The following is a 287,011-nucleotide window of genomic DNA, read 5'->3' on the forward strand; positions in this document are numbered from 1 at the left end:
CCAGAGAGCTCTGCTCCCTGGCTGTCGCTTTATTTATTATGGTCACAGCTTGGGCTGCCCACACTGTGAAATGAAGGTAGCAAAAACCCCAAGCGCTGCAGCACAGCTCCTGCCCTGCCAGCCCTGCTCTGCTCTGATTCACACTGCTGTCCTGGAGCTGGGAGCAATCCTGTCCTGGAGTGAGACAGCAGGGTGCTCAGTGCTGTGCAAAGACCATCCTGTCCAAGAGTAGGGTGGCTTTTCCCAGATGTGTCCAGCCACACTGTGCCAGGAGAAATTGCTGATGGATGCCCAATGTCACATCACAGTCATTACCTGCTCTAACACCTGGATGTCCCACTATGGTTACATCTTCCCTGGCTCTTCACTTCTGCTCTGCAAAACAGTAGTGAGCATTGCCCTAGGTCTGCACTGTTGCTGCCCCAGGGATTTTCATCCATCTCACCCTGAAAGGAAGTGTGGGGAACACTGCCCAGCAGCCACTGTGATGTGCAGAGCCTGGGCTCACTCTTTGGACCCCAGTTTTTTGTTGCCTGGCCATTAGCTTCACACAGCCTATTCCATTTCTGCTGCCTTGGCAGATCCTCAGTTGCTTTAAGGGTGGACTTTGAGTTTTGGAGGCTGATAAAGACTGGGAATCCCTCCATGTAGGGCTGGAGATGGGTACCTGTGTGGGAACTTGAGCCATCCCAGCTGCTCCCACCACTGTGCACTGCAAGCACTTGTGAGGCAACATGTAAGCTGTGCATGCTGAGAGACACGGGCAAACTCACAGCTGAAGAGCAAAGCAGAGAGAGACAACTTGTACACATGGCTGTTTATAGGGACTGCCCTCCTGCCAGGACCTGACTGGCAGCAGCAAGGGCTGGGCTGGCGTTTCAGGAGTGCAGTCCAAAACCACCAGCCAACAACCTGGGGACATGAAACAAAACCTCCCAGCCCTCAGAGGGCTCCTGGTCCCCAGGGTCACATGGCTTGCTGGATTCCATTGCTATTAAAGGGAGAAAGTGCTAGCGAGCTGATAAACAGGGGAAAGTGAGCCAGCTCCTGAAACTATGGACAACTTGGCAGCCCTCCTCCCTGAACAGACAGCCGGGTGCAGCACTCAACACTTGGTCTGAAGTCATTGACACAGTGCTTTGAGTCACAAAGAGTTAAATCTATGAAGGAGAGAGAGATATCTGTCTTTTAAGGATGATTTAAAGAACTTAGTATTAGTTTTATTTATTTAGGCATCTTAAGTTTCTGTGTTTTTTACCGAAATAAAGTCCAGGCAGACTTTCACTGAAGGATCATGGCAATATTTGAGTATGACCTTCTGAGGGCATTAAACTTATAGGGTGAGATGGCAAGCAAAAACCAACCAGCCAACCAAAACCAACCTAGTGACGTGGAACATGAGAATTTATTTACAAAGGAAAAATGGGAATGTTCTGGAGGGTGGATTTCTCTCCTGACTCTGGGCAGCATCTCCCTGGTGCCAGCCCTCAACATCTGAATGCTGCCCCTGGAGCCACCTCCTGGGCACTACGAAAGGAGATGGTGCCCATGGGCAAGGCTTGGCTGCTTCCCAAAGCCATTAGTGACTGTCTGCAGGCTGTCTGCTGCTTGTTCAGACCCAGGGGTGTACCAGTCAGGTTCCTACTCCTCACTCTCACAGCAGAATAACTCTTCATCTCTCCAGCAAATCTCAGCAGAGCTGAGATGCTGCTGATCCTGCTAATGCAGCCATTCCTGGTACCTGCTGCCATCTGTGCATTTGGGCAGGATGGGTTTCTCCTTAAGCACCTGCTCCTGCAGGCTGCTCCTGATTTGTGGCTCGCATGGGATGGGAAAGGTTTTTGTGTGCATATGAAAAGTCCTGTTGCTCCTGCCCGCCACGAGCTCAGCTCCACGCTTTTGGAATGTGGGTGATGCTGTAGGAACAGAGTTAGGAAATAGAGATAAGCTGGGGAGACTGAGGGCCCGGTGGTAAAAACCCTCTGCCCTGTTGGGTCCCCGGCTCCATCGCGTGTTGGTTTTGCTGGAGGAGTAGGTTTACCTCGGGCACAGGGCTGGTGTGGCAAATCCCGGCGGGATCAGCCGCCCCCGGGCTGGACCAGGGCGGGCTCAGCCAGGGCAGGGGCAGCGGGATGCGGGCGTTCATCCCGGCCGCGCTGCTCGGGCTGCGGCTGCCCTCTCCCGGCTGCCGAACAGGACTGAGCTTCGCTTCCCGGGCAGCATCCTCCTCCTCCGGGCTCCCGGAGTGCTGCAGACCTGCGGCTCTGTCCCCTTTACCCGCTCCAGGACCCGCTCCACAGGACCGTCCGTACCCAGCAGCAACTCCGAGCCGCCAAACTGGAGCTTCCTTACTTCACACAGTAGAAGTGTGACCCCGCTTTTACTGCTGAGAAAGTCACGGCAGGAACAAGGACAGCATCAGGCTTCACACGGCCAAGTGCTGTTCCTTACGCTTGATGACAAAGAGTGCTGGATATCTAATGCCGAGGATCTCACAGAATGGTTTGGGGTGAAAGGGACTTTAAAGATGGCCTTGTTGCAGCACCTCCTTGCCCTGGGCAAGGTCACTTTTAACTAGGCAAGGGGGTCAAAGCCCATTCGAACTGGCCTTGAACAGTTCCAGGGGTGGGACATCCACAACTTCACTAGGCAACCTGTGCAAGTGCCTCACCACCCTCTTTAGCAAAAATATTTCTTTGCAACATCTAATATAGATCTCTCTTTCAGCTGAAAATCATTCTTCCTTACCCTATTACTATCTGCCTTTGTGAAAATTCCTTCTTTTTATAAGCCAAACTCCCTTTAAGCAGTGGTATCACAGTGGGTGGTTCTGCAGAGGGTGACAGGTGCATCTCTCCTCCATGCTCCAGGTCTCCTGGTTCCCTGGTGCTTAGGGGTTCAGTAGCACTCAGGGGTGCAGTGGAACCCTGAAACATTCAGATCTCTGGGGACATCTATTAGGAGATTTTTATTCTGAGCAAAAAAACCCAAAAAAACCCTCTGAAAAGCCAAAGTTTTGAAAAGTCAGAAAAAACTATGGTGGTGTCCTGGGTTGGTGTTTTGTCTGCTCCTCTCCCGCTCCCACACCTCGCTGTCTGCATGGAGCTGCCGCCGGTGCCCTTTCTTCCCCCTGGGGGGGGTGGTGCCCCGGGCTGGGCTTGCTTGGCTTGCCCGGCTGCTGCTGCTGCTGCTTGCTGCTGCTGCTTGCTGCTGCTTGCTGCTACCCCAGCCCAGCTGCTTTTGCCCTATTGCTTCTGCCCCGCTGCTGCTGCTGCTGCCCCGGCTCTGCCCTGGCTGCTGCTGCCTTCCCCTTCCCCCTTCTCTCCTTCAGCTCCAAGATCTGTACCGGCTCCGGACGGGACCTGGACACCAGAGACTGCCTCCGGAGCCTGCCCAAGAAGCTTCTCGCCCTTCCCAGCAGCGACCGTCTCTCACTTCGGTGAAAACAGTTCTTTTGTCATCTGGGATTGTACTTTCCTGTTGCTGGGAAGTGTTTTTTTCTTGTGTTTGTTAATAAACAAGTTTTTTCCACTTTTCCCCCCGAGTAAAATTCTCTCCGAGCCCAGTGGGGGGGGGAGGAATTGTGAGGGGGGTTTAGTCTGGGGGGCTCCTTTGGAGGCTTTTCCCCAGTTTTGTCCTAAACTTGGACAGGTGGAAAAGGCAATGGTGCTGTGTGTCAGGTGTAATTTTTGTCCCAGACAGAAAAGAAACATACTGGGGTTCAGGGACAGGCAGGCAGCACAGAGGATGTCTGTGAGACAGATTTCCTGATGGGAGCCAAGCCATATCCCATCCTCATTCAAAACTTCACCAGGGCTTAGAATTTTGCTGGTATATCCACCAAGAAGTTCCTGCAGGTAACAGCTTTCCCATCTTTAGAAAGGGAAAAGCATCCAGTTTGACCATTTTGTTTCAGGCTGCTGCTGCTGCTCCGTGTGGCTCCAAGCAGAGTGGGACAACTGGGAGACAAGGAGCATAGCAACAACAGATAACACCATAACATCTGCCTCTGTGGCACAGGGTCGTGAGAAGATGAGGCCCTTGAGGTTAGAGGCACCAGGAAAAAAGAAGACTTTAATATTTGACAGCAAGCATTCCTTGAGCAAGGACAGGTCTAAATGGAGAACAGACCACCCCTACAAAAAAGGGAGTAACAGCCCCCACTGCACCAGGGGGAGATGCTGTGGGCTGGAGATTCATGTGAGACACCAGGAAAATCTGATGTTCCCCTGTGTGTCACTGGGTTCATACCTGTTCCCCATGAGAAATGGCACCTGTGGAGCAGAGGGTGCCACTTGCAGTGGCAGGAGCAGCATGGCAGGGCTGTACATGGGGAGGAGGGGAGCAGTAGGGCAGATGAAGATGTCTGTGACTAGAAAAGAGGGATTTATGCAATATGTCAAAACCCAATGTCTTGAGTAAGTCTCTGGAAACTTTGCTGGAAACTTGTCTGGGCCTCTTTCTTGGGGTCAGGATGAGAGGGTGACGTGGGAGAGGGGGAAGGCATCTCTCCTTTGGGGATGTGTCTGTCCCCCACTGAGGGGCTCCGTGAGCCGCCCCGGGGCACAGCCCCTGCTGCACTGCCAGGAGTGTCACCGAGGTGGGGTCCCTGCACACACCTGACAGCGGGGTGGCATTGTCAGTGAATCTGTTCGGGGTGTTCTGCAGGCTCGGCAGTAGCCTCAGCGCAGCCTGGGCGCGTTTGTGGATTTGGAGCATCCTTGCAGCGCTCCCAGAACAGCCGTGCGAGGGCAGCACAGACCGCCGAGAGCAGGAGCAGCAGCAGGAACAGGAGAACCAACATCAGCAGCAGCAGACCGCAGCCTGCACACCTGCTTGCCAACAATTCTCTGCACAGGTCCTCTACGACCTTGCCCTGTGCTCCCTCCCCCCAGCAGGTCGGGGCTTCCTCGGACTGAGTGGAGCTGCTGCAATTCCTGCTGCTGGCTCAGGAAACATTTCATCTCCTTTCTCCGTGGTGCATGAGATGCAGTGACCATCCTGGCTGGGTGCACATTACTCCAGGTGTATGTCATCTGCCTCAGGCTATGGAACTCCTACTCATCAGGTTGAAAATGGGAAAAGACGGGAGAAAACAAAGTCAGCTTTTTGGGATCTGCATGGGGAGCCCATGGTTGCTCAGAATTTGCACCAAGAGGCCATGTCTCTGCATAACACTGGGGACAGGGACTGGTAGTTTTTGCCAGTTTCATCCTGATAGAAACCTTGTGGGTTCTGGGAAGGGGGATCTGCTCCACTCAGTGCCCCCTCAGAGCCCTGTGGAGGGAGGGAAGGATGCCCAGGATGACAGAAGGCTCTCCATTGTGCCAGGAGAACAGCTTTACTCCTACAAGGGATGGGGAAAGAGGCTGGGGAGGGTGACAGGGCAGAACACATGTGGGCTATGAGCTGCAGAGGGAGCAGCAGGCTTTTGGGACCAGCAGCAGTTAGGAGGATGAGAAGCTAAAAGTTTGGGCAGGATCCTGCTGATAATCTGGCAGATATTCCTCGTTGCAGACACTTCTTTAGAGACAGGAAAGCACATGGGATTTTCCAATGTTTCCAAGCTCCAAATGGTGTCTGGATGATTTTCTCCCAGTAAAAGATCCCTGATAGACACTGGAGTTGGAATTGGTCTAACTTATTCCTGGAAGGAGAGCCAGGACTGTGTGAGGATACCTGTCAGGGCCATTCCCTTGCTCAGCCCAGACTGAGCAGGTTCCAACAGGTTGTGATGGGACTGACTCTGCTCTCCACATTTGCCAAAGAACACCAAACAGAGGCACTAAATTTGGCCATTGGATGGCTTTATCCCTGACTCAGTTACTGGGAAACTTGAGAAATACCCATTCTTCCCACTATAATAGCAGGCAATACCAAAGGGTTGTCCTATTCAAGAGCCCAGATAAATTCTGGATGCTCCATCCCTGAAAGTGTAACCTGCTCTACTTGAAGATGTCACTGCCCGTGGTAGTGGGATTGAAACAAGGTGATCTTTAATGTCCCTTCCAATCTGAACCATTCTATGATTCCATGATCCTTATGCCAAGTACAGAGAAGGCTGATCCATTTTTGGAGGAGCCAGCACACTAGGAGATCATCTACCCATCAGCTGCAGCTAACCTTGGTACCTGCCTGAGTTATAAAGTTGTGTAGAATTGCAGCAGCTCCTCTCTGGATTTGACCTTCTTTCCTTTTTGGTTTCTGGAAATACTCCCTCTCTTCAGAAAAAGTGCTCGAGGGAATATGAAGTATTTGAGGATATGGGTCTGCATGAATCTAGGAGCATCTGCAAAACAAATACCAGCCCTTCACAGCACAGTGTGCAGATGGTGAATCACCGTCCTCCCTGCTGTGATGTGTCATGGTCATTACACAGCAGCTCCTGCCCCAGCTGTTGGGCTCAGAGACTGGGCACTTCTGAGAGCTGCCAGCCCCAGGAAACATTTGGACTTCTGGAAAACCAGGTCTGATGCTACACATAGCCTTTGGATGAGTGAGCTGGGAGCACAACTATGGGCCCATGTTTCCACTGTTTCCCATGTTTCCCAGGCAGCTGCTCTGGGCCCCAGGTCTCTATCCCTTTCCCCTTCTCTGCCCTTGACTTTTCCATCCCCCTACTCCACTGAAGCATAAAGTGCTGCTCCATGCTGCAGACCCCTTCCCTGAGAGAGTGAAAGGCAGTGGAGAAATAGACATTCTCTACTGCCCCTGTTCTTAAGCCACAGCCTTGTCTGTGCTAGAAGCTCCAAGGTGATATACATGCAATGAGCTGATCACACCAATTACCCCATTAAAGCCAAAGCCACCACTCTTGTCTCAGCATCTCCCTGCCTTGCATAGCCATTGCTAATCCATAGGGTTTGGCAGGCACTATTCAGAGAACCTTAATGAGGGGTAAACAGCTCCTGCTGGGCTGGTACTCTCAAAATTCTGGCTGAGTGTCTGGGACTGGGGAATCCATGGCTTCCCTGACTTCCCTTTGCAGGTGATTTGCAGATCATGATGACACCCAGGATTGTTTATTCTCAGCCATCTGATGTTTTCTCCCTTGAACATGCTCCCTTGCTGAGGGAGTGCTCAGCAAAACACACTTTTGGAGGAGAGTCCCCCGAGACTGCAAGAGTCCATGGGATTTATCTCTGCAACTTATAAAAGTTTTACTACAAATCTTCTGGCCCAAGCGAGCCAAGAGCTTGTTCCATAAATTACTACCAAGCTAGGGATTAGGAGCACTAAAACAGACGTACTTTGCAGCTAAAAATAAGGCACGGCACAAGCTTGAAGATTTGTTCTGCCTGGAAGTTTTATTGCACCCAAACTGTATGAGATAATGTGCAAGAAAGAGCCGCTTAGCGGATCCATCTGCTTTTGGACACACTCGCCTGCTCAATAGCTCTGGAACGAGGCAATGAATCCGTGAAAGAAAGTGGAGTTAGATGGTGTTACCCAGTGCAGTAAAACTTTCCCCAGACAAAGAGAAAGGCTGCCCGTTCCCTCCCAACCCTTCTCTGGGGATGCTCTGAAGGCCCTGACCTTAGGTGGTATTTGGGGTTGCTTACAAAGGAGTGAACACCACCAGTTCTGGTGCCAAGTGTTGCCCTTGCTGGGCTTGTTTAGCCCATGGATGTAAACAGGCTTTGAAAAAGTATTCTCCCTTCTGCTAAGACTTGGCTGTATCTCCAGAAGTGCTCAACTTCTCCTGGCTGGGTAGCCGAGTGTAGCCCTGTCAGCCTGCAACCTGCAGGCACACGAAAACATACACTGCAAAAGTTGTAATGCATGTAAAATTCACAATGTAATGCAGAAATTGTAGTGTCTGCAAAGTTATTCACAGAATCCCAGAGCGCAGACGTTTGCAGGGACCACCTCCAGAGCTAAACTTTAAGTAGTGTCTGCTAGAGCTGATTGGCAAGGACCACATCCAGGAGGCCTTTGAATATGTCCAAAGATGGTAATCTGCAGTCTCCTTGGTCAATCTGATCCTGTAGCTGGTCACTTGGACAATAAAAGAGTGTTTTCTGTGATCTGGCTTGTGCCCATTGCCTCTTGTCCTGACACTGGACAAGTCTCTCCCATCTTTTCATCATAGGAGAGATGATCCAATCCCCTCATCATCCTGTGGCCCTTTGTTGGACTCTCCAGTATGTCTGTATCTCCCTTCTGCTGGGATTCCAGAACAGGATACAGGGCTCCAGCTGTGTCCTCTCCACTGCTGTGCAGAGCACAGGGATCTTCTCCCTTGACCTGCTGCCTGCACTTTCTGCAATCCAAACCAGGATAAGTCTTTTTCAGCAAGAGCACACTGCTGGCCAATATTCAGCTTGGTATCCCCCAGGATCTCCAACTCTTTCCATCTGAGTTGCCCCAGTGTCCACCAGTGCATGGGGTAGTTGCTGCCCAGGTGCAGGACTTTGCACTTCTTCTTGCTGAATGTCATAAAATTCCTGTTGGCCCTTTCCTCCAGCCTGTCAATGCCTTTTAGGATGGCAGCATGATCCTCTGGCATTCCTGCCACTCCTGCATCAGGACCAGAGGAGGGTGAATTCCTCCAGCACATTCCCAACCTGGACCAGGGACACCTGTGAGGAGCAGGATGGAGTATTGTGGTGCAGCCACCACGAGGGGTGAGACTGGTTGTGTGTAGGGTGTGGGTTTGCATGAACAGTGGATCCCCCAGAGATGGAGCCATGCTGACTGGTGTCATACTGAAAATCTGTACTTTTGTCAGAGAACCTCTGTGGCATTGACAGTCTAGGAGCAAAGCCCCCACTTTTACACAGCCTCACTGGGGTTCCTGTGACAGAGGCAGGCTCCACAGTGTATGCCTTGGGTCAGAAGACCCTGTTCTCACAAGGAGAAGCAGGGAACAAAGTGACTTAGGGACTGCCTGTCTGTGTGTCCCCGGCTCCTCTTCCCCCTGTGTCTTACTTTGCATCCCTTTAATGTCATTGGGGCTGAGCTTTTCCAGCAACAAATCATAGGGGACAGAAGACATGTGGCTGAGATGCCAGTCCTATAGTGAGGGTCAATATCTGTTATATATGAGGCCATGACTGCAGCAGCTTTTGAGGAGCCCTGGACATGCCCTGTCTCAGGATGAGTTTGGAATGTGAACCTGGCACAGGGGAAGGCACTGAAGCAGCCAGGGGATATGTGATGTTAACTGAGCTGGGAATCACAGCTGCTCTGTTAACCTGTCCCTTGCCTGGGACAGAGACAGCCCTGTCCTGTTCACCCTGCTGAATGTGACAAGTGTGCTGGCAGCTTTGCTGGAACCACAACTCAGGAAATGCAGCAGTGTTGGACTTCAGCTGGGCTGGTGCTGCCCTCAGTGTGAAGGAGCCCAAACACTGATCTGTGGTGGTTCCTTTGGTCACATCAAACATGCACCTGATGTGTGCCCCGTGTGCATTCTCATCATACATCTGTGTGCCCCTTGCCACAGGGCAGAGGAATTGGATGGGTCACCCTCTTCAAATTGTCTGTGTACATGTGCAGGGGCGGAGAGAGGCAGAAAAGGCTTTTCTGGGAGGAATGTAGCAGTAAATGAAACCACAAGCCACATCCCCTAAAGAAAGCTGCCAAGCATCCAGTCAGCTCCTGCAGGCTGTGAACTCCTCCTTGTGAAAACCCAGTGAGCAGCAGAAGGATGACAGGTCTCCTGCTCTCCTACTGCTGACCCACAGACTGCCACTGTAGCCCCAGTCCCATAGCAGCTCTCAGCCAGCTGCACAGACCCCTCTGTTGGCTACAGCATTTGCTGATGCTCCGGGGATCTGCAGCCTCAGGTGTGCCCAGGTGTTCTTCAGGGCCAGCCCTGGGAACACACCCCGCACTGAGACCAAGCTGTGGTGCACAGTGAAGCCATCTGTTTCCATCCTGCAGCTGCTGTCCTTCCCATTGCAATTTACTCAGCCTCCTATAATTTATTCATCCCAGGATGCAGCCTGTACATCTGCAGTATCATTACTAGAGACGCCATTAGCTTTAAAATTTTATAAACCTCTGTGCAGGTGATAAGTTGAAGAGTTAAAGAGGGTAATTGTGGTAGGAAAACAGGGGTATTTGCTCAGTGTTCATCTCACACCAGAGATCCAGACTCTGAGGGGGGGTTTGGAGGGAGATCAGCAGACTGGTGTGAGTGAGTGAACTGCTGCCAGCTCCCAGTCAACTCACCCAGATGTGAGCCCATCCCTGCTGGATCCATGCACTGGGCAAGGGACCTACAGGCATTTCCACGTTTCTCCCTCCTGCCTCCTTGGCTGCACAATTTCCTTGGGTAAGTGATGAGAGGGGCTGCACAACCAGATGTTTGCATCTGGATGTGTTGCTCATGCTTCTGTGATGGACTTGACAAGGGACAGGCAAGGGTTAGGGCAATCCTGGATCATCTACCTGCTGTCTGGATGCTTCAGGACTCTCCACGGAGCTGGGAGAGTCTCCACCATGTAGATACTCACCACTTGGAGCATGTCTGGGTGTTCCAAGCTGCATGTCCTGCCTGCAGTCCCCTCCTGCCTCTCTGCTTCCTGACCAGGTTCCTGTGCCCTCATTCAGGAGCATAGCAATTAAGTCATGCTGGGCAGTTTTCCTAGAAAGTTTTCATGGCTGGGGTGCAAGCATGCACCAAGGGTTTGGCAGGGAAGCAGGCATGGGAGCCCTGCACCCTTTGCAATGAATTAGGAGCATGCTGATCACTTCTGGCAGCTGGAGGTCTCTGACAGCTGAGCTAGGGGGATAAATTCCCTCTCCCCAAGGCCAAGGGAGTTCTGTGTACAAGGATGATTTGCAGGCTGCTCACAGGGAGTGATGAGCTGGAAGGCTGCAGGGAGCATGGTCAGTGCCAAGCAGGTTGGGGTGTGGAGGAGTTTGAGGGGTGGTGGAGAAGTGAGGAGTATCTGAGACCAGGGAGGGAGTGGAGGAGACAAGGTCCCAAAGGTGTTCTGCAGTCTGCAGACAGATTTCTCTCTCCATGCTACAGGTGAGAACATCCCAAATCCCCCTCCATCCCTGGTGTACCTGCAGCCCTGCTCAGCCTCCTGCAGCCTGAGGATTTGGACACTGTTTTCTGTCCCCAGGGTATGGTCAAGGCAGAGGCAGCTGTGGGTGCTGGGAACCCCCTGCTCGTGGGTCTTGCTGGCATGAGTCTGTCCCATCTTGTACATGTTTTCATTCTGGCTAATGAAAACAGCCTGTAGCTGGGTAATTTGACTTCCACCTTTCTCTGAACCTCATCAGTCCCTCATACACAGCATCACTCTGTCCTGCAGGGTGAGTTAATCACACCCTGTGCAACTGCATTATCCAAGCCCTGAGCCCCCACCTGAGCTTTGCCAGCAGTTGGTGACAGTCCTGGTTCAAGCTTCAGGAGGCATTTCCCCCTCCATCCTGCAAACATCTTGTGCTTCCTTCTGCATGGAAGCACCTAGTGTGAAAGGATAAAGGATCAGAATGCTCAGCCAAAGGGAATTCACAAACTCTTGAGAAACAGAAGGGTAATGAAGAATGGGGAAGACTGGAAGACACATCAACCCAGCTGAGACTGACCAGTTCCCAGCTTGTCCTGCTCTCCTGACATAGACAGATTGGCCTTTTCTTCCCCAAATAATACCCCCACACACATTAATTTTGCTGGTGCCATCCCTCTTCACTGTGATTTTCTGTGTCTAGTTTACTAGGAGAAATAAGCTTGAGATGGGACTGAGAAGCCTAAAATGGCTTTAAGTAGGAGGACAGGCTCATTCTGCTGCCTGCCTTAGATAGCCATGATCTGCTGGGGTGATTTTGCCCCAAGGCAGAATTCCCATTTGCATTTGGGGCAACATGCCATGGGCTGTAAGCATCATCATTCCTGCATTCACAGACCTTACGCTGTTGATACCAAAACAGATCAGCCTTTCTAGCAGGTCTTACTCTGCTGCACAGTTCACAGCAAAGACCTTTTCCTGATTTTCCCCACAAGGGCCTGGCTCCATGGGAACAGAGACTGAACTCCTAGCAAGGCCTGGTCATCTTCTGCAGAGTGTATTTCACTTAATGACTTTACAACCCTCATCAGCCTGGATGACCTTGGACTCGACTTCATGCTTCCTAGGAAGTGTGACAGAAACACAACCCTGCACAAACAATTCCTTCTGGAATGTGAAGACCAAGCAGGACTGCACTCCATAGCCAGTTTTGGCCACCAAACCTGGCTCCTTGCTCTTCTGCTGCATTGGCTTCCTTCCCCCCCCTGCTGCTCAACTTCCATCCACTTGCACACCAGGATGAAGTCTTCTCTAACTGTTCCTGACTTCAGCATGCTGCCAGGTAAACAGTGTGGAAATTAGTGGAGACAAGTAAATAATTTGTAAACAATCATTTATTCATTACTTTCCCCTCCTTTCCCTGTGCAAGCAGATTGCGAGGTGCTTCAGAAGCACTCGCAGTTTGGAGTGAGTTCTCTTGTAAGGCATTTCCCACTCCCCATGAATAACTTATGAACAGATCAGAGTGAATATTAAGGGCCTGAAAATCCAGAGACTTGGGCTGCTGAGCTGAGTGAGTACTGCTTGAGCTCCTCCAATAGACAAGATATCTAACGAAACAGCACTAAGTGGATTCACTGTGCTGTAATTAAAGGGTGTGCACATCTGTTAGTCAATGGGCTGCCTGTCAGGTAGGGTAAGGTAGCCATGCAGCAGGGGAAGGCATGCCTGAGAGATGTTGTCTGTGACTGGGTACCAAGTCTTAGCATATACTCTTGGGGTTGATTCATATTGTACAGTGCTTCTACTGAGCTGTTGATGAGAGGCAAACGTGACCCTACCAGCTGGACTGGGTTGATTCAAGAGGTTCACAGAGAAGTTTTCTGAATAGCCACACATGTCTATAAATTACCCAAGCATTGGTAGAAGGCACACATGGAGGGCTTAAGCCCCAAATTGACATAGAGCATGAGGACGTGCTGACTTCAAAGAGTCCAAAGTTAAGCTTGCACTTGGCTTCAGTCAAGTGCTCTGTGATGGGCATTTATCCACCTTTGAGCTCAGTCACCTGCTTTGTGTTATTTTTTTTTTTTTTCTTTTCAAAAGATGATTATAATTTACTCAGAGAAAAGTTCCCAACCCCCTGCCTGGCTCCTAAGGCAAGGATTCAGATCAGTGCTACATGGAATGGGGGAGGTGGGCTATAAGCTGAAATCTCTTTTGCTCTTGCAGAGCTCACTGTCAGCCCTGCACATGATGTTCCCTGTGTCCCAGGCCTGTCAGGACCCACTGCCCAGGGTGGTGTTTGTTTAACTGAGATACCTTTAATCCCTGAGTTGATCCCAGGTACCTTTTCCAGTGTAGGCCTCTAGCATCTCCCAGTACTGCAGAGAGGTCAGGAGCCCCCATGGCTGGGAACATCACCAGTATCCACTCTTGAGGCCTTTGGCACAGCATCTTTCATGCCACCATGGCTGAGACATCAGGCCTAATAGGGACCTAATAGGTGATCACCTAATAGGTGATAGCCTAATATGGATCTAATAGGTGATCACCTAATAGGTAATCTCCTGTTGCCTTACAGTAGCTAAGGAAGTTCTGGATAGGATTTAAACCAGGGGTGAATGTGTGGCACAAAGCTGTGGATCCACGTTCCAAACACTTGAGGTATGCAGGGGATGCTGTGGGTACCCCCATAACGCCACGAGTCTCCTCTGGACATCCTGTAGCACATCTACTGGCATGGTGCACGTCTTCCTGCAGCCTGAGCTTTGCCATGTCAGGCTGTGTTGGGAAGGATGAATCAGGAAAACCTTATAAATACGATTGCCTAGCAAAAGATTTTGAGAATATGGAAACCATAAAGGAGATTGGAATGAAAGCCATCTTTGAGATACCAAACTTAGTTACTACATAACTAGAAGACAATAGGATGGCTGGCAGAAAGTAATCCCCTCTTGATAGAACAATGTCTTATGCTGGAGAGCAGGTCCAAAGGTCAGAGAAGACCCTGTTAGCTTGGCAGAAGGGGTCCAAAGAGTAGTTTTTAGAGTTTAAAGTATAACACATTATGGTAACATAAAGATTCTTATAGGCTGTATGTAAATGCTGTAGGATTTGTATCTTGCATTAGGTTGGTTAGTGGAAATTAGAATATTCAACATAGAAGAGGATTTATTGTATTGTAAACAGGAAAAGTGAGCTCTTACCTCTCTTTCCTACCTCTCTTACCTCTCTTACCACTCTTGCTTCTTAGAACTCTTACCACAGCACACTCTCTTTCTGCCCCGCTCCAAGCTGTGGCTGGCAGCTCCCGGCAGGCCCTTTTTACCCACGCCCTATGCAATAAATCACAGGTTTCAAGACCAGAATATAGAGAGCGCCTGAGTTTGTCCTGACCACCGTCCACCACCAGCTCCTACCAGGCTGTGAGCAGGCAGCCCCACCAGGAGCAGAGCGATGCAGCGGGCTCCGGAGCAGGCAAGGGGACCATTCCCAGAGCTGGGATGGACCCGAAGCAGCACAGCTTGAGGCCAGCCCCAGCTCCCCCTTGCCGGATCCCCCATGCATCTGTAGTCCTTTTCCCTCCCCAGCAGCCTCATGCACCTGCACTCCGAGGCGGAGTGGGATTTCTCCTGCCCCAGGCGCTCGGTGCACGGGGTCAGCCCTCATAAACCTCTCCGGCACGGCCGCCCGGCCCAGCTGCCTGGCTCGCGCCCACAGGGAGAGCCTCTGCACCCTGGGAGGGTGTTTCTCTCAGTTGTTCCCCAGGCCAGCACCCACCCTGTTGGGTCCAGGGCCTGGTGGCAGCATGGTGAGGATGGGGCTGTTTGCTCCTGGCCCCCAGCTCCCCTCCCTGCACCAAGCACTTTGGGTAACCCCCGGTACGTGGGAGGCGGCATGAAGTCATTCTGGTCCTCCAGCAAACCCCTCCAGCTGTCTGGAGCCAGTGCAGATTGTGGGACGTGTCTGGTGACTGACGAGGCCTCAAATCCACGTTTGTGAGAGATGATATCGAGAGTTTTAATTTTTTTATGAGCGAGGGGTGGGGGGGAGGCAGGGACTCCCAGGGCGGCTCCCAGGGAAGGCGGCAGTGTGTGCATGTGCGTGTGTGAAACACGTTTCATCCCGCAGACCCCCAGCTGCAGGAGTGCTGCACAGATAAAACCAGCATCTCATCACCTCCGAGCAGCAGGGACCAGCTGGGGAGGGGGTTGGACAATGGCAGCTAACAGGAACGTGTCAGCAGGGCTCAGTGTCGGCTCTTGGATCAAACCCTCTGCTCAGTACATCCTGTACATCACCAAAGTCCTTTCTGGGCCTTGCTCATGGGGTTACTCCAGCCTTGGCCCTTCTGCAGTAGATGAGCTCCTGGAAAGCTTTGTGGAGCTGGTCTCCTCCTTCCCCCAATGGAGTGCCTCCACCATCCAGAGTGACTGTTCCACCACCCAGAGCCTGGTGAGATGCTGTGGCCACTTTCAAACCCTACTGATGCTCCTGGAGAAGGAAGCTGCTCTCCTGCCCTGCAGTCTCATGGGCAGCATTTGGTGCAGGCTGGTGGTTTCCACAGGAGAAGCCTGTCTGCAAACTGCTCTGCCCTGCTTTAATCCCAGCTAACCTGCATTAAACCTCACCATACTATTGAGGAGAAGGTCAGAGTCACCAATGCTTTCCAGCTGGCCAGAAAATTGCCTGGTCTTTCGTCAGGCAAGAGCAAAGCCAAAACTGAGCCCAGGTGAAGCCATGATGCCTGCCCCAAGTGCACTATCTTGGATGGGATCCTGCTGGGAAAGGACCTGGAGCAACCTCTTGGCCAGGAAATCTTAGAAGAAGGTGTTTGCCTGCCACAACCCAGGGTCAGTGTGTGAACCTGTTCCCACAGCTCAGGTGACTTCCAAAGGTAGGGATCTGACAGCCATATGCCATCAGTGTCCCATGGCCAAGGCTGCAAGGTCACACACTGCTGTCCATGACTGCAGGGTGGTGCCTGGCTCTTTCAGTGGGAAGTTCCTGTCCCTGCTTCCCAGAGACAGTGGGGATGGAGGAACCTCTCCTCGAACTGGCCAGAGTGCCTGCATGCAGTGACTCTCACCCGGAAAGGAGGAGGGGAGCTGAGGCCTCTTTGTAACCCAATCTCGTCTGCATGGGCCCCTTTGTTGTTATTACATTTATTTATTGATCCCCCTTGGGAAAACCTTAGCGGTGCTGGACTTGCTGGGGCTTTATTAATGGGGATAGGGAGCGAGGGGAGGGAAGGGGGGCCGAACAGAGCACTCGGACCATCTGTTCCCACCAAAGGGATGGAGCAACAATAGCCATGTTTATAAAACTTCTCTGCAACTCATTGTGTTTGCGAAGGGAGAGCTTCCACATCAAAGGCCATTTCCGCTCCCACTGCTCAGGGGCCCCTCCATCATCCAGCATTCTGCAAGGATCGCCTGTCCTGGTCCCTTTTCCTCACAGCCCTGGACACATGGTGAGGTGATAGTGGCATCACCCACAGAGGGACCACCATGACTGGGGACACCCCTGCCAAAGGAACTGTCCATCACCTGCCCATATCTGCTGGTCCAGGGGGATTTTCCAAGGAGGGGTTTCTCCTGGAAGCAATAAAACTATCATAAGGCATTGGATAGTGTTTGCCAAGCACTGGTGTTGGGAGCAACAGTATGTCCAATACTGGAGACCTGTCTCCTGGATGGTTTCTTTCAGGCCACTGAAACAGCAGTGTTCATGAAGTTGCTTTGGTTTTCCTCAAGTTTCAGATGTGGGAAAAAAAATAAAGAAAGAAAAACAAAAAAAGGAAAGGAGTGGGGTTTGGCCACGTCAAAGCTGGCTGATGGGGTCCTTCATAATGAAACAACTGTGTTTGGCTTTGCTTGAGGCTCGTATTAGATTATCTGTTACAATCAGACATGAAATAAAGACCCATTAAACAGCGATGAAATATTTTGACTGAACCAGTATGTTGTTTTTTTCTTCCCAAACTGATCTTTGTGGACAAGATGAGGGTTTAGTTCTGGCTCAGATCAAAGCCAAATGCCTTCCTGGGGACTTGGAGTTGTCAGCCATATCCTGACCACGACTTGATCCTGCAGCTGGGGACAGGCTGCTCTGGGGTGGATTTGCAGGCTGGAGGTTTGGGACATATCCAGGCTGTCACACATCCACAGCATGACCCTGAATGATGGCATGTCACCTCTTGGGACTGCATCTCTTTCCCCATTTCGTTGGTGCTTTGTGGCAGCAATTTTCTCTCTGGGGTAATTCACATGTGAGCTGGTGACTCTTCTGGGGTTTGTGACCACTGGGTGTGAGAAACAGAGAAACCCCCTAGGGATGTAGAATTATCTCAGTCCAGCTTTGGACAGAACTGAGACCTCTGGAAGATGCTGCCAGCCTGCAGGAGGGCGCTTTGGGGAAGGCTCTCTGTGCACCATGTGTTTGTGCAGGGGCCTGATTTCCAGCTGGCAGGAAAAGGCATCCTGACAGCAGGCTGGTGGCTGGGCAGGGTTCAGGCTGTCTCACACCTTTCAACCATCCCTTCCATCCTGGAAGGGGGAAACCTTCCCAGAGACTGTATGACGCCTTCTCAGGAAGCAGTCCAAGTCCCAGTTGGCTGTGTCCCCTTGGCCAGGCTGCTGGAGGAGACCTGAGTATGGTCCCTGATTGCTTTTGGCAGGGCTAGGGAGCATGCTGCTCTCTCCCAGCACTTAGCAGCTTCCCTGGGAACCATGCAGGAAAGGAGGAGAGGAGCCCAGACTTGTGGGAGACACTTTTCATTTCATGCCTAAGCCACTACTCGCTGCTCAGCCACATGGCTCCATTAAGTCCCTTTCTGGCTGTCTTCTTTCCATCAATCACTCCGTCTCTGCGAGCAGCCCAGACACCGGATCTGGGTTATAAATAAGACAATCAATCAGCAATGCTATTAGATAAACAGAGTGGCAGAAGCCAAATTAATGCTTGGCTTTTTCTTGAAAGGGAGGAAAAAAAGAGTCAATTGCTTATTAGAGGACCCTGGTGTGGTCTGGTCTCCACGCTGCAGCTGAGCCGGGTGGGCTGTGCTTGGCTGCTGTGTCTGTGTGTAGAGAGGTTTGGGATGCTGTGAGCGCATAATCCATGTGGATCACCCTGGCCATATCAAGGAGGGGGCAGGGGCAGGCTGGAGGTGAGCAGAGAGGTTGTAGCACTGGACAGTGATGGGAGATGGGAAAACAGTGGTGGGAGCTGCCTATCTGAGCAGTGAGGAGGTTTCAGGGCTGGTCTAGTGGAGAGGGAGGACACGAGTCTACTGGCAGAAGTGTCTGGGGACTAGGGACACAATGCCAGGACAGACACTGAGCCAGTCAGGATGGACACAAGGAAGAAGAGCATCACTTCTTGGAGGCTGTATTTTCTGGAGCCAGCCACGAATAAGATAGTCCAAGACTGTCATTTGTGGGCTGCTCTGACCATCTGTCACCTCTTGTTGCTACAGACCTCTGCCCTACAGCATTGTGAGGGTGCCCAAGGCTGTTTTCACCTCCAGGGTCTGCACCTGCAGCTCCATCTGCTTCTCTGTGTGGTGGTGGCTGATTAACGCAAAGCTCCTGGGCTCATTCCTGCACCAAAGATGTCAGAGAAGAGACTTTCCTCGTGGTGGGACCTTGTTGTTACCCCTTCTGCCACTCAGGAAGAAAGCCCTGGGAGGAAGGCTGTAATTTGCCAAAGGCATGCAGTGTACAGGAGACTTAAGCTTTTTCTGAATCAATACCTCATGCTTTGGGCTGGGCTCTTATATTTGCTGGGCTGGACACTACTGCAGGTTGAGGACTTGGAGAGTCTGATCTGGGTCAAGCTGACTCTGTTAAAAATCCCATCCCTCACAGATGCTGCTCTTCATGCTTTCATCCCAGGCACCTCCTTTCCACCAGCTCCTGCTGCTTTCCCCTCCACCTGACATTTCTCCCATTTGTTGTGATGGAAGAGGGTATCTGCCTCTGGAGGACCAGGTCTTATTTGCCCTGTGCAAATAAGCAGCAGCTCTCCTCTGCCAACAGGCTGGAAAGATCCCACCTGGCATTTCCACCCAGCCCAGCAAGCTCTCAGCTCGGGTCTGGCAGTGCAGCTATGGTGTGCTTTCTCAACAGCTGAGCCTGCTTTCATTCCCCATTCTCACCTGTGGCCGTGCCAGCCTGGGGCTCTGCCAGAGCTGAAACACACAACACGGTACCCACTGCTCCTCCTCCATCCACCAAAACATGTCACCCCATCACAGGTATACAGTGCATACCTGTCAGCCTAATTTGTGATAAATAAGCGGGTGTTATCCCCTGGGAGAGAGGCTGGTGTGGGAGCAGGCAGATTTTCTGACTATTGAGTCAGGGAGAATGAGGTCTCTGCTAGCACCTGCCTAAGGAGAGGATGCTGGAGGTGCAGTCATTCAGTCCCATTCCACGGATCAGCCCCTTGCTCAAGCATGAGGGGTTTCTGCTTCCTCCGAGGCTTCAAGTCCAGGAAATAGCTCCTGCTTTCCAGCCACACTTCTGATCCCTCTTGCAGAGCTTGGGGAGCTCCTTGCAAGGCTGCTCTCACATCAGCAACAGCCCAAAACAACACCTAAGGTGGGATTTACTGCCACATATGTGCTGGGAAGATGCAGGGACCCACTGCACCCGGGTGATGTATTGGATTTCAGGTTATGTGATGCACAGGTCTCTCTGAGCACCATAATTCCCTCTTTCTTCCTGTATGGATTTATACTGCTAAGTGGATGGATTTTCTGCTTGGCAGGGATGCTCCCCTGGGACCTTCCCCAGTTTGAAACATCTCTGCACATCTGTACATAATATTCCTGGGGCACTTAATGAGTGGGCTTTTACGACACCCCTTGCTTTATAGACTGCTGCTTAACGTGGCCAGGCACCACAGAGGGGCTGACAAACAGCATCCTGGAGTCGGTGGAAAGCTGAGTACCAACTCCAGGTGCTGGGTGATGCCTGGGGCTCTGTGTGAAAGCCACTGCTCTCAGATGGCTTCTCACACAGCTGAACCTGAGCAGTGGAAGCACCACTCCCTTGGTCCCCCAAACAGCTTGAGAGGGACAGGTTTCTTCTGCTTAATAACCTGAGATAGCATGCCTCTGGACCAGCTATGGAAATCCTGAGAGGAGATGAAGGCAATCTGTCTGGGATGATTCCCCCTGGCAAGGGCTGGGCCTGACATTTTCATCTCTGCTAAGAGCTGTCCCTTCCCCCTGCCCCAAAGAGCCATCTGCTACGGTAGATTACCCCAGCTTTTAGCACTGTGAATCCATAATTAGTGCATAATTAATTACCAGATGTTTTGAACACTAATGAAACATTAATAAATGGCGGAGGCATGTTGTCTGGTAATGGAACATTACCCAGTGAACCAAGTCAGCACTGCCGCCGGCACGGCCGAGCCAGAGACAGGTCTGCATCTGACTGAGCTCTTCCCTAAATAAAGCCCCAACATTGTTCAAATCACAGCAAGTGCCTGGTGGGAGAAAGTGACCAGTTTGGTGCTGCCTTCAGCTTTGCAGAGCCAAGGCTGTGGCTCCTTCACCTTCATCCTTCCTTCCTTCCATCCACTCACCCATCCAACCACCCCATGCATGTGTGCATCCATCCATTCAGCCAGCCAGCCAGCCACACACACGTGTCCCTGCTGTAGAGACTTAGCTGAGGCATCAGAGAGGTAATTTTCTAAAAAATACAGCTTTTCCTCTTGGGCATTGCTTGATGGCATCCCTGCTCGAGGTGGTACTCACAAGCAAGGCACATGGGGAAAGGACAGACTCCAACAATGTGCTGCATCCATTGCCCCCACACTGGAGCCCTGTGAGTCCTGCCCCGACAGAAGTTTAATTCAGAGCATCTGGGCCAGTGGCATTTTCCTAACGTGAAATTATTAATCAGACATGGGAAGTGCATTAGTTGTGACTGCATGCCACCTCCAGCCTCCAGGCTGCAGTGGGGCACAGGCAGGTCCCTCTCCACCCTCCTGCCTGCCTTAGAGATGCCAGGGCGCAGCCAGAGCTTGGGGACACAAGGGACCCTCCAGAGCCTGTGAACGGGGAGATGTGGCACTTCCCTGTCACAGCACAGGTGTCATATGGGGTGGTGACACCCATCTCCTTTCCCTCACCAGGAGTCTCCGGGCTGGGCATGCCCCTTGCACCTTCTCAGGATGTCCCAAAGGCCAGCTTTTGGGTCTCCCACCCCACTGGGAAGATGGTACTATGGTTTCAAACCCAGAGCAGGCTCCAGGGAGTGTGTGTGTGTCCCCTCAATGCTGTTCCCATGTCTTCTCCAACTCAGCCAGCATGCACGGAAGCAGGCAGCCAAAACCACCCTCTCCAGATGGAAGGGAAATAACACCCAGAGCCGCCAGTCATCATGAAATGAACATTTAATGAAGACAGTCTCTCCTGGTGCATGTGTGTGTGTGTGTGCGTGTGTGCGTTGTCTCTGTGAGCTTAGTTTTATCCCCTCTATTACTTTTTTTTTGATTTTTTTTTTTATATATATACATCTATAAAAAATTCAAATACAGCATGTCAACAGTGGGAATACAAGGACGTACGGTATTAAATACTGCGCTTGGGTCCAGGCAGGGCCAAGAGGAGGTGTCTTTACAAAACAGGACTTCGGGCAGGATGGGGAGGAGAGCAGAGCAGGCACGGGGACAGCTGGGGACAGCCGGGGACAGCGGGGCACAGCGGGCACAGGTCTGCAGGGCTCCAGCTCTAAAGGCAACAGCAGAGCTATTCTGCTTTTGTTGGAGGATGAGACAAAGACATCAGTGGGGTGATTCCCTGTATCCAACACGGTTAAAAGTTTGGGGGTGATGTTGGGGTGGGGTTGGCGGTGGTGAAGGCTCCTGCAGGGTGCTGAGGAGGGGGAGGTGGAGGGACAGCTCTCCCAGGTGCTCAGCAAGGGGCAGGAGCGTTTTATCGGTGTCACACTTACTTTTTTTTTTTTTTTTTTTTCTTTTTTTTTTCTTTTTTTCCCATTAAAACCCTGCCAGCTCCCCGCTCCCCACCGCACTTGTGAAGCCACCAGTTCCCCCCTTCCACCACCCTCTCGGAGGAGACCAAGACCCCCCGCCCCGATCTTCCAGGCTCACAGCACCCCTCCAGCTTCGCCACACGGCCGAGAGCTCAGGGGAGCGAGTCCAGTCCTTGGGGGACCCCCTTTTGCCGAAGGGGGCACACAGCTCGGAGCATCGTTCCCCTCAGCACCCCCCCCGTTTTCATATCCCCTTTTCTCGGTGCAGCCGCTCGGGCGGCGGGCACGTCTTTGGCGTGGGGGGGTTTAGCTGTATGAGTGGGACCCTCCGCTGCGGAAAGGGGCCCGGGCTCGCTTCTCTCGGCGGCGAAAGGGGCACGGAGATGCGGCTCCTCGCTCCGGGCTGCCAGAGGATCTTGCGGCTCCCCAGGGGACGGCAGCGGCTCTGTCCTCCTCCGAAGCGGCGGCGAGAAGCGTGGTACGTCCTCAATGTGTGCAAAATCGAAGAGCTAAGAGACTCAACCCGGGAGCGGGGCGGCGGGGCGGGGGCGGGCGGTGGGGAGGCGGCTGCGCTGGGCTGCGGTGGATGGAGGATGGAGATCTGCGGGCAGGGAGCAGAAGGGTCACGGGCTGGCTCCGAACTCGGCTGTGCCCAGCACACCGAGCAGAATTTGGCCTGTTTCCCCCGCGGAAATTCACCCACGTAGCCAAACACACCATTTCCACCTGCTCCTCCCCTGGCTGCATGCCGCCACCTCTCCTGGTGCCACCACTAGTGTCACACCTGAGATGACACTGCCAGAGGGGAGCAAAGAACCCCCTGCCCACAAGGGGCTTCACTTTGGGCACCAAAGCATGGGTGGCATTTCCTTTATCTCCCAAAATGTGGCTGCTTCCAGAATCCATCCCTGTCCTCGGGCGGTATGAGGACAGTGAAAGGGCATTTGGGTGTGATACCCATGAGACACGGCAGCCCTGGTCTGTAGAGGAGAGGGGCATTTTGTGGCTCCCCAGGCTGCCAGCTCTATTCTAAGCCAAATTAAGGACATTTTTGAGATGCAATCTGAATTTTCTTTGTCTTGGACAATTTTTCTTTCATCACTAAGCAAAGGCCTTAGATTTCCACGTGGTTTCTTTGCCTCTTAAAAATGTCAGCAGAGAGGATGGGAAAGGGCTGCTGAGAGCAAGATATCAAAGACTGACCACTTTGCCAGCTTTGTTTGAAAAGCCATTTTTGAGATCTCCAGCCTGGATATCCATCTGGAAAAGCAGTCAGGCTTAGTGCATTTACAAAACTGCAAGAAAAACCCAAATGACTTGTTCTCAATGCTCTTCACCCACAGTCTGTCTGGAGCATCCATCCACTTCCCAACCACATCAGAGCCCTCAGGGTCCCCATAACCCTGCCCCATCCCAGCACCCACCTCCTGCCTCTTATGCCTCTGGTTTGGGAGATACTCACTAAATAAAGAGGACACTATAGGCAGCCACGACCAGTCCAGCTGTCCAACACACTGCCACGGCCCCGCTGCCCACCATGGCCCCCTTGTCACAGATCTTGGTGGTGGGTGGTGCCATGAAAGAGGAGGTGCTAGCACTCGTTGTCTCTGCAAGGAAGGAGGGTGGATGGTGAGGGGAGCTGGGATGCCCTGGGATTCAACCCATAGGAGCAGCCCTGCTCTCCTGCTGGTGTGGATAGAACCTGGTCCCAAACTGCCCTTTTCAGTGCTGTACCACACCAGGGCTGAGGTGGAGGGCTGGGATGATCCAAGGCATGATATGATCCATGAGACTTTCCTGGCTGAATCTACTGCTTGGAGATGTTTCTGCCATCAGGCAAAGCTGGGCATCCTTCTCATCCCCTTCCTGACCAGCTGAGCCACTCTATGCAGCAGCTCTGTGGGAATTTTAGCTAAGAAGTCACAATGGGCCACTACTGCTCAGCTGAGAGCATTTCTTGCCCACAGAACATGCCAGACACAGGAGGCTGCATCTGCCAGGCTGTCTCACAGGGTTTGTCCTGCTTTGTACTGAACCAGGAGGATTGTCTATGCCTGCAGAGGGCTGCAGGGAGTGCTTGGGTCAGCTTTGGCCACGTCCAGATGGCCCTAGCATGTCCCTGACCAGACGATCTGGGTTGAGTGCTGGGGACCACAGAGTCTGCCTCAGCATCTTTCAGACTCCATTGAGGCATCACAGTGGGGCTCAGCGTTGGAGCTGGGGCGTCCCACATCAGCCCTGGCTGGCTGCACGTACAGAGATGTATGTGTGAGGGACACAGGTGTGAGGGACACAGGTGTGCCTGCACATGGAGCGGGCAGGTGACTTTGGAAGGGCATTTTCATTTAGCACAGTGCAGGTGGGAATAGAAGCAGAACCAAAACACTGACAGCAGTGCTGCTGCAAGGTGTTTCCTGCACTCCTTGTGGGGAAGGGTGGAGGAGGGGCTGCAAAGCCCTGCTGCTGCCTGGATATCCAGGTGCTCTGCCAGGTGCTGTTTTGAAAAGAGGGGTTTTGCTGCATAGGAGTCAAGGAAACCAGTGCAGTGTCTGCTCCATTCTTTCTGGGAAATGGAGGGCTGATAACACCCATTTGGACACAGTCCCAGTTCTTTCCTAGAAACAGAGACTTGTTAACTTGGTGGCTTTTATTTTGAATTGGCTTCCCTTTGAGCCATTGTACGGGGTCACAGGTGTGGAGGGGGTAGGACTGGAGAGGGGAGGAAGAGCTGGAGGGAGACAGCACTCCAGGGAACAAAAACCACAACCACAACAACAATAATACAATGGCCAGCCTCATTGTCCTGCCCCAAGTATCCTGGTGAGAAGGATGCTGGACCCGGGTGAGCTGAGTCAGCATTTTTCAGGCCATGGTTGCACCTTCTGACAGGGCCCCAGGTGGGGGCAAAGTGCAGGGAGAAGGCTGCAGCTCCATGGGTGTTTGGGGGCTGTCCTTGGCTGTGGACAAAACTTGCACGGAGCCAGAGAGGAGATCCCTCAGCCTGGAGTCCTTGGCTCCCCCTGAACGAAGCCTGTTTGTACGAGGAGGAGGCTCTCACCTGTGATCTGGGCCTCCGTGGTGAGATGCTTGGGCTCCTCTGTCCAGGGAGTGGCGTGAACAGCCACACTCCAGTCACTCCACGTCCCGATGTCGTTGTCTTTGGCTGCCACCTGGATGATGTATTCCTTGCCAGCGTAAGCGTCCGTGATGGTGTGAGATGTCCCATCCGACAGCTCGACCTGAGGACAGCCGTGGGGAGAGGAGGCTGGTCAGAGGGGTCCCCAGGAGGCGTGAGGCAATCAGTATATTTAGCTCGATTAAAAGAGGATAACAAGACTTTTGCAGCACTTTTGGAAATGCTGAGGCGTTGTGGGCAGAGGCACCAGCCCGGAACAGGGATGGGAGGGGAGGGAGATGCTCCAGATGCAGCTACACGGAAGATCTGGAGATCAGGTTCCACTCCCACACTCAGAGTGGAGCAGCTTCCTCTAGAGGTCACCACAAACTAGCAGATGTGCGTGCGGGCTGCCTCGGGCGCGTTAGGGCGGCTGGGAGCTGGATGTTGCAGGCAGCGGGTGGGGTGAGCACCACGCTCTCAGGGCACCGCTGCCAGTGCTGGGAGGAGGCTTCCCCACCTCTGAGCAAGCAACACCTCGGGCCAGCCTGCTCCCGTGCCTGCTGGCATCCCGTTGTTTCGGCTTGCATCCCTCCAGCTGGGCCTTGGACAAGGATCAAGTTGTGCCCAGACAGCCTTCCTAGAAACCATTCCCTCTATCCCATTGTCACTGCTGTCCGAGCCGTAGGAGACCCTTTGTGCTGCAAAGTGCAATGGCTTAACCCCATTTAACCCTCCAAGGGATCTGTGATCCATTTGGAGCTTGGCTCCAGGACAGAGGGGTGCAGGTGCTCCAGAAATGCACCCCAATGAGCACTGACCCCGCTGAGCAAACACATGTGGCTGACAGAGGGGGAGGGCTCCAGCGTCCAAGTGACCAGGGCAGGAGAATTTGGAAGCGGCTAAGTGGGATCCTGCCCTCCACCCCATCTCTGAGACTGAGGGCCAACATGCTGCCCACTTGAGTAGCCCCCTGTGCTGCTGTGCATGGCATAGGGGGCACACAGGGCACCCCTTGTCTGCCCTGCACCCTGCCCAGACACATGTCTAATAAAGATGCTGCAGGATGAGGGATGGTGTGGGATTGACACAACCCATCTGTGAGCACCAGTGCCCAGCCAGGGGCTCGAGCAGAGCAGGCATCACATCGTGGGTGGGGGCAGCTTCATGGTGCCACACATGTGGGATCCTCCACGTCTCTCCAGCCACCCAGGAGAAGGTCAGGCACAGAATGTCCTGGGGAGCACCAGCAGCTCCATGGGAGGAGGAAGATCCAAACTTTTGCCTGGTGAGGAAGGGAGGAAGGGAAGGCTGCACCATTGGGATGCCCAGGAGGTACCTGGGCCAATGCACCTGCGCGATGAGGCTGCTCTGGCAGTGTGGCTGTACACACAAGGGATGGTGTACACACCAGATGGTCAGTGCCATCACCCCACGGCTTGCAGGAGTATCTTAAAAGCAGGAACCCACTCTGAGAAAGAACAAGCCCTTCTCCAGTCCCTTCCTTGCAGCACATGCAACAGCCCAGCACAGATGGAATCCCTTTGGCATGAAAGCTGCAGCTCCCTCCAGGCTTTTACTGCCACTCTGGGGGATTCCTAACAACAGGACAGGCATTTTTGCTTTCTTGCTCCAAGTGAAAGCCTTTCCTTCCCTATTCCCACTTCCAGGGCTGCATCCAGCCTTCTGCCCAGAACATCAGAGCCCTTGGGATCTGCGCTCCCAGCTGCTCCTGCCACCCGACCTGAGCCCCACATCTGGAGCACATCTGGATGCAGGCCTGACTGGTCTGCCCCACAGCCACTGGGAGCCCAAGCACCACTGGTCTGCTAGGCAGGGCCTCTCCCTGCAGTGTAGTGGCACAGTGAGGCTCTCTCTGCCACCCAGATCTTGGGAGCTCTTTGGTGGCATCCACCAGTGTGGATGGCAATGCCAAGGGAATCAAGTTAAATTAATTTCTAATGATAATTAAATGAAGTGAAACCTCACGGGGTGAGCTGCCAACTCCTTGCTGACTTGACTTGCTCTGTGCTGGCTGGGATATGGAATTGGAGAATGAGGACAGGGCTCTGAAAGATGCTGGGCTTATCCAGCTGGTGTATGACTGTCCAAGACTTGCAGCATGTTCTGAACCCCCTGGCTCCTCCCTGGGACCAGCACCAAGCAGGCTGCAGGCAGGCCAGCCCTACTAAGGTCCTGGCGACCTGGCCAGGCTGCTTTTCCCTCAGGAGCATTTTCTCCATCCCAAGTTCCCTCCCAGCTTTCCCTTGGGAGCATTTCCTGCTTTTTCCCACTCACAATCAACTAGCAGCTGAGTGTTTGTAGGTGGGGTGTCACAGGCACAATGGAGTTAAATCTGTGCCTTGCCTGGGCAAGGGGAGTGTCCCTCCAGGATAGGAGAACCCTCCTCTTAGGACTTGGGAGGATGTTGGCCTAAGCTCTGCTTTACACAGCAGTTAAAAAGAGAAAGCATAGAAGTCATCCCTAACTCCCCATACATATAACCTCTGGATGCAGAACTTCTGAGCTGAGCAGCCAGGGACACATCCAGCATTTCTCATGGTTGGGAGAAAGCCACTGGGTGGGTGCCTGTGACCCAACACAGAAGTGCCACAACAAATGGGAAAACACACAGAGATTGGGTCCAAATGGACACAGACAGGGAGAGACAGAACTGGGGGAAGACACACTGAGGAGGCTGTGGGGGGACGGGTGGACACACAGCATCAAAGGCAGAGGGAGAAATTCCTTAATCCACGTCCTCGCCACACAGAGACAAAAGCTGGAGGAAGGCTGTGCATGGTAATTTTTTTGGCCAGGGTGGGGGGTTTGTGTGTTGCTGCCTGCCTTTGTGCACCTGCCAAAAGTCACTCTGACTGACTGTGAAGTGCTGCCCAGATTAATGAGGGATCAGTAGCCAGTGCAATGCAGAGCTATTAGCATTGCAAAAAAAAAAAAAAAAAAAAAAAAAAGGAAAAAAAGAAAGAAAAAGAAAAGAGAGAAAGAGTGGGGAGAGAAATGAGAAAAAAAAGCCCTTGAACCCAGTAATTCAGATGACAGCTTGCTGAGGACAGCACAGGCTGGGATCTCATTCCCTGCCATGGTCACCCCCACATTCCTGCTTGGAAAGATTATGGAGCTGCTGAGTGCCCACCCACAGTCCCAAGCACCAGGATGAGCACATGGGGCAGTGCCACATCGATGGGATGGAGACAGACACTTAGGGCAGGCTGAGGAGAGCACTGCCCACCCCTTGGCTTTTCCCCTGTCCATGCTGGTCCCCCTGCACGTGTGCTGGAGGCCTGGGGGCATCCACAGTAGCCACACACCCCCCAACACCCATGCATGCCCTCCTGCCAGTCCCTGCCTGCAGACTGGGATCCCTGCCTTGCAGTGCTTGGCACAGCAGGAGTTAAGGAAGACATTATCCCTTCTGAGCTCCCCTCATCCAGCTCTCATGGCCCCCAGCCCACCCTGCCAGGGTGCCCTGGTAGTAAAAAATGTCACTGTGCTTTGTTCCTACCCAGGCTCTGCTCCTGGTCCAGGGTGACCAGGTAGCAATTACTTGTGAACAGGGTGATGCACAGGCAGGTCTGAAGCCCAGATGGCCTTTGGAAGGGGATGGGGCAGGGGAGCAGGGAAGAAAACCCCATCCTTCTCTGCCAGACAGCTGGGCTGGGGGCTGGTGTGTGTTGGAAGGAGGTGCAGGGGGAGAAGGGGGGATCAGCTGCCTCCTTTTCTGCATCCCACACGAAAACATGTTTGCTGGCTTCCCTTGGTGGCAGTGGCTCTGTTTTCCATTCCTTGACACCTCCTGCTTTCCAGTGCAGCTCCTAGAGTGGGAAGGGGTGCCCCAGTGGCAGTATGGGGATAAGGACTCTGTCCCAAGGCAGGGATGCACCATCTCTGTGTGTGACAGGGCAGTGACCATGCACCTGTCCCAGGTGATGTATCAAGCCTAGATGAGTCTGCCTTCCCCAGAATAAAAGGAGCACCCTCCCTGGCTATTGGAAGGTGAAGCTGATGTGCTCAAACTGCCTTTGCTACCCACAGCACACGTGGAAAGAAACCTTTTCCAAGAGCCCAACCTGGCTTTGCCAAACATCTGGCATCCTTGCAACTTCCTCTTCTGGATGCTACTTGAGTTATACTGGATAATGGGGGAAATTGAACTGGGATACGGAGAGGATGCCCCAGTGGGCTGTATTTCACAGCCACTTTTCCTCACAGCAAGGGCCAGATCCTGCCACTGGGCTGCAATGAGCTTTGCAGAGACCCAGCTACACAAACAGCTGCTGTCTCAGGTGCCTTCAGCCCCTGCAAGTGCTTCCACTTGTTCTGGGGAACAGGATAAACCAAAAGTGGAAGTAATCCCCAAGCAAACTGCCCTGCCACTGGGAAGTTCAGGAGGGTCACTGCAAACTGCCAGTGCAGCTTGAGAAAAGATGTCACCATGTGGAAAAGAAACATTTTGCTTTTTCCCTTTGAAAGGCATGCCTGAAGAGCAAATTTATCTGACAGTGATTACTAACAAAGGTACCCCCAAATACCTCCTCCTTCAGCAGAGCTGCAAGAATCAGTTGGTATAACCCCAGACAAAACTTTCTACCTGGACTCTGGAAAGATTGGGAAAAATGAACAACTCCCTCATTCTCTGCCAGCCAGGTAGTGGAAGAGACACTCCAGCAGGGTCTGAGCTGTGCTCTCTGCTGTCACCCCCTCCTAAAAAGGCTGCTGTGGTGCTGCACAGAGCCCAGCCCTGCTGTTGGTTTGGTGGTATGATATCCTGCAGCCTGGGCTGTGCCACACCAGGTGCAGCTGAATGGATTCCTTCTGGCTCAAAATAATCTTTGAAAGCGGGGGCTGTTACAGGAAAACAAATTAACAAGAAACTTTCTCCAGACGTGCTGGCTCCCTTCTGCCAAGCAACAGCTGTCAGAGGTCACTTTTGCTTGTGGCTATGGGGAAGATGGGATCAGGGATGCTGAGGGCACTCAGCAACAACTCTAACCCAGCCTGCACTGGCATATGCTGGCTGCAGATGCCTTCACCATGCTGATGCAGTGGGCTGGGGGTGAAAGCAGCTTGTGCATGGGCATGGCAGAGCACAGACACCTGTCTGGCGTGGTCTGCATGATGACAGGGAAAGTTAGGCTTGCCAGCACCTTCCCACCTGCTTGCAGCTGTGTGAGCATGCAGGTGAGTACATGCACACTGAGTGCTCTGCTGCTCTGTGGTGCCTTTCAGCTGCCAGGTGCTCAGTGCTTTTAGGGCACCAGCAGTTTTCAAGAGGGCTGAGAGCACCCAGGCAATGCCAGCCAAGGGTCCTGAACCTGCTCTTTCCCAGAAAAGGTGATTTCTGGCCATTTCCCACCCTCCTCTGAAAAGCTCTCTGCTCCAGTCCTGCCTGCCCCACACTGAGCTGTGAGTGACACTATTACAGCCTCAATATCTTGCTCCCACCTATTAATTCTTTGGATTTCCCCCCCTTCTTTTTTAATCACTGACTTTGCAGCCAGGAGGGGAAGGGAGAGAAATGCTGCAATAAAAGCTACCAGGCGTGAAGTTGTAACCCAGCTTGCTCAGGGTGACCTCCCTGCCAAGATTGCCTTGCAAAGAGGGGGAATGCAGGCAAAGCAGCAGAGGCACAGGCGGATGCAAATGGGCATAAAGAGGCATTCCCACTGCAAAGTGACATTGCCACCCTGCCGGTGGGGACGCTGCTGTGGCAGGCAGTGGCACTAACTGCCTTCCTACCCAGCTTGCTCCATCCCTCTCCTTGCCCATCACAGACAGGATATATGCATTAGCTCACACTTTCAGGCTATTTCAGGCTGCTCCAAGGCAGGAACATCCAGAAGATTCACCTCTCTGACCAAAAAATGTTGCTTTGCCAGGAGACAAGCCTGAACCCATCCTGGCAGCCACTTCCCATATGGATGAGGGAGGACAGTCCAGAGGACAATTACATCCTTACACCAATTAACCCAACACTAAGTATTTCGCCATACCCACAAACTTTACATTCCTGTCCCCAAACCCAATCATATACCCTGATCAGAGCAGGCACAGATGTCTGCATAGGGCTGTGTTTTTATTTTTGCCCCAACTCCTAAAGTCCTGTGATGGTGGGAGCACTTCTGCTTGCACTTCCAGAGAAGGATGCTTCCAGCCTTTGCAAATGCTCACGAACATGGCCCTAATGCTTCCAACGCAGAAGAGGAAGGAGAGAACCCAACCACATTATTAGCTTTAAATATCTCATGACCTTTTACTGCAAATCTCAAGATCTGAGGCGCAGCCCGCCTCACGGTTCGTTAACATTTCATGTTGTCAGCGGGGCCAATGGGTTCAATTAGACTTCACGACGGCATCTGCAAAGTGCTGGCAACCCACAGTAGGAAATCCTCCCTCGGTCTGGCCACCAGCTCTGACGCTGCATAAGAAATACCTTCTTGAGCCTTGCCACATTCCTGGGATGTGCATCGAGCTGGCAAGCGCTCAGCGCACGTGATCTCCCTCCAAAAACTGCGAAAAGGGGGGATCCTGCTCCAGAAAATGCCCTGGGAGGGGAGCAAACCGGGTGCAAGAGGTGCCCGTGGCTCCCCGGAGGGGCTCGGGGTGGTGCCTGGCCACCTGCCCGGGCGAGCGTGCGGATGTGCGCGCAGGGAGATCGCATGTGCGAGCGCGGCAGCCGCCGCTGCTGCGAGTTAACTGAAGGAGCCTGTAAAACCAGAAACAGGCTATTAGCAATCCATTAGGAAAGGGTATCCAGTTCCAGCCTAGGTAAGCCATTAGAGGAACATCTGAGAGCATTAGGAGAGCTCGCTTGGGGCCAGGATGGGGCTATAAAACAGAAGAGGAAACCACGCTAATCTGGCTTGAATTACAAACTTAAAAGCAGGAGAAAAATAAAGGATACCCTAAACATTTAATGTTTTATATTTAGGAGACAGAAGGGGAGATTTTGCCAAAACGAGAGAATAAAAAACCTGTTTAGGATACAAATATCCATCTCTCTTTTGGCAGCAGAGAAACCACCAGCCCCTCTTCCAGAAAGGGAGGAGTGTGATTTTAAAGTTGCTTGAGTTTCAGAGAGAGCTCAGTGCTGATGGGGTGGAGGGGAGTCTTTGGTCACATGATGTGACAGAGCTACATCCCCAACAGCTACCAAATGCTTGTGCCCAGGTTGAAGGGAGCTGCTGTGAGGTGGCACGATCTGGCACATGCTTCTCTGCATGCCCATGTGGAAACTCATCATCATCCCTCCATGACAATAATTCCCAGAGCTCATCACCGTAATTCCCAGAGCAAACTGCAACATGAGAGCTGCTATATGGTCTGGGTGGAAAGGGGCTGCTGAGGAGGGGAAAGGGATTGCAAATGGCATGCTGGTTCTCAAACCCAGTTTGCAAAGCACTGGGAAGGGGATGAGGTTGTTCTCCCTCTGCATCAGCCCCAGAGATTGCTTCATGGTGTGGGATGTTCGGGCCAGGCAGCACTGGACTTTCTCTGGCAGAGGGGAAACTGCATTTATGGCCAGCTCACACAGTGGCAGTCTTGATAAGATCCACTGCTCCCGCCACGGATGGCTTCATCTTCTGGTGCCAAGCCCTGGCATTATTAAAATCCTGAAAGGAAGAGCCTGGAAGAAAGCAGACGCTGATTGAATCAGGCCCTATGGTATTCGACAGCTCGACATCCATCTGATCCTATTAGTGCTCCTGCCTGCCGAGGTGCTGTGCATAAATCAGACCCTGCAAAGATAACGGGAGGTGGAGAGGTGAAAGAGGAGCGGCTGCTTCTGCCAAGAAACACCACATGTGGGCAGGGCCGGCATGGATATTCTGTCTCTGGGCAGCCTCTGATGCTCCTTTGTGGGTTTTCTCCTGCAGGGATGCTGGGCTTCCCACAGGGCTGCCAAGCACATGCTTAAAACCCACGGCTGGTGCAGAGGTGGGTTGCCATGAGGAGGCAGGGATGGGGCTCAGCCTGTGGGCAGGCATGGATGTGCCAGAACGTGAGGTTACCCAACTCCTCCTGACTGCTGGCAGGGACTTGTCCTCTCCCTACCGAGCTCCAAGCTGCCCCATTGTCAGCATGCAGGTTGTGTGGCCATAAAAAGCAAGGGCTTTTCTGTGCCAGCATCCAGCAGGGACAGCAAAAGCCAAGATGGGGGAAGCTTGTGGCAAAAGACATGAACCTCCATGAGAATTAAGACACTCCATGCAAGTGTGGCACGTGGCTCATCTTATCTCAGGTCATTTGACCCTCTGAGCTGAGACCCAACACCAACCACTGCAGGACAAGAGGGATAGATGAGCTACACTTGGACCTACCAAACCACGTTCTTCTCTTCTCTGTCTTCATTTGGGGGAACAGGGACACCCTCCAAAATGACAACAAGTGTTAAGTCAAACAAAGAGTGCAGGGAGGCTTGGGCATGCTGTCATTGGTGGGGTTAATTTCAGGTACAAACACCTGCATTTGCAGGGTGCTCAGCTGGGCTAGGCAGGTTGAATGTGCCAATGGGGTCTGGGGTCAGAGTAGCTCCAGCTGCAGCAGCGCTGCCTTTCTCTGGTGTTCGGGAAATGATTGAATTAGGCTTCGCAAATAATTCATCTGATGAATAGTGGCAGTTTTCCTCAAATCATCCACAAATCAGATTTTTCATTACCCAGCTAGCAAGGCAGGGAGTCAGAAAAAAGGCTGGCACCTCACTCACTGCATGCTTGCACTTGCTCGCTGAGCAAATTATTCCCCAAACACTCTTCTCCATCAGTCAGTGATGAGGAACATGTCTCTTGCAAGGGGATATTGATTAAAAGCAGTAACCCTGACTGCTGTGCCTTCCTGAAATGCTGGGAGATGAAACCTTCCCAGCCATCCTTGTACCCACCAGGAGAGCGTCTACCCCTCTGCACCTCAGGGTATTTTTATATAGAAGAAGTAAAGTTTTACTGCCCAAGAATTGCCTTTTCCAACTGGGGTGGCCCTGCCACCAGTGTCACCCACACGTCCATGTATTTCCCACCATCACTGCCTGGCTGAGGGCACTGATGGAGAGGCCACACCATCCCCTCAGGGCTCTGCCAGAGGGGACTGGCATGGCCTGACTCTGCACTTATGTTATCCCACACCCAGTGATGGAGGGACCAGCCACTCTGGGGGTGTTGAGGTAGGAGCCAGCTCAGTAGCTACCCCACCATTTCTGGGTGCAAACCAGGGTATTTGGCTGGATCAGGCTGTGGCAGGGTAAAAACATCAGCTTTTTCCACAAATTTTTTTCCCCACTTGGGAAAAAAAACATGTTGTGTTTGGCAGTTTCCACTAAATCTTCCCCTTTTTTCACAGGTTCTACAGTTTGAGCATTTCTTCCCCAGATGAAAAAACCCACAAACCTACAGAAAACGAATACCCAAACTCCACCTATGCTTTCTAACCCTTCTGGATGCTCCACAGACACTCTCCCACTACTAGGAAGGAAGCAAAGGGCAAAGAGGCAAGCAGGAAAACCCTCTGATTTTTAGAGCCATCAGTAAATGCTGCAATCTGAAACACAACCTGTGGTGCTGCCTCATCAAAAAACCCAAGAAAATGCAAGAAGTCACCAAGACACCTTGCACAGCCTTGAGCAAAGCCTCCCATCCACTCTCCCACACGTTTCTCTCCCCAGGAAGTGCTGGCTGGAAGAAAATCCCGCTTGGCTCTTTGATGCAGATGCCCAGGGATCCAGTGCTGCCTCTTATTTGACTTCTGGCTTTTTAGCAAAATCCTTTATCAAGCAAAGCACCAAACTGGATTTCAACTGGCGCAGCTTGGGCACAGAAGGGATGCTGGGTGAGCTATGCCAGAGTAGAAGCATCTCCTCTCCAGCCACAGAATGCTTCCCTGCACAACTTAAGCATACAAGCAGCATACAGAGGCTAAAAAAAAAAAAAAAAAAAAGAAGCCTGTTTGTTATCTTCCTGCAGTAACAAATGAAATCTGTCCTCCAGACTGCCAAGGATTTCACTGGCTGTTTTTTTTTAAAGAAACAAGAAATAAAAGTAAGAAATACGATAACATCGCAGCAATTGCTCGGTGACTGTGCTCTGAGTTATGGTGAGCGGTATTTTATCTCCAGTTCAAAATCTAAATGTGGCAGAGGCGCATTTAAATGTGGTGACATTTATACTTTAAATGCGTTTTACATCTCGTTGGCAAGTTTTATATAGAACATATGTATGGAAAGTAGATAGGGGCCATGGATGAAAATGTGGAGAGGCTGCAGAGCCATTTGTAGGCAGAGTGTGAGCTACAAAAAAGATGGAGAGGAAGAGAAAAGCGACGAGAAAGAGGAGAGGAAGAGGAACAGGGTCCAGGTTGCCTGGGCAGCAAATATACATCTTTTTTGTCCCTGAACACTATTTTATAATGCAGCTTATTCCCAGTACCAGCTTGCCCCGTGCCTTGCACCCCAGGCAGTGCAGCATCACTCACGTGCTGCCACGTGTCCAGGATGAGAGGCCGATACCGCAGGAAGAACTTGAGTGGGAAAGACTCAGGGTCAGGCCACGAGGAGGGGTTTTGCCACGACACCTCCAGTCTTCGAGGGTTGTTGGGCACAGGTTTGGCCACGACACTCTCCGGAGGGTCTGGCTTTACTGGAAGAGAAGAAGAGAGGGTGATTGGCAAAGCTTTGATTGTGGCTTACGTCCTTCATACACCTTGGCAAAGCTGGCTGGGCTTTGCCCCATGTGCTTTCCAAGAGGAGCAGCCAACATGCATCCTTTCTCCAAAGTAATTAGATGCAAATCACCTTTTATTGTCCAGGTCAGTGGTAAGGCTGTCCTGGCTCAAAATACCACCATTAAGGAGGTGACAGCACTGGAGACACATGGAAGCAACTGGGCAGAGAGCATCCCTCTACACAGGGTTAACTGGATCAGGATGGGGAGTCCACCAAGCCAAAATCGTGCACTTCCCTTGCAACTGCTGATTTCTGTGAGTCTGACACACATTCAGGCCCACACTTACCTCACAATAATGTGGCAGAGTGTGGCCCTTGGGTTTAGGGCTGGGGTTTTGAGGACTCAAAGCATTGCCACATCGTATTTACTAAGGGGGAAGGACTGCTCTGGTCACCTTCCACCCCAGCTCTCTCTCTCACTGCCCTGCTATGCTTTTGGGATATGGGGATATATTCTTGCTACCTGGCATGTATTTCAGGTGAATATTAATTGGCTGTGAGCTATGCAACGTGCTTTGATGTTGCAGCTATTTCCAGAGTGCCGGAAGCTCATCACAGACAGGCTGTGATGAATGTTGCTGCCTGTTGCAGAGCAGTCCTTGCTCCTTGCCAAGGGTTTGATCAAATCCTGACAGCTCAAACTCCCAATTGCAATAGCAAAGCTAAAAAATATTTTGCATTCCCATGCTTATCCTTTAATCGTGGTCAGGAAGGAGCTGGACACACAGAGCTAGGCACACAGCTGTGCCAGGGGTAGATGAGAGCTCTCTGTGCACTCCAAGAATAGCAGTGCACATTAGTCTTCATGTCCTGGGAAGGCACATAACCCTCTTCCAAGTCCACACTTAGGCGAGCAGATCCCTCCTGATCTAAAAATTTCTGGATTGAACAATGGTCCCCAGGCTCTGACCACCTTGAGCAGAAGCCTGTCAAACTCCCCTCCTAGAGGCGAAGAAGGATGGTGGGGCTGTGGGGAGCCCCTTCTGCCTGGCAGAGCTCCTGCCCTGCAGTCAGAGACTTCTCCATGCTGACTCCAGGCTTCACCTGCTGTGGGTGGGAAGTGATGCCCTCACAGGGGCTTTGCTTATCCTGAGAGGGGAAGGAGGTGGTGCTGAGTGAGCTGCTCCCTCACCACATGAGCCTGCCTGCAGCCCTGCCCTGTGTGTGAAGAGCGTCTTTCCCTCACTCAGATGGGATCAGGTGCTGATGTGTGGCCAGGCTGCTGCAAGTGGAGTCACATGTGAGCTGCTTGATGCCACCCCTGCTCCAGAATGATGGTGGCATTGCAGCAACTCTCCCTGCACTGCCACCGCTTGCTTCTCTCAGGAGAAACCAGCGTGTGATGCTTTGAGAACACACTTTCTTGTCTGCAGGTGAGGCACAGAGGGTGCTGAAATGAAGCCACAGCCCAACTACCTTGTTTCCCCTGAGACATTGTCCGCCACTGCCTCTCTGTCCCCAGACTCCTCTTGGTCAGCCCCCTGGCACACACGCTGCTGCCGTCCTTTATCACCATCATCTTCACCACCCTGGCTTTCACCTCCTTCCCTCTGACACAGCGGGTGCAAGGAGGGCTGGGCAGCTTTCTGCTTCCCAAAGTCACTTCACACTCAGAGGATGCTCCCAGAGGCTCTGGCAATAGCTGGTCAGCTGGTCAGCCTGGCCACAGCTGCCTGGTGCCACCTCCCAACTCCCACAGACTCCTCTCTGTGGCAGGATGGGGCACAATTTTCTGTTTGCAGCTTTATCCTCTGCAGCAGGAACGCTTTGCTGGGGCTGTGCTGTGCTGAGCTACTCCAGATGGCTCTGCAATTCCTCCACTCACTTTGAATCCCAGGGCTGGGGCTGGACATCAGCTTCCATCGACAGGGACTTGGAGTCCAAACGCATACGGAAAAGTATAAATCCAGTGTTGGCTCGGCAGGATGGGTTTGCAAAACAAAAATCTGTTTGGCTGAACGAATGCAGATGACTGAACTGCAGCTCTGCAGCGAGGAAGTGGGAAGGAAAGTGCTGGGATTGGGATGGATGCAATGGATATTCCCTGGGGTAATGCAGGGGGGCTGGCCCTGGTTTTTCGTATGCCAGCCTGAAGGTATGATTTAATTCAGTTGGGCATGGCAAATGTACTTGGGCAGCAATGAGAAATACAACTGTGAACATTAAAGGAAGTCAGAAAAAAAAAGTGCCCTGATGCTGAGGTGGGAGTCACCTGCCCATTTTGCAGGGATGTGACCCCTAGCCCCTCTCCTGTGAGTTGGACACGGTTGCTGGTGCACAGAGGAAGGCTGCTGGTTTCAAATGTGTGTTCCTGGCTGCTATGAGCCTTCAACCACCACTGCACGTTAACAGGAAGATCAAGAGTTCCTGGTGCCTTCTCATGTGTCCGTCCATCCATAGCATTCCTGCCCAGGTTAGAGAGCACTGCAGGGGCAACTCATCCAAAACCACAAAGCCAACACTGTTCCTTCCATGCCATGAACTTCCAAGCAGAGACACAACAGCCAGGAGAGGGGACCATACCTCTGGCAGCCAGTCCAGATAGGACAAACCTATATCCCTTAGGAAAGACCTCATTCTGCTGTGCTCATCACGGGAAACACCTGGACTGGTCCCACTGGGGCCAGCTGAGGAGTGAGGAGAGACAAGTTGTGTCCAGCTTCCCGATTTCTATGTGACCTTGAAGGAGTCCTTTATACCCTGCAGACAGGGATGAGTGCTCCTCCTTCCCCAGCCTTTGTCTGCCTCCATTCAGCCTGCACATGGTGAGGCAGGGGCTGTCTGGCTGTACATCAGCAAGCATAATAGAGCCCTGTCCTCATTGAGGGCCTGCAGGCAGTAACGTAATAAAAGCAGTAATAGTAATAATAATAATGGATGATGGGCATTAGGCTGAGTACTGGTTAAGCGGCTATAAAACCAGATGTAATATTATCCTGCAGAGCTGAGGGAGCATCATCAGACATTCCTGGGAAGGGGACTTGGCCAGGAGGCTACTCACAGCTCTTCCTGCTTGGTTTTTGGCTGCTGTGTCTAAGCAAGGGCTTGAAGTGCAAGAAGAGCACCAGGGAGCAGCTTCTCCTTGAGGCGCTGCACGCTCACGCTTAACTGCGAGTCTTTAGCTATCCATCGCCCCTGGCTGCTGTCAGACGTGTCTCAAAATGAATCTGGAGGTTCAGAAAGGCAGCTGAGACCCTGTGGCACGGAGCAGCCCGTCACCCATCCCGCCTCTCCAACAAGCACTAAAGTGGATCCCTTGCGGCCATTAAATATCCCCTGGCATTTTCCATGAGCAGAGGGATATTAAACTCCATGTCTTAGCCAAATGTCAGTCTAGGTAATTTAATTCTGCCTCCCTAAGTAGTATGAATTGAACTGACCTTCTGCTTAGGCAACTGTATACCTGTGTTCAAAGACTCCAGATTTCATACAGACATGGGCATCATGCAGCCTCACTGAGGTGCTCTGCATCTTCATCACCCCAGAGCTGGAGTTGGAAGCATCAGATGACCTTCCCAAGGTCACACAAGGGATGGGCAGCACTTTTGAGGAAGGTATTCACACCTGCAAGGCCTTCCTCCTTTTAATGTTGTGCATTTTCTCATATTTTTCCCCAGGATCATATCAGGAGAAAGGTCTGAGGCAGGATGTTGGTGTTGCTGTGTGTTGCTACTGTCCTGGCTTTCCTGGAGATGCAAAAAACAGCTCTTGGGTTGAAACACAAGTCAGGAAGTTGTGGTTGTATCCTAGAGGGCCAAAAATGTCCCCATGCTGTTCCAGCCATCATGAAAGAGGTGGCAGCTCCTTAAACACCACCTCACTCCTCCCTGGCATCTTCCTCTGCCTCCAGGTCCTCTTCCCAACAGTCCCTTTTCCACATCCTCCTCCCTGGGGCTGGAGCCCTGTAGGGCTCTGCAGGACCTCCTCTCACTCACCTTTATTAATATCAATGCTTTTGCAGAAGATGTAATTATCAAAACAATTTTCAAGAGCAAGATGAGGAGGAAGGCAGTCAGGATCTCCTACCAATAGGAGATGGGGCCAGAGGGCCGGAAAAGCTTTTCCAGCCATCATTGAAAATGACAATGCAGAGTGACCCTTGGCAGTGGCTGCTAATAACCAGCACGGCACGAGCACCAGCGAGGCGCGGGCTCAGGACAGCACAAGAAAGTACCAGTCATTTTCCACTCAATTAGAGACCATCTTCAGAGCAGCTGGGGAGGGGATTTCCTGCTGCAATCTCCAGGGATGGAGAAAGGAGCGAAGAAGCAAACCCGAAGGAGGTGGCTCCTTCCCAGGGGGCTTTTTGTGCTCGCCCAGGCTGGGTGGGTGGTGTGACCCAGCAGAGGGTCTTCTCCCAGCTCAGGTGGTGCTGGGAGGGAGAGCTGCCTGCCCTGTGCTGCTCTCTGCTTGCCTCTGGGTTGCTCTGTCCACAGCAGGGCATGAGATCAGGGCTACGTGTCTGCACTTTAACCTCCCTGGAGAAGGAATGATGTTTTTCTCTAGGCTAAGGGGAAAACATAAGGCAGGCTCTGACAACCACAGCCCAGGGATTTCAGGAGAAGCATCACACAGGTCCTGGCTGACACTGTCTCTTCATTTTAGCAGGATGTGTGCAGATGTGGCAATGTTCCCACTCAGCATTTTCTCAGCAAGCCGAAGCAGCAGCTTTACCCTGAGTCATAGGTTTTTCACCCTTCATCTAGCAAAGGGAAACCCAGAAAAATCTCCCAGATGAGACCCCCAGAGAACCTACTGGATGCTAGATCCACACCTCCAGCACTGCCCACGCTGGGACACAGTCCTGGATTGCAGCTGCAGAGAAGAGAGCTCTAAGAGACACTGAACTTCAGTGAGGACCACAGGCAGCCTGGGGCAAAACTGCCTAGCAAAACACAATAGTGCAGTGCACTTGTGTTAACACCAGGATGGCATGAGAAGAAGTTCCACCCGGGGTAGGTGGCTGTTGCTCAGCAGCAGCAGATGCTGTAAGGATCTGCTAAGCCAAAAACAGTGCCTGCTTCAGCACTCTGTCACCACCCTGTCTGTGCTGCTGATGCACGGCACCCATACCGAATCCTGAGGAGGAAAATTCCACAATCATACAGAATATGGAGATTTTAAGGCCACTGGATACTGAAGTGGTTATGGGAGAGGCAGGTGCAGGACATGGCCTCTCCTGTCGGCACCAGCCCATCACCCCTTCCCCAAGTGCCATCCTGGAACCAGGTGATGCTGGGTGGTCTGACCTCTCAGTGCACTGCTGAGACGTGTCCAGGCACCCTGCACCCTTCCAGGCACTCGTGCAAGAGGCAGCAATAGTACACCCATGCTGGCCTGGGGCAGTGCTGGCCTCTGCTCACCCCTCCTCAGACCTGGGCCGAGTTCAAACTGCTGGGCTGGATCCAGCTTTGTGCTGGTGTTGGGATGCCCGAGGCTTGCAGCTGGGTGTGCTTCCCCAGGAGAACTGCCCTTGTGTGCTGGATGGAGGACCAGATGTTTGGGAAGCTAGGCAGGGCATGGGTGGGATGCAGATGTTACAAGAGGGTGCTCTGAACTCCTGCAGGAGAGAATGCAAGGAACTTGGAAAATGTTGTTTAATTGCTATCCTGGGCCATGCAGGCTGGAGGTTACCTTCATTTTTAAGGAGTGTATGAAGACACCCAAATGCAAGAATTTCTATTTAAAGGCACCCAAGTGACTGAAATTCCACCACTTCCCTGCTAAGCTCCCTGCCTTGTTAGCAGCATTCCCGATGCACTGCTGAACACAAGCTGCAGGTCTGGACCATGGCTGCAGACACATAGCAGGACAGTCCCCACTCCAAAGGTATTGCCCTGCTCTGTTCAGAGCTAGTGCCTTGTTTGATATTTTCCAGGATTTGGGGTATAAAGAGAAAATCTGGTGTAGCAGTGGAGCTCCTCTTGCACTCCAGCACTTCCATCTTCTCCATGCTGTGATGCATAGCTCATCAAGGGCAAAGACCAACCACTGGCTGCACTTTAATGATTCACTTATTTGTTTTTCAGGTTCAGTAATTGCCACAAGCAACCAGAAAATTGTTTTTCAGCATATTCCTGAACTCCATTCTCTCCTAATTTTCCTGTTCTTTGAGGGTGTCATAGTGCCAGCTGTAATCCGGCTTTGGATGGTGGCAAAAGCTCCCTGCTTTGCTGTGTTTGGCACTGGATTGCTCAGTTCATGCCCGCCCTTCACAGTCAGGGGAGTATCTCTGCTGTGGACATGGTTGGGAAGCATCTGTGTGGCACAGCCTGACACATGTTGACCCCAGTCCACAGGGCCTGCTGCTCCCTGTCCCACACTGCACAGCACCTGCTGTCCTGATGGGGCAGTGAACAGGTGCTAAAGAAAGAACAGGGGGTTTTGGAGAATATTAGGTATGGGGGAACTTGACTATTGGAGAGAGAAGAGAAAGGGACATTTTAATTTCTCTTCCAATCCTAATTCCCGTAACTCTGCTTCCAGCACAAACACCAAACCTCTCCTTTAGGAGAGGGGTAAGAATGGCAACATCATTTGGACCTCACAATTTTCACAGCTCTCTGCCCTAATACATGGCAGCTTTTTCCCCAGCATCCCAAACAGGGAAGAACTTGGCAACCATGGGTGATCTGGACCATGGGGTGGGACCACACATGACACCAGGCCACTGATGTGACCAGCATGGAGGCTGCCTGTGCCAGCAGGACCCTGAGAATGGGAGGGGCACAGGGAGGATGCCAGAGTGGCTCAGACCCCATCTCCACTTGGACAGCCAGTCCCTTCCCTGCCCCATTTTCCAGTGGGTGACACTGCAGAGTAAACCAACCCCAACACCGCCCTGGAGCTGCTGTGGAAGTTACCTATGGCGAACTCGTCAAAGGTGAGAGTGGTGAAGTTTTTGCCCAGAGCGTTCGTGACTGTCAGAGTCACCTTGTACTTCACTGTGGAGAAGAGCTGGAGGTATCTGATGTGACACCTGTTTTTGGGGACGGCATCCTTCTCACAGACCATGTCTTTGGTGCCGTGTCTGGAAAGCAGAAGTGAGAAGAGCTGTTACCTGTGGATGCACCCAAGCTGCTAGAGGAAGGAGGCAGATTTTTCAGTTCTGCATCCCCACTAAGACAATAGTCACCCTGCACCAGCCCTTGTTGCAGCCAAAGGGCTGCTTTCCTCCTGCAAGGGAATTGTGTGGGCTCCTGTGTATGAGGTTTTCTCCCATGCCTACACAGAGGCTCCAGTGAATGTCCTCATGCTGGCCTCAAGGAAAGAATGGGACCCTGCTGGGGGTTGGGTTTGGGTCTGGCCCTCCCACAAGAGGAATAAGGTCTCCTTTCTGATGGTGACACAAACCTCAGAAGATAATACGTGGCATCAGCCTGTATAAGGGCTGTGCCAGAACTCGGGCTCAGGGTAGGGAATTATGCCATGCTATGGCCAGTTCTAGGTGAGAGACATTGCTGCTGCCCATCAGCAACCAGCTTACACCAGAAAAGGGCATGGATGTGTCAAATGTGACAAAAAACAGTGGGCACAACATGCACTAGAGACAACTGGTGCAGAGAGGATGGTCTTGGGAAGCATGGAAAGGGGACCTGGGAGATGGAACTTTCCTGGTCCCTTCTAGGGAAATTGAAACTTCCTTGGCATGAAGTCCTGGTCCCAAACATCCAGTTTGTACATACCCAGAAAATCCTTCCCCGTGCCCATTTTTGGGACACTGATACCATATGCTCAGCACAGGTCAGATCCACTGCCCCAAGTGTTCATGGCACTACCTGAGACCTGCTCCAGGCTGTGGAGACTGAAACTGACCCTTGCACCCTTTGTTCCCAGACACTTACATGACAGAGATGTTGAAGGTGTTGGGGATGTAGGTAGGAGTGGGCAGGTGCCAGCTGCAGTAGAAACCCTTCGGGTAGTTGTTGGACCGGCACATCAGCACTGGCTCCTTCGGGGGGGCTGCAGGGAAAGAGAAAGGGTAATTACCTGCTGAGGTGTGGTCACCGCCCAGTTCTGGGCAAAGGGATAACCCTCCACTCCCAGCTGCTGCCAGATTGGGAGGGGAGAGTTTGCAAGGGGGGCCTGGCCTGGCCTGGAAGCAGGAGTCAAAGACATAAGTCTTTGTCTCATGTCTTCTGCTGAGATCCTCTATGACACCTTGCTTTGGGCTGGGCTGTGCTAAGCTCACCTTCTCCTTGGGCAGCCTGCTGCTTTTAATGAAGGATGGAGCGAGAGAGACAGTTTGCAGGTACCAGGGGAAATTGTCTTCAAGGCTGTGACAGAGATGTTGCTGATGGGGAGGAGGTGCTGCTCCCTTGACCCCATTAATCTACACTGCTCACAGCTTTCTCTGCCACATCCCTGGGGAGTGATAAACTTGTTGAGGGATGATCCTCCAACTGATCAGAGGTCACCAAAGGGAGGAAGAAGGACCACAGGCAAGATGAGGAGGAACAATGTAAAACAAGCAGAGAAAAGCCAGCTCTGTGGGAGGATCAACAGTGTTAAACACTTTTGGCATGGGGAAGAGATCCCTGACTCTGCTCCACTGCCTCCAAAGAGACACAGAGGCAACAGGAGGAAGGATGAGAGCACCCAATGGGAGAGCCTTCCTCTGGCCTCGTCAGCTGATCCTAGAGGTTAGAGGGAGAGGAGGATTTTAAACCCAGGGAAGTGTTCACACTATACCTGGCTTCCTGGACACTCTGCTTTTTGCAGGAGTACAGCAAGAGCTGCAGAAAAACTCCACAAAATGCTGAGAGACAGTGCATGCAAAGAATGAGATGTGATACCTTTTGCCTGATAAATTTTGCCCTTACTGGTAAAAATCTCACCTGATCTGACACTGAAGTCAACTCTTCCTGGTACCCAGGCACTTGCATTGATTGTTAAGAGCAGCACCCTGCCATAGTGCCTTGCCATAAAATACACTCCCTGGGCTGGATGTTCATCAGGATTCCCTTTGGAATGGCTGTCTGATCCTGTGATGCTCCCTCTTTCCCTTCCTTTGTTTGCCCTCATCCCCATCCTTCCACTGGGAATATCCCAGGACATGCTCTTGTCTCCAAGTGAGTGGTTCGAAACAAAGCAAGCAGACCTGGCAGCCTCAGTGCCTCTTCAGCCCCACAGCCCATGTGTCACTGGCACATTTGGGGCACAGCTTTCTCGGGGGATGGAAGGAGTTCCAGCTGCCACTGGGAGCTACAGACCCTGCAGAGCCTGCTACGGTCTGCAGAGGGGAAACTGAGGCACAGGGTTTGCGCACCCCTGGCTCCCCGGGGCAGCAGCTGGTAAAGGAGCCGAGTGCAGCAGAGTCAGGGAGAGGGAGAGGGAGAGGGAGAGGGAGAGGGAGAGGGAGAGGGAGAGGGAGAGGGAGAGGGGCCGGCGGGAGGGAGGCTGTGCCGCTCCGCTCCGAGTGTTCCTCCTAATGGCAATTTCAGCCTTCAGCCGACAGACGAAGGCCAGAGCCTGCTTAATGACCCTCCCGGTTAAATTATTCAAGCAGACCCTCCACGTCAAAACAGAATGGCTAATCGCAAAGCCAGAGACAAGGGCCTGATCCCTGCTACAGCCCCATCCTCTTCCTCCTCCCCGCAGGCTCCTTAACCCCTTCCCTGCCGCCCCGGGCGTTGCAAAGGCAGCGTTGCCCTTTGCAGGGTGCGATGGGGGGGTCGGGAGGTGTCCCGGAGGGGCTGAAGGGGTGCAGGGGGGTTGGGGACAGCCTCTGGGTGCCGGGTGACCGCGTGGTGGCACTGTGGGCTAACAGCACCTGCCCGGCGCCAGCCAAACCGGGACAGGGCTGCGAGTGATGCTTAGGGATGCTGGGACACCGGGGATGCCACCGAAGGCGACTCGCCCACTTGCTGCTTGCACTCAGCTGTCCCGCTCCTAACCGGGAGCAGGGCAGAAGCAGGAGGGGCTTTTTCCAGCATTCCTGGAGTCCTGCAGGGTCCAGCGCGACCAGCACGGCCCGAGATGCTGCACTGTTGTGCGCCACAACTAGTCCATCTGAGGGTAATTTATCTCCATTGTCTCCAGTACCACGCCGGATCTGGCTCTCTGTGATCTGTGCTAATTCCTCCGCTGGGGAGGCTGGGGCGGGCTCGCTCCTCCAGGCTCGTTTTGCTGGCAGGAGGAGGGAGGGCTGCCCGCTCTGTATCCCGCTTCCATCCCCACCCCGCAGCAGCCTTTGAAGACGCCCCATTTCCACAGCACTGTGTGCCGTGAAAATCCTGCCCTCTGCTTCAAGGCTGGTCCCCAGCAGCAGCCCCAGCCTTTTGTTCCAGCATACTCCACCTCTTACCCTCTGGTGGCTTTTGGCAAGCCAGAAGTGCAAGGAGAGACTGGGGAAGGGAGACAGAATGATCCTCGCATCTCTGCCCTCCTGATGCAGAGTTCAAGGGCAGATGCAGCCGAGGGGAAGCTGCTGTATGAAGCCTGTCTCAGCCTGGCCTTTGCCCTCTCTTTCTGGGCAGACACAAGCTGTCTCACACTCCTGCAACCCCCGTCTCTCCAGAGAGCCATCAGTCCCAGAGCCAGTGTCCTGGGAGGGAGTTGTCAGGCAGCTACCCCACCTCACCTTGTCAGGCAGAAATTCATGGCAGAGTGTGAGGCCAGTGCAATGACCATCACACCACACGGGTCACCAGGGCCACCACTGCCAGGCACCACAAAGGACAGGGCTGCAAGCCCCTTCTCAGCTGCCTCGCTGCATCTGGAGGGCTCCTTTTGCCCACCCAAAGGTGTCTTCTCCAAGCTAGTGGCAGGTTCCTCATCTCTCAACCTTGTTCCTCTCCCCTCCTCTCCCAGGAAAGGCGCTCCCTGGCACAGCTCATGCTGCCCATCAAAGGCTCTTAAAGACAGCAAATAAAATTGCAGGCTCCAATCGATCCAGCGCTCTGTAATGCTGTCTTTGGAGGTGGGCCAGCCCATCAGGCCGACAGGGAGAGCAAGAAAGGCAGTGGAGGAAAACAAAGCCATCAAGGGAGCAGCATTAAAGCCTTTTTCTGCCCTGAGGTTTTGGGCTGTGCTTCTGGGTGTGGGGTGTCCTGCTCCAACCTTCTCCATCCTCCCTCAGATGATGTCCAGCTCTCAGCACCTGCCCCACACCAGAAACAGCCTGCACAACATGTTGAGCTACTTGGACACTCCTCCCTAGGCTCCTGCACACAGCCTCCCTAATTCTGGCAAATATTTACATCCCTGTTGGTTCATGGAGCTGCTGAACTCTGTAAAAGCAGAGCCCTTCTCCTTTCACCACAAACAGTGCCTGCCCTCTCTAATCTGTCTATTAACCTCTTGCATGGCAGGGAGCCACTTCTCCCATGTGCTCTGCTGATGTCCTCTCTGAAAGCCCAGCATGTTTAATGCCTGGCTGTGGCAGCTTCCCAGAGACTTGGGTTGCAACCAGCCTCACTGCAAAAGCTCTGGGTGAGGTGAAGAAAGGCTCAGAGCTGAGCACATCCCATCTGGGCACATGGCTCACAAACTGTGAGTCACCAAAATCTGGGTCTGCCACAGCAGTGAAAGCTGGTGCCAGGGTCATCATCTCTGCAGATCCCTGAAAAGAGCAGTGGCAGGGGCAGAGTTGGCTTTCTCACCACACAGTGCCCCATGCTTTGCATCCATTTAACTCTGTCTCTCCAGCTTTTTGGACACAGCTGCCACTTGACCAGCTTCAGCACTTCTGCTCAGCTGGGGACACCACCATGAGTGGTGCATCCTTGAGGATGAAACAGCTCTGGATACACCAACACAGAAACAGATTCTTGTCTCCCTCCTCATCTCTAAAGCCCAGTTGTCCTTGTACCCTCAGTCCCACTGTACAGGGGAAAAGTGTGACCAATCCATTTTAGAAACCACTAAAAATGATCTACAAGAGCTTTTCCTAGCTCTGCTAGGTCATGAGATAATGGACATTAAAATCATGACACTTTTATATATAGAAAAGTTATTTTAGGTCACTTTTAGAGGTTTCTGAAATGGATCAGTTATAATTTTCCTCTCCTGCTGAGGGCTGAATGTACTAAAGATGCCTTGCTCCACAGGTGGAGGGATACAAAAAATAGCGCCAATAAAAGTTTTAAGAGGCCTCTCAAACACTTCTGTAGGAGGTATTTTTTCTGGTGCACTGGGGGCACATTCAGGCGCTAGGCTGATGGGGGATAATGAGCCCACAGTGTGCTTTTGGGGTCACCTGCATAACTCATCATCTCAGTCCTGGGCCAGCAGAGACTCCAGGGTCCATGACAGCAGCATGTGCTTGAGCTAGAGGTACAGCTGTGACACAGCCTGCCTGCACATGGGCAGGAGCCCCACATGGGGGGACAACCCCACAGCCAATGTTGTTCTGCTGCCAAACTCCTGCTGCTTGCACCCCAAGTGCCCGTGGCAGGACCAGATCATCACCCAACAACTTTTTTTTCACACCACTGGTGGTGGGTATGTACCAACATAGAAAAAAAAGCCACCCAACTGACCAAAAGCAAAGCTGCAGAGGCTTGGACAGCACACAACAGGAATCCACCTGGGCATGAGATGCCAGCACTGAGCACGTGGGCACAAGAGCAGCAGACCTTGCTAGTCCACACACGCATCCACACAGATGCTTTTGTTACGCACATGCTGGCTGCCAGCACAATGTATTATTTATCTAAAGCCGCTTTTCTAAAAGCCTGTTTGTGTACAGGAGGCTGGTAGGAAACAACAAAGGAAACAATGATGAATAAATCATATTTCTAGTGCCAGGTGGATCAGGGGAGCATCTGTCTGCCATGAGCCAGCCGAGCTGGAATGCAGCATGGCTGTGGCTGGGGACAGTCCCTGCCATGGACCCAAATGTCTGGGTTGTGTTTTGTTGCTGGAGAAAGGGAGGGAGGTGAAGCTTTGAATTTTTTCTGTTTCCCCTTGACCATCTGTTCTTGGATAAATGTGAAAATGAGAAAGGGTGCAGAGGACAGCAGGTGATGCTCCCTGTGTTCTGGAACATCATATTCACAACCACCACTTCTTCAAGAAGAATAAAGCAGGTGTTTTTGATTTTTTGGTTTTGTGTGTTTTTTTTTTTTTTTTGCTTTGTTTTGTTTTTGTTTTTGTTTTTTTTTTTCCAGTTGATGGAGCAATATTCATTTGAGAGAGAACCCAGAGGTGCAGGGGCACAGGATGAGATGGGTTTTTTTCTCACTGACCTCCTGAGTTACCTGGGCAGGTGATGGAGACAGGGTTTATGCCTCTCCCTTTCAGTCTAAGTCACCTCAAGATTAGCAAGTAGACATTTTCAGGGGGACATTCCTTTCCCTTGAAATTAGATACTGAAGACATATCCCTCTGGAGTGCGAGACAGCCTAGCTGATCATCCAGAGTTGCCCACATTCAGCCAGCTTCTAGCCCAGCCCTCAGACCCAACACTGCAGCACTTCCCTGGTAGCTCCCAAAGTGGGCCTGGGACACCTGCAGCTGTAGCCAAAGACCCCTGACCCTGCTGCCACCTAAGAGCCATCTCCCAGGCCTCAAAGAGCAAGAATTTATTCCCCAAGAAGGTACTGGAGAAAAAGGTGGACTCAGCAACAGATAAATTTCTAACAGGCCCTGTTTTACACTGATTGAGGCTCATAAACCAAGCTATGGATTTTCTCATTTCCCTTGCAGAAAATTCAGTGAGCATGACAAGAGGCAATGCTGTAAATTTTTGGGCAAGTCATGAGGAGAGGAGAGGAGAGGAGAGGAGAGGAGAGGAGAGGAGAGGAGAGGAGAGGAGAGGAGAGGAGAGGAGAGGAGAGGAGAGGAGAGGAGAGGAGAGGAGAGGAGAGGAGAGGAGAGGAGAGGAGAGGAGAGGAGAGGCGAGGAGAGGAGAGGAGAGGAGAGGCGAGGAGAGGCGAGGAGAGGAGAGCCTAGTATCCCACTTTGAGCCAAAGTGTCAGGGCAAGCTCCCAGTGTGATCACAGGCTCACTGTAGTTTGCTCCATCCTGCACTGCATGAGGCTGTGCTGTTTCCAGAAGAGCAGAGCTGCTCCTCTCTGACCTGACCACTCTCCAGCCTCCAGAAAATTATCAAGCAAACCTCACAGCCTTGATGTGTGAAAGGAAAGAGCAAGAACAGAGCAGCTCAAATGATCCTGACATGGGGTGGACTGGCTGTTTGGAATGGCAGCCTTTGCTGGAGGTGCTCCCCAAGGTGCAGGGTGCCATGGAAGGTGATTTAGGCAGGAGAAGCCATCTGGCATCCCAAACCCATGACAGACCCTCTTGTGCCCCCTCCCTCTGGCAACGCTGGTGCTTGGCAGCATTGCTGACCCAGGGAAATGCCCACCCTGCTGAGCACACCAGCACCCCAAACCCAGCTGTGATCCAGGAGGTGACTTTATTCCCATGGGGCATCATTCTAGGCCGGGTGCCTTAGGGAGTGAGGCACACAGGGATGCGGGACACCTCCACCCTTCACCTGGGACCACACCACAGCAGAAAGTCCCTTCTGACCCTCCAGTCCTCCACCAGCAACCAAAGAGCAGCTTTGCTCTGAAACAACATTAAATATTGAACAAACGAAAGCAAACCTGTTATCTGGGATAATTGTGAGTAAATAAAGCATTTAACCAAACCAAATGCAGCTGTTTCCACTTGGAGCCGGCACAACAGCAGGGAAGCCAGCTCAGCTACTCTGCATCCTCGTTACGGCAGCTGATTATTGTTTTGTGTATAACAGTAGCCCCGCCAGCGCTGGAGCGGGTCGGGGCCGCGGTGCTCGGTGTGGTACCCGGGACGGGCACGCCGGCCAGCGGGGATGCGCCGCGCTCGGCAAGTTCTCCGCAGCGCTGGGGTTTCTCTTCAGCCCGGGGAGTTCACGGCGAGGCCGGCTTTCCTCCCCCAACACCTCTGCGAGGGGATTTGCATGTAACATAAACCATTTCAGAGCCAGGTCACCGGTTCGCTCATAGCCCCGGGCAGTAATGACCAAACCTCGTTACCGGCTGCTCCGGGATTGACTGTGCCGGGCCCCCGTCCAGCTCCCGGAGACCCGGGGAGCGCTCTGGGGTGAGGGAGTGTGCAGCAAACCAGGGAAAAGTGCCGGCAAACGGAAGGCTCCGGGGATGGAGAGCATATCCCGGGCATTCCAGGATGCCAGTCTGCCGTGCCCAGACAGCACGGAAGGGAGAGCAGGGGGTGATGTGCTCTCGGCTTTTGCACATTCACAGGGCTTTCCACAGCTGGGATTTGGAGATGAGAGCTTCATGCCCCTGCAGCTCCCACCCAAATGCCGGGCCTGTCTCTTTTAAAACGGCTGGGAAAGACGAAGGGCATGAATTATATGGGATTTGCCAGTCCCTGCCAAAACAATTTCTCCTTCCAGGGGGCTGTTCTCCTTGACATGGGGCTGGATGCACTGTGCCAAGGCAATGCAGGAAAGTGATGCTTGTAACACACAGGTTCCCCAGCAACTGCTCCACGCCCCAAGGAGGTTGTGGTTGGTGCACATGGGAGCACATCACAGCCCTGGTCTGCAGGGAGAAGTAGCTGCTTTCCTCGGTTCTCTTGGATAAAATGCCTGACCAGAGCAGCCTGCAGACCCCTCACAATCTCCTTCAGGAGCTCAGCTGGAAAATCTATAGAGAGGAAACATCCTTGTGTGCTGAGAGGGAGGGCTGTGCCTTTCTTGTCTTGGTTGTGCAGGGGGAATGCAGGGTGATCCCAAGGGTTCTTCAGGTATTGAGGACCCCAAGGGTCCCCTGCCTCCCTCTGTATGCAGCAGAGAACTCAGAAACTTCCACTCCCTCTTTTCCCAGCTCCAGGCAGAAATTCCCTGCACAACCTACACCATGCAATGCCCCTGCCCCCTCCATCACCTTATTTAACAGCAGCAAGAAAGCAATCCATCCTCTCTCCAGATGGAGAAGACAGGGAAAATACCAGGTGTGATCAGACACAACTGGGACCATCAACAGCCATGTATCCTCAGCAAAGCTGTCCCACCAGAACTCCTGGAAGTTGTATATTTATCCAGGAGGAGCCTCTGGAGGGAAGCTATAAGCACTTTGTCATGCACTGAGCAACAAGCTAGCCACGAATATTACCAGCTATCTCCCAGTGGGGGAGTGTGGGCTGCCTTTAACAGGCAGCAGCTCTCCAAAAATGCCTCCTCTCTCTTCATCTCTCTTGACATGCAGTCTGGATATGTACCCTTCTCTGCTCTCCTCTTCCCCAGTGAGGGAGGGGTGTACCTGCTGGCAGAGAGGCCTTTCACCCCATGGGGAAAGGAGAGGAATAAGTAAGAGGTTTCTGATTCTCTCTGCAGCAGAGACTATTTTTGGGCTTCTCCTGCCTGGGCACGAGGAGCTGATGGGAGTGGTTGGTAAGCAGATGTACCCCCTACCCACCTTCCACTCACACTAACACTGGCTTGTGCATGAAAAGTTCCTTTCATTCAGCATTTTTTGAAAACCAGCCTCTCCTTTCACCCACATGTTCTGCTAGGGAATATGTTGCAGTCTGTTCTTCCATCCCCTGACAAGGCAGACCCCATGGTACATGACCCTGTACTGACTGCTCTACTGTGGATTCAGTCAGGACAGGGGGCTTAAAAATGGGCATCTGTACCACACAGTTCACAAATGTGTGCACAGGCACAGGAGCCATTTGCTCATCCTCTGTTTGGCCATCCTGATTGCATTTGGGTTTGGTCATGCAGACTCAGCATCCCCTGGTCAGCAGCTCACATCCTTGGGGCTGCCCTTCTGCTCCACACGATCTCCTGCTGAGATGCCACTCTGCTCCTGGGGCTGATCTGCAGCCTGTGCCTTTCCCTCAGCTGCCAGGACCCTGCTGTGAGTGTGGGAGAGCCCTGTCCCCTGTAATGCTGGTGGCTTTGCTCAGCTGCTTGTCATTGTTGCAGTCCTGCTGGGAAACCACCTGTGGCACCTCACAAAAACAGCTGGGCTGGGGCCAAAGGAGATGCTGGAGGTGGGTGCAGAGAACTGACACAGGACCAGGAGGAGCTTCTCCCCATGCTGTTCCCACCCTGGGTATGTGAGAGTCCTCCCAGCAGCAGCCAGCCTCCTCTGGTACATCCAGAGAAGCACCTGCCTCACCCCACCTGTTCATGCCACCTATTCTGGCTGCTCAGGGGTGAGGATAGCCCATTAGTGACATGAACTGGGGAAGGTGCCTAATTTATCATAGGAAATGAGGTCTCCACACCAGTGCTCAGCTGCTCAGTCTCTGGCTTTGAGAAAATACCAGTCAGACATGTCACTAACAGCATTCCCAGCTCAAGCCAAAATCTTCCCCTCTGCTGTTGGTACCTTGGGGTGCAGGCAGGAAGAGCGTCAGTCTCTGTAGCTTACCCAAAATGTGTCCTCTAAGCAGATGAAAAACTGGAGTGTGACATTTCTGGAGGTGTTGGGCTGCACTGCTCAATACCACTGCTCTCTTTACTAATATCTGTTTTTTTATCCTCAGGCCTGAATCAGACCCTGGTCTCATTCTTTTCTTAAGGCAATGTGGTCCTTGGGATGATGTAAGTCACACAGCTCCAGACTTCACTGCATTTGGAAGTAATAGCTGTGTCCTTAACTCAGCTGGCTTCAAGGGAGGTCCCATTATTCAGCCCATCTGTAAAGAAATTGAGCTAAAAAAAGGTCCTTTGCTTTATGAACATGACGCTCATCTTCCTCGAGTCCTGGCTCGCTGCTTAAATGCCCGCAAGCAGCAGTGGGCAAACCCCAGGGGATGTTTGTGGCATGTGCGGCCGGGCAGCTCCAACTGCTCTGGGGATTGGAGCCCCTTCCCACCCTGTGAGAGAGCCTAGCATTTGCAAAACAAAACGTGAGGCACAAACCAATTCAGTGACTCACAGAGACTGTTTCCACCTGCTCTAATCACCGCCTTTGCAAGGTTGTTTTTATTTTGTTGCCTCCCTACTCTCCCCAGCAAGCACCTCACTAAATTCCCCTAATCTCCCCTTTAGGTCATACAATATCTTTTAATTCTTTAATCAATTTTCTTCCGGACTCCCTGTAATTTATCGATGGTCTTTTAACAATGAAACCCCAGAAGCAAACACCCCTTCCCTGGGAGCATCAGCACCGGATCAGTGGCAAGAGCAGCATCGTTGCCAAGTCTGCCCCGACAGCAGGAGCCTGGATGCTCAGCACAGCCACTCCTGCCTCACGGAGGACAGCAGCCTGCCACACATCCTCTGATTTGCTTACAACAAAGAAGGAATAAAATGCACTTCAATCACTTATTGTCATATAAAAATATTGTAATCGGTGTTTTAATTATTTCATGAGGAATGGTGGGAGCCCCCAGCACAGAGCTCCCCTAGGGTGGGCAACCTTCCTGCACAGTCCAAGCACCACAGCAGGGAAGGAGCTGTGACCCAGAGGTTCACAAACCTTTTTTGGGCAGGGTGAGGGGGGCAGGATGCTGGGATGGGCACCATGCACAGGTGGCTGGGGCACTGCTGCTTTTTTGGGGGACACACCACACTGCTCATGCAGCAGCACTGCCCAGCACAGCAGGAGATGCTTGAGAGACCTGGGGCAGAAGAGAGAGGAAGGCACTGTGCCCAAATACCCCACTGATGCTTTGGGACTGATTTCTGGCTGTGTTGTGGTCTCTGCAAGGGGCTCAGCAATGGATCAAGTAGTTTGGAAGGGAAACTGAGGGCTGCTCTTTCTTCCCCTCCCTTTCTCACTCCCTCCAAGGTCAAACAGTCCTGGACTCAATAAACTGTCACAGGGGCTCTAGGGGATTTTAGGAGGCATTTGCTAGGATTTCAGCAGACCTGAAGCATGACTTCACAGGGATGGGGGGGAAATACCCTAGAGCTTTGGAGAGAAATGTTATTAGAGTTACTGAAGGATTTTGCTGTGCTCTCTGAAGCGTTGCACAGAAAATTACAGGTGAAGAGCAAGCCCTGTGCTCTGGACCTTGCCAGCAGCACAAGGATGCTATGGTGTCTGGGCTCACATGAGCCCCACTTCCCTCTCATGAACCAGGAGAATGCTACAAGTGCCCTCTGCAACAAACACTCTTCTCTTGATGCACACAGATGGCTCACAATCCTTCTGAGACGAGGTGAACAGCTGGGACAGGTCTGAAAGCCAGGGCTTGGCTACAGATGAGAGCTGCAAGGATATGCTGGCAAAAACCAGACAGGGCAGAGCAGTCTGGGTTTACCCAATATTTTGCCAATATTGAGTTTACCCAATAATTTGTCATTCTTCTCTACTGAAACAGAAAAAACAGCTCTGACTGGGTTAATGCCAACGCAGCTAGGTCTGTCCCATGATCACCGGCAGCATGAGAAGGAAGGCAACAGGCCTGGAATAAGTGGGGAAATGCTGTGATGCTGTCAAAGTTTTGGTCCTTTCCAGTGGTGACATGAGGTTGAACCTGGCCAGGATCCAGTATGGGAAGATTTGGGGTTTGTCTGCCACAGGGAGATGCTGGAGGCACAGCATCAGTACCTGTCCCATGCCCAGAAAGCTGTTCACAGGCATTTCTGGAGAGCAGGTCCCACAGCAGTGCCCACAGTTTCATGGCAGAGCAGCTCAACCATGGCCCAGCATAGTGAAACTCTAACGACTCTGAGTTTCACTATGAGGTCGTAGCTCACACATCCATCTTGGAGGCTTCCTATCCTGCTTTCTGCACTAATGTGGGATGGAAAGGCAAGAACTGAGCCTGGACCCACTGGGCAGATGCACTGTCTTTGTTTCACCCCCATGCTGATGCTTTACTTGGAGCCTTGAGGAAGTTTGTAGCTCAAAAGCAGCTGTCTCTATGAGCCAAATGGGTTGCAAATGTATTGGCACGAGTTGTGTCATCTGCAGTGGTTAACAGGATCCATTTTCCAGGGAAAAGGAAAAGGAAGAAGAGGACGGGAATGCTTAAATCAGCAAAAGAAACATTCACCGCCCCTTCCGAAGCACTACACCCAAGGCAATAGATTATTTATGGAAGTTTGGTCTGGAGCAATAACCTGCAAGGGCTTCTCACAACAATGCAGCTGGATTCAGATGTCAAATCAAAATCCTTAGCACTTAATACCTTCAAAGTCTGTACACAGAATGGATGCGTTGCTGGCCCCAGAGGAGTTACTGTGGGATATGTCTCTCATTTCACCACCAGCCCCGTTAACATACTAACTCCTGCTGCCCTGGAACTGGGCAGGGGACCTCCCTTCTCGGTGGCACCTACTCCATGCCTCAGCTCTGAAATGATGCAGGAGTTGCCTGCCCATGTGGTAATTGCTGTAAGGCTTGGGAAAACTGCTAGATGGGAGAAAAGCATCCTGTGCCACCTTACAGTCAGTCAGTCACCTCACAGGAAGTGGAGGCACAGAGCAGTCAGGGGAGGGCTCCTGAGGATGGAGAGGCTGACTGAGGATGCCTGTTAAATCCTGCAGCCCTGCGTGCAGCTCCCAGGTGAAGCCCAGGTCACCTCTGCAGGCATTTGAGCACTGCTGGGCTCAGCACCCAAGCCCCTGTCTCTTGCCTGGCCCCAGGCAAGGCTGGGAGATCCCTCTTTGCCTGCCTGGCTTCCCTGCAGCCCAAGCAGATGTTCTGGGTCCTGTGTCCCGGGACAGATCCCGGCTTGATTTATTACTGGACGTGACTTCTGGAGTTTGTCAAAGGCACCCGCTCCCCCTCCCCTGACTTTTCCCACACCCTTCCCATTTTGTTTTACGTTCACTTTGTGGTCTCCCCACCATAGCTTGCAATAAACAGAAACTCATTTCCAGTATAAACAACTGCACACTCTGCCCCAGCGAGCCATTCGACCCTGCCTTTCCCGCTCCCCATTCCTGTCTGCCTTTGGGTTCTGGGAAAACAGCCTCTTTTTCTGCTTTTTCTTTCACCCCCACCACCCCTCCCGCCAAGCCTCCTGGCCCTTTGCATTTTTTTTTTCTTTCTGAGATTTATAACGTGCCAGCCAGAGCTGGAGTGGTCTATCCCACTCCACATCACGTACATGCTATTAAAAGTAAAGCTACCAATAGATCTCGGTAAGGAAAACCACCTGAGCTCTGCCTGAGCTGAGGGTTTACAAGATGGGGATGTTGGCTCTGACATGGCCAAAAGCCTTTCAAGATGTGGGATGTCTCTCAAGGCAGGATTTAGAAGACTTGAGTCATACAGTGAAGATGTGCAGGGCAGACCTTGCCCTCCCCAAGTCCTGAGTCAGGAGACATGCCAGCCTGATGGGAGCCAAGCCTGGTGAGAAAATTTGCAGGAATGCCATGGAAAGTTGGATAGTCACCTCTCTGAAGGGCTGGGCTGATGCCCTCTGTTGCCTTTACGTGTCTTTAACCACCTGGAAAGGAATTGGTTGGGCCAAGCAATCTGTCTCCACTCTCTGTGCCTGATGGGGACAGGCAGGCACTTGGGGAAGGCAAATAGAATCTTTTCTTTATATGGGGTACACACCTGTCTGCAGAGTTCACAGAATCATGGAATATGCTGCTTTGGAAGGGACCCACAAGGATCATCAAATCCTGCTCTTAGCTCTGCACAGGATAGCCCCAAGAACCCCACCATGTGCCTGAGAGCATTGCCCAAATGCTTCTTGGACTCTGTCAGGCTTGGTGTTGTGACCACTTCCCTGGGGAGCCTGTTCCCAAACCACCTTCTGAGTAAAGAACCTTTTCCTATTATGCAACCTAAATCTCTCCTGACACAACTTCAGGCCATTCCCTCAGGTCCTGTCATTGGGCACAACAGAGAAGAGATCAGTGCCTGATAAAAATGCATAAAAATGGTAAACGTTTTTGGCACCTGGAAGAGTGTACCAAAGGTCCAAAAGGATTCCCCGCCATTGGACGTCTTCATATCAGGGCTGAAAGCTTTCCTCACAGTTTTGCTGCCCTTCAAAGAGAGATCTATTCAGGGCAGTATCCTGCAGGGCAGGCAGCAGCCTCAGGTCCCCACATCCTCCTCACATCCCACATCACAGGGATGCTGCAGGGGGTGGCACACATCTGTCTTTTTCCATGGCACAAGGATATTGGGGTCAATAATCTTGTAAACCTTGAGGACAAGCCTGCATGCTTGCCCAAAGCTCTTTGGTTGCAATTTTACTCTCTATTGCCCCTCTTTTACTCTCTACTGCCATCTTCCTAAGATGAGCCAGCCCAGGACCACCAGTGGCCATAAGTTAGTCATTTAACTCCAGGCAAGGAGCTAGTCAAAGCAGCCAGTTGTTTATTTTTTGCTGGGAGATTAAGAAAAATGAGGAAATGAGGTGGGTTAGTGAAAATCTGAACCCAAGTGGTTTAGCTGGAGAGAATCCCAGCATTGTAAACTGGCCTCTAAGAGTGCTGGAAATGTCCTTACCCCTGTTGCAGATGCTGACTGACACTGTGTTCATACTACCACTGGCTTGGACTCACTGACAGTAAGGCTTGTGCAGCCCCAGACAGCTGGATTTTGACTCTGCTGCTTCTCCTTCAGTTTTGCCCCTTGTGGGGTTTTCCATGTAGAAATAAGCTCCTTGAGGGGCTGTGCAGAACACAGGGGTGCTGCTGGAGGGCTGCAGCACTGCACTGGGAACTTCACATCTATAAGAAGGTCGTGTTGATTTGGAAAAAAGCCCCACACATGTCATTTACAGGGATATTAAACCCGAGTGACTGTTTTGGAGCAGAGTCTGAGCACAAGCAGAGACTGTGGTACCACACAAAGAAATTGGGAGCTCCCAGCCACAGCTCCTGGCACCTGCCCACTCCCAGCAGCCTTTCCAGTGCAGGTGGGTTTGCTCATTTTGCCTTGTCCTCAGAGAGAAGTGGATATTGCTCAGGTGTGTAATGCTCCCAGGACAGCCCAGTGGGCAGATCAGGGCTGGATCCAGGCTGCATCCAGGCTGGGTGGGTGTCTCCATGCACTCACTGTAATGCATGAATGCTCTGGACTGACCCTTACACACGCTGCTCAGTGCCAGAGCCGGGCTGAGAGCTGGCCTGAGGGAAGCTGTGTCCTCTCAGAGGGCTGCTCCAGGTGGCTTCAATTCCCTTGAGCAGAAGTGACAAGGGGTCTGGTAATGCAGATCCACCTTGGTGCAGCAGGTCCAGCAGATGGTCTGCCCATATTCGATGGGAATGCCAAAGGGCATGAGAGGTTTCCTCTGCAAAACACCCAGTTCTCGTGGAAGCACGCTGATCAGGAGGAAACACGATAAAAACTCCACACACAATAAATCCCTGGAGTGGAGAAACCCTTCTCCTACGTGCTGAGACCTTCTCTATCTTGACAGCTTGGCTGTTACCTCACATCACATCTCGTTTGCTGACAGCACATCATGACACGGCTCCACATCGTGACAGGGGCAGCTGGAGCTGCCGGTGGCTGTGCCCATGGCAGGAGAGTCACATCCAGCCACAAGGAACGGCACGGGCCGAGGGATCCCCTAACAGCAAATCCATACCGATGGATTAGCTGTCTATGGAGACGGTTGGTAGCATTTTATCACCCCTTCGCACCCCATTGATAAAAGCACTGCTGGTATGAAGGGTGGCCGAGAAACTGCTCTGCTCCTCTCCTCTCCCACGGATGAGCAGCTGAAGCTGTCCCCGGCCGACCCGAGACCCTGAGCCTCCTGCAGTCCTCCCAGACCGAGCATCCCCAGCGCAGTTAATCACTGCAAGCGGCGGGGCAGGAGACAGCCGGGGCCGCTGAAGCCCAGCACAGCTCGCTGACCCCGGGGAGGAATGCAGCTGACTCACACCATGGGAATCTGACCTCCACGGGCGCTGTGCAACTGGCTGAGATCATGGACATCCGTGTCCTGGCACTGCGGCTCCCAGCAGAGCTGCAAACAGCACGCTGCGGGTCACGCTGGGTCCAGCCTCTCACCTCACCACAGTGATGCTCTTCAGGCATCCCAGCGTGTGCTGCACACCCCGGCACAGTGCCTGCTTCCCTGTCCCTGCCCCGTCCCTGCTCAGGAGCACAGGCAGCAGTCCTGCTCCCTCCAGCATGATATTTACAGCTAGGAAATGCTCTGAGGGTGCCAGCACTGGAGCTCTGCTGCCTCTGATTCTCCTCCAAGTGACCCACAGGGTACTGTTAGAGCTGCTGTTGTGATGATTCTTATTTAAATCAATATCTTCCGTGTTATCCCTGAAGCGCTCACTGCTAATAACCTCTCATCCTCTCAGCATGCCTTCGGTGGCCAGCTTTGCTTTGCTCTGCACACAGCTATGAGCCCTCAACACTTCTCTGCAACTCCACCTGTGCCCATGCCTCCTGGGAGTGAGGCTGCTCCCACCCGGGACACAATTCAACAGTCACAAATGCCTACGGGATGCCCAGCTGGTATTTAAGTTTCCAGTTATTATGACGGGAGGAGAAAGCCCTGAAAAAAATCTCACTTCCAAAGACATTTTTTTAAGTGCCAGCCCCATGTAGAATCTGATAAAGCAAAACTCAAGTTGTTTGAATAGCAGGTTTCAGGTCCAGCATGTGGCTTTTGAATGGCAACACTTATCATTACTATTCCTGGAGAGAGCAGGGGTTTCTCTGCCTGGAGTTTCTCATGCAGAGCATGGAAGAAGTCGGGGTCACTTGGTCACCTATGCTAGCAGAAAGAGGAGGAGAATGCCCCCAGGGAACAACACAATCCTGCCAACCACACAGGGCATAAAGAAACACCCTGGTTTACCAGCATTTCCAAATTACAATAATACATCTATACCTTTTTCATCTGAGTGCATACAGGTCCTCTTCCACCAGAGCTGAAAGTTGGTGAATCTTCCCCAGGCACAAGTGTGGCTCAGCCTAAGAACCACAGTGTGACAGTCCTGGGGCTGGGGACCTGCCAGGGTGAGGCACAATTCTGAGGACAGCAGACATCTCACCCCTTCTGTCTTCACTGGCCACCCCTCCCCACATCCCTCCCCAACAGCTTCCCCCAGCTGCAAAACCAACGGGGGGAAAAAGTGAGGCATAAACCCATCCTTGGGCTGGCAGATTGGCATACTATGGATTTCCCATGTCAAAATAATGGACCAAAATTCGTGCTGCCACCCTGGCTCCAGAAGGGCAGTGCTGCTCCTGCCCATGGTTTATGTTCGATGAAACTGTGTTAGTAGCATTTTTATCTGTCAATTAGGAACCATGAAACAGTTATTAAATAGAGTCAGACCCCTCCTTTCTGCTCTCCTGGGCAGTGCAGGAGACACATAACAGCCTGTAATGAAGCATTAAGCAGCAGCAGTTTTGTTTCTGATAGGATTGGAAATGATAAGCCAGTGAGGCATGGCCGGATTGGGGGAGCAGGTCCCTGGCTCAGAGGACACATAGCAGCAGCTGCTATGGGGAGGTTCAAGGCTGAAATTTCTGCCCCCTGCCCCAAATAAAGTCTCTGTAGGACTGCCATCATGCTGCATCTGCTCATGGGGGAAAAGCAAGGGCCTGAATTTAACTATCTGCTTTTCCTGGTGCAGCCCTGGATGATTTCCACGGGGGCAGGAGGGCCTTCGGCTGTGAGCAGCAATGTTACCCCAGCCCCAAGGAGAAAAAGGGCTGGTTTAAACAAGTTTTAAGAGACAGGGACTGGGCTGTTCATGGAAGGGAGATAACAAAGGCACAGTCCACTTCTGGAGCTCATCAGAGCCCAGGGAATGCTGTCACTTGCATCCCTCTGCAGATGAGGATGCCCTAATCAGGCAAGGTTAGGATGTCTGCTTGAACTTGAGGACTCTATGCCCAAGATTTAACACAGGGCAAGGCCAAATTCTGGTCAGAGTGACGGCAGTCCTGCACAGAGAGAGGCACCCCAGGGATGGGAACCATGGAAGGGGGCAGAAGTTCACAGTCCCAGTGTCAATGGACATGTTTACCTGTGTCCTTCCCACCCTCAGGGTTTGGTAAGCCCTTGCTCTGCACCCACACCAGCCCAGGCAGCTCAGAACAGATTTGCTCACCCACCCAGGGCCATGGACCCCCCCCCTCCCCAGCAGGGCCAGTTTGCACCAAGGAGCCACCAAAATGGGTACAAGACACACTGTCTAGCCAGCACCTTGCCCAGGGGACCACCACAAACCTGGCTATGCCAAAGGCTTTCAGACTGTGGCTGCTTTGCAGCCTGCTGTTCACAACAGAAACAGGACAACAACAGCAGGGGATTTTTTGCTTCTGGTGATTTTAAATGAAAGGTTGTGTTTTCAGGCCTTTTTCTTTTGGAGCTCGCTCTGATTTAATCAAAAACCTCATCAAACCAAAATAAAATGAGCAAAATCTTGAACACCAGTGTTTAACTCTCTAACAATATACAAAAATTTTCTTCTGGCTCTGACTCCCAGGGCATTTTTCCAAAGTTGCCAGTGAATCACAAATCCCATTCATTTCTTCTGTCTGGGCACACTGCTTAGGAATCTGAAGATTAGCATCTTCCAGTGCAATGAGGGCTCCTGCTAGCTCCTTCTCCAGTTGCCACCCTTCAGAGAGCAGGAGGGAGGTATGCTGTGGTGTTAGGCTGGTTCACTGCAAGCCCAAACCATCCACCCCTCTCCTCCTGGGCACTTTTTAGAGTTTCAGTGTTTGCAAGACACTAAGGGGCTACTGGACAGGATGCACCATCACACCACTCTGTCCTGAGTCCTGCCATCACAGTATCCCCATGGCATAGTCTTCAGTGTCTGGCCTCCATGCTAAGCCCTGTCCTTCCCTTCCAGCTGTGAAGAATGAGAGGAAGATCTCACCCCAGCAGAGATCTGAGCTCTCCCTGCATAGAAGAATGTACCTATAGTAACAAACTGCTCAGAGCTGCAAGGCAGTGATGGACAGGTTTCAGCAAGGCAGATGGGAAGTTTGCTGGTGGATGGGATGGTGTGAGAGGATTGTGGAGGGCACAGTGATGGGCACACTTCCCCAGGGAAAGAGCCTCCTCACACATCCCCTGTCCTCCTGCATGCCTGTGCCATGGGCATGTTGTACCAGCATGAGGCTCTCCAAACTTCACAAATAGAGACAGACCTGCTGGGTATTTACTGCTGCCAAGCCATCTCCAACACCTTCACCTCGCCAGGATGAAGGAGATGCCCACAATATGGCTGAAGCATTCGTGTTGCCTCTCCAGCCTGTCTGCAGAATAAAAGCAGGGGAAAACTTGGAACAGCAGGAGAAGCAACAGCTGCTGTAAGAGTGAAGGAACCCAGGAGACAGGAAAGGCACAGACCTGTGTCTGCACACACACCAGGCCCTCTGAACTGCAAGCTGCTTCCTTGAGACAATGCTACCTTGGCCCCTTACCATCTGTTGGGATGGATTGGTGCCCAGGGCACGATTTCCATCTCTTCACCTTGGTGGGATCTCATGGCTGCAGGCAGCAGGGAAGTCACACATCACCCAGGCTGAATTCCATCCCAGTTCCTGCTGGGAGCAGTGTGCAAGCCCCTGGAGTGGTTCAGTACCCTGGAGCTGTGACACACAGCTGGGCTGGGCTGCAGAAAGGAAAATGCAGCAGGGACAAGAGGAATGGGAATCCCTGATACTAGATGGAGGGAGGTTTTCAGCTCACTTTCCACCTTGACTGTGCCTGCAGGTGGCCAGGATGGAAGGTCACTGTGGGCTGCTGAAGAGAGGTACAGTATCCAGTACACCAATGTCAGCACAGGGGGTAAGGAATAACCCAAGTGGCTCTCCCTACACTGTCCGAAAGAGGATGCAAAATTAGGGTCAAAGCAGCCCAGGGTCCTTACAAAACACCTTTCACCCTCACCTGGCAGATAACTTTGAACTTCTCAGCTCTGCAGCAGTAGGGTGTTTCCCTCATAATGTATCTCTTCATAACAGAAATAGAGGCCCACGTGCTCCTCAGGGATCAATATTTGCTTTTGGAAAGCAGCCAGGTGGCTAAACCAGGCTGGAGCCTACTGCTGGTGCCACACAGCTGGTCAGCCAAGGGACAGACGTGGAGCAGTGATAGGGGCAGGAAGACCTGTGGGGGCTCTTTGCAGCAGTGGTGAAAGGGCTCAGAAATGCCTCTATCCCAGTGTGAGCATCCTCCAGCTGGAGAGGGGCTGCAGCCTGTCCTCCTGTCCCCATCTGCTTTGCACCCAGAAGGGACTCTGGGACTGAAGAGAGGGAAGGTGGGCAACCCCTCCTCCTGCACCTCCTTGGCTTCCCTGAAATTCGCCCTACAACAAACTCTCAGGGATTAGCACCAGCCACATCCTGGTGAGAACAATATGAAGGGATTATGAGATTAGAAATACCATTTATGCCTAGAGGAATAACTCTAATTCTTATCTGATTGTCTACAGATGTCAGCAATCAAAGTGCCTCTTTCATGCAAAGCAGAGAGCACTGAGGGGTGGTAGGTGAGTAGGACGTGGCCCCTCCTAGCAGGAGCCCTGGATTGTGCAGCAGCTGCTGGCATGTTAGTTCCTTGGTGGGGAAAAGCTGCTCAGCAGGAGCAGTGCTGTGCTGGGCTGCATCCCTCTCCTCTTGTGTCTCTGCTGGGCTCCCACCCAGGATAAGCTCAGCTGTGCCTGCTGCTTGCAGGGTGCTGGTGGGAGCCTGGGGCAGTGGGTGCTGCTTTGCTCACAAGAAACACTACCCTGAAACTCCATTTGCAAGTGCACCACAGCCCTTTTGCTACCCTGGGACACCAGTTCCTCCTGCCTTGGGTGGTGAGCAATGCCAGCACTGTGACTGATGCAAGGCTTTTCCTGCTGCCAGGGGGCTCAGACAAATTGAAAAACAGACAAACTGACCAGATCTGACCCCAAACTTGTGTGCTGCCCCACTGTACTCTCAGTTGGAGGGGCTGGGATTGTTTGGGCTGGAGCATCACTGGCTTTGTGGCACTTGTGCTCCTGGGCTGGCCGAGCACTTTGTGCCAGCTTGCCTGGGGAGGCAGCTGGTAATAGGGTGGCCTGGGAGGCTCTGCCTGGCCATTAAGGAAGGTAAGTGCTTCTGGGCATGCTGTGCCAAGCTCCTGTCTGCACGCTGGAGGCAGAGTTCGTGCTGTTTGATGGCACATTATCTCCATTCTGCTCCTCGTCAAAAGCTCTCTGTCAATCCCTCCCTCGAAGGAGGGCTGTGAGAGCTTTCTGTCCTTCATGCTAATGCTTATGTGAGTATCTCCATGCTATCTCTCTTCCTCCCCTTTCTCAGACCTGACCCATCTTGTCCCATTTTAGTCCCATTTTCTGTTCCTGCCCTGCCCTGTGCCCTGCAGACACCCCAGCACAGAGGCAACATTTGGCTCCTCCCAGCCAGCAGCAGGGCACACAAAAAGCCAAGGCATCATGGAGCTGGGATGGAGCAGGGTGAGGAGCATCCAAAGTGGGGACATGCAGCATCCTCCAAACACCCCACAGCCTCCTGTTCTGCAGGTTTTTCCTCGCGGCCCTGATCTGCATCACCAAACACCTGAGCCACATTGTCTGATGAAAGGAACAGCAACCACGGAGCTAAATCTGCAAGACAGGGATATGCACCTTCCTTAAGTCACTGACTTGAAGGCCATGGGAGAAAATTAGTTCATCTCACCTGACCTCCTGGGTTGCACAGGCCATTACATCCCTCCATTACCCCTCTATTGAGCCCAATAACTTGTGTTTGACAGAACCATCCTTCAGCAAGGCAGCCAGCCTTGCTCTGCAGATAACAAGCGACAGAGGAGCCGACACGGCTTTTGGCAGTTTGTTCCGATGCTTAATCATTTTTTCTATTAAAAATATGAGCCTCATTTCTAATTCAAATGTGGTTGTGGCTCAGCTTGCAGTTATTGGCTCTAGTTATGCCTTTGCTTGCTGAGTTAGTACCCAGTATCTTCTCTGCTTGGAGGTAATTACCAAAAGGAGTCAAGGCATCTTTCCAGCTTCCCTTGAAGTCACTGAACAGATTATTTTAAGTCTTTCTCCTTTTGGCAGTTCCCCCTGCTCCCTTCACATCCTTCTTTACTCCTGTTTTCCCAGGGTCCTTCTCAAATCACTTCTTTGATAACATCATAGGAACGAAGCAGGGATCTAATATTGTCTTTGTTTGTACATGTGCAGCAGTTGGCAGAGCTGGCTCAGTCTCGGATCTAAGAGTCTCCTTTTTGGCCAGCCTGTCCCAACACAAACTCACAGTTTGGGATACCTCCATCCTGGCAGACCCTCCTGCAGGAGCTGTATTCTGTGCTCTCTTTTTTTTTTTTTTTTTTTTTTTTTTTTTCTTGTTATAATTAAGCCCTAGAGGTGTGTGGCAGCACACAGACCTCATACTGCCACTGCTCCTGGGCAACTGCTCTGCTCACTCCAAGTGGGAATCATCCCTGAGTTTTGCCAAGAGATAGGGAAGCAGGAGAAGGGAATGCTACAAAATGATGCCTGCAATGACTGTCTCACAGCAGCTTTGTGAGCTTTTTACTCCCATGAAAAAGCCCACTGCTCTTTTCCATCTCTGGACAAAACCCTCCATGGGCCAACACAGCAATCCTCACATCACCATGGAAAAAATCACATTCATGAACTCTGATTTGGCAGCTAAAACAGCGAGTGGTGCTTCCCCTCCTGAGCCTTTGGAGGTGATGGGAGCATTGTTGGTGTGGTTAAGCTGCTCCAGCAAAGCAAGTGGGGTTTGCAAAGGCCATGTATTTCCACTGACACAGCAAGGAACAGCCCAGTGCTTTTGCACACAGCAACCCAGCAGCATAATCACACCTGCTTTGCATTGATGTGAACAGCAGTGCCGCCCACAGTCCCAGCTCCTCCCACCGTGCCCTTTGCTCCAGGAACGCAGGGGTTTCTGATTTTGGACCTTATCTGGCCACCTGAATCCAATGCTTCAGGTCAGCTGGAGGTAGGGAAATTCCCCTCTCCCTGGAATTCACGACTGTGAGCAGAAGCAGAAGCAAACCCACATGCTGCCCAGGAGAGGGAGGAGGAATGGGAGGAAGGGCTGGATGATGAAGGCTGTGGCAGAAAGGGAGGTTGCCCACAGGTGACACACCCAGGGCAGGCTGGCTGCCTGGGAGCTGTCCCACTCCATGGTGTGATGCAGAAACATGCAGACCTGTGTAGTCAGAGGTCTCTGGGGTGGGCTGCAGTGGGTGGGAGTCCTGGCATTAGGGGTGTCCAAATCAACACACCCCACTTGGGAAGCCTTGTAGGGTGAGGATGGCACAGAATCATCACGCAGGTTTTTAAGCCAAATTTTGTGGCTTCGGAAAATTCCTCCCCAGTCTGTGTCTTAATGTCCCCTTCTGCCTTTTCATTTAGACTCTGACATCCCTGTTTACCACCGAGCTGGGGGAGGAATGAGAGGTGGCACAGGCTGTCCTGTGTCCCCAGAGCAGCAGTGGAGTCCATGTCCCTGGGTTTCAGGGAGGGTAAGACAGAAAGAGGAGGAAGAAGCTGGTGAGGCCAGAGCCTTTCCAGAGGGCAGCTGCACCTGGCTGGCAGCTCAGGGAAGTCAGGCACAGAGGGAAGAGGAAACAGCTTGAGTCCACATGGAGAGAGCAGGGATGAACTTTGCATTGGACAGCTGAGCAATTATTTCCCAAAAAAAGCGAATGGCACCACATCAACTGCAAAGATGTCAAAAGATGGCAAGTTCTAGCTCATCCACCATACAAACATTTCACAGATCCCTGGCTCCAGCTTGCTGGGAGCAGAACTGGCTCAGAGCAACACAGCCAAAAGGCAGAGAGCTGCTTGCAGCCCTCTGCTTTCTTCCCTGACCAAGAGGACACGATGCATTCATGACATGTGAACAAGCCATGTCATGCAAGGCTGCTCCTCTGGGAACATGCAGGGGTGTGCTCAGTACAAAGCTACTCACACTGTCCAGCTGTGGAGAGGAAAAACTTCCAGGGTTGGGAATGCTCAAGGCAAGACAGCCCAACATGAGCAAAAGTGCAGCACCAAGGCCTGAACTACAGCTCCAAATTTCCTTACGATTTCCTGGCATGGGCCCATTGAGTGATCTGTCCTCCAGAGGTGAATCTCCAGAGGACCCACCTCCTCGTCCTACACATCCAAACTCAGCCACACAGGACACTGAGCTCCCCTATGAGCCTGACTCTGGTCCAGTCATGGTTTCATCTGTCTTCCCCATCTGCTGCTTGGGGCAAACTGCAGTGCTGGGAGCCACTGCTGTTCTCTGCTGACACAAGGTTCTGTGCACACACAGAACCTTGGCGCTGGGCTCTGCTCTTCATGTCCCCAGAGCGAGACCAGATTTCCCCACACTGCTAGGCACATCAGCTAGGCACTGCTCACTTGCTCTTGGCAAACACCCCTCTCCCTCCCCAGCATCATCAGCAGCCAGGCCTGCCCAGGCTGGTACCCTGTGAGCTGGTGGAGACAGGGCACACAGCCTGATGTTAGCTGTGCTCTGCAGGCTCTGCATGGCTCCTGTCAGTGCAGAGAGGACCATCCTGAAGAAAAAATAAGCAGCTGTCACCCTGGGGATGGTATCATAAACCATTTTAATAAGGCATTTTGCTCCCCCTCCCCACCATCCTAACTCATGCAAACGCTGCCTTGTTCAGTTGGCAGCAAACGATAAAGACCCCCAGGGAGCACAGAAGGGGGAGAAAAGGGACATCTGTTTAGAGCATTTCTACTGCATGGCTCTCCCAGGCTATTTCTATCTCTTCTTGTCAAAATTTATCAACTGCGTAATTGTTTAAACAGCATTAAAGTGCTTGGAGCAAGAGCAACTGGAAATTGTCCTGCAGTTGCCTCTGGTACTGATGCTGACAGCTCAGGAAGGGACTGGGGAGGAAAGGGATCCATCGGGCATGGGAACCCTCTGACTCCTTTTCCGGGAGGGAGACACCACCCTGCCCTGCTAACTAGAGGAAAATAATCTCACTTCATCCTGGTGCCCTTCCCTGCTTTCCAGGCCTGAAGCTGTGCTCCTTCTTCTCTGCTCCCTGTCCTGACCTGCTGTTAGCACACATTTAGTCTGCTAAATTATTTACAGCAGACACAGCAGCTTGGGAAACCACAGCTAATGACAGCGCCTTTCACGCTGAAGAACCCTGGACTTTGCCCTGACCCTGCTGAGCCCTGGCTGGCACCTCACTGTGTACCTGGGCCCCACAGCTGTCCCTGGCCACTACCAGAAGTTTCAGAGAGAGATGGAAAGGCTTTGGATACTAGGAAAAGACAAGAATTTGCTGCTGCCTGCCGTCTCCTCTCCTTCAGACAGGAGGGATGTAGCCACAGAGGATCTCCACTGTGGGGTCTTCCCACTCCTGGTGACACTACCTGGCCTGGGTACATGTAAACATGGGTACATGTGGGCAGTGATAGGCAAGGGTTATACCCTGTGCTGGTGACATTGGTGGGGTTTCTTCTTTCAGCACCTTCTGGGAAGTGAAGAGTGATCTTATTTAAGTACCACAGCCCTTTGGAGCTGTGGCAGAGAAAGGAAAGCAGCATCCACATGTGGAGCATCCACTCCTTTGCTCCTTGCCCCATAGCTGCAGTGACAGGAGGTGGCTGTATCCCAACCTGTTCCTCCCCTCCCAGGACCCTGGAAGCTGGGGACACATTGCTGGTGGGCGGCAGGAAGCTTGCACCAAATATTTTGACAAGGGGCACTTAGGAGCAGCTCAGATAAAATCCTTACTGGAGCAGAGGCCAGTGCAAACAGAGAACCAGTGTGTGTCCCCTCCAGCCCCCAGAGCAGTCATGGTCCTCACTCATGGCCACCATGCCCCAGCCAAGGAGGAGGGTTTGTTTTTTTAGTCCTAGGCATCCCCAATTCCTGGCACTGCAGAGCAAGGGTTGTGGGAAACTGTTTAGACTGGACTTGGGATTCTTTAACTACAGAGCTGTTTTTGTCATGTTAGGCAGGATAAATAATTCTCAGGAGAGCAGAAGGAGGCTGTGCTGCCATCTACCCAGGACAGGGGATGTTGGTACTGCATGCAGCATTTGGTATTTGTGCTAGGCAAGGATGGGGAGGGTTTTTCCAGGAAGCTGCCAAGCCCCAAAGCTCTTTTTCCTTCCCTCCTCCAGCCCAGCAGCTGGAGCCAGGCTCCCTCTTGGTCCTATCCCATGATCTTATTCCCAGCCTAGCTGCAGAAGAGGATGCACAGGGAGCCTCTGGGCTCATTTCACACAGAGATCCAAAGCTCAGGATCCCACATTTACTGAGAGGGTTCTTGCATGTCAAGCAGCCTGTCTCTGATCAACATCCATCCCTGCCTCTGGCTCCTCCTGACAACCCTGGAATTCTGCCACTGAAGGAAAGTGGCAAGGGAGTGACCCCCTTCTCCCCTTCCCAGTGCCTTTGTGCCACACAATGCTCCTGCATGACTGGCGGAGCCACGAGCACCCAACACAGCATGAGCTCACGGTCACCGGCGTCAAGTGTGGGGCCACATCCCTTCAGGAACAGTGGGGACGGGACGAGGGAATGGGATACCACGTGTCATCATTGGTGGCACTGGCCGCCTCCTGGGCACGCTGCTCCCTCAGACCCATTGGCAAGGCCAGGGCAGAGCAGCTGATGCTTTGTCCCGAGCCGTGGCTACCCCGCTGGCCCCGCTGTCCCAGCACCGCGCGCTCCTCGCTGTCCCCAACTCCCCCGCGGCAAGGGGGGAGCCGTAAGGATGGGAGAGGGGATATTTTTATTGTTTCTGACACCGGCTGCCCCAGATTATCATGTTTTACACGGCGAGCCAAGGAAGCATCACTCTGCTATGCTGCAGCTGGGCTGGCTGCCCAGCGCAGCGAGGGAAGGAGGCGAGGCGCAGCGGGCGCGGGAGGAGCGCTCCGGAGGGGACACGCGTGGGCCACGGGGCGCGGCTCCATCACCCCTCCTGCCGCGGCAGGCAGCCTGCAGCCCGCTGAGCGGGGCGGGAAGGTCGCCTGCTGCCTGCAAACGTGTTTGTTTTTCTAGTCCGGCTCCTAATTCGATTAGGGCTAATTGCATCTGGGAGCGTGGTGGGGTTTTTGGGTGGGTTTTTTTTGGCTTTCTCCTTAAAGAGCCGCGATAGTAATTTGCATGCTGTTACCCAGTACGCCTTTCCAGCTCTTAGCTGGGCCAAGACCCGAAATCTGGTCGCAGGCAGCACAGTACATCCACTGAATTTTCCCAGCCATGCATGAACAGCACAACGTGGGGAGGCAGTGACTGGAGAGCCTGCATGCCTCGTGAAATAAAGCCGAATTTCAATGTACAAAGCATACCTGTGAGCTTGCTGACATCCCCTTTCTGTGGCTCTCAGGAATCGGGGGGTGATGCTTTGCCATGAATCACCCCAGAACCACTGCACCCACCCAGCCCCCAGTGCTGCAGGTACATGGGGGAAAAAGCCCTCCATAGTAATGAGCCCAACAGCTCTGGGGTGCATCTTCTGATTCTGGAATACCAACAATCATTCAAATTTATTAGCTCCACCCTTGCCATAGGTTTGGTCCATGTTAATGTAGTGCTGCCCTCAAGCACTGCTTTTTGTAATAATAATAATCCTTTTGTAGGATTATCCCCAAGGGCTAGGAGCACATTGGGAGGGTGAGAGGGATGAATCAAAGGGGTGGGTGCTGTTCCTTGCCAGCAGGCCTTGGTGCCAGGGAATGGTTGAAGTCATGTTTAAGTTGTTGCTCCTGAAATAGCCTAAGTTTACATCAGCAGGGGAAAGGATTGGAAGAGTTCAGAGGGGAAAAATCCATCAAAAGGGCTTTTTTTAAATTAAAAAAAGAAAAAACAACAACAACAAGAAAGCCCAAAAACCAAACAAAATAACCCCTCTGCATCACAGATCACTGGAGACAAGCAAGGAACTATCTGCACATGCTGACCCCTGTGCTTCTCCATCAGCATCCAGTCTGACCAGAGGCACCCTGATCCAAATGCCACATCTTCACCACTGGCTGCCAGAACTAGCCAAACTTCTGTCCTCCCAAGGTAGCATGTCATTGGTGCCCTTCTGCAGTTTTTTCCCACCCAACCAAGCCATGGAAGCAGGTGGGCAGACACCAGTCCCTGGCACTCCCTTCCTCCACTGTTTAGCCTGTGCCTATCATGGGATGCTCATGCTTGTCCTGGTGGAGCCAGAGTTCCATGTCTTAAGCAGAGAGGTCATCACTACCTTCCTGTTTCGCTCCTTTATTTTGGATAGGTGACACATGAAAAATTTTTTAAAAATAAAAACAAAAAATGGATGCAAACTTGCAGTACAACCCTCTGGTTGCAGCTGGAGCCCAGCTGGGAGGAAAAAGACTTCTAAGGCAGAGAAAAGAGAGGCTCTGATTATTTATTAGTGGCCGATGTTTGATTGCTTGCTAATCAGTCCAGAGAACACTCCGGCTCTCCTGGCCTCCCTGCTCACATGTGGTTCCTGTTGCTTTGCCCCTTTCCCCCTCCCTCTCTCTGGTTTTGCTTTGTTTGTTTTTCTGTTAATTTGGTTGTTTTTTCCATGTCATTTTCCGTCAAACCGCATGTTTTTTCCTCTTTCTCTCGCCAGCCACTCAGTGACAGACATGGAGGAAGCAGGCCAGCCTGGGACTGCTTGTACTCTGCCAGCCCCGTTCCCACATCCATGGCTGGGAGGCAGCAGAGCCCATGGGGCAGCGCTGGGGCTGGCACCAGCCCACAGGACCCCAGGCCACCAGTGCCACATGGAGACACCTCCACTGCCTGCGTCCCAATCTGTGCCCTGCTGCTGGAGGGGATTCTGCTGTATTGCCTCTCCCATGCAAACCCCATCCCTGCCTGCACTCCATCCCATCAGCCAGCCGCCTTTTTCGGGCAGCAGGCTGAATGATGAGGGTCACATGCCTGTCCACCAGGCACCCGCAAAGCAGGACAGAAGGGAAAAGGGGAAGAGGTGAAGGGCTGGGATGGAGATAAGCAGGTTAGAAAGGGACAGAGGGATGAGAGTGGAAGCAGGGTGCCTGCCCTGGCTGCCTCCCTCCCGCCCTCCCTTCTTTGCACACAAGGCCTCCCCGCTCTCATGTACGCTCTCCGGCTTCTGGCAGCCTTTCCGACGCGCGTTTCCACTCCTCTCTGGCCCATTAGCAGTATTTTTATAACATTCTGTAACGCACAGAGCCGTGTGCCAAACCTCAAGAGTGCATTATTTCCCAACGTCTTTGTTGTATCCACCCCCGGGCCGTCCGGCTGCGCGTTTCCAAATGCAGAGCTGCGGCTTGTGGGGGCAGCCAGGAGCCCGCACCACGCTCCTGTTAGCCAGAGCCTTGCCTTCCCTCCTGCCCTGCTCCTGCTGCTCAGCCCTGGGCTCAGACAGGGATGCCTGGTGTGTGAAGAGACCCAGACCCATCTCCTGCTTCTGGCCACACGTGGGCATCTGCTGCTGTCAGGCTGCAGGGCAGGTGATGTCTGAAGATAAACACCTGGCTGCTCTCCTGTGCTTCACCTCATGCTCAGCTGCCTGAAGAAAGGGGCACACCAACAAGTCACTGCTCAAAGTGTCTTGGAAGAGGCTTCCCTTGGAGAAGTGCCAGCTTCCCCCAGGCCAATTTGTGCTGAGGAGGATTCATGCCTTGTAGGTGGCTGATCTGGGACTTTTTGCAGTACACAAGCCTGGGAGCCCTTCCTTCTAGCCATCCCTGAAAGCACACTATCCTATTACATGTGCACCAGTGTCCCCATTTCTGCAGTGAGTGAGACAGCCCAGCTGCCCCCAGCCTCTGCAGGATGCTGCTGGGCCCCCAGCCACATCACCCATGATGTGCACTTGGGTCTCAAACCCATCTCAGGGACCAGATGAGCTACCTGTGCCTTCCCTCCTGCCTGCTGAAGTACATTGATGAGACACCTTCACACACTTGTGCCTGCACCCTTATGTAGTATGCTGGTCTCTTCAGCATGAAATCCCCACCCCAGATATCCTCTTGTTCCTCCTTAGCCACTGGCATACCCAGCCAAAGACACCTGGTCCTGGTGGGCCAGAGCCATTATAGAAAACACCACACAGAGTGGCCCAATGCAGTCCAAACATGGTGCCAAAGCTTCCCCATCCCTTCCAGGAGCTCCCCCTTTCAGCACAATCTGATCCCCTGTAGCTATTTCCTAAGCTGTGTTCCAATTCTCATACTAATCCACATTTTCTCTGGTTTAACTCATAATTTCCCATGTGGCATCATAGCAAATACTTCACTGAAGTCAAGACAGATTACACTGACCACATTTCTGGGCTTAGGAAACCGGTTCCCTTATCAAAGAGAGCTATCAGGTTAATCTGCTGTGATATATCCCTGGCAAGCCCCCTAGTATGTTTTTCCCATTTTCCATTTGCCTCCACGTCTTTAATTGCTCCCTCTTCCAAGAGCACCATGCGGCCCCGCTGTGCAATGGGGTCAGGCTGTCTGATGAGGACCTTTCCTTCGCTCAGGCACAGGAGACACGTTGCACTGGGTACCACCACTGACCTCTCAGCTGCTAATGAGCCTTGCTAATGAACAGATGTCCTCACATGGGGATGAGGTGCTCCCCAAGCCTTCAGTGCACTGTGGTCCTTGGAGGTGCCTCCACAACAGAAGATCACCTCCAGGTTTTGTGCTCCCTCTCCTTTAGCCTGTGCTGCCCTTGCTCTCAGCATTGCTGCTCAGACTTGGTGGGGCTCATTTGGTATCGGGCTCTGCCGAGTTTACTTTTAATCTCCCCTGAAACCTGTCTGCAGAACCAACTCTGCTCTTCTCTCCTCGTTTGCTCTGTGTTTGTATGGCTAACCCCCCTTTTAATTTCCTCTGCAAGGTCTCGCTCAGCTTGACTCCTGGCAGGTCTCCCTTTATCCCTGTGCTCGCTGACCCCCACAACAGAGCTTGCTTTTAGCTTTGCTAATTGACACCCTTTCCTGGTCCTTGACTCTTCTCTGCTCCCTCTACATATCCTTCCTGTGGTGTTGTACACTCAGGAGCACCCCTGCTTTGCCTGGGGAGCACATTCCAGGTACCATAATTTATTTAATGAGTTCCCCAGCACTTCTCCACGTGCAGCCCCAGCCCCTCACTCTCGCTGCAGTAATTTTTCTTGTTGCCCCAGTAAAAGAGAAAAATGCAGGCACAGGCCTGTTTTCATTTAATTTCCCATGCAACTGAAACAAAATGAGTCCAGGATCCCTCAAATCCCAGGTCTGGGCTCCCAAAGCACTCTGCTGCAGCAGCGATGCTACCACAGGGCCATGCTGCAAACCTCCCACAAGTCACCCATCTCCATCTACATGCCCAAGCCCATCTCCATTCCCTGCTGGGATGCTCCCAAATCCACTTCTTTGCATGAGTCCTCATATCTCCAAGGAATCAATCATTCCCAGCAGACCCAGGACACTTAGGGTGGGGTGGGGGAGGCAGGGGCTTAGGGAGCAGTGCTGGGAAAAGAAACCTCACAGAGAACATTAAATTAAAATCCAGCCAGTTATATTAATTACCTCTAAAAGCGTCTCACCTGATTAGTTCCTTGCACAGTTAATTGTGTTAACAATGCCAGACACTTGTTTATTTATTTGCCACCCTCTCTCTGGAGGCTGGTGGCCCCAGCAGTGTCCAGCTGGGGATTCTCAGCTGCCCAGTGCTCAGAGGCCTGTGAGTCTCCAGCAAATGGAGCAAATGGAACACACAGCAATAGGGAACAGCAGGATTTGGGCTCTAATGCTGAGCAATTCCCATGGGTCCCTGAGCGGATTGACAGGGATTACTATTAGCAAGGTGCTTAGCAGATGGAAGAGCCATTGCAAAAATCACAGCAATGCCCCAGCTGCAGAGGAGGTGGTTGGAGGCTGTGGACCTCTCCCCACTCCCCTTGTTTCCTGCAGGCTTGGGCTGCAGTTCTCTGTGCACTGGCACAGCCTGGGACCTCTCCCTAGATGGGTGGGATCTGGTGAGCACATGGCCAAGCAGAGGAGCTGCACAACCTTGTGCTGCTGCCTGCACTGGACCCAGCTCCTGCCTTTTCTTAGCTGAACTAGCTGTTAACACCTCCTGACCACAATGCAGCTAAAAAGCCCCTGATCATTTGTTAGGGGAGTGGCCTTTTTGTCTGCCGTGCTTCCAGCCCCACACCTGCTCAGTGGTGTAACCCTGCCCTGGGCTGACTGCTTCCCCTTACCTGCTCCTCACATCGCACCCCTTCTCCTTGGCACAGACACCAGAATCCATCCCATACAACCTTAAATGAGTTGGACGCTACAGAGCACCTCAAAAATTCGAATCTCTAGGTGCAGTGAACCCCTCGTGCCTTATTTCAGGGCTTACACAGACCCTCTGTCCCTGGAGCATGGCCTAGGATGGAAACACCACCCTGGCTCTGATGCCAGGTGCAGAAGGTGAGATAAGGAGTAGGGGAAGGCTGTGCTGTGTCTTCCAAAGCTGGGAACATACAGGCACCTACATGGCACATCCCTGGATGGCAGTTCCCATCAGTTACCATCCCACAGCTGGCTATGCCGGCTGGTGCTCCCACACAGCCACAACTGTGCCAGTTGTGTGCGCCGTGCTGCAAAACACACAGTTGCTATCAGCTGTACAAACACAGCAGCCCTCAAAACACACAGCTGCTATCAGCTCTTAGCATCATGTGAAATACAGCATAACTCTTATCTCCCCCGCTGAGGCCCGGGAATCAGCGCATCCCATGCCAAAGATACACAAAATGCTGGGGAATGAGCAGCTATCCTCCAGCACTCCTGTGTGCCCAGGATCCTGCAAACCCAGGGATCACCAACACCTTTTGGCTGCACCTCTGAAACAACCACACTGCAGTAATCCCAGCCAGGGCTTCTCTTTGCTGGCTGCAATCCTCTCTGACAGCTCTTTCCAACTACAGAGATGGTTGTTGTGGCACAGGGCTAGAGGGAGAAGCCACATCCCTTCTCAAATTATTCCTGAGGCATCATTTAATCTACTGGCTTGGGGCAGAGTGGCTGATTCCAGCTGGGATTAGTGTGCCATGAGGACCCCATATGGTGGTGTGCAGCAGACAATCCTTTGTAGGGAAAGCAAAGGGGTGGGCCTGGCAGGAGGGGGGGAGTCAATATGGGAGCAGAGAGTGTCCCCCTCAATGTGACATGCTGGGGTACTCACTTCCCACCCTCAGGTAGGTCTGGTATTTGAGGTGCCAGGAGGAGCCCTCGTAGCAGGAGTACTGGCCGCTCTGCGACAGGTTGACGTTCTTCAGGATCAGGTAGGAGCCGTTCAGGTGGGACTCGTCGATGTCGGTGCCGTTGACTGTCCAGGTCACGGCTGCATCCCAGTCCATGGAGCCACACTTCATGGTCACGTCTGCACCTACCCGCTCGTACTGGGGGTGGCTGTCTGTGGGAAGGAAGAGGGGAAAAGCAGGTGAGCTCAGAGCCCCTCAGCACAGTTGCCTTGGAAATAAGATCTCACCTTCTCATCTGGGAAGTAAAAAGAAGGACTGGGGTGCAGGCTGACACTGTGTTGGTGCCCAGGAAAGCCCAAGTTCTGTTGCTATCCCCAGCCGTGATTTATTTTAGACTAGAGTGGACCAGCTGACAAATAGCAGAGGATCATGGGCCACCTCCACCCACAGGATGGCTTCCTCTCACCCTTGCTGTGGTGACACATCAGGGCTGCACATACGGCTCACCAGCCAAACACCCCACAGCATAGCCAGACGTGTGTCTAGGTGACATGTTGCAGGACACAAACCAAACACATGTATCAGAAATTCCCAGCAGAGAGGTGACACAGCCCCAGGACTTTTCACCAGCAAACTCCACATATTTACCAGCACAGATGGGAAGCAGGTAATTCTCCTTGCAATTCCCCATCCAGGAAACCAGGCAGGAGGTTTGCAACCTAACCGTGCTCTGCTGTGGAAAGGCACAGCTGCTTGGTGCATGCAGGGCTGTTTGTCTCCCTGTCTGGGTTTTCTTTTCTTTCCACAATAACATGATGCCTTGCTGAGCTGTTTGATGTAGCAGCTCACGAGTGGGGCAACACAGCTCATTGGGCACCAGCTGCCTAATTGAATTTCCTCAGGTTTCTGGACAGGAGCTGGAGCTGACATTCATTAATGATCCTTAGCAACTGAATATTTCCCGTGTTGCTGCACTTGGCTGTGCTGAGCTGCATGTGGCAAGGATAAAACCACGTGAGTGCATGTGCGTGACACAGGGTGAAACAGGATGGGAGGATGAATGGGGATGAGGTTCCTTCAAGGCTTCATCAAGCCTTTGTGCACAGACAAGGATGGTTCAGTTCCCAAAATTCTCCTGGGCTTCAAAACCACGTTTGACAAGGCGCCTTCCAGGGAAACTTAGCAGCCCTGACATATGGGGAAAGTCCTTGCAAGTATTTATAGCAGTTAAAGTCACGAGACTAAAGGTGAAAGCAAGCTGTCAAATGTAGCAGTAGAAGATGTCACTGTTCTAGTCTGATGGAGATCCGAGCTGGATCAGATCTGCCCAGCACCCTCATAACTCGCAGGTAAAAGGGGTCAGGGGAGAGGGAAGACAGAGTGCTGCTGGGACTGTCAGGGCAGCCAAATCACAGCTGGGCTCCAAAGTGCTGCAGAAGGACATCATGGAACAGACCACCAGGCAGCAGCCCTGTGTTGATTAGTGCACAGTGGAATGCATGCAGCCTTGCTTTCCCTACACACTCCTGGTTTCAAATGTGCCCCAGGATCCACAGAAACCCACCTTGGAGTCATCACACTCCCTTCCCTTAAAACATCAGCTCAGTGGTGACCAAGAACTCAAACCCAAAATGGAAGGCACTGCAACTCAAAAGCCATGAACAAACCTGTCCCCATGCTGTTATAAACAGAGCAGCACTGGAAGCAGGGCAGAGGAAAGAAACAGGAACAGCTAAGGCTGGAAACAGATCCCACGTAAGGTTCAGTGGACTCTAACCCTTCATCCATAAAAGGAGAAAACCAAGCAAAGACGTGACAGATACCTTACCAATGATGAGTGACATGAAGAGGACAAATAGAGAAGGACTGCTTGCTCTTTCTCCTAATAAAATAAGGGAGAGCAAAACAAGCCATAGAAAATGATCTTCTTTTTTGCACAAATTGTGATTAAATTACAGAAACCTATATCCATCAGATGCTGTTGATGTCAACACTGGACAGGGGGACAATAAGTAAATGAATTCATAGCAGAAGATAACCTAAAACACTGAGCTGCCCAGTGAGCCTTGGGAGATTGCAAGCAGCTGATGACAGAGATGGTCTCAGCCCTCCTGCAGATGGTCTGTCAGGACACCTGCTTCTGACAAGAGTAGAGAAACTTTGGGGATGTTATCCCTGCTGGGAAAGGGGGCGCTAAGGACAAGGAAAAACAGGTTTGTAGTGAGTAAATTGTTAGTGGGATGCCTCAGGACCATTTCTGACATTAGCCAAGGATAGAGACCTTTGGGAAACTGTTCTGACCAGAAAAGTGTATTTCAAGGGTCTTAAAAAAGCTGGGAGAATGTACTGACAGCAGAAAGAGGAAAGAACATCTAAAATGAAGCATCTGTGTGAGGAGGCGTAGCTGGAACAGGACCAGATAAACAGACAGATAGGCAGAAGCAGAAAAAGACAGTGGATGGGTGGATGGGTGGAAGGATGGATGGATGAATGTGTGTAACCACAGACAGATGGACAGCAGGCTGGATGGGCAGATGGAATGGAGGAAAGGAAGTATGGAAGGACAGTGAATGCAAGTGGTGTTGGGTGGATGGTCAGCTCCTTGAATGGCTCTGGATGTGGATGGATGGTTGGATGATGAACAGATGGACAGACAGATGACTATGCACATGTGGATGGAAAAACACAGATATCAGAGTTCCAGTAAGAATTCAAGCATCTTACTCAATTTCTCTAATTTCTTCTATTGCATCAGGTTTTGTCCTCCTGTTTTCTGTTGGCTCACATGACCATTGACCATCCTGTCCTTATACTTGGAATTCTGCTTATCAGTGACACTGGAGCTCAGATGCCCACCACTGCACCACCCACCAGACTTGCACAGAGAAATGCTCAGTGCAGTGATGGACCCACAGACCTGCCCCATGCTTATTCCCAGAGAAGGACTGAGATGGGGGAAAGCTCTGGGATGCTCAGCTCTGCCTCTCAGGACTGTGGCTGAGAGCTTGTCCATAGCTAGTGGCTGAAGGACTAAGTTGGGAAGGAAAAAAGTCACCTTGAATTATTTCCTTAAACACAGTGCAAACACACTGGCATTCATCCAGAAGGGCTGAGGAAGCCATTCCTGGAAGACAGGTCTTTGAAAGCAATGCTCCTTTCCAAAGCAATGATTTAAGGCTCCTGGTGAAGGAGAAACCCAAAGCACAGCTTCAGAGGAGGCATTTGTCCCAGCAGGGTTTGCTGAGAATCTTACAAGTTCTCATGTCCTCCCTTGTCCTATGCCAGGTGTGGGAGTCCCACTCAACCACAGGGACATGCAGATGTGGCTACTCCTTTGGGAAGGGGCACCATGAGGACAGCACCCCTGGAATGCTGGGGAAGCCTGTCTTCCACTAAGAACAGCAGCTCTGCTGTAGGATGGGGATGAGTGGGGGTGACCAGAGCTCTGCTGGGACCCTCCACTTCCTGCAGGCTGGGAATGCACCCAGAGCTCCACTTGAGCAGGCAGGGAAGGGAGGTTTGTCCACACTCCTGGTCATGGTGTCACTGGTAACCCACGGGATTGGTGACCACAGTGGTGCCTGTCCTGCAGGGCCAGCCCTTTTGGATGGAGATCAACTGGTGACATGAGTGTCCTGGTAGGAAGATTCAAGCTGGACATGGAGGATAATTTATTCTCCTGGAGGGTAACACAGCACTGGGACAGGTACCCACAGAAAGGGGGGATCCTCATCCATGGATCTTGTCAGGGCTTTGTTGAAAAAGCCATGGCTGATTTTCCGAGTGGGACACTAGACTAGACACTTCCAAAGATTCCTTCCCAGCAACATGGATGTGACCACTGGCTAGAACTGACACCTCAAGATGCTGCCCTGCCCTGCTTCTCCAAAGCATACTGCCTTTTGGGTCAAGTGGGTCAAGCATCATAGAGGGGCTGTGATGCTGCACCCCAACCTGCAGCCTGCCTCTCAGCATCCAAGCCCACTAAGGGCCACATCCTCTGCCAAGCACAGCACACCTGCCAGGCACAGCATGGCTTATGACATGAAGTGTCAGATCTAGAAAGGAGCCATGATGATCCATAGTGGGAGAAATTACAGCTTTACCCACACCTCTGCAAAATTTCAGTAGAGGGAAGATAGGAATAAACATACAGAGCTTCTAGTAATGAACCTGGGCAGCTTGGTGAAATGAGCTGTGAGCTGCTTTGTTGCACTAGCAATGATGAGTGGCAGCTTGATAGGTCCTGCAACTGCAACAGGGACCAACAGGACAGCAGACAGAGAGACGTGGAGGGATGAGACAAAACAGCTGAGATATGGGGCCCTTGGAAATATATTTGATACTTCCCAAACTAATCCAGCTGGAAATACAACAGAAACCTCATCTTCATTTTCCTCCTTAATGGAATCTTGACCTACATCAAAACTGGAAGGGCAATAGCACAAGAAAATCCTGCAAAAAGGTGAGGACTGCCCTGGTGTGCACTGTGCTAGGAAGGAGCAGAACTCCTCTTGGCACATTCCCCATCTTCACTCCTCTGCCTTTGCTCCAGGTGAGGCTCCCACCCAGCCAGCATGGGCAGCTGCCAGGCATGGCAGGAATGCTGCTGGGCACTGGCACTCGTGGGGACACAGATGTGGCACTGGGGGTCTGTGCCCAGACGCCTGAGGGTCACTGGAACAGGGAGCAGAGGAAGTGGAGAGGATGGTTTGCATTCCTGGCACCAGTGCTCACCACAGCCCTTTAATGGGCACCTTTCAGCCAGGGCCTGTGGCAAGACAACATCCAGCAGGGCCAAAACCACTCTCACTGCCACAGCGATTTGCAGGCAGACTGGGACAAATGCTCCCTCTGAGCACTCTGTGAAATGCACTGCAGGGCTGGGGCCTGTGTAAGCAGTGAGCGAGCAAAAGAAAGATACTGCAGCATTTTGGGGAGAGGGATGAGCACTCTGCAGGCTCCACAGCCTCTGGCTCTTCCCTTCTTTTGCAGATGGTGAAACCAGCACAGTGAGAAAGGCAGGTCCCCCCTTTCTCTGACAGGACATGGAGCACTTGTGCAGTGGGACACATACGTGTCTTTGAACAGAGGCCTTCACATCGCCCCACTGACCTTCATTTGTCCCTCCCACAGCTGAGAAACCAGCCAAATAATTGTCACAGCAGCTAATTAGCTCTCTGTGTACAGAATAAATTACAGAATCACAGAATGACTAGGTTGGAAGAGACCTTCAAGATCGTGAAGTCCAACCCATGCCCTAACACCTCAACTAAACCAGGGTACCGAGTGCCACATCCAGTCTTTTTTAACACACATCTAGGGATGGTGACTCCACTACCTCCCTGGGCAGACAATCTCAGTACTTTATTATTTTTTCATGAAAAGCTTTTTTCTAATATCCAACCTATATTTCCCTTGGCGCAGCTTGAGACTGTGTCCTCTGGTTCTGTTGGTTGCTGTGTGGAGAAAGAGACCAACCTCACCTAACTACAGCCACCTTTCAGGGTGCTGCAGAGTGATAAGGTCACCCCTGAGTCTCCTTTTCTCCAGACTAAACAACCCCAGCTCCCTCAGCCATTCCTCACAGGGTTTGTGTTCCAAGCCCCTCGCCAGCCTTGCTGCCTCCTCTGGACGTGCTCAAACATCAACGTCCTTCCTAAACTGAGGGGCCAGAACTGGACACAGCACTCGAGGTGTGACCTCACCAATGCTGAGTACAGGGGAAGAATGATCTCCCTGGTCCTGCTGGCCACACCATTCCTGATCCAGGCCAGGGGCCATTGGCCTTCTTGGCCACCAGGGCACACTGCTGGCTCATGTTCAACCAGCTGCTGACCAGGGGTTGACCCCCAGGTCTCTTTCTGCCTGGGCACTGTCCAGCCACACCATCCCCAGCCTATAACATTGCAGGGGGTTATTGTGGCCAATTATATATTTAATATTTACACAGTGCCAGGGCTATGCCAAGAGCTTCCCAAGCATATAAACCAGAAGGGTCTTTCATTCCACAACTTCTCATGACAAATGAGATGAATCAGCCCACAGAAGATGAGCAGGGAGCCCCAGAGGACAGAGAGGGCAAGAGGACAGAGAGGTGGCCTGACTAGCCTCTGTGGGAGGATGTTCCTGGTCTTCCCCAGCCATGGGACAGGGTAGTGGCACAAGCCTGGCACAATCTCCCTTGCTTCAGGACCCATGCCCACTGGCCTGAGCAGTGTCCAGCCGTGTCCAAGGAATGCCAGTGGCTCCACTCCCCTGACAGCCCATGAGGTCTGCCCTTCTTGAGATGAAGCAGCCTCTGGCCATGGAGAAGGTTTCCTGACATCAGCTTCCCAAAGCACACCCCACTCTTGATCTCCTCACATCTATTCCCTGTGATGCCACTTGGTCTTTGCACAGCTTTTCTTGCCAGCAGAAACCTTCCTTCAAGGAGAAGGAATTTCATGCTTAAGGAGGCACTTCTCCCACAAGTGATTTAAAACTGGATATGTCTTTGTAAGGAAACAAGCATAATTAAGTGCCATTGATGTAGCCAAAGATATGGACTGTTCCAAGTTAATTTTGTCCATTAATGAAGAGTTGCGGAAAGCAGAGACCGCATTTGTTTGCTCTACTTTGGTAAATCCCTGGAGTCAGCAGCTTTGCTCTTGACAAGAAAAAATAATTAGGAAGAAACTTTAATTAAGAGATAACAGATGGGTGCTAAAGGACTTGTACTCAATCACAACACGATAGCCTGGAAGCAGACCTTGGTTTACTTCAGGAGTGTTGTGAAGGAAGGACTTGACCCCTGCTCAATGCAGTATCCAGGGCAGGAAAACCTCTTGCCTCAGCCTGGATGTGACCCCAGAACATCCTCCTGTGGGCATTGGCAAAGCTCTGATGCTCCTGCAGAAGTTCTGCTCCAGCTCTGCAACGCCCCCACTTTTCGCACCCCTTTGAAGCTGCACCCAAACCCAGCTGGGGATGTCCACTGTGGGGTGACAAGAGCCTTCAGGGCCCTTCTACCTGTTCAGCTGCACAAGGCTGGTGCCTCTCCCATGAACCTTAATGCAACACCTTCTGGACCTTTCTGAGGATGAAGTGACACTTTTTCCATCAAATGTTCCATTGTCACAAATGATAATCCAATGCATGGGCTCCCTCCTGGGATAGATGGTCCAGCAGTGGGGAGGTGTGGTGCCTGACCTGCTATGAACTTGACATGCCATTGCCCAGGCTGAGCTCCAGATGACAGGAGCAGACAGGATGGTGTCACTTGCATCACTCGTGCTCAGGGGCCAGCAAGTCTGTGCAGTGGCAGAGAATCAGCACCCTCCTGGGGAGAAAACACAGTGCTAAAGCCAGCAGGAAACCACAGAACAGAGACCCACTGCTGGAAGCAGGAGATGTACAGTCTCACAGCAGAAGTGAGGGCCAAGTCCTGGCTGCAGCACTGGCTCAGCCCATGGGATGCAGCAGCTCCCCATGTCTTTTGGGCTGTGGGCCACTGGGGAGCCCTGGTTGGCAGACACAGTAGGAGGATGAGGAATGCTGCCTTAGCAGACAAGTAACTCAAGTGTGATTTTTCTGCTCGTACCATATCATCAGACTGGCTGAATGAACAGCTTTGGTCGGGTCAGAGTGGGATCTCACCAGGGATGAAGTGTCCTCCCTGTGCCCTGTTACTGTGTCTTGTCCTGGTCCTGCTGCCTTTTCACCAGCCTCACACTGGAACAGAGCTTCTCTTGCAGCTCTCTAGACCTGCCAAATCACATCAGCCCAGAGCTCCACACTGGCAGTGCTCCTGGCTGCAAGCCAGCAGGGCTCTGTGTCAGAGGCAGCCTTGTTTTCCTGCATGCCATCAAGCCCAGCTCTCGCTGGGAGTAGTAGGAGCTGCACAGAGATGTGGTGCCCCAAGCATAACTTGACCCTGGTCACAGGGGACAAGCAAAACTGAAAACAGCAACCAGATCCATCCTGCCTCTGTAACAGTCTCCTCAGCCATGCATGGGCAGGAGACCACAAAGAAGCTGTTCTTTCCCATGGCTTCAGGGTAGGAGTGAGCTCTCTCTGCCCAAAGATGCTAATGCTGGTGTGCACCCATCTGCAGTAGTCATGTACCTCTATCATGGGTCATGTTGTGTTGACACAGCCAGAACCAGGAGAAGATGCTGCTACTTCTGCTTTTCTGTCTCAGCAGCTCTACAGCTCAGAGGTCTGGATTCTTGTGGGCTGATGATCTTGGCTTTTTAGGTTTGTCCACAGGAGGCTTTGTTCTTGCATCCCAGGAGGGGACCTGAGTTCATGTGTTGATCTGTTTCCCAGAAGGTCTTGGTAAGACCATCACTTGGATGTCTGTCCCAGTTCTTTTGTTCCCTGGGACTCTCCTTGCTGCAACTGGCTGAGCTGTGACACCGTTTTCATCCTAATGAAAGGCTGGATGGGGCCTTGCCCACTTGGCTTCCTTGTGGATTCAGCTTGAGATGACTCATTTGAGGAAGTGCAGTTGCTTGGCAAAGCAACAGCTCCTCCAGTTCCCTGCAATTGCCCCAGCATGTGGGGGAACATGGAGGGAAATGCAGAGGAACAGCAGAGGGAATGGCACTAAGGGGAACCAGCACACAGCCAGAAAACTCCTGCTGCTAAGACCAATATCCTCCAAGCTGGGCTCACTTCAGCCTTCAACCCTCGCTGCCAAATGACCAGTGCTAACACCATGGGTGAATTAGAGGCTTGTTTTTTGGTCCTGCTTTTTCATGCAGACAGGACAAATAACTCTAAGCCACAAAAGAGTGCTTAGATCAGGCTTTTCAATGCCGTTTAGGGGGAAATCAATACTATTCAGAATTAGGTGCCCAAATCACAGCCGTAAACACAAGAAAAGCTCATTGTGGTCCAGCAACAGCGTGAAGATGCCTGTATTTACCGAGGTTTGGGGAGGGGGAGGAGGGGGCAGAGCTGGATGGAGACATCGGGGCGCCTCGCTCCCCACTGACATCGACCTGCCTTTCCAGCCCAGTGCACAGCACACACCTCCCCATCCCTTTTGCCAATGCCACAGGCCCACCCTCACACAGCAGCCTTGCTCCACTCAGATGCACCAGGGGCGACAGATATTTGTTCACAAAACAGCCCAGCTCCCGCTTCACCCCACTCAGGGCTGTGGATTAGCATCAGGCATTGTGCAATGGTTTTTTATTAGCACGGAATTATGGAAGTCAGAGGCGTAAAAGACCTGTTGGGTCCCACTCAGTCCATCCTCCTTCTGCCAAGACAGTATTGGTCCCTGCAGCATATTTACTATTTCTCCAGTCTAATTTTACATACTGTACAATCTGTGCAGTGCCAAGTTACGATCCCTGTGTGAGAAGCAGAGCTCTCAATTTCCAGGCTCTTGGGTGTGTAAAATCACAACCGCGATGCTAAATTAACTTTTTTTCCCCTTGCATTTAATCATTTAATAGCTCTGAAATTCAGCCCCTCAGGCTCTTTCTGCCTGTCTGTTGGCTTGTGTTCTGCCTGCTGTAGGCCAGTGGCTTGTCACTTACAGATGTAATGCTGACGCCCCTGGGTGGATCAGCAGCAGCTGGGCTTGAAGCTGGGGTAACTACAGCTTAACACATGAACTTCTGTGCCTGAGGATGGAAAAACTCTTCTGCCTTTTTAAACACGAGTACAGGGGGTTCATCTTCCTCCTTACTGCTCAGCCCCACAAGGAGGAGGCACAGAGTGCACTGCACATAGGGACAGGACTCAAAGCATCAAAAGCTGGACTGAGAAATCAAAACAGGGTGCAGCCTGTAGCACCAAGGCTTGGGGGACAGGGCACTCCCTGGGGCTCCCAACAGAAGCACCACTACTTTTCTCTCCACCTGTACATCCACTGAAGGTTACACCCCAGGGCTTGTTTCTCTCCAAAAGAGGGATTTCTTCCCTCTGCAGCAATACCAATATTTTCTTTGTGGGTGTGGGTACAGAATAGAAGTGGAACTTAGCTGCTGCCAGGGCAGCACAGTGAAGACAGTGGGAAGAGCAGACACTGATAAAATGGGAACCATTTTCCCAAGTTTGAGGGTTTTTTTTGACCCAGTCGCCATCACTCCTCCAAGCAACACCTGCATATCTGGAATCCAGTGGTGATTTCAAAACAATATTACAAATAAGGCACTCATCTTCTGTCCTCTGCAGGGGCTCTATTAATGACTTAGACAAGACATTGGGATTTGCATTGGTAATAATGTGATTCTACATTTGCATTTGATGCCTTTCAGTCTGAAGGATCCTCAAGCAAAGCCAAGCCTGGAAAGGATCACCAGCACATGCTGAGTTGTGTCACAGCCAGCAGAACTGCAGCCCACCCATCACACAGAGCATCTGCTGGGGGCAAAGATGTGCACATGTCAGATCCATGGCATGCTGGAAAGAGTGTTACTTACACCAGAGACATAAAATAAATTGCTGAGTATAGCTAATGGAGCATTACAGACTGCACAACAGGACCCCAGGACAGAGCTCCTGGTTCTTGAGCAGAGCTTGGGACAGGGTCCAGCTCAGGTCTGAATGAGGCTGAGACTCTGATCAAGGAATGAAAAGTGTATCTGAACAATGGATGCCATGACTACAGGACTGTGGTCCTCAAATTTCTGAGCTCCTCTAGGGAGTCAGCATTATTCAGGAGCCCCATAAATCCACAGGCTGTGTGAGTATTTACAAGTTACTTTGCAGTCAGAGAGCTATCAAAGGTGGCAGTGCCTTTTGTATTTGTCTCTGAGCAGGTAGGAGAGACAGGATTTTCTGCACACTACATGGAAGATCCCAGAAGCAAGAAGTAGATCCATGAGAGAGAGCAAGGGACTGAAAGTGCTCAGTGTTTTGGGGCAGACAGAGTCTTTGCATGCCTTCCTGTGCAGGTCATAGAATCATGGAATGGTCTGGGTTGGAAGTGACCTCTGAAAATCATTAGTCAAACACATGTGCACATATCACAGAATCACAGATTGGATACATCCTGCTCATCTATCTGCAAAGCACAATGCAGAAGCTCAGAGGAGATCACACCACCTCAGAAGAGAGAATCTTAAGACCAGGCCGGTGAGCCAGGAGCTTTCCTGGGTTTCTCCCATTCTCAGCAGCATTCCAGTGTTTTCAGAGGAGGGAGCATGCAACTCCTTGAGGGGTGAACTGTCACAATCCCTGCCTGGGCACCAATGTTCAGCACCCTTTCCAAAACCTGTGAGGAAGATGCTCTTCATTATGCTGAGCATTTCCAAAGCAGCGCCCACTGTCTGGCTGGTGGTCTTATCACGAAGAACCTTCCACAGCTTCATCATGCAGAGCCCAAAAAAACATGCTGCTACTTCTATTTGATATTTGTAGCCCCTTTGCTTTCTGTAGAAATACATTCTGCTTCTCCTCCTCCCTCTCCTCCTCTTTGACACAGCCTTTTCCTGCCTGTCTACCCACTGCCATTCCCTCTCCATACCACTTTTGTTGCTGTCCCTCTCACTAAACTCTCAAAAGCAGAGAGCAGCGCTGCTTTTGGGAGCACAGTCTGCTTTTGAGAGCATCTGCTACCCTCCAGTTGCGGATCCTGTCATGTCAGAGCATCCTCAGCTTGGTGCAGGTTTTTTATTGCCTCTGTTGGGGACAATGAGCAAATGTTAGTTCAAGAGCAGACATTCATTCCTGACCCAATTGTGCCTTATTTCCTAAATTTCAGTGTTTAAAAGCTATGAGTGTCTTACTGCAAAACAACAGCTAAAAGGCCAGTTATGTTTCATTGACTGAAATATAAGTAAGTGTGCCCTGCTCTCTGGAGTGCTCTTGGGTTTGAAGCAGAAGATTTTAGGGAAGCGTATTTTCTGAAAGAAAGGCTATTCAGAAGCTCGCCATGTCCAGAGCTCCAGTCATCTGAAGGCAGTAGTGAATTACAACTATTATTAGCACAAGAGATACTTGAAATCTGGAATTTCTGTAAAACGTTTTGAATTCAGGTTCTGAAGCATTTAAAGGACTTGAGAAAATATCTTTGGCTCCAAGTCAGCAAAGCACTTAGGCAAGGACTTAACTTTGAGCATGTGTTTAAGTACCTTGCTGACTTGGGGCTTTTAACCCCGGTGAAAAGAAATCAAAGAGGAAAGAAAAGCCAAGGAAAAAAATTCTGGTGTGCATAGAAATCTCCAGACAAGCCAAAATAATAGAGGAGTCTCCTCTGGAAAGTAAGAAAACAGAAAAAAAAAAAATAAAAATAATGGTGGCTTGCTTTAAAATGAAACACTAGAGGAAGCTTTCTGGAGGAGGGCGGAGAAAAACTCCCAGAACAAATGGAGTATTTCAATGTAGCCTAACGCCAGCTTCACTCTACTGCCTCTTCAGCATTCAGAAATTATTTATTGCTGAAAAAAAATCCCAAACTAAACCCAAAACCTGCTTCCTCCTCCCATTTCCAGACGAAGTGCAATGGGAGAGAGAAAAATCTTGGCTTCAACAGTGAAAAAACATCTCTGAAATGAGTCGGCTGTGAGAGACTGTCTCCATCAGGAGGGAGGAAGAGGATAACATATGAGGGAGTGAAGGGTAGTAATGAGGAGGAGGAAATTGCCCAGAGGCAGAAGCCTGCAAACAACTGCATGTGAGAGGGGGAATACGAGAAAGTCCTTAAGGAGAGAAAATCAGTGCAAATCTATGCACCACGCATGGAAAGCAGCTACAAGCAGCAAGCCGTGCTTCCCCTACCTCCAGCTTGAGGTCATGAACAGAAAAACTGGAGCACAGCAGTGAGAGCATCCTCTGCAGCCCACCCAGGGAGAGAGGCTGCAGCCAGCAGCGGGAGCATGGCCACGGGAGCAGGAATGGGCGAGAGGAGATGCCCTGGCTGCTCCAGGATCTGGAGCTTGCAGCTCTGGAGTGGCCAGGGCAGGCTCAGGATGCCATGAAGTTAGAAATGCTGCTCTGCCTCCACTGGGGCAAAAGTCCAAACTTACAAATATTCTCTGTTAAAACACCAAACCAGCCTAGTTCCTTCCTTCCGAGGGAAACCAAAGGTTTTCAATGTGTTTTAAGATTTTTTTTTCTTTCAAAACTTCTACACTGAGTTGCATGAAAGGATTTGCAAAACATTTGGTTTTTTAAGGGGAGGGGGATGTAAATTCAAAGCAAACCATTTCCGAAAAATACCAAAAAGACAAACTGCAGTCTTTATTTCCCTTATGCACCACCTTATTTTATCTCCCTTGACAGAGAAACATGATTTTGTAAATTTGGATTTACAAAACAATTGGATGTTGATGGGACTTAATTTCCAACAGATGATGGCTACCCTGAGGATGCTCCCCACCAGCTTTGCCCAGGACAGACTGGCAGCCAGCGTTTTGCTCCCAGCTGGAGATGCCCCTTGTGGGAAGCACAGGGTTCCAGCCCAGGGATGGAGGCAGCTCTTCCTCAGCACTCAGGCTGTCAGTGCCTGCAGCCCCCCAGGGATGGCCACCCTATCATCCACTGCTTGTGCTGGCATCCAGCAAGATGCAGATCCCCACAAAAAGATCTGACAACACAAACGGGTGAGACAAACGTGGAGAGCATCTTACACATCGAGATGAAGCCCCCAAAACAGATTAAATGCCTGGCCCAGGAGAGTTTGTTTTCATCAGAGCTAGGCTCTGGTTTTCCTCCTTCCTTGTGATCCTATGACACCTGTTACACTGACCCCAGGGCTTGGTCAGGCTCTCCTGACCCTGCTGAAATACAAAACCACAAATCACTGAATTAACTTTGGCTGGTGCCTTTCTATCCACCTGGGACCCCGTATGGCCCTCGGGATGCAGCACTCAGGCAGTGCAGGGATGGCTTGTGGGGCTATGGCACAGCTGCTGCTGTGCACACCAGTGACTCCCTCTGAGGCACCAAAGCAAAAAGCTTTCCATAAATACTGGTTACACTCAAAAACTCCTCAGGGCTAAGCGAGGTAAGAAAAATGGCACAAACTCACTGGAGGAAGGAAAACACAATTAAATCACCCAACAGCCCGTATCCACTAATCCCTTGTGCTACCAGGCTTGACTTGAAGGTCTCTTCCTGCTGACACGCACTTCCCACCCCTCATCCAGCCCTGGATTTTCCAGAATCCTGGCACAGTGTCTGTGCACACATGTTAAGGAAAGGAAGGTGCCCACAGTCCCAGCTCCCAGCACACAGCCCAGCACACTGTGGGGCTATGGGCTGTGCAGGGACAAGCCTGGGAGCTGCTGCCCCCTGACACAGCACAGATTAAAGGCACCGAGTGTTTTCAGGAGGGTTCAGTATTCACCAGACTGGGGGACACACCTGCAACATCAGGAAACAGCATTAAAGGAGCTGTGAGTGCTTGTGGCAGCTCCCACTGTGAGGCTCTTCATTCTGAAGCTGTGATTTAGGGCAGGATGAAGAATGTGATGGGATTAAACCTGTCTACCTAAATCCTGAAATTTTCCTTCTGGGTTTACATCCCAAAGTCCTTCTCATAGATCAGCAGAAGGATGCTCGGGCCCGCCTCTCTGGAGCTGCCAAGAATAAAATTGCAAAAATATGCAGAAAGAAATGCATCATGGCTACAAAAGCCCATGAGCTCAGAGAACTCAGTGGAATAGATTACAGAGTGAGGGGGTTCACTAACACAGAGGTAGGGCTGTCCACTGGGTATCTTGGTCAGATGGAGCAGACACTTTCAATTTAAAGTGACTGATCAAGCCCTGTAATCTGATCCAAATTTCTTGTGAGGTAAGGCACATCCCACTTCTTAAACAGGACTTCTCATTAGCCCAGGGGTGAACTTGCCCTGCTGCCATGCAAAAGACATGAACTGCACAGTTTGATAAAACTGAGTCAAGCTAAGGCAATGCCAATATCCAGAAAATAAATAAATAAACAATAAAAAAATTGAAAAGGAAAAAACAAAAAAAATTTAGTTTATGCATAGACACGTAGACAGATGTTTCCTCTAAAATGACAGCTTCCAGAGTCCCATGTTGCTACTATTCCCCCTGGGATTTTCCTTTCTGTCTACCATGCTGCCAATGCAGCAGCTAGGTAAGTTTTGAAGAGCACCAACCAGCAGCTTGGAAATAGCTGCAGTGATTATATTGCAACACTTCACTGCTTCCCTGAGCTGCAGCTCCCTCCTCCACTGTTGGAAGCACAATCAATGCTAATTAATTAAGGGCCAGAGCCTGCCAACCATGGTCACACCAACTCCAGTGCTGTTTCCTGAATATTCAGGGCTCACGCTCCACAAAAGAAGGATCCGCCTGCAGCAACTTGGGTTGAGAACAACAGAAACTCTCTTTGCAAACCAGGAGGGACAGACAGGCATGTCTGTGTCAGAGCTGAGGGCTGGAGGAGTTGTCTGAGCTGGGGCAGACCCAGTGAGCTGCAGCTGTAAATCAGCAGTGAGGCATCCTGCCAGCATCCCTAAAGGCTCTCCACCACCAGCAGCCACAGAGCTGGCACAGCTTTTACACCCAGCCATGGCTCAGGGGAGGGTGCTTGTGTGGGGCCAGAGACAGAGCATGAGCACCCTCCAAAACCTCCAAAAGGGAGGATCAAAGCCCTTTCTCTTAGTGCCCAAAGTGATGTGCTCTGTGGTGCTGGGAGAGAAGAAGGCAGGGGTGTTAATGGACAAAGATGGGGAGGCTCCTTGAGAGCAAAGGAGACAGGGAATAGTCCCAGGAGAGTGAATGGGATTAACCAGAGGGAACAGTACTGGAGCTCACTAGAAGGTGAACTATGGCTCCTAACTCTGCCAAAGGGATTCTGTGATGCTCCAAGAGTGAGGAGGCACAAGTGGGGAATTCAAGCTCCTGATCTGCCCCTCCACTATGCCACACTGAGGGACCCTCACACAAAGGAAAAACGCAAGAACCTGTGCTTTCCACCACAAAGGTAAAACTGCTTTTCAAGTCTGCTGAGCACAGGAACTTGTGCCATGAATACGACCACCAGGCTCATGCCCTGTAATCCTACGTAATGCTACACACCCTCCCAACAGCAGGAGCTCCTGAAAGGCTCAACAGCCTCCTCCCACTCCTCAGCAGCATCACTGGATTTTCAGCCCTTTGCACCCAGCCTCTCCAGTTGTCCCAGCACTGGCACAAGTTGTGGCAGGTCTCCAGGCTCACAGTTATAGCCAGGCATGGAGGCTTCCCATGGGAAATCACAGGAGAGGACTAGACAGACAGACATGAGCTTCTGGATTTAATGCACTCCCACTCCCACGTGCCTCAGTTTCTCCCTTACACAGCATCCAGTCAGCTGGAACTTCCACAGCACAGGCAAGTCACAAACTCAGTAGAGTCCAACCTGCCAGGGCTTTGGTTTGGCTGGAGTCAGAGCCTCCCTGTGACTCATCCCACGGAGTCTCAAGTTCATGGCTATGGATGGAGAATCCACTGAGAGCACTCCAGGCTCAATTCACCCTCCCCTGGGAGTGGATTTGTGCATAAACAATGCAGACGATGAGCAGAGCTCAACCACCTGGTTGGAGAAGTTCCTCACTTGGATGGATGAAAGGATGTGGGGCTTATGAGGACAAGCTCCCAGCAGTGGACCCCTGTGTGTACACTCTGCACCACCCCAGCTTTCAGCTGGTGATGCTGTTGTCAGCTTGCCTTCATGCCACTCACAACAGGACGAGACCCTGATCTCCCTCTGGAGCTCTGTCACCTCTGTGAGGGATGCTCATCAACTTCCTTGGTTTTATTTCAGTTTGGATCCTGGAGGCAGCAAGTGTAGCCCTCTACAGCAGAGACCAGCTGAGCAAGGAGTGGACTTTTCTCCAGAGAACAGAAGTGCCCTTTGGAGGAGCAGAGCATCCATTCCCCACCATCCCTCTGTGAGCAGAGCTGTTATTCAGCAGCACCCCCAAGGCCTGGACATCAGAAATGCATGCACAGGTGGGCACACCTCATTACACCTCAGCAAACCCAGCAGGAATCAAGCCAGACAGGCCTCATGCTGCAGCCCTGCTTTAGCTTGTGCATCTCAGTTAATTCCTCTGTGTGATGGTCCCAGCCCTCCTCTGCCTACAAATCACAAGGTCTTGGCTGGCAGAACTCCTGTGGGCTCCCAGCCCTGCAGGTCAATGTTTTTTAGCATCAGCTCTGTAGATCTCTGGCTGTTTTGTAAAGCTCCAGAATGGATAACTAAGAAGAGCCTGGCTACTGGGAGGTGACTTAAATCTGCTAACACAGATTTAAGCTCTGGGGGAAATGCTGCAGGCTTTGCAAACTAAAAAAGCTGGGAAGGTCAAGAGTGTTGAACCTGGGATGAAAGGCACTACCTTTCTGTCAACTGTGTGCACCCTGAGGTGAGGTTTTGCCCCATCCATAGGGAATTTTGAACTGAGAGGTGGATGTGTCTTGCCAGGGACTGTTCCTCCACACAGGTGCATGCAGCTGTGCAAGGAGAATATTTTATCCCCTTCCTCTTGTCTCTTAAGTAGAGACTAAGGCTGTTTTATCCCCATGCTGTGAATCACACTCACAAAGCCCTTTCCCAGCACCAGCCTCCCCAGTATGGCTCTAACCAAGGGAAGGCAATGAGGCTCCAGACTGCTCAGCTTCAATTAGCACCTGCTAACAGCTGAGCCTCGATAGCAGTGTTTTCCAGCAAATTGTACACCAAGAGATCAATGGCTCACACAGGGCTGTAACCCCTCCTGCCTCCATCACTGTCAATTGCCTTGTGGTTTCACTCCACTTCTCCACCTGATGGGCCTTCCTGGAGCAGTCATTACAAGGTGACACACATCTCTTTTCCCCTCTGTAACGAGCCTGCCACAGCCCCTCCTCAATCCTTCTTCTCCTTCTCCTTTTAATATGCCACAATTATATTGCCTTCTCTGCATGGATCCACCCCATTTAGTGCTGCCCAAGACTGTTTATGCTGAAAGATGCTCTTTTCAACCACAGCACAGACTGCACATCTTGCAAGTTGTTCTGTGTATTTTTCACACTCCAATATCTCCTGGCCTGATTAGGAATCTGGCATTTCCCTTTCCACAGGAGCACAATGTCTGCTCAGAGAAATTAACCCCACCAAGGATTTCAATAACAGAGGTTTGTGGACGTTGTGTTCCAGCATCTGCACTCCTGAACACGCTTCATGGTATCTTTGCTCTATTCCCACCTCAGAAAATCCTCTCAGAGGAAGCAGAGATGATGATGATGTTTGTACTCAATGTCTTGCTGTGCCTGTGTTCCCAGTATCCAGGGCTTTGCTTGCTTCCAGATTTTTGGGCTGAAGATAACAGCAAGTGATTCCATGCCCAGCACTACAGATGTGCAGATGTGCAGGATCTTTCCTGACTTTTTGGTCCGGGGTTCTGCCACACACAGCTACTGTGGCATGTCCTGGATATGATTTGTAGCACCCACTCCTGAGGCTGTGGGCTCCCACAAGTGCTGCCCAGAGCTGCCCCAGGGCTGCCACATTTGCTTTTTGAGCCTGACTGGAGATTGGCTTTGCTGTCCCAGGGCATCCAGGATTTCAGACACTGGAAGCTTGCTCTTCAAATGGGATAAATAATGAGTGGTACATTCAGTCCAAGTTCTGTTGGACACGTGGGCTGGTGGGAGCAGGATGCTCTGGAAATGTGAGATATCTGGTTCACTGGGATGGCCACATGTGACTTCCAAGGTGAGACCTTTCCAAGATTTTGGAGGCTAATTGAAACCAAATCCCTGAAGCACTAAAGATTTCCACTCCACCTGTCACAGTTTTATGTGATCTTCCATTTCTGGAAGCCTTTGAGAATGTAAAGGATGGATGAGGATTGCTTCCTCCCTCAACAAAAGGAGCACAGTGCTAGGACTGGACACAGCCCTTCTTCAGCAGGCAGTGCTCACATACAGAACAAGGCCCATAGCTATTCCTTCTATGCTGGGATAAACCTCAGCTTCCTAAGCTCTGGAAACCTGTGCAAATGAGATTTTGGCTTCTATCAGCCTTTGGGGGCTCCTAGTTTCTGTTTACCACCACGTGTCAGCAGAGGAAGCCATGCTCGTGCTCCATGGATCAGGGCAACGCCACATCAAGAAGAAAATCCAAACCTTTCCTCCCAGCCTCTCCCCAACAAGCAGGCCTTGTTCAGTACTGGGTTTCAACAAGGATTTATTGGCAAGAACTCCCTGGCTTAAGCAGATGACTCACAGATTCAGTGCTGCCCTCCCTGCACAGCCACAGCCTGGCAGGTCCTGCCCCCACCCCATGGGCTGTGGCAGCATTGCCCTGTGCTAGCAGTAATCCTCCACTTGAAGCTTCTCTAGATGTCTGGGTGGACTACAAATCCCATTCCTCCTCCTCTGTTGCCTGTTGCTGTGTAATGAAGCCTAAGAGACTACTGAGACATGTTTTTCCTTAGCACTGGCAGAACTAATGAGTCCTGGCAGACTGTGATCTTCCTGGCAGTTTCTTTTCTCACCACAGACATGAACTATTTTCACCAGTTTTGTGGAATCACAGGCTTGTACAAAGCCTGATAGATCCACACTCTAAAGCTGTTTTCTTTTTTCTTTTCTGTCTTTGATTCTTTTGCAGATTTGTGATCTGCTTCAATACACAGGACCTATTTTTGGGAAGGGTTCCCTATTTTGTTATCATCACAAATGTTCCCAGCTGGGTTTCCTTCCAAGCTCTTGGATGGCTCACATGGGACAGATCTCCACTTTACTCCAGAATTTCATAAACTCCATTTCAAACAACTATTTCTATTTCCAGAAAGTGGCAAATTCAGTTCCAGTGACTCCAGACAGAATTGTACATGGAAAGCAAGCAGCCTCTTTGCAATGCCCACAAACTTTAGTAGCTTGAAAAAAGCAAGACTTCAAAGCCCTGAACCATCAAGCTGTGTTTCCTCTCACCTAAGTGCCAGTCCCTCTATATTTCTTCCTGTCCTTCCCTTCTCTTCCCCACTTGCACTTCAAGAACATCTCACCTCCTGCCTCTGACAGCACTTAGCACAACAGGACATCAATCTTTTTGCTGACCTGTGGCTATTTTTCAAACACAGACTCTAGGTAAGAGCTGTGAGCTCTCCAATCCCTGTCTGACAGGCATGAGCTGTGCTCCTGCAGTGTGTCCCAGCAGGACACACCACACTGCACCGACTTTCTGAGTGCAAAATTAACAGACAATATGTGGAAATTAACCCTCTTGATTTCCCAGCTCCCAGGAGAGAGAAGCAAGCATGGGATGTGCTCCCAAAAGGGCTATCCTGCATTGCTGGCTGGACCCCTTGGGATGCTCAGCTCTGGAACCTGTGGAGTGATGAGGCAGTGGGCAAGAAAGCACAGGCACTAAAAATAGGCTGTTTGCGGTAGGGGCTGACCACATTTATTAGCAAGCCTGTGCTCTGGCTGACCACAAGGTCAGCTGCCTAGAGCTTGGCCATAATTCACTCTGTGTCTGGGCAGGAAATCTAGTTGAGCTCAGGGGGATGTCCAGTAATAGAAAAAGTTGTTCCAGGACCTTGGGCTATTTTTGCTGTTTTCTTTTATTTTGCAGACAGAGAACCTTTCGGGAGATGCATCTTGTGCTGGGAAAAAAAAAAAAAGAAAAATAAAGCCAGGTGCTTATGGACAGAGAGAGGGGCAGAAATGGAAAGGGGAGTATGCAGATGTTTGTGCCTGTTTGTGCACTGGGTCTGGGGTTCTTCAGGCTCACCTTCACCAGGAAAGATCAGAGCAACAAAGGGGACTCCAGAACTTGTTGGGCTCTTAACCACCCTAGCAGAGTGCAGAGTCTAACAGGTCACAGCAGGGGTGTCCCTGCAGGTGGAGTTGCTGTCTCTTCTGCTTCCCTGCAGCTGTGGGTTGGCAGGGAAGATGGGGAGGCAGTGGGAAAAGCATCACAGTAATGAATACTCAGGGGTGGAGCTGATGGACCTTCCTTGGAAAGGCATCAGAGGGCAGCTTGAATTACAGCCAGGTTGCACCTCTGGCCAGCAAGGGATGGGCCAGCAGATTGTCCCCTGCAGATGCAGTAATCCCACGGGGACAATGCTGGTTCCCAGTGGATGGCCACGAGCCTGGGCTAGCTTTGCTGTGAGCAGCAGAGGAGGCAGAGAGCAGACAGATGCCTGCCCTTCAGAAGGATTTAAGCAGGCTCTGCTGAATGGGGCTGCAGTTTGGAGTGAAGCTGGTATTTTCAGCCAGCTGTATAATGAGAGCATCCAGAGTTATAACAGGAAGGATTAAAAAATGTAATTGCTAATGGGGAATTAATTGTTAATGGGGAATCATCATTGCAGGAGGGTGTTCCCAGTGTGGCCCCGCAGGGATCTGTTCTTGGCCAATTGCTAATCACTCGTCTTATCAATTATCCTGAAGGCAACATAAAACTGTTGCTGGCAAAGTTTGCCAGTGACACAGGGGCTGATGTATATAATGGAAAGGATGAGTCCATCACACACAGAGTCCAGAGCAGTTAATATATGAGCCTTCCCTAGGCAGGAGCATGTGTTTTATGCAGCCAAACACAAGTCCATTCATCTCAGTGGAGGAATTTAGGTCAGACTTGCAGAATGCAGGATGGTGTCCTGGGGAGGACAGCACCAATAAGGCCTTGTCAGGAGTCACTTGGAGATAAAGTGCCAGTGCTGAGAGCAAAACTTGGCCAGAGGCAAAAGGAGGTGTCACGGGAGGGAGGAAGGTGCTATGCAATGGGAAGACAGCTTTGTCCTGAGCTAGCCCCAACCTGAGTCTGGAAGAAAGCTTCATCTCCAGCCTCCCAGCCAGCCACTCTGCACACACAGTCAGCCCCTCTGACCTCGCCTTCCCCAGCCCTGCCTGTGCCCTGGCAATTACAAAAATTCCAGATCACTCTGTTGCACATACAATTCACCCTGGGGAATACATGCAGAAACAAACAACAAATGACAGATGTTTGTCATGTCCCTTAATGCATGACTGAAGGACACTGGGAGAGGAGAGGAGAGGAGAGGAGAGGAGAGGAGAGGAGAGGAGAGGAGAGGAGAGGAGAGGAGAGGAGAGGAGAGGAGAGGAGAGGAGAGGAGAGGAGAGGAGAGGAGAGGAGAGGAGAGGAGAGGAGAGGAGAGGAGAGGAGAGGAGAGGAGAGGAGAGGAGAGGAGAGGAGAGGAGAGGAGAGGAGAGGAGAGGAGAGGAGAGGAGAGGAGAGGAGAGGAGAGGAGAGGAGAGGAGAGGAGATACTTCAAATATACTTCTGAATGTATATTTGTAGATAGCACTCCTGCAGAGCCATCTCAGGTTGGATGCACAAGGCCACCCAATTATACCTCTTGAATCCAGGCACCTCCACTCAACTGTGTTTGCACAACAGCCAAAACCTACACAGATGTCTACAAACAAAACACACAGCCTGGTGAAAATGGACAAACCATCTCCTACACAGAAAATCCAGAGAACATCTCCAAAATCAAAGTGTCTAGTTTAAGCATGCCAGGCAGGTGGTACTCCCTGGCATGGGCTGACTTATGTGGAGGATGCAGAGTCCAGAAAGAGCTGGTCACATTCCTGTCAGCCAAAAATTGCAACACAGACGAGGTTGGGCAATTCTGGAAGGGGAGAGAGGTTTTCCTATCTACAGCTGGCTTCTCTTTGAAAAGCCAATTTGCATGGCTCTGCTGTGCATTTTGAAGGCTGTTTACTGGTCCAGGCTTTGTCTTTGCAGCAGCATTTCTAACGAGGCACGTGCAAACTGGAGCCCCCGGGAGGCTCTGCTGCAGAACCGACTGCAAAAGATTAGTCAGGGCTTAAGAGAACAAGAAAAAAGGGAGAGTCATGAAACAAAATCTCTCTTTTCCTCAGCTGAGGAATGATGGGGGCTAATTGCTTGTTGCTGGTGAGGAAGAGGAGAGATGGGAGCTTCTGCGCCTATCAATAAATTAACCCCAGCATGTGGCATCTGAAGTGCATTCATTTCCAGAGCCTTTTATCTCCTTTGTCTCCTCTCCTGGGTGAAAACATAATTATTGTTTAAACATGAGTTAATTCAGCAAGGTAAGGATCAATAAAACAGAATTACTCCTCTTTTAAAAGTGAAGAAATCTCAATCTGGGACAGATGTGGACATAACTCTGGCAGAGCTGATGGATGGAGAAGACACCTTGGTCACAGCAAGAGACTGGAGAAGCAGAACTCCTTCTTTTCAGGACTGCTGTAGGCATTTGGTTTAATAAGAACAGAAAAGTCCAGCAACAGGCAGTCATAGCCTTCAGTACAAAAAGCTGAAATCACCCATGCATGTACACTTGGCAACCTGAATGTGGTTGGGCATCTCCACCACGTACACACCTCCCAAATAAGAGCTTGGGTTACACCCCAAAGCTTGTGCTGTGACCTCTCCCAGACCTTTGAAGGCGCCCAGGCCCTGCTAGGGAGGAGGTCTCTGCACTGCAGGGACCCCCACCAGCTCTGCTCTCACACAGTGGAGAACTTGGACAGCCAAAGGTGTGAGTGTCACAGCAGTCAGCATCGCATCGGTGCTCTGCTCAGCTTTCCCCATCACTTTCCTCCATTCTGAAACAAATTGGCAGCAACCACTGCCTGGAGAACAAAACACAGAGCTAATGGGAAGATGATTAGAGGGCTAGAACACCTCTAGTATGAGGAAAGACTGAGGTACTTGGTATTCTTCAGCCTGGAGAAGAGAAGGCTCTGGGATGACACCACCCAACACATAAAGGGGCTACAAGAGAACTGAGGAGGGATTTCTCACAAGGACAAGGGGTAATGGCTTTAAACTGAAAGAGAGCAAGTTTAGATTAGATATCAGGAATAAATCCTTCACTGTGAAGATGGTAAGGCACTGGTGAAGCCGTGGATGTCCCACCCCTGGAAGTGTTCCTGGCATTGCTGTCCGTGGCAGGGGGATTGGAGCTTGATGATATTTAAAGTCCCTTCCAGCCTGAACCATTCTGTGATTTTTTTGTGGAGGGCACAAGGCTCTCCCCTTCTCTCCCAGGTTTCAAGCCTGTTCTGCCTGCTGTGTGCTCTCCCATTCTTCTTGCAGCTCCTGTCCATCCCTCCATACCAGCTGGATCTGTGCAGATGGGGACAGCCCTGTGGCTGTCCAGGGCAATACCCATCTCTGCAGGCAGGTCTGCCCAATCTGACAGCCCCATCCGAAGCTGGTTATTCATGCACTGAGGATGACAGTCCTGGACACCCTCTTCCATTGCCCCTCTGTGCTTCCCTGCAGCAGGACAGCCCAAACCCACTGCCAGAACATTACTGCCAGCCTCTCAGCATCCGGCCCTGCTGGATGTCTCTGGTCTCCCACCCCCGTGGGAAGCTGCAGTCTTCAGCTGTGTGATGCATTTGAAACATGAGCAACATGCCAGGGATGCAAAGCAAGGGAGCTCTGTCACCCCAAAGGCCACAGGAACCCCAAATCCATTGACCTCTGAGCCTCTCCACTCCCTTCCCCCAACACTGGGGATCATCCCAGGCTTCTGCATCCCAGACAGATGCACCCTGTGCTCTGCCAGCTCCAAGGTGAAGGACTACAGGTGAGCAGGAGATGGGTTAGTAAGGAACAGCCTCACCTTCACCAAGCCTCACACTGCTTTTATTAATTCATGTGGCACTTTGCAGGACGCTCCAGTAATCACCGGGGTGCATATGAGAGCCGGGAGAGGGTGGCCAGGCTCCCTCGCCGTGCTCATGCTCACTTAGCAGCTTGTCACATCCTCCTCACTCAAGTATTCAGTGCTAATGCATCTCTTAAAGTGCTTCATGAGCTATTAAAGTCGAACGTGCCTCAAGTGCATGATAAATGGACTCTATGCCAGCATCTTCCCCCACTCCATTGGGTCCCTGCCACCAGTGGGATTAATCCATCCTCCCACCCCATTCCTGCTGTGCTTTTCCAGCCGGAGTGCCCGGCTGGTGGGGGATGAGCTCTGGGGCTGGCTGGTGAGGAGAGGCTGCAGCAGGGCAGGGGGTGAGCTCTGGCTGGGGCACAAACCCAGGGCACAGCTCTGGGTCTCCAGAGTGGACCTGGCTGTGTCTGAGCCGGGCACAGTGAGCTGGGTGGGAGACCTGCTGCTCCAAATCTCCTGCCCAGAGCATCACCTTGCAGTTTCAGAGAGGTGCCCAGCAGGGACATGCAGTGCCTCTGGGGAACAGATTGAGTGTGGACACTGCTGAAGGCTCCTGGAAAAATCCAGTCTGGATTTTTCCCAGGCTTTTGTTTTTTCTCAGCTCCAGCTTGGATTTTTCCCAGGCTGGGGATCTTTCTCAGAGACAAAACAAGGCAAGGAAGAAAGAACAGCACAGATAAACACCTGGTGTTGGCCACCGAGCCGTGTGAGTGTCTCGTGATGTTTTGCAGAAAGTATGTTTTCAAAGAGGTGTTGTCTTCTTGGACCAATGAGTCTTTTCCACTTTGTTTTTCATGATCTCCCTTATATAAATGCCATGGCTTTGCCATAAATCACTTCTTCTTGCTACCTGGAAGGAGTCATGTTGCTGTGTTCTTTCGTGCTTCCTGGCCTTACAGCGACAATTGAGGACAGTCCTGAAGGTGCCCTAACATCTTGTAACTAATTGTTTGACCCTGTATCCCTTTTTTGTCCCCCACTGAAGCTGCTACAGATGGGAAGAGCCCTGCCTTACTTCTCACACCCCATTCAGGTATTTGTTGATGCACACAGGCCTCAGCAGCTTCAGTTTTGAGCTGCTGCCCCAGACACCTCCCTCCCAGTCACAGGCAGGCAAGGGAAACAGGAGGGACACGAGGACAAGGGAGACTACACTGCCAAATCCCTGAATGCTGCTGCATCACAGAGCAGAAGGTGACAGTCGCTGCAGCTCTGCACCAGCTGTCAGTGGCAAAATGCGTGGTCCTGCTCACTGGTGAGAAGCAGCATTTGTCTTGACAACACAATTCAAGTGTGTGCAGCCCTGAAGTACCTGGCACTTCTGTGTGTTGTGCATCTCCCTGTGCTGCAGGTCTGGGCCACTGTTCTACAGCACAGAGGAAGCTGCACCCAAAGGGTGCTCTGGCAGCCCTATGGCCAGATCCTTTAAAGCTTCCCAGGTAGTGATCCTGCAAGCACAGCAGGAGTGAGCAGCTTTGCTTCTCTGCAGGAAGCACCCCACCACCACAAGCAGCATCCAGCTCAGCACTCAAGTGCTTTGAGCAAGCACCCTGGGAAGGGGCTGGGGACCTTCCTGCAGCCAGCCAGCAAATTCCTTCCATGTCCAGAGAGTGGTTGTCCCCCTGCAATGTGGATGTGCTGCCAAACCTTGGCTGCTTTGTGTCCAACCTGGAAGCTTGTGGCAATGTAAACCCACCCAAACAGATTTAGGAGCACTTTGGCTGGTTCCTCAATTTCACAGAGTCCAAGGATGCAAAGATGTCTTTACTGGAGTTAATCAGCAAAATTCCCCTCTAAGATCCACTAGAAGCAACTACAGACAGGCTCCCAGGAAAAGCAGTGGATTCTGGAAGTTCCCCATTTTGTCCTATTTTTGCAGAGCTGGACTCTACAGCAGGACCCAACCATAATCTTCCTCCTCCTGCCTAGACCCAGGATCATGGGGGGCTCCTCCAACTCCCACAGCCACCAGTGACTCTAAAGTGCAATCTCTCTAAAGCCACCACTAAAACAAGCCATGAATCCCCTGCCAACCTGGAGAGATGTGAGCTAGTAGTAGGCACAGATGTGTGGTGGCAATGGGGATTAAGTCAGCCCAAGGAAGGGAGAGCAGGATGAAGCATCACCCATCATTGTCATGGGGCAGGGTGCCAGGGAGCTGTCAGGAGTGATCAGAGTTCAGAGCTGTCAGGCTGATGCTTCCTCCCAACTCTTCATCCCCTCATGGGTGGGCTGCATGGGGCAGCATCCACAAAAGAGTGGGCAAAGTGGTTCAAAGCAGTAGGGACAGAGAGAGCTGTGGGCAGGGCAAGGGACATCAGCAGAGGGAGACGAAGGATGCCCAAACCCCACAGTGATGGGCTGGAGGAGACACCTGTCACAGAGAGAAGGGGTAACATGCACAGAAACAATACCAGGCACCCAGATTCCCCCAGCAGAGAGGCTGGAGGAGCAGCATTCCCACTGTTGAGGACCCCAGGGCCTGGGGGGGTGTGAAGGACTCACCCTGGCTGTGCCTCTGGGCGTACACCACCACCACTGCGGCGAGCACCACGCAGCAGGCTGACCGGACCGGGCTAGCCATCTGTGGAAGCAAACACAGGCAGGAGCAGTCAGGGTTTGTCCCCAGTGCTGAGAGCCTCCAGCGGTGGGACTGCAAGGAGATGACTGTGAAACCAGCTCCATCGCAGCCAAGGGGAAATTCAGTGGGAAATGAGGCATTTTGCTGGCGCACGCTTCATCACCCGATAGCCTGTGGCACTTTCTGTGGGAGGTGTCTGGAGGTGATGACACGCCTTGCACAAATGCTCTGTTTCCACCATCTCATTTTCAAGATTTTCCTTAGGAAAGCCAACCCCTGGTGCTGGGCTCTCCTTGCCAGATGCAGCATCATCCTGGGAGCCAACACTTGAAATGGGTTGCTGAGGCGTTTTGAGGAGATGGGAGCACACCCAGGTAGTTCACAGCGGCAGTTGGTGCTTACGGTGTGCAAGATGTTGATCTCAGCACAAACCTCAGCCTCAGCCACCTGCCATTAACATCTCGATGGACCAGCTGTCCCCCACTTCTCTGGGCTGGGAGAGGGGCTGAGGCTGCTCTGTCCTGGTGAGCTGTGCCTTGTCCCACAGGATGCTGTGGTGCAGGGAGGTGTGGAGGGGTGACAGCTAAGAAAGCAAGAATGTCTATGTCTATGAAGACATCCTGCCTGCACGAAAAAGCACCTCTAGGAGTGCACAAATGGCAGCAACAACTACAAGGACACCCTGCACAGCCCTGCCAGGCTGGAGATGCCCAAACTCTCATTTTCTTGCAGCCAAGGCTGGTAGAGGAGACTAGAGCCAGGAAGGAGCTGCTGGGGACAGCAACAGGGATTCTGGCCCACCCACCAGGAGGTAAATAGCACCATGCATGAAAAGCAAATTGCACCTTCAAAACCATTTAAGCCTCTCTAATCTCCAGTGCCGTATCGGTAATGTGCACAGGATTGCCTTTTAATCTAGAACATGAGTATGGGCTCATTAGCCAGATGGCATCCATTTAAACCTAAATAAAGGGGGAGCTCTATTGGAGAGAGAAAAAAAGTCCAGCAAAACATATCCCATTACCCAACGACTGTTGCAGGAGCCCAGATGGCCTCGGGCTCACAGCAAACCTTTGCAGGGCTGGAGGGGAAGGCAAGAGCAGCTGGGTGGGATTTCATGAGCAGATTCTGGGGGGCAGCTGGACCAGCCTGATCTCAAATGTCTCTCAGGGGCAGGGATGCTGGGGGAGGTAGTGGGTCTGAGGAGGAGAGCCTGGAGATGACGGAGAAGGGCCCCATGTCCTTTACTACTGATCCTTCAGCGCTGGGTTTGGGCTCGAAGGGCTGGCAGCAGGAGCATTCCCAGTGTGCTGGTGCTGCAGAGCACAGACGTGCAAACCCCAGACCCTGCTGTCAGCCCTCATGGGTCACCTTGAGCAAATCACTATCTCCCCGTGCCTCAGTTTCCTCATCTGTAAAACAGAGATAATGAAGGTGACCTTCCTCTGAAAGCTCTGGGTGAGGAGCGCTAAGTGCTAATTACAGCCTCCTTATCACTCACGCTTCTTCCCTCCTGGTTCTGTCCTGCCTGCTCTCCACTGCCCTTTCCATGTGCCCCCTCTGTGCCCAGCGTGGCTCCCTGACTGCCAGTCCAGCTGTGCTCCAGCTGCCAGCACAAGAGGCAGCTCAGGGAGCGGGTGATGGCTGGAACCTGAGGCAGGTGGCAATGCCACATCCTGGGGCACTGCTGGCATGTGGGGCCCTGAGCAGCTTGAAAACCACCTGCAACCCAGGAGCCAGCTCTCCCTATTTACACCCGAATTTATCCACTGAATATTCCCTTCCATTGGTGCGAGTTGATGGGTGGCACCAGGAACTGAACCACACAAAGAATCAGGGGCCAGAGCCTCCCTTCACCACAGCCCAGACACCTCCAGCTGCAGCCATCCCATTTCTAGGGACAGTGGCAATGACAGGAGGCAGGACAGGACCCCTCAGCAGCCAGCCTGCTCTTTAAAAATGTGAGGTCTCCTTGATGTAGCCTTCAGCTTGGCTCAGTGGAAATATCATCACCAGCATCATGCTCTACCTCCCAGCCCTGCCAGGGAACCAAGCCACCTGCTGCCCACCCCCTGCTGCTCCTCCCTCATCTCATTCAGCTCTTAAAATAATTGCTGCTGCTCCTGCCCAGGTGCCCAGGCCAGCATCAAAACAGACACAGTCACACAGTGAGGGCTGTTCCCAAAGTTCCTGTCCCAAAGCACTGATAGACTCAAGGGTTACAGGTGGACTAAGAGACAGCAGAGGGACCCAGCTAAAATCCCTGAGGACTCTGTGGCATGGCCAGGACACAGGCAGAGGCTTCCAGTGACATCACAGAGAACCGACCACTCGGCTGCTCTCACCTTGGAAGACCTAATTTCTTCTTAGAGATGAGCCCTGTGACCAGGCAGGAGTGGAGCTATTTTAGGACAAAAATCTAGCCAGAAACTCAACTTTTTCTCACTTGAATTGCAATTTTCCATGCTGTATTTGCTTTGTTTGACTGTTTTGCCCAAAGCTATGTTGATTTTTTTTCCCCAAGCACATAACAAAGCCTTTGCAATTTCTGCAGATGTTTCCAATGCAAATTTCTGTTGTTGTATTTATTTGCTTATCTGTTTGTCTAGCCAAAGCCAGCACCCCAGCATTTGGGTGCACAGGCCAGTGAGCAGCAGCTCACCAGACATGCAGATTCCTGAGCTGTGTCCCCATGACAGCAGGGAGCAGTTTGCAGGTGATGGAGGGGAACCACATTTATTACACAGCAAAGCCCGCAGTGTGAAACTCAATCTTCTGTGCAAAAGGTAGATTTTCCCCTTGTAATGAATAACTTCTTGGAGGTAGAGAGGAAAGAGGAGCCTGGGGAGGAGGAAAGGGGGAGAGGGAACATAGGAAGTGGTGGACCAGCAGTGCTGGAGCCATTCTCCCATTCCCCAGCTTCCTGTTTGGGGAGAGAGCAAAGCGTTGATCCTTCCCTGCCTTTCCCCACCAAGGATAGTGTGGGCATCAGCCATGGTCACTCTTAGCAGAAGGCAACTCAACTCCTCCAGCAGCTCTCAGTCTAAACCAAACATGTTTCCAGGCACGTGTTCTGTGAGCTGGATCAGGAGGGAAGGTGCACAGCGATGTGACGTTCGCTGTTGTGGTGTGATGGGCTGAGGACAGTCACAGGGGGCACAGCAGCAGTGACAGGGGTTGTGGGACCAGGCAAAACGTAGGATGCCAATTTCTGCTTAACAGTCCCAGTGTCCTCTTTTGAGTAGGCAAAGGGATGGATCCCTTCCAGCCCTCCTGTAGTATAATCTCTAAAGCTTTAGCAATGGGTTGCCAGCTGGCACCTGGAAGCAGCAGCTCCAGGGCAGGGCTGTCACTGGCTAGTGAGGGATGTGGGCTGCACCCCAGCCTCCCACCACAACTCTCACCTGCTACAGGCTGCCTTCAGCAATGATAAATAAATAAATCCCTCATTCTATAAGTGTGTGCCTGCCTCAAAAGAAAATTTGTAGTTTCATAACCTAGTGTTTCCATGACAAAGTCTTCTCTCAGACAATTCCCCACCAGGTGCTGTTATGGGGTCTGGCTCTGAAGTGGTGAACTGAGGGAAAACAAATTCTGTTCAATCATTTCTTTCCCCTCCAGTTTTGCCCTGAGCCTTCCAAAGGAGCTTAGCAGTGCCTGTCCTGCAGATGCCCACGGCAGGCAAAACAGTGTGACTGCACTGCCCACAGTGACAGACAATGCTGTGGTACAACCTCTGCTGCAGATACAGCTGTGGATGCACACCTGTGCTGCAGAACGGGCTGTGGGTGCACACCTGTGCTGCAGACATGGCTGTGGGTGCACACCTGTGCTGCAGAACGGGCTGTGGGTGCACACCTGTGCTGCACACAGGAGCTGTGGATGCACACCTGTGCTGCAGAATGAGCTGTGGGTGCACACCTGTGCTGCACACAGGAGCTGTGGATGCACACCTGTGCTGCAGAATGAGCTGTGGGTGCACACCTGTGCTGCACACAGGAGCTGTGGGTGCACACCTGTGCTGCAGAACGGGCTGTGGGCGCACACCTGTGCTGCAGACATGGCTGTGGGTGCACACCTGTGCTGCAGAACGGGCTGTGGATGCACACCTGTGCTGCAGAATGAGCTGTGGGTGCACACCTGTGCTGCAGACACAGCTGTGGGTGCACACCTGTGCTGCAGAATGAGCTGTGGGTGCACACCTGTGCTGCACACAGGAGCTGTGGATGCACACCTGTGCTGCAGAACGGGCTGTGGGCGCACACCTGTGCTGCAGAATGAGCTGTGGGTGCGCACCTGTGCTGCAGAATGAGCTGTGGGTGCACACCTGTGCTGCACACAGGAGCTGTGGATGCACACCTGTGCTGCAGAACGGGCTGTGGGTGCACACCTGTGCTGCACACAGGAGCTGTGGGTGCACACCTGTGCTGCAGACATGGCTGTGGGTGCACACCTGTGCTGCAGAACGGGCTGTGGATGCACACCTGTGCTGCACACAGGAGCTGTGGGTGCACACCTGTACTGCAGAACGGGCTGTGGGTGCACACCTGTACTGCAGAATGGGCTGTGGGTGCACACCTGTGCTGCAGAACGGGCTGTGGGTGCACACCTGTGCTGCAGATGCCAACTGCAGACATCACAATGCCCCTGTACTTAGAGCAGGCAGCTCCTGGGCTCCAGCGTTTCTGAAGGAGAAACAACCAAAAAGCCACTCTCGATTCCTCATGCTAGGCCTTTTCCAGAGATGCTCACGCAGCTCCCCCCAGCCCTAGCGTCCAGGGTGCCTCCTGGGGGATGCCATCCCTCCCCAAGGGCAGGGTGTGATGCTGGTATGAGCACCCGTAAGTGGGCAGGACACCCTCCAGCCCAGGTTCCCAGGGACTGCACCACAGGTGGGCAGCAGTACTTGGGCACTGAGCGCTGTCTGCTCCTTTCAGATCATCCCTGGCAGCAAGGCGAGGGAAAGGAGAGAAAAAAACAGTTGTCACTTAATGTCAGTCCCTTGCTAACAGCCCTAAAGCCTTCTGGCCTTACAGTGCCCTGTCAGCACTAAACTCGTCTTTGCTGCCTAAGAGGAAGAGAGAAAAGAGGGACTTTATCACCTCCTTCATATGTGCTATCAGAAAGCCTTATCTGCAGAGACAGAATCCCCACTGCTTGAAAAGCTTTCTTAAATATAATTTAAACACCCACGGCCAACAGAGCAATTAGCACTGCCCACCCCCGACCATGAGTGCCACAGGGATGACTGAGGCCAGCTGAAATAAATTCACTCTTGGCTCTCAGGGACTGTGACTTCCCTCCCTCCACCTCCTCCCTTTGTGGTAAAGAAGTGAAGACTGCAAGGAGGAGGAGGAAGGAGCAGCCCAGAGCAGAGCTCCTTCATCCCCCTGCCTCTGCCACCCCAGAGAGCACTGCTGGAGCCCCGGATGGCAGCACAGACCCTCCTGCCCTTGTGGTCTAGGAGATGGGCACATGGTGGAAGGATGGTCCTCACCAGCCTTCCCAGCTGCTTTGGCTGAAGGTGTGCCCCTGAAGGCAGCTGTGGAATTACAGAGCTCTTGGTTCCAACATACCTGTGAAGGTTGCTCCATCTTCCCTGGATGCTACTGGCAAGGTGTCTCAGTGTGAACAGCAATGACCAAAGCTGCTCCCCATATCCATGGGGCTGAGGGAAGCAGCTCTTTGGGAGGGAGCATCAGCCCAGATTAAATCAGAGCTAATTTTTGGCGGTGTAATGCAGACTTTAGGAGCTCCAGGGGTAGCTAGGATAGTCCAGGGAAGAACAACCCATGAAAATTCTCTGGCTGTTTGAGAATCTCCAGACTGGCAAGACTCCCAGGACAGATAATATCTTGCTTCATGTGGATCATTCCCCCACTGGGGGAGGGAGCTGCAGAAAGACCACCAGGCCCCTGAGAGTCCCAGGAGGAAGTTGTCACCCTGGAGCTCCAGGGGCTGGTGGATTCCTGCTCCAGGAGCAAGGTGGGGTTCTCTCCTCCAAAAGCATCAGGACAGTGCAGCCCACCCCTGGGACACACTGGGGTGCTGTGATCTCTCCGTGGCCTGAGGATGCAGGAGCATGATGCCAGGAGAGCATGGGACAGGTGGAACCTCTCCAGTGACCCTGCCCAGCAGCAGCCCCTGGTCCCACACCCACTGTGAGGCAATGCCCCTGCACAGCCCTGCTGGTGCCCATTCCCTGCTCCCACTTGGAGCCTTGAAGGGGGATGTTTCCCACAGCCCATACCTGTCCTCACAACTCCCACCATGTCACCCAGTTTTCCTTCGAGTGGAAGGCAGCAGTCCAAGACCAGCCGTCTGCTCCAGCAGTGATAAAAGCCAGCACAAGGAACAGCATACTAATAAGCATCACACATCTTCAACACCGGCACTGTGAGGAAGCACAGCAGGGCAGCAGGGGCTCGAATCTCCATGGCAGAGGAGCAACATTGTCCCAGGATATTCCCCAGAGACACCAGTGCCACCTGGGCAGGAAGCTCAGGCGAGCTGCCATACCCAAGCCCTGCTCCCCCACAGCCCACATCCCCACCCATGCAGCCTCTGAGATGCAGGAAAGCTGGGACCAACAGTGGAAAATGAAATTTTCCCTCTCTTTTTACTCAACTTTTCTTTGCACTGAGCATTCCCCGGCTCCCTGCAGAGAGAGATTGCAGGAATCAATTGGATCTTTGCTTCTATTAATGAACTGCCAGAACCAGTGCTTTTTATCTGGAGCCTCTGTTCAAATGAGGTCTTGGGCAGTGTTTTTCCATCAATGGTGCCATGTCAGGGACAGACAGAAGAGCTCAGACAGAGAAGGGAGAGAGACTGTAGATGGGAAATGCATGTGGTTCAGGTGCTTTCCAGTGCTCCCCTCTGGAAGCTGGAGAAATCACCTAAGATGGGCATATTTGGGAGCAATTCCTGCTCATTCTGACTCTCCAGGATGTGGTTACTGTGGGATGGAGCTCGTGGTGTCGTGCTGATTTTTGGCACTTTGGTTCCCAGCCTCCACCCGCACAAGCAGAAAATTAATGATGCAGAACGAAACCAAAACAACCCCACAAAATCAAAACCAAGCTCCCAAACACTGAGCACACAACCCCAAATACTTTAGGAAGGTCCTGCTGTCTCATGCCAGGCTGGTTTGTGCTTTCCAGGCAAATGCTGGCAGTCTTTCTTATTTTTGTCTGTGGGGCTGCATTGCCCTTCAGCCCCTCAAGTAATTTGCTCACAACCCAGTCTTGTGGGGACTCTCTAGTGAGGCTGCTTTATGAAATATCCAATATCCCTTCAGATCCAAAGCTCCAGGGCAGAAAAAAGCAGCCTAATATTAAAATCTGGACTGTGGCATAGTCATGTGCTATCCTGAGCAAAGCAAAGATGAAAGGGAGGACAGACAGGGCTTGTCCAGACAGACTTCCACCAGCTGGATGCCCATGACACAGCAGACATGGCATGAGGAGCTTGGTGTTTCCCGTGGTCACTGCTAGGAGAGATTTTGAGGCATGTCTGGCCACAGCAGCTTTAGCATCCCCCTCAATAGCACCTGCAGACACAAGTTCCACAGAAACCTTATTTTGCTTGAAACAAGAAGACTGCATCTCTTATTAGCCCAGTCTTGCTCCTCTGGAGGGCTGTTCTCTGCAAGGGGCTGGACACAGTGTGGGCACTGTGTCTGAGCTCACTGGCACTGGGGTTATGTGAGGTGAAGAGCCCAGCACTGCTGTGGAAGCACAGGGGCAAGCAGGGCAAAGCTGCCAGCTGTGACCCCAGGCAGCTGCTGGCACCCTGCAGGACCCCTTTCCCCCAGTGCAGGCAGGACCATGCTGGCTTGGCCCCAGTAACCTCCTGGTGGGGATGTCCCCAAGCCAGGAGAGCTACAGCTCACTCCTGAATCAAGGACAGAGGGCACAGCACTGCTGCTCAAAGAGCAGGGCAGGTTTGCTTCTTGCCAGCATGATGAGAGAGAGCTAGAGCAGGGTGAGAGCCTGAATCTGTGTTGCAGGGGCTCAGGGACATGAGCAGGATTGGCCTGAGGAGTGCTGGAAGAGATCTTGGCAGATGTCTTGTCCACAGAGGGAAGGAGATTCTGGCTTAGCAGTACTAGGAGAGTAACTGGTGGAACACCCAGTCGTACAGAGCTTCTCGGGCATTTTAATTTTAGCTTGGCTTTTTGCTTGGGCTTTCTTTTTTCTTTTTTAAGCTGTTGGCACAGAGGAAGCCACTCCAGTGACTCTGATGCTGCCTCCCCAGAGGTGCCTCAGGATCATGGAATCATGAAATCAATAATTTAGGCTGGACAAAAGCCTCATCAAGTCCAAGTATAAACTTAACACTGCCAAGTCCACCACTAAACCCTGTTCCTAAGTGCCATATTTACATGTCTTTTAAATACCTCCAGGGATGGTGACTATGGCTTGTGCTGCTTTGCTTTGTCTCTCCTCTGTGCCTGCAGTACAAGCTGGCAGGAGGATGGGGTAGGCAGGAGCCAGGCAGCTTCCAGGGCTCATGGAGAGCAGCAGACACTGTTGGAGGCTCAGGATTCTGGGGACTGTGTCCCCACTGTGTTCCCCACTGCCTCTTATGTCTTCAGACCACCAACTATGCTGGGGTCACTGGCCCACAAGCTGCTGTGGGGACACAGGCCACTGCAGGCAGACAGGACAGTGACAGTGAGGACATTCGTCCTCCACCTGCACATGGGCTGCCCTGTGCCCCCCTCCTCACTGCAAGAACACTGCTCAAAACCTGGGCAGGGAAAAGAAGACTGGAGAGGAACTCTGCCCATTCTGCAGGCAGATGGGGTTTGTTGATCATTGCTTCACTCAGCTCCATCCAGTTCCATCACCACACTCACCCCATATGGCTCCTCAGGTGCCCAGCATGTCCTGTGCAGGTTTCTGGGGTCTGTGTCCATACATCACAGCAGCACCCAGTTTTTGAAGTGGGCAGTTGAAGGCGAAATGAGGCATGTGGATTGTCCATAATGCCCTGATACAAGTGACAAGGGTGGTGTTGAAGGGAGGAGCTAGCCCCACCCTTTGGTGGAGCAGCCCATGAGGCTCCAGCGATGCTGGACTTTGCCTCTTTGGTACACACAGGCGTCTGCCCCAGAACTGAGCCTAAGGCTGGCAGGGGGAGTGGGATGATGTGCCTGCCCTCTTCTACTTGCAAATGTCCTCCTGGGATGGCCCGGGTAGGAACTGACCTCATTTTGCTCTGATCCCCCAGTGGCCCTGCTCACAGCCACGCCTCACCATGTGGCAGGAGCTGTCTTGGCACCTCTGCTGCCTCAGGACCACTGCAGGACCTCGCTGCCCCCTGCTCCCTCTCAACTCAGCACTGCCTGGATGCAGCTGGTGGAAGGGGAAAAGCAGGCATGAGAGGCAGAAGCAGCATTGCTGAAGAGGGCTGGGGCACCCCAAAGCCCCAGGCTGGCTCTCCTCTCCTCTTTGAGGGGCTCTGACTGCCAGAGCCTGGAGCCAGCAGAGAATGTGGGGTGAGACCAAGGGGCTGCTGAGGACACCTCTGAAAACCCCTGGGACCCTCGACCTCCCTGGCATCCTGCCCCACACCCCACAGACAGTGCTTGATGAGGGCAAGCAGAGGATGAGGAGGGAGAAATGGAGCTGGCTGAAGGCAGCTGTGCTGAAATAAAAGTCAAGAAAGTATCTCGCCCCAAACTACAGGAAAGTTTAATTATCAAGGACAAAACACCATCTGTTTGTGCCGACTGTGACCTCCCGCCGCCCCGGGCTTTAACAGATCTTAAATTAACATGTTTGTTAGGGCAATTCCCTGTCTGACATCAGGGAAGCAGCTCCCGCGGGGCAGAGAGGAGCACTGGAGTGATTGTGCACCGAGACCCGTGCTGGGGTGGGGTGGAGTGCCTGGCGGTGATGGGGGAATCAAAACCCCTTTAGAAATGAGGATTCCCTCCAAGCATGGCCCTGGCAAGCCCAGCATCACTGTGTGTTGCCAGTGGCAGGTGAGGCATGGCATGAGACTTTATGTGGGTCTCAGCCTCTTTCCAAAAAAGCAAAGCCAAGAAGATGTACGCTAGGAGGAAGATTTTGCCGTGCAAAGTCAGCAGAATTAAATGAATACTCAATGAAGAAGAGGCTGGATTAAAATCCTGTTTGTTTTCAGCCCTGCAAGGGAGGGAAGATTCATACATTGGTACCAAGCCTCAGAATTGATTTAGTGATGTCAAACTGCTCAGTTCCCTTCTTTATTTTTTTCTTTTCTATTTTTTATGGGATACAGCACCCAAGATGGACATACCATCACCGTTCTACCTACCTACACTGGAAGTGGTCTGAAGCCAACCTGGCCATATAGGAGAAAAGAAACCCAGCTGGAAGAAGCCCCACTTTGCAAGATCCCAGAAGACTTTTTCTCCATCCCCTGAGCTTTGCTCGGTGGGCTCCCACTCTCAAGCCATGTGGCTGTCACAAAGGGGGCTGAAGGAGAGGGCAGCTGCTGCCCATATTCCCTCAGCCAGACACATTTTCCACAGTAAGCCCTCAAAGCCAAACATGAAACACAAATGCAGTGGCCTCAGTGATCTGCCATGAAGACTCACATCCAAGGATCACGACCCAGATCTTAATTCATCCTAGGGAATTCTAGGGGCTGTGAGTCTGGAGCTGGTCATGCTACCAGATTCCAGGAGTAAGCAGAGAGAGTTGATACTTCTCCTGCTTGTCCCCACACTCCCTGCACAATCACCTGCCCCACCAGCCAGGCTCTCTGGGCTCTCCTGTCCTTCCAGTCCACAAAACCACAAAACTGGTGCTGATCTCCCTTTTATGCTCCTGATAGGTCCACCCCTCCCCAAATCTGCGCCACACTCACAAGCCTGAAAGCTATCAGGACTTTTTGATCCTGTGTTCAAGACAGATGCCAGCATCAAAGTCTCATCGTCTGCATCTGCCCCAGGCTCCCTCTCCCTCCAGCAGCCACCCCTAAAATCTCCTAAACCCCTAAAATTACACCATGGCTTTGCTCCTTCTCACCTTTTCAGGCAAAGCAGCCAGCATATGAAGGACAGTCCTTGCAATGCCAAATTTGACTTGGAAATCCCTTTGCCTCGCTGCACCCCAGTGATCTCCACCCCAGGAGGTTGGTGTGCTTCAAAAAGCAGGGTGCCACCCCTGCCTGGCAGGGTGCCTTCCACCAGGCATGGCAGGGCAGATGTGAACCACGTGTGCCTTTTGTCTCAGGACCCTTCCTGCAATCTCCAGCACTGAAGGAAGAGAAAACCATCAGCCAAGAGCAGCCATGGAGTCCCCAGTGGCCTCCAGCCCCCTCCCAACCTCTGGCTCCTCTCCATCCACTGGGGCAAGACTCAGTGTAGGGGAGGGCTTGTTTTTTAATTAGAAAATATTCATCAGCATTTAAAAATAAAATAATAAAAAAAGTGTCAACCAGCTGGGGCCATGAAAGCCAGGGCGTTTTTGGCTCCTGACCAAGCACTTTGATAGAAAGGCTTTTTGGAAAATGCCGTAGAAAACATTTAATTTCTCCCAAGGCCTGCATATGGGGCTCATCACTTGCACATATTGCACAGGAATATTCATGTGTGCTGGCCTCCTGCTACAGGATGACAAGGGTTCGCCGGTGCAGCATGCAAAAGGGGATCCTTCCCTTCCCTTCCCTTCTGGTTTTCAGGGTTTTTTTTGTTTTTTCTTTTCCTTTGGAAGAGAAAAACATAGTATTTCACTTCAATCCCTGACTATTTGTCAATGGGAGAACAAAGGAAAAACTGAGCCAGAGTCAGGTCTGCTCGTACTCATCAGCTCGCTGAGCTCACCACAGGGTAGAGCCACAGATGAGCAGCAAATGCAGAGAAACAGATTTCTGCCCCTGGTTTTGCTGCTTTCCGGTTGCTTGAGCCCATTCTGATGCTGCCTGGATGGAGAGCTGAGCCTGACTTCTACTTCCCTGGCACAGCAAGAGGTTTCAGTTCACATCCCAGCTCTCCATTCCACAGGGACGTGGAGCTGGCTCATCCTGGACTTGCCACTGGGTATATCCATTAGCTAATGCCCTTCTGCAAAGCTCTGGAAGTCTGGAAATACTCACTGTGGTCACAGAGCAGAGCCTGACCCAGCAAGGGGATGACTGCCATGGCTTGTTTGGTGCCTCATCTCCCCCCAGTGCTGCTAGCTCCCTCCTTTTCACCCTCAGCTTCTGTCTCAGCAGCATTGGCTTTTCTGCAACATGCCCATGAGCTCTTCTGGAAGGAGCCAAGCTCACACCAAGCATCTTTTCACTCTCCCACTGGGATGCTCACCTCCAGCAAATGCTCTCTTCCTCTGCTTGAGTCCCCCTTCCTTCTGTAAGCCCCTACCTCTGCCTCCTGCTCTGAAGCATGCCTGGACCCCAGCCTTCTTCAGCCTTTCCTAAAGCATTTGTGCTCCCATTCTGCAGCTCTGGCTGCACCCCTCATTCCTATCAATCTCCTCTCTACAGCTCCAGCACCTCCCAGCACAGAGTGTACCAGCTTTGCTGGAGCAATTCTGACTGGCCCCAAAAAAACCTTCTTCCTGGCAGAAAAAACTCAGAGCATTAATTAGGAGAAACCTGGGCAAGGAGAGGGGATAGGAAAAGACACCATCTGATACCACTACTTCTGTGCAAGCAAAGTCAAAGACAGCTCAGAAAAAGGGCACAGCTCCTGCTGGGATTGCAGAGGAGCCTCTGAGCAGAGCAGCACTTTTGTGCAGGGCTCAAACTGTAGCTCTTGGAGACATTTGTGAAAAGTATTAATAAAAAAAAAAAATCTACTGAATCTTCAGAACAGGAATCATGCCTAAATAAGTGTGCACACTAGCGTGCACACACACACACAGACTTTATTAATCTTCATACTTTTTGGCAAGCTTTCCCAGTGGGAAAGGGGAAATTTGATGCCAAGTGTATGCCTAGGCAGGGTCTATAAGATTCACTTTGGAAAAAAAATTAAATGGGAAAAAAAACAACCTCCTTAAACCACATCTGGAGCACTGTGCTCAGTTGTGGGGCTCTGGTACAAGATTGGCAATGCTCACCTCCAGCAAGTCCACAAAGGGTGGTGATGAGGCTGAGGCACATGGGGATGAAGACAGGTTGAGAAAACAGCCTGTAAAAGTGATGGTTTTGGAAGGATTTAACAGCAACCTGACAGCAACTACATAGAGATTACTGAGATGATGGAGACAGGCTGTTTCCTCCACGGTGGGAAGATGAGAGACAACAGGCGTGAGCTGCAAGAGCTGCAACAGGAGAGGTTTGGGCTTGCTGTAAGATAGGCATAGTCTCATGACAGTCACCTGCTGGAAGATGAACCCAGACAGGTTGTAGGACCTAAGCCTGGAGGTTTTCAAAACTCAAATAGGCAAAGTAAGATGGTCCACACTCAGTATTCACCCTGGGGCAAGATTCTGGATTAGAGCTTTCCCCAGCCATTTCTTACCTGGTTGGATAGATGAGAAAGACATTGCCAAGAAAAATGAAATAAGATGAAGTCCCCCACAAATTCTGAAGGGGATGGACCTGCTCAGTGCTTGTTTCAAACACTGGAAAGCAAAACCTGGGTGAGCACATTTGACGAGCTCTGTGCCGGGAGAGCACGGAGACGCACAGAGACCACGGGACTGCAGCGTGTGAGGGCCAGATCCTGCGCTCAGCTCAACCCCACTGATGAAGTGGAGACCAAGGAGATGTCTGTCTGTCCCTTTTCCAACCCTCCTTCTGCGGGGACCGCCTCGCATGACACCAGTGTGTGATTAACGAGCGGCCAGGCCGTCAGCACGCAGCCTGCGTGCATGGGCGCTTTGCATGTGTGCGCAGCGCTCCCCGGGACTTGGCGGGGAGGGCAGCTGGGGAGAAGAGCGCTGACAAGCAGATGATTAATTGAAATGCAAGCGGGAGGAAAAGCAATGTCCGCTAAAACTATCAGGCGTCGCGAGCATGGGAAAGGAACTCGGAGACGCCGTCTCCATCTCTGCTCCGCACGCATGGCGCCTCCCAGATCCAAGCTGCTTGCCAGTCCTTTTCCTGGCTTCTATTTTTGCAGGTGCAATTTCATACTTGAAAATAACCATGCTGCACACGCACATAGATATATATATATATATATATATATATTTTTTTTTTTTTTTTTTTCCCTCGCCGTTCCCCCCCGGCTCATTGCACATGGAAACAGCCGCGATGGGAGAGCAAACCTCCCAGTCTGCAGCGCACGGCAGCAATTAGGCATCCAAGTGCTCATTACCCCATGCCTTGGGGTGAAGACACCCAAAGCCTGGGCTCTCTGCACCGTCTGCACCTTCCAAGAGGCGCAAGCTCAAAAACACACACATAAAGTTACCAGTTTATGCTAAAATAATAACTAAAAAAAAATAAAGAATGAAATAAAAGAGTCTGAAAGCTCATGTCTGGCTCAGCTCCGACCTGTTGCAGAGTACATAAATTATATCCCAGTGCTGGAGCTGGAGTGATTGCACTATCGGCAAAAATGGTGAAAAAGCTTCTGTTCCTCATCTGACACAAGCAGGCTCAGCTTGGGTCACCAAATAAATAGAGTGGAGATGTCATGTTCTATGTACAGTTCCCCTGAACTACGGCTGGGAAAAGCACAGAGAGGGAAAGCAACAGGAAAGGGATGTCCTAGGGGGAAGTTTGAAGGGGCAGTGAAGGGATTTTGTTATGGCAAAAATCAAGGAGAGCACTCTGGAAATATCCTGCCTCCAGCTCCTTTTTTGAGGAAGAGGACCAAAGAGAAGACCAAAGGGTCTTTCTGTAGAAAGGAGAAGATCCTGAGTGTCAAAGTCTTGGGTTGGGAAATCAGGGATGTGAACTTGCTGATGTCTTCTTGATATAACCATAGTGCAGACAACTAACACCAGATCCCGGTCTGAGTGAGCACGGAGCAAGTGAGACTCTACCTAAAACATGACCCAAATATGGGCTGGAGCAAGGTTATTACCACATTTTGCTTGGCAAGCTGATCCCTAGCCAAGACAACTGGCTCGAGAAATTAACTTGGTGAGTTGTTCAGCACTTTGCTGCCCAGGTAATGAGCGGACCTGTAGGCGACTGCATTGTAGGACTCCACAAACTGCTTGTACCATTGACATGGTTTAACAGACTGCTGTTTATGAGACAGAGCAGTATTTAAAAGACACATTTCTCTCAGAGCTGCACATAAAATTTGATAGCTAAATAGCTGTAAATGCTACTGAAGTCTGACAACTCAAAGAGGAATCAAGGGTCTGTCATGCGGAGTATCTGCCAATACACCCGGCCCCGCAGAGCCAGTGAGACTTCCAGTCTCATAAAACCTTTTTTATATTGGAAGTGAGAATTTGTGCAGCGCATATGAACTCTCTTTTATTGGGCTGGTGTGATGCTGAGAAAATGCAGTTAAAGTTGTACAAGTTCTCCTTGGAGCGCTATCAGGGTGCCTATAAATCAAAAGCTTTATCCTGGAATGGGTTTACTAAATAAACCTTCTTTAATTTGGGCTCGTGCTGAGCAGCAGGACCACAGCAGTAGTGGGTACCTCCCCTTGTCAGTGCCCATTTGCACTGGTGGAGCAGGGAAAGCCCTAAGTAAGAGGTGTCTGGCTCATCTCCCCACTTTTGGAGCCAACAAGAGCATCCCAACCGCAGAGCATCCTCCAGAGCCTGGCACTATTCTCTTCACTCCTCTCATGGGAGACTGACCCTCCCAAAACACCTGTGACCCCCCACAATGCTCCCTGCTCACAGTCCCAGCCCAGCTGCTGCCCTGAACCCAGTCCAGATCTCTATGCCTATGCAGCTGACTCAGAGAGCTCCCGGGAGCCTCCTGGGCTGGAAGGACCACAGACCCACCTTCAGCACCCAGTGGAAATGGAGAATTTCTGAACCTTCACAAAGGCCCGGAGTGCTTTGGTTGGGGAGGAAGATTTGGGCCAGCTCCCTAATTCCCCAAAGACTCCTCCAGCTGCATTAATTATTTCATCTTAGTCTGGCTTCCTCATTAAGCTAACCTAGACAGCCCGTGGCTGAGTGACAGCGAGCCAGCCTGCAAGAGCCCAAGCCAGCAGTGCTGGAAACTTTGGGCTTGATGTGATTTACGTGGACTAATATTACACATATCTCAAACATGCAATCTTTAGAGGACCTGGGGCTGCTGTCTGGGTGGAGGAAAGCCCACGCACAGCCAGCAGCGCAGCATCTGGATCAAGCCTGGGTATCAGCCTCTCACCCCACACTCAGCCAGCAGGATAAAGCCTGATGCTGGGAGCAATTCCCTCACGGATGCCCTGAAGGCACAGGGAGTGGAAAGCCCTGACACTGCTGCCAGTGGACCCAAGTGTGACACAAAACATCTGTGTCGAAGCAAGGGCAGGAAGCACAGCTCCTTCGGCACCAGCCACTGGACAGCCACTTCACCCCACTGATGCAGCTGAGAATTCACCTAATTTTGGCATTGGGCTCCCCTTGGGATTTCTGGCTTTTGTGGGCTGTAGGAATGATGCTTTGGGGCATTATGCAGATCCCCTTTTCCCAATACTGCCAAATCTGAGGCTTTTGTGTGAATCCACTGTATTTTGCCATCTCTGCAAACAAGTGTATAGAAATACAAGACTTCAGCCCCTTAGAACCCTCCAGGGAAAATTCAAAGCAATGAAGAAATATGAGTTGTTTTTCCATGAATCTATTGAAAAAAAAGAAAAAAAAAACACTCTGAAAAAACCCACATTACTTTTCAGCCCAGTTTTGCCAGCAGTACAGGTCTTTTTCCCACAGTCCAAGGAATCAACACATTTTCAAATCACTCCTTCTTACGGTATTGAATATCAGAAAAAGATTGCCTTTCATTCAACAGCTGTTTTGGGACACCGAGAGAAAAGGCAAGCAGTCTAAACTTAGCAAAACATGAAGAAAGACTTTGGTGCATTTAAAAACCAGTCACAGGCACTGGAACAGAAAAGGAGGGGGCTGCAAGGGGTGCATGAGGAGTGTTTCAGGGCTGCAGCATTCTTTCACAGCCCAAATCTCTCATGGTATCATCTCAGCACCACTCCACTCCTACATCTCCTTGGAAAAACATAGGGACATGTCCTCATTTCCTTAGGAAAATCAGCAGTTACCTCCTGGTTTCTAGACCTTCAGCCCTCTCTGACACATAAATGCTCTGGAATGTCTTTTCTGCCAGTGGGGAGTGGGCAGCTCTAAAAATAAACCATGCAGCTCGGTGTATTGAGAGGAAACCCAAGAGAGGGAATAGCAATAGGGGATGGAGAATTTGCTGAAATAAGTTTGCCCTGAAGCACTGGAAGGAGACAAGCCTTGGTTTCCTACAGGCTTGTGCTATTTAATCCCCCTATGCCCCCAGCAATAGCTCCAACCTCCTCCTGTGAATTCAGTGTTCCCCCTCTCTTCCATACAGAAGTGACCCAAACCTTCAGTTTTCCTGAAATAAAGGCAGGGTCTGGGCACTGCCTCCAGAGGCTTTCTCTGTCTATCAAACCTGGCAGGACAGCAAGCCTGCACTGAGAAGGCTGAAAGCCCAGCAGCCACAAGGAGGGGACCTAAGGGAATAGAGATGAGGAAGCCAAACTTGGCAGATACCAGCACTCAGGTTGGGTCATGCAGCACATCAGCCCTGGCTGGACATGCCCAAAAGCCCTCGGGCAAGGGATCAGAGCCAGGCCCCCTGTCCCCATCCTAGCTGACCCCTGGTTCCCACCTGGCCCCCACAGAGCCACAGGAAAGCCTTTGTGCCACCAGGTAAGCAAAGAGCCATGACCGCCAGGCTTCTAACAAAGACAAACTGCCTCTCTCCTTCCTCCCAGATTGCAAGCAGATGTGTGCTTAAATTACCTGCTGCTGACTGCGACGCTTAGCAAAGCGCCGTGGTCTAGGAGCAGAACGAAGAAAAAATGTGTGAATCGAGGCAAGGGAGGATTAGCAAGAATTCAGCTGGCTCTGGAAGGGCAGTGTTGTCATTGCAGGAAACAAATGTCACTTGCATTGCAAAACAAGCATTTGTGGCACAAGGGGAAACCCTCATGTTGCTGGAGTCAGTGACAAAATTAAGAAAGTTTGGGGAAAGACTTCAAGGCTGCATTGGACTTCCCAAAGGGAATTGCTCCCAATCCACAGAATGCTACAGGAACAGCCCTGACTGTGTTATATGGCTGTGGTTTCCTCTTCCAAAGAAACTCTTGGGGTTTGTACTCCCAGCTGCCCAGATACACTCTGGCTCCAGACTGCTTGATATGGATCCTGCTGGTGTTGGCTCCTGTGTTGGGCTGCAGGTCCTGATCCTGTTTCATGAGTCTGCCCAGTGATGCCATGGGAGTGGCCATGAAGTTCCTGTGCCCTGGAGGGCAAAGACATCCAGGGCCATCTCAAAGGGGCTAAGGACAATGCTAATAGAGAATGCTAATAGAGAAAAGGCCTGGAGATGTATCCCCATCATGCTGTGATACATAAGGAAAATGAGATCTGAACCAGCTCTGCCCCTACTTAGAGCCTCTTTGCTCTCACATCAGAGACAACTATTCCCTCATGGGATGCTGCCCAAAGCCTGCAATCCCAGGGCACATCTTTGCACCAAAAGCAAGACTCCAAGCAATGCATGCTCAGAGAACTGGGATGTGGGTGCAGGCCAGCAGAGCCCTGACACTGTGCTTCTTCTGTGAGGGCAGCACTTACTGCACGGATCCACAGCCTTCAGAGGAGCATCCAAGGAGATGCTCCATCTCCCAGGAGCGTCCTGCACGGCAAGAGAGCATTCTGCAGGCTGAGCCATGGAAATCAAGCCCAACCTGCTCCCCTTCCCCCTCGCTGCTCCTGGCTTGCTCTCTGCCGAGCCCTTGCGGGTCACACGTGGCGTCCCACTTCCCGGCACAGCTCCACCGGCTGGAGCAAAGAGCAGAGTCAGACCCAAATTGCAGATTAGTGCGCTGGGTTCACGCACGGGAAACAAAAGATCGGAAATCTCTGAAGTGCACAGCTGGAATCCACACCTCGACCATGTTTTTGTGAGATATCACGTACATTTTTAAAAGCTATCTAGAGAGGTTCTGCTTTAAAACAGCCTGGCGGCTGCTGCGCTGACACCACCTCCTGTCACACTGACCAGGACCTTCCGCTGCTCCCTGTCCCCCACAGGCCATGCTCATCTGCAGCCTTTAGCCTTAGGTTATGAAATTATTCAAAGAAAGGATTAAATGTCCTCCCCTGCATTTGTTCAACACCAGCTGTGGAGGGAGGGTGGGAAAGGAAGGACATGTGACCCAGAAAAATCACTGTGGGATACTACCTGCCAACACCCTGAAACAGCGGTCCCCAGAAATCCTGGGGTTTCTCTCTCCATCCTGTGTATGGCCTTATCATACATATGACAAGGTCCTTGCAAGGGGAATGCCCACGAGCCACAGGATACTCACAGGGCACCATGAGGAACGTGGACTGAGGGAACTCTGATCTCTCTCTCACACCACAAATGTGGTTTCTTCTCCTTTCAAAGCTCCTTCAACAGCAGCCATATGATGGGATGCTAAACTATGACATCTTTGCCTTTTTCCACATACCAGGCTTCCAGGCTAAAAGTGATTCATGGTAAGATCAAATATCCTTATAGGACCCTTAGGTTCTCCATTCCTCTGTACCACTGATCTCCAAGAAGTCCTCCAACGTGCTGCAGGAGTTTGAGCAAGGATTTAATTCCCCCCTTAGGGCTCTGTTTCTTCCTTGTCGCCTCTTCTTCCCATCTCTCACATTGTCTGAGCTTAGCTCTTCAGGATGTTTGCTTCACTTCAGAACCTGTCATCTGTGAGCACTTTCTGCCTGCACCATCAGCCAGAAATGGCAGCCCTACCTCTGCCTGCTCCTTTCCAGGCCTCCTCTGCCCCAAAGCATCCTCCATGATAATTCAAGCATTCCCTCCAGGATAACGTGTTTTGCTCCATTCAAACTGACTGACCTCAGCAAAGCAGCAGCTCCTCAATCCTCCCTGCCCCTTTGCTTGGTCAAGGAGGATTGGTGTGAGACATAGCATTTCCAATTAAAATAATTATTTAAAAATTTTAGTTTCGGCGTGAAATTAAATTCCAACATGGTGACATGCCACAACCAGCCTCCCTAGGAAGGAAATGCCTTGGGACCCTCTCCAGTGATTATTCCTTGGGGACTGTGGAGCAGATGCAACGTGGTGATGCCAGGATTCAGCCCTGACAGTGCTCTGTGCACTCACTGTGATGGAGCATGGAGCAGGACACCACACTCCACTTGGAAAAACACCTTTCCATTCATACAATAAATAACAGAGCAGCAGTGCCCAGCAGTGCAGCCACAGGCTCACCCCAGCACGAGGAAGAGCCAAGCTGGGATAGAAAAATTTTGAGTGAAGCCCCCTTCTAGCAAACATGGGGCTAAGGATGAGATGCTGAAAGAATGTGAGTCATGGAAGGAAGGCGCCTGCTTTTTCCAGCACACGTGTGGAGCTACTCTCACCTGAAATCAGTTTTTGGACAGCTAGTGAGCACATGCTGTTTCAAGCTGAATATGCCTCGGTCGCTGTCCCAGGCAGGGAGTTATCTCAGGGTTTATTAATGGGGAAATCCACTGCTCTGACATGCTTGAAGCATTGGGGTGAGAGCAGTAAGGAAGGAGAATCAGCAACACCTGCTCTGCTTCTCCCTAGGGAAATGATCAAAAGGAGGGAAAGACCAGTGCCCACAGGCAGGGATGCCCAGCACTCTCCGGACGGCTCCGAGCACAGGCTGCTCTCCCTCCCACACCTAGATGGGAAACCCATTAAACACTGCAAGCAATGAAGCCTCCCCTGCTCCTCCCTGGAGGCGTTTTCACGGTCAACTTGAGGAAATTGTTCCTGATATCCAGCCTAAATTTCCCTTTGTTGATTTTCAGCTGAGCAGCGGAAAGGTGGGAGCTTTAATGAGACAAGCGGGGCCGCTGGAGGGGAAGGAGCCGTCAGTTTGAGCAAGGCAATGCACAGAGCTGTGGTTTAACTGAAACAGCTATTGCAAAAAGCCCAGAATCCTACAAGCCTGGGATGGAAAATGTCTATTAACTTTCCCAATGGACTAACATGAGATTGTTCCCTCCATTTTCTAATGCATCTCCCAGTCCAGCTATTTGATTGGGAGCAGAGCTCTGCAAAAAACATGAAGGGCTCATTCATTTTAATTTTTTTTTAAAAGGTATTGCTGTATACGGAATAAAACATTTATTTTTATGGCCAGGTTTTCTTGTTTCATCTAAGGGCAAAGCTTGTGCTGTTTTGCCTCCTCACACAATTCCTTCTGCCCTGCCAACTACCACCCCTCTCCACCCCAAACTCTGCTGGTGTATGAGTCAGAGGACCTAATGTGTGCAGCAGAAAGTCCCTCTTAAATTGTGTTTGAAGAGAAGAACTTTTTGGGGTGAGAAACGCAACTCAAAACTGCAGACAACTGGTTTCTGGGACATGGCTGCTGCTCAGCAAGGCACCCCATGCATTTCCTCACAGGAACCCAGGATGATGATGCACAGCAAATCAGCACTGGGAGAAGTTCACTGGATGTGAACCCAATGCCAGCCCTCACTATTTTTTCCACCTCTAATTGAGGAAAAGGCTTTTCATCAGCCTGCAAGACACTGGAGCATGCCTGGGATGTGCATGTGTGAGCATGGGTATGCAAATGAACAATTGTGCAGCCAAGTGGGTTTGGCATGACATCTGTTGCTTACAGCAAAAGGAACATCAGGACCCAAAAACCTAGCTTGAGAGATGTGATTCAGCAAGCAAAGGAGCAATGGCTGGGTCCAGGAGCACCAGGCCCCTCTGCCTTCCACATCTAGAAAGCATCAGGACTGTACAACCATGAATCCCAAAAACTGGCTGGCTGCTCTCTGGGGGAAATAAAGCTCCCAGGCTGTGATGCACCACTGCAGCCAGACCCCTTTCAGTGGGCAGGGCTTTACCCAATATAGCCACAGACCCCACAGGATCATGGAAACAGAGGCATCTGGATCATGCAGCACATGAACAAGAACAAGATCATGCAGGGCTGAGCTAACACACCCCAGAAGATTTTTCCTCAATTGCACATTTTTTTCCTTAAATGTCAGATGGCTGCATGGCAATAGAAAGACTCTTTCCCATCCCAGTGTTAAGGCTTGTAAAGGCAAAGTGGCTGAAATCTCCCTGAAAACATCAGGCTCTCTTTTCCTGAGGACCTGCCACCTGTAAGGTTTCACCAGCAGAAAGCAAAGCAGAGATCTCAGTGGTGCAAAGTGAGGGGGTTTAGATGGACAGGAGTCCTCCCACCCCTCGCACCCACACTGGGTCAGAGCAGAGCACTGTCTTTCTAAAATCAGCCCCTAACTTGCCCTGCAGAAAAGGGCAGAGGGATGGCACTGTCATGTGCTCTGCCCCACGTTAACACCAGATTTTGGAAGCTCATCAGGGAACACATTAAACCTGAGCAGGCAGCCCCAAGGTTCCCCTGCTATAGCCCCCCCCAGTGCCCTTTAGTGTCACAGTGATGCCCTTGCAGGATAAGGGCTCAGCACACTGGCTGCAAAGACTTCCATTAGAGAGATCCACCCAAAATATTAGAGAAATTCTACCTCACCCTCTCTGTTTTTAGCAGCAGGACAAACCTGAGTGCAGGGCAATGAAATATAGGTTTTTTCCCCCATGTATTTCTTAAGCATCAGGCAAGAGAGCATATTGCATGGAACATTGCAAGTCTGGGATGTGGCAAGACACCAACTACATTTTATGTGTTGCAAAGCCACCTCCTCTGTGGTAGCTGAGATTTCAAAGCAAACGCTCTGACCTTGGTAATACATTTTACATACTGAGTCACTGCTGACATGGGACATAAAAGGGGAAAAGGGCTGGGACTTCAAAGATTTTAATGCATGGTTGGATTTGCTGAGAACTGGGACAGCCCCATCTGCCTGCCTGGCCCTCCAGCCACTCTTTATCACAGGCACAAGGAATGAGACTGAAATGATCTGAAGGGATGTAAGACACTGGTACACCATCCTAGGCAAGAGGAGGATGAGGATTCAAAGGAAGATAAGACACACACCCTGCTCTGTGGGTAGCCCTAAGGGTGCTGAGTGGGTGATTCCCCATTTTTTATCAGCCACTTCCAATGGAGGATGGCTTGAACAGGACAGCTCCCTTTCTCCTCTTGTGGGAAGAATCAGGACAGGTTCATGTTCTTTGCCTGTGAAGGCAAACATCCCAAAATTGAAGGGAGAGGAGAGAGAAGACTCAGAAGAGAGTTTTTCACTGGAGAGAGCAAAGACTGATGGGCAGATGGATAGGGAAAGAGAGGAATCCTCCTCTGAAGACATCCTACCCCATCTGGTCCCTTCAGGCTGACCCTCATCCTGAAGGTTAACCCCACTGAGACACTTTACCAGATACATAATTTGATTCCTCAAATCTCTCCATTCTCCCAGCAAGGGAATAGCAGTTTCCTACACTCCTGGCTTGCTAAATAAAACACTCCTTGATGGCTCCTCAAATAACGTTTGCACAGAAAATTGACATTCTTCCTCCTCCCATCAGCCCTGACACTGTTTGTTTGTGAGTTAATAACTTGAACACTCAGCTGGGCTATTGATCCCTTCTCAGAACGATCGTTCTTTAGTTCAAAATACACAAAAAAATAAAGGAATGAGATTGCAATGACAAAATGAACTCGGTGCTTGCATGTGGCCCCATGGCACTGGCACTGCAGGATGACTCAGGTCCTTCCCAGATGCTCATGTATTTTCTGCAGACAGAACCATACAAGGCTGGATTTATTTATCTCTACTCTCAAGTAAGAGATGTTGCAGTTTGCAGGTAGAAAGCGAGTTTTCATGACACACAATTATCATGTAGCTTTAAATATCCATCACTCAAAAGGGGCTTCATAGAAGGAGAGCTGGTGCAGGGAGGTGTCCATGCTAGAGATGTCCAGCAGCAGCTGTTTGTGGGTGCCATCAGCTCCTGTTACAGGAAAGGCAGTAAAAACAAGCCCTTCAGAGCCCCAGTTCCCCAGCTGAAGGAGAGAGGGTAGCAGCAGATCAGTCCCTCCATCCAGGGCACGGTGCTCTTTGGGCTTTTGATGTGTTAGATAGGCCCCGGCATTCCAAAGGCAGAGCAAAGCCCCAGGATTCATCCATTCCCTCCTGACAGCACTCCTTTGGAGCTGATCCCCCTCCACCACCCACTCTAACAAAACCTGATTAAAGGAGATATTAATGTCACTGCAATGCCCTCAACCACTCCCATACCAGCAGGGCACTGCACCACCTCTCCCAGGGGAATCCTCCCCAGTCACGTTTTCCTTTGCAATCTGTTTGCATACCTCTGGCTAATTGTTCTTCAGACTGCTCTTTTCAGGGTAGATTTTCATGGCAAACGATCAATTTTTCCCCAGTTGCATTTTTTTTTTTCCTTCAAAGCCTTTGATGTCTGGGAAAATAACAGGCAACCTCAACACACGGCTGAGCATCAGGCGAGGGCTGGGAAGCACTAAGCGGAAATGCATTTAGTTGTCTGGGTCAAAAACCATTTCCTTTGTTAAATGATTATTATTGTTCCAAGAGGATTTCAGTGGGAATTGAGGGTGCTTAGATAGATGGATTCACAGGTTTGCTGAGCTTCTATAAGGGTCTCTATATCCTCCACCATAATTCTACATCATAACTTCCAACACCAATAACTCTTCTATGACTCCCAACAGATATTCCTGTGCCTTCCAAAGCAATAACTTCTCAATGAACTCCAGACCTGCCAAATCGACTGTTTTCCCCCTGTGGACGCCTGCTTTTTGGCCCTTCTCACCGCCCCCCTGGGAATCTTGACCCATTTACCTCTCCTTCTGGTTCCAAGCCCAGCGCAAGGGGAGATGAGATCAGAAAGTGATCTGCCTCAGACGTCAACAAATAGCTCTGGCACTAAAAGCTTTCAGTCATCTCCCATTTTCCTGACTGCTCTCAGCAGCCCAGGATCCAGATCTGGACCTGCCTGCACTTCTGAGCAAACCTTTCCTCATCACACGAAACCTTGCCCTTTCTCACAATACTCATTTCTTCCCACTCGTACCTGAAAATTGCTGTGAGTGTTGCAGGTTTCCCCTGGAAAATTACTTAGGTTACACCGGGGGCTAAAGAATAAACACTCAAATAAGAAGTAAATTGTGATGCATTTCTTGGGTCGCCACACCTCCCAGCTCAGCCATAAGAGCATCGTGACACTGAGCTGTTACCTCTCCACGCACTTGATCTTAACGATGTGTTAATTAAGCTGAGGTTAGAGCTGCTTGTTACCTTATTATTTTTGGTCCTATCACAGTAATGCTCAGTGGTCTCCATCAGGAGCACTCTTTTTTCACCCTCTCTCCTTTTAAGTAACAAATTTTTTCATGATCCAGTAAAAATAAATGCACACAAGCAGACTCTGCTCTTTTCCAGGGGATTTTGCTCTGTGAGAGAAGAAAGGTTTCAACAGCGTGCTTGAATCAAAAATGAACATATGCAAGAAGGAAGGAATGACATGCATCAAAAGTTGCCCTTTTTTTTTGTTGAAACAGAGTTTTTTTAAACAAAGAAAAATCCCAAAAGACTAATCTTACAGCACTAGGTGCTGTGAACAGTCAGTTCATGCTGCATTGTGAATATAGAGCAAGCTACAAAGCTGTCTAGAGGAGGACAGAGGAAGGATAAATGATTTGGCTCCACTTTTGGGCTCTCCAGTTGTTATTCCACTCACCAACCTGCAAATTGCTCCAGCTACTGGGGCCAAACATGGCCAGCCTCGTCTCGGGTCATCCCCACCCCATGAGCACACAGAAAGCCAGCAGTGCTTCTGTACAAATAAGGAAGATTTAAAAGACAGCACTAAATTTGCTGAAGAGCATGTGAAAAGAGTGTGCCCTGGTGTAGGTCTTCCCTCAGCCAGGCTGCCTTTGTGTGGGTGCAATGAGCTGCCAGCTCTCATCAGACCCATGATGAGCTGCCATAGGCACTTTACCTGGGGAGCAGGTATCAGAGGAGCAGGAGCTCTGCAAAATATTCTAATCTGAGATCAAATGGAGTCCAGGAGGGAGAGGCAGCTGGGGAATGCCACAGAGGAAATTTGGGCAGGTCTTCTTGACACCAGAAGGGGTGCAAGTTCTCATCCTCAGGGGGTGATGCTGCTGCCCTGGGAAACTGGAATAGCATTGCCCATTTCCACTCCCTCCCAGTCAGGGGAGAATGAGCCACATGAAGGAACCTCTAAAAGCCTCTAAGGTTGGAAAAGACCTTTCACCTCTTGGGAAACCATTAGGGCCTCTCACATAGGAGGAGCCAACACTTCCAACACTGTGGGCACCACTGACTCCCCTGGCTGCCAGGTTCTTATAGGTATCCTCAGATACTGGTGCAGGAGTCCCACTGTGAGGACAGGCTTGTGTCACACCCCCCACCTGCACTACACCCACACAAACTGACCACTAGGAAACAATTAAGCTGATGACGGACCTCAGGACCACCACGGAAAAATGTAAAAAGCAGCCACCTGTTCCTAGAAAACCCAGTTTCTGCTGGGGATTTGTAAACCAATTTCATGTCATTTGTCAAACAGGAGTCAGGGCTCCTCTTCCCTGGTTTTCAACCAAAATGAGCCTATGCCTTTTTCTGGCTGCTTCTGAAAACAACTCAAAAATGGAAATTAAGAAATGAAACCTCTAGAAACTGTTAGTGTTTTCCCTGCCCTGTGCTGAAATCGTCACTTCCCTTCACATTCAGTGCTGCTGTCCTCAGTGGGAAGGAGCTGGTTCTGTACCAAAATTTATCCCTTGACATTAGAAGACTTCCAAAAGGGGTAAATAAGCACCTCTTTGGGGGATAACCCCTAGGAAAAAGACTTTGGAGAGTCTTGGTGATGCTTTAATGTACAACAGAGGGGAAATGGCTGTGGGAACTGGGGTGAGAGAAGGCTTTTCTGGGGATCATGGGCTCTCCTAAAGCAGCAAGTCCTGTTGGTGCTGGTACTCCAAAGAGGTCTTGCAGCACAAAGCAATGCAGGCAAACAAACAGCAACTTACTTGGAGGCTCTGGCATCCAGGCTTAGAGCAGGAAGGCGCTGCACAACTGCACTAATTATCTGCTGAACATCTGTCTCTCCCCTACTATCACGGGGCCGGAGGAGTCCTCCTGCATAGCTGAGGATTAGCGCTGGAAAAGATTTTGTTGACTGTGTGGTTTTGCATAGGAGGGGGAGAGAGAAATTCCTCCTATTCCTTGGAAGGGGTGGGTGTTTCAGGGAGAATCTCTTGGATGAAGGAAGGGAGTTCGTGGTTGAAATCAGAGACCTTGCTGGACCAAGAAGAAGGGGCTTGCCCTGATGTGGACTTAGGGATTTAGTCCCTTGCTCCAAACTGGGGGCAGCAGGAGCTTTGCCCCTGTGGTCCCAATGCTGCAAGTACCACCAGGGCATCTATTACAGTCCAGAGGGTTCTCTTGTCGTGGCACCCAGCCTGCTCTGCTGGCAGCAGAGGTTAATCACCAAAGGCCAATCTGTTGGTGGCATTCCAGGGACTGCTTTTCTTCCCTGGGGCAAAGGGGGATTCCCAAGTTTGCCACTGGTTCCAGAATTTAACAGTAAAAGTAGTAAGACTTCCAGTTTTGGTGTAGTACCTAGGGAAGGCTGTGCATCCTGCTGGCTGTCATGGCTGGGATGCAGTTCTCCCAAAATCCCTCTACTCTGTCTCCAGGGAGAGAGGCAGCAGCACAAAGGACCTTGGACTGATTCCTGGCATAAATCACCCCCCAATAAACTGAGGAGCCTCCTTCCTGTAGAGGCAAGGGAGGGTATCTGGAACAGCAGGAAATGGGACTGGGTGGTCGGAATACTTCCCTAATCTTCAGTCTGTAACCCACCAACTTCGAGAGGAAAAACCTTCCCAACTTTGTATGCCATCTACCATCCATGTTAATGAGGTTTGTAGAAATCTGTGTGCAAAAAGCCTGACAGAAGCCTAAAAACCAAACCTGTGGTGAAGTGAAGCAAATTCCCTGCTGTTTAATTAGTACAAATGTCTTACGAGCTGGGAATGAGCTTTTTTTTTTTTTTTTTTTTTTCTTTCAAGACCATCAGGGGCCAGAAACTTGCACAATAACACAAACAAAACATCCCTTAAAATCAAATGGTGCTTTTGGCCAAGCAGAAACAGTTGGGATTTCCAAATAAGGCCCATGGGAACAACAGCCCAGGCATTCTCGGGAAGCATCTCGGAGCCTAAACTGTCTCCCAAGAATAAAACCCTTCAGTCCAGCCTGAAAAAAAGAGCCATTGCATGACAGTCGCTATCGCAGAGGGGAGAGAATTCAGCAATCAATCAAGCAAGCAATGCCTGGGAAAAGAGCAGCGCAGGAGGCACGTCCCACCAGCAGCAGAGCAGGGCTGGTCTGTGGCTGCCTCCCATCACACGTGGGCTATTGCATCCCTTCTCTACCAACATCACAGCAAGAGGGGGTTTCCCCTACATTCTGGCTTTCTAATCCAAATTTGGGGAGCAGGACCCTTTCTTGGAGAGACTACAGGTGTCCAGCATTTGTTTTGGACATGGTCTCTATATAAATCAATGGTTATTCTGCAGGGACATGACAGAGCAAAAAATCAGACGTAAAATTTGCCAGACTGCAAGAAAGGAGCTAGAAATTGTTGCTGTCTCTCCTGGGCTGGGGAGGGAATCCTGTCTCAAAGGCTTGGGATTGCGTGTGTGCCGCCAACTTCACATAATGACATTCCCTGGGGCAAAAAGGGAAAGAAGACTATTTAAATCACCCATGACTTATTGTCTTCCACCTCTTTAAACTGATTCAAAGGACACGGCCACTGCCCACGCATGGATTCATACACCAGAATGTGATTTTTGGACCCCAGGTGTGCCACCCTGAGAGAAGGGCTGAGCACCCAGAGGCCCTGATATATTTGCAAACAGACTGGGCAAATGGCTGCATGTTTGTAAGTGTATTTTAAAAATCAGATCCTGTTGGCAGGCAACTCTCAGACAGCAAGCGGGGCCAAATCCCATGAATAAATTGCTTGGAGCGAGTAGTTTGACGCGCCATTATTCATAACTAATGCAGTCCTAGTAAACAGAAAATGGAGGCCAAATCTGCCTGTATAGACACCAATGACCTCATCTATTTTCATCCTACTCACTGAGTAAAATAGGAGTAGAAGAAAGTTACCACCATCCTCTAAAAGGGAAAACTGACGTTTTGGAGGAACAATATTCCCAACAGCTCTGGAGTCCAGTGGGAGTCTGGAGAGCAGGGATCCAAGCTGAATTCCCAGTCAGAGCAGAAATTTGGTCCCACCAATGCAAAGACACAAATTAAGCCAACCAAGTCCTTCTCCCATCTCTGACCAGCTCTTGCTCAGGGTGGTGAAGAGCACAAGCTTTCCTGAGACAAGAGGAAAGCCAGAGCCAGCACTGGGGGCACAGCACCCACAGGGCACCCCCCAAAAGTGGGAGCTCTTCTTCCACTTCCCAACCAGCATTTTAAAGCAGTTTATGTAGAGTTTTCTGGAAGCAGGCAAGCTGCAATTCAGTTCCCAGCCTCTCCATAGTGAAGTTCTAAGCTAAACAAACAAACAGGAAAAATGCAAAGGGAGCAACAGGCTGCTCCTCCACCCAGCACAGCAAATGCAGGCTGCTCAGTACAACCATCAGCTGGTTACAGCGAGCACAAGACACAACTCTCTCGGTATTTGCATTCAGAAAGAAACATCAGAAGTCACTGCCAGGGCACACTGTACGAAAACCACCCATCCTGATTGCAGATGGGAAGGGACCCTCTCGAAGCACAGGTCTGCTAATGCTGACGCCGCCGCCAGAGCAGCAGCTGCTTCCAAGAGGCCGTGAGGCTACAAACCAGAGCACAGACGTGCTATTTCTGCCATATTTCCTATGTACTTCAGGAATTACATTTATTTCAATTTGGGCGATGCATAGGAAAATTGTGAGCACGGCTGTGATCACTCTTCCCTTGCTTCCTTTCCTAAATAATGCAAATTTTAAAGGATTTTGCTTGCAAGTTGCTTTCACCCTGAAGAGGCCAGCTCAGCACCTCGTGAATTTACCTTAGGGAAAACTGGAGCCATTGACCTGAAGACTGCCACATTCATCTTGAGCACAAAGGGAAATACTTCTGTAAATGACAAAGAAAATTTATTATGCTGCTTATAAGTTATAGCCCATTTAAAAAATTGCCCTGATTTGAATCATTGACTTTTCAAAATAAATACTATTCTTTCATCAATAAGCTCAAAATACAAACTAACCACAAACCCTTTGGAAAAAAAAAGAAACATAAAAATTATATTTTTACACATTAATAACGTTTATTGATCTAACTGCAAGCATATGTCCACATCCATAATTTTACCATATCACACATCAATAATATTCTACACTTTTTTCATATTAAACTCTGCTACTCCCAAAACCAAAGTCTGAAGTATTCCCCTAAAAAGACCCTTGCTATTTAAATGCACAATGGATACATTTCAAAGTATTAAGACTAGTAGCATATTTGGTTATGCAGATTGGTATTAGCCATTCATAAAATGAATGGGGCAGAGATGTAGGCATGTCAGAACACAGAAACACTTTTACTTGTAACAAAACCATGGGAGTTTTCTCTGTCTCCTTATGCTATCACCTTCTTCATGCCTCACACCCTGAGTTTATTAAGCAGCCAAAGTAGCTTGGACTGAGCTTGGCACTGCCAGGTCTCTGCCTTGTGGTTTTGGACGAGGCTTAGCGTGCTATAATCTGTTTATTAATGCTTTGAAGAGGGGTTGAGCAACGAGGAAGAAAAACTGGCAGATGATAATAGTATTTAGGCTAATCAAGAATGGGATGGATAGGGAGACCATCATAGTGAGCGGCAGTGCCAGGCATTGAGGAAGTGTGGTGTGATGATAAATGCAATGCACCACATGCTGAAAGGGAGATTTTGAACTAATCACATACATTGCTGAGGCCTAAATTAGCTGAAAACAGGCAGCAAAGTGATGTCAGCCTTTGCTCTGTGGCCCCAGATAAAATGGCAAACAAAATGTTGGGTGATAAATAAAGACTCGGATCAGACGTGATGCTGTAAATCAACGATACACCCTGACCTGGGAAATTCTGATTAATCCTGGATATCCTGCATTAAAAAAAAGTCAAGGCTGAAAGTATCTGTTCGGAGACAGGCAATAAAAGCAATGAGATGCAGAGAAAGAGTGGAGCTGGAGACTTTAATTTACAAAGGAGGAGGATAAACAGGAGGAGAAAGGAGGTGCAGAGAGCAAAAAAAAGGGGGCCATCAAATGTTCCTTGAATATGGAAAGGGTGGGAGGGTCCACAAACTAAAAGGGAGACTTCAAGCTGCTTTACTTTTACACAAGTAGCACCTGGTGCACAGCCAGGTCTTGGTCTGTGCAGCTACTGAGGATCCCACAGACCCACAACCAGGAGGAGTTTATAACAAAAATTAAGTGCTTTGATTTCTAAAAATACTTCTAGATGTGTGGTGGCACTGGGAGTGGGTGAAGGAAGAGTCATGCTGTGGAAAAGAACACCAGGATCTAGAGAAACCCCACCAGAGTCAGCACGAGGTGTTAGGGTTGGGACCTGTATCCAAACAGGAAAATGGGACCTGTTCCCCACAGCAAATTGCTCCTGGCTGGACAGAACCAAGGGTCAACCCATGGCCTGCAGCAGGCATGCTCTCCTGGGCACTTCTTTGGCATATTCAGATATTTAATGAGTTGGGTCCTCTCTCTTCTCGTGTCTCCCTCAGCCCTAGATGAGGAGCACCACTCTGAGCACATCACTACAAATGCCATGAGCACATCCATACAAATGCCATGAGCACATCCATACAAATGCCATGAGCACACAGCTTTCCAGGGCAGCTGCTGCCCACAGAGGGGAAACTGAGGTAGAATCCCCAACCTTCCCAACACCACTGGGATGCTCCTCAACACTGCACTCCTCACATTCACCAGCTGCATCCTAAAACCACAGTTGCCCAGGGGCAGGTGGGCAGACACAAATCCTTGTGCGTCTCTCCCTCTCTCCCCTCCCTGTTTTCTGAGGTCTGGTGATTTCCCAGCTGATGAACACATTACCACCTCATTCGGCAACGCCTCAGAGGTGCTCACGTTTCAGGCCCCGGCGAGAAAAAGATGAAGTATGAAAATCCCTTTCCTTTCCAATCCAGTCCTCCCTGCACCGGCCAAGGAGCAAACACAAAACGCCTCGGAAAACACACAAAAAACACCGGATGTGAGAGGCTGTGCCGAAGTCGCACCATATGCAGGTGTCAGGGAAAAAGGTCTCCTGTCTCCCACGCCAGGCTGCTATCTCCATCCCACACAGCCTTCCCATGAGGGGTTAATAGCCAAGGATGATCCTTTCCCTCCACTGGCTTGTCAGTGAACTGGACTAGATGGAGACAGAGGAGGATTTGCCACACCCATCGACACCAGTGAGTATCAGGAGATGATACCTGCTCTGGAAGCCTTCAAATACATCCATGCTGACAGAGAGCTGCATATATGAGTCCCAAATACCATCTCACCATTCTGCTGCAAGTGTCATTGGAGAAAGCACATTCTCCTCTCCCTACCCTCAGAGCTGCAGCCAAGGGACAAAAGGTAGGGCAGGAGTTAAACACTAACCCCCGAGGCATCTCCTGGTGACATCCCTGTCAGCAAACAGCTGTATTTTTATTTTTATTTTTTTTCACATGGCCTGCAACATGTTAAAACCCATAAGACATAAGCAGGAGCCTGTCCCACTTCTGCAGCCAGTGGCTCCAGATCCCATATTTTGGCGTATTATTTAGGAGAAGTGAGACAAGCATCCATATGGGTGAGGGAGAGAATGCTGGTCATGTTCCAGTATAAGACAGCATGTTAGAAAACCTTCATCTTCATCTAAGATTACTGGGAAAAGGCACCATCTCAGCATCTCAGGCCAAGACAGACTGATGCTTCTCAGGAAAGGTCACAGCCTCTTCCCTGAAAGGCTTTTTGGACAGGGAAGGGGGTTATAGTAATTGTGGCACTGTTCCTCCCTTCAACACTCTCACAAGCTCAAGCAGAGCAAAAATCTCCTCAGCTCTGTTCCACACTGGTTTTTCACCCCATAAATAGAAACAAGCTGATCACACCAAATTCGTGCAGGATTTTGTGGAAAGCGCAAAAGAAAATGGGACAGAGGTTTGTTTAGTGGTGACAGCCCAGTCCTGCCTCTTTGACATTTGCTCCAAACCAGTGAACTGCACAACATTTGAACTTTTGTTTAGACAGATAGGCCTGTGTATTTAGAAATCCTTGAAACTCATCCATCTGCAAAGACAGCAACTCTCCATAATGCAAAAGCTCTAGCCGGGATGCTGAGCTCAGCAGATCTCTCTACAAATGATTCCTATTAAAGTAAAAAATCACAATGCAAGCGTCTATTTGACAATCCAAGCCCGACCAAAAAAGAAAAAAAGGAATTAAAAAAATATAATATGGTTGTTCCAGTCATCTTTACAGACCACTGAGGGGCTTAGTTAACACCCACTCTCCATCGCCTGCCTGGTGCCCAAACATTCAGGGGAATGCACCCTCCCCTCCATCCAGGACCATCCTGGTGCAGTCATCCTGGTCAGGATCTGATCAGCTCTTCAGTGCCTCTGGAGATGGAAAACCCAACTTAATTGCTTGGCAGCCAGTTTGGATATCTACCCATCTTTTCCATGAGGATCATTTCTTCTGGCACCCAGCCTGAACCTCCCACACTGTGTTTTACCCCCATAGTTTATTGCCCCAGGGACTCAAGGACTGGTTTCTCCATGAGGTTTTGCATCTCTGAAAGCTTGCAGCTATTTTAGGCTTTCTCTTCTCTTTGGAAGTATTTGAATGCTTCCAAACCATGGCTTGGAGCTGTGGGACATGCATAGGTCCCATAGGTGCTTTGTACACCACCAGCATCAGCAAAACACTAAGAAACTCATTAAGGAACAGGTGATGGGTGCAGCCATACACCAGCACCTCACCAGCAAAGACAATGAGGTACAGCTACCAAGGGAAAAACAAAAAACCATCCTAACTAAGAGCCTGAAGACCACCTGAAGCAGAAGGAGCTGAAGAAGAGCCCTCGCTGTGGTTTCCCCAGGTGGGCCAAGAGTGGGGATGTGCTGGGGAGATCCCACTGCTGCCGTGTCCCTTCTCCCTCCCTGCACACCATGGCAGCAGCAGAGTGCTCAGCTCCCAGCTCCCTGCCCCCTACAAAACCTAAACCAGCAGATTATCACGTTAACGCTTCAAATGTTTAATTTCCTGCTCCAATTACACTGGTTTTGCAGCGGGAGAGGCAGGAGGGGGGAACAAGTGAAAACAAGCTGTGTGTTTTCAACTCAACCCTGAGCGACCCCAAGACCACCAGTATGGTGTGCACTCCACGGATGGGGGGTCAGCGCTCGGGTGGGAGAGGTGGGTGGATGTAGGCGTGGGAGCCACCTGAGCATCGACCTCTCAGGCCAGCCGTGCGTCCCTCCCCATCCCGCAGCCAAAATGAAAAGATCCTTTTGTTCGGCGACCTCCACAACACTGCGGAAACATTCGCTGCGCCACAAGGAAAACAAGGCAGCTGGTGTTGGCAGAGCAAAACGGTACCCAGCTGCAGAGAGGGGCTGAGGGAGCATCAAGGAGAGGAAGGGAATAGAGTAGAAGGAGGGCTGAAAACAGTGGGAGTAGGGAGGGGAGCGTGTCCGAGCGCAGGGTAGCTATGGAGTGAAATGAGGAGCAATGAACAGCACAGAGGAAAAACAAGGGAGGGGGAAGGTGAGAGCATGGAAACATGAAAAGGGGGACAGATAGTGGGGAGAAATTGGGAAAGAATGCAGAGAAGGCGAGAGTGTGGAGAAGGAAAGAGGGAGAGCGAGGAGGAGAACAGCACTGAGGAAACGGCAGGCTGCAGCAGCATGCAGGCTCCAGCGGAGCTGCCCCTGCCTGGACACTCCCCTTGCCACATCCACCGGCTTGCTCAGTACTCCCCAGAGGAAAAGACATCGGGAAGAAAAAAGATATCTCAACCCAGGTGTCTTGCAGGACAGCAAATCGAGCTTGAGTGGCTTTGAGGAAATAACTAAAAAATTAACTCATCCATAAGCACTCACAGCCTGAAAGTCTGAATAGCTGCATACAGGGAAGAGTGGAGCTCTGGGACTCAAAACCCCAGGGAAAACACCCAGTTACCCCTGGTGGGAAGACAGAGCCCATCGCCCTCAGCTGGGCTGGGGCAGGGGATCTTGGTTGCTTGCAGAGCTGGGGATGCTTTCCGCTCGGAGCCCTTCCAAGGGGTCATCCATGGCTGCTGTTATTTATAGCTGGCTGAGTGTGCACACCCTGCACTGAGCTCACCCGAGCGCACAGGGAAGGAGGTGAGAAAAAAGGACTGACCTTGGGGTCAAGGCCAGGAATAGCTGCCAGCGGCCAGAAATAGCTAGTGCCATATTCGGCCCTGGTTCTTCGAGAGCTGCTGGATCGGAACATGGTGTTTCCAAGATTTCAGCTCCATTCCTGATAGGATTGATTTCTCCCTCGGACTCAATGTTCCCCCAACAAGACCCCCTCCATAGCTGCTCTCCAGCTCAAAAAATCTGCTGGGTGGATGGAGCAGGTGGGAAGGGGCAGGAAAGCAATCCAGCGGTGGGGAGGGGATGACTGACCTCTGGAAAATGTGCTGGAAAAGCAAGGGAGGCAGGTCGCGAGGAGGGACGGGTTTCAGCACCTGCTGCGGCAAAGCCTGACGCTGACCTGGGAAGGGGCGACGCAGGGGAGAGGATTCCAGAGGATTTTGGCAGCGTGCAGCGATCAGCACGCAGCTCGATGACTCCTTTGGGTGCCTGCGGGAATCTCAGCACATGGGATGGACGTGGACGGTGTGCAGGCACCAAGACATCCCGTGCGCGCCTCCGTCCCCCCGGCGCCCCGCGAGCACAGGAACCACCTCCGCACCCCGGGCCAGCGGGACCTGGGCACCCTCCCCATCCCTCCCAGCACGTGCACACATGTCCAGGATGAGCACACATGTCCTTTCCAACAAGCAAGCACAAAGCCTGGTGCAGACCGACACATCCAGCCCACAGGGAAAGGACTTTCCTGGCTGCCCTGGCGGGACCTGCCTGCAGATGCCCTGGATCCCAGCACACCCACGTTGTGCTTGGCTGTGCTGGAGCATCCTACCCTTTCAGGTCAGGGAACAAGGGAGGAAGCCTTCCTGCTAGGATCTCTGCTGGTTATGAGAGACCATGGGAGTGGGAAGGTCAAATCCTGCTCCCTCCAGCACCAGCACCCAAAGCTCAGCCTCTGCCGAAGGCAGAACTCAGTTATTAACCCTCCCATACCAAACCCAGGGGCCAATACTCTGATGGGTAAGTGGAAGATGAAAACAGACAGGGGAGCATGGTGGGGCCTGTACTGAAGGCTGAAAGGCCTGGGTGAGTAGTGCTACTTTGCTGGCCACATGGCCTATAAAGAAAATTGCCTCAAGTTCTCTGCAGAGACAAGATCCTCACTCCCTACTGACCAACGAGGAGGTTTAGTAACCCTTCTCCCAACTATTCTGGGTACTGCCATCCCTGGAGAGCCCTCCCAGCCATCTCCAGGCTATCAAGGGAGGGATACTGGTGTGACTGCATGATACTCCCCCTTGCCCTGACCGGGAGAAACATGACCTGTCGTGTCAGTAAGGTGTCCCTGCCTCTTGACACAAGGCCCTCACCCTGTTCTGTGCTGAAGGGCTGACATCCAGAAAGAACTGTGTCCTTGCTGCTTTTCTGCATGGTTTTGAACCACATTTTGGATGTGGAGGGAAAACCAGGGCCCACCTGGTCCTGCTCCTCAGCTGGACTGCTGCAGCACAGCACAGCACAGCACTAAACCAGTTCTGTGTGCTCCTTCTTCCCAAGAGCTCTGGAGGATACTTCAAGCACCACCGACCAGATCACTGCACAACAGATATCCCCAGTGTCAGACAGGGAGAATATACACCCCCTTGCTCCATTAAGAGCCTGTTCTGCTTAATTTTCTGATCTGGATGTTGTTCTTCCCTGTCCCTTGCTGCTTGTGTGTACCAGCTGTGTGAACTGTGAGAAGCTGGGCAGGGCAAAGCAGCCCAGGTAGGGAGGCAGCCAGGGGGACGTGTAGCATCAGACAGCTCTCACCAGGTGGCAGTAGGTTGTGCTCACACGGCTGGGGAGTGAAACAAGAGCCGGAAAAGGCAGAGGGAAAAATCAGAAAAATAAAGCATGCTCTAAGCAAAACATTGAGTAGTAAACACCTAGTGCTTGTACAGGCGTTCCTGTCTCCTGTGAAAATACACAAAAACACAGTTTTTTTTGAGGGGTAGCTTGCATGAGGCTGGAAGACAGTTCCTGCAGGTGTTACCCATCACCTCCAGCTATCCCATACTCTTGTGGTATCTTCACACACAGGTGTGCAGTGTCCCACCAGATCCACATCTTACCAAGTGGCTCAAAGAGAGAAGGAGCCAGGAGCTGGCAGGAGCACAGAGGAGGCCTGCAGCATGCACCAGCTGGGGGAATTCATCTGTCCAACCATGGCACCAAATCCATACGACCCAGTGGGTGTCACTCCTGCTCATGGCAGGGGGGATGGAGCTAGATGATCTCTGAGGTTCCTTCAAACACACAGCATTCTGTGATTCTGTGAGACCCCCCTCCTCAAACCCTTCGAGAAGCAGCAGGATCCCCCTGAAGCTCCTCCTGCTTGCAACAACATGCTTCTAAGCCTGGACCACATCAGCCCAACGTCCCAGAGAGAAAAGTCTAAGCTCCAGGAGAGCTGTGTCCTAGTGGGACCAGGACAGAAGCAGGGGGGTTTGTGCATGAACATCTGGAGCAGAGCCAGTCCTGGGGAGCCCGTGGAGACCTCCCTGCTGCTCCAGCATGCAAAACTCAGCATCTTTTTTTTTTTTTTTTTTTTTTTTTTTTTTTTTTTTTTTTTTTTTTTTTTGTTTAACAAACTACTCTCCAGCCTTGTAAGGCGAATCCCTACCGTGCCCAAATAAGCTGAGTATTTTTGGCTGCTCTCCCTGCAGCCTTGGGCTGGCCTTTGGGAAATGCATACCCTCCGGCCCTTCATGCCCTGGAAATTGAAGAGGCTGCCTCTTCTCCGCGCCAGAAAAGGGATTACAGGACACGCTTAAGGGCTTGAATTCACAACCTTCAGCGTCCCCCGGAGCTGGGGACCCGGCTGCCTGAACCGCGGCAGCGGCACCACTAGCCGGCAGCACTGCCAGCACGTCCATCCCAGCATCCAGAGGGACACTGCTTGGGTTTCAAGCTGGGACAGAGCATGCCGACCCTCTGGGCTGCTCGCAATTAGCAGCTTCTGAGGCTGCACGGAGACAAATTACTATAATTTAACAAATAGACGTTATCTTAAAACGAGTGCCTTACCCAACACCTATTGATTCCTGCTCCCCTTCCGAGGAACTCACCGCAATTAAGTTGTCACATCTCTAATGCCCACGTAAAAATGAGTCAGCCCCAGTGTCTCCCAGAAAACCTTGTCTGTGCAGGATTACAAAACCCAGCTACCAGGTTTCCTTTTTACTCCTGAATTAGCCAGAGATGAAATTTATCTCGGTGGTAGACAGCAGAGCTTTTATCTGCATCCCTCTGGCTGCCATGCAGCTCACAGACAGCTTATGTTTTACCTTTCCCCTTTCAGATTGCCAGGGGCTCTGTCCTCCATAGGCAGGGCATTAAGGAAAGCAGAAACTCCATTTCTGTGGGCTTGCAAGCCCTGCACAGCTGATCTTTGGCTGCTGGAACATGCTGCAGAGATGGGGGCAGTTGGTAGGACCCCATCACTCCACAGGGCTGGCACAGGGATGCTGTGGGTTCTGCTGTCCCAGGCCAGTCCCTGTCCTGCTGGGAGTCCTGTAGGCCTGGGACACAGGCTGAGCAGCCCCAAATGCATTCCATTAGCATGCTGTGCCTCAGTTTCCCCACCATCACAAAGCAGACTAAGAGCTGGTAACATCTTTACCAAGCAGAGCAGCAGCAGCACAGGTCCCAAAAATATCAGTTCCAGTTTGAAACTCAGGGGGGATTTCCTCTCTGAGAGCAGGTGAGGGGAGTGTGAGAATTGCTTTATCCTCCCTCCAATGGCAAATTAAACTGCTGTTTTAATACTTAGACTATGATCACCACCATGAGACAACCACCTTTCTCTTGCTCCTCAGTGGAACAGCTCACAGGTTTACATACTCAGCCAAGGCTGCTCCACCTGAACCTTCCCAGGGACCCCATGGAGCAGCCAAGGTGCTTCAGAGAGATGGAGGTGAGGTGAAAAAGCTCTGGCCATTCAGTAGGATTGATTCAGTTCCAGGACAGCTAGCAGTGCCTTCAGATCCTGAGTGTTTGCAATTCCAGTGCCCCAGACCGGGTCAAAAGGAGGATTCCTACCCCACTGCTGCTCGCCAGGAGAGAGAGGAGGGCAGCCAAGGGGAACAAACAGCACAGACAAACAGCAGCAGGGGTAAAAAGCCAGAATGAGACCGTGATGCCAGAGATTAGGAAGGGATCTTTACAGAGACTGGTGAGCTAGACCTTAATTACACAACACGCACTCGGGCAGCGAGCCACCAGCTGCCGCTCATTTCACTGATGCAGCGGATAGATTTGATAATCACTGTCATGTAGTGGGGATAATCTTCCCCTCTTCATCTCTGGACACTTATTTCACTGCAGGGAGAGCTGCAGCCAGCTCTGCAGACAGCCCCACACCTGTGTGCAGAGCCAGGAAGGTTTAGGGGTGCGGCTACAAGCACCCAGATGAGCAGGGGTGCATGGCCTCGTCTGTGGGTCCCCAGTCGGAGCATCCCACCCCAACACCTCCCTCCAAAAGGGGCCTCTGTCCCCTTTTCCTGTTGAAGCCAGTGTCATTTATTGATAGCATCCCTGTGAAGCAGGCAGGGGACTGAACGAATGCGTGAGAAAGGCTCTGCAAAGCATCATAAAGGCAAGAGGAAAAGACACACTCATAAAACACCAAATGCCAGGAGTTAATAGGGGGCACTAGGGGTGCCATGGCTTTCTCCTCTGCCCTGGAAAGACCTCGAAGGAGCTCAGCATTGCAACTGTTTTTAGCCATGGCTTGAAACCTGACTATTTATTTCTCGTTCCTGAGTACAAAGTGGCCCCCAGCAGCAGAGCTGGGTTCCTGCTGGGGCAGGCATGGACCAGAAAGCCCCCCCAGCCCCAGCCCCCATCCCCTCTGGAACGTCAATCAGGCACCTGCCAGCGCAGCCAATTCACTTCCATTTGGAAAATTAAAGAAATAAAATGAATCGTTTGCTTAATTTGAAAGGGTGGCAGGAAGCAAAGATGCCTTGGGCTCGTGCCAGCGTGCAGAGCTCTGCTCTTCCACAGGGCTTTGCTGGGGCAAACATCAGCCCCTTCCCTTCCTCTGTCTGCTGGGCCAAATAGCCCCAGCCCAGGGGGCCACAGGGGCACTGCTCCCCCAGTGCCTGTGCTCCAAAACTGGGCAGCAGTTGGCAAGCAAAGGGGTGCTCACAGCAGTGATGCCCCCAAAAACTACATCCAAGGGCCTCGGGGACAGTTGGACTGGGAAATTGTCCCACCACTGGCTGGGAGGGTGAAATCACTTCCTCAGGGGCAAATGGGGTTTGATTTTTTTTTTTTTTTAATGTGCCTTTGACCTCTTTGACCTCTGCTGGTTCCCTGCACAGCATAAGGCAGGAAAGAAGGAGCAAAGGTGGAAGTGAAAACAATAGGAAGGTACATGGCAAAAAAATCTCCCAAAATGTCGTCTGACTGCATCCCTACAGGCTCTCCTCTGGAAATGCACAGCCCTCCTGCTGCCCCAAACTTTAAAGATTTTGGGGACATGACAGGAAATTCACCCTGGCTCAGCTGCACTTGTCTCTGGGGCAAACCTCACCAGAGCTGGCCCTATCCTAATTCTGCAGCCCCACATCCTGCAGGATTCACTCCTGCTCTCTCCCAGGAAAAGCAGAAAGAGCCACCAGGAGAAGACCCCATTGTCCAGCTGACTCTCTGAGACAGGACTGAGCCCTGGGCTGTGTCCTTCCGCCTCCCCAGTGTGTCCTGCTCACTTGAAAGACACAGCCATCATCTCATTGCTTTTTCCCTTCCCACCCCCCTGCTCTTCCCCCTCCTGCAACAAAGGCGAATCCCCAAATCCCAGCTCCTTCCTGCCAAAGACACGTGCACCTGCAGAGCAGCTGATGCCAACATCAGAGCAGAGCCAAGCACAACAAATGGGCTAAAGAGCCCTCACTGCACAGAGACCAGCTTACAAAAACAACTGTATTTCACCCAAACTCTATTAAACTGTCCTGGGTTATTGCTTCGTTTCCTTTCCCACCACTGAGGATCAAATGAGATTTCTGTGGCTACACAAGAGATGCTCTCACATCTCCACCTTCAGCTGCCCCTTCTGTGCTATGTGCAGGGTGAAACTCGCTGTGGGGTGGCACAGCTTTGCATGCAATTAATTTCCCTTCTGAGATGACTTTTTCACACTGGAAGAAACACAGCCAGCAGCACATTCCCATGCACAGTACCTCAACGGGGCAGCCAGACCCACCACAAGAGCCAGAGAGTCCCGAGTGCTGGGGTCTCCTTGCAAAGCCCAAAAAATGGGGCTGCACAGGCTTCAGAGCCAAAAAGGACTGCTGTGATGGTGATACCCACTGGCACAACCCTGACACTCACCACCACAAGCTCCAACCCTGCTATTTGTGCAGCAATTAACAAGCTATTAATCACAGAACAGGGCATTGCTCCCTTCCCCTTCCCTGTAAGCATCCCTCTAGTTTACCTTCAGCCTTCTGAGTTTTCCTCTGGCAGACTTTGAAAGCCAGCTGCACACTAGGCTCCTTGTTTACAAGTCAGAGGATTTAAGAGTCATGCAGGAGATTCAGGCCATGGTTCCCATTAATTTCACCAAGTTTTATACATCTAAGCCTTAGCCATCAGTTCCTAACAAAAAAAGAGGCTTGCTTCCAGGCAAAAAATAGCCAAGGAAAATGAACTTTACTTCCAGAGGCTTTCTGAAATAGAAATATCTAAAATGTAAAAGTTCTTGCAGGCATTCATCAGGCTTTGCAAATAGATAAGGGTGTCTGGAAACCAAAATCTCAAAAATTTCCACTGCCTGCCCTGTCCCATAGTATCTGCACACACACACCCACACCAGCTCAGCCATCATCGGTGTCTGGAGAGGAAATGCAGAGAAAAAGTCCAAGAAGTTTAATGAGCTGTCACAGCTTAACAAACTAATCCCTGCTTATGCTCACCTCATCCCAAATGAGAAGCTGGGGGGAAAAGAAGTGTACAACATGAGGCAGCTATCTCTTATCTGCTCTGCTGCTCTGCAGGGGCAGAGGACTGAGCAGGGGCTCCTGGGTCATGGTGAGCACTGTCTGCTCCCCTCAATGCACACCCACAACTGAGCAAATACCTCACAATAATTTCCCATTAACAGTTTGTGTCTGCTTCCCAGAAAAACTTCAGCCAAAGGTAAGACATGTGCCTGGGAGCAGCATGGTTTATGAAGCCCTCATGGGAAGATGGCTTTGAGCTCAACATGAGCATGCACTGGGTGCAGAAAGCCCTCGGTGCAGTTTGTTCATGGCACTGGGCTTGCCCTCTGCAGAGAGCAGGATGGCAGCTCAGCAAGCAAAGGTGGAGGCAGAAACAAAGGACAAAACCAGGAGGAGGCATTTTCCTCCTGCCCCCACTGAGCCCTGGAAAGATCTCCCAAAGGTTCTGGGGAGAGCGCTGAGTCTCCAGAAGAAGCTAAAGCAGGAACTACTGGCACATCAGCCGTTCTCCAGTTAGCCCAGTCCCTGATCCCAGTGTCTCAAACCCACAGGGCAGGGTGCCCCACCAGCAGCCAGAAACAGGGATGTGAGGCAAGTTCCTGCTGGGCAAGCTGCTCCTGAGAGATGTAAACACTTGCTGGCAGGAGGCACTGAGTAAATATTTCACAGCAGTGCAAACAACAGCAAGTAGCATTTTCCTGGTAAAGCAGCACCCAGGCTTTCAGTCAAAGCTCAGGGCTGTTTTCGGCCCTCTACTGAGCCAAAGTAAAATGATCTATCAAAAGATTTACCTCTCTCATCTCCCTCATAAACATGAACACACACACACAACTAGCTTCTTGTCCCCAAAATCCTTCCCCTCTACATGAACGGCTTCATGGCCATTCCCACAGCAAGAAAGAGAAGCTCATCATGTGAAATATCATCTACCCCAACCAGAAGCTCTGATCTTCATAAAAAACCAGTGCCAGCACACAGCATCACGTTGTCATCATGTGGGCACTGTTTCAGAGATGCCTGTAGCTGGTACCAAACTGGAAATGACTGCAGTGACAACCTGGTGTAGGTTTAGCCATGCAGCAAAGCCTGGGTGCAGATGCTAAATCAGCTGGTAATTCTACATCCTGCTGAGAAGGTGGAATTTGTTTGGTTTGGGGTTGTTTGTTATTTTTTCCTTCTAGGTAATACTTTTCTAACATGGCAAAGAAAACTGTGGTTCCATCTGATGATGGCTTGTTTTAAAGTTGTAGAAGTACCAGCTCTATTGTCATTCTGTCTCACAGGGGTGACATTTTGTCTCCCCTTTCCGCACAAGTTTATAGGAATAGCTCAAAAACTTTCCAGAAAAAAATAAAGTGTGCAGAACAGCACAAAAAGGAAGGAGCTGGGGAAGCCGCTGGTGGTCCACTGGGGAGTGTCAAGGAGGCAGGCGGTTAGGTCACACAGCACAGATTTGCTTTTCACATCTTCTTCGAGAAGACTTCAGTGGCTTCGGCTCAGCCCCCCATCGCTGCTAACACAACACCCTGAAGAAATTATTCTCTGCAGGAAAGCAAACAGGGTGAATGGGATCTGCTGCCAAACCCTTGCATCTCACAGTGGGAGACAGGGGAGACCGGGAGGAAATGAAAAGCAAATCCCGGAGCGGGGGATGTGCGAGGGGCGGCTCCGCGCGGTGCTGTCCCTGCCGAAGGCTCCGGGGGTCACCGCGGGAGGGGGATTAAGCACTCGCTCCAGAGGTGCCTCTGCACGGGAAAGGGGCAGACTCTCTGAAAACCAACAGTGGAGCAGGGCAGGTCTCACTGGGGTGGTTATTTCCCCGTGGGTTCCACGGCTGCCGAAGCAGCTGGAGTTCAGGTGTGTGGGGTACACACAGGGGACAGCCCGTGCCAAGGGATGGTGCCCGCCTGCTGTGCTGCAGCCAGCCCAGAAGGAGTGAAAGGGATGCACACAGAGGAAGAAAGGGACGGGGAAGAGGTGAGGTGGCAGCATTAAAATATAAATGAGATGATACAGCTCTGTAGATACTTTTAAAACTTCCCAGATGGAAAGCCACAGGTCCCCACGCACCATTAGCACATCACTTATTAACCACCCATTAATGAAAGGGCTACCAATAGCACAGCTCCCTCTTCTACCACTACAATGCTTTTCAGCCAATTCTCCTTCCAATTTAATTGCAAGACACTCCCCCAAAAGCTAACACCCGAGAGCTGCACCTTCATTTTTCGTTTCCTTTCTTTCAGCCAAAGCTTTAAAAGCAACAAATATAAGCAGAAGCAGCTCTTCAGCAAGTTTCCAACTCGTCCTTTTTCCATGCAGGACTTGCTGTGTCCCATTGAAACCTCAGAGCCCCTTTGGAAACTTGCATGCAGCTCTCCAGCTCTGCTCACAAACTCAACGAAAATCTTTGTTTTTTTTTTTATTCTAGGAAAATTATTTGCAAACTGAGCCCTAGCCCCCCAAGAACAGTTACACTTATTGCTGTTTTCTGAAGAGATTCAATGGGCCAGCAAGCTGTGTGCAGAAATATTTGGTTTTCCCCCCATAATCTTTGTGGCAGACGGCTTCTTTCACTGTAAATAATGCTCCTAGAGAATAACTCTTCATCAGTGTTGCAGAATACTACTGCTAATATGTATATCTTCCAAGACACGAGTATTTGTACTGCCCTTGCGTGGTTTCAGAGAAGCAACTTCCTTTCTGGATCCAGTAATAATTTCAGCAAAACCACAGGCACAAGAGATTCAGTTTTGGACTAAGAAAGCATCTCATCACTCCGCTATTTATAAAACTTTTAAAATATATGTACAAACATAAAAACATCACCCCCTGCTTGCACACATACCACCTTATTAGATCAGACCTCATAAAAGACCAGATGCTATCTTGGAAAGTAACTTCCTCGGGAAAGCAAACTGCCTGTAGTAAATCCCAGGGCCAGCCCGGGCAGCTGCCCCAGCGTGCTGTCTGCGCCGGGCTCGCCACTTTGTGGATCTCGGACAAATGGGGCAGGATCTGAGCTCTCTGCAAAGCAGGAAAAGAACAGAGAGAAGCCATGGAAATCCCACAGCGCCTGCCAGCCTGAAGATGAGCTTCATGCTGGGGTTTCGGGGTGATGGAGGCAGCCGAGCAAAGGAAAAAAACCCACAACCCACGGATGTCAGCTGGCTGAGAGCGCCCCGGAGGCACCGCCAAAAAAATCCGCACGCAGGGAAGGGCTTGGCTGGGCAGCGGGAGCGCTGGTGAGGAACAAAACAACGCGCCGGGTGACAGCGGAGGCTGGCGCAGGGAGGCGGCCAGCGCCCTGGGGTCGCAGAGAACCTCCGGCTCCCACAGCCCGGCTGTGGCACACACTGCAGCTGCGGGTGCGCTCCAGGGCCGCATTCCCTCGGGCAGCCTTCCCCCGGCGCTCCTGAGCAGCCTGGAGCTGGCTGCGCCGAGGTGCCATGGGCCAGGCAAGGAGCACCGGCGGGAGAGAGACGGGCAGCCCCAGCGCTGGGATGCTCGGGTGAGCACCAGCGGGATGACAGAGGGGCAGCCCCAGCGCTGGGTGAGCACCAGCGGGATGATGGAGGGGCAGCCCCAGCGCTGGGTGAGCACCAGCAGGGTGATGGAGGGGCAGCCCTAGCGCTGGGATGCTCGGGTGAGCACCAGCGGGATGACAGAGGGGCAGCCCCACCGCTGGGATGCTCGGGTGAGCTCCTGCAGGGTGATGGAGGGGCAGCCCCAGCGCTGGGATGCTCGGGTGAGAACCAGCAGGGTGATGGAGGGGCAGCCCCAGCGCTGGGATGCTCGGGTGAGCTCCTGCAGGGTGATGGAGGGGCAGCCCCAGCGCTGGGTGAGCTCCAGCGGGATGATGGAGGGGCAGCCCTAGCGCTGGGATGCTCGGGTGAGCACCAGCGGGATGATGGAGGGGCAGCCCCAGCGCTGGGTGAGCTCCAGCGGGATGATGGAGGGGCAGCCCCAGCGCTAGGATGCTCGGGTGAGCACCAGCGGGATGATGGAGGGGCAGCCCCAGCGCTGGGTGAGCTCCAGCGGGATGATGGAGGGGCAGCCCTAGCGCTGGATGAGCACCAGCGGGATGACAGAGGGGCAGCCCCAGCGCTGGGATGCTCGGGTGAGCTCCTGCAGGGTGATGGAGGGGCAGCCCCAGCGCTGGGATGCTCGGGTGAGCACCAGCGGGATGATGGAGGGGCAGCCCCAGCGCTGGATGAGCACCAGCGGGATGATGGAGGGGCAGCCCCAGCGCTGGGATGCTCGGGTGAGCACCAGCAGGGTGATGGAGGGGCAGCCCCAGCGCTGGATGAGCACCAGCAGGGTGATGGAGGGGCAGCCCCAGCGCTGGATGAGCACCAGCAGGGTGATGGAGGGGCAGCCCTAGCGCTGGGATGCTCGGGTGAGCACCTGCAGGGTGATGGAGGGGCAGCCCCAGCGCTGGGATGCTCGGGTGAGGCTCCCCAGGCTCGCCGAAAGGAAATGAAAGTGCGCGCAGCGCGGAGGGATGCCTGTCCCGGATATTCGGCGCAGGGAGGAAAGAATGTGGGGTTCTTGGAGCGGGCACGGCCACCCGCAGCTGTGCAAACAACCCGCAGAGAAGGAGACTTACCTTGTCCCCGCCCGAGATCGCACGCCGCCCGCCTGCAGGAAGCCTCTTCCCTCGCCCAAAGACAGGACAAGCAAAGCCGAGGCTGTTTCCCAGCGGGAAGCTGCTGTCTCACAGGTCAGAGAGTTAAATGAACCGGCTGGGGATAGGAGTGAGCACCGGTATCTGCCGACCCAGCCTAGTGCACAGCAGTTGCTCCTTGATTTTAATTTACCCCCACAACCGAGGTGAGCTCCTTTGCCAGCAGAAAATCATCAGCAGTGGCTGCAGGCGAGAGGTTTTGCTGCACTGCTCGGGTCTCATGCCCTGCTGCAGCATCTCCCCAGCACTGCAAGCCCTGAAGGGATCCCACATCCAGTTGGACAGGCAGGAGGAATGCAAGGCCCCGATCCAGGAAAGCACATACTGATCTGCCAGCACCCGACTATTCCTGACCCCTGTCTTCCAGAGGAAACTAACTTCAGATGGTGAGAGAGGGAGGAAGGGAGAGTGATCAGCATCAGCTCTGGGGAGAATTGGATACCCCAGCAGCACAGGCTGGCCAGCCACATTGGAAAATGCCATTTTGGAGCCTGAATGCAATCCGGAGTGTCAGGAGGTCCTAGCACAGTCTCTAAAAAAACCATCACTGGTGCTGCAGGCAGTAGAGAAAAAAAAAGAGAAAAAGAGAAAGGGAAAGGGAGAGCCAGTGATTGGAGAGGTATGGCTCATGCTTCTGGCTGCACCACAGGTTCCCAGGCCTACCCTTCCCACATTCAAACAGGGAAAATGCTACTTTTCTGCTGTTTTGCCTCACCAGACTACCTACTGTGGGTAACAGATGGAGTCTGTAGGCCCTACAGTAAACACAAAGGTGGAAGGATTTTAAATTCCACATTTCCATAGATTTTCAGAGATGGGGGTGAGAAGGGAGAAGGGGCAGCACAATCTCTAAATCTTTATTTCCTCAGGCTCATTCAGCCTGTTTCCTCCCCAGCTTTTGTACTAATTCAACCAATTTTTATTTTTGGAAAAATAAACCAGAACAAATGGCGATAAATACAGGCAGGCTTAGAGGGAAATGGCTGGAATTGCTCCCGATCCTGGCAGAGCTCTTCTGAACAACGCTGAAACCCCAGGGCCCATTTCTGCCCAGTGGCAGATGTGGCCCAGGGGGGGAAACTACAGTGGCAGCTCCACCAGATGACCCTCCTGCCCTGGCCAGGAGAAGCTTGCCCAGCCCCAGCCAGGGAGGGGCTCTGCCCAAGCTCCTGGGCTCAGTGTGACTTTTCACCACGTGCAGCTGTTGGATCCAGGTGGGCAGAGGAGATGAAAAGCCACCAGGCTGACAAGGAGCAGCCACAGCAAGGAGGTCATGGGGTATTGTGGCTTGACTCTGGGGATGGAGCCTGGTCTGGTGGCAGCAGAAATCACCAGGTGCAGCGGGCTGTGTGGGTGGGGGCTTCCCTTCCCAATATCCCTGGGAGAAAGAGGAATGCTCTGCAGCCCTCATGTGAGGCTGATTTCAGGCTTTTCAGGGTTAGAACCACAAAACATTAGCTTATCCAGAGCACGTCAGCCCCCACAGGCAGAGAAAGTCCTACTGCTCTGAGGGTTCTCATTATCACATGAATCTACATCTATGATGTTTTCCGATGTCTTAGATTTGAGAGCTCTCAAACCCTTGAAAAACAGTAGCTAGCAATGGATAAGAATCTCAGGCAACTAATGTCTATTGATAAAATGCAATAAATATTCAAGCTAATCAGAAGGATAAAAATGAGAGAGGGAGGAGGACCCTGCAACACACTAGTTGCTGCCTGCTTGAGAACACCATCTTAAAATGATCCAACAACCAAGACATCACAAACCCCAGCTACAATCACACCAGTTTTTCATCTCAAAGCTCTTTTGCAAGCTTTGAAGACCCTCCAGTAAACAGCACACTGGAGTGTGTGCTAAAGACAAAGGAAATAAAAAAACCCACAGCCCAAGAACAAGCCCTTTCTCAACTGCAGACTTGGACACAGGGAGACAGCTGACCTGTGAACCCAGTACCAAACAGGACATGAGCTGATGGCTTCTCCTTGCTGACCACCATAGCCTCAGCATTCTTTACTTCACCTCACATCTGTGACAGTCTCTCCATTCGTCTTCTCACCCTGGACTGTATAAAAGAAGTTGACAGGAAAAGAGAAATAAGTCACAGCCACTACCCTGAGCCCACACTACTGGCCACAGCTCAAATGACACCACATTTCCTGAGCAGGGCAAGATAAGTGAAAACAGCACAAAAGAGTAAGCCAGACCACACAGAAGAGAAATGGGCAGGAAAAAAGATCAACCAAAAAAGCCATATTTTTAGGATGGATTTCAGGAGACAACTCTGACAATCTGTACTTTATTCCTGGAATAGGTTGCCCATAGAAGTTTTGGATGTTCCATCTCTGCAAGTGTTCAAGGCCAGGCTGGATGCAGCTCTGAGCAACGTGGTCCAGTGGAACGTGTCCCTGCCCATGGCAGGATTGAAATGAGATGATCTTTCAGATCCTTTCCAACCAAAACCACTCTGTGACCCTATGATTCCAAAATCAGGGACTGACTCTTACCAGATTGGCTATTGTTGGCCCTACCCTGGGGCCATACATCCTTCATCACACAAGGAGGTGACACACCCCCTCGATGCTGGCAGACTCACCTGAATTTATTTCCAACAACAAAGACCAACACTATCACCAGCTCCTGCAAAAAAATCCCACAAAAAGCCCCTATTGTAGCAGAAAGAGGGTTAAAGTCGCAATTACAGAATTGGTAACACAGTTACCCAAGAGAAAAATAAACTAATTACAAAGAAAAAAAAAAAAAGCCAAAAACACAATTCCAGATTATATTTAACACTCAAATTCCTCCTTAATTGCTCCAGTGTCTCAGCCAGTTTGCAGGGGAGTAGTGGGGACTGGCAAATTAGCTCCCCCCAGAGCTGCTTCCCCCTGGGGAGCTTTCCCAATTTACATTCCCATTGTGTTCTTTAATTAGTACATTCCTACAGCTTTTCTGAGAGTCCCAACACTTCCAGGGCTGTGACAGTACTTTATAAATAATAAATCGGAAGGAGTATTCACTGTACCCTGCTTCACTCCTCCCAGTGTCCCGGGCGCTGTCTGGCAGCTTTTGCAGGGACCACACACAGCCTAGAGCAGCCCACCACTGCCAGCCCCAGAGGCAGCCTTTGGTGGGAACATTAATAACCTCTTTTAATCTTTCCACCTTGCACAACTTATTTGGAGTCCTGTTTCCAGCCCAGGATTCTCCCAGATGAAGCATTTATAATTGGTGATGTCCCCATAATGTGGTTCCAATGCAGGTGAGAAGGGCTGGGAGGAAAGCTTGAGAGAGGTCCCTGCAGCCCTTTGTCTGACCAGAATGATGACCAGAGGCAGCACTGCACCAGCCAGACTTCATGATTCAGGCTCTACCTGGAGGCATCCCAAACTCAGCATGAGCAGTGGTGGAGCACGCTGCTCCTCCACATGAGGACACAAGCAATATCCTCCAGCCCGAGATTTCTGCCACCCTAGGGACACGTGAACTTGTCCTTAGGGAAAATAAAAGGGGGAAATGTGTTTATTCTGCAGCACATCAGCCAGGAGCAGAGCGCAGGACTCCTCGGCACACAGGAAAGCCTCCGGCGCCTTCAGCCGCACGAAGGTTTCACACAGATCCTCCTGGAAACCATCGGCAGAAAATGCCCAAAGTAACGGGAGGACAACGCAGCCAAGCCATGCATCAGAGCTTTTCCCAGGTCTCATTAGGGATGATTTATGAAGGCTGACACCATCGTTAACCTCTGACCATGTCCCCACTGCCTGCAGGGCATTTCACAGTCTGCCTGTGACTGTCCAGCACCAGTGTGGGGGACGACTGAGATTTCATCTCCCCTGTTAATGCAATTAGTTGGTTTGAAGGAGACCCATCGGATCATCTCACCTGCAGCAACCCAGCCAATCCATTCGCTCCGGGACGAGCCCTGCCCGGGCTGCGTGCTCGCACACACGTGCAGCGCCGCTTGGCACAGGCATCGGGCACTAATAACCTGCCATTTGCAACCCCATCTGCTTCTGACATGTCCATTATTCAAAGGCATTTGGCAAAGACCTTGGGCAACTCATTTGCGGAGTCCGGGTCAGTTCACAAGCTCATGAATTCCCAAACTATTTGCTGGCCGTGCTGGTAGCCAAGCTGTGAATAGATTTTTGGCAGATTTTAAAGGAGCCAGTGTTTTCTGAAGACACCTGCCCTCAGAGGCTGCAAAAGCTCAAAGATTTCCATTCCTGTTTAAGATGCATATCCAGCCCTCTGTAAAGCTGTAGTAAGAAGAAAACCTGACTTGTCCGCCACTATAGAGAATTCCCTATTTTTAACAATCTCATGGGAAATCGAGTGACATCAGAGTCCCTGAGCCAGGGGTGCGAGTGTCACCTCACCTCACCTCACCTCACCCTTCCGTGCCCCCCACGGGCTGGAAACCCAGCAGAGCAGAAGTATCTCCGGTCTGGGACCATCCCCAGATCCTTAGCCCGGCCCCTCTCATCCCCCAAATGATGCAATTGGCTGACTCTCCTCCAAGCCAAGCCCAAAACTCAGTGATGCCCTGGCAGCAGTGGCCTTAGGTGCTTCTGGTCCTACAGCTACTGCATCAGGACAATACACCAGCTGGAGCAGGAGGGTAGACCTGGAAAAAGTACACTTGGCACCTTTACATCCAGCCAATTCACGTCGTGCTTTGCTCCCCACCAGAGCTGCAGAGCATTGGGGTTGGCTGCCTGTCATGCAAGGATGCAGCAAGCTTTTCCCCCCGCTCTGAGGCTGAGGCTCCGCTCTCCTCCCAGTCCTCTCTGCAGTCTGCTCAACCAGTGGCAACCCTTCCCTGCTGCAAGCAGCAGCCTCGAGGCTCCCGGAGATCAGGCGGCATCGCACACCCGCTCGGAGAAGCAGGAGGCACAAGCAGGGGAATACGAGACGTGATTTGCTCGGAGACAGCTCTGTGCTTTTGGCAGGACTCGAGGGCATTTGTTTTGAAGCTGTGTTTACATGCCTTTGATCAGACGTGTTTAACTTTTCTGGTGCGTGACAGCAGCAAAACAAGTTTGAGACAAGGATAATGAAACACATTGTGCGCCCGTACATGTAAACGGCTGCGGCAGGGCTGCGCTCATCAGCGGCTCAGACTGGAGGTGGGGGCCACGGGGGTGGCTGCCAGGACGGGGAGATGCATCACCATGATGCCAAACCAACAAGTTGAAAATAAAATAAAATTTTAAAAAAGAAAAAAAAAAAAGTGCAGCACTAACCCGGCAACAGCGGCTCAGCCTCAGCTCTTGGAATTGTCCAAGTGAAGCCTGCACTGAGTCCCGGTGCAGAAGTAAAACTCCACCCGGCATCACAGGGAGCTCTTCCTGAGCTGATAAACTGCTCCCATCGTGGCTCAGGGCTTGCTCCTCAAGGCCCCTCAGGTAGGGAGCAGCCCATGCTTTTTCCAGTCCCTGAGGTTCCTCAGCAACTCTCAAAGTCAAGCACCATCTTTTAAGAAATGCCAGCACACGACCAGAGGGCAAAATGAAAAGGCAGCTTCCAGAGATGCTCCTAAAATAGCTGCTCTCTGAAACGCTACGGGGACACCTGGCACAATTAGCAAGGATGTATCTACATATGTATAGACCAATAATTGGATCATTGAGCACCCTGTCATCATTTCAAGCCTCGAAAGGCAATAAAAACTCTCTCCCAGCACCCTAAGCAAAGGCAGAGAGTTCTGCCAGCATCCTTTCAGCACAGGAGAGTGCATGGTCATAAACTGGGAGATGTTTCCAGGCATGGCAATGTAAACAGCCCCACGCTGAACTGCTAATGAAGAACCCTGGCATGGGGCAAAGCCTCAGCACAGACAGAGAGCTGCTCCTACAGAGCAGTTTGGATGTAATAATCCTATTTTTGAGGTTAAAAGAGACACGGAGGAGCGTGGATGGTCCACCCCTCTGCTAAAGAGCAGATCCAAGCATCTTATCCCTAGTATGTTTAATTTAATAGTGCAAAATGCCAGCAGAGAGACTTTATAATACAGTCCCATGCTGACCATGCTCTGAGATGAGAGATGCCACCATCTCTTTGTGCTTAGTGCAGCAAATGAGCAGAGCACGTTGGCACAAGAGGTTTCCTAATGCCACCTCACTACACAACCTGTCAAGCCAACACAGGCTTAAGCAGTGGATCTTAGTTGGCAATAGTGGGGGAAGTGAATACTCAGCTGTGATAAATATTTAACGTGCTTTTAGTCCTGAAGAAGTGTAGCACTGAGGCCATCATCCTGTAAGTGAAAACCAAGGCTGATTAATGGGGGAAGGTACTCCCATTTATGGGAGGTTAGGATCAATCCCAATTCTCAGCTATTTGTTGAATCTTTAATGCTCTTTTTCGATAGCAGAGTTCCTTGGTGAAGGGCAGCATCCTAATAAGGCTGCTTTAACAGCAGGGATGTTAAGGGGGTATAAATAAAAGACCCCTGTAAAAAATAAACAATGAGGTAAAAAAAGAAGGTTTCATGTGGTCATTGCTGTTTAGTGGCTTGGAAAAAGCAGTTTTCAGGTCCTCACTCTTCTTTGGAGGCTGGATTTATTTCTTTTGGAGTTTTCTCTCAGAACTGAGCTCAAGATTAACCCTCAGGCCAAGACAAGCTGTTGCTCTGGGAAGGAGGGAACGTCAGTGGCAGCCCAACAGTCAGTGTCTGACCTTTGCACATCCTTCATTCCATGCTAGAAAGGTCTCCACCTTCTTCCACACCTCAGCTGTCTTCTCAGAGCCACAGTTTCCCCACCTCATGCTCTAATTCTTCCCCCTCTGAGCAAGGTACCCCCATACCACCTTGCATCTTTCCAGCCAAGATTAACCCCTTGCCTCTGTAGTTATAGCAGCATCAACCACTGCCCTCCTATGCTCTCAAACACTCCACTTCTCCTTTCTCCAGAGTACCCAGGGTGAGCAGGCAGCTCAAGGAGAGCATCCCTCTCTGTCCCCTTTGAGTCACATCACCTCATGCACCCCCCTACTCCTCCCATGCTTGCTTCCCTCAGTAAATCCCCTTCTGATTTTCTCACAATCCAGTAGGACCAGCCTTGCCTCCTTCAAGCAAAGCTCTCCCTGCACATCTCTGCTTGCTCTCACTGGCAAGCAGCACGGAAGCAAGACCACAGCCATCAGCCTTGTAATGAAGATGGAGAGCCACACAGCCTGGCTGGCCCTCTCCATCTGCCCTCACCTTTCCGGTTGCATTACGCCTTATGCTGTTTCTTGTTTGAAACTAAACATCAGCTCCTTCCTGGCTGTGCAGTATCTCTCACCCCAGCCTTGTGCCAGGGATGTTACAGCATGAAAGGGAGGGGATGAGAAGTGAGCCAGGAAAGGGGACAGCAAGAGGCAGTGGGGAGAGAGTGTATTTACAGCGGGGGTGGCCAAAGATGCCAGAGCCAAGTGCAGGTTCCCAAGCATGAAGGGTGTTGGTGCATCCCTGATGAGCCACTCTGGCTCCATCAAAGCATCAGCTGGAACAGATCTGGTTGTCTGAGCTGAGAAAGGGTGCTGGCTTCTGCCCAGAGTGACAACTGGGATGAGAAGACAATGTCACCCCCAGGCAGAAGCTAAGAACCTCTTTGGCCCCTACAGCCCTCACTCCTCCTCCACACTGCAAGGGGACCAGCTTTAAAACCCCTTCTCTCTCTACAGCCTTGCATTTGCTGTGGTGGAACAAAAATGTGGTCCCTTCATAAATGAGCCTGGCCCAAAAGCAGGAAGCATGGCCAGACAATTTCCCTCCAGGGCTTCAAGCACTGGAAGAGTGAGGGAGAGGGCTCTACATACACATGCTACACACAAGGGATGTGCACACCCCCTTCTACTGCCACCACGGACCACTCCTAGCTAGCCATCCTCCAGGATCATTCCATATCTCTCCCCCCAGTTGCGTTCCCCACTGTAATTGTCTTTCCTCATCCACCATTGTAAACAGGGATTATGAAAAAAGATAGGAGATTAGGCCTCTGCTGCAGATTAACCTGCCATTGTCCTCAGTGACAAGAGGTGCCAGACACCTGGCCATGCCCTGTGAGGGTTCTCAAACACGCTTCCCTTATATTGCCACAAGACTCTCAGGGAAATAGTATGAGACATCCTCCTCCACCCAACCTTTGCAAACTTTACCAGGCTTTCCTTGTGCTCGCAGCAAAAAACTCAAGGAAGTGGAAGTATTGTAGTGTGTGTCCCTGCAAGGTGCTAGGGACAGAAGCTGGGATGCAACCTGCTGGCATTACAGGAAAAATTAGCACCAGAGAAGCAGCCAGGCCCTCAGGTGGACAGCATTATGCCCCCGTGGGACTCTGCACAGCCACCCACTGCCAGGCAGCACAGATTCACTGCGGGGCAATGCCAAGCGCAGGAAGGATGCTCTCATCCCAGGCAGGCACAACCAAGCCAAGTCTGCAGCCAAACTGCCCAGGTGCTCTGGCTTCTCGCCCTAAACCAGGACACCCTTTGGCTGAGCCACATGCTTGGGAAGACCCTGTGCAAATGTTAGAGACAGGGCTGCTTTTGTTTACAGGCTGCTGGCAATGGCGCTGCGCACCCCACATCCTCCCCCGGCCAGGAGCAAGCTCCAAGAAAGGAAATTACACAAGCCAGAAGGTTTGATGGAATGAACCCATTGGGCGGCTTGAAGATAGCTATTAATGGAGAGCTTTCTCTAATTGCTTTTGTATAATCTGGGGCTGCTAGGCGGAACTGGGTAATAAATGAAATCCAATTACATTTTCTCTCAGTATTTATTTTATTAAGTAGAATTCATCAGCTGATGAAGGGCCCCTCGAGGTAATGGCTCATGACCTAGTGGAAGGCACTTTTTTTATTATTATTATTTTCCCCACTTGGGGAAGCAGATAATTCTGTTTCCCAGTAAATGCAGACTGCCCCCCTGCACCGTGGGAAGCAAAACAGGTCCCAGGGCAGCACAGATCCCACACTGTCCTCCTGAGCAGGATCTCTGCTCTGGCTGCTGGAGTCCCAGTGAGCACAATGGGTGACTAAACCCCAACTTCAGCGTGCCAGCCAGAATGGAGATGGATTTACAACAGCAGAGGGTTGCAGCAGGGACCAGTCCCACTGGGAATGCAGCAAAAAGCAATGCCAGTCCATGTCTGCTCCCTGGGAGGCTGGACTCTGGTGCCAGCTCTGCTTCCCTGGGACGAGTCTGCTATGCAGAGCTCACTGTGTGGGCTCAGTTTGGGCTCAGAACCACAACTGACCAGCCTGAGAACGGTGTGAGCTCCAGCAGCCCAGATCCATCACATCCAGCCCCACACTCCAGCATATCCATGCAGCCCTGTAAGCTCTGCAGCACCTCAACCACCACCTGCTGGTGGTTTAAACCCAGTTACTGGTGATGTAGACACAGTTGCTGCCATGAAGGCTGCCCATCAAGGTCACCAAAAGCACTGGTCCCACAAGAAATGCCTAGCCAAGCCTTGTGCCATGGCTAGCATGCTGCCATCAGCAGGTAGAGCATGTCAGGGATTTCTGGTGCTGGCAGCATTGCAGGGCACTCCAGATACCACGCAGGATTTGCTGGAAGCTGTAGCACTGCAGGAGAACAGATCCCAGGTCCTGGCACAGTGCCTTTTCTGTGGTATGAGAGGCAGCAAAACCCAGTGTGGGTCAGGAGAGGTTGCTCCAAATGTATCCTTACAAGCTCTAGCCAGCATCCATCCCTGTGGATTAGGGACAGCATGAGACCCTTCCTCCTCCTCCCTCCACACCAGAAGCATCCATGGGGCTGGGGTGTGCCAGTTAATCACTGCTCCCTTTTGCTGGAGCCCGCAGCACGAGCAAGCAGGATTCCTCAGGGATCTCCAGTCAGCTGCTGGGCTTTTCACCATCCCTCTCCCCATGCAGTTACTGACTGACGTTCACCCCTGGCTGCCCAGCCAGCGCCGACAGCCGCAGCTCGCCCGGCTCTCGCTGCCATCTTGTCATACAAACAATTTATCACCAGCCAGCGAGTGCTGCTGCAGACGACAGACTCCAGTGTCCATTAATTAACAGGAAATACTGAGAGAGGCACATACACATGCACAAATCTGTCTGAGAGGTTTCCTACAGCATCCACCGTGGATGCACCCATGTGCTGCCACAGTAAGCACAGACTCTGGGAGCCACAGCAGATGCAGCCAGCAGAGCCAGGCTCAAAACAAAGAAAAATCAATGTTATGAGGAAGAAAACCAGCTATGGAGGTGATAGAGTAGCATGGTTTTACTCCTAAATAGTAAGAAACTACTCAGCTTAATGAATCAAAACGAGGGTGGTGATTTGCAAACAGGGGAGCAAGAAAGCCACATCCCAGCTGCTGAGAGTTTGGGGTGAAGGTGACACCACTGACACCTCCTAAGGGCTTGCACAGTCTTTTGCAGCAGGAACAGCTAATGCTTTGCCTAGCCTTGCGTTTGGGTGAGGTGTTCTTGGCTGCTGTACCCTGCTTCCAAACCTTCCAAGGCTCCATCAAGGCAGGATAAGCCCTGTCCCCCATCAGGGCAACAAATCCAGCAGCCTTACACATCCCAGACCACAGCTCAGCAGCACTGAACAAATGCCTGCCAGAGCCTGAGCCCTCATGCTGCTGGGCCAACTAAAAATAAATGAGGTGTGGGTTCACAGAGAGTCAGAGTCAGGTTTTAGAAGTGCTGTGTGTCACTGGTTTTTCTGCAGAAGCCAGGAACAGAGGATAAGGAAAAAGGGTTTCAGAGGGCAAGGAAAAAGTGTTTCACAGGAATCTTCTGAAACTCATCTGGCTTTTTGATTTGGGAAGAAAACCTAAAACCAGTTGGAAAGGAGATCTAAACATCATGTCAGAATCCAGCTCTTCATCTTTTTCGCAAGTGGGCTTTCACTTTCTTCTGTGAGGCTATTTGCCAAGCACAACACAGGAACACAAGCTATTTGCGTTGATCCAAAACTATTTTTCACCAAATAAGCCATTCATCTAAAATCTTTCTGCCTAGCTGTGCTGCAGGAGAAGCTATCTGCTCATGGCAGACCATGATTTATGCTTAAATGAGCATTTGTGACTAACAGACAGGCTAGATTCATAGTAAAATGCATCATCAATAAATCAGTCAATCACTTCTGCCCTCAGCTCAGGGCTGAAGTCTGGAGTAACTACTCAGCACTTTGTCAACCTTTACTCCAGCAAAGTCTGGGTAAGAGACCTCAGGATTTAGCCTATTGATTGCTTGCTATTGTTTGTGATGCCCTGCATGCTTCAGACATGCTCCCTTCAAGCAAGATTAAATACCTGGCTTACGGCATTGGGATTCACGGGAAATTATCTTTTACAAGCAGGGGAACAGACAAGTCAAATTGCCCTGTGCAATGGTCCATTGTGGTGCAAAGGTGCCCCTGAATCCCCTCTGTGCTGCCAGCAAGGGAGGCACATGTCAGTGCTGACTCTCCCTGGGCTGAGCCCCACTCCTGCAGCACATTTCTGCAAGTTAAATGCAGTTTTGGCTGCGGCTCCAGAGCCTTTGAGGCTCGCAGCTCCTCCGGTTGTGTTTTGTTGCAAGAATAATAGAGTGACAGCTCCCCAACAGCTTTGAGCAGCATCCCCAGCTCAAAGGCACCCTTAATACCTCTGCCAAACTCCAGCCTCTCAGTTTTTACATTCGTTTGAAGTTAAGCTGATCTAACTTGGGTGAGTGGGCGCAGACAGGGTCGCTCAACCAAAGCCAGGGAATGTCTCAGGCACTCCTCTGCCCAAGGGCTGGTGCTTGTGCCCCACACCATCAAGGATATTGAATATATTAATACAGATGGAGATAAGTGACCATCCTGCCCCCACAAAAAGGGCAAGACTGGAATATTTGCACCCTACACAACCATAAAGTAAAAAAACACAGCAACCATTTGCACAGCAAAACACCTCTTGATAAGCCTCTGAATGCTACCACCTCCCAGAAACCCCTACTTCTCCCTGCTTACACCACCCTGAATACAGGAAAACAACTAAAAACCTGCCATTTCTATAGGAAAAAAAACAACCAGCCAAACAAAAAAAAAAAAAAAACCCAAAAAAAACAAAACAACCTAACAAAAAACCCACAGCCTGCAGAAAGGAAGGATCTGGCAATTCAGGGAGAGGGGGGAGAAAAAGGAAGTTAAAACCAAGGGATTTAGAGAATCCCAACCCAGACCACCAGCTGTTTTCCCATCCCCATGTCATGCCCATGCACCAGAGATAGCATACTAATTCCCAGGGTTCACCCATCTATCCCACTGTAAGGCAAACTGATTTCTGATGCTTGTCCCGCCTTCTTTTATTTCTGCCAGACCTCCCCCTCTCCTCTGGGTACTTTTCCTGCTGCCATTTGTTCCTGTCCTTTACAGCTCTGCCTGCTGTCACTCGCATAACCTTGCCTGTTTGGTAATTTGTGGCAATAAAGTGTCACTGTGGGGAAAAAATACAGCATCACAGCAGCATATAAATCTCTGATCCATAAATTGTGCTGCTCCCCACCTGCATGCCCCTCCTTTTAGTTGTAAAGTACAACAATTTGGGGCAAGAGGAAGAAAAAAGAGCCAGTTATATGTGATCTTACAGAAGGGCAGTGCTCAGGTGTCCTCAGTTGGGGGCTATAATGAGTGCTGAGGGACTGGTGCGTGCTGTAAATTGCCTTGGAGACATGGGCCTCAGTTCAGGCTTCCTGGAGCTATCCAGAGCTTAAAAAGAGTAATCTTGAAGGGGAAAGAATACATTAAGCTTTGCTAAAGAGTGCAATCAGTGCTTCTGTCTATCCTCCTCTCTGAGCAGCCTCACTGGTGCTGAGCACACAGCACTGGGAATGCCTTGGCCATGGAAGGGATCCAGGTGTGAGCAGCTGAGCCCTCGCTCCTCTTGCCACCTCAGTGTGGGACCCTGCCCGTCTCCATCGCAGCTGAACAGCTCCTCCAGCAGATCCCCAGCTCCAGCCACACTCCCTGGGCATTAAGGGGGACTGCAAGGAGGCAGGTCTGCACTTTTCCCTTCCATCTGGTGCAGCAGGTGCCCACTTTACACATGTATGCCCTCCACCAGGCTAACAGTAGCTGCTCATATCTCAGAGCCAGGATTCAGTGGGGCAGCTCCCACCCCGGGAAAATGCATCTCATGTTTGTGGCCCCATGGTTTCCAGCTTTACTGTGCAGAGTACCAGGCATCCACCACCCAGGTCCTCCAGGAACCATGAGACCACAGCATCTTTGACACCCTCTGAAACGGCTTTAGAGGAGTTCAGCCCTTCTTGCTGCTGATTTCTTGGAATTGGAACGCAGATCTTGCCTCCATCAGACCCCTCATCTACTGAATTATCAGCTGTGGATCAGCATCCTGGGCCAGCTCTAAAATGTCACCTCCAGCACTGCTGCAGCCACTCTCCCAACCACAGCTCCTGTACCAGACCCAGCAGAGTGTCCCACTCCTTCTCCCCTGGTTCTTGGCACACTGGGGTGTCATCCACCATCCATCACACAGAACAGCAGGAAGACTTGCATCAAAGCCTTCTCTTGAAACTGACATCTTTCTTGACATCTATGGCTCACCTGAGCAGCTAAGCAACACTCCTGTGAATATAAACAAGCAGGAGGGGAAGAACATTCACTAGACAGATAGCTTGGGGAAGTGTCATCACCCACTGAAAGCCCATATGTGGTTTTGTAGCACAGGTATTTGCTTCCTGTCTTGCCCACTCATCAGAGGAATGTATGAGCAGAGCTGAGTGGCACCCTGGAGACAGAATAAAACCAAACTGTGCAGGAGCCATGCAGACAAACACATTACAGACACCCTGGGGAGGAGAAATCTCCTTTCTCCCAGCCTTGGGAATGGCACACAGCCCGGATCCATCGTGCACCTATCCTGCACCTGATCAAGACAATGTGTTAAATAAATTAAAGAAGTCAGGTCTTGGTCCCCAAACCTGCCCCTATACAGCAACTTTCCTCCTGGAGCCACAATTCACTGAGGCCTAAGGAAGAGCACTTATTGTGGAATTCTCCAGCTCATTGCTGTTGTTTGGTGCTGGGCTTGGGTATATCTTGTGCCAGGATGGTCCTGCCAGCTGCCTGCCCAGGATCAAACAGCAGACTGGCTGTGGGAGCAGAGGCACAGCCAGCACATTACACAGCACTTGAACCACATCAAGACATTGCCTGTAGTTTTGAAGAGAAGTCCCAGTGCAAGTTAACTAAAGGAAACTCAGCCAGGGCCACTGAAATATCCAGGGAAGCTGTTGAGGACACCAAGCCAGGGGCTTCATGGTAACCCATAGTAAGAAAGTAAGTGACAGTGGCATATCTGAAACAAAAAGCTCCCACTGGATGCTAAGAGAAGCTTTTCCCTCTTTTATTTAGGGTCAGAAACAAGACAAAACCAGCACAGCACCTTTAACAACAACACTCAAGGCTAAGCAGAACAAAGCCTTTGCCCTTCTCCCATTCCCAAATTCATGACTATTGTTGCAGACCAATGTATGGAAGGAAATTAAGGGAAACTGTCAAATGAGCACCAGCACTCCTTCACACCAGGGGCAGAATCTGGATAAACTAACCCATTTCACCTCACCCTTTCCACCCTCCCCTCAAAAATCAAACACCCATGTAACATGTATGTGCACATACACTGCAAGACCTGAGACAACTTGGGGAACCACTCCAAATATGCAGCTTGCATGACTGGTCCTGATTCAAATATCCTTGTCTGCTTTTGATAAAGAAGGGAAATTCACGAGATACAACATGTCAGTGGCTACACTTGGTATTTGGGAGGTTTAGGGTGAACAGCAGGAAAAATCTGTTTGTTGGGAGGGTGGCACAGCTGAGAGCCAGGTATCCCAGGAGATAGAGGATGCCCATGAACCCTCAGCTCAACAGCCACACTGTTCTGATGTAACATCCATGGCAGCTCTGCTCTGGAGCCCCAAGGGCTCTGTGCAGATGCACGAACAAGATGAGGGATTGATGACCTCATCTTGGTCACCAGCTCCAAGAAAAGACCTCTCAGCCACCTCATTCTCACTATCTAAACATCAGGTCCCTTCTTGGAAGAAGGACAAAGACCACCTAGGAGCTGTACTGCTTGGGGCTGTGCCTGGAGGGGACATACCTCAGCCACCTTCAGATCCAAACACCCCTAAGCACTCAAAAACTGCACAATCAAGTGACAGCAGCAGAGCTTTGGCAAGACATCTGTCCATCTATAAATAGAGCTTAACTGTGTGTCCTTATCACAGGGCTTTGATGTGTTTGGGGAGAATATTTTCTCCCCCTTCACCACCAAGTCCCAGGCAGCACAGATAATGGGCTTGAATCGATCCAGCTCAAGTATTGCTAAACTTCCTACCACTGTGGCAGCATGCCAGCCTCAAATAGGACAAGAGAACATGTGTCTGTTCAGAGCCAACCACAAGGAGCAGGCAGAAAATTGCTTTAGGCTTAAAAAAAAAAAATAAATAAAAAGGGTGCTTTTTGCAGATTTGTAGATCAATCTACAATGTATTTTAGAGGTTTAAGAAAGTCAATATAAACAAGATATATCATAGCTGCACAAGAAGCTGAGAAGTTGTATTTCTATTTAGGCTGCTGCTGGCACTCCCACTGCTGGCTCAGTGTCCTGCTGTGGTCCCACATCACAGCAGGAAAGTTGAGGGAAGGGGCTCTCTCCACGGCTGCAGTTCATCACCCCACTGCTTTTGCCAGGACAGCTCAGTGCTGGGCTGGCTGGGGTGCCACTCCTGCACCTCGTGCCTGTGTGCAGCAGGAGGGTGGCAGGAGCACGCAGGGCCAGGGGCAGTGGCCAGGCTGGTGGCACAGGGTGCAGCTTGTCTGCCCTGGCCTCTGTCCCCACGGGCTCAGCTCTCTGGTCACCCTCCAGGCAGTTTCTCACGCTGGTGCAGCTGCAGAGCTGCAGTGGCCTGACCTCTTCAAACTCATCCCCAGGGATGTGACAGGTTGGTTCCCTCCCACAGACACTCTGCCATGTGCCCACCATTCCTCTTGCACCTTGGCACGACTTGGGAGAGGCCTCTCACAGATCACTTTGCCACCCCTCTGCCCCCCTCAGCTCCACTGCAGGGCACTACAGAGCATATTCAGAACTTTTCTCTCCCTTTTTTATTACAGTGAGTCACATAACATGCCTTATAAACCAGACCTAAATCATATCTGCCTCTCCCCAGATCCCACGTAGTACGTCAGCCATTAAACATGCAATTATCCTGCATTTACAAATCCATGAGAGGCTCTCATCCTCTCATGGGCAGCAGTGCTCACATCCCTGCAGTAGAGCCTGTCCTAATGAGCCACCAGGAAGTGGATCCCACTGGAACTGACCATATCATTTCCCAACCTCCTGAGGCACAAAACCCCATTTCCTGGCTTCCACCCTGTGCCTCAGAGGGTGAAGAATAAAGTTTGCATCTGGATAGGAAAGAGTTGTCTGTACACCCTTGGTCAGCAGGAAGAAGTCCCTGGGCTGTGGGATGCCCAGCTCCATACACCCTTCTGCCCCAAAGCCCACCCAGGCATGGGAAAACAGGTCTGCCTGCAACACAGGAAGCAGAAGCCACCTTTCTACCTTTTCTACACAGCTAAAACTTGTGCAAATGCCTGCCACACAGCCCATCAAATCCTTTGGGAGCAAACCCAGGATGCAGGGCAGGGCTGGGCAGCTGATGCACCAATGCTGGCAGCAGTGGCAGCCTGCTGGTGCTTCTCCAACCCCCTCCCCACCCCTGTGCCAGGCTCAGGCTCCTCCAGCAGCACATCATCTGGGCTGGGCTCTTACTCCTCTGCTGCCACGCACAAGCAGGCGTCAGGGGACGTATCATTCCACAAATCCGAGGAAGAAACAAGCAGCATTAACTGGTAGCACATGTGTACGGAGACCCCTCAAACTCTCTTTTCCCTTGCTCCCATCTGCTCTGCTCTGGGCCACTAAATCCAATTCAGCAGTGCTCAGAGCTTGTACCAAAGCTGCGACACATTTGTCAGATCCCTGACTAGACCCATGGCTAATTTTTACAACGCTAATTTATCTCACCATATTATATCGCTTTCATTTCATCCCCCCAGGATCCCATTACTGCCAGTGTACCTTGTAGCCAGCATGTAACAGTAATTGGTATTATTAGCGAGGAGCCCTGCTCGAGCTGCTCTATTTGCAGAGCTGCAAGGAGTCCCGTGGGTTGGCTGATCTACCTCAAGGATGGGGAGGGAAGGAGTCCTTGTTCCATGCTGCTCCACGGATGCCACCAAGGAGCAGCACCAGGGGCAGGGTTTTGCTGATGTAGAGCATCTCTGCACGTCCAGACCCCAGCCCACCGTGGCTCCATCAGGTGCTGTCCACCTGGGTTCCCTAACCTTGACCTTTTAACTCGAGGGCAAACAATCGAGCGTGCATGCAGGGACCATTTCTGTCCTTGCTTGTGACTCAAAGGATAAAGGACTCTGCTTATCCAGGGTTAAAGGAGCTGCAAAACAGCTCTGGGAAGCATGATGGGGGCAGAGGGGGCAGAGGGCAGAGAAGCTGCACTGGGAAAATTCATCATTGATGCTATTTTGGTAAACAGTTTCTCCTCTTTGGTGTAGGCTACTGCTTTCTAGGACCAACATAATTAAAGCCATGCAGTTCTAGCTAAGTGAGAGGCTGCACTAGTCAAACGGTGACAATTCCCACTTAAGACGTCCTTGTCTGGCATTTAGAGACTTGTTAAATTTTAATTCATCATTTTCCTTTCTTAGGCACAGCACCAGCAAGCACTGGGCTTTCCCAGCACAGCTCTGCAGGATCTGCATCCCCAAGTGTGGCAGCTCCATCTCCAGGCTCCTTCCCTTCTCCACCATGCCTCAAAGAACATGACCCCAACCCCTCCTCAAACAGCACAGTGCTACCTCAGCCCCAGACTGAGCACACATGCCTCAGAGATGGGGCAGCCCCTTGCCCATGGCTGCTGCTGGTGGTGCTCTCCTAAGGGGATGCATTACTTTTCAAGCCAAGCCCATGCACCTCATCCCTGATGCTGCAGCCCACCAGGGCAGGAAAGCAAAAAAACCCACCCAGCAGACCTGAGAGCTCCAAGCTGTGCTTGTCTGCAGGAGGTGGCACCTCACCTTCCACCACAAAGCTTGGCTGGGTGACACTTACCTGCTCCAGAGTGGTTCAGCCACAGCACGGGATCTCTGCGGGTGTGGTTGGACTGTGAACTCTGAGCTGCCCAAAGGGCCTTCAAGAGGGAGAGCTGTCCATGGGCAGACCATAACATGGGTATTTTCCAGGCTGTTCATCCATACTTGCCCCTCCACATCCTAAATAACCACTCTCAGCATCTGCCTCATTTGCACAGCAGCTAAAAGGCTGCCCACGAGCCAGGAGCAGCCTTTTGTCACACTTTTGTCACACCATCCTCACCAGAAGACACCTGTCCTGCCCTCCCACAAAGCTCACCAACTCAGGACAAGTCAGGTGAGAAAGGTTTCTAACCCACCTCTTACCTCTCCACCAGTCCAGAGTCCTTGGGTCGTCCCCAATTTCTCATAAACGTCTGGGCAATTCTTCTGGCTGCTTGTCCAACCCTTGCTGCTCAGATCTGCGATTTTCTTCAACAAAAGAGAAGAGACAACCTGTCAGGTTACCAGGTGAAGCTCTGCCATTGCTTCAGGTACAGCAAACAACCAGGGCAGGGGGGCATCTGTTTCCCAGTGCTGACAGCTGGGGGTAACCAGTGCAAACACGAAGCTAGTTGGAGTAAGAGCCCTCCCACAAGAGCGTCACAGTCCAGCCCCAAAGCACGCATTTGCTTAATTATTTTGATTCAGAAACATGAAATGGGAGAGGGGGGAAAAAGACCCCAGCAGCTTGGGGCATCTCTGATCTTCTTTGAAGGCAGCAATGCTCCCCAGACAGAGCAGCACAGCAGCACCACACTGTCAGCCCAGCACCAGGGCAGACCGTGAGGTGTTGGCTGCCTGAGCCCCAACCCTGAAAAGCCTCACACGTGTGAAACGGTGCAGGGAGAGGCCAGTCCGACTGAAGCCGGGGGTGTGAAGAGGAAAGAGTGCCTGTGGAGCTTTGCAGCACAGGCACGAAGGACTGGAAACAGGAGGAGAACTCTCTGTGCTGCGTTTGACACGCTGCCTGTGAGACGGAGTCAGAGGCATTAATGTACCCAGTGGTGCCCTCCCTTGCAGCAGGAAACACGCTTTTTGTGTTAGACAAACAAATTATCAGTCGAGATCTGTGCTCATTATCCAGCTCTTGTGGCGGAGGTTGTGTTGCTCCCCCACTTTGTTTTGAAGAGATAAAAAAAAAGTCTTATGGCTCTGCATTATTAAAAATGAAAAATAGGAGCCAAAACCCCCTGGCAAGAGGTAAGTCTGGGACTCACTCCTGCAGAGATTCTTTCCCAAGGGTGACAGTGACTCCAAGCCTGGAACACCACAGGCTTTAATTAGCACCCAACCCTCAGCTGATGAGCTTTGCCAGAGTTCCTCCCAGGACCTCATGCAAAGCCTGGAAAAGCCAATGGGAGGATGCTGCAGAAACCCAAACTACAACCCCCCATCTCTGTCCCGCCTGCCTGGAAAGCCTAAATAAATAAATGACCCCTCCCTGAAACTACACTGGACGCCTGATGGAGAAACCCTCATTTGCAAAGTGCTTGGAAATAATTACAAAATTTTCCCTGAGTTACAAGGAGGGAAGCGGACTGTTTGTCATGCCGGCAGCCACGATGTGCCGCAATTTATCACACTTGTCAGGTGTCAGCCACCAAGAAATTTAACTCCAGCTGCCCCAACCCAGCACCCACAATGCCCCATCACCCAAAAGCTGCTCTGCCAGGCACCCCAGAGCTCAGGACTGACTGGCAAGGAGGGGAGAGGGCTGCTCCCCACCTCTCACTCTGCAGTGCCAATGTAACTCTTTGGTTATTTTTTGGAAACATTTTCGGTTGTGGGTGTTGTTCTTTTCCCCTACCCACAGATGAAGAGGAACAGGAAAGGAGACCAGGTTACAGCAAGAGATGAGTCTCATTTATCATTACCTGCCAGAGACCCTCTGGGCTCTATTTCCAGCTTGGCAAGGACCTGAGAAGAGAGATTGGGCTTAGCACTGAGCACCCTTTGGAAGGGAGTGCATTATTATGAGTACAAAGTGCAAAATCCCAGTGCCTTTTCTGAGAGACATCTCTGAAACCGGTGGGAAGGACTGACGTTCCCTGCCACCTCTGTGCCCTGTGCTGAGCCAGATCAGCCAGCCCTTCCACAGGTCCAGCAGCCCAGTTTTCCACATGGAAGTCAAAGCACGACTTGCTTTTTTGGGGTTTCAAACTGAGGTCAAACTGGATTTTGGAGGAACTCAGCATGTGCAAAACAAGTCACCAGCTGAAGGACCTGATTCAGGGCATGAGTTACTGCTGAACCAGAGGGGAAATCTGTGAGCTGTGCTTCCCCATTGTAATCAAGAGTGTGCCATATCACAGCTCAGGTGGGCTCACATAAGGAGCAGGGACAAGTCCTGGGTCAGCTCCCTGCAGCTTGAGTCACTACTGAGCTCACCCAGCATCACCAGCACTTGGGGTCTCAGCAATGCCACAGTCAGGGCACTTCATCAGCATCACACCTATTTTAAAGGGCCTGTCTGTGCTGCCCCACAGAAATATTCCTGTTTGCTCATTTCTGTAGCATCAAGGTAGCTTAAGAGAAACCTGCCTGCAAAAGCACTAACTCTTTAATCAGGTCCTTGCCAAACACTGGAGGAAACCCAGCACTCATGGCACGCTGTATGATGCATCTGCAAGGGCTAATGGATAACTGAACCACTTGCTTAATAAAAAAAAAAAGAAAAAAGAAAGAAAGAAAAAAATCCAAACACATAGCATTTGCCAAAAATCTTTCTCTCCAGCACAAGCTGGGCTAAGCTGATCAGGGATCCATGAATTTTACTTGCACCAACAGAAGGGGCCCAAGGTTTCTCAGCAGTGAGGCATCCCAGGCACAGGATTTGCAGTGCTGAGTGCTCGAGGCAGAGCAGCTCCTGCTGTGGGAAGCTCCCTGCACATACTGTGGGTAACACACCCACACAGCCTCGTGGATTGGCCCGGGGAAGGTGGATTCTTGTGGCCTCAGCAACAAGCAGAACCCTGATGCCTGGCTCAGAACCTTCCTCCAAAACTATCCAGCCCACAGGACAAAGATACTGGAATTTCTTCAGTACAACGGCAAGAATTTTTCAGCCTTTTTCTTTTTTTAAATTTTATTTTTAACTGTGGATAAACTAATGCCTTTCTCCACCCCCCCCCACCCCCACCCCATCCTGAGAGCAGCTTAAAACTCTCTTTGCTAAAATTTTCCAAAAAAATTCAGCCGGAGGCAGAGACATGTGAAGTTTCAGTCCAAATGGTTAAAGGCTGGCGTAGTTTCAAGCAACTGAAGACAGGGGCTTATAATCAGAAGTGTCAGGCAGCCTTAATTATATTATTTCCTGAAGGAAATAGTTTTCCCTGCCGAAGTCCAGGAGTTATTAAAAAAAGTTGACCTCACTGGAACCAATCAAGATGGAGACAAGAAGCCTGTGATGGATTCTTAAGGCAGGCGTGTTAGTGCATCTGTATTTTCAAGGGCCCAGGATTTTAGGACAGGTGTTCCCAGACAAGCCTGGCTTTGCAACAGCTGAGAGCCAGGACCCAGGATGTGGAGTCCTCTCCCATCCATCCTCGTGGACTGCCCTGGGCAGGGGCACTTGGGGAGGAGCTTGCCTGTGCCCAGATCGATTGCCTCGCCAAGGCGAGCAGGGAAAAACAGCCGGATGCTTTGTAGCTGTCAGGAGCACACAGGCTTTTTGTCCGTGTCTTCCTCTGTGCCCATAAATAAAAGTGACAGCAACTTTATTTAGGACTTCTTCCAGTTAAGAGGGGATGGAAAAAAAGGGAAAAATTAAATCGTAGCTCAGCAGAGGCGGAGGGGGAAGGTCCTGGAGGCACAGCTGAGGCTCTGCCACTGCTTCAGCAGCCTGAGATGGTGGCAGCCCTCACTCTGCAAAATCAGCACATCCTCATCCCCATCAGTGCACCCCTCTCCCCTGCCCTTCTGGGCACAGAAACCCCAATCCCAGTCCCAATCCCAATCCCAATCCCACATTACAGCCCCTGCCTGCTGTTGCCCATCCACCCACCAGGGCAAGATGAGAGGTTCAAGCACCTGGAGTGACTCAAGGTGGAATAACCATGTCTCCTAATGTCCTACAAGAGACTGAAACAAGCCCCAAATAATCCAGAGGAGAAAGTCACCTCTTCCCTGCACATAGGCAAAGGTTGTACTTGTAGAACCAACAGCTGCCCTAAAAGGCAGCTCAGTCCTATGTAGCTCAGCATGGCTGAGCAGGAAGTGCAGCATCTCCACCAGCCTCCACTACCACAGAAAGTCCTGTCTGTTTGGCTATAACCTCCAAGGAGTATTTTGCAACTGACGAAAGACCCTCTTTCTATAAAAAGCATGAGAAGAGACTCAAAGAGCAGGAGAGGAGGAAAGGCTGCTCTGCAAGAGGGCTGAGCATCCTGGAGACCCAGCCCCAGCAATGCCCCAGCATAGGGAGCACAGCCAGGGTTTGAGCTCCTCAGTCTGGTCTCCCCCAGCTCCCTGCAGCATCTCCCAGCAGCAGAGCACCTCGTGTCTCTCAATGGTATTGCAACACACTGATAACAGAAGCGCTGTGTCAGCCTTCATCCTGCTTGCACGAGTGCTGAGCCAGAGTTATGCCACAAGCCAAAATCCAGTTCCCACAGGGGCTGAATGATTGTGTCAGTTTCCAGGTGCTTAAAGGCTGAACTGCAGCTCGTCAGGAGTTGTGCCATGCACTTGCACACAAACACTAAACTCAGGGCAGGTGTGTAGGAAAACAACCCCCTCCCAACACAGTGGATGATCCCACCCTATGGAGAAAGGTTTAGGGTGGAAGTTGTGTGCAGGTCCCGAGGGGGAGAGGCTGCCAGTGACCTCATGGGTTTCTTCCACTGCTGCCCTCTCCGCTGCCATGAGTCAGAGATTAATGACAGGCCATTTGTCAGCACCGGTGGCATCATTGCCAATCTCATTTCTGAGCAGACATCTGACCTTGCGTGCCTCCCCGAGACCCGTGTTACCGCATGGCTCCAGCAGCCTCCTGACAACTCCCAGGGGAAGCAACACAAGGCAGGGACTGGGCTGTGACAGCTTGATCCTGAGTCAGAATGCACAGACAAACAGCTCAGGATGAGCAGTGAGTGTTTGTCAGCTTGTCCCACTGCCCTACCCTCCTCCCAGCTGGCACACAAGAAAGGGTCTCTCTCACAAGCACTGGGCTAGGTAATGGAGAAGGGAGACTTGTGCCCAAAGAGGAGGGCACAGGCAAAGCCAGCCTTGCCCAAAACTCTGTGAGAAAGGAGAAAGAGGGTGTGGGGGGACACATGGCCCTTTTTCCAAGCCTGAAGCACCTGTGTGTCTGCCCACACTACCCAGCCAGCTGAAGGGATCAGTGTGCAGTGCCAGCTGTGGCACCCAGAGCTTCTCCAGTCTCCATGGCTCAGGCTGAATCAACCCAGATCTCACTCAGTGAGGAGACCAGCCTCCAGACACAGGTCCACACTGCATTCCTGAACAGGGCTTGTACCCGTGTCCTGAGGTGTAGATGACCCATGCTACAGGGTCCAGCACTCCTCTGCCCCAAACCAGACTGTGTTGTACATGTCCACCATGTGACTGTCACTTGGTCACCACACACAGTTCTGGTCCTCACAGAAAGGGAGTAGTGAGACAAGAGGCACAGGGGAAGGGGAACAAAGCATCTTCTGCATCAGGGCACTCCAAGCACACCAAGGTTTTTCAGCCTGGCAAGAAGGAGGAGGCAAGGGCTTACTTAGCTACAGGACCTTGGGTTAGACACGCTGTGTTGGCCAAACCACAATATCCACACTGCTCCCTACTGAGCAACAGAAAACACATTACTTCCAGAGGAGCAGAGAAGATTCGAGAACAGGTCTCCTGACAAGTGCTGGTCCTGATGCAAGGTTTGCCTCCACACAACCCTCAGCCTTAGACAGCCAGATGCATCCCCACCAGGAGGGATGAGACAACCAACACAGCTCTTCTTCTGTGCCAAGTCAAGCCAGTCCCAGCTCTCATACTTCTCAGAAGAAGAACAAATTAAAATTATGTGGGACTGGGAAAAGACCCACTTGGTTGAGATGAAGAAATCAGTGCCATTAAACGTCATTAGAATAATATGCCCAGAAAGCTTCATAAAAGGAGATACCATATGATTGAATGCTCTCCAGACCCTCATTTTACACAGACCCAAAACATCAGCCCAGAGCCTTTTTTAACAGCCAACTCTCACAGCAATCAGGTTTTAGGTTTTGTTTTGTGATGTGTTGTTTTGTTTTTTTTTTCCTAAGGAGCTTTTGGTTCTGCAATTGAAACTACAATTCCTTTAGTTCCTGGGGTAGGAGGGAGGGGGGGGGGAGAAAAGAAAAATCATTTTTCATTAAGCTGAAGCAAATGGCATTTTTGCTTGTCAAAAATATTTGACACAACTCTGACAGACTTGACCAGACACATAAATAAAAGATTTAAATCCTTCTGCTTCAGAGCTTAAGAAAAACCTGCTGTCAGTCCAGTGCTGGTACAAGCTCTGTCCTACATGTCACGCTGCCTGGGGGTTGCCAGCACCATCCTGGCACTGATGCTGGGACAGAGGGCAGGTGCCAACCACAGGTACCTTTTCTTGCAAGTAAAACCCACCAGCCCGTGCTGTCCCTCTGCAGGCTGCTCTCTCTGAGACGGGATCCGCCTCCCCCGCTCCAGCAGCAGGGAGCTGAGCAGCATCGATCCCTCCCCTGTCCTGCCACCATCCATATCTGGTAGCAGCATCGACCAGCAGCACTGGCTGCTGCTTTCCTCGGCCACCTGGGCTGTGCCTCCTTCGCCCTGCGCCGTGCCAGCGAGGCGGCCGCAGGCGCGGTGACACGGCACACAGCAGTGTCAGAGCCTGCTTCGAAATCCTTCTATCCTATTCAAGCCAGGGAGGCTTATGTGTATGGATTTACACTGTTTGCCCCAATATTTAGTGACTGAGCTGACTAATCTGTGTGCAAGAAAAGCCGTGGTGGCTCAGAGGCTGAGCAATCTACATCATTCATCATTCAGATTAGCTATTGTCTTAATCCTCTTTAAACTACTGTATAATACATAAGGGAATGGATGCCCTATATGTTCAGGATATGCAGAAAAAAACCCAGGCTGAAGCTCAGAAACTTCAAGTGAGAAGTGAGAATGACAAATCCTACCAAGCCACAGAAGGAAAAGGAAACTTGTTGCAACCCCTGACAGATGGTTTAACTTCTTCTTGTTCTCCCCACTCCAGCAGCCTTTAATTATTTCCTAGCCCGCTTCCCAATTACTTCCCAGGCAGCTTCCTGAAGCTCTTCTGCTCTCTCCCTTCATTACAACCCCATGATGAGCTGTGCCCCAACCTGCAGCAGCCCATGTCATGCTGCTGCCCAAGGATGTGCAGCCCTGTGCCCAGGAGCTGGGACATCCCACTCCAGCATCAGCTGTGCCTGTGCTGCTCTAGGAAAGGCAGTGGCTCTGGGCCATGCCTGGCAAACAGGCAGGCTCAGGTCAAGGATTAAAGCCTTCTTGGCTGTCCAGGATCATGCCACGAATTGCTGGAGCGCCCGGCCGGAGGATGAACAAAACCAGATTTCCTTATGGTAACAGGCAAGAGCTCAGGGGCAGAGGGAGGGACTGCAGCAAGGCAACGGCAAACAAGGCTTTAGTTCCCTGCCTGCTGGAGCTGAGGGAACTAATAAACAGACAGATGAGCTAAATTGTCTTCTGAACCTCTGTATCAGTATTCACATTACAGAGCCTGCTTCCAGCAATTCCAGCGTATTAATAATAAATGCTACATAATTACAGCAGACTTGCTTTGTCCTCTCTTTCTGTTTACTGTCAATGCCTCTTTAACCCTTTGCAGCCCACGGCTGGCTCTCCACTGTCACCAGACCCCCCACAGATGGCACATCCCTGGCATCACTGATGGGTGTCCCTCCCAGCTCCCTCCTGGGCTGGTCAGGGTGCAAGGGGAGGTGAAGGAAAGCTCAAGTGCTGCTACTACTCAGTAGGGATCACTTTCTACCTGTCAAAGCCCTGACAGTGTTGCTGCAGGGCATGAAAAGGTGTATTTGAGGCCTCAGGAGCACCCCCAGGCTGGGATGAGCTGCAGAATGTGCAAACAGCATCTCCAATGCACTGAGTTGTTACAAGTCACTGAGAGCCTCTAACAGCAGAGGGTTTATAGCCCCTCCTGGTTTTGATCCCCTCCAGACCTGCAGCTGGATCTGCCTTCCCCACACGAGTTTTTGAGGTATCTCTACCCCAGCTCATTGGGACCTTCCTGCTGCACCCATGGTCCTGGGGCTGTCAACACCTGGGATGCAAACACGCACTGCTGGGAGCTGGAAGTGGGCTCTGGAGCAATCCCTGAAGGATGTATTCCTGGAGAGACATAGGAGGTGACCCACACAGGTCCCAGGTCTGGCAGGGAAGAACAAAGTTTTTGGATAATCAAGTTTCAGACCAAGCCAAACTCCTGTGTTTGAACAGTGGCCACATCCCCCATTCCCAGCAGCACCACAGCCCCACACAGCTGCTCTTCCCAAGTCTCCCTCCTCACAGGCAAGCTCTGTCAAAATGCCTGCCCTGTCTGATAATTTCATGAGCTGATCCAAATGAGAGTTAAAGACCCTCTGGCACTTTTCCCCTGAATTTTCGAAGTGTTTCATCCAACATATCTGCAAACTGAACTCTGGAGCCCGCATTGCTTCCCACAGGACTCTTGGTAAGTATTTCTTCCTCAGTTCCAAGCAAAAAGCCTCAAAACTCTGAAGAAATGTCCACATTAAAAGTGCAACAGCAGTTTTTATATGAGCACAGGTTTAATTTACACCTTTCAGGCTAGCTGTCTCTTTTCCACCCTTGCAGGGAGGCTGCCATGGCTCCTAACATGGCTTCAATAAGAGAACAAATACCTCAAATGGGATTTCTGCAAGAAATCAGAATGCAAAACGAAGTATGCTTGCCTTCCAGTGCAAATTAACTCAGCTTCTGACCCGACTGCAGACCTTTCCAGACAGGAGACCCACTGGACAGCGAATGAATGCCAAACAACTCTGATGCAAATCTCTCCCAGCACAGAGAGCCTCAGATGCTAAGGGAACACTTGGCTCAAACAGCTGGGCACTGAAAAGCCTTGAAATGGAAAAACAAAAACAACTTAAACCCGGTTACATCACTCACATCACTACAGGGCAAGAGAGGCTGGAGTCACATAAGAACATCTATCCCTCAGACGCCCTGTCTCCCACTCCACTGGCACATGCAGAGCATCCCCCAGTGCTGACATCCTGCCATCCTTTCCCAGTGCTTCCCACAGCTGCACACATCCACTTTGCATTTTCTGTGCCATCTCTCCTCTGCCAGGTGAAGCACAGAAGATTTTTTTTTTTTATCCTTATACACAGACACTTTTTTTTTTCTCAGAGAATGAAACAGCAATTGGTCATTCAGGAATGTTACTAAAGAAAAAGGAAGATAGCATTTCTGTCCTAAAATGGGGCTCCAAGAAAAGTGAGAAGGACAGATGGTGCAAGGTCTGGGAGTAAAAGGCAGGAGTGCTCTGGACCACCTACATGAAGAATGCGTGCCAGAGAAGGATGGAACAGAATGGGGATTGGGAAGAAATGGGATCTTCATCATTACATCCAGCTCTTCCTTGTAGGACAGTAGCAGGAAGACTACTTGGAGAGCAACACAGGACACAGTTAAAGCTAGCAGATCTCCCCAGGATACAAGGAAGGGCAAGTTCACCCTGCTGGGTGGCCCTGGGTTGGTTTTATCTCTGCTGTCTCTTCACTCACTGCCACTTTTGGCAAGGCAGCTCCAATTTCTGCAAGGCAGGGACCTGTGCAAAGGGCATTTGGCAGGCTGGAGTCCCCCCACACCATCACAGGCTGGTACAGCCAGCAAAGCAACAATCCATATGGACAGGAAGGGAAACCCACAAAGACCTGCAAGGAAATGACTCATGTCAGCCCAGAAAGGAAGATCCCGAGCTGGACTGGGCCACATGCAACCTGTGCTGCTGGAGGAGCTCCCACTGGCAGAGGGAAGGCTGCCCTGGCAGCCCCCACAGCACCTGCCAGACACACGGGCAGCCCCCAGCACTGCTGGGGTGCCCATCACAGAAGGATTGCAAGGGTGGAGGTGCCTGACTCATCCCTGCTCAGGGATCAACATTTGCTCCAGGATTACCAGCACAGATGCAAATACTGAAAAGCACTAGTGTTCTGAGGTCCCAGACCCATCTCCAGGACAGCCTGCATCCCAAAGCCCTGCTAGGGCTGTTTCCCTGCTTTCTAAGGAGATCCATGTCCAAACCCACCCCCAAATCTGGGGATGCTCCTCGGCAGTTGATGACAGCACGTGTCAGGCTGTGTGAGCCCCCTCCGCAGGCCACTTAGAAAAGAGACAGCAACTCATTAATTACAAATTAAGCTGCTAATTGATACTAAGCTCTGTTAGCTCTAGGGGAAACAGAGGCAGAGCTGTGCCCCTCACATCACGGTTCACTGACTGCAATATGGGGGGCCTGAGCTGCCCAGGAGAGCTGCTGAGGGCACAGTCACACCACTTCCAGCGTGAGCTGCATGCCTCAGCCCAGAGATCTCTTAACACTTCACTTCCTCCATCCCTGACCTGCCTCCAAGCCCTGTGACAACCAATAGATCGAACAGCCTCTCCCAGCTGACAGTCAGACCCCAGTGCAAACCCAGCACCCACAGGTGCCAGTGATTGCCTCCATCAGACTTTTTCCATAATGCAGCAATTAGGAGTGACAGCCCCAGGCCTCGCCCCAGATAAAGATTTCCTCTCTCAGAGGGAACGAGCAGTTTTGCTGGCACCACAGCCCAATGGCAATTCAAGGTCTGTACAAAAAGCTCTAGGTTTGTCTGGTCCTGCGTGGACTCCTGTGTCTTGCAGAGAATAAAGAGATGAAGCAATGCAAGAACCAGCTCATACCGGACAGGAAGGATTGTGCCATCTGAAATCCTAGAGCTTAAGAAATCCCTCCTGCCACAAGTTCCTCAGCTCTGCCTTCTAAAAAAATAAGAACACAGTGCAAAATTACCTCCTCTCTTTATAGAGAACAGATAATAAGTAATAAAATAATAATGTTAATAAATAATGAATAAGGGGCAGTAAAATTCTAGAGTATTTCACCCCTTTGCCCCAACTTTGAAGCACATGGGAAGTTCTCTTGCAAGAGAAGCTCAGCACTTGCCCACTTTGGACAGAACTGCCGTGTCCAGGGGCTCTGCTGGAGCAGGATCAGTTCTGCTGGGTTTGGCAATCCATCAGCTGATGCCAAGGTTTCCATCCATCCACTCTCACACTGCCCTTCTCCTCTGGCAGCTCAATTAAGCCTAACGAATTACATCCAGCACAAGTCATGAGCAAACACAGGAAGACTTGGCGGCCACAGTGCTGTGCAAGCAGAAGGTGAATAAATAAAATTGACTCAAGTTGATAGAAGATGCCAATTTGGTGGTAGAGAATCTGTAGTGAAGCATCTGTTTGGGTGACTTTGGCTCAAAAGGGGAGAAAACAAAAATGACACAAAAACATGTTCTACCTTTAAATGGGAAAATCTCCAGAGAAGTTTTATACTATTTCAACATTTAAGTTTTAGACATAACAAAAAAAAAAAAAAAAAAAAAAAGGCATGTATTTGTAATTTAGGATCAGAGCTCTAGAACATTGTAGCCTGACCCAGATCTCAACTTAATGCCATGCAAGAGGCAGAGAGCAGCCATCTCAGGTACAGACACTCTGCAGGGCTGAGCATCTCAAAGGTGAGACTTTTTCCCATCTCCTATTCCTGTTGCAGTGTTTGACATGGGACAAGAAAATTCTCAGTGCCTGACTGGCTGACCCCACACAGGGCTGTGGTCTGCTGCCCTGTCCCTTGGTGCTTACAGAAACCACTCCATCTCCTGCTTCAAGGAGAATGAGATTGCCATGATGTCCCTCAACATCCTGCTTCACCTTCCTTTCCCTGGGCTGCACAGACCCACTGCTCCCAGCAACTCCAACATCATTTTTCTCCACGAACCCTCCAAGTTCCCCTACCCAAAACCACCCCAAGGAGTTTTGACATCTCCTTCCCCCAGCAGATGACGGTGGGGAAATCTACCAACCAAGACAAATTGCACAGCTTCCTAACAGACAAGAAGCCCTTCCCAAGCCTAGTTGTATCCAGTTGTCAACAACTGCTGCAGTTTTCCCTTCAAAAAACAAAGAGCCCTGCTCCATGGTGGCACAAACAGTTGCCATTTCAAGACAGTTTCCCTCCTCCCCTCCCCTCCCCTTCCCTTCTCCGTTCAATTTGAAGTCAATTACAGGAAGGTTAATGGGGCAGAGAGGATGCCAGTTGGCTGGGTAATGATGTCAAAGCACCTGGCATTGCCTGGGCAACAGCTAGGCAGCGGGGATGCAAATGAAGGCACAGGATTGCTCTTGGTCCCTCGAAGCGAGCTGATGCAATTGAGCGTATCAGCATTAATGAACATGGAAATAATGAGAGAGCACCCAGAGAAACAAGACACTGATGGGGGGTGGGGGCTGTGCCCACAGCAGGGAGATATGGTGATAGGCACCATGTTCTGCCTGTCACTGGGAGCAGCTTCCACGGAGCTGGCATTCTCCCAAGGCTTCCCCCAGATGTGCTTTCCGTGGGTTAACGCTCCAGCTTTGCACGCCCCAGACCAAATCGTGTTGATCTGCTGAAAGCTCCCCTCGAACGGCTCCTGGCTCCTCTCCAGACAGTCTGTGACAGGAAGAGCAAGAGGGGAGATCGTGTGCGTCAAGAGGCCACATCTCAGAGTGACCTGATAAACATGGGGCCAAGGCAGCAAAGACCCAGGGGTAAGAGGTGCACAGGAACAGAGGGGCTTGAGGGCACTTCGGTGCAAAGAGCAGCGACCTGCTCAGTGGGAAGGCTGTTCCAGCAGTGCAGACCAGATCCTCCAAAGCTTGCAGTCCCCACATCATCTGCAACTGATATTTTGAAGTTTTGAGGCAGAGGAACAGGAGTGTCTATATGGGATGTTGTCTGCCAGTACAGCACTTGGCACAGTGTGCTTCCATGGACCAGGACTACAGAGCAGCACATCAGAGTACTGCAAAGCCCCAGACACCAGCAGAAAGCCCTTCCCAGCTTTGTTCCACCATCCAGCTGATGTATCTTCTCCTCAGTCCACAAGCTCCATCAGATCCCCTCACCACATTTACTGCTTGAAAAATGTTCTCTCCAATGCTACTCAGTGCTTTTCTATCCCTGGCCTTTAAGACCACTGCATGCCACTGCTCTCCCTCTTTCCTGACACCACCCAAACCCCAGCACAGCGAAACAGCTGCCTTTGGTGCTCACGCAGAGCTCATCCATCCCTCCCAATCCCAGTGGTGTAGGTGCTGGTGCCCCTCTTGTGCTCACCCACTTCAACTCCACAGTCCACCCCCAAAATGCAGTCCAGGGCAGCAACAGCTCCCCCAGTAGCCAGAGCGAGGTCTCTGCTGCCCCAGGAAAAGCGGCGTTGGAGGGACAGGGGAAGGCTGACAGCGTTTCTCACACCAGTGACTAGCAGAGTTGAGACGCAGCTGTGCAAATGAGACCCCAGCAACCTCCCCCAGCCCCAGCGATTCCCCACAGGCGTGAAGAGCAGTATCAGGGACACAAAGAAGCCGACGCCACAGGGAAGCACTTGGGTCACGCATCCATTTACAAGGTCATCGCCCCGTGCCACTTTAAAGCACTTCACTTTCTCGGGAGGCGAGTCAAGGTGACTCGGGCGGACCGCGCTGCCGCTGCTTCCAGCGCTGCTCCCTGATCCCGGGGAGCACAGCGCATCCCTCCTCTCTGCCCTCTGGAAACGGCCCAGCAAAGCAGCAGCCCCGGCCATAAATAACACTGGCAGTGGGTAAAAGCGGAGCATCCCTGGCCAACCCAGCAAACAGCTCCCGAGCATCCTCCCTGCCCACCACGGCAGGACCGGGCACGTCTGGGCTCTCAGCAGCGCCATCCCAACGCCAGGTCTCTCCTTGAGTCTCCACGTGTTGTTTTTAAATGTCAGCAGTAAAACCAGCTACGGAGAGGGAATTAAATGGAGTAGGGGGAAGGAAGGGAAAAAAAAAAAAAATTAAAATAAAAAAAAGACGAAAGGGAGAAGAGACAGCTCTGCTAATGAGTCAGCCAGAAGTCTCAGAATCTACTTGAAACACGTAGGGCTTAATTTAACTTAATGGTTTTGTCAAACATTGGCACTCTGTTAAAAGCACAGGAGAGCTGGTAATCCAAATGCCAGTGGCTCTGCCTTTGCTAGTCACAAGAAAGCTGCTGCTCCAGTCCCCAGATAGATCCATCTGGTTTCATGCAGGCAGCAAGTATGGCCCTGGCTAATGCAGTCACTCATGAGGGTAGTTCTGTATTTACTTAGCACCGGCAGCAGCTCTGACTTTGCCCAGAACACAAAAAATAAACACAGCCACTGCATTTCTGAGCTTGTACATGTCTTAAGGCAGCTCCAGGCTTCTCCTGAAAACACGGCTCTGTCAGGGGAAGAGAGATTTGCAACTTACCCTTGGGAAGACAAAATGAAATCTCTGACCTATGTGGACTTTGGAAAGAAGTTGGAAGAAAAAAAGAATAGCAAACCATTTGCTCACAAGCAGGCTGAGAAAGACACGAGCTGAGCTGAAAAAGCTGGTTGGTTCCCCACCCAGCCCTGCTCTCCCTCCTCTTTGCAGCAGCCCTGGGTCAAGGGTTCCCAGCAAATCCTGCTGGATGGAATGGGGTTCAACCCCAGGGCAGCACTAGCTCTACTGCTGTCAAGCCCCTTTTTAGAGAAAAAAGCAGAAATTTCGACCTGCCATTTAAGATGATCTTCCTTCTGCAGACTGGGTCCATCTTTACACACAGTAGGGATAAGCAGAGAGAGTATAACACTCCTTGCCTGCCCTGATGCCCTATTCTGGCAGTAGATTGGGAATTTGGGACATCTCATTTTGGTTTTATCCCCTCTCTATGGGCACCAGCAGATGAATTTTAACACCAAGAGCTGTGTGATTCAAGTCACTGAGCCACGGGCACGCCAGGGACAGTGACTAGGGCACTCTCCTCTTTGCAATGACAACAGTCCAGAAAGGTCAAGCTTACCTGCAGGGGGAGGAGGCTAAAACATCACTTTTGACCTCACAACCATCTGCAGAACATCTGCCACTGATCTGTCCTCTGCACCCACATCCTCCCATGCAGCAGCAGCTGCCACAAACTGGTGGGACCAGAGATGCTGCTGAGCTCTGCCCACCTCCCCAGCCCCATATGCTCCCAAGAGCAGATCCCAGAAACCTTCCCTTCCCTAGGGAAGTCTCCCAGCACATTCCTCATCCCTCACTCCGAGGACCTCTGCCATGCACCCCAGGGCAGAGGGTGGTTCATAGGACCAGCACTAAGGGAAGCAGTGCTGCCAACCCCCAGAGCAGAGGACTACAGAGAGAAACAAAGCCCTAAACTCCAGGGCCGTGGGCACATTCCCTGCTTCACCCAGTGCAGGTGGGGAAAGGGCTCCAGGAAAACTCAGGAGGGGCAGTGGAGGCTTTTGAGCCTCTGCATCCCCTTAAACCTCCCCCTCCATCCCAGGACCTAGATTCCTGTTTGATTTAAGACACAAATGGGATCGAGTTTAAAGGTCTCAGCCTGGCCCTTGACTCCTTGGTGGGAGTCTTTCCACATCACAAAACCACCAGACAATTCAGGCTGATTGACAGCCTTTCAGGCAGAGGGGCCCGGAGTTGAGGGAGGGGAGGGGGCCGTGGGTCAGGGCTAAGGGGGCAGCCAGAGCAGTGCATGGGGCTGGGAGAGCAGGGGATGGCTGTGCAGTGGGGACAGTGTTCAAGGCTTGTGCTTCCACAGGAAGAAGGTTTTTGGGAAAGGTTGAGAGGCTAGAGTATCCTTGAAGAGCTATTAAGTTCCACTTAATACAGGCAAAATCCAAATTGCAGATAGCACACGCAAGGGGAAAATAGAGATTCGGTACAATGCACTCTTTCCTGAGGTAAGGGGATGGCAGCATACACCAGAGAGAGCAGGAAGCTGAGGGCAAGGCAGAACAGGGACCCCAGGCTCACAGAGAGGAGAGAAGAGCAAGAGCCAGGAGACATCAGGGATGGAAAAGCAAGTGAGCAAAACCAGAATTCAGTGACCCTGAGCTCAGCCATTGGGGCTGCAGCAAAAGCTGAGATGGCAGCACAGAAACACACATACACACACACGTGGACATGTGCCATATTCTGCCTTGGGCCCTGTCCCTGCTCTCCAGCTCTAGCAAAGCCCAGCCCAGTAAAGAGCCTAAACCAATTTATCCCTGCAGCAACAGGCAGGACCCCAGAACCAGTAACAAAGATTAAATGTTTCCTCACCTCCTCCACCCTTCTGCTCCTCACACCCAGCTTAGGAGAGCTGGGCACAATGGTCAGCTCCCTCCAACATTGCTCTTCCCCCCATCCCAGGGCTGATGCCAGCAATCTGCCAGCCCAGTCCTCTACTGTATGTGGTCAGACCTTCTGAGCCCATTCACCCTGCTAATTCGGGGAGAAAGTTCCCTTGAAAGCATTCTCACCTTGCAGTCTGGGTCAAGCCCATCTTTGCCAGTTGCCCTTCTCAAGAGAACACTTCTGCAATAGGATGAAAGTCATCACTTGGAGAGACCAGGCAAGGGATGGTGAGAGGACCACAGATACTTGTCACACTATCTTATTTATACCCCCTTTTACACACAGGAAACCCTTTCTCCTACCTTTTTTTTTTCTTCCCCTCCTCTAAATAAAAGAGAAAAATTTTAAGCTGGTGCTCTAAAGCACAGCAACCGCCAGCCCATCTCCATGGCTTGCCAAGAGAGCAATTCATCCTCTGCCTCTATTCTGCAGTAGGTAAAGCCCCCCCTCTCGCTTTTGTTCATCTCCCCGCTCTTTTGTCTGGCCCTGAAAGCGTTGATCACTCCTGCATGAGGAATGTGAAACTGATGTGATGTGATAGGAACAATGCTCCAGCCCCGTCCTTGCAGCCACATCAAAGTCCCCATTTGCATGGCTTCCCCTCGCCTGCCTGTCCCCCTCTGCCCCCGGCCGTGCTCTGGCTGCTTCAGCGCCTTCATTGTCCTCCCAGCTCCCAGAAGCAACCTTGGCCTCCTGCTGAAGGAGGCTGGATGGGCTCCCCATGCCGCCCGTGGGCAGCGTGTGGCACTGCTGACGAGGATGCACCAACACCCCTGCTCATCCTGCTGTGTCTGCTACCCATTCCTCAAGGGATGCTTCTCCCCAGAGCACTGCCAGGCTGGGCTGGGGGCCTAGAGGATGGAGAGGTAAGGGAGACAAGTCCAGAGGTGTGGGGCAGTGGGGCCCAGCCCTGCCACAGGAGAAAGGGGAAGTGCATTAGCATAAAGATTAGGACATTTCTGAGCCAGTGAAAGGCACAGAGGTAGTTCACACTGAAGATGCTCTGTGCTTCCAGTATCTGGGAGGAGTTAGGACCATGCCTGTACTTCTGGTGTAGTGGGAGAGATGAGGATGCAGATAGTCAGTGAGGACACAACCTGACAGCTGGACAGCACCACACCTGTAAGCAGCTCCAGCCCATGCAACACTCCCCAGCAATGGCAGTGGCACAGGGCTCTGTGGGTGCTGCAAAAACCACTGGAGCAGCTGCAGAAACACAGCCCTGGGTCCAGGCAGCCTCCTGCCAGGTGCTGAAGGTTAGTCTGGCTAGTCTGTGCCACTCATCAACACACAGAGATGGCCAGCATCTGTCTGCTGAACAAGAGGCTCCCAGATCCAGCCATTTCCAGAATAGAATGCAAGATCCAAGTGAATCTGTGAATCTGCAGTCAAGGTCAAGCACATCTCCACCTTGCACCTCGAGGGATTCCAGGTGTTTTGGCTTCAAATGCACAGAAAACATAAACCAACAGTCCAAGAGCCATGCCTGAATCACCAGCCCCAAGATCCAAATGCACTCATGGCTTACATGCAGGATGTAGTGCTCTAATATTAAACAGGCACTCCTTAAGCATTTCCCAGGCCACCTCTACTCAAATAGCCTCCCTTATCTTGAGATGCCCTACCTTTCTTCAGTTTTTACCTGGTTTTGCTTATTTTTTTATAGGCTTATAAATGGCAAGCTTTGTAATTTGCTTATTATTTGCCCCCTATTCGAGTGCCTCAGCTCCTCATCTCTGGCTGGAGCTCATAAGCCTGCCAAGGGACACAGCACTGGCAACTATTCCTGATTTATACTGATGGAGAATATAACTTCCCTTTACTAAAATAAATAGAGTCACTACCAAGAGGCAGAGCACAATATTTTTTTATTAATGAGCATATTTCTGCCTCAGTGCTCACCGGGGAGGCGAGACAGTCAACATGGAAGAAGTAAAACCCTCTTCCTAACACTCTGGGTCACATTTGCTACACAAGGAGTCTGCTGTTGTGCATTATACCTGGCCAATGTCACTCCTGTTTAGGAAAGGAGTCTCTGCCAGAGGAGGATCTTGGGCTGTGATTAAGGAGGATATTTCATTCTGGCACTCAGACTTTTCCCTGCCAAGGTGGTTTACCTTAGGATGACACCAGAAAGGCTGTTTTGCTGTAGCTGTCCTCACACACTAAACAGAGCCCCCAGCAGCTTTGAGGCTCCTTCATCAGGCTGGGGGAAGCACACCCACCATGCTGCCCTCTCCTGTGCTGGACTCCCACCTGGTTATCCCCAGGGAATAAAGCTCAGAGTCCCCTGTGATGGGCTGACCCTGGCTCGATGCCCCCACAGATAATCTATCACTGCCTTCCTCAGCTGAACAGGGAAGGGAGAAAATACAGCAAAAGCTCCTCAGCCAAGATTAGGGCAGGGAGAAATCACTCACCAGTTAGAGCCACTGGCAAAACAGACTCAGTTTGGGGAAATTAATGTATTTTATTACCAATCAAACTGGAGTAGGGAAATGAGAAATTAAACCAAATCTTAAAACAAGTTCCCCCTTCTTTCTTCCTGGGCTCAACTTCATCCCCAGTTTTCTCTACCTCCTCTGTCACAGATGCTTAGAGGAATGGGGATTAGAGGATGCAGTCAGTTCATCACACGTTGTCTCTGCAGGCTCCAGAGTGGGTTCCCTACCACAGGAGTCAGTCCTACACAAACTTCCCCAGAGTGAGTCCATCTCACCTGCTGTAGTTCATTAATTTCTCTAGCACAGGTCCCCTCCACAGGGACAGGAACAGCCTGTTCCAACGTGGATCCCACACAGGGTCTAAGCCTAGCCAGGAGCCTGCTCCAGCATGGGGTCACAGCCTCCTTTGGGCATCCACCTCCTGTGGTGTGAGGTGTCACTCAAGGCTGGGTATCACTCCTGCCCTGGAGGTCAGGGACCTTTCCCTTTACCCCAGAGGCTCTCATAAACTCCTGGCCACCTCCAGCAAGTGATGCTGACCCCAGGGGAATCCCCCTCGATTTACCTTTCACCAGCACAGCAGCGTGCTGGAGCTCAACACTGCTGACCCTTCCAGCCATGGAGAGCCAAAATGCAGTGAGACAGTTCAACAGAGCCACCTGGCTCCCTGCATCCAACTGCCATTGGAGTCACACCACAGGTGAGGAGATCTTAAATACAGCTGGACAGATGTTGTTTCAGGGCTTCCTAGTTCTCTGTCCCTAATTCATTCCTGGCTTCTGTAAGACACAGTTAATTCTTGACCAGCCACCACACGTGCACGTTTCTTTGCTTTCAATTCGCCCAGCAAAATCCATTTACCCTGCCTGTCTCATCCGGTTTCCATCAAGCCTGCTGAATTCTCCTCCAGTGAAATAAGCAAGCTTACTGTAACACCCTCTTTTGTGAGAGCATGGTGAAAATGACAGTCTTTCTGGTACCTGACTATTTCCCTTCACAGGAGCTAAGCATTGCTTGTTTTCAATTGTGAGCTGTTCTGACTTCTTAAAATGCATGAAAGTACCAAGAGAGTCAATTCAACCAGGAAAGAAGTTTCTAAAAGAGAATATTTACTTACCTTGCAGTTTCCTGTGGAGAAGTTTAGGCTGGTAATTTACTAGCCAAGGCTGTGGGGGTCTGCAGATGAATATGAGGGGGAAGCAATGCAATTCAACATCTGCCTCGTCCAGAGGCAGCCATGAGGAGACAGAGATCAAATTTTGGTTTAATGTGCCTGGTTCCAAAGCCTCACTCAGTGGGTCTCTGGGAGACAGAGCAAAAGCTCCCCCAGCTTGCACAGCCTGGGGGTTTTCTTGACTTTTGGTGCCAGAGCCATAAGCCACCTTTAGATCTAGCAAAACACAATTTTCAGTCCTCTCCAATATGGAGATGCACCTTGAGGCATCTCCTTAGGGTTTCTCAGACTGAATTTGTGGCAAGAAAGAGAGAACAGAAATCCCAGGCCTGTTCCTCCCATGCTCCCTGCTCCTTCCTTATTGCTTTTCTGGTGGCACACACCCATGAAGAAGGATGGGTGAGAGACAAGACACCAAAGCTATTGGCCCTGTGATAAATGCTGCCAAAGAAGCAGCATGTGAGTCAGAGTGACCCTTTGACCCAAAACCAGCCAGAGAACCAGGTCAAGCTGCTATCTGCAAGCACCCACAGTGTTAACTTCTGCTGAGACACCAGAATCCTCAGAGCAGGGGAGAGTCTCTAGGGAAGCACAGCAAGAAAGGAGACCACCAGAGAGCTCTCCTCCCATCCCCACTGCTGCCTGAGCAGGGCAGTTGTACATCTGGAGCCAGGCAGCTGACGGGAGCCCAGCATGATGCACACCAAACCGTGCAGGAGGAAACCTGGCCCCTGGACTCCATTTGCAAATGCTTGAAGTCTGATGCTTTCAGCACAGGAAACATCCAAACTCCTTACACTTTAGGATTTAATTTCCCTCCTGCAGTAGCCTGGAGTTTTCATTTCTCATCCTCTCTTGTTTTGGTTTCCTTACAGTCTTTTCACATCCTTGCCTTTTTTTTTTCTCTTTTTGGCGGCTCCTCAAGTTTCATTCTCTTTTCCAAGTTACACAAGATGAATTTAAGACTTCTGCCACTCCTCCCTGCTCATTAGCAGACATAAATTAAAAGCAGAATTAAAGAGATTACTTGCAATGCCACTTGAGACACCTTCAAGCCTCTTATTGCTTTACCATGTACTGTGAATTCTGACCCACCAAGGGACTTTACATTCAGACCTTGCCAAGTGTTTATCTACATCCTGTTAGATAGGTTCAGGGGAAGAGCTCTCATCCTTCTCAGAAATAATGTAAGATTAAGACTTTGCTGGAAGTTTTCCATTCCAGCATCAAGTTTTGTTGCAAAAAAGCTACCACCTGCTAAGATGTTTGACACTAAGGGGCATATACGACCCACTTGCAGGGAAAAAAAATCACCAAACATGCAACAAATATTGGGGTTTTTTGTTTGTTTCATGGAGTTTGGGAAGGAACTGCAGGGTCCTGGTCAGCCACAGCCTCCCACAGAGACCACAGTGATCCAAGGAAAATCAGTGCACACCAGCCCACTGCCAGGACCAAGAGCATGCTGTTGATTTCTACACTTCCAGGTGAGAAACAGCTGAGGATCTGAAGACTTTTGCTGCTATGCTCAGCTGCACCTATCACCTCCCCTCTGTGATCCTGTGTGTCAGGGAAGAGGCTGAGAGAGATGCCAGCTGCTCCGTGCTCATGGGTGTGCTGACATTTGCACCCAGCAGCTCAGGGACACAGCCTGAGTGCAATCACAGCTATTTTCTGAAGCCTTATATGATGCTCACAATACAGCCTCTGTTGTTAGAAGCTCAGTTGGCACAAACCAGAGGCCACAGGGCTTACAGAGTCCTGCCTGTCCCACAGCACCATCCACACCCCGAGTCACACACAGATCCAGGCAAGATGCAAAACTGAGCCCAAGTGCCCCAGGGATGGAGGGCAGGGCGCTCAACCACCTGTGGGAAAAGAGCAGCAAGAAGGACTGAGCATGTGTCAGGAGATATTCTAGCCCAGCTGGTCACCGGAAAGGGGCTGGGAGTGACGAGGACGGAGCACAAAGCCAGCAGCTCAACAAGTGCCAGCTCAGGGCGCCAAGGCACGGCGAGCGCACACGGCCATCGCTGCCACGTCAGACACCTCGTGCCTTAACCTCTCCCTGGGGAGAGAACCTCGTCCAGCCCAGACTGTTTGTGTACTCAGCTAATTCTGTTGCCTGACTTTCCACCTACTTGCTCAGCGGAAAACCGATCCTCCCAAGCAATCATCACTATTTCATCCCTACCCTCGGAGCCGAGGCCGTGGCCTAAGCAGAGCCTGCCACGCTGCATCAGCTGCACACCCGTGTCACAAGGGCAGCTGGCTCTCCTTGCCGTGTACCCTGTGCTGCAGCTCCTCTGCCAGGCTGAGCACCATCTTTGCCAGCACAATCAAATGCTGCAGTCCACTTGTTAACTCAAACAAGCCTCCTATATCCTAAAATGCCATTCCAAATCTCCTCTGTGGCTCCTACACACAAGTCGGGCTGTTCAAGCGCAGTAATATAATTAAAGGGAAAAAAATGCCCTGCATCCACCAGGGAGTATCCTTAACAGCATGAGCTTAGTATTAGCTCTTACTAGAGCACAGTGAGACTATTCCTGGCTGCTGCCTCCAGTGTCCACACTTGTGAAAAAAAGAGAAGTTGTGGAAGTGGAACAGCTTCCAAAAAGAATTAGGAGAATGAATTGGGAACTGGAAAGCCTGCTGTGCAGACACAGGCTTGAGCGCTCGATTGGTTCAACTAAGCCAAGAGATGATCAGGAGAGAACTTAATCACCCCCTCCAAAAGTGCAGGGAGGAGATTTCTGCTGGCAGTGGGACTCGCATCCAGAGCTGCCCAGATTCCACACAGCAAAGGCAAAGGAGACAGCTCAGCTTGTGGGTCACTTTAAGAGGGCAAACTTCACTGCAGAGGCAAGTGTTACCCCCAGATCTCAGCTGCATCTGCAAGACACAGGACTTGTTAGGACCTGAGCTGTAACAGAGGAGGGCAGATGAGTACTGTAGATGCCCTGGTCCCCTTCCCTGGACCAGCCAAAAAGGTGAACCAGTAGCCAACTTGAATCACAACACCAAGGGCATCCATCTGCTGACAGCCCACCCTGAGATGTCCCTCTGCACCTTCCCTTCTCTCTTCATTTCACATGTAAGAGACTTGCCAGAGGAGAAGCCCATGTTCTCAGAGTCAGGCCAATGGAAAAAGAGAAGGCAGATTATATTGCTTTTAAAATGCAAGTCAGCTATCCTCTCTGGATCAAGGGGAGGATCACTTTGGACAGACCAGCAACCTCAAGAGGTCAGAACAGGCATTCCCTGTGTTTCACCATCACTTTGAAGTCTCACTGTTCCTCCATTCCCACATCCATAGTGAAACCAATTTTGTTAGGGGAGGTCTGCAACTCTAAAACTCATCTGCAACACCAAAGCCTGGTCTTCACTCCTCCCTCCAGCTGCAGCCCACTTCACCTTTCAGGCAAGGCTGCCTGGAATGCCTCTTTGAGCTGAGTAATAAATGGCACAGATCTTTCATGCTGGGGCTGTAATCCCATTTCCCCTGGAGCTGAACTTGCATGTGAGAGTGCAGAGACGTTACACCACTTCATATGGGGACAGGAACAACTCAATGGGAGCCCTTCTTACCCCTCAGACTGGGGCATCCTTTGCACTGTCAACACCCCTGGCACCAGACTACCTTCTTTTTTTAAAGCAAAGGGACACAGTTATTTACATTCCATCATTAATTCCCCTAATGCCCTGAAGAGTATTTACTGAGGTTAGCCAAGCATTTGAGATGCTTGCAAAGTACCCTCAAGCTTTCCTTAATAGCTATTTCTGTATAGTCATGTTTTGTTCCCTATCTCTCACACGTCTCTTTGGGCTTTTTTAGCCTTGCTAAATTCAGGTATAAAGAGAGACAAAGATCTCAATCATTTGGGAGAGGAAGAGAAATCGGTGAGAAAACAATTCTATTTAATGGATCTATTGTCTCTCTTCTATTTTGTTCTACCTGGCAGAACTGTGAAAAAGCCTTTCTCTGTCCTTCCACCACCAGCTAGAAAGCCTGAGCTCATACACTGCAGACACTTCTGCACTGTAACTCAGAGATTCATCCTGTTGTGAACTCAAGAGCATCCACACTCCTCTCTGGCATCCAGCAGCATCCTTGCAGATGAGTTTTTAATGGTTTGACTTTTCTTCCCAGGCCCAGAGAAATCCACATATGAGCACACTTCTTCATTTTACATTCCCCACTGCTGCATGCCTTCTCACAATTTTTTCCTTTCCTTATTCTCTTCCTGATGCATTTCTCCAGGGCCACTGCACACCTCTGAGAGCCGCCCATTTTAAAGTCCACTTCTACTTCAGTTTCCTCGTGTACAGAACTATTAACCCAAAAATGCAAGGTATTCTGGGGATATAAAACTTGCTACAACCTCACAGGGAAAATCCTGCCCCAGGCATTCTTTCCCCCACAGTCCTTCACTGTTTCATCACATCTTTCCCATCACCTTCTCCTGAAGGCATCTAGAACCAATACAAGTTCTTTGGTCACCAGACTTCTGTGTGCTTGCAGTGCTGCCACTCAGCATCAGTGGGTCAGAGTGCTGAGCAGTCTTGTCCCCACTGTCCATTTGTGTCCAGTTGTGTCTCTGCAGCATTCCCAGAGCCTTCAGCTGGACAGCAGCTCCAACACCACTCACACAGCAAGAGGCTCTGCCTGGAAAGGCTTAGAGCCTGTGCAGGAGTGGGGAAGAAAAAAACAAAAGCCAACAAAACAAAACCAGGTCTGGAGAGAGGAAGGAAACTCATTGCAGGGCAAGCAGAGCAGGCTGTGTGCTCCCTCTCCAGTGCCTGAGGTGCTCATCTGCAACCATTCCTGCCTGCCTGGTGGAGGCTGGAGCACAAGGGTGGCTGCCAGGCACCAGGGCAAAGAAACCTCCATGAGGAAGGAGGGCAGACTGGAAGAACCAGCCAAAAAAGGCTGTTTTGGTTTTGCATGAACTCTACCCACCCTTCACCTTCAGGGACACTTCCTGCCCTTGCCACAAGTAACAAGCACATATAATTGAAGGAAAACATCATTTCCCACAGCACTTCTGATCTGTATTATCCATGCTCATTACAAGCTGCAAGGCACATTCTGGTCTCCATCAGCTCCATGCAAACAGTAAGGTGCAGCACAGGGAAAAGGGGCAGAACTGCTGCTGGGAATGCACAAAAACCCAACCAAAACCACTTAGTAGCTCTTGAGGGACCTGCAAAGACACATGGGCTTGTGCTCAGGCCAGGATATCAAAGCCCTAGGGCATTTGCACAGCCCAGGTTGCTTCCTTGATCTTATCCAAGAGAGTGAATTTAACTGGGCACTCCTGGGGCATCAGAGGCAGAGTTCAATTCTCATCTATTGATTTTTTTGGGTATTGTCCTGCCCTCCTTTAGGTTGCATCCTAACCTTGACAATAGTACCTCACTGGTCAGTCTAACAAAATGATTACTTGGAAAAAGGGACAAGTTTGTTTTGTTTTGTTTTTTTTGGGGGGGGGGGGGTGTCTTTTTTTTGGGGGGGGGGCCAGGGGGGAGGTTTAATTGTTTTTGTGGTTTTTTTTTTGTTTTTCATTTGTTTTTGTTGGGTTTTTTTGTTTGTTTGTTTGTTTTGCCATTACACATGGAGTTAGGTGCTGCTAAGCTTTTTCTGCTTCTACTCTGCTGCCATGGCTGGTTGGAGCCTCCCAGGAGGCGACTGGACAGACACATGGGACACAGACCACTCACTGTTCCACCTCAGCTCACAGCTCTTCCCCACTTGGAGAATTTTCAAAAAGGTGTTCAGGGATCACGTTTCACCATCTCACTGCAGAAAGGCTCAGCAAGCATTTGTAGAAAAGCAGCAAATAAGTAGATAAGCAAGAAGACTTAGGAGGAAAAAAATTGCTTTGGCAGCACATCCAAGGTCTCTTTCTCCAGAAGAGCCAGGAAGATCTAGAAGGGGTGCTGCACACAGTCCACATACTAAAATCAGACTGCAATTTTTTTTTTTTTTTAATAGCATTAGTCTCAATCAAGGAAGCAGAAGAGGCCTGGCCAACCTGGACAGAGGGTAACTGCATGTGGAACTGTGCCCAGCAGTGCTGTTTTCCTCTGGGGGATGGTGGGAGGCACAGATCTGGAAACATCACCCACCTCCGAGTCATCTGCAGCTGCTGTGACAAATGTGGGGACAGATGGGGGAAGAGTGATGGGAAGCAGCAGTGACAGGCTGCAGCAGCACACCACCTTCCTTCAAACCTCTCTGTGGGGAAAATCGTGCTCTTGCTTGCTTCACATTCACCCCTACCCAAAAGCAATCTCCTACTCACTCAAACCTCACCCTCCTCCTCTCTTCAGCCCTTCTTGCTCCTTTTCTTCCTTCGCTGCTCCCATCAGGGCCAGGAAACTCCCTTGTTGAGCACCTTCAATTTATGAATTATATGATTTACACCATCTCCAGCCTGGTAAACTATAAGATATTGGAGAGGATCCAGGACTGCAGGAAGCATGTCTGCCTTGGCAAAGACAAGAAACAGAGGAAGAAACTGGATGGGAACTAGATGGGCTCTTCCTTCACCTGGTGCCCCAAGCTCTCTTTTCCAAGTCGTGTGATTTATCTCTCTCCGGACCATCTCTGCAGGAACCAGGTCCATTAAGGAAATTAAAATGTGCTGCTGCCAGCAGCTGGCAAGATCAAACCCTCAGCACGCCCGTCCCCTCCCAGCAGGGATGGCAGACACCACGGAGCTGCCAGCCAAGTGCATCAGAGCAGGTGCCAGGAGAAGCTCCTGCGCTGCACCGCGATGGGCCACCAGCTCTGGAGTCTGCTGGCCACTGGTATGACTCAGAGGGCCAGCCAGGTGCCAGTCTGAAGCTGGATTCTGGCACAGCCAGGCTTCCAGGAGCAGTGGGAGAGTAAACACAGGCCTGCCACACCACTGCTTGCAGCCCACAGCACAAGCACATCCAAGGTATTAGAGAGACATCAGGATGCTTCAACACTGAGACTGAGTTTGGGGTGCAGGGAGAAGAAAACCCTTCCCTTCTCCCCACAGCTTCCCTTCCTAGGGAAATATCCCCAGTAAGAATATGCCTGAATCAAGGAAAAGCTTATCTCCCAAGACAAATAAGTCACAGGAGGCTGGTGGCTGCAGATATTGCTAGAATGTGTGACCAACCAAGAGCTCCTTCCCTGAAAGAAAGGCTTCAGCTTCACTCACACAAGAGGAACCCTAGAAGAGGCAGTTTGATGTCTCATTGACTGCAAACACATCAAGGTCATTATCATTCCCTACAAAAATCTTTTTTGCTCATGTATTTCCAAATGATAACACAAGAGCATTCAATCTTGAAGACGTTTGTGCTCCAAGCTGGTGACAGCTCTGAGAAAGCACAGGAATAAATGCCTGGGGAAGCGTATTAGAAGGGCTCAGAGCTGGCAAGGCAGGCACAACCTTCTCCTGAGCAAGATGAGCTTACTCAGGCATTACTGACTGAAACATGAAGAGAGAAATGCAGCCCATGCTGGGAGGAGATGAATTCCAGGTGCCCCTTCCCAGCCCCATGCAGCAGCATGTCGGTCCCTAGGACCAGCACTCCTCAACCCAGGACACTGAAGGCTTCACTGGGCAGCCCAAAAACTGCTGGAAAAGGCAAAACCTCACAGCCACACAGCAGCACTTGCACACACACAGGCAGCTGTAGGAGAGGGAGAGCAGCATTGTGAGCAGAGAAATGTTGGAATATAGCCTAAAACAGCCCATGGATTTTTGTCATAGAGACAAGGTGGCCCTTAAAAGTCATGGAATGTGGTCCTGAAGGCTCAGATCTTCATGGCCTCAGCAATACCAGGAAAGAAAGAAGCCTTACAACCAAGGGGCCTTAAAACTCCCACTGTTTCCTTGATGCAGACAATGCAGACGGGGTGCACAGACCCTGGCCTTAAAAGTAGGATAAGGCATCCTTGTGCACTCAACCACTAAAACAGGAGCTTGTTCCACCTGAGGTTCTGCTGCCTTAAAGTCTTGTACAGCCAAAGGACAGATGAGAAACCACCAGCTTTGGCAGGGGTATCAGATAACTTAGTTTTTTAATTAATTTCCTGCAAACAGATTTCTTGCTGGTACTTTCCATTGCTTAATAATGGAAGTTGTCATCTGGACAGTCAGAGTACTGCCATGCCAACAATCAGTTTAATCCCCCTGATTAGAAGAGGATTTTGGGGGGGTGGGGAGGGAAACAGGAGGGGAGGTTTCCTGACTTCCTTCCACAGTATTTCAAACCAACCCACTTCTGCTGTGCCACAGGGTAACCTTTTACCAGGCTGTCCTCAGCCCAGCCCAGACATGACAAGGCACTGAGAGCTCTATCTAGACCAGATATCTAATTCTTAAGTGCCCCTGTCCTGTTAAAGGGATCACAGCAATCTGCCCACACCGCAGCAATATCCTCCTGCACATCGCCTGGGAGAGCCTGGGGTGAACTACCCTGGGCTGGATCTGAGCCCTGACCTCTCAGTGCCCTTTCAAACTTCTGCACTCTGCTCCCTGCCTTGCCATGATACTCTCACTCCCGTCACAAGGAACCTGCCAGGATTGCTGATCAGCTGCCTGATCTGCTTAAGAGGGGAAGATCAAAGCACACCAACCAGCTTCTCTGCAGCTTGTGCCATTTCTGTCCTCAGGGAAGCACAGGGGTCAGGCAGTGCAGGCAGCACTGGGTGGGTTTACTCCTGCCTGTCCCCCAGGAGCTGGAAGATGCTGGAGAAACGTGGCAGCTTTGCAATCAAATACAAATCCAAATGTGGGAAGGAGCAGAAAGGGAAAGCAAAAGTACCCTTTGGCAGGTCCCTCTCTCCCAGGGAAGGTCACTTGGGCCAGCAGATGCAGGGAGGCATCAGAGTGGGGCTCTCCATCAGCTGTTGACAGCACAGACACTTCATCTTCCGCCAGCAGGAACGTCTGGGCAGCCCTGCATAAGCTCCTCGGGTACTCTGGACCATCACCAAGTGACAGTTCATCCTCATTCTCCCATCCCTGCCAGCCTTCTGACCATCCACTCCCTAAATAGCTCAGATCCTTTCAAAGGGATGGTACAAGGAACAAGAGGTTAAAAAAAAAAAAAATCTTCTCCCTCCCTCACCTGCCTGTGCAGCATCTCAGTCTGAGGCTCTGGGTCAAACAGTCTCCTTCAGTTCAAGGCAGATGGAATCCTGTGATTTTTAAGTGACCATCTGTGACCCAGAGCTGCAGCGTGGAGAGAGTGCATACAGACCTGCATCTTAAGTAGATTGGATTTTGTATTACACTTCCATGGCACAGACAGCAGAGAGATTCCCCCAAAGGCTTCACAGCAGACGTAAGAGCAATGTGCAGGGCTCAATGCCATGCAGGGAACGTGCTCTCCACTGGCTCAGGCCCTGCCCCACCGTGGGGAGCACGAGCCAGCAGGCCCTTCACTTTTGTGTAAGGAAAGAGCTACAGCCACTCAGCTCTTGGTTACCCAAAATAATGTAGGCACACTGCTGCCAAGGCTACGAGGCTACCACATCTGCAGGCTAGGCCTGGTGAGGGTTATCCTAACCTGAAAGCACCAAACCAGCCTGCCATGATCTGCCTGGACAAGGAGCAAGAAACCACCCTCAGCTGGGGAGCAGCACCAAAACACTCCCATCTGCCTGAGCATCACTCCCAGCGAAGCACAAAGGGCACATGGCAGAGCTGGGAGCACTCGGCACCTTTCCTGCTAGTGTTTCCCCTCTGGATAAAACGCAGTTCATCCCTGCTCTGCAAACATCCCTGCACATCACTGCCCCGGCCAAGAGCCGTGCTCTGCAGCTCAAGGGCAGGCAGATGGTAGAGAGCCACACTTGCAGCAGGAGCAGAGCAGGAAGCCTTCGAACCTACAAAAGCAATGCAGCCACAGTGCTCCAACTGGCAAGCCCTTTGCCGTGCATAGGAAGAGTCATTGCCTCCCAGCACCTGAACTTGCCTCCAATCTACACATGACGACAGTAATTAACACCTCACCTCCAACGGACTAAGGCTGGATGATCAGTCTAGTGAACACAACCTTACTCCATCCCCAGCACAACTTTCTGCCATGCCTAAGTCACTCATGACCCTTTTCTTCCTGATCACAAGGGGACTACCAAAGGCTCACCAGAACTGGTGCTGCCGGTTCATGGGTTCTCTTTCTGAATTTAAAGCTGCCTAGAGAAATCTGTTAGGTATTTTTCAGGCCGAGATGTTGGCATTTTATTTGCCCAGTATGAGCACCCTCAGTTGCTTTACTGCAGAGATGTAATTGAACAAAGCACCAAGAACAGAAAGGGACAGGGAAAACCTCTGTGGGGTGCAGCTGGGAGGTGCTTGATCTTACAGCTGTCACACACCAGTGCTGAAGATGTACAACCAGATTACTGTCACACAGCATAAAACCTGTACCTGGAGATGCTTGACAAGGCATGTCTGGGCAGAGGAGGGATGCAGCATGAAGCTGGGGTGCACAGCATCACCAAGGCTCCTCACTGCACAAAGCCTTGCTGGAGGGCAACACTTTTGTACCTTGCAGCTGCAGGTACAAAAACACAGGCTTTGCAGTGGTGGAGTGTGAGGGACAAGTTTACCACTGAAGTCTGACAGCAGCTGAGCCCCCACAGAAGGAGGGAGAAAAAGCCAGCTCAGCCAGATCCTCAGCTCTTCCCAAGAGTGGGTGGGTGGTGTGGTGATGCTGTGGGTGATCAGGACTTGCTTTCTCAGAATACATACACTTAGACAAATTCACAGCAGAGGGGGGGAAAAATCTGTTTACTTTTGAGACTGTCAAAGGCTGGAGTCACAGTGCATGCTCACCCTGTTGTTATGCATGTTCACTACTGTCCACTGCTAGGGACAGAACCCCGAGACATTTGGCTGCACTGCCCAAGCCATTCTCAAGGAATAATCCAGCCTAAAGCATGCAGCAGGAAAGCACTGGGGCAGATATTTTAATTCACATTTGCAAGGGCTTTTGACAGGAGCAAAGAAAGAACATTTTAAGCATTCCTTTCAGCCAGCATACATCCCAGCCCATGAGACCTCTCCTAGGGCAAGGCACAAGAACAATCTCTTTGAAATCAAGGGCTCCTTTGTCACCCTGCTGCAAACCATTTGACCTTCAGAGTCAGAAGGAAGCTCGTATCACAAGTGGTCTGATGGGCCAGGGCTGGGAGCGAGCCCAGGCACTGGAGAAGGACCACAGCCCGGCTGCCAGCCCAGCATCTCAGCACGGAGATAAACAGACCCCGAGCCTGAGCACTCGGCTCTGGAAACACTTGCTACGACTCAGCACATTTCCTCTGACAGCCAGACGCAGAAGGTCACCCAGACCAGCTTTCCACGTACAAGACACAGCCTTGCCAAGAAAGAAGAGTCCCAGGCCAGGCTGTGCCACAGGTGTCCAGAGAAGGTTTAAGCCTTTGAAATAGACTTCACTTCACCAACAGTATCTTCTCATTTCTTTTAAATGCATCAATCCCCCCTCCCCTCCCTGCTTTGAGGAGGGAGATTGCACACCCCTCTTCATTCATTCTTGGCTCTCTCTTGTAATTGCCCCACCTTGAATATTTGTAGCTCTCTTCCCTGCATCTAACTGCAGAAGTATTTATTAGGGAGCACCGGACTTCTGAATGATACATGGAGACAGCTGAACCCACAAAGGGCAAGAGCCAGCAGAATTTCTGCCCTAAAACCCACCAAGTACCCTAGTGCAGCCTTTGAGAACTGCTAGCTATAGACAAGCTCTCCCTCACACCAGAAACCTAAATAAAGTTAGAGCTAATGTGACTTGCTACTGCTGTGACACATCTGCAGATGCTGCCAGGGACTGCTCCCCATGGACTGTGCCTCCTGCTCTGCATCAAGCCACTGCAGAGCCAGCCAGCATCCCACATGCTGTGTCTTCTCCCAGCTTTCAGCTCCTGGGCCCTATCAGAGGGTCTCAAGCCAGCTGAAACTCTAAATGTGTGCCTCAGGCACCAGTGCATTTACACACAGGAGTTACTGGTTGGTGCATAACCAACAGAAGGGACACTGAGCCCAAAACAGGGCTCACTCCCCAGCTAACCCCATTTCACACCCCACTGCTGCCTTTTGCCTTGTGCAAGATAAAAAGCAAATCTGGGCTAGCACCACTCCAGCCAACACTCTCCTTCCAGCCTGCCCTGCAATGACTCAAACCATCACAGTAACAACAGCTTTTACAAGGAGACGGGAACGATCTGAGCATCAGGCACCAGCCAGAAGGAAGTCACGGCTGCGTGGGCACTGCAGAGAGCTGATCTTGGACCGTGCCTGGGTCAGCGTGAGCAAGGCACACGCTGGCTGGCATGCCAGCTTCTCCAGAAAAGGGAAATGTGTGACAGATGCACCGTGTTTGTGCAGCAGAGCCGCGGCTGCTCCCACCGAGCCCTGCCAGTCTGTTTGCACACAGGCACACCTCAGGCCTTGTGTGTGTCCTTCCAGCCTGCCCAGGCAGAGAGGTGTTACTATACACGCTTAACTAATTCAATTATTAGGAAAAAATAATAATAAAGAATTAGGGCACACAGCCTGTGATTAAGAATTTCTTTCTCAACATGCTGGCAACACGCCTGCAATTACCGAGCCCTTGATTCTCTAAATTCCCCGGAGATCAACAGCACCTGATACCAGCATGTCCTCAGGTCTTTCATAACCCAGAGCGCCCGCCGCTCCCCCGCCCCGCTCTTTCGACACTGGTGAGATTTTTCACACCTTGCAGCCCAGAAACACTTAAACCTCGGACACGCAGCCCGGCAGGTCACACCAGATTCACGGAGTAATTGGCAGCACAGGTGGGCTGCAGCTGACACCGGCCAGGGCGACAGTCCTCTCGTTAAAAGCAGCAAAGCAAGACCACGCTCAGGGTGACGGCAGGGAAATTGCTTCCACACCGCCCAGCCCAGCCAGCCACCAGGAACTCTGCAAACAGGATCCCCCAAAAACGCCAGTGATGGCCAAAGTCCCTGCGTGAAGGCAGGGCAGGAGGCTGGGGAGAGCCAGATGGCTTTTCCCAGCCAATAACCCCAGGTGCCACAGGGTTAAATCCATGCGTGAAGCTATTAAAGGGGGTGGAAGTGGTTTGACATGGTTGAGTGAAATTCCTCACACTTTTAAGTCGACAAGGACCCCGTTGGGGTTTAATGGGCTAGCACAACCCGTCCCATTACAGGTCGTTAACACGCACGGGAGCCTCGGGAAGAGGGGCAATTAGGGCTCCCCACGAACTCTGCAAGAGGGACACTCCCTCCCCAGCTTTGAACCCCGCCGATTGCAAAGAGAGCTCCGGGGAGAGGTCATCCCTCCTCTGGCCTCGGCACTTTCTCCACCTGCACACATGGGAAGCTGGCAGCAGCAGCAGGTTGAGCTCTCAGCAGGCTGAAGGGCAGAAAATTGACCCCCACAGCAAAGCACAGTGCCGGAATCTCCCAACCCTACCTCCTCTGCTGGAGGACATTGCTCTGCCCCACTTTCCTCCCTCCAGACTCAGGGCTGCCCATCACACACCTAGCAGCAAGAACAAGGAGATTCCAGCAAAGCAGCTGTGCTGTAGAAGCAGTGGGCTGCTCCCCAGAAATGACAGTGCAGTGCTGGGATTACTGCAGCCCAGTTTCTGCCCTATGGAGGATGGTATTTCCAGCCTGGAAATAAAGTTAAGACCTCTCAGGAACTTAATAGGTATACTCTGGTTATTCTCCACTGGCAAGAAAACAGTAATTAAAGCTGAAGTAAAAGGAAAAGTAAAAAAGACTGCATTACTACCTAAACTACCAGGTTACAGCATTTTGCCCTGCTCTTCTCTGGACAACCCTGGGGAGGGCAAGCAGATCTGTTGGCATGGTGGGGTGGGAGCCCCAGGGCTGCAGACCTGGAACTAAATGTGGGACAGAAGTGGCCCCCAAATGTGGCTGCCAGCTTCTCCCTCTGGGGAGGGTCTGAAATACTGATCTGCTGAATAGACTTAACAAATTCAGAAACCAGAACAATCCAGAGCATCAATGCCTTGTTCAAACCAGGGCAGAGAACAAGCTGGGAAAGGCTCTGGGTGGCTGCAAGAAGCATTGTGGATGGGACAGAGAGACCACCCATGAGGGAGAGTGCCTGGAATAGTCCCCAAAAAAGTGAAAAAAAATCCTACAATACAGAGTGAAGACAGCCTTGGACACGATTATTTGGCAAATAAGGACTTTACTGTGATGGAACTGATACATATTTTTTTGTTCCCTCCTGTAAGAGGGTTGAAAGCTCCCATAGAGACTATAACAAGAAACAAGCTCAGAGGGTCTGCTTTCCTCAAATACCTATTCCTTTGGGCTTCCAGCCCTGTCCCCAGCCTAAACATCCCCAACACATGCAGCCCATCAGGGCTTTGGTCTCCCACAGGTGGGTTTCCCTTCCTTGCCTGTCCCAAGAGTGGGCAAGATCTTAGCAGTACCGCAATTCACCACGGGCATGGGGTGACTCTGGACTTGCATCAATCCAGCCAGGACCCAGCTCCAGCTCTTTCCCTTCTCCTATGTACTCAAACACCTACCAAATATTGAGAAGATCCCTCTAACAGCCCTTTGGTGGCTGTGTGAAGTAGTTGCAGCAGTGTAAGTCTGACTTCTCCTCATGGGGACCTAGCTGTCTCTTCCAGTTCAGCCCAGGACAATTTACCAGTTCTTTCTCCAGAAGTCTCCACAGCAACTGTATTCTCACCCTGACCATCTGCTCACTGTGGTGCTCCCCTGGCTCAAGGACACCACCTGTAAGACCACTCCACCCCTCTGACTGCACCCAGCCCCTCCAGGCTCCCACTTTTGCACATGGCTTTCATTGCAGCCCCCTTCCTCGGGCAAACAAGCCCTGCTCAGACCTCACCAGCCTCCAGCTGCAAATAGTCCCCTCTTTGCATCCTCCTCCGAGTCTCTTCCCAGCCTCCCCCATCCCCCAAAATGCTGCTTACCAACAGTGGCATGACTCCTGAAGATGCCCATGGCATTGCCCAATATTTAGTAACAAATCACTTTGTACTTGCTCCCATCCTAGTAGGAGCCCCAGAAACACCTACAGAAGTATCACCCCAGCTTCAGGTTTGCTTTGATGCCTGAGAAAGGACCAAGAGACAGCTGTGAAGCCACTTGCAATGGCCTCTGTCCCCCTGCATCAGGGCTTGTTTGTACTAAAACCAGAGGCAGAAGAACAGCCCAGCAGAGTTTCCAGCCAGGAACAGTTTGCAAGATGATGTCTTATCCCTGCCTCTGGCTGGGGAAGGGCAGAAACACCTGCAAACCCCACAGCAGAAACAAACAAACAATTCCAAGCAATTGATTTTTTTGCTGTCCCCATCTTTCATGGGCACAGACCCAACTGGAAATGACCTCTATGACACTCCTAGTCTATGCCTTGTATCCCTGGAAGCCACCCCAACAGCAGGGCTGGAACAAGCAGCACACCCAAGCTCCTTCCAGAAATCCAGGAGAGGAACTGGAGCCCCTTGGAGAGAGGAGTGCTTGACCAGGGAGGAGCTGCATCCTGCAGCAAACAATTTGATGTTGAGCTACTGGCACAGGTTGCTCAGAGAAGCTGTGACTGCCCCATCCCTGGAAGTACTCAAGGCCAGGCTGGATGGGGCTCTGGTCTAGTGGAAGGAGATCCTGCCCATGGCATGGAGGTGGAACGAGATCATCTTTAATGACCCTCTTAACCCAAACCATTCTATGATTCTGTGATTTTGCTCTGCAAAGACTAGGGTGAGCCCAGCCTGCAAAGACTCCAGTGGGTCTCATAATGCTGTTTCCTGCCAGAGTTGGAGCTTGAAGATATCATAAGGGCATGGGCTTCCTCCTATCACCCCACCCACCCCCAGGAGATATTACCTGGCCTCTTATAATTGCAGATGTTCATCAGAGAGGGACACCACAACAGGGCAGTTGAAGGGACCAGGGGCACTGCTCTAACCCTGCTTTTGCCTTGCTCACAGAGGAAGCACTGCTGAGCAAGGTCATGGCCAGGTGTGTTCCCCCTGGTGCCGCCACGCCGCAGCGCTGCCTGAGGAGCGCAGACCCGCCCGATCCACCATGCAGCATTTGTTTTGTGCTTCAGGCACTGGCAGGTCTCATTTGTAAGATGATGAAGCGGCCTGAAACCTTCCACATAGATGCCAATTAGATGCTGCAAAGCCCAGGCTCAGCAGAAGGTCAAGTGCGTGGTGCGTGCTCCGCGCGTCAGCCGGGTTCCTCCGTGGGATGTTTGGGGAGTGCTTGGAACACCATCCTCTGCTTATTCCATGGCTCACAAGGAACTGGCTTAAAACGGGCAGGGGCGCCAGAAATAAAAGTTTAGGGTGATTTTTTTGTCTTAAACAGGGAGGCCAGACGTTTAATAGTCTCACAACTTCAAGCTGTTTTGATCCAGCCAGCCCCCTCTCTGCTGAGTTCTGTCAGGAGACAGGCACAAAGCACCAATTAAAGACAAGTTATGCTTTTTCTGTCAAGCAAAAAAGAAAGCGTGGGGGGGGGAGAAAGATGATGGGAAGAGGGGAGAAGAAATCCAGCCCTGGAGTAATTTTGCTTTCAAAGCAAGCTGTCAAGGCAGCCCCCTCTCCTCCCAGCTCCTGTGGAGGAAGAGCGAGGGAGCAGCCGCGCGCCTGCTGCGGACGAGTGGCATCAGTCATCAGACCACACCATCAGTCACTTGGCACATCAGGCCGAGCCATGCCCCCACTTCCCCCCAGGCATCCGTCAAAGCCTGTGACAGGGAGCCAGAGCAGCAGATCCTTGGTGAAGATGGGCTGAGCACAAGCCCCACCAGCTCTGATGACAAGAATCCCCACTTACGAGCAGTTAGACTGGGAACAAAACAAAACAAAACAAAACAAAACAAAACAAAACAAAACAAAACAAAACACCAAGGACTTGGAGGCACGGCCACAACATCTGCTCCCTTTTTTTGTGGTAGAGACATGCACAGCCAGCACAAGCATGCAAACCCTGCCTCTTCTCCCATACAGGTTACCATGTTTGAAGGGTCCCTGGAGCTCTCCTGGCTTGCAGCTGAGCTCGGGACAGAGAGATGAGAGCTTCCCACAGCACTGCTTGGTTCAAACTAAGGCCACCTGCCTTGGCAGCATACTGCCAAGGAACCACAGCACCAGCATGGACACAGCAAGTATCACCACCTCTGAATTTACCTTGAAAACTTGCAAGCCATTCCCAGATCTCGTCCAGCAAGCACCAGTCCTGCAGCTGAACAGATTAAGAAGATTACAAAGGTCCCTCTGAGGCTTCATTGTTGTATGAGGAAGATAAATAGCAAGCACAACCCCTTCTGGAGTGAAAAAGGGCAGGCATTTTGGCACTGCACAAGCACCAGCCCCAGCTTTAATAACCTATCTGTTTCTGTAGCAAAGTACCCTTTGCAGAGCCCATTGGTAGTGATTATGGCATCAGATTCACTCCCACCTCTTCCTTCCTGGGCTTTCTGAAAGCCTCAGCTAATTACAGCAGCAAAGTCACCCCCGGGAGATAATGTACATCCTCATTTCAACAGGGTGGCACTCGTGCTGGGCTGACTGCTCCCAGGCAGGGGAAAACCTCTGCCTCCTTAGCAGGGCCCAGTTTTCTGGTCTGGCTCCATCCCACAGGCAGCCCAGAGGACGAGGGAAGAGCATCTCTGCTCTGGTTTAGGTCTGCCTGGGCTGGCTGCACACACTCCCAGCTGGCTGGTGAGTGTCCTCTCATTAGCATGGGGTCACTCAGCTGCAGCAGGGCACAAGTGCCACTTGGCTATTGCAACACCACTCACGTCCACTGCTGTGGAAGTGTTGAATTTCTTTTAAGAGCCCTGAAGATCTCAGTTTGAATTTAAGGCAGGAAAAAAAAAATTCTCACAAAGAATTGCAGGATCTCTGTAAACATACCAGAGGAAAAAAGAAAGAGAATCTTTGAGCCTCTTGACCTTGACAATGTCCTTATAATTACAAGACTATTTATTTTCAGTTAAACCCCAACTATTGAACAGACAGTGTCGAGTTGGTTTTTTCCTGAGCAGGTGATTATCCTGCCTGACTAATCTAATGAAAATTATCAGGAGGCTACTGACCTCCTGCTACACACACTAAATAATGCACAAAGCTTCAGGATCAGACAGGCAAATCATAACCCTGCCTTATCTTAATCACTTTCTATACAGCTCCAGGCCTGTTCCACTCCTGGTTGGCTGTGTTAGCCAAATGCTATCTCAGTGGAAACCAAAGCAGAGCCAGCCCTGAGAACTGCACAGCAAAAAGTTACCTCCTTAAGATTTATTTTTGTAAAAGCCAAGAGCTGCAGAGGCAGATATATTTAGTCTTTAAGCTGCTGTCTGACTCCTGAGCTTATAGCATGAGGTGGTGGTCCTCTGGCACCTGGCTTTGGGAAAAGCAGCATTTTCCTGCTACTTTGATGCAGGGTGCAAGGAAGGTAAGGTCTAAAAAAAAAGTGCACAAAGGGGCTCATTGTTCCAGATAAGTAAAGCCACCTTTCCACCCCATCCTCTTGGAACCTTATGTCGGTCTCCCCCTGCAAACAGGACTGCTCTCAGCTTCTAAAAATGTCACACCACAGCATGAGGACTAGGGCAAAGCAAGAGGATGTGAATATGGGGGTGCTCTGTCCCCAGCTCGGGGCCTGAGGATCTGCAGCAATCCTGTCCCACTCTCTGCAGCACCACTCTCCTTCAGGAGAGACAAGTGCAGCAGCTGAAAGAGATAAAAGACTACAAATATCAATTAAGGAGCGCTGAACTAAAAGAAGGAGACATTAAAAAGAAGTTATCACACACTCCCCAGCCTCAGCATGAACAGCACCCACGGCTAGACAAAGAAAATGCATTGGGGTAACTTCAAGCCTAAAATAAGTTTCCACCTGAGAATCTACAGTGAATGGTGGAAAAACACTGCTAAAGGACAATCTGACTGATTTTTAAACACCCTGCTTCCCAACATGAAACCCGACCTACACACTAGAGAGAAGACACCCCTCTTACCCATCCATCCTGACCTTGCTGCTTCATCCTCAGCACCCCTCACATGTGGTTCTTCTGGCACAGGAGCTCCCAGATCCCCTCCCATCTCTGCTGCAGCCAGGAGCTTCACCTGCAAACTGCTGACAGCCTCAGCAGCCTGCTCCTGCCCTGCAAGGCTCTCCCCATCCACAAAACACCTGATTCACCCTCCCACCCCAGGAGCCTTGAGACACTCTTCTCCTGCTGGGGAGGTGCTAAGCACTATGTGGGTGGAGAGCATTCCTTACATTTAAAATGTCCATTTCTTCCCCTCTCATGACCTCTCAGAAGAAGAGGGGCAACCTCTTCTAAAGTGAGCAGAAAAAAAGCCCAAGGTGGTTTTAGAGGGAGCAAGAGAAAGCATAGAAAGACAGGCAGAAAATAGCATGAGCTTCGTATTTGGGAAAGCACCAGCTAACACATGCAAGGAAAATAATCCATAGCAGAGATATTCAAAGGGAAGCAAAAATCTGGGAAAAATTAATGTCCACAGCAGCAATTGCTGGGGGAACAGTGATCAAGCAGGGTTTTCAAACTGAGCAGTGTGAGGCAGAGGCTCTACCCAGGGCAGATCCCAAATTTGCAGATGGAAGGGTTCTGTACTACTGCTCTGTGGAGAAAGGTGTCTCCAGTGAGATGATCCTGAGCCCCATGGAGCCTGGTCCCACCATCTGGACATGGGATGGCTGAAAGGGTTAACTGTCCAGGACACAGCAAAAGGAAGGATTCTTTGCTTTTAGAGAGCAGCCTGAAGGATCTGAGCTACTTCTGGAAAGGAGTTAGAAAAATAAATAAATTCCTCCATCTCTTAGTCTGGGTGACAAGAGCAACCTCTGGCTTTTCTGGTCACTGAAGCCAGCACTGTAAGTGTCACACAGCCTTGTTCCATCCACACACCCTGACTCTGTCCTGAAAAGCCAAGGAGCAGGCCAGTTTGTGTCTCTGCTGTCCAGGCAGGCCCAGCTGGGGTTGCAACAGGGCCACTGGCTGGGCTAAACTGGCAGCACCCCACGGAGTTATGGGCAACCCTCTTGAACTGCCATCCTGGCTGGAAGATGCTGCTCAGGGACAGCTGAACAGCTCCCAACAGGCACTGTGCAGGGTCTGGTGAATGTGAAGTGGAAGGTGAGAGCCTGGCAAAGTCGAGAGGACTTCAGCTGTCTCAGGATTGACTTTGTCACTGTGCCTGTTCAGGGAGGAGGCTTGCACAAGAGGAAGGGATGGAGTTAAAACCACATAGCACAAAGCTCTCAAAAATGCTCCAAGGACTGAAGCTGGAGCTGGCTGATGGTGCTGGACCAAGGGATGGCTCTGGCTCCAGCTCCAGCTCCTGCAGCCACCCCTGGCTCCCTGCTCCAGAGCAGGGTAAGCACCATTCTCTTCTCGTGCCAGGGTACAGGCACTCACAGTGCTCAGACAGTGGCAGGAGCTGTGACTGCCTGGGAGGAACTGCAACACACCAGAGCTTGCAAATGCGTGTTCTGGGGAGGCTTCTCCACCCCCCAAGCTGGAGACACGTGTCTGTGCTTGTCCCCAAGGCTGGCAGCAGCAACAGAGGCACCCTGTGGTGCTGCTCCCCAGCAGCAGAGCATGGCAGAGGGCTGGAGTGACAGCCTCCAGGGACAGGAGAGCCATTTCCTCGCTGCACACACAGGACAGTGCTCGCCTTCCTTGCGGGAACCCGGAGGGTGAGACCCTGGTTAGTGCCACCCATCCTGGCTGTCTCAGGGCAGGCACCCAGCCTGCTGGGACTCTGCTGCAGACACATGCCTGCCTCTCAGACCTAGGTCAGATGCAGGCTTAGGGAGGAGGAAGGGTTTGCCTGCAAGTCTCCATCACTGCCCTCTCCACTCCAACACATCTTTTTCAGTGCAAACCTGGTTCTGTCTGCTGCTTTTGAACAGTTACTGCTGGCTGAGCCTAGAATGGCCTGACCAACAGGGAAAGGGAAGCTAAAATCTGTTTCTTTTCTGTTGCTCCAGCCCCCAAGTGCTAAAGCCAGTGATGGGAGGCAGGAGGAGCCCAGCTGGACTCCTCCAAGGCAGGGATGGAGCAGAGTGAACTGTTGCTGGGCCAGCACTTAGGAGAAAAGAATCTTCAGCTTGACAACTCAGCAAATTAGATCTGAAACTGGCTAGCAAGAAAAAAAGTAAAGCCTTTAAATGTCATTTTAGGTTTGACTGCCAGAAACACTACAGACAGACAGAAAGACAGACAGACAGATAGACAGATAAGCACAACGCTGCACAAAGAGCCGGATGCCCTACTTTGATCTGCTCAAGTGTTTACTAATGTGTCCCACAGCTGGCAGGAGCTGTTAGCAACTCAAGAAATCTGGTTTTCTGCCACCAGCTCTGCTCTGGGACCTCAAGGAAATCCCAAAGCCACTCCAGGTTTCAGTTTCCCCTCTTTGAAGGCAATGATGCTTCCCTCCAACCCCTAGTGGTGGCAAGGTTAAAGGCTGATCGTGGTGATCCACCACAGCAAACAGCCTTGGGGAACCTAAATGCAGATGTGCAGTGAGTGAAACTCTAGTTTGGGTCCTACACCCAAAGACAGGCCAGATCAATTCCTTGGTAGAGGCAAAATCAAAATCATCCACACAAATCCTTTGCTGTTGGCTCTTTTGACCTGGGCAAGTCATGCCATTATCCCCTTCCTTCCTTCCTCTGGAAGGAACTGGGGAGATCCAAGTCCATTTGTGCAGAAATGGCTCTCCCCTGTGCATAGGGCAGCCCTGCTTGGAGAAAACACCACCACTTCTGGCCTGACCACGGGTACAGATGTACCAAAACTGGGAAGCACAGATGCTGCATTTCCCTGAAGTCAAGGACCCACCATGGCTGTTGGGGAAGTTCCTCTTCATCCTCGCTTTGCAGGTGGGTGGAGCTGGAATGACTGATCCAGAACAAAGAGGGCTGGGGGAAAGCAGATGTGTCTGTACAGCAAAAAGCACTTTGCAGAGTAGGGGTGGTGGATGATCCCCCTTCCAGTCCTCCTCCCATCTAAAGAAGCCCCAAGAACATGGTGTGCCTCAGTGCTGCTGGCAGATGGCAACACGCACAAAACGGGAGCCCAGCAGGCAGGGTGTGCCAATGGGAATGGCTGAAGGCAGCTTGATGGACTTCTGGAGGATGGACACCTTCACTGAGTCACCAGGTGCATGCCTGGGATGTCCTCAGCACTCAGCTTTCACTGAGCTCAAACTGCACCTCCTGTCAAAACAACTCCAATGCAGGTACAAGGCAGGAGCCTCCAAAATGCTCAGGAAGTCGGGACATTACAGAAATGCCCCATCAAAAGGGAAAGGGGTTTCTGCCAGGTGGCACAGCACATCTGAGGCATGGTCAAAAATACTGTCCAGCCAAAACACTCCCTCCTGCACAGATGTCAGCCTGAGCTGGTGCTCTGCGCCCTGCCATAGCACTTGCTTTCCTGCACAAAACAAAATCTAGACTTGCCAACATACCCAATGGGCCTGTCAAACTAATCACGTTAGGAGAACTGGAAACACACCAGCAGCAAGAGCTGGCCCCTGCTCCAGAGCCCTTGCAGAAATCACACACCCAGGAGATGGAAAAGCCTCTGTCGTTCCCGTAACCAGGTCAATAAAACTCCATCCAGAGAGAGACTTTTTTTACGAATCACAAGAAAGAGCAGCTCCAGCTCCCCCAGCTGCAGATAGGTGGGCAGGCACAAAGAGGCAGCAGGGAAATGTGTCTGTGCAGCACGTGTGGGCAATCCACACATGGCTGGGATATGGGGCAGGAGGAAACCGCCCTGAACCGAGCAGGAGAAGCAGCAGCAGCACCTCGGTGTGACTTCTCCCACCCCCGCCAGCTGGGCTCCCAAACCAGCAGCCTCCCACCCATGTGTGTGCAAGGGTTTCAAAGCTGAGAGGTTCCCAGGCAGCTTTGAATGGCCTTGGATTCATGGAGTGACAAACACCCCGCCTTTGGGGAGTAAAAATACCCCAAATGAACTTCAGTCTGGTTCCTCAAGAACAAAGCAGTCCCGTCCCCAAACCCACATTATCTGTGGGTGCACTTTACTGTAACACTGTTATTTCCAGAGCTCTTCGTTAAGTGAGAAGCCCAGAGGACTGGACAGAGCTTTTTTTGATCAAATTTCAGAGCAGCAGCAGCCTTTTGTTCTCTCCTTCCTTTTAACATATTTATTTTTCAAGCCCTTAGTTCAGTGGCACAGAGGAGAGTAAATCACACATTGGTGGTGAAGTCTAGCACAGGCTGCTCCCGCTTTGCATCTGTGAACCACACTCTAACCGCCAGAAAGGATGTGTCCTCGTTATCACCAGCATTTTTAGGCCCTAGACAAAAGGACCGTGGTGCAGAGTGTTCCTGGAGCAAAAGCAGACACAAGGTTGTTTTATTATACATGATATTGTTTGATTTCATAACCAAATCTCACTCCTGGTGCTGAGGTACCCAGGCCAAAGGGCAGCAGTGCAGATCTCTTACCCTGTGCTGATCAGCTTGTGACACCACAGCACGGGGAGCAGCTCCCCATCCACCACCCATAGCACAGCACCCCAAAACCCTGCGTGCCCCAGGAGCACCAGGGCAATAGCACAGGGACAGCCCTGCCTGGCACCGGCCAGGTCTCCAAGTTATCTGCACGTGTACTCCAGAGTCTGGGAATGCCACCAGAGACCAGGAGCAGGAGGAAAATACCAAGCTGCAACTTTGTGAACAAAATGAATTCACTGGCTTAACACCCACATAATTAGAAGCAGGCGCATCCCTCAGTAGCTGTTAGCAGGGGAGTATGCCTGGTAGTGTGTTTGCATTCGGGGGGGCTGTGATACCACCTACAAAAGCAAGAAGAGTCCTTTAGCAGAGCCGTGCTCCTCATAGCACTGATAAAACACAGAGGGAAGGTCCTTGCCGCAGGATTTATTTTATTTTCCATTGAAACACGAGTAAGAGTAGCTCCCCCTGCCAAGGAGGTCTGAGCCCACTGCTCTCTCCTGGCAATTCAGGGGGCTCTGACAGCCATGGGGACCTCAGTCCCGAGAGAGGAGGGAATTCCTTTGCTCACTGTGTCTGAGAATGGCCATGGGACCTGCTCTCCACACTCATCCACCAGCCAACTCCCTGGCTTTAGGTGGCTCCTACTGGCTCTTGGCACCACTGCTGGGAATGGGCAGATCCCACTCTCCTGTCCTCACAGGGCTGACTGAAGAGTGGTTTAGATATTTGAACCACAGGCAGTGAGAGCAGCCCCAGCCCCTGCTCTCAAAAGGGAAACAGCCACCCACCACCCAGGTGTGGTCCAGCAGAGGTCCAGGCTGCAAGCTCCTCCCAGTGCCAGCGAAAAGCCTTCCCAGGAGTCCTTCCCTCTTACCCAGCACATCTTGTACTGATTCCTGCACCAGTTCCCCCTCACAGGGTGTGTTGCATAGTATTTAAATACAACCAGGTCTGGGCAAGCCAGACTTCTGTTGATCCCGTGTCCCCTCTGTCAGGCAATGCTAAGAAAGGTCACAATTCCTCCACCAGCTGTTAGTACAGCATCTCTTAATGCAAACCCTCACAGCCTTCCTCCTCCAGCCTGCCCCAGGCAGAGAGCACCAGAAAGTGATCCCCTCCAGGGAAAAGAGAGGAGATTTCCCACATAGTGGGCACCAGTATTAATTCTTCCTACTGCTGCAGCTTTCCTTTCATTCTGTGAATTTATGAACATCACTCGATGTTGGCAGCAGCCCCGGAGGGTATCACAAGTCACCAGAAAGGAAAGGAGCCTCTTCAAGCACTGGCATCTGGGCTGCCTTGAGCCACAGGGCAGCAGCTCTGGCTGTGCACGGCCACGCTGACCAGACAGCTCACAGCCACTGGATCAGCCATGCCTCAAGAGGGCTTTGATGACATATTTAGGGTGTCATGGCTAATTAGAGCCCCGACTATACCCTCTAATTAGGTAACACTTTCAGACAAATCACCCTGTCCTCTTCAAACCACTTCACACCTCCAGATACATCCCTAATTGACTTGAAAGTTGACTCGGCACTTCTTCCCGGACCTCCTTCCATTCCACGAGGCATTTCAAAATAAATAAACCCCTGCTCCTCAGTCCTGCCTCAGAGCCCAGCTGGGGAATTACCCTCACATCCGCACCTGCACGACCTGACACAGAACCTCCCTCACGGGCACAAAGCAAACGCTCCAACGCAGCGGCAGCATCGTCCCCCTCTGATCTCCTGTTTCCAGCCATCCTAGTGCCACTTTCTACAACAGTCAGCAAAGCTTTTTCTCAGAGAACAGGAGTGTTTGTGATGCATCAGTGTCCTTCTAAAAATATTGCCCGGGGGCTCGTGAGGGAAGCAGGGCTCCAGCAAAAGAGCCTGGTATCTGGCAACAGAAGGCATTAGGAAAAAACCCTAACCGTTGAGAAATTAATATGCCAGAATGGTATCAAGGGCCAACATTTCAATCCAGAAGCCTGACTTCTGTTTTCATTAGGTAATGAATAAGCTGAAATGATCCCACTGTTTTCAGTTTCCCAGTAGCACAAAAATTTGAAGTAGATAGGCAACCCCCCCACACCACCATAACTTCAAACATGCTGAACAAAAACTATCAAAATTCGTAGAAGATAAATATTGAGCCCTTAAAAGCCTGCTATGAGAACAATGTCTCTTTATTTGCTTTCTGTGAGGTTTGTTATAACAAGAGAGAAAGACTCCAGTATACAGTGTTTTAATATATATACACGCATTCACAGCTGGAATAATAGATTTTAGGGACTCAGGACAATATTACGGCTGGATGTATGCAGAAATGCATAAACATACCTTCAAAAACATATTCTTTGCACCCTACCCAGATATGTAGATGGACATAAATATAATGCATACACACACACACCATGTTTCAGATCGATCAGAACCATTCATTAAATCAGACTCTCTAAAGTTTCTGATGCTTTGGGAAAACATGACCCTGAGGAGACATCATGTATGAACTTAACAACCAGCAGAAAATGAAACCATAACACGCTGCATCTTGAAAGCCAGCCCTGAATCTAACTTAATCCCTGCTCTGGACAATGCCTCTAGAGAGGCATTAAAACCACGCTAAGGTGTTTTCCTGGATTTCCCAGATTCCCCGGAGATTCCCTGGCACTCCGGTGCATCCACCTCCTTGCTTCGGAGATGTTTCCGGCTGACCCCTTCCATCCTTACTCCTGCTGCTTCCACAGCCCGTGATGGACAGAGGCAGTGCAGAGCAGCCCCGGGAGAGCTGCGTCCTGCCCTGGCAGCAGGACGAGTTACGGGGACAGCTCGTGGGGTTTAACACTCGCGATCCTACAAAACGTGCGGGGGAACGAGGTACGCGCAGGGGGATGATGTACGGGGCTCGAAGGGTCAAGAGCAGCTCTGCATCCTCCTTTCCCATCCCCAACAAAGGAATTCCAGCAGATCTCGTGCCCCCTAGTGTCATCCTGGCGAACGGACCAAGCGCCGGGTGCTACCTGGCCCCGGCAGTGCCCCTGCTTACCCCGCAGTGAAGAAGCCACAGTGTCCAGCTGGCACCTAGAGCATGGTGAAACGCCACTCCCAACAGCTCATGTAAGGGACAGCGTGAGCTTGCTGTCCCTCTTCAGCGCCCCAGGGCAGCCACAGCCCCGCAGGGTCCCCGAGCCCAGCACGGTGCCACCTCCGTTCCGCTCTGGAGGAGCCGCGGCGAGACCTGCCCTTCCAGCAGATAGCCCAAAGGGTGTCCCTGGAGGAGGGCCAAGAGGAGGAGGCAGAGAGCATCTGCAGTGGACACTGTCCAGAATACAACTCCTCCTAAAAATAGACAGATCCTGGAAGGGCACGGCCCTTCCAGGGAATGGGAATGCTCAGTCCTAGGAACTCGGGGTTTGGCATGATAAAACTTCAAAGTGCAGGAATGCAAGGCACTTTGTTGCCCTGTTTCTTCCCCATGAGAGCACCTGTGGCATCAGGCTCTGGCTACGAGCACGAGAAGAAATGAAAAAATCAGCCCAGAACCCAGCATCCCCACGTGCCAGCCTGCTCTGAGCAAAGAGCCAGCATCTCCTCGGAAAATGCCCATGCTGGCTGCAACACTGGTGAGTGCAGCCACACCCCACACATGGAGCACCTAAACAAGAACCATGTGCTGGAAGGGTGCACAGGAAATGTGTGTGCATGTGCCTCAGTTTCCCCATCTGCCCAGCTTGCCCTTTCTTATTTTCCTCATCCCTTCTCTTCAGTTGTTGGTTCTTGTAGGAAGGGGCACCCCAGGAATACACCTGGACCACCGGCCCTTCCAGCGTTTGCTAGCAGCATGCAACCAAACCTCAGTAACCCATCACCAAAATTTGGAGGAATTCTCCCCAGGGCACTGACCTGAGTATGCTGCTTTCTTCTGCAACACCGAGCAGGGACTATAGCTTAGAATAATGGGGAAGTAACTCAGTTCAGTGCTGACAAAGCATCACAAGCCCCAGCGGGGTGGGAGGGGAGGAGGTGTCCTTCCCTCACGCTGCCATGCCTGGTATACATCATGTTTAAGGCCAGGCATACGTCACCGACACAAAATGGACAAATTGGAGGGATTTCAGAAAAACGAGCGACAAAAATGATCAGGAGGCAGAAGGGATTGATTTACAAGGGGAGATTGAAACAGCTACAATCAGCCTAGCTGGGCTGAGCAAGTACTGACTGCAAGCAGCGTTGGACGCTAATCTGCAAATGGGATGAAAACAATATGGGAAGGAGTAATTTAGCATCTTCATCAGTGCTGGGATGAAATGAGGGGGAACTCAGGGCTGAGTAGCCAGGGGAAAAAACCCAAACCAACCCGAAAACTCCTTTCCTAGTTATGCATGACTGTCTCCATCAAAACACTCAAAGTCCCCAAAACTCGCTCTGCCCCGGACAAGGACCCTCGGGAGCAACTGAGCCTGTGCACACACACACAAACACACACACACACACACACACACACACACACACACACACACAGCCCTTTCCCAGCCCTGACTCACACTCAGGAAAGCAGCAGGGCCGCCACGATAGCCGGGAGGATGGAGGCTTCACGCTCGCAGGGAAGCAGCGGAGAGCGAAGGCTGAGCTGCCGGCAGCGGTGGGAAGGTCTCTGCAGAAGGATGCTTGTGCACTCCCAGGTCTTCACAGGGGAAAGGTGCTGAGATGGCTTCCTGCAAAGTGGCAGGAGTGAGCTCAGCTGCGAGCACTCAGATATTTACACACAAACAGCACATTACTCAGCAACTCCCATTTGTCAGGCATAATGGCAGCGGCAGCAATAATAAACGACAGAGCTGAGAGACAGGCTCCCCAGGCGCACATCCAGCCCCAGCCTGAGCTGGAGCAGGATGCATGCCTCCAGCTTGCAGGGAATTAACTGAGAGTGGCCAGGAGCTGGGGCTTGCACCCACAAAACTCCTGCTGCCAGCTTCAGAGAGTCAGTCACGTCTCCAAAAGCTAAGCCTTGGCTGCTCAGTTATTTGAATGTCTGTGTGCATCACAAGCCTTGTGGCTCTGAGAGGTACCAGGGCTTTTCCCAAGTCCAGGAGGTGCTGAGCATTTATCAGAGGGAAGAGGATGCAGAGTCCTGGCAGAATGGGGTCCTCTTGGGGTAAATCAGACCAAAGATCATGTACGATCATTAGATTATGGCTTGGCTTGCTCTGACAAAAAGCTCTGATAAACTTATCTCGAGGAGCTGTCGCAAGGAAGTCTGCCAGGCACGAGGCTCTCATTTCTAAAGCTCAGCCTGTCTTGGGAAAGTCCTCTCGCTGCAGTGAGCCCCAGAGGGCTCTGGTCCCAGGACCTGGTCCCAGCGTGCTGCCTGGCCAGACACAAGCATCCCTTGCACATCTCCAGACATCACAGCAAACTTTGACTCCTCATGGAGGGGCAAAGCAGGGATCCAGGAGCAAGAACAGCTGCTCCCCCATATTTGCACATTTTGCAGGAAGCAGCCAGTGTCAGTGCCTCACTGCCTGAACACACAGCCCGTGGGACCGGCAGCTGCATGTGCAGGTCCTGTCCCTCACACAAGTACACAACGTGGTGTGCTGAGAGTGGGCACCGTCACTGAAATTCACTAAATCCGAGCAGATGTCAGCAAGTTCCCAAGCAAAAAGCAATCTGAGGAAAGGACCTCCTCAACCATCCCACAAATAAAAACACAAAGAGATGGAAAAAAGGAATTAAACAGCTTTGCAGGCAATCCCCTTTCTGTAACCTGCGCTCTGAACAGACCCTGCACATGTGTCCCTAAGCGTGGGGTGGGGAACATAAGAGAGCGAAGAAGTGCCGATCGTTATACCAAAAAAAAGTTTAGTGGTTAAAGAAACAACTGCCAGAGGAGCCAGGGAAGCTGGAACATGCAGACCTGGTTCTGTCCCCAGTGAAGGCAGCACAAATTGGCTCATGAGCTGACTGGAGTCACAACTCGTTTTCAAGATTGCAGTGGGGGAAGTCACCAAGATGTGGAAATGTCAGGGAATTTTGTGCAGCATAGGGATCGGTGTGTATTGTGCAATTCTGGAAAGCAGCCCTTGTGCTCACGCTCGGGATGAGCTGCCTGCCTAGCCCAGGGAGAGCAGTTCCCCAGAAGTGCCATGCGGACACTTTTCTTAAAAAAAAAACACACTTTAGAAAAAAAAAAAAATAAAATAAAATAAAAAAAGAGAGAGAGAGAAGAAATAAAAACCAAAATCTGCACTGCCACAGCAGAGAAGAAGGCAGGTTGCGCCTTTGGAGAGACGGAGAAGAAAGCTGCTCTCCCGCCCAGGAAATCCACGGGCTCCGGTTTACAAAGAGCCGCCCCGCAGTCCCAGCCGCTCCAGCCCCGCGCATTGCCGCAGGGACGACTCATCCCTCCCAGCCCTCACCCTGGTGCCGGCCGCGATGCCCTCCCGGCCGGGCACGGGACGGGGGGTCCCGAGGGCAGGGGACGGGGGTCCCACCGCCGCGCCCCGGTGCGGACCCGCTGTCCCGGAGGGCGCGGGGACGCTCCGGCCCCTTGCCCCTCATCTCTTCCCGCCGGGAACAGGCGCACGGCGGGGCAGGAAAGTAAGTTGCCCAAATTGTTTCCTCACGGAGGGGGGTGGACGAGCGGCCCCCGTCGGGGCGCGGACACGCGCGGGCGCTGGAAAGGTGCGCGGCTGCGGGGCGAGCGGAGCCGGGGCGAGTGCGGGGGAAGAAAGCGCTCCCCCCGGGCTTCCTCTCCGCCTCCCTCGGCGGCGGGCCCCGCGGCTCGCCTGCGCTGACCCCCGTGCCCGCTCGCCGCCTCCCCCGTCCCGTGGGTGGGGGTACACCCCGTGCCGCCCTCCGGCCCCGGTACTCACGGCGTCTTCCTTGCCGCCGCTCCCGGCGCTACCCCATGCAACCACCGGCTGCTTCTGCACCGGCTCGGGGGCTATAAGCTCTTTTAAACTCCAGCACATAACCCATGTGACCGCAGAAGCCACTGGTAAGGAGCGCCGGGGAGCCAGCGATGAGCTCAGCCCGCACCCCCCGGCACAGCGCCGGGGACGCGCTCCCGGCCCCGCCGCGCGCACCCGCCGCGCACGCACACGCACACGCGGCGCGCACACCGCGGGCTCACCAGCCCGCACACGGGCACGCACACCGCACACGCACCCCCACAGCCGCACACGCGGGTCCCCGCCCCTGCGGACACGCCGCCGCCTGCCTCCCCGCGGATGCTGAGCCGGAGGGAAGCAGCGCGCACACGGCCCCCGTGCAATGCACACTCGTGGGAGCGCCGTCACACACACACATCACGAGCAGCAGTCCCTGCGAGTCCCCCCACGTCCCCAGAGATGCAGCCCCGGGTGGCAGCAGCAGGCTCGTGGTGACCCTCACGCGTGCCCTGTGCGCACACACACGGCACAACCACCCTCCACATGCACGGTCCCTTCCCTCCATCACGAGATGCAGACACAGGAGAAGGTGCCGTGCCACCATTTCCGTGTGCATCCTTGCCCACGCCCCGCTCGTGGGTGCCGCGCTCCCTGACACCAACACCGTGCCCAACAGTGCCCTCAGGAAGATGCACAGTGTCATGAAAGCGTCTCCCTCACCCCTCTCACACACACTGCACGGCCAAACACCCAATACACGCGTGGGCTGCGCTCCGTCTCGCACAGCCATTGCAGCCACACCTGCACCCACCGGCCCCATTTCGATAAAACCTGCTGCTGGGTGCTGAACAAGCCCACGCTGCCCATCCATCACATCCCAGGCTGCGGGGTCCCCTGGAGCATGTGGGAACACTGCATTTCCCATCACAGGCAAGGACAGAGAGCTGTCACACGTATGGGTGGGGTCTGCAGGACAAAAAGGACAGATGTCCCCCTATGCTGTCCTTAGTTACTCCTGATGAGATGGAAGCCCCAGGGGTGGCCGTACAGCTGGGCCAGGATGCCCACTGCAGCCACGACACAACAGAACTGGGAGTGCCAGGCTGAAATGTGCCAAGTGGGGACGAGAGCCGGGTGTGAGGCTTTGGTGTGCAAAAGGCTGGGACAGGCAGGCCTGGCCGGGCAGGTGCAGGCGTGTGCTGCCGGGGCACGCCAGCAACACGTGTGAGAAGGCAGAGCTGGCAGGCAGAGGGCTCCGCTGAGAGCTGAGTTATGGAAAATGACTCTTTCCAAGGAATTGCTAAAATTAAAGCAGCAGTGAGGCCAAGCAAGCAGGAGCCAGTGGGGAGGGTGAGCAAGGACAGCCAAGCGGCCTCAGGGCAAGGAAGGGCAGGGTGGGCAGGAGGCCGAGGGAAAGGCACCCTCGCAGGGCATCCTCCCCGCCCCAGCTCCTGCCAACTGCCCGGGCAACACAAACACCTTGCGGGTAGGGTTTGGGGAAAGGCTGACTGGCACCCTGGTGGCACTGGCTGGGGGATGCCGTGGAGCAGGGAGCCTGGGGGGAAATAGCCTTTCCCAGTCACATCCCCCACTTGGCTGCCAGCGTGCAGAAAAATACCTCTGTTTTCCCAGCCTGGAAAAGACAAATGCCCATGAAGAAACAGCGTTCTCCCTGCCAAGGGCTAGTTGCCAGCAAGGGGCAGGGAGCAGTGCTCACAGGGGATTTGGGGACCCCTGCAGAGCTCTGTAACTCGTTATGCGCCTCCTCTGTCCTTATCTCCAGCCTAGTGACTGCGGCAGGGCTGGGGTGCTGCTCCCTGGACATCAGCATTCAGGTCGGCAGAAAGGGCTGCTCCAGCTTCCAGATATCTGAGTGTTCCCAGCTCAAATCCCCGTGACTCAGGAAACAACACATGCGAGAGAACTCTGCACAGAGACTTGGGAGAAATACTCCCATTGGCAGGTTCCCACTTTCCCTGGCATCCCAGGACTGCTCCTGGTCTGAAGAAAACAACAGTAGTAACAAAACAACAGAACTTTCTTCTTGATCTTTCTGTTAAAGAAAAACTTAAAACCCTAATCTTTGGACAAGCCTACAAAACTAATTCTCTTTTGTTTTAACTAGATAAAAGTTGATCAAATCAAGGCTACCACCTCTCTTTGCAGATGTGGAGACAATGTCACACAGGCAGAAGAAGGGGGCTGGGTGGAAGCCAGATTTTGTCTAGTTTTTCGTTGATGCTGCTAAAAGATACTATTAATTGGATGGAAATAATAATGCTTTGTCTCAGATGAAAGTGCACAATAAATTATTATTGTTAGTAGTTTTATCCATGAAGAATAACCAGCATGCTGAGACTCTGGAGGAATTTGTGATAGCAGGTCCTAGGGGAAAAAAATAAAAAGACAGAAAAAAACCCAGGAGAGAAAACTGAAAGTCAAAAGGAGATGTCTCCAAGGCTTTTCAACAGGATGCAGCAGAGCTGGGGGGTGACCCTGCTGCCCAGAAAGTCAGGACTAGATTGAAGTAGTCATAAAATGGAAGAAAAAGAAAAAAATCCCAACTCCTCATTCTCCCTCTCTCCATCCCTCCCTGCTGTCAGCCAGGATCAGAGCTGCAAAAGCAGGAGTAAAAGCTATGCAAGAAGCAGCAGCTCTCTGATGCCATTGGGAAGTGTGTCAGGAGAGCAAGTGGTTTTGTGGGGACAGGAATGGAAAGATATTGGAGCGTTAATAGGTCCAGGAAGAGAGCTGAACCTGGGGAAATGATTCTCCATTAGCTTATGAGCCAGCATCAGTCCATCACCCTGGGCTGCCTTCCCCATCCACAGCACCCCAGGGGGGAGCCACTCGGAGAAAGCAAGGGGCTCATCACAAGCCTGTGCACTGATGTCCAGCCAGGACTCTTATCATCAAAAATGCCACTGTCCCTCATTACAAACCACCCCCAGCCACCAGCAGCAGTAGCACCCCAAGCAGGAGAAAAGATGCTTCACAGCTGCATGGAAAAAATATAGTACAGCTGAGCCATGGTCTGATCCTGAACTGGCCAGTTTGAGGCTGGTCCTGGCCAGTTGTAAAGCAGCAGAGATCTCTTGGACACCTGAGGCCAAAGCTCAGGGGACAGCACTGGCCTGGCTTTCCCCAAAGCTGCACATAAACGAGGTGAGAGTCTGAGCCAGTGTCTTTCCAAACCATTTATTTGATTCTCTGTGGCAAACATCTGACTAAATTACTCACAGATTATTCAAACATCGGGAGAGCTGATTAAATGATTACTGGTGAATCATTTGTTCAAAGCAAAATGCCCAAATTCCTGCACTGAACTACTGGCAGACAACAGCAGATGAGTTTCAGCCCTCCAAAATCCCTGAGCTCACATCAGCCCTTGAGTCTGCACTCCTTGCTCACAGCTTCCCCAAAATATCCGCCCCCTGCCCGACCCCTTGCCACTGGCAGGAGCAAGGTGAATAGGAGACGTGGGGAACCATTCCTTGAATTCCTGCTGGACTTCAGGCGAACAACAACACAGCAGGCTGAGCTAGGAGCCTTGTCTCTCGCCTTTGCACAAAAGAGATTCTCTGGAGGGGGAAAAACCCCACAACAATGGTGAGGAAACGTACAAGAAAACTGCAAAGAAAGCAGCTGACCTTGCATGCCGCAGGCCAGAAAAAAGTACAAATGTTCTTGCAAAGAAGCAGGAAAAGATGGAAGCTATGGAGCCGACGAGCTTTTTACCAGCCCAATTTAATCATCTTCTCAGCAAATGCTCCCCACGAGGAACAAGAGGGGAAAGCAAGATCATGAAAAGATTGCAGGCAAAGGAATTCTGCTGGTACTCCTGGACTGATTAAAATTCCTCAGGACTCATAGCAGGAGAGAATATTTTGTGTAAAACTTCACCTTGTCTTTATTACATTTGCCAAACTTCTTCCTGTGTAGATAGTGGGAGGTGCATGCAAAAGACAAAGATGGAGATCATAAGCACAGGACCTGGCTGTGGCTTTCCTATTACCCATTTGCCTGGGAAGAGTCCTGGTGATGGTGGTGAGCATCTGCATATGTACAACAAGGTGTGGGCAAGGAGAGGCTGTGGAACCTCCAGAGCCTGGACAGAGGGTGATGCAGCCACGTGTGTGCACAAAGATTTGTGCAGGAGAAAATCTTGTCCTTGGATGTAGCCCTGATCATGGGCATCAAGCGGCTTGGAGATGAGTGCTTAGCATGATTTGGGATGCAGAGTGGTACAGAGAGAACCAGGTCTGCCAGTGAGCTGAAATAAGTGAGTGAAATTTCCATGTGCAGCAAGGACATCAGGTTCGGCCAAACTCCTGGAAAACAGAGATTGGAACATGGAGAGACCCCTCACTGCTGCTGCTGGTGCCGCTGCTGGGCAAGATATCGATGACAAAGTATCGCCTGACACCTGTTATAAATAACGTCTGTGTCCTGTCACCCACTCGCCACATGACCCACGGCTGCAGCTCCTCACTCGGAAGGGGCTCAGCGTGGAATGAAAGCCATATTTAAAATACACTTCTGCATATGTCTTTCTGAGCGAGGAACAAGAGCATAGGGGTCTGGAAAAGGTTTCCTCCAGCACTTTCTTTCCTGTGGTGCCAGAAGAACAACCCCATGAAATCTCAGACAAGAACCGAGACCTTAAAGCGATCATGTTTTGCACCACTTTGCACCGAATTACAGGATTAGTGTTGCAATGCTCCTGGAATGGGGAAATCAGCACCATAATCCTGTGTGTTTGCCAGGTCGGGTGTTTTTTCCTCACGGATCAGGACATCTTACAGAGGCTCACAGGGTCAGGGGCCATGGAGGTGTCCAGAGGGAATGTGGATGGCACGGGGCACCCAGGTGAGCGCTGCTCTCTGGAGCTTTCTGCCTCCAGCCCCTTTCGAGCAGAGCTGCACCCAAACTGCCCCAGGGTCTGCATGGCAGGAGTGCTCCCGCTGCCCTGGAGAAAGCAAGGATGTCCTGCTGGCTGTGGCTTTTGCCTGGCCACAAACCCCAGCCCTCGCCTTGCCAAGCAGGGCTGGTTCGCCCCGCGATCCGCCGTGGATTAACACCTCCAGGCAAGCCAGCATCTGCTGCAGCGTGGCTCCTTGCTCTGGCTGTGGGACTGGCTTCTATCACAAATCATCTTCTTCACATAAGAAAGCAGAAGCCAGGGATTAGAGCGGTTTGAAGTTTTTAGCATGAAAAGGTTGGGTTTGAAAGAAAAAAGTGAAAGAGCTGCTTTTTGAATGTCTTTTGGTGAGGAATTTGAAAACCCCTGCCCCCGTGACTTTCAAAAGGGTTGGCGGTTTTTGGTGGGGCTTTTTTTTATTGGCTTTTTTTTGTTTGTTTTTTAGGGGGTTTTTGATGGAGAAAGATTATTTTTTTTTCTCTTTCTCTCTTTATTGCCTTTAGCTGAAAAGCACGATTTCCCCAGAAACTCACATTTGGGAAAAATACAATATTGCAGCTAGAAAAATTCTGGGAAATGTCAGGAGAAATCAAAGGTGACTCAGTTTCAAACCCTGCAAGTCAGAAACACCTGGCAAACATCAGTGCCGGGTGTGAGGAGCAGGGGATGAAGAGAAGAGAGAGCTCCATCTCTACAGGAGATCCCATGAGCTGCCTTCAGAGGAGAGAACTACAGTGGGAAATCATCATCCCAAATAGGATGCCACCACCACCACCACCACCATTCCTGCGCCCCCCACTTTTTAGCTGTCAGTCAGTATGAACCTTTCAAAGATGCATTTTTAAAATAATGATTTACTGGATTCTCCTCCTTAACCTTGAGGATAAATTACTGTAAGTCCAGAAGCTCATTCAAGCAAGTGAAGCCCTCTTGGGCTAAGCCACATCCTAACCCCACAGCTCCTTGGTGCCTCTGTGTGGGGTAGATCTATACCATGAGATGGATGGCTCCTGTGGCCACTGAAAAAGTCAGAACACACACTGCTGTGCACCATGAATCCTTCTATAAATATGGAGAAATACCTCCTCTTCTTTCTGCTCCTGCCCCCTCTGCCATCTTCCTCTATATCTCTTCATCATTAGCTGCATTCCAGGCATCCCTTCCTCCACCTTCCCCACTGCCAAGCCCAAAAGGGGGCAAACATTTACTTTTCTCTCACACACCTGGCACAATCACAGGGTGTCTAGCCCACCTGCCTGTTTACCCCATGTTGAAATGTTCCACTTGTGACCCTTCAACACTTCGACCCTTCAGCACTTTTGATCTTATTTGAGATTTGGCTCCTTCTTAAAACTGAGCAAACCATTTCCCTGTAAAAATGCCAAAATAGGGCATTAAGTCAAAATGCATAATGGCTTTTTGTCATCTTCTCAGAGGAGGTAGGGCACCAACATGTTTCTGTTCTCAAAAAATCAAATTTGAGAATTTCCAACTAAAAAATATCTCCCCTCACCCCTTCCTCTCCCCCAAACCTCCAAAAAAGCAACAAACAAAACCAATAAATAAATAAATAAACGCACCCAACTGTCAGGAAAAAAAAACCAAAACCAAAAACAAAAAACAAAAAACCAAAAAAACCTCAGACAGCATCAGCTTGGAACCTTTTATCTGAGCTCAAACAGATGTGTTTTCACAAGAGCATTGATGGGTGTCTTCTCACAGAGTTTTTGCATTATATCCCTTTTTTTGGGAGCCCCTTGCTGCCTGGGACAATGCACCACTGCAGAGCACAAACATCCTGGGAGTATCCCACAATTATTTGACAAGAAGACCTAACGGTCCAAATATTCTCCCTGAAATGCAAAACTATCCTGACCAAAACTGCTCAGCTGTGACTTCCTGAAAGGTGTTGAAAAATCTGGCAGGGTGAGGAAAAGCCCATGAAATTTCCTTAGGAAATTGGGCCAGCATTGCAAGAGGCTGCCGAAATTTCTCAGTCTCGTCCAGGTGGAGATTCAAGCTCTCATGAGAAACAAGAAAATCTGCATCTCCCCTGATACCACAATGTGAATCAGCGAGTTAGCAAAACTTCAGGTGCTGTAAATTTTGATTTCCTGACAGCCACTTTAGCAAAGCTTCCCACCTAGAGACGGGAAAATTAATTATGCTTGCACAGCTTCTTTGTTTGAACTGAGAAAAACTCCCAGGGAAGTTTTGGGTGATTATGGATCCAGAGGAGGCTGCAGCTGAAATATTCATGCTCTGGAGGGTTGCAGGCAGAATCTGAGACTGCAAACCCGGTGTTTGGAAAGGGGTGCCTTCATCGCTTGAGCAGAGGGAACAGACTTTTTCTGCCTCCACCCCTCTTTGCCCAGATGCTGACAGGGATGTGCCAGCTCCTCCCAACCATCCCTTGTGCACCCGCCGCCTCCTCCCTTAGCAGCGAGTTTTGCGCGGCGTGAAAGAAAGCAGCGATCGCAGGGGACAAGAAGAATATTTTTTTCCGGCGGGGTCTCGGGGGAAGGACGGGAAAGACAAATAAAAGGAGCGCCTGGGCTGGGGCGGCGCTGGCCGGTTCTCCGTGCCTGCAGTGCCATCTCCCGGCGGGGCCCGCCCGGGAGCGGCGGGAGGGATGCTCGGCGCTCCCGCAGTGCCCAGGCTCGGCTCCGGCAGGGCAGGGCTCAGCCTGGGATGATCCCCCAGCCTGCCCCGAGGGGCTGAGCTTGTGGGGAAAGGCACCGCGGTGCTCTCACATGTTGCCCTGCTTTAATGAAAGTGATGCCTCGTGTGGGAGTGTCTGAATGAGGTAGGTGTTCTCTGAGAAACAGGATGACAGGGACCCTTGCTAAACCTATGTCTGGAGAGAAGGGGAAGGGTGGTGCTGGACATTACAGCGTGATATAAATGAAAATATCCCCAACAAGCTCTCACAGCGCCCATATGCTGTCCCTACATTCTTCCTCCAGCTTTTGCCTGTTCCTACAGTGTGAGGAAGCAAGAGTTTATCCTCCCTTGTCTTCAAATTATCAAGCAGTGAGTCCTGTGCTCCTCAGGCACCCCTGGCAAACGAGCAGTGATATGAAGGAGAAGTGTTGAGAAGGACCAGTTTCCATGCCTTCAAGTGCCTCTTGCTCTGTGAGATGTTCTGAGCAGCAGTTTTGCTTCTGGGGGGCTGTACTTGGGTTTAGGACTGTGGGGTTTCACATCAGAGGTCTGCACTGGCTGGTGAAGCAGGGGTGTATTCAGGGCAGGACAGAACTGGGGGATAGCATAAATCCCAGCCAGCTGGTGAATGCTCCCCCAGGCATTGTGCAGCCCATCAGATAAGGCTGCAGAGGCTAGAGGACAGATCAGTGGGCAGAGAAACAACCAAGTTACCCACGGGGCTGGGACAGCCCAGATCTCAGTGTGCTGGATCCCAGCTTGTTCCCATTAGCAGTCCCACTCCATTCTGGCTGTGCCCAGGTCAGCAGTGTCCCGTATTTGCCTCTCATGGGCTGGATTCTTCCCACAGGCTCCTCTGAGCTGGCCAGGGAGCAAACCCCAGTTTGGGAGTTCACCCTTTTCTGCCTCTCAGCACCTCCCAAGCATCGGGACTGTCAGGGCCGGAGGAAAATGTCCTCCTCCAGCAGCCATTTCAAGCCCGTGCTAGGGAAGTGCTGTAATGCTGGTACATGGGGTGTAGCAGCTCCTACCACATCAGTCACTGCTGTAACCAGTGATAAATAACTGCAGTGACCCTGCTGTAGATCACAACTGTACTTAGAGACCTCTCTGTGGAGGTCAGGGTTCTGGATGAGGCGTGCTGGGTACTAATGGCTGTCCCCACTGTGCTAATTGAAGTAGGGATGGAAACAAAAGCACACCATCTCTTATTTTCAGACAATGGGCTCAGAGGAAGGTGGTGACATTTTGTCAAGCAGTGCTGATGCTTTTAGATTCCTTTTCTGTCTCTTCTGGCTCAGTGTTTTGGCGTTTCCTCCTGGTATATCTTACATGCTCTGTGAAACCTGTGCCCAGAAGTAGCACAGAAGCAGGTCCTCAGTATCTCTGGGGTAAACGTGAGGCATCCTTTTATTCACAGAATTGATAAATCAGCTTAATCTGCATTTATGGACTACTGAAGTCCGGATGAGAGAGATGCTTGCCATTCTCTTATCCTTCTATCAAAACAGATTGCTATTCTAAAAGAGGTACTGTATATTAAATAAGTCCTGTGCTTGATGCAGGAGTGCTCAGGCTGGCAGTAGGGATCAGGCTCATACCAAGGAAGAAGCCAGACCAGACGATCAAAATGGTCCTCACTGTCCTTAAAGTTCATGAATGCAGTTTGAAGTCTTGGGAGCTCTACTTCAGTCAGTCGGTTTAAGCATTAAAAAAAAACAAACCCAACAAAACCTTTTGAATTTTGATTGCTTTCCCATTCAGCTAAATTCCAATTCAATTTCTTCTGGACAAGTTTATAATCTTCCTTCTGCCAGCCAGGCGTTTTAATCTCTACCATTGTCTCCTGTTGCCAGGAGCAGGCAGGAGTTGTGGGGTGAGGGGTTGCTTGGCACCATGCTCACAACCATGGTCAATACCTTGTATCTCGAGCATCCTTAAAACTAAAAGCAGGGAAGGAACTGCCAGGGATAGATTAGTGTTGGCTGCTGACAAAGAATCAGCCAGGCAAGAAAAAGAACTGGGAAAAGAAGCAAGATGAGATGTGAATGCACTCAGCTGCAGGGGAACAATATTTCTTGTACCAGCAATGAATATAGTAACAGGGAAAGACTTGTAAGCATCTTGATTTTTTAAAGTATGCTCCTGCTGCCTCTGTAACTGCATGTACTCACAGATAAAGGGTGTTTGGGAGTGTGAGAAGCAGGAGCACAGCTCCCCAGGTAGTTTTGTCTCTTCCTTAGAGAGCTGCACCAAGATCTTGTGAGGGATATAATGTGCACCAAAATCCTGACCTTCACTTAGGGAGCATTGTGAATGAATGAATGAATGAATGAATGAATGAATGAATGAATGAATGAATGAATGAATGAATGAAGAGCCTCTAATGGTTTCCTCATGCACGAGAGCTTTCTCCTCTTGCACAGGCTGCTGAGGGCACCTGCCAGCCTTGGGCTTGCAGAGGAGAGGTGAGGCAGGGAATGTGGATGGAAACAGACAGCAAAATTATCAGATGGGATCTGGAGACAGCCGCACCTGTGTTGAGCTGTTAGAAATTAGAGCTAATTAGAGGAGAACGAGTTGGCACTTTCAGGAAAACTTTAGTGCCTGGAGTCTTGGACATGTTGATGCTCTATGGAGTGATCCTGGGGGACCTTTCAGCAGCACAGGTCTTGTGCTCTGTGCCTTGTCTCTGTCACAGATACTCAGAGCTATTCTGTGTCTACACCTAGGGGAGGTTCTGATTTCACAGAGCCCCCCACAAGCCCTTCTGCAGCATTACCAAGGTGCCTTGGATGCATGACAGGGACCACATTTCCCTTGACATGGACGAGGCATGCCAGTCAGGCAGAGGATGTGGGAAGTGGTACATTAAATCCCTACTTATTGTCTACCCAGCACCCAGACAACATGGGTGGGGAGAGCACAGATGCCACAAGCATTAAAGGTTTCTCTGCTGGGAAATCCTTTCTCTGCTCCAGCTCCTCTCAGCAAGAAGCAACTCTTGATAAAACTCTTTCAGCAGCACTGATGGCAGACTGAAGTGAAGCAGCAAACACAACCCCAGCAGGAGACCGTTTAGGTTATTATTTTAATTAATTGCACATGTAGTTAAACTGAAAGAAAAATAGAGACGTGACACCCAATTATTCAAATCAGTTTCTGCCAGTCACACACCGCTGCTGCTACCAAGTCCCAGCACAAAGCTCTGCCCTCTGCTATCTCCAGAAATGCCAGATATTTGCATCTCAAGGTTGGTAAGCTATTGTCATGCAAGTTTTCTTTCGGTGCAAAAGGGATGAGGAATTGTAAATCTACCAGCGTGTTCAAACAGAGAATTGCATTTCCTAGAGCCCGTGAATCATTCCCTCCTGTGGCAGTTTCCCCCTAAAATGTCTCGCTCTTCACCATGCAGCATAGACTGCTCCAGACAGGCTTCCCAGTTATCAAGGAAGATGCTGGAAGATGCTGGGAGAAGGACCCAGTGAGAAAAACAGGCACTGTGCTCCTGAAGGAAAACACCCTCAAAATCAATGTCCATCTCCAAGGAGATGCTTACCCAATTCCAATCACTTGGAACAAGTTCAGGGTGTTAAAGCGGAGTGCTTCAGGCTGGGAAAACTTTCAGTTTTCTTCTGTAGTGACCAAAATTATGAAAATGAGACTGTCAGGCTCTTGAGGACTGGGGCTTTTGAATATGATTCCCCCTCAGGAGCAAGCACTGCTGGTGTTTGCAGCTGCCAGTTCCTGTAATGAGGGCAGACATGCCTGTTTCTCTCTGCAATGCCAGGCACAAATCCCTCCTCATCCCCAAGAAGATGCCCTGAGGCTGTGATCCCCAAATGGCCTCTCATCAAGCAGGAGTGGGGTTGTTTCCTGATTTCCTGACACACACTTCCCCCAAAACAAAGGCTCAGTGAGACATCCCTCATGGTGTCTCTGCTGGAAAAATATCAGAGATTTCAGTAGGAAGGAAAACTCCCATCTCTGGTCACCTCTGACACATCTGTGAAGCCCAGCCAGCTATCCATGAGGATGCTGAGCCCAGCCCAGCTCAGCTCTGCAGCCACTCCAGGCCCCTGTGCCATGACCCGTGACACCAGTGAGGATGAGAGCTGCACCAGCAGAGCCAGGCAGACCCGGTCCCCAGGGCACCTGCTGCCTCAACAGGAAGGTGAGTGTGTAATTTACCTGGTTCTATTCTGTTTTTAAAAATCAGAATGAGGCAATGTGGTGACCCACCTGTGCTTCTGCACCACTGGCTCGGTGGGACAGAGGCCAGGCTCACCCCTGGGTTCATGTATCAGCTACTGCTTCACTCCCCCAGTCTAGCTGATTAACAAGTCCAATTAAACTTTGAGCCACGCTTCCCCATTTGCATTTCCCTTTGAAGTTTGCTCTTTCTGCTTGAGACTTGGAAAAGGTTTGATGTGTCCCAAAAAAAGCTGGGGTTCTTTTCCAGTGATGTCAGTTAGTTTGATAGAAGATGTTAAATTTCCCTAGAATTCTGGTCCTACCTTGATGCCTGAATTGTCACACCACCCTATTCACAAGTGTGCAGGTAATTTTCTCATTTCTTTAATTTGAACTGTCCCTGCCCGTGGCAGGGAGGTTGGAACTAGATGATCTTTGAGGTCCTTTCCATCCCAAACCACTCTATGATTCTACCCACAGTAATTTCCTCTGCTTCCACCCGCTGTCTCACCCCATGGTTTCACTGTAAGCCCTTCAGAGCAGATGCTCTCCCTGGGCTGTGCTGTGCAGAGACGGGAGAACAACTTTAACCACTCCTGCTTTAGAAACAGATGGAGTTGATTAACATCATCCACCTTCTCCAGCAAGGCCAGCTGCAGCAGTGCAGACTAGGGATCTCCTGCAGCCTTCCAGGGCACCTTCTCAGCTTCCAGGTCTTCCCTGGCACGCTGGGAGGCAGAGCTGAGGGAGGCTCAGCTGCTGTCCCACCCTGTGGCACCAGCCTGTGGCTGAGCTGCCTCCTGCCCTGCAGTTTGCCCCAGCAAGAGCGAGGCAGCTGCAGGGCAGGGGCTGCAGGGCTGGGGGTGACCCTGCTCCAGGGGGCCCTGCCAGCTGCTGAGCAGGTAACACATCATCAAAGCATCACTTCGCAGCAAGCAGCTTCTAGCAGAGGCTTTGATCACAGACAGTTTGTTCTCAGGCCCCACACTCCTCCTTTACGGTTACAGACACATTTTCAGAGATCGCCAGGTTTTGTTTTCCCAGTCAGTGCCATCCTGGAGTGGTTCTAACACCTCTCCTTCCCACAGAGCTCAGACTCAGGTCTTATCCCACCCCAGTCCAGCTTGGTAGGGACATTTTCCCCTGTGTGGATTTAATCTGCTAATCTAGTGACTTCTTTAGGGAGAAAAACGGGCTAAGGCAGGAATGTCTCCTGCAGCCTTCACTGGAGTGATTATCACTCAAAAATATACCTCCCCAAATCATCCCATAACTACAGACACAGGCAACCCTGCTTTCCTCAGTGGCTTATTGAATTTAAAAAGACATTAGAAACTCTTGCAGCCCTCATACATGGTCTGTGTCACCAGAAAGTATCTTGGAAGCTGAAGGGCTTCTTCTTGCACTGAGGCAGCTCTTGAGGTCTGCAGCTGCCCCACAGCAGCCAGGCTTGGGCTCCAGGCTGCAGCCTGCACAACAAGGACCTTCCCCAAGGAATCCTGACCCCAGACTCACCCAGCTGCAGGGACAAACCCAGTGCCAGCCTGGGGTGCTCAGGGCTGTGTACCCCCTGAGCCTGAGGCAGGTCTGCAGCAGTCAGTGTGCAGTGTGAATCCAAAGCCAGCCACCTCTTCCAAAGGTGCTTTTTTCCTTCTTAGAGGGCTGTGGGTACTGCTCAGGTCTGGACACTTCAGAAGTCACTCCATATTTGCTTTCTCTTTAGCTTGTGATTTTTTCATGGCAAAGCAGCCCTTTCCTGTCTCTTGTGAGGATTCACCAGGGATATTTCCAGACCCCTGGACATCTCTATGGGGCAGGCGACTGCTGAGGTAAGGCTGGGCAGTGACTTCCAGCCCAGGCTTACTTTCCTTCCTCATCCTCCTCAGCACCCAGAATATACTTTAGTACATATATTGAAGCAGCATTTCTGCTTCTGAGGGCTTGGAAAAGTTTGATTTCATAATTGCTCAAATGAACAACAGCACAAAAAGAAAAAGAAAAAAAATTAACCAGCAAACAACACAACAAACAAACCCAGCTCTAACTGCAGGCTTACTACAGGGGAAAAAAAATAAAGAGAAGCTCTTCTAGGTCTGGCCAATTTTCTCCTGCCTTTTCCAGAAATTAGGTGACTGGTATCAAGGAGCCCAGCAAAACTGGTAAAATTCCAGCCCCTGCCACAAGGAAGCTCTTCCAAAATCTGAGGAGGGAGCAGTAGAAGGAGCCCATTCCTCCCAGAGGAGATGGTCCTGCTGGAAAGATGGCTCTGAGGAAGGGCAGGCTTGTCTTGGGACGATGCCTGCGGACGGCTCAGATTTGTTTGCAACAGGCAAATTTTCCAAAACAAAAGAAGAAGCTGTTTCAATAGAAACCAAACCTTTTGCCAGAAAGGTATAATTTTGGTAACATATTTAGGGGAAACCATTCAACTTCATGGTTTAGATTTATACCTTATATTCTATTGTGATTTGCTCACAGCATGTTATGTAATATATATATATATATATATATATATATATATATCTCACACACCCAATTTGCATGCTGAATTTTAATATATAAAAAAAAAAAATGCTGAGAAAGTGTCTCTTCAATTTTCCAGAACAGCCCTGAGGAATGTTTGCTTGACCAGAAATTTACATTTTTCATTCCTGTTTGGAACAACAACAACAAAGAGGTCGATATTTCCCATGAAACAGGACTCTGTGGCTCCGACCTGCTCTCCTAGACAGTCTGGGGAGAGCAGCTTTAAAGGCAGGGCAGGCGAAATACTTTTGATGCTTTCTGTTCTCTGTCCCGTCCTGCACTGTAACAACGACGTCTTCAAACGAAACAGCTCCTCGAAGTCGCAGGAGGAGCAGAAACCCTGAACCAGACCCGCCGTGCCCCGAAACCATTCCTCTTCAGAGAGCACTCCCTCTGGGCAAATGAACTTCAAATAATTCCTCCCTCTCTCCTCCTCCAAAGAAGCCCTAATGACACCTTGTCCGTGAACTTAATGTGTTTTAAACTATCTCCATGCCTGGCCACATACTTGGAATGTCCCCTAAGGACTGCTAAAAAGTCACAGGAAAAAAAAAAGCAGGGAAAAAAAAAAAAAAAAAGTGAAAAAAAAAGCCTTCAGTCTGGGTCCCTGGGCTCCCACCCCCGTGGAGGGGAGGGTTTGCCTCAGCTTTACCTTTTGCACACCCACACGAAGCTCCTAGTAGATGGAGCTGGGCATGAAAGCAGCTCCGAGACATCAGGCTGTGTTTGAACTTTTCACCATTTTCTCCCCCCCCAGCTCCTCCCCTCCAGCACCATCTTGAAGGGGAATTTTTTTTTCTTTCTGGTTTCAAAAAGCCCTTCAGGAAATGATTTAGGAGCAGAGAGCATGGTCAGCTAATGGGCTGCAGCTGAGGCAGCGTGGGGTTGTGCTCCTGCCCCGGCCCTGTGACAGCGCTGCGTGCACGGTGACTCTGCCCTGCCTGGCACATCCAGGCCCTTGGATGGGCAGAGATGGAAGCCCTTCAGGAAATAATCAAAACCCCCAAACCCTCCACACTGCCCTCCACCTGAGCTGTTGACAAATAGGGACTAAACAATTTGTGCTCTTCCCCCTCCGGCCCTTGTGTGCAGCATCTCGCTCAGTGCGCTCCTGAGTGCCCCTGCAATAACAAACCATCCCTTGCTGCCCAAAATCCTCTGTCTTTCCTGCATCCCCGAGCTCTAGGCAGAGCTGTGGGTTGATAACAGTGACGTTTTGGGGCTGGGAGTATTTACCACTTCCCCTCCATGGCTTGTCCTCCCCCAGAAATGCAAGCCAGGCTTCAAACACGACAGCACCTCTGCCAAGTGCCATCTGTCTGGGAAGTGCAAAGGCTCTCGGAGTCACAGATTGCCCTGAGCTTCTCCCTGCCCCTCTGCAGCTCGTGCCTGGAATTATTATCCTAATTTCCCCACTGACTTTAGAGAGGCAAACTCCATTTTGCATCAGCATGGTGCATGTCTCTCTTTTGTCTTTTGCTGGGGATAATCATTGTGTTGGGATACCCCCTCCCAAGACAGCACAATTCTCTTCCAGACTTACATTTGGTCTTCCCTACCTGTTAGTTGCCAAGATGACACAGGTGGTAGGCAGGGCACAGGGCAGAGTACATGTTCCTGGGAGGACAAGAGGATGGGAGATACCTGAATGGTCCCTGTGCTCTCCACCATGCGTGTCTGCTCCCAGGAAGAGAACATCTCCCAAAAAAGTTTTTTTTTTACAAAGTGCCACTCAGATGACACTGCACATATAGACACCTAAATACACATGAAAACCAGTTGTACCTCGCAGGTTGCTCATAGAAATTACTTGGTTTGAGCCTACCTAGTAAAGAAAGGAAGCCAGTGCTATGCCTGGCCATTGAAAAAGTCCTGGCACTTCCCACATGGATCTCCCTATCTTTAAGTTTGCCTTGGGTGGAGAGGGTGGGTGACTGCCCTTAATCTTGGCAGCAGCCAAGGAGTGATGAGCCTGCTCTCAAAGGCTGGTGTCACCAGCATGGGCAAAACTGAGTGATCCATGGGGTAAAGGACAGCCTGGACAATGCAGCAAGCTTGGTCAGCATCCTGCAGCACTCAGCACTGTTACAGAGCATCCCAAACCTCCCTGTTGGCCCTGTCCCCTTGGGCTTTCCATATTTACTGCAGCCTGCCAGACAAGGATTTCAGCTTCATTCACAATCTTTCAAGTTTGCAATTAATAACTGCAAAATTCTCAGGATTAAGGCAGGCAACCACATAAGCCCTTGGGTAATTTTGCCACCAGCTGAAAAAAAAAAAAAAAAAAACAACCAAAAAAAAAAACCAAAAAAAAAAAAACAAAAAAAACCCCACAAAAAAAAACCACCAAAGCAATAACCCAAACATAAAAATCTAGAAAAACTGTGAACAATTCTGCTGCCCTTTAGAAAAGCCTTGCCATTTCCCAGCTAGCTCATCCCAGATGCTGCAGAAATCAAGCTGATCCACAGAACAGCTCTGGGGCTGTCTTTGCAGCAGGTCACCCTCCACCCCCAAAGTGTGGGGCTTCTGCCAGCAGGGCTGTAGGGCAGGGGAGAGGAGGGCAATGTCCACGTGTGGAGGAGATGAATGATGCTTAGGCAAGTGTTTGGCTTCTCTTTCCTGTTTTCCAGAGACTGTACATGGTACCTCTGAGACAGGGGTGCTGCTGGATGGAGGAGCAGGCTCTGGGATGTCAGGGGGTGGGAAGTTGGAGGGACAGACCAGAGGGGAGCACCATGGGCTGAGCTGGGGTCACAGAGGCTGTGACCTGTGCCCAGGTAGGACACGCACCACCTGCGTGCCTGCCCCTTTTCTGGTGCCAGCTGCTTGCTTCTCTGCCTTCCCTGGTTCTTCTTCACCAAGTTTAATTAACATTGTCTTACACTGGCTTGCCATGGGCAAATTTTTATTTATTTTCTCACAGTATGCCAGCAGGGAAGACTTCTTGCCCAATTTTCTTACCCTGGTCTGGTCTCCAGCCAGCCCTGTTCTAATTAACAAAACATTGCTGTTAATGCATGTGACACTGTCAGCAGGTTGAGGGGCAGAGGCAGCACTGGAGTCAGACCTTATTCCTGCTCAGCTTTCTCCTTTTTGGAGGAAGAAGCCAGGTCTTGATGTGGAGGGGTAGAACTGCCACCCCTATCCTTCTACACACCCGTTCCCTCCCCATGCCCAGCTCCTTGGCAGGAGCTCACAGAGCTTCTTCAGGCTGCACAGGCAGCAATGGGGGGAAAAAAAGAAAGTTGAGCTGGTTTTATTTTTTTTAATATAATTTTAAAATTGTGCTTTTAATTTTTTTTTTTTCAAACTAAAAATACCCTCCTGTTTTAAAGTTTCCAAGCACGATGCCCTGAAGAAGCAAGAATGACAGATGCTGCCGAGTACAGATGTTTTGCTTTCCTTTTTTTAATTTTAATTAGTAATATTTTCCACACCAAAACTCACAGATGGCTATTCGTGTTGCTGCAACTGGATCAGGTCAGGACCAGAATGACCTGCTGGGGACATGGCCTAACCACCCTGCAGCATGGTGGTTATATTTAGGCAAGGCTTTTTTCTCTCTGTTATTAACCTATTATTTGCCATTGCCTCTCTGGGCACAGCTGGGCTGCCTCAGCCTCATCCCCAAGGCATCCTGTTTCCTTTCACTGCAGGCTTTGGGACAGACATCCCCCCAACACTTCAGCAACCAAATGTCTGACCTCACCACCATATGGATCTTCCCACAGCCCTGCCTCCACTCTCCCATGCCCTTCCATCCATGCTATCAGGGTTTTATCTAGGATTTATAATTTTAAACCAGCCCGTTTGCCTTCAGGTGTCACATGTGGAGTTGTGCTTCTCTAAGACAACATTTCAAGGCACAGCAAGGCTGCAGAGATGGGCTCTGGGTAGCAGTGGGTGAGCTGCTACCACAAGGGTGGCTGGGGACAGCACTGGGAGGGGAAATTACCCCTCTTCCCAAGGGTCCTATGTCTGTCCTGCAGAGCAGTGGTGACTTCTCAGCATGTCTCTTGCTTCCCTGTGGGACTTACTGCTCCAAGAAGCGCTGATGGAGAGCCACCTTCCTGTGGGGAGCACCACAATCCCTGTGTCACTGCTCCTGGCACACCCACACACGTGCTCTGACCCGTGCAGAGGACTCACTGCTTCCCAGGGAGAAAAAAACACAGGAGCAGCATCAACTCTGTCCTGCTGGGAAGGTTTGTGCAGGCAGGCTGGAGCAGTGATGGGTGAAAGGCAGCTGTGGGGAATGCAGGATGGCAGAGGAGAGGGCAGGCTCTGCAGCATGTACTTGTGTGTATTATACAGCAGGTGCTTGTCAGGAGTCATTCAGGCTGCTCCACCAGCCTGTGGAAGAAAGCCTGTGCTAAAAGGCTTCCTTAGGTTTTCCTTTGCTCTGAACAAAGCATTGCTCACAGCAAAAAATCATGGAGGGGCAGACACCTGTGTGTGAAATGTCAGCTTGGTGAACTGTGGTGATGGAAATTACAAAGCAAGAGGCAGGATTATTAGGAAGGCACACATGTTATGGTGTGGAACTGAGCCACTACACCTTTGACTGGGGCATGGGGTGTGGCTCTGTTCCTCATCTTTCATCCAGATGAAGCTGTAAAATGGTCTAGAGGATCCTGGCAAAGATGAACAGGAGGGTGGTTTCCAGGTAGGGAGCAATTAGCCAGGCTGGGGCTCTTCTGCAGCAGAAAGGGTGACTGGAGGGTGAAGCAGCATGGGATGGATTACCTGGGGGTGCAAAGTTTACCTTGGCAGAGCACTCCATCTGCACTGCTTGTGGAGCCATGGACAGGGCCCTGCCATGAACAAACCCAAATTCCCCAGCACAGATCATCTCTGCTCTGGCAGCTCACATGCACCACAGGGGACTCATCTTCTCCTGCATCTCTGATGGGGATGTTAAGGACCATCAGCAACCAAGCACAGCCCAGGAAGCAGCATCAGAGAGGCAATGGCCAGAAGCAGGGAAAGGTTTACCTGAGGCTGGGAATAGAAACAAGGAAAGGCTTTTGCTTGTGGGGATGCACAAGCACAGTCTGAAAGAGCCCAGGGCTTCTGCAGCTCAGGAACAATATATGCCCAATGAATACTAACAAATCAGCCCTAACTGCAGAGTTCTGAATCCTCCTCTCTAAGGTGTGATATGCATTACAAGGCATCAAAGCAGAGGACAGAAGACCACCCAGTTTCTTGGTTCTGGGCAGGTATGTTATCTCCTAGTCCTCTCCTAGAGCCACTTGCTGATTGACAAGGCTCACTCATCTTCTAAAGAGGAGAAAGCAAGAAGTCAAAGCAAGCACAGCCATCAGCCACAGCCCCACAAGAGCACACCTGGGGCAGCCTTGAGCTGCTGGGGCTGGACTATAACTGGGGACTTATAGAACAAAAAAATGGGGTAAGAGGAAAGCCATGCCCAAAAAAAAACCTCATCAGGCAGCCACACTGGGAAGGACTGGGTTTAAATGCTGTGGTATCTCCAGGAGCATCCAGTACTCCGGTGTGAATACCCTGAGATAACTCCAGGGATATCTCAGGGAGAGACAGCTTGCAGGAGAGCCTGCCAGGTGGCTGCAATGGGGTGAACCCCTGCTAGCAGCAGCCCTGCCTAATGTCAGTAAATGGAGCAGAAATCCTCTGCCTTCCCCAGGCCGTGGAGTTTCGTGTAATAGACCCCAAGTGCTCCAAAGCCCAGCCAGGTTTATGTTGTGGGGATATGGCTGTCTGCCTTTTATTGTGTTTTGCTGTGCTATCCTATTATACTGCACAATAAAACACCAGTTTCCTTCACTCATTAGCCATTTGCTTGTGCTTGAAGTGCACTGAGCATTCTCATGTGCCTGTGAAGGGAGGTGTAATCTGTTCCTAGGGAGCCCCTCACTTCCCTGCAGACCCACTGCCTGCATCAGCTGTGCCCAGCTGTGTGTACAGCTACAGCAGCACCACAAAAACACTGCTCTGGAAGTTACATTCCCCAGGTCAAGCTGGCAAAATTTAGGGAAAAGGAATTCGTGGTTATCTAGGCTAACTTTAATTTATCCCCTTTGTGCACCAACGTCCTAGATTAAATGAGATATGGGGACCTATGAAAATGGTAAGTTTGAGTGCCAGTATAGACAGCACAGGTGGGAAGAGGCAGAAATGAGGTACTCCAGCAGCAGCAAAAATGGTGCTTTTTTTACTTTACTGCCTTAGATACAGCTTTTCCATTATAGATTTTGGGGTTTTCTTGGTTGATCTTTGCTTTCAGCACTTTTATGATGCCTCTTAAATAAAAATTAGGTTATATCATAGGTGCAGCAGTCCAGCAGATTACGATGCCCTTTGGGTGTTGTGAGGTAAACAGAGTTAATGTGTGATTTGGGCACTGGATGGCAAATCCAGGCAGGGTTTGTGCAGGCTGGGGCTGTGGTAGGAGAGAGTCAGAGCATCCATTTCTCCTTACTTTTCTGCAGGAGTATGTGTGTGTAAAGAGAAGAACAGAAACATCTTGGTGCAGGAGGTGACCAAGAGAGGCAGCAGGAGCTGCCACAGCCCTCCCCCAGGCCAGGCTAGGCTTAGCCTTTGCTGCATACTGTGCTTCAGAGGATGGAACTGTGGGACTGCAAGCACCTCCTGCCAGCCCAGCACACACAGCAGCAGCAGCACTGGCCCAGTCTGAGCTGCAGCTGCCCCTGCACTGTCCTGAAGCTCCGCAAAACCTCCCAGCTTCCAAGTGACTGCAAGGACCGACAGTTCCCTCTGCTGGGAGGACTGTGAAGAGGTGCCTGTGAGCTCCTTTTCCCATCTGAGGAGGAATCAAGTGTCAGATGTCCCATTCCTAGGGCACCCTCACCACAAGCATCTCCAAGAGAATCCCTCCTCAGGTGTTCCTCCCTCGGGTGTTCCTTCCCTCTCTCCTCGTTATCCTGATGACGGTAGAGATGAAAAGACAATCAATAGTTCACATTTTATGGTTTTATTTGGTGTTTCTTTTTTTATGCCCTTCCCTGGGTGGAAAGGAGCTATTTCCAGGGAATTTCAGTTGGGTTTTTTCAGATTCTGGAGCGCACTCCTTGCTGTCATAGTTGCGGGGGAAAGCTGGGCGATGCATTCCTAATATAGCAAAGAGCAAATGCTTCCCGTTTTTTAGATCTTGCAATTCTTTTTTAAGCTGATCTACAAAATCTGATAACTAAGGAGTTTTAAAAGTTGGATGATATTAACAACCAAACAGAGCATCCGGCAGCTACTGTCCTTTATTTCTGGCTCTCAACAGGTAATTCTCCATTAGTCTGAGGCATGTGGTTATGTTTCTCAGTCAGATAAAATAGTCTTTTCTGAGTCCTGTCAGTCTGAAATCCCATTAGTTTTATCTGGATGGATTGGTAAGAACACAGGGGATGTTCCTCTTTCCTTGATCCAATAAATGAGGGACCGAATTAAGAGCAGAGGGTGGAAGAAGAAGAAGAAGAAAGGGTGTGCTGAGGAAGCAGAGGCTTTGTGTCTTCTGGGAGAGAAAGCATCAGGAGTGAGGAGAGTGTCTTCAGACATCCTTAAAAACCAGGTCAGGAACTAGCAGACACATTAATATTTTAACAGCCTAAAGCAAACCCTGCCCCACCTTGCTCTGCCTGATTTGGGGTGCAGGAACCCTGTGCTGAATTAGGTTGCTGCTTACACCGTGACTTGAATCAGTTATGGTGGTTGCAGTGAGTAGCCTGTAGCTCTGCTGGTTCTGTGTGGCTCCTGCAAATGCAAAATGATGCACCTGGGGGGAAAAAAAACCAAAGAATCTCACACAGCTGCATCCGACTGACAACAAACTATTATCCTCCTGGAAGGGGGTTTGCTGTGGACAGCTTTACAGAAGTCTCAGTCTCCTGTTCATTTGCTGCCAAAGAAGCAAACAGCAAGTTGTGCCTCATTGGGGGAGGAACGGAGAAGGCACCTGTGCGGCCACACAGACCATGGTGAAGATGCATCTTGGATGTGGCCCTGACCTCTGTCTCAGACAAGAAACAGAGCTGGAAACAGCAGAGGAAAGGACAGGTGACAGGTCTGATCAGAGGCACACAACAGCTCTAGACACAAAGTGACTAAATCACTTAGGATTCTGCAGCTCAGGGAAAAAGCTGAATGGAGATGTTGGGAGTAACCTGACAGGTTAAAGGAAAGTGGCAGTGGGAATTGTTCCTTTTTGCTGTTGCTTGCAGCACAAGGGTGAACAAGCATCCAGGGAATTCACCAGGCAATGGGCTTAAAATGAACACAAAAGGATGTATTCCTGCCACCCATCCCCACACCAACCCCCCCCCCCCACCCCTCAAATTGTGTTCAAATTGTGGAGCTTGCTGCCAGCAGATTTTGTAGATTACAAGAGTTTCATCTGTTTCCAACAAGCAACATGAGTAAAAGAAAAAAAAAAAATCCCATCAAGAGCTATTAAGGGCAAAGATACCATCTTGAGAGGTGTGGGAGTGGGGAGGCTATGGCCATATGTGCCTTGTCTCTTGTGTTTCTCTCCAAAACTTTCACTAGTGGGAAGTGGCAGAGGGCAGATTTGGGGAGAGGAGGGTGATTCTGCCCCTCGCTGCTTGTTCTTACGACCTTTGGTATAAATTTGGGGTGGGCTGGGCACGGGCAGAAGCAGAGCTAAACACCCTTTAGACTCCAGGGAGGAGAAGAATGGCAGGCAGTAAAAGAAGCTCAGGTCCAGCCTTACCCCAGCTACATTTCAGTGTGGCTCTTTCACAAGAAGTGCCCTTGCTTTCAGCCCTCCCTTCAGCCTGCAGAGACAGAGGCACTGTCACAGGGCAGGTGATAAAGATGACCATAGTGATGCTCACCTGAGAGCAGCCAGGAGCACCCACCTGAAACAAACACAGCAGGACAAGTAGTTGTGCTTCCCCAGCAAATCATCCCTTCTGGCAGCAATCTGCTGCTCTGGGACTTCCCAAGCAGTGAGCAGATCTCTGTTCACTAATTCCATCGCCAATTTGTGACTGCAAAAGGCTGCAGTGCCTTTAGACAGAGACAGGCAGATGCCTGGCTGCCTGGTGAACCTCTGCCTGCTGTGGACTTCAGCTGATGCACTCCAGCTGAAGATCTGTCTGGAGTTAGAAGCAGAGGAGTTAGAAGCAATGTGTTGTCCCATCTCCCATTGCTGCATGTGCAATGTGGAGGTCCAGGTGAGCCACTCCAGGTTACTGCTGGAGTTCCACCCATGGGGCTGAGGGCAAGGATCAGTGCCCAGTGAGGCTCACAGACCTGCACAACACCCATACCAAGAGCTCAAGGTCATGGAATCACTTCTTTCTTTGATGACTGCTGAAAAGTGGAAGCCTAGGAGCTCAGGAGAAAACTCCTCCTGCCAGCAGCCAGGGAACAGGCAGGTCTTGAGAGGAACTTTCTGACTAGGAAGCATCATCCCTTGGCAGTCTGGGACACAAAATCCTTATGCCAAATCCACACACAGTGCCTATGTCACAGACAAAACACAGCCCCTCATCCGTGGTCCCAGCCCACACAACAGTATTTGTGTGAAATTCCTGTGACTCTTCACCAGAGGCACCATTTGGTATCCAGGTGCATTCAACCTGAGTTTAAACAGAGGCCCAAGCCAAGCCAAACCCCAAGCAGCAAGTCCACCTCACACAGTGTGAAAGGACAAGGGATAATGCTTTTAATGGTTTCAAACTGAAGAAGGGTCGATTTAGATCAGGAACAGGAAATAAGGTTTTCTACAGCCATGGTGGTAGAACAGAGTCCCAGGTTTCCAGAGGGATGGTGGATGTCCCATCCCTGGAAACCTTCAAGGTCAGGCTGGACAGGGCCCTGAGCACCCTGCTCACTGCTGGGCAGCTGGACTAGATGGCCTTTAGAAGGTTCTTTCTGACCAAAACTGTTCTACAATTCTGTGATTCTGTGGCTCTGTGATAGTGGAGGACTCTGAAGCCTTATCATCTCAGATCAAACAGAGATGGGTCTTGATAACCCAAGGCACAAATCCTGATTTTCAGCAGCCTTGGATTCTTTGGATGTTTCCTAGAAACCAGGAGCTTGGCTCCCTTGGCTCAGCCTTCACTGAGCTCACCAGTCAGCCTGCACTTTGCAGGCACAGGTCTGCTGAAGGAGAAGGAGAGAGGGAGATGTGCTCCCCCAGCTCTGGAGACCCCAGCAGCACTCAGGAACACAAGGCCAGGGCCAGCAGCAACAACTCCAGCTGGAGGGAAAGCAAGACCTGCACTTCCCCTTCCCTGGCCACATCCCCTGCCAGGAGATCTGTGAGACATCCCAAGGCTGGAGCTGGGAAACACCCAGAGACACCTGTGTTTGTACCAACAATGCCTGTCCTGTGAAAGGTGATTATCAGGTTGTTCTCAGCTGTGATGCACCACCTCTCTGTTCTCACCTCTGCCTTTGCCATATTTCCAAGAGATAATGATCTCATCTCCTAACTGTTGAAGATCACTCCTTGTCTGCACTTCCCTTCCCTGCTCCCCTCCTCTGTTCATTATGGGATAGAAATGTTATCGACCAACAATCACTAGATGTCAAAAAATCTTATCGCAGAATCCAGCTGCCAACATAGCCTAAACGTGCTTAGGAAATGTCAGTAAATTACAGCAGAGAGAGAAAGTGAGCAAGAGAGGAAACATTAGGATGAGCAGTGAACTGCAATTAACTGCTCCACATTTGGAAGAAGCAGGAAATGTATGGAGGAAAGCAGAGTTAAGGGGTCATTGATCTCCATAATAGAGGGGAAACTGAGAAATTGATGGTTTAATGGGGTTCAGCTGAATGGAATGTGTGCTTTGTGGGCCATACTGGGGCAGGGGGGCCACTGCTGTTGAGCACTGGACCCATCCTAGTCAGGTCACAACACTCAAGGAACTGCTCAGCTTCCCTTGGAAGAAACTTGTCTATGTTGTTCAGCTTGATATCCACCAGGAGAGAACTTCTTGTCTCATGTGCATCCTAGACTGTGTTCTTCTTTGGCACAGACCTCTGATCACCTTCTTGGCAAACTGACTGCAGACCAGGACTTGGGCTTTGGATTGTCATCAGGGCAGGTTGGGATCTGTCATCTCTAAGGAAGTGTCCAAGAGTGGCCTGGAGACAAGTCAGCCCAAGGTTGTTCAGTCTGAGTTTGCCTCCTTTTATCCCACAACTCCTTCAGAAAATATCATGTGGAAGATACTGCACAACCATCTCTTGACCAGCCTCCTGCCACTGCCCTGGGATTCACTGGGTGGCTGTTTAGCAGTCCTGGGGGCAGAGTGTGAATAATTTGGGGCTTCAAACACACTCAAGGGTTGTTGACCTTGCAGGTCCAGCTGCCTGTCCCAAGAACACACAAGGGTCATCCCTGCAAAGCTCTAGCACAGCTGGACCACGGGTGGAAGCCAGAACCTTCAGGCTCTGCCTTGCCACACCAGGGTCAAGTAATCCAGTCTGTCCTTCAAACATCACTGGAAAACTCCTGAACTGCCATCTTGTTTATTTCCTACCACCACTGCCTGATTGATCCCCACACATATCTCCAAATATTCTGACTCACAGAAGCAGGCCTTAGGCAAAGTAAAGTTCCACAAAGATCTGGAGGCTATTCTACAGACCCATCTAGCCCCTTTCTCCTTCTCCCTCTCCATCATCTCCATCTCCATCTCCATCTCCATCATCTGCATCTCCATCATCTCCATCTCCATCTCTCCTTCAAAACTCTTTCTCTTAAATCAAGCTTTCAGTGCCAGGGCTGTTTCCATCCCCCAGTCTCCTCAATGCATCCTCCACCTATCCTGAACACTCCTTTCCACCCTATCTTTGCTTTTCATCTCACACTCCCCATCCTCTGATTTCCTGTCCTGCACACATCCCCCCTGAGCTGTGAAAGATGTGAAAGCAGTGAACAGAGCAGAGCTGGAATGGAAAACACAAAACACTGCACAAACATGTCTCCATGACCTGGGTGTTCCATGGGAACAGTCTGACCTTGGCTTTAATCCCATGGCAGAGGGAAGATGTTTTAAGGCTCTTTGTACCACTGAGGAAGAAATGCTGACTAGTACAGTTCCCAAGGACAACCACAGGCCATCTTCTGTCACTTCCTTTTCATGCCATAGATGCCAGGTCCCAATTTGGGAACCACAGCCCTAATGTCCTCCACTTACTCCACCAGGAAGTTGTCAAGGTCAGACTTCTCATTGCCTGCCAGATTAAATGGTTACTTGCAAAACTCACAGGCCCTTTAGAGATGTCTAGTAGTACAGTCTAGTAGTACAAGCTCATTGCTTGTCACTGCAGCTCTGCTCAGCTCATGCTTTGCACAGCTGAGGCAGGCAAGAGGCACAGACCTGTGCTCCTCCATATGCTCCCTGCCCTGCCTGCAGCTGCTGCACAGCCAGGGACTGCACAGCCAGGAGAAGCTGTGCTAAAACTCTCCCGTGGCTTCAAAACCACAGCCAGGTCCAGGATCCCCTTTGCAGCATGCACAATCTGGGTAAGGGTAGGCCAGGTTAATAATTTTCCTTAAATGGACTAGAGGATGAGCAGAGGTTTGTTCTTTTCCCACAGGGTCATTTCCCCACTCTTTGCAATGAGGCACTGCCATTTAAGAAATAGCAGATCACATTTATTTGGCCAGTGAGTGCATCCAACAAAGATGCTCAGGGTTTGGAAAAAGATGCTCACCCTCCTCCAGGAGATGATGACATTTCAGTCTTTTTAATTAAGTTTGTGCCCCAGACCAGCAGAATCTGGAAGATATAAATCTCATTTTCCCCCTTTGTATTAAATTGAATTTAATGTTTGTGTAAGATAAAGAGCTTATAGCCTGGATATCTTTGTTCTAACTCCCTGTGGACACTGCTTAGGACAGCAGGGTCTTCTCCTTCATGGCCCCTGGTCCAAGGAGTCTCAGCTGCATCTGCTGATAGCCCAGCTAGCTTACAGTGCAACCAACTCCTGCTGGGGAATCATGGAGAGGATGGGACTTCTCAACAGGTTCTAGACAGTGGCCTGCAGCAGGGGAAAGGGAAAGCATGATTAACACTATAGAAACATGTCTTGCTTGCAAAGTGGTTCTTGTGGCTGCAGCACCTGTCATTGCAACACCTGTGTCATCGTGTAGGATTTTAGAGAAGCGACAGAAGAAAAGCTGAACCTCTAGAAATCAAAATCAGCCTCTTCTGAGACAGTCTCTATCTGTAAGTGGCCTGAAACATGGCAAGTAAGTAGACACCCAAAGCTTGACACAAAGCCTGCACACTGTCCTACCACAAGTGAAGGTGGATCTGCAAAAAAAAACCAAAAACATGATGACTCTGCTTTTAAAAAATTTCCCTCCATCCACTGAAAAACTGCACATGAAACTTCTCCTCAGTGCTGGCAAGTGCCATCCCCATCCAGACCCAATTTGCTGACATGCAGATCACCAAGGTCCTGCAAACTTGTGCTGTTTTTTCTCAGTCTCTTCTACTGAGCACATCTGGAGCTATAGACCTGCCCTTCTCTCTGTGCTGTGTGCCTGTGAGTGTAAAGAAGCCAGGGGTGATCCTGAAGCATGTTTGCCAAAGAGCTACAAAAAACAGTGAGAAAATCCTCTATAGCATCAACTCAGCAGTGGAAGCTGGCCTTGCTTTCATGGAGACCTGCCCATGGGCTGGGTTTGCTGTGCTGCACTAAACATGTGAGGTTTTCAAGTATAGAGAAGTTGGTTCTGTGTTTTGGCCATGAGGAGAGGAAATACTCAACACCCCCAGTCTGTACAGCTTCATCCTTTCCTTCACTGTATCCTGGGGACTGGTGACTGAGAATCTGCCTGAACCCAGCTGGGATCCTTCTGTTAACTTTGCCCCACAGAAGGAACAAGAGAAGCTCCCTAACCACAACAGCCTTGGAACCCCATGAAGAACCTGGTGTGTGAAAACTGAGCTCAAACCCCTGCTGGGAAACTGCTCCTCTCCTTCTCCAGTGCTGCCTTATCTCCCTGCTCCCTGTGCTTCTGCTGTGACAGTGTAAGGATGAGGTCACTGAGCCCTGGGATCCTACAGTCTACTCCTCCCCTCTCACCAAGCTCCCCCTGCCCAGTGCAATTACAAAGGTGTCACTGTTCATTTGGCTGGTCCTGCTGTGCAACAAACTTGTGTGGCCCTTGAGGGAGTCAAAAGGCAAGACAATTCCAAAAGGAAAGTAGAAGCTTCTGCTTGCAATTTTCTCACTCCTTCCCATCTGCTCCACTGCAGCCACGGGAGGGTAGAAGCAGAGACGTGATGTGGCTGAAATACATCAGACTCAGAAGTTTCATTAACCATGCTCAAGAGTTATTATTCAGACCTTCCTGGTGCTCCAAGACTGCTTTTAGTTGGCTGAAAGCTTTTAAGCCCAGAGCCACTGGATATAGGCCAAATTGTGTGACTGTGATGCTGTCCATGACCTCCTTCAAGCTCCCTGGACTTTTTACCTCCCAGGTGTTCCAGCTGACCTGTAAAATCAATATGCTGGGACTTATTTAACTGAGTGCCTCTCTTGGGCCAAGGTATCAAAAATGTAGATCACAGGTAGTATTTCTGGAAAAAGACAAATGGGAGATGACAAAGGAAGGGTGTAAATGGTGCAAGAAGGGAATAAGCTCATGCTGTTCAGTAGAAATAGCATGGCCATAGAATCACAGAATCACAGACTGGTTTGGATTGGCAGGGACCTTAAAGATCATCTTGTTCCAATCCCCTGCCATGGGCAAGGCATATCCTCCACTAAGTCAGATTGCTCAAAGCCCCATCCAGCCTGGCTTTTAGTATTTCCAGGAATGAGGTATCCATGACTTCCCAGGGCAACTTGTGCCAGTGTCTCACTACCTCACAGTAAGGAATTTCTTCCTAATGTACAATTTAAACCTGTTCTTGGTAATTTCAAAGCCATTCCCCCTTGTCCTATCACTCTATGCCCACGTGGAAAGTCCCCCTGCAGCTCTCTTGTAGCCTGTTTGGCTACTGGAAGATGCTCTAAGGTCTCTGTGGAGCCTTGTCTTCTCCAGGCTGAAGTCACCTTCTTTACGCCAGGAGTAACCACAGAGTATCTATGCATAGCATGGAAGATCCAAAGCACTGCAGACTTTTTCATGGTTTTCCAGACATCCTGATCTTTGGACACTCTACTGAGAGTGGCAACCCCTAGTTCTTCTCTCCTCTGATTCATTTTTGTCCTGTGCAGATACACATGAAGACAGAGTTTTCAGATGGTGTCCACTGCCAGTTCAATTCTGGTGGCTGTCCTGCTTTGGATAAACTATTCAATATCCATAAATGTCCATCCTTCCTCCAAAACTCTCTGGTCTTGGCTAGTACAGGGCTTGTTGGGCTATCAGGAGCCTGGTACTCAAACCTCTGACCAGAAGGAAAAAAGGGTACACGTATTTTCAATTAGCAACCTTGTAGTGACAGAGGGTGGAGGGGGGAGAAGGCAAGTTTTCCAGTGTCTTGTCCTAGGATCTGCAAGGCCTTCAGGGTTCATCTGCTCTCTAAACTCTTAGAGCTGCTGTGATCCCAGCTGAGCATAAGCTGGGATTGCTGCAGCCATGGGTGCTGCTGGCAAGCTGCTCGGGTTGTAATAGATAGCATCTCTGCAAAGACAACTCCAGGCAGTACAAGGGTAGTGCCTGTTGTAATTTTGTATTAATTACTGCTGTAAAAGCAGTACCCAGATGCGATCAAGCCCTCTGAAAAACAAGGGGTGGTGCTTGTTCCATTTGAGCGTCCAGACTTACAGTCTGCCTGGAGACAAAAGGTAATTGAGGAGCAATAAGTCTGTAAGAATTATAAAAGTGAGAGGGGCAGCTCAGCAGGGCCCCATGTGCCTCTGCTGAAGACATTCAGGGGATTGAACACTTTCAGAAGCCAGCCCACAAGTTTGTGTGCTCGCCCCAGCCCTTCTCCAGTGGAGAAAATCTCATTTCCCACCACTAATTGATGCACAGAACCACTCATCTCACTGAAATTACAGAGAAGAAAGGTTTTGGGGTTTTTTTTATTGGCCATCTATTAGCATTTTTAATTTGCTACATGAGGTAAGTTTCAAAAGGTGCCAGAGGGCAGCTTAAGAAATTAGCTGTTCTTAGCATTTTCTCTTTTTTCTGCCTGACTTGGGTCCTCAAAGCCTTAATTAAAACTAGGGAGTGCTTCCAATGCACGACACAGCAGATAGTGCATGACAAGACAAGCTGGAGCCCCCCACAGGGCTTCTCTGGGACTTGTGATGGGAGCAGGGAGCCTGAGAGAGCAGAGGGGAGATCCTCTCCATGCTCCACAGGTGTGGAGGCACAGGGGCTTGGAGCAGGACTTCAGGTCCAGGAGCTGCTGCAGGAGGCAGAGCTGGATCCACAGGTGAGAGGGGCAGGCAGGAAACACCACACCCTTGGTGGGAGACTCCTGAGATGCCTCTCTCCTAGTCCCTGATGCCAGCTAGTAGGTGAGCAGACTCATTTACAGGAGGAATTTCCCTACTCAGCACTCGTCACTGGGAGACATTTCTCCTCCTCCTGATTCCCCATCATATCCCTTGCTGTCAAGCAGCAACATCAGCAGACAGCTCAGGATGCCTGGAGAAACAAAAGGATTTTGCACAGCTCTTCAAGCACGCTGTGCAGTGATGTGGGAGAGAACCTTGCTGCGGGCTGGGTCACTTCGGGCCAAGAGCTAGGCTAAAGCAAGACAAAATAACACCTTGCAGTGATGAGTAAGTTGCAAAATAAATTAAAGAAGGGCAGATTCTCAAGTTTGCAGGTAATATTTAGCTTCCGCATATGCTTTTTATCTTCCTTTCTCACTTTAGGTCAAGCTGGACACTTTCTCCACTGGCTCAGAACAGATTTTCTTTGCCTCAGTCAACCAATGCCACCTTCTTCCCACTGTCTGTCCATGCTGAGCATCCAAACTCAAAAGAGCCAGGAAGAGGCCACACTCCTGGCAGCACGTCACAGCCACAGCCTTGCTCTTAACCTCTGTGTGATTCAGGACAGCAGGCACACCTCTGAGCTCTCAGCCCAGCACCTCTGAATGCACGAAGCAGGAAAAAGCAGGAAAAGGGTAGGAGGCTGGAGAAGCAAAGGACATGAGCTCCTTCCAGCAGCAGGGAAATGGCCCAGGGAGAAGCTCCAGGGCCAGACACAGAGCATAACAACAGATTTGCTTGATGCTTGTCTCAGGATTTATCTTAGAGAACAAAAATGTGTTTTGGAAGGAGATTGGGCATGGAAGTAAATGTTAGCTAAGCCAGGGACAGAAGAGAGACCACCTGCTTTCTGCAGCATGAAGCAGCCATGAACAGATGGGATGCTTTCCTTTGAAGAGAGAGTGGTCACCATGACCTTGCAGGAATGGAAAACTTGGATCACTTTGCTTCACATGACTCCACCTGTTGAAATCCAAGGACAGAATGTGGCTAGAGCAGCTCAGGGTGTGGATTTACAGGCTCTGGATGGAAGCTGTCCCCAGCTGTCTGTTTGGCAATTGCTGTCTCAGCAAGCAATGTGAGCTGAGGCAGGGCCATCCAGGGCCATCACCCTGTGGTACTGGCTTTATTAACTGCAGTTGAAACAGCAACTGCAAATTGTCTGCAGTGAAAGCCTCCAGGGTTAAGCCCTCCAGTTTGTCTCCTGCCTCAGTTCCTGCCCCATGACTGCACCACAGTGCAGGGACTTGACTATCCCGTGCAGGGGACATCCTCACTCCCTTCCCTCAAGTTTAGCTGGCAGCAGTCAGCCAGAGACCATAGCAGGTGAGGCTGAAATCCAGGTGCTCCATCAACAAAGAGAAGAGAATCTTTTGGAGCAACAGGTACCTGTTCCAGTATGGAACAGAAGCCATGCCTCCAGCTGTCACAGCTCAAAGCAGACCCCAGATTTCCGTCTTGCTTCCTCCCAGGCTTTCACTCAGCCTTTCACCTGCACCTGGGTATTGGGTATCTGCACAGAGCTGCCACACTTGAATCAGGTCTGCACAGGAACTCCCCCAAAATGTGACATCAAAGAGGGGTCAGTAATTTCCGGCTGAGTCCATGCCAGCAGGAGAGATTCCATCTGGGCTGTCTCCATGCTGCATGTCCAGGACCAGGTCAGGATGGCTCTGCAGAGGCTGTGGCTGCTGCTGTCATTAGGCACAAGGAAGCCTGTGCAGTGAGCAGGAGCTCTTGCATATCCTGCAGACCCCAGGAACTGTGCTGCACATAGTTGGGTACCATCTGTTCCTGCCTTCCCCACCGACTGTTCATCCCACTCACATCCACAGGCTCTTGTTAACACAGCTCTCCACTGATCAAACCCTGCCATCGTGCTGGGCTCACTTTTCCTCTCCCTCCTCTGAGGAGTCTTCTGTGGGTTACTCCACCCCAGCTTTAATTAGCACGGGGGAGGGAAAGTGAAAACAGCTCTTAGTTGATCATGGCAGGGGACGAGACCTAATAAACCCCAGGAGAGGAGGACTGACTGCAGAAATCAGGGTAGTAAAACCAGAAACCTCTGGAGTAAGGCTGGGCTTGTGCTCTGCAGCCAGTTAGTATTCAGCTGGAATGCCACGTTGTTACAGACAATGCATTAACATCAAAGCCACTGGGTAAGCGGTTTTAGTTAAGTGATGTATTTGGTGTTATATTTTTATTGTGTGTTTTTTACACCGTGTTTTTATTTTTATGTTTTCATGTTCGAGTTTTTGCAAGAATTTAGTGCTGCTGAAAAGCATTCTATCGACAGCCCCAGAGGTTGAAGCTCTTTGTCTATATCCAGAGCAGGCAGCCTGCTGGCACCACGCTGGCTCTTTGCCTCAGTCCCACTCTCAGGGTTCACCTTCAGAGCTGAGAGAGCAGTATGCTGGCCCTGCCAAGGGGCTGCATTTGTAGGGTCCCAGTCTTAGAGAAGACACTCTGAAGTCCTTTTGAAGCCGAATTTGCCAAAATCCTTGTGGTCCTATGACCCTCTGTGCCAGGGGGAGTCGGGTATGTCACAACTGGATTTCAGGTTGCTGAGTGTCATAGATGCTTTTGACCTGCAAGCTAAAAGTCTCCTCTAACAGCAGGACTCAGGAATCTCATCTGCTGCTTAGAGGTGAGGACATCAGTCCCCTCCTTCCTGTAGGACCAAGACCTGTGAAAGAAAAAGCTGAGATCAAGCTTGTTTGGGTGAAGGGTCGGTGGCAGAGTGCAGTCCCCAGTCTCCTCTGGCCCTGCTAAAGGACGTGGGGTGACACAGGTCACTGCTGCTGCCCCCCTTCCTTGCTCCTTTCCTTGCCAACACATTGCTTTCCCCTCGCCCATGAAAGGCTGAATTGAAGGGAGAGGAGAGGATTAACCTTTGCCACCCGTGCAGGCTGCTGCCTACAAATATTTCTCTCCGAAGCATCAAGTAATAAATGAGTCTTCATCTTTGTCAAACACCTTGGAGTCCATTTGCCATGTCTCCCCAAAGGCAGCACAGCAGGGCAAGGCAGTGTGTGAAATACAGGAGGACTATAAATCTCTCCAGCACTGTATGGGCATTTTACAGCTTGCAGTTTTCACTGAGAAGTGGCTGTAAATAATGGAGGGGGATATCTGCCACCTGTCTCCAGGGGAGGATTTATTTGGGTGTAAGTGCTATAGATCTTCATATGTATTCTGCAGCTGTAAATAAGCAAAGTTTAAGCAGTGACTGGGGTCTGTCTTGCTCTCTCTCCCCTCATACTCCTTTTCTCTCAATTGTTTCACCTGTTTGTTTCCCTGCTGTTTTGGGCTACATCTCACTCCTGAGGTGAGCACATGCCTGGAGAGTCACTTGAGGAGGAAGTGGGTTGCTGTGATTGAGTACTACACATTTTGCTTTCACATTCAGCTCGTACAAAAGGTTTGAAGGGAAGAGAAGCTGATAGTTAGGATGCAGGACCCGCTGCTATGTACTCTTCAAATGCTCCTTTGAGTTCTTGGTTCAGGATTTTAACGATGCTGTTATTCTTGTGCAGGAGCATATGGTTTGCTCCAGTCTGTTCCGTGTTGCTGTGTGCTGGCCCCTGTTTCAAGTCACTTCACTCGGGGAAGAGTATCTGGAGGGAAGTTAACTCCTTGAAGGCCAGGAGCTGCCAGTCCACAGAGCCCAGGGCATGCACTGGGATGGGGTGCAGAGCCAAAAGGCTTTGCAGGCAGCTGGCACTGCCAGGATGTCAGGACATGCTAGGCTGGCTGTAGGCATTGGGGCCAACTTGCAAGGTGAGTCTGGGTATGTGTAACTTCACCTGCAGGGATGATGAAGGGTCCAAAGAAGTCACTGTTGATGGACATAGCAAAGCAGCCCTCAAAGGCACTGCTGATTTCAGCCAGCAACCCACAGTCCTGCTGGTTGTTGTCCCCTGCAGCCAGAACCCAAGCAGAAGATGATAGTTCTTAGGCTGTGTTTGGGAGCACAGAGGCAGATCTTGGACATATCTACAGACTGCAAGCAGCTTCCCTTGGGCTGTGTTGGAGGAGGAGAAAATGGCCCCTGGGTTTTGTCATTAGGAGGAGGGGTTTGCTGTTGGCAGAGTAGCAAAAAACCACAGTCACCTGAAGGTACCAGTCACTGCCAATCCCACCAGAACCTCCTTCCCTTTCCCTTTCCCTTTCCCTTTCCCTTTCCCTTTCCCTTTCCCTTTCCCTTTCCCTTTCCCTTTCCCTTTCCCTTTCCCTTTCCCTTTCCCTTTCCCTTTCCCTTTCCCTTTCCCTTTCCTTTCTTCCACACCTGGCTCCACATGTTCCTCCAACTCCCCAAGCTCTGCTCAAACTCCAGAAGAAGAAATGCATAAGTATGGACAGTGATCCATTTTCAGCTCTTGGTAAGCCAGAAAGGAACTAAAAATCATAGCAGGAAAAAAAGCAACCCCCCAGTGATGTAGGGGAGAGCAAATCCCTGTCCCTGTCACCTGGGCACTACACATGTGCAGTGAAAAGGCAGACCCAATTCAAAACAGCTTGTGGCATTCTCTGAGATGCAATATTAAGTAATGCCCTTCCCTTGCCCTTGAGTATCTTTATAAATTCTACCCTCTCTTCCTGCCCACACAACGTGTTGCAGAAATCAGGCAGGAAACAAAGAGCCGAGGACAAGGAGACCCGGCATCCCGCAACAAAGAGCTCTGCGAATTCTTCAGGAGATCCCCATAGTGCGATTAGCATCTCTTTACAGCAGCATCATCTCTCCTCCTTTTGTTTCCCCAGAGGAAGATAAAATTGTCACCAAGCGCTGGAGAATGAGGCTTGATGAATACTGAAAAGACATTCACCTGCAAACTAGGATGGACTGGCCCCAGATGCTTTTAAGTAATGTGTTCAGAAGTTGGGACAAGAAGGAATAACTGGGTTTAGAGCTGTGAGGGGAGTGCAAGGAAACAGGGCTGCCTTAATGAGGAAGGACAAGTGGTCCTGGCTGAGGTGTGAGCTCAGGTTCTAGTCCCAGGCACACATCTGCTGGTCACACAGAGCAGAAGCATTCCTAGAGTGGAGGGCATGGGTGGTGAGATAAAGCCCTGCTCCAGAGTCACCCTCTGGGCTCCCACACGGGCTGCTCTGACCATGTCCAGCTGTGGCTTCACCCTGTGCTTTGCTGTAGGCAAGGAGCTCCTACTCGTCTTTGACTTCCTTTCCCACGTCTCAATTTTCAATCAGAAAATACTTGGCAAGTCAGAGAGCAGGACTGCTATTGCTCATTTTTTTGTATGTGTTTTTACCTATTTTTTTTTTCCTTAAATAAATAAGAACCAAACAGCAGCTTTCAAAAAATATTTTAGAGGAGGTTGATTTTGTGAAATGCTGTTGCTGAACTGAAATTTGCAGCAAGTTTGTGGGCACTTTGAACTTGGTCTTGTTCCTTCCCAGCGACTTCTCACATTGATGTTTCCTATGGTGACTCATTGTCCTCTGTATAAGCATCTTTGACTGACTGAAGCAAAAAGGCTCAATTAGGGAAGGGTTCCTCTATGGATCTCCTGAAATTACGGTAGTTTAAATTGCTGCCCAGCAACCCAGAGCTAAATTGCAGTACTTCAGCACCCCTGGCAATTGCTATTTCTCCATTCATATGCCAGAAAATGATGGGTCCAAACAAAAAGAGCTTCACTGATTGAAGGAGAGTGGGAGATGTGTGGGCAAGCCATGGAAAACCTTAGTACCAATCCACCCCTCTCAATTCAAGGAGAGGGATGACTTTTGAGCCCCAGCTATACTCAGAGTCCTTTAGGGGTGAATTTGGACAGGCAGTGTAGTGGGGTTTGGCCACACTGGGATGGAGAGCAGATGCAGCTTTAGGACGAGGTCAGGAGGTCCATCTGGAGCTCCTCCATCAGAATGATCCTCCTGGTGTAGACACAGCATCCCAGAGCTGTGAGTTGATTTATCAGCCACCAATCAACACTGTGCCTGTCTATTCTCTGAGACCTCAATTTCATCTTCTGTAAAAGACCAAGGCCTATAAATCCATTGTTTGTGTCTCCTGCTGTTTGTGACCTGGGACTTTCCAGTGTCATGATGCTCCCCAGAGCGAGCTGTTTTGGGAAAGGTTTGGAAAAAGGCAAAAATAGCAAGCGAGGCAATAGAACTGCAGCTGTGTGAGGAGGAACCGAATAAGCTGAGGCTGAGATTTGACAAACTGATAACCAAAGCATGAGAAAGGTCTGCACGGTTGTGAGGGGGAAGGAGGGGATGGAGAGAAGCCAGTTGTTTTCTGTTCCTTACAAATGAGTTAGGAGGCTTCAAATGAAAACTGTAGATGGCAGATTAAAAACAAAATAGATCCTTTGAAACAGGACATCATTTTCCTGTGGAACTCACGGAATCACAGGCCAGCTAAGAGTGACAGGGAACCAAGCAGGACCATGTGGAGCAGGCTGCCTGTGTCCAGATGCCTTTTGAGGATCTCTTAGGGTGCAGTACTTGGTCACCCTCAGAGTAACAAAGTGTTTGATGTTCAGAAGGAGCCTCTGTGTCCCAGTTTGTGCTCCTTGCCTCTGTTCCTGCCACTGGGTACCCCTGGAAAGGGCCTGGCTCTGTTCTCTATCACCCTCCCTTAAGGTGTTTCTGCACAGTGATGAGATCCCCTCTCAGTGCTCTCCAGGCTGAACTGTCCCAGCTCCCCCAGCCTTTCCTCACATGAGACATGATCCAGCCCCTTCATCAGTCCTTCACTGGCAGTCTCCAACACATCCATGTCTCTCCCACAGTGGGGAGCCAAGCACTGGACACAATGCTGCAGCTGTGGCCTCAGCAGGGCTGAGCAGAGGGCAGGGATCAGCCCCCTGACCTGCTGGCAGTGCTGTGCATGGTGCAGCTCAGGATCCCATTGCCCCTTTTTGCTGCAAGGGCATATTGCTGGGTCATGCTCAGCTTGTGCTCACCAGCCCCCCTTTTCTGCTGAGCTGCTTTCCAGCAGGTGGTCCCTGACACAGACTGTGCATGGGGCTGTTCATCCACAAACTGCATGATGTTGACACATCCTGGTGCGAATTAGCAAATAAAAACCTGCTTGGGCAGGGCAGGAAACACACTGCTGGCTTGGGACATGGGGCAGGGGGCTCTCAGGGCACTGATGAGGAGGAACTTGTTTCAGAAGCCCAACTCAATCCTTTCCATCACTGTGTAACACCTGGTGGGTGGGACACTTTTCCTGCCTAAGACTGGGAAAGTGCTCTGGAATTTGGTCACTGTCTCCAAGGCCTCCTTGAGCCCACAGGTCATTTCCATACACCTTCATTTTTCAGCTTTCATATCTGGAAAGGACACCCCAGGCTGTCATGACTCTGACAGGGAGGCAAAAGCTGGCTTTTCAATTTTTGTTTTCAGCTCTTTTTGCCTTAAAATACCTTGAAAAATGTCCAAATAAATTTTTCCACCAGCAATTTATTTGTTTTTGCTCACAAAGCCATATTTTTCTACAAAAAAAAAAAAAAAAAAAGTAGAAGTCAAACCTCCCAAACCCTTGAAACACAAGAACATGGGACTGGCAGGGACTTCCAGACTTGCCAAATCCAATCCCTGCTGTTGCAGCAGCATATCACATCTCCCTTTCAGGGCTGGAGTGTGCTCTCTCCAAAAGCTATTTGGATTTCTGCCTCCATGGCTCCTACTGGGTTGTTGCCCCAAACCCAATTGCTCTAATGGTTCTAAGCCCTCGACTAATTTCCAGCCTGGTTTATTCATGGCCAGTTTATATACATTTGTTCTCATGCCAGCACTGTCCTCTGGCTGAAATAGCTCTCCTACCCCATGTGCTTACTCCCCAACCATATTTATAGAAAAACATCCCCAGGCTTTATTAATACAGCAAGATTATTCGTTTTGCCTGCTGTTCTCTGGAGGATAAATGCTCCAGACCTGTTCCTACACTTTTAATTCCTCTTGTCCTCACACCATTCCAAGTCCTCCTTCAGCTTCCTCCCACCCTAAGTGAAGCATAGCATGGAATCAGAAAAGGATTTTGTTCTCACTGGGAAACAGGATTTTGGTGTGTGTCCTAAGAGAAATCTCATCCTGTCCCCAGGCCTTTCCCCCTCCTGGTGTGTTCCTGGAAGGAGCAACAGTGTCTGATTGAGCACCTCTTACAAAACCTTACAGAAGAAGAGCTCCTCGATTAGCAACAGCTTCTGTCAACAGAAGCAGAATGAGAAGCAATGGCAGGATAAACTGCAATTTATCTGAAAATATGCAAATCCACTCATTAAATAATTCACATGAATTTTCACACATGAAGGTGAAAAAAAAACCTTGGCAGCTGTGTGTATCCCCTCTCCATCAAAGACACGCTATTGGCAGCTGCTGTTCTCTTTCATTCTCAGACTTTTCCCTTTCTGTTTTCCACATTTCAATCTCTTTTTTCCTACTCTATCACCTGATACTTGGACTTCCAGAGTCCTCATACCATCAGGCAGCATCTTCCCCTCATTTCCCTCTTTTTTAATCTGCAGCCTGCCTGAAATTATTTCCATTCTTGGTGCACCTCAAGATCACCAGGAAATGAGATCCCAACATATCTGGGGCTTTTTTACATCAGCAAGGAAAAGAAGAAGACCCCACATCCTGAGGGCTGTTTCTGAGGCACTCTGCTCTTGCTGGGTGAGGTGTGTGATCCTGATGCCTGGACAAGTTTCTTTTCTGGGGAAGCTCCCATCAACTGCAGCTCAGCCTCATCCTGAATCCCATCCTGCAGTGTTCCCAGCATTGTCAGGACCACATCCTAGCAGAGAGGCAGGGCAGAGCACTGGCAAGAGCTGCACACTTTCCCTGACAAAAAGAATTGCTCCATGGAAATGAGGATGCAGGTCCTGAATCCCAGATGATGGGAGGAGATGCTCAGGGAATATTCAAAGCAAAACAAAAAATAACCAGGTATTTATTTTGTAAGCAAAACATTTAAGGGAAATGGGAGTAGAAGAAGTCACTGAGCTCTCCTTTCTGGGTGAGGGATATTTGAAAGGGATTCCCCACAGAAGCTCCACACAACTGGTTTATACCTACCTTCAAAGCATTAAGGTGCAGCCTGGTGCTGGACTCAGAGGAAACACTCAATTTAATGCATAGATTAATTTTCCATCTTTCCTGCTTCAGTAAGGAGTTTCCCAAGTTCCTTGCAGTTAGGGCATGAGGAGCTTCACACTGACAAGAACACTCTCTGTACCTCTGTCCTTTTTTCCAACAGATTCCTATTGGTACCATATCCATGGAGTCCCCACAGAGATGATAGAATTCTGGCAGAACAGGTCTGTTTTCCCATGCTGTGAACATTTTTAAGATAAAAAAGATTAAAAAAAAAAAAAAAAAAAAAAAAAAAAAAAAAAAGGAGAAAGAAAAAAAGGAAAACAAACAATATGTCTGTTCCAGATTGGGCTAGAACTGGAATAATAATCCTTCAAGACTGGTTTGGCACTATCCAAGTATTTCACTACTGTCACTGTCGACTGCTCTTCTCTCACCTCAAACATTTCTGTTCCCTGGGGTTGCATTTCTAAGCAAGCACTGAAAGAAGTCAGAGACTCTTAGTTCTACAATTCCAAAAGGTATTGGGAACAATTACTTTTAGAGTTGGGAAATCCATCAATCCAAACCATTCCCTAAGGCAAGTTTTGGTATTGAGAAATCAGATTTTTTTTCTTTTTTTTGATGGAGGGAAAAATCATAAGATTTCCCAAACATCTCCAAACCCTTTGAGCCAGAGGATTTCACGGTGCTGTTTCTGTGTCTTCTGGCAGTGAAAGGCAACCACGGGCAATGAAGTGGATAAGCAAAATAAGAGACAGTTCCAGGATCAGATATCCCTCGTCTGGGCTGCTCCAAATATTTGTTTCTTTATGAGGCCCTGTATAGCTGGGCTATTCCTCTGCTGGCAGCTGGCTCTGGCAATATGTTATTTTCATACCCAGATCACCACAGCATTGATAACCTCATGGGGAGTGGAGATTGATCTCTGTCTAGTAGATCTTCCTTCATTCTCAGCAGGTATTTTCCCATCTGTCAGTTGTGATGGTGGAACATGAAGTAAAGAGGCTCAGCCACTTTTCTTCTGTCTTTTATTTTCTTTTTATTTTTTTTCCCCTGTTTTGTTTTTTGGGTTCTTGGGTTTGGTTGTTTGTGGGGTTTTTTTTGGTTTTTTTTTTTTTTGTGCCATTTATAAATTTTACAGAGTAAAGCAAGGCATGCTCCATAAATCAGACTGCAAGTAAGAGAGTCTCACTGCGGAGTATGCAGCGGGATGAGGCACCAGCTGTTCTCTGCAGATGATAAAGCTGTAAATATGATGCTGGTTTAAGGAGGCAGACCCCAGCTCGAGGCACCCTGTGCCTCTCTGCACACACAGTACTTCACAAGAGATTCTCCAAACTGTTTGAAGAGCCCCACCAGGATGGGCTGCCAAGTCTGTGCCAGCCACCTGCGGGGGTGTGCAAGGGCTGGGAACAGGTTCAGACCTTCCTGAAGGTCACAGCAATCAAATATCATGCCTGGATGCATTCAGTATGCAGCAGGGAGCAGGAGCAGACTCCTCTCCTCTTTTACAGGACCTTGAGTTGTTTGATGTAAGGCCGCATGCAAATCACTGCCCAAGGATGTGTTTGTCATATAATTAATATTAGCTCCCACCCTGGAGCACACTTCTGTCAACACAGAATAAATATTCCCCATTAGGAGGAGGGTTGGTTGGGGAGATCAGGACGTGAAGCATTTGGATAGCTCTGTGCTAGCCATCAGGGATCACTTCCCTGGTGCTCCAGTGAGCCAGAAGGTTGCTCATTTTTATTTCCAAGAGTTTTTTGGTTGGTTTGTTTGTGTTGGTTTGGAGGGTTTTTTGGCTTTTCTGCTTTTTAAAAATTGTTTAACTCAGTTTTCCCCTTGGAAATGGCTTTTCCCTTCCCCAACACCTGATTAGAAACCCAACAGCCCAAGATTTCAAAGTTATGGACACACAGGAGAATGAAGAGACTCAAAGCAAGCCTGGCTCTGAACCCACACATGAGCCCCGCAGTCTGGTGTTACAGTAAGAGATGGATATTTATATATATTTCTAATAGGGTGGAGATAAATAGTACATTCATTGGAAAACGTATGTGGAGAGAGAGTGTAATGAATTTTCAGATTAAACTTGGCAAGTGTTTTCAAGCTAAAGAGGAGATGTTTAATCACATTTTCTTGCAGAGAAAGCTGAACGCTGGGTTTCAGCACAATTTTTAAATGAAATGTCTCCATTTTTTTCAGCAATGCTTGTGTTTGTCAGCCTGACGATGTGCCGAAGGGCCTTAGCAAGGGATCTCAATAATAAGTTGAAGCACTCTGGCGTAGCCTCTGCTGAGTTTCTGAGCTCTGGTACTTTCTGATCAAGAGAAATGCTGAATAGGACAAGGAGCAGTGAGATTTGGCTCTGCTCAGCAGCACCTCCACCCACGCCACACTGGGCACCATCCCTGCCTGAGCCCACAGACAGAGGCTGAAAAGCCAAAGGGACACACAGGGTGGCCCTGCAGGGCTGAGAGAGGCTGAGGATGCACACAGGCTGCTGCACTGGTGCAGGAATCCCACTCTGTGGTGGTGGTGGCACCACTCAGATCAGTGACTTCCCTGCCCCCAGCTTCTCCACTTTTCCAAGGCTTTGCTTGCAAGAACTGGCATCTTGTGATGGCAGCAAACACAGAATAATTTGCTGGTGCTCAAACAGAGGCTGTCAAGGTAGCACAGACGAAAAAGCGTTTCATTAGGGAAAAAAAAAAAAAATCGCAAGCAAAAAATTAAAGCAAAACAAAAAAGTCCTACATGCCCCCCCCCCAAAAGATTATGCAAATGCTGTAGAGAAGATGAAAAATTAAACATTCCATGCTAGCAAATAATTCAGTCTTCTCAGTCTCTCTTTTTTCTCTTTTCTTGCCTGCATGGGATCTGAAATTACATTTTACCACCTGCCTTTCTGAATTGTCCTTGTAACTTGCCTGTCAAGTTTCACCCCTGCAGAGGACACTGGCTTCTGGGGGATGAGGCACGACATGCTCACCTTGCCCAGTGTCCTCAGGGACAGGCACCTGCTCCTGCCTCTGTGCAGATGTGCACGGGGGGCTGCTCTGCTGCCCTCTGTTTTGTAGCACACAGACCAGTTTCAACCCACTCAGCAGGACAGAGGGTATGTGAACAGCAAGAAGCTTCTGGGATATTGCAGCAGGCACCAGGTGGAGGAGAGAAAATCCTTCTAATGTTCTTGAGGGCAAAAAGGTCCTCTGGTGTGGTGGTGATACTCTCACCTCACAAGGAGAACTCACCAGCTGCCTCCAGCCTGGGGTGAGGAGCAGGAGACTCACCCTGCAAAGAGCAGGACCCCTGGTTATCCACATATCCCATGCAGAGCACTGAGCTTGCAAGGTCTGGGGAGAATGAGATGCAACTGCACACTCCCATTTTGCAGAAGGGGGATGGATTCTTGGGTAAAAGTAAAATGCTGAGCAGGGACGTGCTCAGCTCGCAGTGTACTGACCCAGCTTTCCTCTCCCCTGCAGCTGTGGCACTCCTGTGGCAGGGTGGCTTTGACAGAGTGGTCTGTCAGTGCCAGCAGGTAGGAGCAAACAGTGGTGCTGCTCTTGGCTGAGGTTTTTTATCCCCTCACTTGCAGCTGAACAGCCTCTTCTGACTTAGCACCATTAGCTCTGTCTGCAGCACCTGGAGTTCCCTGGCTCAGCTGGCACAGGTGCCTTGCTGAGCCAGACCACTCTGCTGGGAGCCTGGTGGAATGAATGCACACAAGGGACCAGGGAGCAGCAGGAGCTAGAGCACAACACCCCAGGATCCTCAGAAAAAACGTGCACTCACACCTGTCCCTTGGTGATACTTCAGAGTAATACTTTAAATGACCTTCAGCACCTCTTGGTGGTCCTCCACTTCCAGGCATGAAACTGTTCCTTGCCATTGCCATCACTGCCCAGCCCTGCTCAGCTGGTCTCCGTGCATCCATTTGTCTTGACTCCATTCACACAAATCCTTGGGATGCCAGGTCACTCCCACACCTTGCAGAGCCACGACCTCAGCTCAGCAGCCCCTTGGGAAGCCCACCCTGGGCTCCCCCTCTTCAGTCTGCAGTGAGCAGATTTTGCACAGCAGCTGCTGTATGTGACTCCAGCAGGGTTTGTCTAGAAGATCTGCTGTGCTTACACACATGGTTGAGTGGTGAACACAGAATTGCTGTGTTACAAGTTGAACATGATGGTCTTAAAGGTCTTTTCCAACCTAAATGAACCTGTGAGTTGATGATCCCAGGAAGAAAAAAACATTTGTTGGACTATGGCTTTCTTGCACAAAGCAGAAGGAAAAGAAAATTTATGCTGAAAAACAGAGAGGAGTGCTTCAGGAAGAGCTGATTTTGTCTGTCAAACTCTGTCCATAGGAAGATGTTAGAGGAATTGCTGCAAAATTATTTAAGGGCAGGCTAGACAGCTCACAGTGGTTGTCCATGTCAAATGGTGGAAATGGTGGGATAGCATCCCCTTTTTCTGAAGCCACATGACAACCCCAGTCAATGAACTGACAGAAAGAAAGCTATCTGTAAAGTTACATTTATTAAACTTGGAAACATGTTCACACATGTATGTTTAAGCCAGATCACCTAGAGTCCATCATCTGCTTACAGAAGTGGTGCAGAGAGGGGAGAAAGAGCTGCTGGGGGCAGAGGAGGTGGTGGGAGAGATGTTCACCCATATGGCTGGTAAGGGAAATGTTCATGCACAGCCTGACAGCTTTGGTTGTACATCCTGAGGACTTCTGCACCACCTGATACTTTGTCTTCTAGAAACTGCTAGTGACTGGAGCCTTGTGAAAAATCTCAGCCTGTTTGTTTTATTTATAGTCCTTGTTATTTCATGGCTGAACTTGGAGATGTGACCCCCAGCAATTGAAAGGCCAGCAGACAAATCAATAGATCCAGCACCTGCACAAAACCTCTTCGTTTTGTGAGCTTTATCTCATAGTTTCCAAACGTGCAGGCCAGGTTTGCCAAAGGACAGAGAGGAGCAAGGTGGTGAGCAATGCCAGGAGAGGGGCAGGGGCTGCTGTGGGGCCACGCTGCTGCCAACCCAGAGGTGCCAGTGCTGGTGCAGCAGCAATTAACACCCAGCACAATTGCCAGACTCCAGTGAATCTGTGTGTGGGCTACACTATGGGCCTTTGTCTGCTGCTGGTCCTGTCCCAGGCTTTATTTGGTGTTTGCTGTTCCTCCCATGTGCTGCAGGTCTTGCCATTTCCTCAACAATGACAAGTTTCAGGGGAGAGTAGGAAGAGGAAAGAAGGAAGGCTGGAGAAATATTGTTGCAACTCCCTTTTATCATGAGAGGTGACCTTCTAAGTGCATCATTGATACCATATTTATGTCTGCCTCAGCTGTAGTTGTTCAGTTTGACACCACTAAAAACTTCATTAGCTTTGCCGTTTTCCTCTGTTTTTCAGTGGTTTTCACCACTCTCTGCTGGTGTTTCTGGGAGACCAGGCTTCTATAAGTGTGTGTGAAAACCCAGCAGCCAATCAGCCCAGATAACAAGCAGGGAAAAGTTTACAGCTTGAAAGTTCTTCAGGTACAGTAAGCTTCTGTATCTGCCTAATTCAGCCCACGCAGTCCCAGAAAAGTGCTGCACTGCTGTGCTCAGAGGCAGCCTGTGAGACAGAGGGTATGGGGCAGCAGCTGGGGCATGGATTAAATAAAACCCTCAACAAAATGCATTCTGGGGCAGTTCTGAAGGCAGGTCATGGAGCATGCCCTGCACAAAGCAGGTCCCAAGGATCATTCCAGAGCCTGAGACTGCATCCTTGGAGGATATGCAACTTCTTCTGCTTCCAGCTTCCCAGTGGACCCTTCTACATACTGTGCTGAAACTTTATTTTATGCCCTTCAATGCATACAGACATGCCCTTAATTGCTCACATTGCTGGATATTCTATCCAGCATCACTCTGCAGCAGCTTGCAAAAGTAGCAGTGATGCAGCTGTGAGAGCAGCTCGGGGTTTTCAGACCAGGAGCCTGGGCTGTGTTACTGCTGCAGAGAAGAAAGGCAGCACCTCCACCAGCCCCTGATTCCCAGCCCACAGAGGGATCCAGCATCCTTCCAGATGGAGCAGAGGCTGTCAGCTCAGGGGGCACAGCTCCTGCAGAAAGCCCAGCGCTGCACACACACTGGGAGCAGCACACAACAGTGCTGTCTGCCAAGCTGCCTGCCCCTGTTTGGAGATGCAAACCTTCAGCCTTGTTCTCCCAATCTGGGGGAGGTAAAATGTGGTGCTGGCTTCGCCTCTGGTGGCTAAAAGGAAAGAAACCCCAGCATCCTGAATGAAAGGGATGGGAATGTCACAGGAGGATTTGCCAGGTAGTTAAAACCAGAGCACCAAATAGCAGAAGTTGTGATGCTGCCTCCTATTCTCAGCTCCTTCTGGTCTCCCCTATCTCACAGCTTCAATTTTAGTTAGCCTCCCATTCCTTGCTCCTCTGCTCTGCAAACACAGGGCTGGTTTCTGTCTGTCTGTACCCTGGGTAATTTCCAGCCTTGGTCACTTTCTCAAAGCCCTGCAGGACCTTTGTGTGTGCATGTTTTCAAGCCCCAACAGTGCAATGGAGAACCACAGAGAACCTGAAGGAGGGAGGATGTTGCTAGCCTTGGTGTTGGTGTCTTGGGGAGAAAGTAAAGCCATGCCTGGGACTCAGAGCAGATGTGCAAGGCAACATTCTTGCTCCATGGATGCTGGAGGGCAGAAGGAAATGCTGGGAATGACATCCCAAAGCACACAAGTTTTCTCCAGTCTCCTCCTGCTGCTGATCTCCATCCTGCCCATGAGGGCTCTGAGCCCCTTCCAAAGCTGGGACTGAATCATCCTGTGCCCATCAAACCAGCTCTGCAGGTAAAGTTAGTGGATACAGGTGAAGAGGTTATCTGAGCCAGAAAGCACCTGTCAAGGCAAAAAATAAACTCACATCACTTGCTGTGGTCCTTCCCTCATGGAAACAGCTGCTGAGGATGCTGGTGGGGTTTGTGGCATCCACCACTCAGTAGTTTCTTTCTGAGGGTTCCTGAACTCTTGGGCTTTGTGTCACACTCTGTAGCAAAATCATGTTTCTGCCATCTTTCCCCAGAGATTCTCAGTGTCCTGACACAGGGGAACTATCTAATTTCACCCCTTTCACCCCTTTTTTAAGCTATTTCCCACTGTGAGCTCCTTGTGGAGCCAGTGCCCACAAGGTGCCTCATCCCACTTTGCCAGCTCTGCTCCCAGAATGCAGCACAGGAGCAGTGAGTCACTTCACCAGCCTGTTCCTGGAAAGCAAATAGGAAAGACAGAGGCAATTATTAGAAACTCAAGCCCCTGGGAAGTGTTGTTTAAGGTTTTTATTTTTTCACCACAGAATCCACCTAGATCTATGATTTTCAGCTTATTATGCAATGATGCACAGATATAAAAATACAAATGCTTCTTTACATAAAGGATCAGAAGAACTCAAAACTATCAGAACAATTTTATTAAGTAAGATTAAAGCTCAGGTATCTCAGCATCTTCATAATGTGTAAGGAAGGCATAATATCATGTCACACAGGTATGATCCTCCCCTCCTGCATCCTTCCCATGCTACAAATATTAGGGAATTATAGCCTTGATCATCACTGGATTTCTCTTTTGTGAATTCATTCAGTCTCACCTTGGACCCAGAGAAACTTTTAGCAGCTATAGAACCCTCCAGCAAGGAGCTACCCAGGTAAATAAAGACCCATCCCCTCTGATTTGGTTTGAATCCGTTCTGTGCAATTTTCTTTGATGCATTTGCAGCTTTTGAGCTGCAGGAGATGTGTAGACAGAGCCCAGGTCTGACGATTTTGCTCTTTTGGCCTGGTGCAAGGTTTGTTGTTTCTGCTCTGTGCAGAGCCCAGCACATTAGGGACCCGAGGCCATTCCTGTAATACAACCAGAGCAAAGTGCTCTGCCTTTGTTCCTGCTTGCTGCAATAGACCCCATCTCTGCTGCTCATTGTTTTAAGACTTTTCTATTAATAGCAGAGAAACAGACATGCCATTTCAATAATTCTATTCAAATTAATGCCTTTCATTATACTCCAAACACAACATCAAAGGCTTAGATTGCACCCTGGCCCTTTGTGAGACAGAAGGAGTTCTGGTATAAAGATTTCCATCAGAATAGACGTTTGATGGGAGAAAGCCTTTTTGTCCATCAGGAAAGATAAGTTTCTTAATGGGATTAGAGGCTTTGGTTCTTGTGGATGAGTGACTGCAGCAGCCTAGGAGGTCCCTTCCACTGGCAAATTTTGTCCCAGAGCTCACTGCAAGGGAGACATTTCAGATAGGTAATAGTTTATTTTCACTCTGTATTTGTCTGTGAGAGAATAGTCTGTTTTCCCAGGACTGCTAGGTCTTTGTGTTGGCTGGAAAGACAGAGGGACTATGGTGTGTCTTGGAGAGAGCTGGGACTGCACAACTCTGATTGCCAGGATGGGCTCAGAGGCAGCAGACACAGCCAGTACAGAAAGAAGGACAAGAACAAGCATGGTGGGTGCATTCCCCTCCCGGGGTGTTGGGGATTCAGGTGGGGCTGTGTTTACCTGTGTCTCTGGCCACTGGGGGCTTTGGGATCATTCCCGTGGTCCCTGCACCCCTGGGATTAGGCACGTAGAGGGAGAGGTGTGTGTGTATTTCCTCCTGGATCACCTGCACTGGGGAGTCCTGCAGAGAGTGCAAAACACAAGGAGCTGGGTCCTCAGAGCATGGCCAGGGCTGGATCTTGTTGTGGCACCACTCTGCAGTCTCTGCCGCCCTCTCAGACTCCATCCTCCCGGTGCATCCATCACCGACCAGGCTCCCACACCTACGGCCCCAGGACTGATCCCTGGGAATGCTGACACCTCCCGTGGGCTTATGCTTCTCTATGCAAATAAGGTTTTCATATGCAAATAAGCACTAAATGTCCTTGAAAGTCAATGAAGAAACTGTATCTCTGTTCATTGCAGGGAATGGCGTCGCACATTCCTGGTATGTAGTAAATTCTGGTTTTCCTATTTTGCTGTTTATTATTCATCAGGAACCTTTGATTTGGTTACTCTTTGTCTTTTAGTCTATAAAGGCTCTTAATGAAGCCCTATTAGTGAACTAAACAGAAACATTTCCTCCTTAAAGGACTTCATTATGTAATTGTAGCTGAGCAGAGCCTGCTGAAATGTCTCTGCATGTTCCTGGTTAAGTCCAGTGTGTGTCTAAAACTGCAAATGGGCCACAGAGTCATCCCCTCTGGCGAGTGGTAACTCGGAGAGCAGAGCTTCACCTGACTACTACCATCAGGAGATGTCCTCTCACCTCATGCAACCCAATTTTACTTCATTTTGGATCCACCTGTGGCTCCATATGGCATGTCAGCCCAATATATGAGCAGGGCTGGAAACCACTGCTTCCTTCATTGTTTGTTTCAGCAGTTAATTGATCTCAGTGAAAAACCTGTGCTTTTCTCTGAATTGAGTTTTGTCTGCCTCAATTGAATTCTAACTGCTGGTTCTAGCTGGTGCCATCCTTCGCTGGGTTTAAAGAAATGGTACTTATTCCTCACTGTCATGGTTTAACCCCACACAGACACTCACTCACTCGCCCTGTGTAGGGATGGGGTAGAGAATCAGAGGAGTTAAAATGAGAAAACTCACGGGTTGAGATGAAAACAGCCTCATAGGTAAACCAAACAAGGAATTCAAGCTCCATTTCCATGGGCAGGCAGATGGTCAGCCTTCCCCAGGAAAGCAGGGCTCCATCACACCTCATGGCTACTTGGGATGACAACTTCCACCATTCCAAATGTTCCCCCTTTCCCTAGATTCTTGCCCCAGATTTGCATACCGAGCAGGTTTCCATATGGTATGGAATGTCCTCGTGGTCAGCTGAGGTCAGCTGTCCCATCTGTGTCCCCTCCCAGCCTCCAGCCCCTCACTGGTGGGAGAAGCAGAAAAGGCCTTGACTCTGTGCAAGGTCTGCTCAGCAATAAATAAAACATTCCTGTGTTATCAGCACTGTTTTCAGCACAAACCCAAATCACAGCCCCATAGTAGCTACGGTGGAAAATGTTAACTCCATCCCTGTCAAACACAGAACACTCATTAAGTTGTTTACACAATTTATTTCTCCCACTTCTCTGTTGCTTTTTTCATCAGTTACCTTGGGCAAATTGTCTTCATGTAACAAACTTCCAGTCTCTCTGTCCTAAAGCCTTTGAAAAATGTGGAAGCAGAGTCAGGATGCAGCTTTGTCTTGGACCCATCCCAGGAACCCCACTCACAGCCTTGGGTTTCAGCCTGCAGCCTTCTGCAGCTCTGCCATCAAAAAAGGAAAAAACACCCTTACCCTTCTTTTTCCTTTTCTTATCTCTCTTTTTTTTTTTTTTTTTTTTTTTTCAGCTACAGAACTATTAAAAACCATCACTAAAGCAGAGCTTACTAAAAAGACTATTGAAATGGTAGAAAACTTCACCTACTTTACACAGCATTAAGCATAGCCTCTGTTGGTGGATCCTGAAGAAACTGGCCTTTTGTTTTATAATTTTCCTAATTTGAATAAGACAAATTGAAAGCAAGGTGTTTCATGTCTGGTTTCTGGTCCATTTATTTTATTTTTTTCTGGATAATCTTCCGATGCATCGCCAAGAAAGATTCAAGCAGCCACACAAGTGAAGTTAAAGAGTGTCTTTTAAAGAACAGGCATTGTCCCTGATGCCTAAAATGGCAGATTATTTCCTACACTCCTAACTGATATTGCTGTGTGTGAGAAAAGACTTTTTATCTGTAATCAGTGAGAACATGCAGCTGTTTGTAGCCCTGGGAATCAGAGAATCCCAAACACCAAGCAGCAGTGAGGAGAGTGAAGTTCCACCCCACCAATTTCTGCATTGTTCACGTAACACTCGTGAGCACCACAGCACATCCCCAGCCTTGACTTTAGATGAGTAAGGGACACCCTGCCAAGCCTTGCTACCTCTCACTTTTTTGCACTTTTTAACCAATGTGGCTGCATTTCCTCTGCCTACCAGTGGATTTTCAGCCATCTTTCCCAGCAAATCAAAGTCCCATTTATTTCCTTGGACCGTTTTTCAATGCCCAGACCCATAGGCCAGGATCCAATTGCCTCTTAATTTCCCCTTGGATAAATAACATAAGTGAATTCCTCACTAGAAGACAACCTTCCCCAGCATCAAGTCATTGTGGCAGCTGTTTTCCTGTCCTCTTCTAATTAACTAAAGGTCTTTTTGGAAGGCAGAACCACAGAATTGGGCACAATATCAATAAGAAGACATCAGCAATCTCCTAGTTCCTGTGTACCGTCTTGCTACTGTAAGATTTAAAGATATCATTCAGTCCCTTTCTTACAGCAGTGAACTGCATATCTATTATGAACATTTCAAGGATTTCTGCCTCCTGAGGTACAGCTCCCTGCCTTCATTTCAAGTTTGCTGGCCTGGGTCTGGAATTTCTCAGGGTTTGCAGCAAAAAATGCTTATTATGAGGAGCAGCAGTGATGCCCAAGGAAGGAGCACTTCTTTTGAAGTTAATATTACACCCTGAATGTGGTGTAAGCCAGCTCTGACTAACACAAAAGAAAAAAGGCTAAATACTTCTCAAAGGACCTGTCCAACTGATGCCAATTTCAGGTCTCAGATCTGTCACTCAGGAAGGTGACCTGTATATTCTGTGTTAGTTTTTGCCAAAACAGTGTATTATTAGTGTCACTTGATGCTGGTTGATGAGAGGAAAATGCCACCGGCTTTGTCCTTCCTACATTTATCTGGAATTGGTGGTTCCCAAACCTCTGAATTGTTGGATTCCTCTCATGTGTCAATGTTTCTTATGAAACCTACAATTAAGACAGTGAAGGGTATGATTTTCTTCCCACTTCAGGCAGGTATCTGGTCTAAACAGACACTTTGAGCTTCACTAAAACCAGTGGGGAAAACGAGGTGTCTCCAAAGGGTGAGATGACTCAGTGCTAGGAGGTGCTCCTACGAGGATGGGATGAGCTGCTCCTTGGCATGTCCAGGCTTTCTTGGTGGGTTGCTAGACAACAGCTATAGCTCCGAGAGACACCATTCAGCTGCCTAAATCTGAATAATCCACCCCCCACCCTTCACCTTAGTCTGACAGCATCCTGGCTCTGAACCCTTGTAGCCCAGCTTAGTGTAGTCCTAGTTCAGCCTGCAATACTGAGACTAATGTCATGCCTGGTCTGCTGTAAATGTGGTATTTGTATTACTTAATTAGTAGCTTGTTTGCAGTTTTCTCCTGTCTTCACTCAGAGTCAGGATTAAAAACACGAAAGAGAATAATTTTCTCATGTTCAAGCTTGGTTGTTTATTAAATCTTATCTAAAGTACAGAATGTTCAGCAACACTTCTAGCCACCAGCTAAAAATGAGCAAAAGGGAGGTGAGTCTAGCTAGGTGTCTTAAAGCTAAGCAGTCCAACAGAGAATTAACACATTATTTGTACTTTTGACCCAATAACCAAATTCCCGTGACCCTCAGTGCATCACTAACTGTCCAACCAGAAACCACTACCTGAAATCATGAAGAGGAAGGGAGAACAGCACAGAAACAACACCCAAAATCGTCCCTCTTGTCCCATACTCATTACTATCTTCTATAAAACTCAAAATTAAAATCCTTCCTCGTGTGAAATCACGCACTTCTATTCTAACTACACATCCATGATTTTAACTCCATCACTCAAGTTTGGAAGCCTTCTCCAAAGCCTCAGGTCAAAAAGCAGTGTCCTCCAAGGGTCAGTGTCAGGAAGCACAGAGACCTCCAAAACCCCAGTTTTCTGGGATCCAGCAGTCTGCAGCATAAAGATCACACGCACACCCAGCTGTGTTGATGGGCTCTCCCTGAGCCCATCAAAGACACCCAGGCTTGCACTTTACCAGCCCCTGCCCCTGCAGTATTTCATGAGTTAAACCAGATTCTGATCAGCAGCAGATGCTGCACCTCACTCTTGCTGTGATCAGCATCTGGCAGGGAGAAAATGGCTTGAACTAGACTCTGGAAAAATTAATTGCTGAAATTTAGGTGACAGAATAATAATTATTATAATTGCAATAATTGCAATAATTGATAGTAACGGTTCCTCCTTGCATGCCCCCGGGGAACTTGCATCGCAGGCCAGCTCTGTGAGGTGCTCCATAAACATACAACAAGGAAAATTTCCTGGAAGCAGGAGCACAAAACCGTGCATGGTTCCTGTTGTCACTCTTTGTAGCAGCTCTTTGTGCTGCCAGAAACAAGAAGCAAGAGTAAGAGAACCTTCAGGTTTGAGTTCACATGATAACCTCACTTTCCTAAGGCAGGATGTGAAACAATAGGAAGCAGTGGAAATTTAGAGTAAATGCATGGAAACAATGAGACCAGCCAGTGATATTAGGGGACAGCCAGATGTGTTTTGCCAGTGCTGGTGCAAACCTGACAGCAAAACAAACATGGTGAAAGGACTTCACAAACACGAGCCCCAGTGGGGAAACACACAAAACAGTTTGGGAGTAGCTTGGTTGGGGGATGCCAGGACTGAGAGACAATGGCAGTGAGAATCCACTGCCCAAGGCAAAATTGGTGGGGAAAAGTGTTCAGTGCTGCCTCTGTGTTCCCAAGGACCATCTGGAGAGGCAAAAAGAAAGGACATCATGGCAATTTTTCCTTTAAATATATTTTCTACCTAAACAGAGATTTCTGATGTGCTGCTCTTAAGTAGTCATGTCTTAGAAACGTGGTGGGGTATGCAGGGAATTTACAGCAGACAGTACAATTATGGTAATTGGTTTTGACCTCCTGAAGGACCTGATCCATGGAATTACAGCAGTCCTGCATGGCACTCGTGACTGGGCACTGGCATGGGGTGTGCATTTCAGAAAGCCATCCAGTCTTGACTTCAGAACTTTGAGTGATGGATAATTTTTCCATTCTTGGAAATTGCTCCAGTGGTTAATTGCTCAGGCTATTAAAAAAAAAAAAAAAAAAAAAAAAAAAAAAAAAAAAAAAAGCTACACATTCTATCCACCTTCAATTTTTCCATCTTCAGCTTCCAGATACTGGATCTCATTTTGCTTTGTCTGCTCAATTAAAGAGGACTGTAATATCAAATACCATCTTCCTGTATAGATACCTATAGGTCAAATTACTTCTTACCCTTTTCTCTGGTGGGCTAAATAGGATAAATTTCTTCACATTCATTTCCAAGTTTTCTTTTTTTCCTAGGCCTCTCATCATTTTTACAGCTCATTTCTTCAATCATTCAGTTTTCAACATCTTTCCAAAAGCTGAACACCGAACTTACGGATAACGTTCAAAGACCTTGGCCATGTCTTATGTACCAAGAAACTGTGGACCTGCTCCAAGAGCTCCATGTCTCCCCTGTCCTGAGGAGCCAAGAGCTGGGCACAGTGCTCCATGTGACAGGGTCAGCAGAGGGTCAGGGTCACCTCCCTGACCTGCTGGCAATGCTCTTCCTGAAGAGCCGCTGCCCTTCCAGCAGGGAACACTGCTGGCTCAGGGGAGGGCTCTTGCCCACCAGGACCCCCAGCTCCTTCTCCTCAGCTCTGTGTCTCAGCAGAGCATCCCCCAGACTCTGAATGGGCTCGTTGCCCCCCCTGTACAGGATCTGCACTGAACTTCAGACAGTTCAGCTTCACTGACCTCCAGGCAGTTCTTCTCTGCCCTTCCCTCCAGAGGTCCTTCTGGGGGGTTCACAGCACTCAGGGGCAAAGAGCAGCACCCTTGTGGAGACGCCAGGGAACAAACCCAGAAGAAGGGTTTTATTCTATCTGAAAAAACACAGAGGGTTTTTCCTACCTGAAAAAGGCTTGTGATTGCCTAAAAGATCCCATGGTGAACGAATGAACATTAACTAACATGTTTCTTAAAAAATTCAAAAACTTTAAAAGTAAACCGAAACAGTGAATGAAAGATACAGAAATCTAATCAAAATCTGAAAATATACAAAGGAATATTTTTTATCCCCCCAATATACTTTCCAGAGGGATGATTTGGCTAACTAAAATGGGAATATTCATCTGGGCTCCACAGTTTTACCCTTATTTCAAAATCCCTCCCTGTGTTAAGATGACACCATACTCTGGGGTCTTGTGGATCTTTGGTTTGGTAGGATTGTGAGTAATCCAGTGCAGGGTGAGTAACTCAGAGCATCCCAGCCCTACTTTTTGAACAGACAGCATGTGGGGATGAGCAGGAATGCAGCAGACAGAGAAATCTATGACTTCTGAGCCTGCCAAAACCTGAGAAAGAGTTAATACAGCAAATAGGATAAAGGGCGCTTCTGGACGTAATTTACTTGGATTTTTCTAAAGGCTTTTTGGTGGAGTTCCTCACAGGAGACTCTTAAGGAAAATAAATATCTGCAGGGTAAGGGGCAGCATCCTGTTGTGGGTCAAAAACTGCTCAGGCAACGGGACACAAAGGGTAGGAGTGAATAAATGATCCTTGGAGCAGGGGGAGGTTAAATGGGAAAGACTCAAGGGACTGGCTTTGGGAGAGGCATGACTGAAAATATTTATTAATGGCTTGGAGAAGCAAGAGGACAGAGCAAGAGGTGAGATCTATCCAGGTGGCATCACACTGTGTAGGGTTTTATTTGTTAATAGAAGAAGGAAAGAAATCAATGAAAGGACAGAACTATGAGGGATTGTGAGAAGCCCTAAAAAGATTTTATCAAACTGGGAGATGAATAATCTGGAGGACTGTGACATAAATGCAACACTGGGCAGTCATGGAAGCCTGTCTGTGCTTCACAAGGGCTCTGCAGGGGTGGGCTGGAGCTTAGCAGAGTCCTTTTAGGGAAGAACAAGCCTACTGACATGGCATCAGGCAAAAGGAAGCAACCAGCAGCTGCTAGAGCTGAGAAACGACAAGCTAAAATCAATTCCTCAAATTGTAATTCCCAAGCTGGTAGGCAAAGATCTTAGCCCAGTTCCAGGAATGAGCCTCTCATCATCATGTCACCAGGGGTGGGAGTGAAAAGAGGAAGTTAAACATCTGGAGGTGTAAAAAATGCAGCTGCAAAAGATATGCCTGCCATTCTGCATCCCTCACAAGGCTGTGAGATGAGCAAGTGTGAGAAAAACATGGGTGTTGGGTCCCTTGTGTCACCACAGGCATGAGAGTTCAAGGAGGGGTAGGAGGGTGAGCACAGTTCTGCCTCCAGCTCGCACAATTCATGGGGAAAGTGGACCAGACTCATGAAACCCTTAGACATCCCAGAGCATCTGCTCTGGCACAAAGGAGAACTGTAACACTCCTTTCGCTGAAATCACAGAGATATCCAGTGATTACAGCAGTTTATTGTTCAAGGGGCTTTGATGGAGCTGGTGAGGTGACCCTGGTGTCCTGAGCACCATGGTAACGCTCAGAGCCTGAAACAGGAGTCTATGGCTGGTGAGGAAGAAGGTTGCAGAGTGAGAAAACAATTAGAGAACCTGGGGGATTTATGATCAGGTGGCTTTAAAAGGTGTGCATGGTGTTGTCTCCTGGCCCTGGTACCTCCCCTGGTCCTGGTGTTCCTAGCTGGTCCAAGTGCATTCTTGGGCTGGCATTTTGCATTACAGTGCTGCTGTGTTCTGTCCTCGTGCCAGAGGCCAGCCTGCCCTGCCAGCAAACTGGTGACCCTTCTGCTAAGGGAAATTGCTCCTGTGTTGACCAGAGAATGGCCACAAAGTCCAAGTTCCTCTGATTGAAAGGCACAGAGCAATAGCTTTGAAGCTTGCAACAGCGTAAAATCCATGGCTGGTATTTTGTCTACAAATAGGAACAATGAAATAAAAATATTCCTGAACTAAGTTTTTCATTGTTTCACATTTTGGTTTCTGCACCCCTGGTGAGAGTAGTTTGCTTGTGAGTGTCCAGGCTCCTGTGAACAGGCACTGCCTTTTCCTGAGCCTTCTGTCAGATATGCTTTCTGCTGCCATTCCTTCACATTTTGCAATTAGCTCAAGTATGTGCTGAGAGGAACCAGCAAACATGTTCTCTGCTGCTGTCTAGGCTGAAGATCTGAGGTGCCTGTGCTGTCTCAAGCCTGGAGCCTGATTTCCAGCCAGCACATCACAAGCAGCAAACAACAACCTCTCCATGGCCTTCCATGCTGCTCTCCATCCACAGGCATGGCCATCAAGACTTGCTCCCTCAAAATTACTTCAGAGCTTCTCAGACCCCATCACCCTTCACTGCCAGACACACTAGGATGTCATTTGCTGTTGCAGCTGAGCTTTGAAATAAAACCTCTCATTGCAGTGAGTTTCCAGCTGGCAAATGGCTGCCTCTGGGCAACATGGAAACCTTCTAATTCAAGTGTATGTGTGATTGCTGTAGCACCTCAGCATTTGGCAGTATTTATGCCCACAATGCCCTTGAAAGCTGGACAAGTGTAGCCAAGCTCCTTTTAAGGATGGGGAATTCAGCCCCCCTTGAACCCAAATCTGCTTTGCTCACAGGCATCAACAGAACTCCTGGTGGAGGAGACTTGAAAGCCATACCCTTTCTTACTTCTTAAACTCTTCTTCACCTGAACTCTTCACAGGATTTAAAGTTTTTCGATTCTGCTGATAAAAAAAAAAAAATTCCATCAGAAAACATGGAAGTCACTCCTGTATTTTGCCTCTTGCCTACTTTGCCCATGACAAAATCCAGTGAGTGGAGGATGAGGAGCATTTTCACCCCACTACAGCATGAGCAGGTTGGCAATCAATTTTAGGCAGGTAGTTCATAGCCTCAGTGATACACAGAGTTCCCCTTTCAACAGTTTCCCTGCTGTATTGCAGCTCCTTTAACAAGTTGCACAAGTTTTATTCTTTATCCTCAGAAATCCTTCACGGTGCCCTTAGAAGAAACCATTTCTTCCATGGCACACTGCTGTCAGGAGTGGCTTTCCAGGTTTAGCTGCATGATGTGATAACTGAAAACAAGCAGAAACAAGATTATTGAAGCCATAGCCCCCACTCTTCAGGCGTGCTGTCAGGAACTGGGGCTTTCTAAACTACTTTGTCTGCCAAGCCTCCTGATTTCAGGAGTCTGCACAAATTCTGATGGGTTTTCTGGACATGACCTTTAACACCCAGGCTCAGCCCTCACAGCCACTCATGCTGTACTGACCTTTTGGCCATGGTAGAGATGCTTTAAAACACTGACAGAAATTCAGAAATCCTGGGGCCAGATGGGAACTTTTGGATGTGTTCTTCAAACCGGCAGTATAACACGTACAACAGCGTTTCATCCAATTATGCCAGCACGGAGCCTAGGAACATGTGATCATTGCAGCTGGTTGAAAAAATACTAATTACTTTTCAGAGGATATACACATTATATATCAAATATATATGCTAACATATGCAAATTTTCTTGTGTGCAAAAAATAAAAGTCTAGGGGGGTTCAGGATGTTTTTGCTGTCAGTATGCCTGTCAGTTTGCAGCATTAAGGAAATGTTCCTGAAATAAAAGACATCTTTTTCCTTCCTGGTGAAATTCCTGAAAACAGTGTCTAAGAAAAGTCTCATTTTGTTTAAAAAAAGAAAATGTGAACCAACTCCAGCTGCTTTTCTACTCTGTGACCTTGAGGGAGCAGTTCGTGTGTCTGGTGGAGGTTTCCAGCCCCTGAGGAGATGCCCAGGAGATCCCACCTGGCCTTTCAAGGGTGCAAGGGCTGCCCTCTATTGTATCCACCAGCCCTGTGCAGATGTTTAGGGTCCTTTGGGGTGTCCCCAAGGGCACCAGGGGCTGTGCCTTCCGCTGCAATAAGACGTGTATACACATTACAGCAGAAAATGCAGAGCAGTTGGGGAGCTGCACTCTACAGAGAGACTTGCTGATGAATGCCTCCATCCCAGGCTCACAAATAATCTGGAGACAGTCATTTTAATTCCTGTGGCACCTTCCATCCCCAGCCATGCTACTCCCCACAGATCACTGGGATGACATGTCTGCATGAGCCACATCAGCATTTAGCTGGTCCCAGCCCATCGCAGCCTCCCAGGGAGCACATTTCCACAGAACCTGCTTTTCCTCCCCAAACAGCCAGGGGACAGGGCTCTGCAGGGTGCCACCCTCCCTCCTAAACAGCAGGGCTGGCGGTTGACTGCAGTTTCAGCATTTCCTACCCCTCTTGGTGCAGGAGGCTGGTTCCACCCTTTCCCTGAGCGTGAAGCACCCAACAGAGTCCTTGCCTGCCTTTGTGACCCTTTCTTCCCCCAAACCTCTGGAAGATGTGAGAGCCTCCCATCCTATCCAGTCTCATCCCGTGACCTTAATGCAGATTGCTTGAGACTAAGGACAAGACAGGAAAGAAGCTGGGAACTGAGCCATAAGGACAAGTGACTTGTCAGGTTACTGCAGTTCTATCTTGTCCTTTACACAGGGAACAGTCCCAGGACACTGAGGCAGGGCTGCCAGCATGTGCATGGAAGGGACACCAGAGAGGTGCTGGGTGCCTGCCACCAACACTCTGTCCAGAGGGATAAAGGAGTCATTGACTGTGGAGGACATGATGGGAAGCCCAGGACAAACGTGACCCATCTCCTCTGGAGCTGGCATCCTTGGGAGGGATTGTGTCCCTCATGGCTGATAACCCCTCCCCATGTGGCTCCTTGGCTCAGGAATCAGCATCCAGGAGAAGCATCACGCTCACTGTGTTAGGTCTCTCCTGCAGTATGAAATGGGGCAGGAGGGTTCCTTCAACCTATCTTTGTTAGGAAGCCTAGAGCACCATCTCAGAGGAGCAGCAGGTCAACATTCTCCAGCCTAAATCTGCAAACACCAAAGGCTGCAGTGATACAGTGGTGTGGCCAGAGATGGGAGCCTGGAGAGCACCTCAGATGCCTGAATGAGAAGCCAGGGTGGTGACATTTTGACTGTGACTGAGGGGCTCAGGGCCATGCTTTGCATTTCTTGTGTCTCTTACCTCAAGCTAAAAGAGTTAGCTCTCCCATGTAGAGCACAAAGCCTTCCTCTTTTCTTTCTAACCTCATACTCAGACAAATATCTCCTGGATTCTCTCCCTGGCTGCACAGCTTTGTCACTTCACTTCAAGCCACCAAGAGAACCGATTTCTGATTTACAGTCAGCTGTACCTCAAAGGGTCCTGGAGCAGGGGTAAGGTCCTGAAAAACATCCTCTCCCAGTTGCACCATGGCACAATCCTTCCTCCACCAGGCAGCCAGTGAGATACCTTCAGGGAGGGGTGCATTGTGACGTTTGCAGAGGGCTCAAGGTCATAAATGGACATGGCCCTTCACAGGAGAGGTGATGAGGTACACGACTCAACCTAAACTTCTCTGATCCTCCCCCTAACACATGGAACACCTCCCTGCTTTCAGGACCTCAGGGGATTTTTGTACATCCAGGTTTTATGAGCTCCGTCTTGCATGAGCAATATTCTAGTGGTGAGGCAGACCATGCAGAGAGCTCCTTATTCCATGTCATATTTTCTGAGTTTTAAACATCTGGAGATTGCCTTCAGCATTGCAGTGCTTACATCTCAGTGAGTCCCACAGCCCACATGCTCCCAAAAATGTGGGCTTCAATGTACCATACTGATTTCTTCCTGGAAAGTGTCTGGCATCATGGACATGGTGACATTTCTCATTGCAGATCCCCAGAAACATCTCTTCTACAACAAATGATTTTTTTTTTTTCCCTGGCTTGCAATGCTGCTAGATGACATTATTTTGATTAATAACTTATTCTACCATGCTGGAGCCTATGGGTCACAGACTCCTCCATGCAGAGAGGCTCACAGCTGATGGCAGGTGTCAGCAGACAGAGAAAGCAGTGTAAATGAAGTCATCAAAGATTAAGAAAGAGGAAAAGCAGACTGCAAGGGAAGGAAATTTTTTAATAGCAGGCAGGTGGGAGGGGAGGAGAGGGGAGTGGAGGGAAGGGGGAAGCAGGACAAACTCCATGCTGAAGTATTAAAGCCTGTTCCCTTAACACCCATCTGCTGCTTGACTTCAGCTTCAGCAGCTCACAGCTGAACAATTGCATCATATTCTGCTCCCATTTGGATCTGCTGGGGGTGGTTTTCCCTCATTGCTCCTTTTCACATCTCTGGTACCTCTTATCCAACCACCCTTCACCACCCATTGCTGGGCTTTGCCAGTCAGTGAGAGCTCACAGGGCCCAGATTTGAAACCTTGGTGGGTCCTCTCCAGTCTGCCTTTGGCCACTTTACCTCCTAGTCAGGGACAGGGAGCTGTGGGAATTGAACTAACCCACTAATCCCCTTCTCACCCAGTGAGCTGCTCCACTTTCCTCCTGCCTCAGCTTCCCTCAGAGTACCCTCCCCACAAGGCAGCAAGGCTGGCCCAACCCATCTTTGCAAACTGACTTCCAGTCCCTGGGGAGAATGGCAAAGTATGATTAATATGACTATTTATTTTGCAGGCATGCAGGAGGTAAAGGTGGAAGTGCTGAGACATATATTTGATTTGGCAAATTAACACATCATAAGACATAACCATAAAAAATGCACAGCCTCCTAACATTGCTTCACTACTTCCCCCCCTCCATCCTTGCTGGATGAGCTGTAATGAGAGAGTAAGGTGAGAGAGCTGTCAAGATAATCTTTCCTGTTACACTCCATGTAGTTGCAGGGATGGAAGTTGCAAAAATAACACATTTTGCAGTCTTCAGGCTAGACCTCCCCATTAGTGAGAAAGGCTGCACAGCCCTGCTGCTTTTAGGCACTTGCTCCGTGTAATGAGTGCCACCCACTGAGGAGTGAAGTGTTCTCCATCCCTCTGCTCTCTGTGCTGAGATCACCCTGTCCAGCAGGACGTGCAGCAGGAGGAAGGCAGTGCACAACATCATCTACCTCCTAAGCAAGGCTTGTCCTCAGAGTTCCTCCCCCAGGCAACTCAGTGGCTAGATCAGCAGTTCATGGAAACTGTGGGGCAGATTTGGCAGAACTCTTCCTCCCAGGGGTCTGGTGCTCTCTTGCTTGCTGCTGTCATTTGGTGGGAAGGTAATGAGAGGTTTCAGTGCATCATTACAGAGCACAGTCACGTCCTGGCTGAGTAGCCCAGGGGAGCTGCAATGCTGGGGGCAGGTCCCACCTCCCCAGAGCTGGACACAAAATCTGGGGCACTTCAGCCAGAGCCAGCCACCTCCACCTCCCTGCCCTAGGCATGGAAGCCTTCCTTGAGCTCCCTGCTGTAGGGTGAGGTTGGTCACAGCACGTGAGAACTTTGTTTCCAGGGATGAGAAGCTGAACTGACCCAACACTTGCACAGTGGAATTGCAGCGCTGGTGCCTGGAGCAGGGGGCATCATTGCCAAAACCAGGATGTGACTCCAGCCTGGTGAGCCCATGTCTGGGACAGGTTGTCATGAGGTCTTTTACAGCCAGGAGGAGGAACCTGCAAGTGGCAGGTCTGGCACTACCCTGGGATTCAATTTTTTAGTCTCAACCCCAAATACAATGACTTATTCTCTGTACCACCAAGACTGACACAGATCTCTGGAGTAGCTTCCCACCCTGGAGGGGTCATCAGCCAGCTGAGTCTGTCAGGGAGATGCTGGAGCAGGACAAAAGTGGGCAAGAGCCAATGATGCACTGGGGAAAAGAGATGAGAATGTCCAAATCTCACCTCTGATTTCAGGCTGTCCTGGTTTGAAGGACAGGTGTCTGCAAATAAAGGCAGGAGCTTCTCTTTGAAATGGAGAATGTAAAGCCCCTCCCTCCAAATTATTCTAATTTTGAAATTAAGGGGCTCTCAGGCAAAGATATGGGAATTAGGAATAACAATTCTTTACTGGGAAAATTAAAATAGAAATACAGTATTACAAAGAACAATCCCAACCCTGCCAGAGTCAGAATACAACCTGACACTCTGTCAGTCAGTCAGGGTGTTGATAGCTGTCCCATTGGATGGTGGCTGCATCCTCCTGCAGTGGTAGATGTGGTTCAGCTGGAGCAGTGCTCCTGTAGAAGGTGCAGTTTTTCTCTAAAAGTCCAGGGATGATGTGGAAAGGTCTGGCTTTCCTCTGGAGTCCAGCAGAAAGGAGGTACCTTGCTGTTCCAAATCTCAGTTTTTATCTAGGTAGGAAAGGCTTGGCTGCCCCCCTGGCTGGAGCATCTCCCAGTGGGATGATGGAATTTTATCAGCCATGCAGTGGAACTTACTGGGCCAGCAGCAGATGATATCTTCCTGGAGGGAGGATGGGCTGTGGAAAGGATAAAGATGATTGCCCCAGCTGGTTTAAAGATGGCCCATTAGCAGATAATATGTGCCATGGAGATAAGGGTCACTGCCCCACCCAGCCTCCACAGATGGTGACAGAATTCACATTTCTGGTCACATCCTGTATTGTAACTCAAGACACAGGCTGTGGTTATCACTGGTGACACCACTGCCTGGCTTCTCATGTGGTTCAAGGCAGGATGCAGTTGTGTCTGTACTTTCAGGAGCTCAGCTGGCTCTGGCACGTAACAGTCTGGCTTCTCACACTCACAGCTTGGGACCACTGAGAACTGCCTTCTGCCATTCCAAGTTTTACAGACACTGGTCAGAGCTGCATAAGCAGCTCTTTTCCTTAAAAACAATATGGTAAAGGTTGAAATAAAATGTCAGCTTAATTCTAAATCAAGGGGTTTGTCATTCACAGGCTTGCTAATAACCCTGACACATTTCAAGGCAGAGCTGGCTGCTTTTCCCTGGGATACTCTGTGCCCAAGAATATCCTCTTGATGCTGGCAAGTGGGAAGCAGCCACTATTCCTCACTGACCTGGAAACACAGAGGGCTGTGTGGCTTTGTCACCTATGCAGGATTTTTCCATGGGATGAAGGGAGGATGTCTCCTTACCTAAGCAGGGCAATTGCAGATGTTGTGTCCTGAGTGATTTATTCCTAGCAAGAGACATGCACCAGAGCTTCCAGCCTGGCTGATGGCACAGTCAGTGCTGCAGAAGGTGAGGCCAGCTGAGATCATGAGAAAACACAACTTTATTTCTATCCAGCCACGCCAGGCTCAGGCAACCCAAAACCAGGGAGAGATCCTGAGCAAGCTGGGGACTGACCCTGGAGCATGCAAAGGGGAAGCAACATTAATAAGAGTGAAACCTAAAGACTGTCTGAAAACACATGTGCTGCTGCCAGTAAGGAGGGGAAGTATTTTGAATTCAGTTGAGGCTCTCTCTGGCTCAGGGTGACCTTTAGAGAACCCACATCCCAGCTCACACTTTCCAGCAGAGCTGGCAGTGCAGCCGGCTCTCCATTCTCATCATGACTTCTTTTTTTTTTCTTTCTTTTTTCTTTTTCAGCTGAAATATTTATGAAGGTTTTTAGGGGTGTAGCTTTCATCACTCCAACCAAGAGGAAATGGTCATATCACAAAGCAGGTTACAGTATATGGCCCTGGGGATAGCAAGGCCTGTGGTAACACTCCTTCCCATGGCCTTTCTCCTGGGTAACCTAAGAGCAGGGAGGTTTATGAAGCTGATCCCATCAGACCCCACGGAGAGACTTAGCCTAAACATCTGAAGGATGAGAGCCACAGAGAAAGAGGGAGAGGGTTTGTAGCAACAGCTTGAAATAGGAGGGAATATTAGGACAAGAATATAAAGGAAGTGGGAGAAATAACACCATCTCATTTACCACTCAAGCACGCAGTGTTTGTCATATCGAAATAAAAACAGTGGGGAATGATTCCCCAAGGAGACCTCCTTATCTGACTGCATTAATGCAAGATAGACCCTTGTGCTCATGCAGGCAGTAACACAGACACTAGTGCAGACACATACACACACACACAGAGGATTGGTTTGAAAATGGGAAGGGAGGAAGGCAAGAAATCTTTCATCTTCACTTTCAGAGCAGTAAGCAAGTGCATCATCACCTCTGTGCTGCCCACAAAAACAGACACCATCCATTTCCCCTGTGCTCTGCCTGGCAGGGAGGGGCTGCCTCACTGCATCCCCACATAGCAGCTCAAAACAGGAAAGCACCATGCACAGTAATGGCAAGAGAAATCTAGGGCAGAGCTGGTCCTCAGTTTGCCTGATGTTGTGGCAGAGCCCACAAAGACATCAGAGGCACCACAAGCCCCAGGACACCAGAGCCACTGTGCCCCTGCTCAGCCACCCCTGCAGCAGGACCCATGGCAAGGTTCAGCTGTGCCATGGGCTTGGCTCTGGGCATCTTTTCTGCATCCACTGGGGTTTTCCCCTTCTCACCACCTAGATACCCACTGACTCACACTAATCCTGCCAGCTTTGTCCAGCCTCCTGCTGGCTCAGCCTAAGGCTTTTCCAAGCTTCTGGAAATCCTTTCCCATCTCACTCTTTTCTGAAAACTGGGGAGAAGAAACATATGTTCCCCATAGCTTATAAAAACATGATCCTAAAAAAATCCTGTTGGCCAAGGTCATCTCTGTGGAGCATTTAGAAATCAATGCTGAGCCCTGCTGCTGATTTCTTCCAGTGCAAACACATAACCACCAGCAATCTTGATGCTGCAGTGATGGAAAGCAATGTTTCAAACACAATCTTTTAAGAAGCAACAGAGACCAAGCAAACAGGTGCCCTGTGAGCTTGACAAAAACTCAAATCCTCTTCAGGGGGAAATTAGCAAGCACTGCTGCTGGCTGGATCCAATTTATTAAGGTCCCAGAGAAAGCAACCATGAAGAAAAGAGATAAACAATCTTCAGAGAGAACAATTGCATATCATTTGTGACATAATCAGGAGACCAGTTTCTCAAGGATGGAGAAAGGGGATGCCAGGCCTTTCTGTCATTAATCAGAATTAAAAGCCAGAAATATGCTGTCTATCTCTGCTCTACAGCAGTGCTGCAATTGATTGCTAATTGTTCTCTTTGAAGATTATTTATCTCTTTCCCTCAGGATCATTCCTTCCTCCCCTCTGTTTCTTCCCATAAAAAAAGAATGACCCTAAAGTGTCTTAAAAGGAGAATTTGCAGAATGAGAGACGCTTTGCAGTGTCATTACAAGCTCACAAGCAGCTGGGTGGGGAAAGGAACTACCCATTATGGCCACAGTTTTGTCTGTTTAGTGGGAAAGGGCAGATTGTAGCTTTAAGAGAAGCGTCAGAGAGCTGATATATGAGAAATCAAGCTGAATTTCCTTCTCCCTGGCTCTCAGTGCTCCTGGGTTAGGCACCATGTGATGTATGAAGCAATATTTGGAGCCCTGGGAGACCTAATCTGGTAATGCTGGTAACTGCAGGGTCCTTCAAAGGCCTTCTAAACCCTCTTTCTGCTCAGCAATTTAAACACAGTTGAGTCAAAGATGCAAACTGAAGTATCTATGTGCGTTTGAGGGTCATCTTATTTTTTATTTTGAGTTTTATCATGTTACAAAATCCTTATTTTGTCTGAAGTAGGTTACTAGAGCCAATGCAGCAACCCAGGAATGCCAACCAGAAAGTTTTGAGCCATGTTTAAACCCTTTGCCCAGCAGGCAGCAGGAATGGGAAGATGCCAGGAATGAGATCACAAATACTTCTTTTGGGAGGTGGTTTGTAGCTGGAAGGGCAAACACCTGCCCATTAGTGCAGTGTTGGTGCTGCATAGAGTGTGCATGGGTGACCAAGTGCCACAGTCAGGTCCCCTGTGAGCCTGGGAAGGATGCCCACACCTGCCTGGCTGTGTGAGACGTGGGAGGAGAGGGGCTGTGCTGGGAAAGGTGGCAAAACCCTCCCTGGCTGGAGGGAGAGCAGGGAGCCCCGAGGGGCAGCTGCTCTGCCCTGTCCTGGACAAGCAGGGCTTGGCTCTCCTTGATTCTCCTGGCACAGCTCACTTCCAAACACAGGTCTGAGGCTACCAGGCTGTTCCCAGCTCGCTGTGCCTGGGATGCGCCCCAGCATGCTGCACTAAGCCTCTCCTGGTGCCCAGTGCACTCAGACACCGTGTTTCCACTGTTTATTTGTTCCTGTGGTTTCTTTCTAGGTCTGGCATGGGGCGTTTCTGCCCCCTCCTTTGCCAGCCTGTGCTTGCTTTTGCCTCCCAGCCTGGCATGAGCACTGGGTGCAATGGGTCTGTGTGGCAGAACATCATTTCACTGCCCTGGCAAGCAGCAGCAAGGGCACCCCTGGCCATTGCATGGAGCATAGCCAGTCCCCAGGGGAAGAAATCTATTCCCCTGTGGAAAGGCTCAGCCTGAGGTTGAAAATGTGCTATGGAACCCTGAAAGCAGCATTGCAGGGGGAAATCAGGCTGGTGTGTGCCACCTAACTCTCAGCTCACCACCTAACTCTTACCTCACCATGAGTCAGAGGGAGGGACCCCAACCTGTCATGGGAAGGGAAGAA

The 287,011-nt window shown here is 50.7% G+C and overlaps 1 protein-coding gene across 5 annotated transcripts; it reads right to left on the bottom strand.

The window, feature by feature from the left end:
* Nucleotides 1–21,368: 21,368 nt before the first annotated feature.
* CNTFR (ciliary neurotrophic factor receptor) lies at nt 21,369–220,072 on the bottom strand. Of its 5 annotated transcripts, none has more exons than XM_056514340.1 (10): nt 219,859–220,072; nt 169,679–169,783; nt 103,951–104,029; nt 76,829–77,059; nt 43,677–43,794; nt 42,696–42,862; nt 35,583–35,746; nt 25,044–25,224; nt 23,448–23,592; nt 21,369–22,586 (listed from the first exon to the last, which is right to left on the bottom strand). In XM_056514340.1, coding segments are annotated over exons 1-10 (1,290 nt in total). In that variant the 5' UTR covers nt 219,958–220,072; the 3' UTR covers nt 21,369–22,585. The 5 variants fall into 5 exon arrangements, with proteins under 5 accessions (XP_056370315.1, XP_056370318.1, XP_056370316.1 ...); XM_056514343.1 differs by lacking the exon at nt 219,859–220,072 and adding an exon at nt 217,528–217,692 and having other exon boundaries at nt 169,679–169,773; XM_056514341.1 differs by lacking the exon at nt 219,859–220,072 and adding an exon at nt 217,528–217,692.
* Nucleotides 220,073–287,011: the final 66,939 nt, after the last annotated feature.

The sequence above is a fragment of the Oenanthe melanoleuca genome, chromosome Z (genome assembly GCF_029582105.1).
Source record: "Oenanthe melanoleuca isolate GR-GAL-2019-014 chromosome Z, OMel1.0, whole genome shotgun sequence".
In the NCBI taxonomy this organism is placed as follows: Eukaryota; Metazoa; Chordata; class Aves; order Passeriformes; family Muscicapidae; genus Oenanthe; species Oenanthe melanoleuca.

Bases quoted from the DNA above. Each gene is read 5' to 3' on its own strand.
- CNTFR (XM_056514340.1), bottom strand. From the start codon at position 219,957: ATGTGCTGGAGTTTAAAAGAGCTTATAGCCCCCGAGCCGGTGCAGAAG. The intron at 25,225-35,582 runs GTGAGTGATGCT...GGCTGTCCTCAG, and splicing joins TCCTGGACACGTGGCAGCAC to GTCGAGCTGTCGGATGGGAC. The intron at 23,593-25,043 runs GTGAGAGCCTCC...CCTTCCTTGCAG, and splicing joins CACGGAGGCCCAGATCACAG to AGACAACGAGTGCTAGCACC.